Below are 287967 nucleotides of genomic sequence, written 5' to 3'. Positions count from 1 at the left end.
AGAGCCTCTTCTGATTTGACTGAAAAGGAAATAATATTTTATGTAAATTAGGGCCTGGTGAATTTAAGCCATCTTTTTAGTTTTTTGCACGTAGAAGATTGCAGTATTTTTATGCAAACAGTGGGTAATGTAGGCGAAGCCAAGGGATTAAATTGACCAAAAGTAATCTTTCACTTTTCATTTCATTTGGACTTGAGTATGATGTGTTTGTTCCCTGTCAGTTCCGCAGCAAAAAGTTCCGGGGCCCCAACAGGGAGTGAGTAAAGACCAGAGCTAGCAGGGATTTCCATTGTTTAACAGAGGAGTTAGACTACCACGGTGGCTCTGACCCATGGTTACCCGTAATTTTTTTACTAATTTTAAGTTCTGGTCCAGTGTTTTGTGTGATGTCTAGGATAATATTTTTCACAATTTAGAGTCAATGTAGGCTAGTTTGGGAGAATGTAATGGGGTACCAAGAGTAATCTTTAGGTTTTAGGCTTTTAGACATTTTTTAATGTTTTTGTGGGATCTAAGGCAAGGTGAAATTAAGGAATTGTTTGGTAGAAAGGCTCCTTTGGGCACATAGAGATTGAGAATTGCCAGTGTCTGAGCTTTAATATGATACAGATCTTTCTACTCTGGCTTAGGGCATACCTCCCAACATTTTGAAAATGGAATGAGGGAAAAAAGAACAAATGAAAGAGAACAAATGAAAGACTTTTTTGTCTTGACAACCATGGCTTCCACCACCTCAGCTCATGATATTTCATTAGAATTGTTTAGTTTCTGCTTGGTGCTTTGACTTGTCAGGGAACTTATAATAAGACATTTTTGATGACTTTCATTAGAACGTGCCGCCATCAGAGCCTCTTCTGATTTGACTAAAAAGGAAATAATATTTTATGTAAATTAGGGCCTGGTGAAATGAAGTCTTTTTAGTTTTTGGCACGTAGAAGGTCGCAGTATTTTTATGCAAACAGTGGGTAATATAGGCGAAGCCAAGGGATTAAATTGACCAAAAGTAATCTTGCACTTTTCATTTCATTTGGATTTGGAGTATGATGTGTTTGTTCCTTGTCAGTTCCGCAGCATAAAGTTCCGGGGCCCCAATAGGGAATGAGTGAAAACCAGAGCCAGTAGGGCGCAAGGCGCTCTGTTTTTCTTCTGCTCTCACCTTCTACTTTTGTTAGAGAACAAATTAAAGACTTTTTTGTCTTGACAACCATGGCTTTGACCACTTCAGCTCATGATATTTCATTAGAATTGTTGAGTTTGCGCTCTGTGCTTTGACTTGTCAGGGAACTTAAAATAAGACATTTTTTGATGACTTTCATTAGAACGTGCCGCCATCAGAGCCTCTTCTGATTTGACTTAAAAGGAAATAATATTTTATGAAAATTATGGTCTGGTGAAATGAAGTCTTTTTAGGTTTTTGCACGTAGGAGGTCGCAGTATTTTTATGCAAACATTGGGTAATGTAGGCGAAGCCAAGGGATTACATTGACCAAAAGTAATCTTGCACATTTCATTTGGACTTGAGTATCATGTGTTTGTTCCCTGTCAGTTCCGCAGCATAAAGTTCCAGGGCCCCAATAGGGAGTGAGTGAAAACCAGAGCCAGTAGGGCGGAAGGCGCTTTGTTTTTCTTCTGCTCGCACCTTCTACTTTTGTTAGAGAACAAATGAAAGACTTTTTTGTCTTGACCACCATGGCTTCCACCACCTCAGCTCATGATATTTCATTAGAATTGTTTCGTTTGTGCTTGGTGCTTTGACTTGTCAGGGAACTTATAATAAGACATTTTTTGATGCCTTACATTAGAACGTGCCGCCATCAGAGCCTCTTCTGATTTGACTAAAAAGGAAATAATATTTTATGTAAATTAGGGCCTGGTGAATTTAAGCCATCTTTTTAGTTTTTTGCACGTAGAAGGTCGCAGTATTTTTATGCAAACAGTGGGTAATGTAGGTGAAGCCAAGGGATTAAATTGACCAAAAGTAATCTTTCACTTTTCATTTCATTTGGACTTGAGTATGATGTGTTTGTTCCCTGTCAGTTCCGCAGCAAAAAGTTCCGGGGCCCCAACAGGGAGTGAGTAAAGACCAGAGCTAGCAGGGATTTCCATTGTTTAACAGAGGAGTTCGACTACCACGGTGGCTCTGACCCATGGTTACCCGTAATTTTTTACTAATTTTAAGTTCTGGTCCAGTGTTTTGTGTGATATCTAGGATATTATTTTTCACAATTTAGAGTCAATGTAGGCTAGTTTGGGAGAATGTAATGGGGTACCAAGAGTAATCTTTAGGTTTTAGGCTTTTAGACATTTTTTAATGTTTTTGTGGGATCTAAGGCAAGGTGAAATTAAGGAATTGTTAGGTAGAAAGGCTCCTTTGGGCACATAGAGATTGAGAATTGGCTCTGAATATATCTGCCAGTGTCTGAGCTTTAATATGATACAGATCTTTCTACTCTGGCTTAGGGCATACCTCCCAACATTTTGAAAATGAAATGAGGGAAAAAGAAATGCGTGTAGCGCGGTGAATTTTTTTGACCACTCCCATTTGACTAAATTACACTGGTTATTTAACATTTAAACATTAACATTTCTGAGGGTTTTGGGGTCTTGTTTTATGTGTTATTACAGTTTTGTTAAAAAAAAACTGAAATTGCCCTTTAAGCTGTAAGTCTCCCCCAAGAGACCTGTTTAGCTTATTAGTTACAATTGTATCTCAGTGAAGGTGTGGCTTGTTAACTTTCTGGGCTCTCTGCCAAAAGCCCACTTATTTAATTAAGTATGGGAAACAATGTATCGTAAGTGCAGGTACAGCTTGTTCAGATTTCTGGGCTCTCTTCCAAAAGCTACTTTTTAATTAAATGTGGGAAACAATGTATCTAAGTGCAGGTGAAGCTTGTTTAACTTTTTGGGCTCTCTTTTGATTAAATGCAGTACAGGAGATCAAAGGGAAATGAGGGACTTTTCAGTAAGAATCTGTGACTGTGGTGAGCTGTCAAAAGAGGCTGTCCCTCGAAAATCAGGACAGTGGGGAGCTATGGCCTAGGGTGTAACACATCTTCCTCAGGAGAATGTCATGAAAAAAGATAGTGAAATTGTTAACCGAGGGCCTAACAGGAAGAAATGTATAGGCCCCATACCCTCTAACAAATGCTGAAATTGCACAGCTGCCGAGTGGACTGCATTTTGCCAGGACAGTCATGATTTTCATTCACCAGCCAGCTGAACCAGCTAGCCCATCAATCCTCATATAAAGCATAGCCACCTGGAGAGGAGGGGGAGCTTGGATGTAAAATGTCTACCGTCACAAAATGCATTTTTTCCACGAAAAAGTTGTACTTTTCCAATGACTACGAAAATGTCGTTATTCATTCAAGCTTTGGTATCGTGACTATCTTTTCGCCACTTTTTGAACTTTGATAAATGAGTCTTATAGCATACTGAGCATTTTCTCTGTCACTGTCAAAATATTGGCTTTTCCTCTGCTGGAGTTTTTTCCAGCAGATTTAACACACAGTGAACCTAAAGGTACCATGAGCAGAAGGGGGAGCTTAAAGAGCACGTACTGTCAAAAATATAAATTGGAATTAAATATCCCAATTTAAAAATAAGCATGTTTGCAATAGGAACCATCAGTGATGTTACAAATTTGGGCCTTAGCTGCTTTCTTCACAGCCACAATATTCAGTGGCAATGCAAAGCTTTGTAGTGAACATCAAAATGTCTCTATTCTGCTCAAAATGTTTCAAAATGAACTGCCACTGGCCTCTTTAGTGAGACCAGTAAACTTCCATTGGCCTTGTGCACTGAGGAGTTGAGGGATGCAGAAAGTTATTCTACCTCCAAACAAGGACTCAGTATCAGATTAAAGATGAGTTCTTCACTGTTATGTTTGACTTTCCTGACCAAGACCTGTGAACAATGATATGCAGGTTCTTGTATTTATAGAATCCAGTCTTTTTTTAAGGGGAGACTGTCATAAAGCAAGAGAGCTGTTAATAGTGACTAAAATAATTCAGTTGCCAAAAAGTAAATCAAACATTGGGATTCTTTGACCTCTGATAATTGTGCCCCCGGGTGTTACACTGATTGTTACAGAGAGGGCCATAAAAACCCCCTCTGTAATGAAGTAATCTCAAAAGGCATTATTATAACTTCTGCTATGCTGAGGCACTGGCTGTCTTTACATTTGCGAGTTCCAGCGACAAGTTGCTCGTTTTGTCTCTGCATAGAGAAGAATTTAATTTGCCAGAACCTAAACCGACGATACTACTTCAAACCACTTAGCACTCTGAATCACTATGAGACCCTTTTTGAATGATTTTACAAAGAAAGCATTGTTATTCAAAACTATTGGAATCACTTAATTTAAAACCCACTGAGCGGGAAGTTGTTACGATTTCCCCATTGCACTGAATGTAATTTCTAATTGTGGGCGGGGAATATGACACCTGGATGTGTGGGAAATAGAACCGCTCCGTTGTTGGAATCTCTAGTAATCGTATTATTAGCATTTATATATAAAGCATATTCCAACATATTCCGCAGCGCCGTACAATAAGTGGGTTTCATACATTGGACATACAGAGTAACATAAAGTAATCAATAACCGATACAAGAGGTGAAGAGAGCCCTGCCCAAAAGAGCTTACAATCTACAAGGAGAAAGGGTTGAGACACAAGGTGTGGGAATGGGCATGACCAGAGTTGTGAGAGGTGTGGCACAGGGTATTGCTTTTAGCAGCACACTGAGGTTATGTTAAACTAGATTAGGGTAAGCTTCTCTAAATAAATGCGTTTTTAGAGATCGCTTGAAGGCAGAGAGATTGGGAGAAAGTCTGACAGATTGTGGGAGCGAATTCCAGAGAAGGGGACAGCCCTTGCAAAGTCTTGAATGCGAGTGTGTGCGGAGGGAATGAGAGAGGAGTTGAGGAGCAGGTCAGTAGAGGAGCGTAACAAGTGGGTTGGATGGTATCTAGAGATAAGTTCAAAGATGTAGGGTGGGGCAGAGTTATGAACTGCTTTGAATGTGAGAGTCATTAGTTTAAATTTTATCCTGGATGGTAGGGGAAGCCAGTGCAGAGATTGGCAGAGTGGCATGGCAGAGGAGGAGCGGTTGGAGAGGTGTATGGGCCTGGCAGCAGTATTCATAATGGACTAGAGAGGGGACAGTAGTCTAGGTGAGATTTTATAAGAGAGTGAATAAGAATTTTGGCAGCATCTTGGGTGATAAATTATCGTATTTTGGAAATATTTCTTAGGTGAAAGTGACATGACTTGATAAGTGACTGGATATGAGGAGTGAAGGACAGAGCAGAATCAAGGATAACCCCAAGGCACCAGGCCTGGGAAGATGGGGCGATGGTAGAATTGTTAACCTTTATAGATACCTCGGAAACAATGTGGGCATTGGATGGAGGAGAGAGATCCAATTCAGTCTTAGGTTTAATTTAAGGTAACGTTTGGACATCCAAGTGGAGATTGCGGACCGGCAGCAAGAGACACGAGAAGCTCTGGGTTGAGATTAGGAGAGGAAAGATAGCTCTGAGTATCATTAGCATAGAGGTGATACTGAAAGCCAAAAGAATTGATTAATTTGCCAAGTGAGGAGGTATAGAGAGAAAATAGTAAGGGGCCCAGGACAGAGCCTTGAGGAACCCTGACAGAAGGAGGCAAGGGAGAAGACGATGTTCCATTGTAAGAGACACAGAGATCTGAGAGATACAATAAAAACCAGGATAAGGCAGTGTCACGAAGTCCAAGAGAGAGGAGAGACTGGAGGAGAAGAGGGTGATCCACAGTGTCAAAGGCAGCAGAGAGATCGAGAAGTATTAGTAGCAAGTAGTGTTTTCTGGCTTTAGCCTATAGGAGGTCATGTTAGGAAAAGACAAGTGACTTGTCGCTGGAACTTGGGTTTTAAAAATCGCAGTGACTAAATCTCCCCGTGGGACATTAGCCTAAAGAAGATTGGATTATAGCTAAGAAAGTTGGCAAACAGGCTTTAAACAGTGGGCCATTTTATCTCTGATACATAATCAGATACATTTAAATCTGCAAACAGCATACACACACAAAGACCCTTATTCAGCATACATTTCATAAAGAATGCAGACACAGGCAGAAGTGTCTTTGATAAAAGTTCTGCTTTGTTTGAGCTAAGTTTAGGAGAGGAGGTTAGGAGAAAAAAATTGAAGCAGACAACTAGAGCTGAGTTTCTGTGGGAACCAGCAATGCCATCTCTTTACTGGCTGCTAGACTGGAGGGCATGTTTAGTAATCTGAGCTTAGAACAACTGAGCATGTCTGGCAAGCCAGAATTCAAAGCAAATTCCTGAGAGAGGGGGCAGAGTGGGTTTCAGGAGGAGAAGGAAATCTAAGTGATTAAGGAGATGTTGCAGCCTTACTATTAACAACCAGTGTGGCAGTTATTGAAAGATTTCAAAGAGGCTGTTCACTGATTAAATTGTTGTATGTGGGGTTTACATGTCTTTTAAATTAAATTTGCCATTGCTACAACATACACTACACTTTGCCTACTTTTGGAACTCCAAAATGGTATTTGATAAAATGCCATTTGCCAAAAGTGCATCCAGTTTTATTCATTTGCTACCATAATTTTTTTGAAGGCAAAACAGGAAACTTTGTGCAGCGTTGGAAAACAAAGTAACGTGTGTACCTTTCCATGAGCAATTCACTTTATTGCCAATGGGAAGTCATTGGGGGAGATTAGCAACTAATCTCCCAGTGTGGCCCTGCCCTAAAAGTTCTTCATTAATCAACTCATACCTTTCATTTGTTGAACACAAAACTGACCTCTCAAAATGCCACGAGGAACAGTTAGGGGCCGATTCATTAAAGCATGATTGATCATGATTAAAGGAAAAGTAACACTAAATTTTTTTAAGTAAAAAAATCTATTCTACCCTGCTCCAATAATTAGGGCAATTATTGGAGCAGGGTAGAATAGACATTTTACCTAAAAAATTTTGTGTACTTTTCCTGTAAGAAAAATTCGTATTTTTTCCAACTTATAGAAAATTTTGTAAAAAGCACAATAATTTCATACAATATTTTCATGATATGTTCGTTATTGCACGAAAAAAATCGTACTTTTCGTACTCTGCGCACCAATAACGAGTGTTTCGGAATTCATTCAAGTCAGAAAGGGTTTTGTGATGTTCCCGATTGTTGGGATATAAAACTTTTGTCACTTTCAGATTGCCTATGTGTTTACGATCATTTGGATACGAAAATTTTGGAACTTTCGGATCATAAGTATGAAATTCTCGTACATATACGAAAAGAATTTTCGTAACATTTTTGATCATAACAAATTATCGTAGTTCGGATTCGTACTTTGATAAATTGGCCCCTTAGAATGTATATCCTGTAAGTTGGGGTAAACAGCCTGTAGTAACTCAGGAAAATTATGGGTTATCTTACACATACTTCTTGTTAACAATAAATTTTCATTTTAGCATGGCCATGTTCTATAGCAAGGACAATATCTGAAAATAAAAAATAAAATAACTACACCTACTATTTTGTTTAAATGTTTTCAAAGATCTTGTTAAGTGTTAGTAAGAGCTTCTGTGCCAGCTTAGTATTATTATAATTTTACTTTTTTTTTAGAAGACGACTTCTGGTGTCCAATATTCAAAGGCATCTTAAAAGGAGAATGGGCAGTCCTACCATTTGGCAGCAAAGGTACAATTTCTGTTTTTGACATTACTCTTGCTAATATTAATTTTATGAGAAAAGTTTTCCCAATAAATATTAATCTTATGAGAAAAGTCTTCCTAGTAACACCGGGAGCATCCAAAAAAACATTTTTACTTAACTCTCACTTATAGCATTCACTATTAAGTTATAACCATAACTCTGTTCTACATTACATAAATGCAAGTTCTTTGTAATATAATTCAATAATAATTCAGAGTTTATAACTTGCTTTACAATAGTACATATCATAGACAGTTGTGCCTGTTAGCATTTGGAATTGGTAGACCATGCTTTTCTAAACTGCTGTTATTCATTTTTGAAAATATTTTTTGCCATTTTAGCAAACACTCATTAACACTCATTGTATATGTAGTCATCAAAGTCTGACTCAAAAATGTTTTTCTGTCTGTATACCAATAGAATATCTTCAGACAACATTTTTTAAATCAGTTCTTTCTTACCATAAGATGATTTGCATAATATTGCATAACAGTAATACATTTATTAATGAATTTATTTGTACTTGGACTGACAATACAAAAACCTCATTAGTCGTAGGAGTATTATATCGATGTGCATGTTCATGTGATGGTTATTCATCTGCATTGATAATAATTACTAATTCAGTTTCACTTTCGTTCGCAAGAGTTGTTTTAAACATATTACATATTAACTTAGTGCTTTTTATTACATAACCCTGTTAATGTATAAATTACATACACACAAAATATTTTGTAAAGAATTTTAATAGGTTTCCAAAGAGTAACTTTACTTTAGTTCTGAAGAAAATGTAATACAAATTTAGGAGGCTGCGTAATAGCCTTTATTTTCACTTTGTCGGTGCATAATATTTTTTTTTACTCTTTTTTTATGCGGTGCATTACAAAAATTACATTTATTATTCATAAATCCAATTAACATATCTTTATGTTCACTCTGAATTATCCTGAAAAGCACCATTTAATGAAAAAGACAAACAACACTTATGTTGTTCACTATACTATGAGATTTAAACACAGAAACTCCATTTTCATTGCACTCAAAACATTACTTGAATTTGAATATTTGTCTTAAATGCATTTTGTCTTTAAAGAATAAGTAAACCTTTTTATTTTCCTATCAGTAAAATTACTCTAAACAGCCTCCAGAATTACCTACCTTTGTCCCAGCATTCTCTCTGACCTGGTTCCTCAGTTAGAAGTTGATTGTTTTTCTTTGCTTCCTTGTGCAGAGTGAAGCCCCGCCCCCACTTCCTGTTCAGGTCTCTCATCAAAAAAAAAAACCCTGCTAATGCACAGACTGGCTCCTGCTGCCTCCTGCTGCCTCCAGGCATGCCCAGAAGGCTCTCCAGGTCGACTACAGGTAGTCGAATTGAAGAGAGGACTGACCGGGATGTGGGGGCGGGGCTTAACTCTGCACAAGGAAGCAAAGAACTTCTAACTGAGGAACCAGGTCAGAGAGAATAAAAAAGGTTTACTTATTCTTCAATTCACTTGAAACTTTACACTGGAGACAGATTTACTTAAACTCAACTTTTTCTAATATATTTTTATTCGAATAAACTAATTTCCATAAATGTCTGACATTTATCAAAAAATCTAAACTGAAAAAGCATGTGTTGGAAAAAGTTGCAAGAAAAGTCGGCAAAACTTCACATTTGTCGACTTGTCACATGATAACTGCAACTTTTTTCATATTGTAGCAGGGAAGGGACATCTGCCATTTACTTCTACATGATCTCCACAAGTTTTAGATGGCATATTTTCAGACTGTGAATCATTGCAGTTTGTCGCATTGTACATCTCGAAAAAGTTGCAACTTTTTTTCGGCAACTTTTAGTGATAAAAAGTCCGAACTAATACATGCATCCGTGCAGCTCACATTATTTTTTACATGTACATTATATTCTACTTTGGTTTCATTGTATATTCTCTTAAAGGGGATGTCCACCTTCAATGTCCAAATCTTATTAAACCGCTAACAATGCTGTCAGCGTGCCAGAATATCCATTTTCCATAAAAAAGGTAAAAATGCCACTATAAAACCTACTTATTATACCTGTTAAATCACTCCTTCTCCTGTCTCTCTGATCATTTTTCTAAAGGCATGGGAGTGGCCTATTTTGAACCTGACACATTGAGAACTTCCTATTTGCTTACATCATCACGTCCAGGCTTGTGCACTCTAACCAGTTGCATAAAATGAAAGGTCATTGGTTAATTTCTCCCTTCCAAGGACATAGGCAAACAGGCTGAGCATATCACAAATCTAACATACTGTTATGTTAGATTTGCAACACTTTTTTTTCAAGACAATATATAGAATATTTTGAGTTTTAACGAAACCTTTGGCTTGAAAAATTTGTGATTTTCAAAACGTAAACTCAAAATTTTCGGACGACCAATAACAGCATTATCATGACATTTTATAAATAAAACAACGATTGAGCTTAATTCGAATTTATACCATTTCAAGTTTATAAGTCTTTGAATGCCAGAAAAAAGTGAATTTTCGTAAATTAGCCTACTATCATATACTATCATAACTTTTATTTAGACAAAAAACACTGTGCACGTACTCTTGAGTACTCAGGTTCTATATTTTACAGAGAACATTATAGTGACCATTAAAATGTATACAAGCATGGGACCTATTATACAGAATGCTCGGGACCTGGAGTTTTTCAGGTAAGGGGTCTTTCCTTAATTTGGATTTCCTACCTTAAGTCTGCCAAAAAAATTATTTAAACAGTAATTAAATCCAATAGGATTGTTTTGGCTCCAATAAGAATTAATTATATCTTAGTTGGATCAAGTACAAGGTTCTGTTTTATTATTACAGAGAAAAACGAAATCATTTTTAAAAATTAGAATTATTTAATTAAAATGGAGTCTATGGGAAATGGCCATTCCGTAATTCAGACCTTTCTGGATAATGGGTTTCCGGATAAGGGGTCAGATACCTAGTAGTAGATGTAGAACTACAAATTCTAATCTTATCAGTATTACAAATACTATTTTGATGCCAATGAATAACGGCTTCAATTTTGAACATTTCACACATTGCAACAATCTCAGCATGCCACCCCCCCAAAAAAAATAACCTGACTGGCCCATATATTGAAAAAATGTTTGCTACATAAAATAAGAAAGAAATTCCTTTAAATGATCCTAGTGTTCATCAGTATATAGTAAAGATGCACTCTCAGTTTTGAGTTCAAGTACACATCACTGTATAAATAATGTGCAAATGCATGAAACAATTTCCAGATGGTGGCATAAGTATATTGTATTCACCTAGCCAGCACATTTTTTAGTTAAAAACTCACCAACTAAAAACCTAAAATCAGCTTTCACCTTACACAATGTCTTAACAAATAAAATATAGGTTATTATATGAGGCACAACCCTATAGTGCAGTGAGTCTGTACCAAATGACACAACATCATAGCACGGCAAGATTACTACTGCACAGTGAATCAGATTAATAATGTGTGTCTCTCTCATTTACAATTTTTCTCCTTCAGTATGTAATGTGCAGTGTTCTGCACTGTGAAATTAGTACTAAAATTAGTACTGATTAATAAATGTGCAGTAACTGGATTAGATTGGGCAGCTCAATTTCTGAGGCGTGTTTTACAGAGCACATTTGTACAATAATCCCCTCACAAGATGGCTCTTTCTGAGGCATGTCTTACAGCAGTGATCCCCAACCAGTGGCTCGGGGGCAACATGTTGCTCCCCAACCCCTTGGATGTTGCTCTCAGTGCCCCCAAACCAGGTAGTTATTTTTGAATTCCTGACTTGGGGGCAAGTTTTGGTTGAATAAAAACAAGATTTACTACCAAATAAAGCCTCCTGTAAGCTGATAGTGTGCATAGAGGCTACCTAATAGCCAATCTTAGCCCTTATTTGGCATCTCCATTAACTTTTGTGGTTCTTGTGTTGCTCTCCAAGTCTTTTTACATTTGACTGTGGCTCACAAGCAAGAAAGGTTGGGGATCCCTGTCTTACAGTGTACATCTGCACAATAATCCCCTCACAAGATGGCTCTTTCTGAGGCATATCTTACAGTGTACATCTGCACAATAATCCCCTCAAAAAATGGCTTTTTCTGAGGCATGTCTTACAGAGTACATCTGAACAATAATCCCCTCACAAGATGGCTCTTTCTGAGGCATGTCTTACAGTGTACATCTGCACAATAATCCCCTCACAAAATGGCTTTTTCTGAGGCGCTGTTTCTAGTGTTTGCTCGAACCTATTTTTAATATATACACATATATAGCTCATAACCATCCACCATTTAGGACACAACCCAATCCACATAAAACCCCATTCTTCCACTTAAGGGGTCAGGAATTTTGCAGCAGTTTTCCAGAATTCAGGAATTACATTTAGAATTCAGATTCTTATGTAATGACTATATCTTTCCATTAAATCCTTTACGGATTATAAACTGCACCTAATACTGCCCCTGGGGCAATATAATGGGCTGCTGGCTTCTTATATATCTGTAAAGGCGATATATAACAGTCAATTCTGGGTTGGTGGGGAAGTTAGCATGGGCCAGTCACACAAGCATAACTGCATCTGCATCCTCCATCCTGTGCCCACTCTTTGTGTATCATTGTGTAGCCTGTCAGTATCACTAAAGCAATAACTCTATAGGGAAATAATAATAAATAACTCTTAATAAATGTTGCCATGATATTTATTTTTTCAATTATATTTATTTATATGTTTAAGATACAACAAGATATCTAGAGTCTATATTTTTCATCTACAATGAAAAATAAAGTTTTAACTGAATGTACAGCTAAATGAAGATTTTAGTTTAATTCCTTCAGCTGTTGATGTCTCAGGATTCTCTCTCATTGTCCAAGGTTTCTATCCCTAAACTAATTACACCACAGGTGGGTGTTTCCTTCAGTTACTCAGCTTCACATGAGCCATTTCTGTAGTAGATTATGATTCTCAGATGAATTCTAGATCAGAGACAGTTTGACACTTTGCAACCTTCTTGTTACTTCATGGCCCATTTGGCGCTGAGTGGCCATGGAACATGCCATGAGATCCATCAGTTTTTTTTTATTGCATACATATGGTCCCAAAAGTCATTGTTTGAGTAGAAGTACATTTCCATGGGTGCCTTGTCTTCCCAAGCCATTGGGTACCTGAATTTTCCTTCTTCACAATCTCCGTTTCTTTGCCCAGAAGAGCTGTCATTCTGTTTAGAGGACGGAAATGAGAATAAAAGGTTAAAATGATGTATACTTTATCAGAAAGGTCTATGTAAATACATAAATGTACACTCGCAATGCTGCTATTCTGAGTCCTCCTTTAAAAGTAACACAGCATTTTTTTCCTTCTATTGTGCACACATGGGCTTTGGGATCAGATTTCCTTCTTTCAGCTCAACCTAATTTGCAGGGGCAAATTACAATATGTGGGAAGAACCAGTAGGTGTTTAAAAACTAGAATAGGGGAACATATTAGGAATATAAAAGCGGGTTAAGTAACTCATAGGGGCTGATTTACTAATCCACGAATCCGAATGGGAAAAATTCGGATTGGGAAATTAACATTTTGCGAGTTTTTCGTATTTTTTGCGACTTTTTCGTAGCCGTTACGACTTGCGCGAATTGTCGCGACTTTTTCATAGCCATTACAAATTTCGTGAATTGTCGCGACTTTTTCATAGCCATTATGACTTTTGTGAATTGTCGCGACTTTTTCATAGCCATTACAAATTTCGTATATATAGTTTAAATTTTTTATGTATTTAATGTGAAGTATATATGCTTTTAAAATTAAGGTGTATAATGAATTTACATAATTAAGTGATGACAACGTAAACGGGTGATGGAAGTACCGTCTGGTAACTCCCCTGTTGAAGTATGTTAATACGAAATGCGTTGGGCCATTTTATGTAGTCAATTAAAATTTTGTTTTAAACATATAGATTGAATCAGTCCTGCTTTACTTACTTGTGTCTCTCCCCCTCCCTCCTCCTCCTCCTCCTTCTTCCTCCTCCTCCTTCCTCCTCCTCCTTCACTCTTTACTATAATCTGAGCTGAGAGCTAGAAGAGACACAAAACAGGAAGAGAGGGATTTGATACCAAGCTAATATGATAGCAGCTATCTTTAACAGAGAGAGTTTCTAGGGCTGTTTACTTAGTTTTGGTAAACATTCTACAGAATAAATATAGCATTATAGCTTGCACTATTGTGGATAATCTATTGTGAATAAACTGCTTCAGTGGCCTTCCCTTTCCTTAAAGAAAAATAAAGATGCATGTATGACTTACTCTTGTTCACCTATATGTGGCCCTAATGCCAACACAGATTGTACTTGACACTCTGAGGATGCAGATGCAGTAAATTCTGGAAAAATAAAATGTTGTGGTTTATTTGGTGATAATATTACACAAAATTTCTGTACATGTCCCCAAAACAACTGCACAGAAATATAGTGAGCAGGTGGGGTATAAAAGAAAGGCATTTGCCAAACTGTCTACCCTGCCATGTATTTCCTCTCAAACTTAGACACCCCCTGATTTTAAATCATCCCCAGTTTAGAATAAAATGAGTCATATTTGCCCTAAAGCACAGACTGCAGATATATCCATTTAGAGGGCACTGGGCTACAAATACACCCTGGTAAATTTATAATATCACAATCTGACAAACCTGTAGATTATCCAAAGTCTTTAAACTTCTTTTGGAACTCATTGGGTAACTCCCATTTCATATCAGGTGGAGTTAATGGACGTTGATTGCTGGTTTCATTGTCTGGTTTGAGGGTTGGAATGAATGGAGCCTGAAGTTTCCTTCTCTTCAGGGCATCCCAGTCTATAGCCTGTAAAGCACCGTAGACAAAGATCATTGTTACATGTCACTTTATTCCCTTATATCAAAAAGAGTCATCATTTGAATTTATGTATTTGCATATTTATATGGGAACCAAAGGGGGAACTAAGTTCTGACTGTTTATTCCAAACAGTACCTGGATACCAAGCCCAGTGGACCCTGTCTCATGGAAATCAAATATGCACAACAAGATGACAGAAATCAGTGGGACACAAAGGGTACAATGTGGGCTTTACACAGAAATACCTATAATGCACAGTACATATTACCCTATAATGCCCTGAATGGAAATAGGAACCTACCATAAAGAAAGCTCTTTCTTTCACATCTTCTGCACCTTGTGGGCCTGACCCAATGCGCCTCTTGGGATTTTTATTCAGCAGCTGTAGAGAAGAGAGAGAATAGCAATTTAATCTGATTAAGGCCAAACACAGCCCTTGTATGAGTATGACTGGCTTCCACATTTTAGTAGGGCTGATCCATTATCGCATGTCATTAGCCACGTGCTCACTTACATGGCATCTCTCTGTATAGCAAGGCCTTATACAGCAGATTCTAATTTAATGGTGTTTCACTTACCCCATGCAGTAAGGTCCTGGTGTCTTTTGTCAGGGTCAGCGGATAAACTGGGGTATCACTGACAATGGCAGATTCTTCCTTAAAAGGCAACTGAAATAAACAGAAGGCAATGATCTGTTGAGTCTCCATAAAGCTTCTGCCCGGTGTGCTGATCACACACTGTGCTACTTTCCAATTATAAATGAAAAATGACTCCCCAGCTGATTGGGGAGATTCAAACTTACTTCGCCAACAAGCATTTCATAAATGGTGACCCCTACGGCCCACCAATCCACACATCTGGTATAGTTCTTCTGTGTAAAGGTCTCAGGTGCACGATACATTACAGTTCCGGCTGTTCGGCTCATTGTGTCTCCATGGCCAACGCCTTAAACACAAACACATAAGCTGGTTAGCAGTGCAGAACTCTGGTAGGCCTGGAATGACTTCTCTTTGTGGCTACCTAACTGCCGACCTACCATCTCCAACTCGAATATCATTTTATCCCAATACAATACTATCCTTAAAGTCATGTGACAATGACTCAAATTGAATTTTCCCACAATTAAATTGTTGCCAAAAATTCATAAAGCTGACCCCCCCCTTTTCATTTTTTTTGTTACCTTCAGCACAGAGTCCAAAGTCGCCTATTTTTGCGTATCCTTTGCTGTCTATCAGAATATTCTCAGGCTTCAGATCTCTGCAGAAAACAAAGTATGTATGTAAGTATCTTTATTTATAAAGCGTAAAAAGTAACTATGTTGTGCAAGCATTTAGGTAAATATTCGATGCAAAACATATCTATTTCCGGGACTACAGATGCCCATCCTTCAGCGTTCATCAATACTCACCGATGGACTATTTTGTTCTCGTGCAGGAACTGTACTCCCAGTACAATGCAGGCAGAATAGAATCTGCAGGGATATTAACAAGAAATAAACTGCAATGAGTTATTTATCAGCACAGAAGTGTTTGTGTGTAAGTGCCATGCGGTGCCGGCACAGTTCAGACTCACAGTAAGCAACAACCAATGTTTGTACCTAGGTGAATTTTCAGCAATTAACTAAAAGAAGCAAGATGTATTTACTGGGTAAAACTGTTCCTTATGTATTTACTCTACAGGCAAGTAGGGAATGTGCACAAAAGGACTAAGGCATTAACAGGCAGGGATAGCTGCTTTCTTTGTAAGGAATAAACTGATCCTCTTTATCCTATTAGGGCTTCCTCCATTAAATAAAAAGTATAACCACTGGCGGGAACCAAATATTAAGCACCTCCCAGTGAATGTAATAACTTCCTGATAGCCCAGGTTGGTGCTTCTGTTTGCTGAAAACTGTACTGTCCCAGAGTATTTCTGTATGAGCACCATCTTCTGCTTCTTCTCTTGCCCTGGACCAGTGCATGAGCAGTAGGGTGTAAAAGCCAGCTCTTTGCTTTATCACTCTACTCTGCATGAGCATCCAGGAAAAGAAGCAGAACAGGAAGGAGATTAAAACATGAAGTGCTCAAAGGGCACTTTTGGTGCAGTTTTTAGTGACCAGGAGCATCTGCCCAGGTGAGAGTTTTAATCATTGGAGATGCCTAACATGTCCCCCCCCCCAGTGATTATAACTTTCTTTCTCTTTAATGCAATTGAATTGGTGCTGTAGTTTGGATGCTGCAATAATGTGTTGTGTCACTTCCCTATAATTTCTATAACACTCACCCAGTCCTTTGCAATGAAAGGGGCTGGCTCAGATAAAAACGTAAGTCTTTGCCAGCCATATAGTCCATGGCTAAGCACACATGGTGTGGTGTCTGGAAAGAAGAGATGAAGCCGACTAGGAAAGGGTTCTTCGCCTTCTTCGCCAACTGCAGGACGCGCTTCTCTACTAACATCCTGAAATATACATGCATGAAAAAGCTGAATTTTATAGGAAAACAATGAAGTGAATGTGCAATAGTTTTATATGACAAGGATGGAAGAAACTGCTGGCAAGTGCCTACACTTTTCATTACACTTTTCAGTAAAAATCTGCAAGGATGGATAGCTTTCTCTTATCTATCAATGCCTCCATCTTGGCAAACCTTGTAAAGTTCAGAGTGGCACTTTACATGCACATTATAGAGTTTTGGACAAGGTCTGCACTGTTGGCACGAAAAAAGGTAAAGAAAAATAGATTTGAGGGTTGTGGTGGTGGGAAAGTGGAGTTTGGAGTTTACCCCTCTCAAGCAGATCCTTGTTCTTTAACTAGAGAGTCTCAGCTCACTGTTACTGACCTGCTAATCACTTGATCATCATAGACGGCTGTCATCTTTTTCATAGTCTTAATGGCAACCAGTTTTTTAGATTGGATGTGTTTCCCAAGAAATACCTGGAATAATGGAGAATTTCCTTAATAAGTACCAAGTGTCTTAATAAATGGCATACTACGTATTAGTGATTCAGTAACTCACCTCTCCAAAACCTCCATAGCCCAGATAATCACACATCTGGTAGTTGCCAATAAATATCGGCTCATTCTGCATAAGTCTGAAATAAACAGCAATGTAAAATGTTATGTCCTTCATTATGAACCACAAAGGGTCCAACCCATGTGCAAATACTTTAGTTATGTGATTCATTTTATGTAATATTCCCTAACATTTAGCTCCTTTATAAACCCCTGATTTGCACAGAAATGTAGCAAGAAAAATTTAACTCACTTTGATTCTGGAGAGTTTTGCTGTTCCGCTGCACTCTCAACCTTTTCTATACTAGGATTTGGACAAATCATCTCTGGTGCCTGGAAAATATTGTCAGTGCCCATAGCATTCTGGCACAGCTCCAGGTCTTGGGCCTTTAACCCGTCGTGCTGCTGCTTGTCAAGATGCAGCCTTTGCGCAAACTCAGCAACATCACTGGCAAACTAAAGAAAAAAAAACACACACCATTCATTCATGATGGCAAAGCATTTAATCTGATTGGTGATTTCATTTACTATATTACATTATATAACGATCATTAATGGGTTTTAATGCCATCCAAATAATTACAAAATTGTTCTGTCATGCTGCATGGCTAGGATGCTACAATGTGATATGATATATGGGATCGAGCGGCTGCTCAACCTTTGGTCTATGAGCTGTAACTCAGTGAGGAACAGATATACTTACACTGGAAATGTTACTCTCAGCAACTCTGGTAACTTCCAGTACATCCTCTGTCTTTTCCTCACCTGCCTCTGCTGGCTTCTGGATGCAATGAGTTTTTTGTATAAACCCATCCACATCTTTGGCAAACTGAAAAGGAACAAAACAGCATTCATTCCCATGTTTGGAGCAGTGATTGTGTTTTTATACCCTGTAAGCAAAACTGTTTTATTCTTACATGGGCCAATAAAAGCTACTGACAGCCTTGTGTATGGGGCCTTCTCATGGGCCTACCCAACTGATATCTGGTCGAAAATCAGGCGAAAAAGGGTTTAACCCTTTCACTGCCAGCCGTTTTGGACAAAGTGGAACTTCAATATATTGTTTTTTTTCAGGACAACCTAAGCTTTTAAAATATGGTAGAATTTTTGTGTAACTCCAATTCCGTAACAAGATATAGGCTTCTAAATGTCTAAAAAATGAAACATAATATTATTTTTAAAGATCCCATCGAGGGAAGGACTGCATCAATGAGCCAATGTGCTCCTTGCATCCCATTAATGTGATCCCATAACACCCATCTCAAGGTGGGCAAATTGGGGAAAGATCCACTCATTTGGTGGCCTTGCCAGACAAGCGGATCATTCAGTGTTTGTCCAGCCTTCCTGTTTTCCTATAACACCTGCTTCTATCTAACAGTATTACAGAACTGCTAATCTGACTTATGAATTGTTGAAATAAAGATTCCCTGGTGTGAGGTCTATAAGTTATTTTAAAACTACAGATGCCAGTGTACCTCAGAAGTTGGAAATGAATAAAAATACTTACATTTGATAAGTCACTTTCAGACTTGGCAAGTCGTTTTGACTTTTTCAAATCGACCTCAATCTCTCTGATAAACTATAGAAAGAACCAAACACCATTCATTAAATTGTCTGATAAAATGAACACTAATGGGGTTATGTAATAAAATGTTTGCCCAGGAGCATAACCCATAGCTAAAATCTACAATTAGTATCTATGTTGGTATATATAGTTTATGCACAGTATGTATGTGAGTGTAGATAGGTCAGGATAGGTTTATGTGTCCTGGGGTTCACTTGGAGGGGATGAACTTGATGGACTTTGGTCTTTTTTCAACCCAACTTAACTATGTGTCTGGCAAACTAAAGGAATCAAACACCATTCATTTAATTGTTTGATAGAAAGAACACTAACTGAGTTATTATGTCCTGTAAAAAACTGTATAGTTGCATTCTTATAACTGTTTGTAACTAACAGTATTATTAAACATTTGTCATGTGACACATGAATTATAAGTTCAATATAGGGGTACCCAACCTGAGTTATTATTATTAAGTGCCAGTCTGCTTTAAAAGTAATACATTCACTTACACTGGAAATGTCACTCTTAGTAACACAGGTAATTTCCAGTTGCTCATCTCCCTCTGCCGGATTCAGGGTGCAGTGAAGTCTTTTCATAAATTCATCAACATCTCTGGCGAACTAAAGAAGGAACCAAAACCCATTAATTCCCATGTTTGATGTAAGGAGCACTAATTGTGTTAAAGTACCCTATAATTAACACTTTTCTAATGTTGTGCTGTTATAATTGTATAAAAATCGAGCAGATGTTGATTGAAAAGTTTTTAAAATCATGTAAGGGCGAGGACTGCATTAGGAGCCAATGTGCTCCTTGCATTCCATCAGTGTGATCTGATTATTTGGCCCTAGGGCCAAAGGATCAGATCAATTCAAAATCACCCACCTCAAGGTGGGCAAATGACTCATGGATCATTGAAATGGAGATCCCCTGGTGTGAGGTCTACACAGATCCCAGTGTCTCTCACAAGTTAGAAAGTTAGAAGTGCCAGCATATTCTACATAAAAGTAATAAATTCACTTACAGTGGAAATGTCACTCTCAGTAACACTGGTAACTTCTAGTTGCTCATCTGCCTCTGTCGGCTCCTGTGTGCAGTGCATTCTTTCCATAAATTCATTAACATTGCTGGCGAACTAAAGAAACATCCAAAACCCATTAATTCCCATGTTTGATATAACGGGCACTGATTGTTTTATTTTACCCTATAATTAACACTTTTCTAATCTTGTGCTATTATAATTGTACAAAAATCAGGCAGATGTTGATTGGGAAGTTTTAAAAATCCTGTCAGAATGAAGACTGCATCAACGAGCCAATGTGCTCCTTGCATCCCATCAATGTGATCTGATCCTTTGGGCCAAAGGATCAGATCAATTCAATATCACCCACCTCAAGGTGGGCAAATGACTCATGGATTGTTGAAATGGAGATCCCCTGGTGTGAGGTCTACACAGATCCCAATGTCTCTCACAAGTTAGAAATGACTCTTGTAATTGTTTGAAACTAATTGTATTATAAAACAGTTATTTTGTGACACATGAATTATAAGTTCAGTATAGGGTGGCCAACCTGAATTGTTATTATTAATAATGTATTTTTAAAGTGCCAGCATATTCTACATAAAATTAATAAATTCACTTACAGTGGAAATGTCACTCTCAGCAACACTGGTAACTTCTAGTTGCTCATCTGCCTCTGTTGGCTTCTGTGTGCAGTGCATTCTTTCCATAAATTCATCAACATCGCTGGCGAACTAAAGAAACATCCAAAACCCATTAATTCCCATGTTTGATATAACGGGCACTGATTGTTTTATTTTACCCTATAATTAACACTTTTCTAATCTTGTGCTATTATAATTGTATAAAGATCAGGCTCTAAGGCCAAAGGATCAGATTGAACCTATATCACTCACCTCAAGGTGGGCATATCGGGGAAACATCCACTCATTTGGCAACCCCACCAAACAAGCGGATTATCAGTATATGGTCAGCTTTACTGTTGCACTATAATAGCTGCTTCTATCTAACAGTATTACAGAACCACTGATCTGACTCATGGATTATTGAAATGGAGATTCCCTGGTGTGAGGTCTATATATTATTTTACAACTACAGTGTCTCTCACAACTTAGAAATGACTCTTATAATTGTTTGAAGTTAACAGTATTATAAAACAGTTATGTAAAACAAGAATTATAAGTTCAGTATAGGGTGGCCAGCCTGAATTGTTATTATTACTATGTATTGTTAAAGTGCCAGCATAGTCTGCATCAAAAGTAATACATTCACGTACACTGGAAATGTCACTCTCAGTAAGACTGGTAACTTCCAGTTGTTCATCTGCTTCTGCTTTTCCTTCTGCCTGATGAGTCCCCAGCTGCTGTAACTGCCCCATACTCTCAGTGCTTGAGGAGGGGGCAGAAGCATGTGATGAAGTAGAGAAATCTGTAAAATCAAACAAAATGATATAGTAAGAATCCCAACACACTGAGTATGTGCCAATACAAACGCTATTGGCCCAGGACCTGAAAGCAGGCAAGTGATTATAAATAAGTTGGATAATGATTGTGACTCAGTAGCAATAGTTGTAATTATACGAAACACTGTACCTAGTCGGTTCTCTGCTTCTTGTACTCTTATACACAGTACATTGGGACTTGCATTCCTCTTCTCTGGTTCTAATAAGGTGCAGTTCTGAAAAAGAAAATAATTAACTGGGTTTTATCCCTATCATTCAGGGCAAATGTTATATACACATGTAGCTACTTAGCAGGGATGACGAGTATATATTCTGGCTATTCAATATCCCCATAGCCTCTTCTTTTTTTGAGTACCCTATAAAACCCCAAAATAATACTGAAAACCACCCATCAACATTAATTTATTCTGCTAATTACAGTGCAGTCTTTGGGTTTGCATGTTATTCAGACCATTTTTATTACTAAAGCTGATATATATCACAGACTGTAAAATGTTCAACTGCAATTTGAGTACCTGCCCAGTGGGGCTTATAATTTATGGTCCCTGCCAAACACATTTTAGGAGTCAGTTAACCTGCCCAGAGACATATCTGCCATATAGTCACCCATGGGCCAGTGCCAGAGTGAGAGAGCTGAAGCCAGACATCTTCCTTGAAATGTTTATCTTAACTCTGATACTAAATGACAAGTGACACTTTGCTTAAATCAGTAAGAAAACCCCAGGTACTTACTGTATCAGAACCATCAGAAATGTCCTGACTGACCTCACATGAATTCTCTGTTCCTTCTGACTTTTGGTCATTCTGTTGGGGCACATGCACAATAGCTAAAGTACCTATGGAATGTTCTGTGCCACTCTCCACAGTAGATGTAGGGCAATCTATAGAATGAAACAAAATTATATATATATATTCAACAGTTGTAGGACTTGTATTGTATTGCATTATGCAGGTTCTGTAAGAAACTGGATATCATGGATAAATATATAATGTGTCTGCCAGTTGTAGACCAGTAGGAATGTTACTGAAAACCTCTGCAGGTTTTTTGTGCAGGTTTTGGGGTGGAACATATAGAATCCCAGAATGAGTACAGCCGCTGGACCATGGCGTCTGCTGTACCATAGCCCCCCTGGGAGTGGTCGTGCCGGGCCCCCTTTGAGGATTTCTCTGCAGGGGGGGCCCGGAGCGACCAAGTTACACCACTGCCCAGAATGCTGTATGTTCAGTAAGTGGGAGTGAGACAGTTACATATAGTAACAGTATTGGAACAGAGAATTTATGGTACTGAATGATTCTAATACAGTACCTGGAGGATTCTCAGCTTCTCTCTCTATTGTGCCCAATACATCTGGCCTTTTTTCCTGTCTTTCCTCAATCTGTATTGGGGGATATTCCCATATGTTCTGTAGCCAGTCTGCATTTGTGTTCTCATCCTTAGAAATGCTTTTCACAGTGGCAATTTCTTCCCTGTTTTTTGCTTTCGATGCCCTCGGCTCCTGAAATTAAGATAAAAAAGATGCCAAGCTGTACATAATTACATAGTAGCCTTTGCTAAAAAAAAACACATAGGTTCCTCGATTTCAGCCCCTTGCCCAATTAAAAAAGAGTAAAGTGATATCATAGAGAATGGAATAGAAGAACAAGGGAGAATATAAAGAGTGAGATTCACTAGAGAGGGACTTGGTATGGTATGGTAACACATTACATGCCCCAGGCTCACCTCTGCATAGCAGATCACAGGAGGAATTTGTAAATGAGATGAAAATACAGTTAATTGGGGAAGACTTAAAACAACCACTCTCAGGTTATCCCCCACAAAAAAATGTACCCATATTATATCTCATTGCCCAAAAATCTGACAACACCCAATAAAAGATACTAAGGAGCATTAATTTTATTATACTGTCTACAGGGGAAAAAGAATACCCCAGGGCGAAAATGAGATACAGAGTGAGGTTAGAATTAGGGTATAACTATACACCTCATGTCTTACCCCCCTGCTCCAGTCCCAATAATTGCACAAAAAGTTGCAGCTTAAATGGGTCTGTAGCACATGTTCAAATGGTGGCATCAAATTGCATGAAATCCCCTACCAAACGCTTGATAACTATGAATTGCATTAAAAGCACTCAAAATTAAAGTAGGCGCAACACCCTGCTACTGAATCTCTGGCATTGGCCTTAGGGCTCTGGCACACGGGGGAGATTAGTCGCCCGCGAACAGGGAGTTTTGTCACGGGCGACTAATCTCCCCCATGTGCCAGAGCCCTTAAACACAAGACCACCACAACCCCCCCAATGTGCTGCTAGCACTGCTGTTTTAGGGATAAGTATAGCTGTTGCAGTGGGACAGGAAGTGACGTCACACAAGAAGTAACAGAACAGGGGTCATTTATGCCTGCAAACACAGTGAGCAAAGAACAATTTTGAGCACAACCGCCATGTTTTTTCCCACCATACACCATTTTTTCCAAGAATTGCAACATCATTGTGAACATAAATGGGCAGCACCTAACGCAATTGTGTTCAAGTCACCAAAATGAAGAAGAGATTGATCAGTGCACATTCCCTGTTTTCTAAATAATTTAGTATCTATGCAAGTGCACGTATTTTCAAAAATAGATGTTTTTAGTTACAAAATTACAATCCTAAAATTGCCAAACCACCATACCACGTCAAGGTAAACCCCATATGGTAGTCCTATCTATTTACCTCCAGTAATAACTTTTACATTCTGGCAGCACCCTGAATAATTGTATCACTTGGGCAGAGTGTCTACTGACCAGGGATGGGTGTGGGAGTGCCGCAACCACATGGAACTTTGCAATTTTTCCTGCAGAAAAACTCTGCTAAAAAATCCCACTTTTATAAAAAATCATGAATTGGATGCAGTTGTGCCTAATATTTTCAAGGTCTGCCAGGCGTAATTTCTTGTATTAAGTATGCCAGTTATGTCTACGCCTAATTCTTTAAGTGCAAGTGTGCTGGGTCTACTGACATTGGTGAGAAGGGAACCGTGGAGCTACCGCCTGGTCAGGAGGTTGCGGTAGCTCCTGGGTTCCCCTACATCAATAGGCACAGTAGTTCCTAATTCAGAACATAAGGCAGGAAGGACTGGGCACGCATGGTGCAACTACATGGAAGAGCACATAGCACATTTTGATGCAAGTACCTTTAATGAAAGTAGTATTAGGTGCAACTGACTGTGGAGAAAGCACAATACAACACATTGGTGTCAATGTATTTTATACAGGGAACTCCCTACAAACTCACCATGGATCTGAAAGCATTCCGGAAACCTTTGCGGAGCCTTTTAGACAAACTTCTTCCTATAATATAAAATATAGATTTGTATAATTCACAAGTTATATAGTAATAACAGAAATAAAATGGAGCTGATTTTTACAAGAAATAGAGCACAATTCAGAGGCTGCCATGTTTGCCTGGAAGGTTGCTATCATATAGTATTATATTTGGGGAAGTTCCCCAAATACTGTACCTTTGGGTTTCTCAGCTTTCTGTACATCTGTATTTGCCACAGGAGTGTTTGGATCACTGTCGAATGGCTCAGGTTCAGTGTCCTGAAAAGTAGAATATAAAGTGTTTCTACTGGGCAGGATAAATCATAAGTCATTTGTAAAGACAAACAGATTCAGGAAACATATTCATTGCCATTGTCAGTTTGGGAGATATACCCAGAGTTCCCTGCATAACTCAGCCTGCAGCCATGTGCCATAATATGGTCACAGAACCTCCTCAGTGACTTCTAATATCCTTAGAATTTACAGTAAGGGTACATTATCCCTTATAATACATGAGTGATATTTAGAGATTCCTGTATAACTCAGTCTGCAGCCTTGTTCCTTTATATGGTCACAGAACTCCTTAGAGACTTCTAATATCCTTATAATTTACAGTAGGGGTTACATTATTCCTTATAATGCACTAGTGATACTCAGAGTTCTCTCCTGGCTTATGATTTTATGTGGTCACAGAACTCCTCGGTGATTTTCCAACATCCTTATAATCTGAAGTAGGGTGTACATTATTCCTTTTAGTACACAAAAGACTCTGTGTTTTCTTTATATGCTCACAGAACCCCTGAGCCCACTGCACACAGTTGATATCACAATACCCCCTATTCCTTGTTGAACACACCTTCTGTAATACCTAACATATGGGTACACAGGAGAGGAGGTATATGACTGTGTATACTGCGGTAGGAAATAGCTACGTACCTTTCTACATTGAAAAATTCTTGATAAAGTTTTACAGAATCTGTTGAACATCACTGATGTTCCTATGATATAAAATAGAGATATACAAATGTCAGAATTCCACATATCTATAAAAAAATCCATTCCTGATAGGAATTCAGGGTTCCTCCACCCAAATCCTTTAAGCCCTCACATTTAGATTTATGCCAGTAACCAATGAATTAAGTTTTTATAAAGATTTAAATCTCTAAAATAAATGAATTTTGATTGAAGCAATGCAGAGCAGCAAATAATCAGTGCACTGTCACCAAGCAAAATGAGCCTGCCTCTAGCATGTTATTGTTAAGCAATATTAAGACTCATGAAATCTCACTACCCCAGCAGCTAATGGAATGTAAAGGGCAAGTAAATCTGTAGGCTGATGAATGTTGCACTTTGGGGGCCAAATGGAGATCCATGTACTGTATATAGGGTTATACTGCTCTGCCCTGTAGGGTACTTATATGTATTTATGCCCTGTGTGTGTATTTATGTAACATTCTGTCCTGTATGTTATTAAAAGGCTGCTATTCTCAAAATGGAGATCCATGACGCCTATTGTTATTGGTAACTTAATGTTACACTGGCTGCCAAGAGGGGGAAGGATGGGAAGGAAGAGGACTAGATAACTTTTTTTGCTTTTGTGTTTTAGGCTCAGAGATATATTTAAACTGCTGCTTTCCTGGCCCATTTGTTAGGGAACGGCAACCAATCAGGAGGTCCCAGCTCCAAATCTCAGCTACATTCGAACTCCTAACAAGATGGAAAGAAGGCAGCCCAGGTGTGCAACGGATCATCTTAGGATATAAGGGGATGTGCCATTGTCAATACGCCAGAGAAAGTCACAACCTAATTCTGCAGGATCCTATCTCACCTTTTCAACAGTCCTTTAGGTTGTGCTACTCTCCCTCCCCATCCTTAGACACTAGTCCCACTATAGCTCACCAGGAACACAGTTTATTCCTGATGTAGCCCACCAGCCTTAGTGTAGCATCTTCCTCTCCACCAACATTCAGCGTACCCAACCCAACTAACTAATTATAGCAGTGGCCCCTGTTATTATTTGAGTGGGTTATGCTGTGCCTGTGGATTGTGCAGATGGGAGACCTTGGTATATTGTGGGCAACCTTGCAGGTCCTATGTATACATCTCTCTGGTGTTGCTGTGCCCAGTATGAGAGGACTGGGTGATGGATGGGCTTCTAACCATGTAAGTGCTGCAGTAAGGGGCACCTGTTCTGCACAGTTTATAATATTAAAAAAGAAGAAACGTCTCTGTAGGAATACTTTAAGGTAGTTGGTTTGCAAATATTTCATTTGGTGCAAATTATAGGGTTCCACAAACCCAAGTAACAGTTCTTTAGCAAAGCAAATAATGAAAGGTTAGAGTAGGTTGGTGGGTCCAACAAAAGATAAGAGAGAGACAATACCCAGATGAGTGTTTGGATCTCATATGGTCTACCTGTTGGAAAGTTATAAATAATGAACTTGAGGAAAATTATTAAGGGTAGTTTTTACTTTAGCATATAAAGGGGATATTAGAATAGGTGAATTGATAGCTCCATCAGAGAAGGCAGCCTGCAGATATCAGAATTTTAGAAATACTGTTTAGTGTTTAATTAGAAAGAAAAATAAGTAGAAAAGTATAATGGGGTAACACTAGAAAAGCACAGGCTTCTTATTGTCCTTGGGAGGTGGTACAAGATTGCATTTAAGGGAGGCTCAGGCAAAGGCCCAATTTGAATGCATCAGGATAGTACAGCATTATACTAATATCTGTGTAATTTACAAAAAGCTATGTTTAGTGGTTGGTTCTGATAATAAATTAGGCACTCATTCTTTTAGAATGGGAGAAACCTCAGCAGCAGAAAGTAATAAACCAGTTTAGCAAATGGAGATAGTTAGGGCCTGGTGAACAATTGATTTGGTCTAAAATAATTCCAGGACAGGTCTGGAGAAGGCTAACTCCATTGTAGCCTCTGAAAAAGTTAGGAAGAAGATGAATAGGTTAGTGTCACTTTCAGTGATCTGCCATACCAAAATAGCTCATAAGCTCATAAGATTTTACAAGCCGGATAGAGTGCACCTGTCAAACATTGGCTTTGATATATGTAATGCCAACATACAGGATAGAATTGAGGAGGCTTTGGGTCCAGAGGCACACTTTATGATTAATTACAAATTGAGTAAGTATGACAAAAAAGAGTGTTCTGCAAGAGCACAGAAAAGAAAGCTCACTTTAGTAGCCCACTCTTTTTTAATGGCGGAATGAGGAAGTAAAGAGAAAGTGCCAGAGGGTGGGGCTATGCCCAGCATAGTAGGCTGTGATCGTATGGTTAGTTAGGCTTGCATGGAAACCTGTGATAGGGACCACTGTGGGACGTGAAGAGAAGAGAGAAATGAGAGAGAGCAGGGGGCACAGGGCTCTTGGTTGGTGGATACTCTTAAAACATACATGTGTTAACTGGGCCATATTTGGTGAAGGGGACTTACTCTAAAATGTAATAAAGCTGTTCTGATCCCTCATTTTTGCCACAAGATTCTGTGTTTAGAATGGTTATTTGATTGTTAGGATGCCTTTGTTGAGGCTGGTTATGTTTTGTGTAGAAGCAGTAACGGATAGGGAGCATAGAACATTTAGGCTTCATGTATCCCCTATTTCCCTTATGGTATGTATGAATGATTGTGCCCCATATAGGGTGCTGTAGGGGTTTTAAGCCAACAGATAAATAGCAAGGGACATTTACTCATTTCCAAAGTGCACAGACAGTTACAGGCACCAGGATTAACTCCCGTACCTCACCCCCTACAATCTGCTTTGGTTTCAATATACAGTGGAGGAAATAATTATTTGACCCCTCACTGATTTTGTAAGTTTGTCCAATGACAAAGAAATGAAAAGTCTCAGAACAGTATCATTTCAATGGTAGGTTTATTTTAACAGTGGCAGATAGCACATCAAAAGGAAAATCGAAAAAATAACTTTAAATAAAAGATAGCAACTGATTTGCATTTCATTGAGTGAAATACGTTTTTGAACCCCTACCAACCATTAAGAGTTCTGGCTCCCACAGAGTGGTTAGACACTTCTACTCAATTAGTCAACCTCATTAAGGACACCTGTCTTAACTAGTCACCTGTATAAAAGACACCTGTCCACAGAATCAATCAATCAAGCAGACTCCAAACTCTCCAACATGGGAAAGACCAAAGAGCTGTCCAAGGATGTCAGAGACAAAATTGTAGACCTGCACAAGGCTGGAATGGGCTACAAAACCATTAGCAAGAAGCTGGGAGAGAAGGTGACAACTGTTGGTGCGATTGTTCGAAAATGGAAGGAGCACAAAATGACCATCAATCGACCTCGCTCTGGGGCTCCACGCAAGATCTCACCTCGTGGGGTGTCAATGATTCTGAGAAAGGTGAAAAAGCATCCTAGAACTACACGGGAGACCTCAAATTAGCAGGGACCACAGTCACCAAGAAAACCATTGGAAACACATTACACCGCAATGGATTAAAATCCTGCAGGGCTCGCAAGGTCCCCCTGCTCAAGAAGGCACATGTGCAGGCCCGTCTGAAGTTTGCCAATGAACACCTGAATGATTCTGTGAGTGACTGGGAGAAGGTGCTGTGGTCTGATGAGACCAAAATAGAGGTCTTTGGCATTAACTCAACTCGCTGTGTTTGGAGGAAGAAAAATGCTGCCTATGACCCCCAAAACACCGTCCCCACCGTCAAGCATGGGGGTGGAAACATTTGCTTTGGGGGTGTTTTTCTGCTAAGGGCACAGGACAACTTATTCGCATTAACGGGAAAATGGACGGAGCCATGTATCGTGAAATCCTGAACGACAACCTCCTTCCCTCTGCCAGGAAACTGAAAATGGGTCGTGGATGGGTGTTCCAGCACGACAATGACCCAAAACATACAGCAAAGGCAACAAAGGAGTGGCTCAAGAAGAAGCACATTAAGGTCATGGAGTGGCCTAGTCAGTCTCCGGACCTTAATCCAATAGAAAACCTATGGAGGGAGCTCAAGCTCAGAGTTGCACAGAGACAGCCTCGAAACCTTAGGGATTTAGAGATGATCTGCAAAGAGGAGTGGACCAACATTCCTCCTAAAATGTGCGCAAACTTGGTCATCAATTACAAGAAACGTTTGACCTCTGTGCTTGCAAACAAGGGGTTTTTTTTTTGTTAGAGGGTTCAAAAACTTATTTCACTCAATGAAATGCAAATCAGTTGCTATCTTTTATTTAAAGTTATTTTTTCGATTTTCCTTTTGATGTGCTATCTGCCACTGTTAAAATAAACCTACCATTGAAATGATACTGTTCTGAGACTTTTCATTTCTTTGTCATTGGACAAACTTACAAAATCAGTGAGGGGTCAAATAATTATTTCCTCCACTGTATAATTTTTTAACATTCATTTCTTTTAAGCTGCCCAGCCCCAAAATTTAGAACTGAGTTACTTACAAACTGATGTCAACAAACAATTTTGATTGGAGCAACACAGTGTAGCACAGCCCACTGTACTGTCACCAACCAAAATGTCTCTGCCAAAAGCTTGTTAGTGTTAAGCAGTGTTAAGCAGTCATTGTGACACCACAGACACAGGCATAAGCTTGTTAAGCAGTGTTCAGACATTGTGACATCACAGGCATATCACATGATCTCCTTGTCCCTCACCACCCACAATCTGCTCTGTTTACAATATATAATGTAGGCACTCATTCTTTTAGAATGGGAGAAACCTCAGCAGCAGAAAGTAATAAACCAGTTGAGCAAATGGAGATTTAATAAGAGTGGACAACATCCTAGTTGGATTCTAGCCCCCCAGCACCCTCCCCCCAGAATTGAAATCGAGTTACTTACAAACTGACATCAGTAAACAATTTTGATTTGAGCAAGACAGTGTAACATTTTTATCATTGCAGGATTAAGGGGCCCTTGCTTACTATGGCAAATAAGTGCAAATATTACCACAGCCCACCATTCCCCATGGCATTTTTCATGTTTCCCACAATGCAGCTTTTTCACCAGATTTCAGCATCATTGCCTCCGCTACAAGCCCAAACTTAAAACAGGGGCAAATACAGCAGAGCTAAAGTGCAGATGTTATGGGCGGACAGGAGCATGCAAGGCATAAGTACTTGGTGGGAAAAAGCACAAAACTACAATAACTGTCACTAAACTGTCACTAGTGGTAAACTTGAAATTTAAGAAGAGAAAAGATAACCCTTTTTGTTAGTTAGTTATTAATTAATTATTCAGATGTACTCACTTATCCCCTGTAGTTACCCCAGTTCAGCAATTGATACCTGGGCAACCACTTCTCTCACTTCCACAATCAAAATATTCACAGTGATTTTAACTCATAAAGTGCCCAGTGTAAAAGTTCATAATTATAAATTACTAAAAAAAAACAATTATTAATAAAGTGACTGATATTGATTTAGCGATTCCTCTAATCAACGTATTCACCTCAATAAAGTGGTATGTTGATAAAGTGACTAGTGCATCATTTGAAATATTGAATCCATCATTCCCACAATATATTCACATAAATAAACTATTAAAAAATATATGTTTTACCACCTTGATTAAAGATAAAATTGAAATTGGAAAATTAGATGGTGGAGATATTCCCAAAGAAAGCTACTATCTCACTTTTGGCTACTATCTCAATCTAGGCCCTGGGAATATCACAGACAAAGAGAAGGTACCCAGGGGCTGTGGTCTCAATAGTTACTTTGCCTAAGCTGGTTTGGAAGAGCTATGTAACCTAACAAAACCGCAAGCCCCCTAGGACCTTGGAGGTAAAACAGTTTTAAGATAAAGGATAAACAGCAGCACAATAGATTCAAAATTGAAAAAAGCTACACTGTTGCCAGTTCCCTATAGGACTCAAATCAACAACACTGTGAACCCACTGCCTTGATACGCGTTTCGCCAACGGCTTTATCAAAAGGCAAAAAACTGTGGGCAAAAGCCCAAAGCTACAATAACTGTCACTAGTGGTAAACCTGTGCAACAGAAAGTTACATATCCTCCCCTGTCAGTGGGATTAGGAGTAAAACACTAACTAGTCTGCAAGCTCTGGTGCCTAGTAAAGGAAAGCGAATAGACAATTTTAATAATGCCCAGTAACAGAGAATGGGAGGTTAGTCAGTTTCTAATGGGGACCCAGTGCATGGCTGCTTATAAGGGAAAATCTGACACTGAAAAGTAATGTATGGGGGTAGGCAGAACCCATATAGGAGTTACTCTTAAAATTACCATTATCCAGTGCTTAGTGTACCCCAAGCAACGACTGAGTAAAAAAGGGAGTAGTGAACAAAACACATTTCACTGCAGGCAGAATTAATTAAAGGCTTTGGATTATTTGACCGAGTTTTGCCAAGAGCAGTTGGGAATAGAAAGCTGCCATATTTCCCTTCTCCTACCCTGAGCCGCACAGTTTAATCTCAGGTTTCAGTACAAGTTAAAAGGGCAGTACCCACGTGTAGCGGCAAATCATGACCATAAGATATAAGGTACATGGGCAAGATTATGATATCGGTTATTAGAAACCCAGTCCATGAAGAATAACCTAATAGTATATATGATAAGTATTAGGTAAAGTAGCGAATGTGGCCCCTAAGGGTTCCCTTTGCTGTCTTCAAATCATATAACCAAATATTCAAAAAGGCTTTTTTACAATGAGAGGAGTTGTGGAATTCTTTCCCTGAATCAGTCCTTTTGGCTGATACATTAAATAGCTTCAAGGGTTGGATGGCTTTTTAGTAAGTGAGGAAATAAAGGGTTATGTATGATAGCTCATGGTACAAGTTGATCCAGGGACTGGTCCGATTGCCATCTATGAGAATTTTTTTTTCCACTGTGAGAAAAATTGGAGAGGCTTGAGATGGTTTTTTTTTGCCTTCCTCTGGATCAAGTAGCAGTTAGGCAGATTATATATAGACAAAAAAAGTTGAACTTGATGGGCATTTGGTCTTTTTTTAACTTAACTTGCTGTTACTATGTAGGTTCATTCAGCCTTCCCCCTTCTGTCTAATACCACCCTGACACCCCTTGTGCTGGTTGTTTTTTATTATTATTATTATTATTATTATTATTAACATATTCCACAGCACTGTACAATAAATGGGATATATACTAAATATACAGATTTACAGACAAAAACAACCAATAACCAATGCAATGCCCAAAAGAGCTTACAATGGAGAGATGCAGTTTAACTAAAAAGGGATTTTCCTTATATGCAAAAGAAAACACAACCTTCCTGTAAGTAGAAGCACAAAAGGAGTGTTTTGTTTTAGCACTGTGATTTGGATTTATTTCATGGGAATATGGTTAAAGTTTAAACACGTTTGCACAACTGGAGAAATGAGTGGACTTTTAGATATAAATACGAAGTAATTGGTGTATATGGTATCTTTGCAATACAACACATATTTTTGGCACTTGCACTTTAGAGTAATTGTTGATCAATTAATTATATAATATCACTCCAATCAGTGATATAAAATATATTAAGAAGTTACTGTACAAATATACTACACTATATATTTTTTTCTGTTTTTGTTGTGTGTTTTGTCCTATATATACCTGAACCCCACTCTCATTTTGATATTCACTTGTAGAGCTCCCCAAAAGCCCCGATAAACTAATGAGGGGTATCACAAATGTCTTTCCCCCCCCAGGGAGGCAGGGCTGCTACAGTATATGGTACCAGCGGGCCCAGAGCAAAATTTCAATTTGAAATTTGTGATAGAAATGGTCTGCACTTACTGAAGTAGGCATGATCCCCAGGAGTGCCTCCCTAGACCAACAGCCCTGAGAGCAGAAAAATTATAAAATGGTGATTTTTAAAGAAATTAAAAATAACCGTACTGTAGAGCTAAGATGATTAAACTGAGGAGTCTGCCATCTCTACAGGATGCTTCAGCCAAAAGTTATCCCAGACAAAAAGCCCCCTATCCTGGTGGACTCTGGGCAAATACAACCTTTTGCCCTTTTATTAAAACGTGCCTGCAGGGAGTTACTAACGTTTGATAGGTCAGACCCACGGCACTTACTGTAGGTGGTAAGAGTTAGTGTTAGGCCAGCTGGATGAGCAGCTGAGGCTTCAAAAAAGAGTACCTCCATAGCAGTACCTCGCCAGACAGGAACCCAGTGAGTAGGCTAAGTAGAACTGGATAGGCCCTAGACCATCTAAACAGGCTGAACCCTGTGCCTGCAGTCTGACCTGGCCTGAAGAGAAGAGCCAGGAAGGTAGACAACAAGAGGGCCAATGACCTGGGAATCCTCATTGTGTTTTAGTGACAATAACCTTGAGATTTGTGTTACAATAGAGAAGCTGCACTGGTGACTGTGACTAAAGTTGTTACTCTGTTCAACTACAAGTGGTGCATACCCCAAGGGTTTAATTCAACTAGTTATTTTAAAAGTTATTTTGAGCCATGTTGCATGGTCAGACAGCTATATTAAGGATGAACCTGATATAATATTAGCTTCATCTTATGGAAAGAAACTTTTTTAGATACAATTGATTCAAATGTTGTACAGTTTCCTAATGATCCCATTACTCTTCCCTGTCCCCCTCTCAGCAATCTGATCCTGCAGGAGTCAGATTCTACTTGGAAGATGATAATGTGTGTTCCTTTGCTTAAATCATGTATAAAAGAATGAAGAGACACCGATTGCTGAAAGGGGGCAGGGAAGAGTAATTTGATGATTTCAGAAACAGAACAGAATTTGTAATAATCATTACCATGTCCTTATTTCCATGCGCTACATCACGTAATTAAGTTTCACTTTGGCAATAATTCCCCTTAAGGATTAGTACATGTGCCAGATGCTATAATCAAAGTGAAAAACTAGGATATGCTATTATTCAGTTGGCGCACCTCCCTGGCCCAGTCGTCCCATATCCATCAAAATGGATCCATGTCAGGTAGGGATATTGGATAATTAAATTTTACTGGGCAGAGCTCTTCAAGCTGTAACTGAGGCCACTGGTCATTTTTCTTATTCTAGCGCTTGGAGTCAGGCATATACCCTGATCAGAGTGCCACAAATTATGGTTACCTGATGGCACTTTAGGATATCAGCCAAAAGACTTATAGGCAGATACTGCTAAACTAAAACCCTTACATTTTCCCCATGTAAATGAAAATGCAGCTACTAAATGGCTGTAGGGAGTCACCGTTAATGTAGGGGCTGTTCTGATGTGTTATTTATAGTTATTTTTATTAAGGTCTGTGCTGGCCTTCAAAATAGACCCTGGCATTTTAAGTACGCAGATTCTAAAACAGCCCTCCACCCTCCCAATAAATAGTGACTGTCTATGGCGTCTAAAAGCAGCCCCTGTGGCATTTGCCAGAACCCACTGATTGCCAGTCCGGGGCCTGATTCTATCGGGGCCTGATTCTATCTCTTCAAGCAGGGATGCCGCTGCCATGAAGCGAGTTGAGATACTAACCTCAGATGGCAGTGCCCCTGAAGTTACCAGGGGCGGCAAAAAGCCGTTCCTGGTAACCTAAAGAGGCAAAATTCTGATTTTTTAAATGGGAATATCGGCAGTGCTACTGCAGAGAGGGCTGAGCTTGATTTCATATTGGGCACTCCCTGCAAGAAGGTTGTATGTTCTCCTTATGTCTGCGTGAGTTTCCTCTGGGCACTTCACTTTTCTCCAACACTCCAAAAACATATTACCCTACAGCAGTGCTGTCCAACTTCTGTTGTACCGAGGGCCGGAATTTTTCCGACCTACGTGGTGGAGGGCCGATAAAGGAAGCCAGTTTTGACCACTCCCCTTTTTGAAACCGCACCCACTTGAAACCACACCCATGTTATCACATGACCATACCCATATTAATGGTTGTAGTACAGCAAAAACCTGCCATACTCTGCCTGCCCTACCCTGCCTGTGTGCCATACTCTGCCTGCCCTACCTTTCATTTGTGTGTGCCATACTCTGCCTTCCCTACCCTGCCTGTGTGTGCCATACTCTGCCTTCCCTACCCTGCCTGTGTGACACAACAGTGACACAATGCTGGCACTGCTCCTACAGTCTGCACAATAACTAAATATTTAAAAACCTTTTTAATTGCAGTACCACCTCAGTATATGTTCTTTTTGTAGTATGCAGGGATTATTTGTGGGTTTCTACTGCTCCTGAGGTGTGAACAGGGGAACAATGGGGGTGATTACAGCCTGAGCCTGAGGTGTGAACACTGCAGGGCGTGAACAATGCAGAGATTAAAAGGTGTGAACAGTACAGGGGATTACATATTGAAACAATACAGCCTGATTACAGCCTGAATCTGATGTGAGAACCATGCAGGGGGGGCAGTTAATCACAGTACTGATACCATTTAAAGCTTACACAAGAGTAAGCCATTAAAGCAGCCAGACAGGTGGGGGGCCACACAGAGGGGGGACAGCACTGCCCTACAGTGTGTGAATGCAATAGAGGGATTGGTGTGTGCTATGTGCCCACACTACATATGTTACAGATAATAGATAGATAAATTACATTTCCTCTTTACATACCACTTGCAAGCTATTATTTGTGCTCAGTGGTAAAAGTACGGTATCCTAGAGCATCCAGCCAGCCATTTACATTTATTAAATTAAGCTCTGGGGCACCACCATATTAAGCAATTAAATGTAGTTTAGGCTGGGGGCACATGGAGCATTGGCTCCCCTGTGCTTAGCTTGTTTTTTTTTAAGCTGAGAGAAGTGGATCCGTTTCCTCCCTAGCTCCATTGATTTGCACTTAAAAGTGCAGCTTCCATTTGTGTGCAGGTATATGCAGCAGAGCGGAGGTCAGCCCAAAAACTTGCAGATACTGTACTTTAAAGTGCAGATCAACAGAGCTGGGGAAGGGAGCAGACCAGCTTTCCTCAGCCTTCAATAAAAACGCAGGCTGAGAGCCTTGGAACCAAAAGTTGCTTCCAACCCAGGAATTCAAAAATAAGCACCTTCTGAGGTAACTAGAAGCAACATCCACTCGCAAGCCACTGGTTGGGGATCATTTATGTATTAGATGTAATAAATTATGGGAGTTATTTATTAATGCTCCAGGTGCAAAATAGCACCCCTTAGTGCCTGTTGAGAAAATACTTGTCTTAAAGAAATATCTACACTCTCTGTAATTTGTGCTTCTAAATCTATTTTTTCCCACAAAAGTAGTTGTAAAAGCATATTTTTCACTGACAGTTCCTGGACTGCTTGAAAGCCAGTGGCTCTAGGGATAGCACCCTATACACTAGTTGTCTCTAGACAGAGGGTGCCCTCCAGTACTATGCCACTTTCTGTGGATTTGGAGGGATAGAGAAACAACCCCTCTAATTGCTTCAACAGAATCCACTGATATAAAAAAAATACCAAACATATTCTCAAATCATATTTATGTTAATTAATTTTTACATTCTTTACATCCCCTATAAAAATTCTGAGTGTGAATGTAATTGTAGTATAATTGAAAAGAACAAGCTAATATCTTTTCATAGAAAATGTATCTAGTCTCTATTTATGTGGTTAGTGTTCATAACAACAAATGACCTTTTCTGGTCTGTGGTGGGGGTTTGTTCCATAAGTCTGATTTAGCAACAAAGAACTGTTGCTAGGAAGAGCTTTAGAACCTGACACCTAATTGTTACTCTGACAGCACACAGACCTCCTGCTAAACAGGTAAGGAAGACACAGCTCTTTTTAGCAGCTCATGTATTACCAGGGGCTCAGTGTGGGACTAGGACAGGGGTCCCCAACATTTTATATCCATGAGCCACAATCAAAAAAATCAGATATAAAAAGTTGAGGAGCAACACACCCATGAAAAATCTTCATTGGGTTTTTATGCAACCAAAACTTGCCCCAAGCCAGGAATTCAAAAATAAGCACCTGCTTTGTGGCCACTGGCAGCAACATCCAAGGGGTTAATTAGCAACATGTTGCTCCCGGGCCACTGGGTGAGGATCACTGGACTAGGATCTTGCCAATGAATATAGGCATGCATACAAACACAGTTGTATATAATCGTTAGTTATTTGTTTTGTTCACAAACAAATCTGTATTTCATTTTATATTGGTGTGCCATGCACTGTTTTTTTTGAAGGTGACAAAACAGGAAAGCATCATTTGCACACAGTATTGTACACTGCTCTCTCTGTGTGGTAATTTTAAAGCATAGTTTATTTTAATGAATTGTTGTAGCTGGACTTTAACATCACTTACCAGTCCTGTTAGTTGTCTTAATAGTGGCCCCTATGCAAATCTGACAAACACTGACTTAGTCTGAAGATAGTTTGCACATTAACATTTTTATGTTGGACTAGTATTTTAAAAAAAGCCCTAGCTTTTAGGCTTGGCCTTTAAGTTGTATAAATAGGAGGATGGGTTTTTGATCCATATGTATATGGCCTGTGGGGAAATTCCCATCAGAGGGATAGTAGGTAGTTTCCTCAACAGTATAAAAGGTAAGGTAACACCATTTAAGTCTTCTTTGGACTGTAAACATGATGCTAGGAGCCTGAGGCAAGGGAGTAAATGATATATACCAATGTACATTTGGGTGGATGGGCCAAGCTAGGGTTAACTAAGCTCCAAGTGTCAAACTGGGGTGCCAGGGTACCACCAGAAAACTTAGTCCAAAGGTCCACTCTCCAAACGACTTTCTTCCTCATTTATCTTACCTTACTATTTTCATAGCCTCTCCTCTTTAAAATTTTATCTATCCTTCAATTTGTTTCATATCTTTATTATAAAATAAGTGTGGAATGGCCATGGGGAAGGCATATAAGGCCAAATGTTTCGGTAAGCAGGAGGGCCCACTGGCACCAGCAGATGAGAAAAGAAGGATAAATGCCCTAGGGTGGGATCTAGCCATTTAGGGAGTCACGTGGGTAGGCTCAAGGTACAAGACTTTTGGAGCACACTTGTAGGGGTCTACATTTGGGCTGGGATATCAGCATACTAACACTGACAGAAAGAAATTCTCTGTTTTTACCTGTGTGATCTGAATTTGTTAACAGTGCACCATTGTGAGTGAGATCAATTGTGCGAGCCAGTTTACAGATCAAATCACAGCCAATCTTGTGTTAATGTTTGGCTTCAGCCTGTTTATTGATTGACCAACCCTTTCCAGTAATTCATATTTCTGTTTCACACACATTCACTGTTCACAGTAACTTAGTTGGCGGTAGTTCTTTAAAAATGTCGTTTATAGCACAGAAACTATCAAGTGCTACATAATGGGCCTGATTCACTAAAGTGTGATAAAAATTATCGCACACTTTTTTGCGTTAAAAATCGCCATTTTCGCATGGGTTATTTCTCGCACTAGTTTTACCGCATGCGTTAATTTCCGCGCTGAAAAGAATACGATCGCATGATTCACTATAACTTTTGCGTGCTAAATATCGCATTCGTCTATGCGAAAATTAACACCTACTACAGGCAGGCGAAAAATTATACAAAAGTACAGTAAATTATTTTTTGCAATAAAATATGGACTTACAGTGTTATTTATTCAAGTATGTGTTTCCCCTAGAGTGACGCAGCCGCCAGTTTGCAGCGAAATGTTCATTTTTAATACAGTAATTTTCTGCAAGTATTGGCGTGTATGGCTAACATGGCGTGCGTTCATTTGCGCGACTATTTATATTTGGCTACAAGTGATGAAATGTTTCGCCAGGCATGGATTTGCAGGGAATTTTTGGACGTGCGTTGAATTTTTTTGCGGCGGATTTTTTCATACGTTTCGCAAAACAATCCGCCAATGGCAATGGTAAAAAAGCGTGAGTATGCTTATAGTGAATCGTGCGAAAAATCGCCAAAATTAAGCCGCGGTAAAATTTTTAGCGCACAATAAAAATAGCGCATGTTTTATCGCCCTTTAGTGAATCAGGCCCAATGTGTTTCAGAATTTTGCCGTGAGGTTGTGGAATGCCCTTCCTAGTGCTGTTGTAATGGCAGATTCTGTTAATGCCTTTAAGAGGGGCTTGGATGATTTCTTGAACAAGCATAATATCCAAGGCTATTGTGATTCTTAAATCTACAATTAGTATTGATGTTGATATATACAGTTTATGTATAGGAGTATATAGATCAGTATTAGTCTATGTATGTGCTGGGTTCACTTGGAAGGGTTGAACTTGATCGACCAGTCTTTTTTCAACCCAACTTAACTATGTAACTATGTAGAACAGGGCTGTCCAACTGGCGGCCCGTGGCCCCCCTCTGTTTGACCCCCCACCTTTCTGGCTGCTGTGACTGCTTACCTTTGTGTAAACTTTAAATGGTACTTAGATTAACTGGCCCCCTGCATGGTTCACACCTAAGATTCCGCTGTAAATCCCTGTATTGTTTAAACATGTAATCCCCTGTACTGTTCACACTTTTTAATCCCTGCATTGTTCACCCCCTGCAGTGTTCACACCTCAAGATTAGACTGAAAACACTCACATATTCTCCCTGCCCTATGCTGCCTGTGTGCCATACTCTGCCTGCCTGGTCTATGCTACCTGTGTGTGCCATACTCTGCCTGCCCTATGCTGCCTGTGTGCCATACTCTGCCTGCCTGGTCTATGCTACCTGTGTGTGCCATACTCTGCCTGCCCTATGCTGCGTGTGCCATACTCTGCCTGCCCTATGCTGCGTGTGTGCCAAACTTTGCCTGCCCTATGCTGCGTGTGTGCCATACTTTGCCTGCCCTATGCTGCCTGTGTGCCATACTTTGCCTGCCCTATGCTGCCTGTGTGCTATACCCTGCCTGCCCTATGCTGCCTGTGTGTGCCATACTCTGCCTGCCATATGCTTCCTGTGGGAGGTAAACCTGGCAGTGGTATGTTCTGGAAGTTTGTTAACATATGGAAATAGTCATTATATGGTCCCTACGGTTGCTGTGCTATCCACTGGGGAGGAGGAGGCATATGGATTTAAGGGTTTAATATAACACAATATAATTCTTTCAAATATGAATGAAGGGTGATATCCCTACACCAACCATTTGGGTTTTATGTGCTACCACCATTAATGTGGGTATGGTCTTAACATGGGTGTGGTTTGAAGTGGGTGTGTTTAAAAAAAGGGGGAGTGGTCAAAACTGGCATCCATTATCGGCACTCCACCACAGAAGTTGGACAGCACTGATGTAGAAAATTTGCATTGCTTTTTACATGCTTTTGGTAGGAGCATCTTTGCAAGTAACAGCAGGGGGCAGTGACCTCCAACTAGCAGGCAGAATTTTAAACTACATTCTGAAAACGTACAAAATAGGAATGTATATAATCATAAACAAAGAAATAAAGAGCAATTATGGTAGTTTATTACATACTAGATGTTACGCTTTAATAGTAAAAGACATGCACACCCAAATCCTTTTTTAATTTTTCTTTGTTCCTCAGTCTCAATCAAGTGACCCTAGGTATTACAGGTTCAGAGTCATTGTGAGAAAAACACAGGAAATAATGAACCACAAGTCAATACACATTGCATTGCAAAGCCTCCTTACAATAAAGACTTCTTTACACAGAGTTGCCTTGCAAGTTGTTAGTTCCTATACAAATATTATATTCTCCTTGTCTCACTTACAAATGTTACTCCCAGTTATCCTTTTCCCATGCTTTTGCTGGCAACAACCCTCCATATAGTCAGGGAGTACTGTAGTTCTCACTGTGGACATTTTGTTTTTACCTGTAAAGATGATCTTACCAAAAGCATTTAGAAAGCAATGTGAATATTCTGTTGAACATCTGTTTTGACTAGAAACCAACAGGGTTAATAGATTATTTTTTTTCCAACCTTTTAGATATTGTTATTACTGTCTAAAAACATTTCCGGTAATATTTTTTTCTAGAGATTTACACAGTTAATATACAATTCTATAACCTGCTGTCTTTTTTGTATAGTTCTGGCAAGCATGATGCAAAAAGAGGCAGTACCATACATTAGTATGATTGATATGTCTGAGCTTCAGGGTGCTATTAGGAACCTGATCTTGGAAGAGCGAAATCACCAGCACAAGATGTAAGTGTAAATAGCTTCTAACACGTGGAAAAATTAGGATTCATTTAAAGTGCCCCACATAAAGTGCAGACTTTATTGAAGTGGCTCACACAGGGAATGGCTATGTACAAAGCCAAGCACAGATGACCTGACTCTGGTGTCTTTTTTGTTAAACATAAATAAAACATAATCGGAACAAGCACTCCCACAAGGATTCTCTCACAGCCTCATTTCTTACACAGTATTCCTTTCACAAAGCCTCCAGTGCCACTGTCATATAGAAAGGCACTAGCAGAGTGTCATTAGCCACTGAAGGGTCACCTTTCCATATCACACTAGTTTCCCTTCTTCTCTGTTGTGCCTACAATGCACAAGCTTCTCCCGACTGTCTCACTACAGCCTGTAGGTTCCCTACTAAACTACATCTAAACACTCAATTCCCTAACAAGCACACAATTGCCCGGGGTACTAACCCTTATCACTACCTCCTCACTGGGGCCAAAGACTGCCCTTGCTACCCTAACACCTACCTGCCCACCTTTAAGGTGATACTGGTACACTATGCTCCTACTTCCCCTAGTTCTAGCTAAGTGCAGCCCTCCTTGCAGTCTGGCTCCGCTGCTTGTCTTGCCATAAGTTGTTCCTAGGCCAAAGACGAAGTCACCAGCTCAGACATTTCCTTATATACACCTGTAGGGGGATTCCTTACTGGCCAACCTAAGGGTTGGTGCCACCTGCTGGCTGAACAACTATTTACATTATAAAAACATATTTGACCCCCTTACAAGGACACAAACCATTGTCAGTTGGCAAAAAGATAAACCAAAACCACATGGATAATCTCTCCTTGGCTTCCCAACAACTTACATCATTGTCCCTAAGTTTTGAAGTTTCTCTGATGAATTCAATGCCTGCATGTGCAACAAGCATTTAGTGATGTCAGCAGAGCTTCTGTGCATGCACAGTGAGCAATCGGGGCTTTAGACAAGTGTGTACATACGCAATGACATCATTTTTGGTGGCAGGCAAGTGTGAAGACGTAGAGCCGGTGCTCTATGTGCGCCACTATTCCCCAGTTGCATTTTCTCCAAGTTGACAGCTACTGTATGAAAGAATGTCATCCATTATGTGCCCTATCCATTTTATTTTAATTATTAGGAACCGGGGTCCACAGTGACGCACAAACTTAGGGGAAAAATGAGGGGCGAGCCTAAAAACTACTGTATTTTCACTGCCTGGGCCTCCTTAGTAATTACCCATGGTACCATACTTACTTTCTCTCTTTGCCAAATAAACATACATAACTTTTCATAAATGTAATAACTCTATCCCAGTGACATTGCTTGCTCTGGTAGACACCCCACCTTCCACAATACTTTTAAGAGTGGCAAGTTTGGACTCGAGAATAAAGGTTACTTTTTTGTGTCCCAGATGGTGTAGAAGAGTAAAGAGCAGAGAGTGACACACTGAGCAAAATAAAAATGGAAAGATTCCCACACAGGGTGACTGAAAAATGTAATGGCACATAGGAAAAACAAGAGAGAGGAATAAATATGGCACATGGGGGGAGTGAGGGGATCAAGGTAACCCGTGAGTGCATGAGCATGGGGCTAAAAATACTTTTTTGTTGGGGGACAGTCCCATGATGTTATGCTACTGCCTATATAATACAAATAGGTTTATTGCTTGTAATCACTTGCAGTATACCACTACCTGTTTCATAAGATCATTTCTATGTGCAGCGACGTCACTTCTGGTGGCAGGCAAGTGTGATGATGTAATTTCCTGTGCAGTATACCACTACCTGTTTTATCAGATCATTTCTATATACTGCAACAGAATACTGGCACTGGCTAGCATGTAAAACATAGAGAAAAATATGGAAAAACTATGCAAAACCTCACCATAAATCTTAGCATATTTTTTCCTGTAAAATTTGGTGCCATGCAGAAAACACTGTATGGACCTGGACTTTAGTTTAATTACATGTATTAAATTCCACTTTTTAAAATATTGTTTTCTGGTGTTACAGTAGCAATCTTCCCAGCATTGGCCCTCCGGGTACCCACTTATCTCAAAGATGTACAGTTGGTGATTACCCTCTCACAGTAAGTATAAATCAAAGTAGATCACTTGTTGATCCATGTCATTGTCTGGCTTAAAAATGTGAACATTTATAGCCACTGGCCTAAATCCAAATTTAGGCTCCCGAATAAATCAGAAGGGGCCAAGTTTGCAATTTTAATAGGCCAATATATGGTCACCCTCACAGTTTCATATTTTATCAGATAACTTAACTATGTAGCTCCCATTTCAACTGTAAAAATAAATAACTATAATCATATAGGAAAGGGAAAAAAGGAGCATAGACACATTCAGTCAATTGATACTTTCTTGACAAACCATATTATTGCATGAGACTGTGTGTCTTATTTACTAAAAGCCCAATATGTTAAATGCAAAAAAAAAAATCAGCACAATCCATCATGGTTTTTATTTGCTAGAATTTCAAGTTACACTACCTGCTATAAGTCAAATATTGTGCCTGCCCCCAAGTGCCTAATGTTATATTAGGTATAAAAATGCCAGCAGAAAAAAGCAGTTTCTGTCAGTATTTATTAGGACTATCTGTTACAAAATGCAGGTCTTATAAACAATTACCTGACTAAACTGAATCTCCAACTTTCCTTTAAAAAATAGTTTCTTTATTTTTTTAATTATTCTGTAGTATATCTTCTATGGACCCCCAATCACCATGTAGTTACATGTTTGTGGTGGAGAAAAGAGCTGCTATTTTTGGAAAGGGTGGTTCTAGGGCCACAATTAAAGGTAAGCAAAAGGCACTAGGCACGTAGCGCCTACATCTAGTCTGGGCTCTTATCCCACCACTAGCACTTGTCACAGCACAATCTCTCCCCCCCCCCCACAATGTCACCATACATGCACGCATTTGGTCTCACACTCGTGCAGGGGATATGGGAGGTGGCCGGCTGGGTTGCTCAGATGGCTTGGCCAGCCTCTGGGTGCTGTAATCTCAGAAATTTGTTGTGATATGCACAGAAGCACACCATTTGAGTGTCATATCATTAGAACAGCCCCTTTGTCTCTCCTTACCCTGTCTGTGTATCCTAGTGTGTTCACCACTAACTCTTCCAGACAGGGGTATATTATAGGTCCAGGGTTGGAGAATTTGCTTTTTGCCTGGGAAGGCTCAAAAACTTGGGATTGCATCAGAGTTTTGTGTTTTTATTGTGGATATAATAACTGAAGATGAGATTATATATGACCAACATAGACCAGTTCAAAATCTTTGCTACTGCTTAATGAATGCATTTCATCTGTCCTCTAACCACACAGGTCTGGCATGTCTTAGGAGGAAATGTCTATTTTGAGCCCATGCGAGTTTTTAAAACACAGTTCCATTTTACTGTGGGAAAAGTACCAGTGCGACGGTTAAAGCATAGAGTTGATGGATTGACGTTAGTACATATATCATCTGCACAAAGAGCTGAGAAGGTGTGTTGAGCAAATTGATCATAGATATAATGGGGAGTGATGGAGTGAGAATTTATGTAAAAATCACAGGATTTCATAACAAAGGCAAATGCTCCCATGATATTTATTCCAGGCAAATAAACTGAAGCTTTGAGAAAAAGTTTCACAGTTCATTTTCAGGTACCTGTCCTGTACTGTACCCATGCTTTTAATTCTCATTCCCCTGGCAGAAAAAGTCAGGATGGCAGGAATCACAATCACATGAAGAGAGTGGCACAAGGTCTTGTTTCTCCTACCTCATTCAGTAGCATTGGCATGCCTTCATTAGACACCCATGCATCCAATGCCTGGCAAAGTAGAGGCAATGGGCTGCAGGGAAACTGGACACAGTATGCAGTGCTTTTTTCAGGGCATGCTGAAACATTTTATGAGAGTAGATGTGACCTCTACTTTAATTAATTATTTTGTACTCTGGTTGTAGATATTAGCAAGCAGTTTCTGATTTAAATTTCAGAATGGAACAGCGATATTCGCTATAATCCAAGTAACTGCAATTTACCCTCTTAACCACCTCTGAAGTTTTACCAACTAAAAACTATGATCGACAGGAGGAAAAGGTGGATGGGTGTATTTTCAGAACACTTCTTCAATGACTTTAAATAAAGTGCATACATACAGTGGGTTAGCCAGGAGCAACTTCACATAATATTGTAGACTTGTTTGGTCTGTGAGCTGCTGGGGGATCCCACTTATGTGGAAGTTACTTGGCTTTTTTGTCCTGAAAACAGCATGCTTTGTTCTATTCTTTCCACACTCTAAACAGTACATGCTTTTCTGCCGCTGGGGTTTCCCAATGACTTTCCACACACAGTAATACCTGGGATCTTCCAGCAGCTGCATAGTGACTTTGAATGCTGCCCTTTCCTTTCAAAATAAGCCCCATTTTATCCTAATACAAAACAATTTCGGTCTCATATATGAAGGTGGAGCAATGTCCAAATCTGCATAAACCTAAGAACTGCTGAGCAAATATGGCTGCTGACACCCTGTACTTCTAAAAGGCAGCAGTTACTCAGCTGCAACATTATTTTTACTATTTAAGTTACCATTTAAAATGCATGAGCATAGGTCTAGGGATCACTGACCAGAAATAATAATACATTGGTAAACTGCAGTAACAGCCCAGTAATGTGTCCCATTCTTTATCTACTCTTTGACACAATTCACTTTTAATTTCCTTTTTCCCCTTACAAAGCATTTTAGCAGATTTCCTGAAATATCCAGAAGCCCAGCACATAGAACACCACGACCACTGGGATCACTCAAAAACTTCTCATCTTTAAGCAAGAAGAATTCTTTTTACATATCTAACCCAGCAGCAGTGGCTGGAATAGGAGATAGGCTTACACCCAGGCCGAAGAACATGCTGGACTGCACATCATCATATGGTGGCTCACCCCCACCAAAATGTGGAAGACACCAAAGATTATTGGACTGAATATCTGTCTCCAAGCAAAAAGTTTACCCTACAAAAATAAATTACTGCTGCTGCTAATAAATGATCATTTTAGATACTAAAAAGGGGGTTATCATTAATAAATCTTGGGCAAATGGTAGTTTCAACATTCTAAGACTACATTTCCTATAAATGTAGCTATAAACATAATGATCTGCTCATTTCTTAAGGCAATATGGGCAGCACAGTGACTCAATGGGTAGCACTTCTGCCTTGCGGCACTGGAACCCTAATTTCAATCACAGCCAGTGTACTGTTTGCAAGAAGTGTGTATATCTGTATGGCATGTGGGTTTCCTCCCACACTCCATACAGGCAGGTTAATTGGCTTCTGACTAAATTGACCATAGCATGTGTGAATGTCATAGGGACCTTGGATTGTAAACTTCACTGGGGCAGGGAATGACGTAAAATCTCTATAAAGTGCTGCAGAATGTGTCAGTGCTATAAAAATACCAGGAAATGTAACCCTCTGGTTGGCATTCAAATCATATAAGAGGCCTGTGCAGTATGGTGAATATCATTATGGTCCCATTAGCAGACTGATGCACAGTCAGTTCAGTCAAGAAATGCAAATTAGCAGCTAGGCTCCTTAATTGTCCACAGAAAAACTGTACTTAAATAACATACTGAAAATAAGGATCAACATATTGGCCAATACAATGTGCATGTATGTTGTGCACAGGATTTGCTTAGAAACAGTTCTAATGTGCATTTTATTATGAGACATTTATTTAAGTCATGAATAACCAGTTTTACTTATCCACCAATATGCATTGGCTACTCTATACAATACAAAGTATATATGTTATTTCATGGCAGCACAACAGCTCAACAGTGATATTTTAAGTGGTACTCCTCTTATTCATCAGGCACGCTTTTCAGTGGCACTCAAAACAATGAGCTATTGTACTGCTTCAACATAAAAATGGCTTTTATATTTAAATGTTGTGCTATCTTACAAGGTAATAACCTGTAAAATATACTCAAATAAACCAGCTTTATCTCCCTATTTTCCACCAGGTGCACATCAATGATTTGCTGACTTCATAGTACATATATGAAGTATGTTACCATGTCAGACACCACTCCTGTATTTAAAGCCTTTATTTCATGGAATCTAACCAGCGACATTTCAAGTAGCACTCCATTTTTTATTATTCATGCTTTTGAGTGCCACACTGATGTTCAACTATGTGTGTGTGTATATATATGGAAATAATTGTGTTGTTTATACAGTATACAGTATTGTTTATACAGTATAAAGAGATTATAAACCTTTAATCACAAGAAAAACCGTTGCTCTGTGATGCCAGCAAAGCTGGTTTCTTTGTAAGTTGCTGTCTTTTATTTCTGCTGAAATCAGCAAATGTAAAAAGACACAAAGACTGAGCCTACATTAATATGATAATATATTTACATCATTTCATATCATATTAGAGCACTATTCCATAACTTTAAAATAAATTGACCACCCACTCCTCCTAGACATTTTGCATTCAACTGCAATTTATGACACTGCTCTTTCATGGTTCATATCTTATCTTTCTGATCACTTTAAAGTTGCTTTCCCTGTCTAACTCCATGTTAGCACTGCCCCACTGCTTCGATCAGAAGGACCATCCCCAAAGCTTTAAAACCCCAACCCTATATGCCATCTTTTTGTCCTTATGCTTCATTATCTACCTTGACTACTGCAATAGACTACTGGCAGGTGTTCCAATATATCATCATTCACAACCCCTCATTGCTTTAGTTGGTCCCCTATGCAAATCCCCTCACTGGCTCCCAATCTCGTCTAAATCAAATTCAGATTCCTTACACATTCAAGGCCCTTAACAATGAGGTCCCAAATTATATTTCAGCTATCATGCAACCTATGCTCTACTTCTGTGTACTGTGTAACTTGCTGGCAGTATATAAATAAATGAAGATGGACAACCACTGAACACACAGTGAATGAAAACAGCTGCAGTGAAGGCCTAGCAAAGCACCACTATGAAGAGAACCCTTGAACATTACCATATACTGGATAAGCTTCCTAGTGATGCTTTGCCATGCCTTCACTGCAGCTGAGTTGCTGCTTGTTTGTTGTTGTTTTTTTGTTGCCTTCAGTTTTGTCCTCAGCAAGTGAAATGCATGGAGATCAGTTCACATGACTGATTCTGCCACTGAAGAACATACCACTTTTTTTTGCCACCCGGGTGGTGGTCCAAATCACAAGGTATCACTGTGCAGAGATGAACCCCATCTACATTCTGACACAGTCCATGTCCTTCCTGATAACTGTATTATCAAATCCTTATAAGATATCAATTATCATTTGTTTCATTATGAAGAAAAATTCTGTGTGCTGGTTCTGTGTTCTTTATGGGTATGTCATTCAGGTGCGATACATAGAAACGTATTCTTTTGAATAGGAAATGGTAACGGATGGAAGATCTTTTTGACTGGGGTTCTTCCCAGTGTACAATACCATGTGTGACATAGGCCTTAGGCACGATCTTCTATTACTTATCTACTATTTGCTTTTGTAAACTCTTGTAACCTCCAATGTAAATATTTTGTCTTTGAAAGTTACTTTATTAAAGATGTCAAGAAAGATTAAAAAATAATTATTCTTGTATACATTGTAATTCTGCACTACTTTAGTCAGAATTACACATGATCTTTATTCTGTTATTGTGTTTTTTGTAAATTCGTGGTAATCGTCAGAGGAAAAGGAATTGACAGAGTTCATTTCTAAAATGTTATACTGTTCATAAAGATTTATTTAAGGCAGCCTCTTCTTCTGCCTGTGAGGCTACAGTTTTGTTACTTTTTGTTAACTTCTTTTTCTATTCAGTTCCTCTCCTATGCATATACCAGCCTCTCATTTAATCCACTACCTAGTTGCTATGGTGATTTGGACCCTAGCAACCAGATAGCTGCTGAAACTCCAAACTGGAGAGCTGTTCAAAAAAATAAATAACTCAAAAACTGAGAATAAAAAATGAAGACCAATTGCAAATTTTATTAGAATATTACTCTCTACATCATATTATTGAGTTACTATAAGTTAACTCAAAGGTGAACAACCCCTTTAAAGTAATACTGTCATGCGAAAAAAATGTCAACTTTTTTTTGTTTTTTTTACGCATGATTTAATAGAGCTTCTCAAGCAAAATTTTGCATTGAAACACAGATTTTTTTTTAATACATATATATTAATTTACAGTGATTTTCAGACTTCTACTTTCAGTAGAACTGTACAAAACTGGAAAAAAAGGACTGACAACCAGTGATGTTAGTAATCTACATTAGATGCAATTGTTTTGTGAATTATTAACACTGTGTGATTACTCATCAGTACTATTAGTGATCAGATCTGACTGATCCTAAAGAAATTAAGTTTCTGCAAATTTATATAGGGTTATTGGCACTGTAACATTCCATGCGGGTGATGTAATAAAAGGTGCATATTTTTGTGCACTACCTTTATTAACCCATAGCAACCAAACAGGTCAGCTGTTTGAAAAGAAGCATCTGATTGGCTAGGGGTAGCTAGAAATAGGCAAATATTGCACATACAGTATACTGTTAACTGGCAAAACTCTAAATAATTTCAGCCCACTATTTGTGCTCAGCTGAACCAAGACTGGTATTCACAGAGGCATATTTCTAACTTTGCTGTCCTGTGTTATAATGAAAGGGGGTGACGCACCATAACTTCTGAGAAATAAGCTATGCAAATTTCTATTCTCACATAAAGGGGAAATTGCTTCATCTTTACAGTGATTTTCCTTTCCTGGTTCTCTCCCCTTTATCAAAGGGCTGTGTGGCTCAAAACATGCTGTACAAATAAAAACACCCGCAGAAAGTTTGGTGCCTTCAGCCTATGTCTTGTGACCCTATTCAACTAATGCTGAAATTATGCACCACATGCAGGGGTGTACACAAGATTTAGGCGGCTATATATCTCTTCAAAAGGACTTGAAGGAGAAGAAAAGGTAAAAACTAAGTAAGCTTTATCAGAAAGGTCTATGTAAATACAGCCATAAGCACTCACAGAAACGCTGCACTGAGTTCTGTTCTGTTGTCTGTTTGTTTTCCTGTGCCAAAGACAGGCAGCTCTCTCCTCTCTCCCCTTCCTGCTCCCCCCTCCCTCAAAAATACTAAGAACTCCCTCCGCCCCCCTTAGGAATGTGGATCTGAGCCAATTAGCAGGAAGCTGACTCATAGGAGGAGATTTACTAATCCACGAACGGTCCGAAGGCGTTTTTTTCATAATGATCGGTATTTTTGCGACTTTTTCGTCGCCGTTGTAAGCGGTGCGAAAAACTTTGTGACTTTGAACCTTCGGTGCATGTTTTTGGAAGCCTCCAATAGGACTCTGCAGCTCCAACATGGCCCAAGGAAAGTCACGATACCAAAGCTTGAATGAATTCCATAACTTTTGTAATCGTTTTTTTTGTCACACAAATTGTCGCAAAGCACGAAATAGTTGCGCAAATTAACATTAAATTAAATTGCAGAAAATATGCAGTTCAAAAACTTAGAAAAAATGCAAATTTTTAGCATTCGTACCCAATTGTACTTTAATGAATAGGCCCCATAATGTACCAAGATAATACTTTCTACATATGAATGCCGGTTATCCAATGAACAGTTTGATGCCCAACTTGCATTGTCTTTTAACTCCAAACTACCAAATTGCGAAGCTTTCTGGTATTTACAAACTTTGGACTACATATGTTGTTTCCCTGTCCTAGCGCTCATTGTAGGTGGAGAAAATGAATCCTGCAATTACATAGTTAAACTTAGATTACAGAAGCAAATGTGAGCTGTGTCCATATAATTTTAGGGACACTGATAATTAAAATGCAGTTGTTTTAATTGATATATGATTAGGACCACTAAATGTGAATGAGCATGTCATACAAGCTCAACACTTTTATTAATTAATTTATTAATGGTGACACCCAATTGCTCGTTCGTTTAGGGCTCTGGCACACGGGGGAGATTAGTCGCCCGCGATTAACTCCCTGTTCGCGGGCGACTAATCTCCCCGAGTCGCCGGCGGGATGGCAGACGCGGCGGGGCGATTTGCGGAAATCGCCGAAAAAGCCTCGCGAGTCTTTTTTGGCGATTTGCGCGAAATCGCGCCGCCGCGTCTGCCATCCCGCCGGCGACTTACATGTTCGCCGGTGGGATGGCAGGGGTAGGCAACTCGGGGAGATTAGTCGCCCGCGAACAGGGAGTTAATCGCGGGCGACTAATCTCCCCCGTGTGCCAGAGCCCTTAAGAAGACTACAGACACAAGTGCCAGACACTAAGGGCTCTGGCACACGGGGGAGATTAGTCGCCCGCGATAAAACTCCCTGTTCGCGGGCGACTAATCTCCCCGAGTTGCCTACCCCTGCCATCCCACCGGCGAACATGTAAGTCGCCGGCGGGATGGCAGACGCGGCGGCGCGATTTCGCGCAAATCGCAGAAAAAGACTCAAAATTGCCCCGCTGCGTCTGCCATCCCGCCGGCGACTTACATGTTCGCCGGTGGGATGGCAGGGGTAGGCAACTCGGGGAGATTAGTCGCCCGCGAACAGGGAGTTTTATCGCGGGCGACTAATCTCCCCCATGTGCCAGAGCCCTAAGGAGGCAGCATGCTCAGGCTTTACCAGGCAACATTAGTTGGCACAGTAAAATTCACCCTCAAACTGAAGTGGGACACTGTTCCCAGACTACAAGTTCGCAGCCTGCCATTTTCTACAGCAAAGCAGCAGCCAAGGATCAATTATCACTTCTCCATTTGAATCTACTGCTCAATAACAATCAGCTAACTCTTGGCAGAGCGGGTCAGATGATCACGATGTTCTAAATGGCCTTGCCGGACATAGGCACTAAAATGCTGTACCGCTGGGTTGCGCATGCTCAGTTAGTCCCTCCCACAAGGCGGCTGTGTGACGCGTCAGTGCAATGACATACAGTCGTGATGCCACAATCTCGCGAGTTTAGGCTCGGGGCGTCGGGATTTTGTGTCAGACAGGAGGAAAGGAGCTCGCAATGAACAGCTGTACGGGAGGCGTAAGTAGCGATCCGGGAGTGCGGACTGTGTTAGGAAAGCTGGGAGTGTCTCTCTAAAAGCTGGACCATTTGGCCATACGCATTTTACTTGCAGTGGCCGCTACCCCCCCCCCCCCCGCTGTCAGCGAGCTGCGGACTTTAGTAAGTGAAGTTGGAACTTGCCCCGCAGCCTATCTGATCCCAGTCTCTAACGGGACTAAAACTTCTGTGACAACATGAGCAGTGGGGAATGATGTATTGGAGAATGATGTATTGGGGCAGAACAAGCAGGGACATGCTCCTCCCGCCCTCATTGCCGAAGTCTGCAGCTCACTGACAGCAGGGCCCCCGGTACCATTATATGCAGCAAAGCCGGGCCCCCCTTATCACTTAATATCTATGGGACCCGGGATGGCTTCTCCTTCTCACCTCCTCCATAGCATCCCTACCCGAGGCACAGGCAGCTCATTTCTGCACTATGTATGGGGGCACAGCTAAATCATTTTCCATGGTTTCTAAATGTGCTCTTAATCATTGCTGTGTGTTGCAAATTGCACACCAAGGGGCATATTTATTATAGTGTGTAAGGCAATATCACTGGTGATGTTGCACATAGCAACCAATAAGATCTTTGCTTTTCTAAATTGTAGGTGACTGTTAAAGTCTTATTGCTGGTTGGTTGTTATAGGTAACATCATCTGTGATATTGCCTTACACACTATAATAAATATATGCACTGTAATAAATATGCTCCTAAGGGATGCTCATGTTGTGTAAACACTGGGAGCACTACCCTCCATAAAGCATATGTCAGTATCATGCTGCAGCCTTTTAATGCTTTCACAGTGACACCCCCCCAGTAAAAGGGGTGCTTCTTTAAATTATTTTTATGTTGTAGAACGGACAATTGTTAGCAAGTTTTCAAAAGGTCTTTATTTGTTTTTATAAGTTTTGAATTATTTTCTACCTTCTTCTGAATCTTTCCAGCTTTAAATTGGGGTCACTGACCCAACATCTATTGCTCTGTGCTCTACAGTTTTATTGTAGTTGTTACTTTTTATTCTTTATCTTCCTGATTAGCCCCTCTTATTCATATTCCAGTCTCTAATTCAAACCACGTCCTGGTTGCTACTGTATTTTTGACAACCAGATAGCTACTAAAATTCCAAACTGAATAGTTGCTGAACAAAAAGCCTTGTTGATACCAGCTTGTGCTTCCAGTTTGCATAGTTTGTGTTTGGGTGCAGTATGTTCAGTGACATGGTGGTAGGTTAAAATATAATTATGGGTTGGCAGCCTGTGTCCAATTAGCACTTCTCACCCTGCTGTCCTTTACTAATTGAAATCCATGGATTTTCACTCCTGCAGTCAGAATGTGTTGTTATTGCTATTTGCTCCTTGATTGCCAGCCAATGCTCTACCTGAGAATAAGCAACAAGCCACTATAACAAAATCATGTTAAGGCAGTGTGATGATAAAGATTCTGCTTGGAATTAGAGTACAAAGCATGATATCCATACTTTAAGTGCATCATAACTTTTATTCTTCTAATGCAGTGATCTTAAATTTCATGGGCAGAAATGTCATTTTGATCATAATCTGTATGGCATTGGATGTCATTTCACTTCAGATGTTTGAATATGGCAGAATTTGATTCAGTTTCCACAAAGGTCCAGTTTGATAAGTGCTGTGAGCAATTATCTTTGAATGCTACTAGATATCTTTTTTTAAGTCCCAGTCACATTGGCTCCTCTGAGAATAGAACCCCCTAGGTTAATTTTATTTTAAATATAATTTCTGTGTTGGGTTGCACATATTTTATGCTTGTGCAGTTTCCTTTAAGCTCCAGTTTGGCAAGGGTGAGACTTCCTCTTGTGCAGTGTTTATGGGATATTTGTAACTGGCTACTCCTCTGGCTTGCAGGGAGCACACAGAATGAGGTCCTGTCTCTTGTCACTTTGGAAAGCAGTGGAGGCTGAAGAAGTGTGAGATATCTCAGAGAAGCAGAAATCAAGTTCTGTTATTGGTCTGGAACTATCACAAAGGAGTTCTTCCTGTGCTTGTGTGGGTTTTCTGTTGCCTGTGTGGTTATTCTGTTCCTACCAAACTCCAAAATATAGACAATTGGGTAATAGCTTTTGGCCAGAAAACACTGTGTGCTATATTATTATTAACATTTATTTATAAAGCGCCAACATATTCCGCAGCGCTGTACTTAAGGACGAAATCCACCCCATTTGCCGAGTGATGTTCAGATTCTATTGCTGTGCTATGGGGGCACTTTTGCTCTGCAGTTCTATAGATTGATATTGAAAGTGCTGTCTAAATGTAGGATCCCTGGAAACAAGGCACTTGTTTGAACACGTTGGGGTAATTCTCACTTCTAGGCTACCAAATTTACTTAACATCAGTGATACATATCAGTGCATTCAATTATATATATAAAATACATACCACCCAAATGTAATCCAGACAAACAAAAAGAATACATGTATCTGCTTCCTTGTATTCTTTTTGTTTGTCTGGATTACATTTGGGTGGGGTATGTATTATAATATATAATTGAATGCACTGATATGTATCACTGATGTTAAGTAAATTTGTATGCTCTACATCTTTATAAAGGAGAATCTCTTTTCTGTAAATACCACTGTGTGTTATGTGAGTGTGCAAGCCTATTATGGCTAACTTGTTTGAACAACAACTGAAAATTCGATATCCTGAACAAGATAAAGTGGAGCAGAGATTTACACTTTGTTTGGTTTATCTTGTTTTTTTATAAAAAGTTATGATAATGATACAAAGTTGAGATTTACACTCGGTCTTTGCAACCTTACCAACAAGAGATAACTTTACATTTAGGGTGAAGACACAGGAGCTACTTAGTAGCAGCTACTGTCATGACTACTAAACACCAGAAAATACGCTGCCATAGATAATACTGAGAATTTCCTCTGCTAAAACACACGTAGAGCCAATTATCAGTAAATTATCATGATTGTCTATTTTTGTAGCCGTGACAAGTAGTTGCTACTAGAAGCTCTGTGTCTTAGGCCAGTGGCACACGTTTTGATTTATCGGGCGCCCACGATAAATCTTCACTATTGTGGGCGACTAATCTCCCTGACATGCCATCCGACCGGCAAGAATGTAAATTGTTGGTGGGATGGCATACACGTCGCTTCAGTTTTCCGAAGTCACCCAAAGTTTCCTTGCGAGGCAACTTCGGGCGACCAAATCGATGCGTATACCATCCCACCGGCGATTTACATTCTTGCCGGTCGGGTAGCATGTCGGGGAAATTAGTTGCCCGAAACTGTGAAGATTTATCGCAGGCGGCCAATTAATCACACAGTGTGCCACTGCCCTAAGACACAGAGCTACAAGTAGCAGCTACTTGTCACGCAGGCAAAGTATGATTGTTCCCGAATACCAGAAATTCGTATTCTTTCTAAGATTTCGTACTGTGCGTATTTTTGCAACTTTTGCGTACATTGCGACAATTTGCGCAACAATTTGTGCGACAAAATCGTATAAGCTTCGTTACCGTGACTTTCCTTGGGCCACGTTGGAGCTGCAGAGTGCCATTAAGTCCTATGGGAGGCTTCCAAAAACATGCACAGAAGGATCGAAGTCAGAAAGGTTTTCCTGCTGTTTATGATCATTCGGATACGAAAAATTTGTGACTTTTGGAACGCCATTACGATATTATTGTGACTATTACAATTTTTTCCTAAGCATTTTCGTGATATTTCTGATCATCAGAAATGATCATATTTAATCCGAATTTTACCCATTTTGCGATTCGAACTCGTACTTTGATGAATCTGCCCCTTAGTGTTAGGAAGAGACAGAATAGAAAAAACAGTGATTTCAAGTACAGCTCATAAGGATCAGTTGCATACTTGCTTAAAGTACCTATGTCTACAAGATATTAAATGTTTCTTTTTAACTGAACTTCTCCATTGAAAATGCCACTACCTCATTTCTTTATAGTAGATGTATTGTTACATATATGTTACAAAACAATATATGTATTGTGCCTATATGTTACAAAACAATAAATGTATTGTGTCTATATGTCACAAAAAGCACAGCCCAGGGATTTTTTTTTTAAACACATAGGCACAATCTGTCCTTCCTGGATGACATGTTCAACTTTGTAGTTTTTTTTTGTTGCACTTTGCATTTCTCTGGGTGGGGATGGCGTGTGAGAGGCTGTATGAGAATATAAAATGTATAATCCTACATGATGTCTTGTTTCCACCACAGCATTTCATCCAACACTTGGGGGCACATTTACTAATCCACGAATCCGAATCACGAATGGGAAAAAATCGGATTGGAAACGAAAATTTCTGAAGATCGCAAATTTCACGAAAGTGCTTACGAAAAATCGTATTAGTCACGAAAATATCGTATTGGCGATCCAAAAGTCACGAAATTTTCGTACCGAACAATTGTAAACAGTGGTAAAACCTTTCCGATTTTTTCTTGCAAGCGTCCGAAAAAGTTGTGCGGCGTACGAAAAAGTCGTCCGGACGCCCGAAAAAATCGGCAAAAAATACACTCGGAGCTTTCGCACGAACGCTCGAGCATTCGTGCCTTTGTAAATGTGCCCCTTGGTGAAACTAATCAGATAACATTTTGCTAATTAATTCTTTTTAGAATAGGGTGGGTTGTTTAGTCTCTAATCAGATTTGACACGTATGTGGGGGTCATTTTGATGTGTAGTATTCAGAAAATTATGTCTGACTATCACCTAACTTCCCCCTAATCTTTAGGAGGGTTGCAAGGAATCCCAGAGCATTAGCAATTTGTCCTTTGGCACTACCTTCATCTTTGTAGCACCAGCCCATTGCACATGCTTGTAAATGTTAGATGCAGTTAGGCTGGTGTTGCAGCCTATACATGAAACCTGCAGTGCCAAGGAGCAAAAACACCATGCCAGTGGCATTGTAGTAAGGATGGACAGGCGATGACAACAAGGAATTGACTGCTTGTGCTTTATGAGCAATTTGCATCTCAGAAATACAGAAGCCATCCCAAGGGGGTTCATAGTGCTCTGCCTGACTGGACCCCTTGAGGTCCAAGTACTTCAGACAAAATAGAATTAGTGCCCATGTTAAAAGAAGAATCTTGTCTGTTCACGCCCCAATTCACCTAGGCCATACCTAATGTTTTGGGGGTCTCACACCTTTTTAGGTCCCCAGTATGGAGGGGCTCCTGATGGGACTTCCACCTTTCTCTCCTATTTTATTAAGGCATTGGCAGATCTGCATATTTCTTTGCAGTTTAATTCATATCTACTTTTTCAGGCCATTAGTTTAAAGAGTGGCTTGAATTCTGTTTGACTTTCAATACGCAAGGTCAGATTGGACAGTATTTGAATGCTTTAACCCCTGGGCTGATCAGTCTGATAACACCAAAGCTAACCCATGTTTAGCTGCTATAAGAGGAGGCTCATAGCATAACCTAATGACCTATTTAGTTAAAGACTTCTGTGTGTTGTTTTTTTCTGAATATAGAATTGCAGGAGTGGAACCTTTGATCATTAGCTGCAAATGTTAAATACATTTAATTACAGCCTGGATGTGCTTCAGAAGTGCTTTATTTCATTTGTAGACTGATTTAATTGAATTTAAATACGATAACTGTTTTTTTCCAAATTGCTTTGGAAAGGGGTGTTTCACATTTAAATACACATCTTTTGTAATGCGATGAAGTCTCATTTCTGTGGCATTGTAACAGTTCAGGTTGTAAACCCTGATATGATGATTTGTTAATGAGTAAACCCCATATCACTATAGTGTGGGAAACCCTGCATTAGAACAGAGAAAATGCAGTGAGTTTTTGTTTGGCCCATAATTTCTGTTATTAGCGTTTGCCGATATGGCGAATTAAGTTATTGAGTGAAATGTGCTGATGCTTGAACCTTATACTTGGCATATCTGTTTTACTGTAAGTGAGATCCAGCATCGGCCAGAGTTTTAGTTTCAATTTCAATGTTACTGGATCATTTTTTTTTATTTTTTTTTTTTAAATGACCAAATATAATTTTTGTTTCATTTGTTTCTTCATCTACATTTAGGTTTTGTTTGAAAACCAGATGATGTTTTAGGTCACATTCATATAGAAAATTTTAAAGGGTTCACAAACTTTCCAGAAACGCTGTATTATTGATAGTATAACTTGTAAAGAAGGATAGTATTTTTTCAAGCACCACTGTATATCAGTAACTAATATCTTGCCTTTTAAACTTCAACTTAGTTCTTAGTAATTATTTTAATATGATCAAGTCTGGAACATTACAACATGATAAGATATTGGCTGGCATTTATAACTCTTCCACATACAACTAGATCATTGTTTCATATTCTCCGAAGTTTCTTTGTTGGGTGTTTTTCTGCTTCTTGGTGGGAATAACCATGGAGTCCTTAGTAATTTGTGGCTGTGTTTTCTTTTAAATAAATGTGGCTTTTTACTTTGGGTTGGAAATTTTTAAGGTGGGGTTTTGTCTGCAGCCTGCATAGTCACTGGCACTTCTCCAGGCTGCCTAGTCAGACTAGCGTTATGATTTCATCATTTGGAATGGATATTTTAAAAGAAAATGTTTCTTGTTAATAGTGTGTTTGCTGTGTTTTTAATAACTGTAAAAGATATATTGTTATAAAAAAAACAGCAAGATAAAGTTTCTTGAGCAGATTCCTTTAAATATAAACTTTATTTTTGTGTTACTGTATCATGCAATCATCATTTTGTTGACCATTTTCTTAGCAAAGCTAGACTGCAGTTAATGTAATTAATTATAAGGGCTTGCAGATGTAAGATGCTTGCTTTTGTCTTTTTACCTTGCTTTTTATTTTTAAGCTGTAGATGTTTTTTCCTCCTCCTAGAAAATAACAGTGTTGTCATTGCACTGAACCATCTTGATCAATATATATAAAGCACTTAATAGAGGTCTCCTCCCAGAAACCTTTTTTGTAAAACAAAATATAATTCTAAGCAAATTTACAATACAATAAAAACATTTTACCGATTGTATGGGGTTATGTAATAAAATGCCCCGGAGCAAAATCATGGCAGCCAATCACCATGTGGAATTAAGGGCTCTGGCACACGGGGGAGATTAGTCGCCCGCGATAAAATTCCCTGTTCGCGGGCGACTAATCTCCCCGAGTTGCCTACCCCTGCCATCCCACCGGCGAACATGTAAGTCGCCGGCGGGATGGCAGACGCGGCGGGGCGATTTCCGGAAATCGCCGAAAAAGACTCGCGAAATACGTTCTTTTTTTACCGAAAAGCACGAAAAACTTGTGAATTTTTCTTTGAAACTTTTCACATACATCTCGAAATGCTCTATCATTTAGAAAAAATTCAAATTTAGTTAATGGGCCCCTAGGTTTGCCCAGGTATAGTAACCCATAGCAACTAATCAGAAGGTAGGCTTTACAGGTCACATGTTTAAAGGCAAACATATTATTAACTTGATCTTTATTACACAAGAGGGGGTTGTTCTGATGCAATCTATTCCTCTCATCAGGATAATACACTAAACGTAAAATGTCAGGAATTGATTACCAAAATTTGTTGCATTGAGATCTCTGTCCATTAATATTTGTATCGCTCAAATACACAAATCCATTGCAAAGGGTGCAGGAGTAGCAAGATCCTTGCATTCTCCAAAGCACAATTGTTCCCCAATCTGTGTGCTATAAGTTCCTTGCTGGGAGAGTTGCACTATTTAGTTCTGTGCACATACTTTAAAATATATGGGTGCTAACAATACTTGACAACCTAGTAACTTTATTTTCCGGTTACAGGAAATCCTGCTCCAATTTTTTTTTGTTACTGGGACATTGCTGCATTTTACTTTATGCTTACAGATTTGTTCACTGTTTGCCAAGTTTTACATAAGGTTGCCACCATATAAAGAAAAGAAAGAGCTTTTAAGCATTGCTCTGAGCTGTTTGCTGTAGACAAAATATACTAATTATACTAAACAAGAGATAACATATAAAGATCAAGACAAGGTAGCTAGGTGTTCTGTTTAAGAACAATATAGCACCTTATTCATATAATAATATCCAAATATTAATATAAATAAGGCTTTGTGTTTAAAATTGTGTCAATGTATTCTACTGGACATTTACAGGTACAGGTATGGGATCACTTATCTGGAAACCCGTTATCCAGAAAGTTCCTAATTACAGAAAGGCCATCTACCATAGACTCAATTATAAGCAAATAATTCTAATGTTCTAAAAATGATTTTCTTTTCTCTGTAATTAGAAACCAGTACCTTGTACTTGATCCCAACTAAGTTATAATTAATCCTTATTGCAGGCAAAAATCAATATTTAAATGATTTTTAGCAAACTTAATTTATGGAGATCCAAATTATGGAAAGATCCCTTATGCGGAAAACCCCAGGTCCTGAGCATTCTGGATAAGATACCTGTATTTTTTTTCTGTTTTCTCTTTTTTTTTTTTTCCTCAGAAGGCTTCTAACAAAGTTGGCAGCTCCAGAGCTGGTGAAAATGATTATTTCCTGTAGAAGGCTGGGAACTATATTTTTGGCAAAACGTATTTACCATGTCAAATGGTTTTTGTAAACTATGTTAGGTTAGTAATCAAAGGAATTAGAAGGTTCCCAGGAAGGTCACTCAAAGACTCATTATAGAATTTATGAAAACAATATAAATAGGCACATGTATCTAAACCCGCTTCTACATGGTTGTGCTGAGTGCCTGTTTACTCAGAAAATCGTGTGCAAGTGAGCCACCCTCAATAGGGATGTAGCGAACATCGCCAAAAATGTTCGCGAACCCGTTCGCGGACTTTCGCCTAAACTCGCGAATATTCGCGAACTTTGCGAACCCCATAGACTTCAATGGGAAGGCGAACTTTAAAACCTAGAAAAGCCATTTCTGGCCAGAAAACTGATTTTAAAGTTGTTTAAAGGGTGCCACGACCTGGACAGTGGCATGCAGGAGGGGGATCAAGCAAAAATTTATCTGAAAAATACTTTGTAAAAAAAACGCCAAAAAATAACGCCAAAAAAAACCCCCAAAAAAAGCCAAAAAATAACGCCAAAAAAAAACGCAAGCTATTCCTATGTATACGCAAAGGCGAAAAAACGCGGCGCAAAAAAAAAAAAAAAACGCAGCGAACATCGCCAAAAGTTCGCGAATTTGCGGACTTGCGAACACCCGATGTTCGCGCTAATTAGTTCGCCGGTGAACAGTTAGCTACATATCTAACCCTCAATTGCTGCAGCAAACTTTTCCATAAAGAATCAGGCGCAGACATCATTTTGACGCCAAATGCTAGAAGTGATGTTAACTGGACTGCAATTGTATTCTGTATATACAGACTCCATACTATCAAATGCTAAGTTGTCAATATCCGAACAGGAGTCCACAAAAAAAAAAATCAGTAGTACAGATAGAGAGTCCACCATATTCAAGCAATATAGATACAAAAGCCTCTATATCCCAGCAGAGCTCAAGGTGTTAATTAACAGAAATAAAGATAAAGAGCCCCCAGTTTACAGACTTTACAGAAACATTGCTCCCAAGGACCAAAATTAAAAATACGTGACCACCAGTGTGCAAGCAGTACAGATGAATATACCCATGTGTCAAAGCAGTCAAATTTAATTCCAGTGTCTTTTTTTTTAAATCATTTATTTATTTTATTTACAAGCTCAAAAATTAAGCTTATTATAAGCATATTTGAATAATAAAACAATATCAAAACAATATTTTCTTGTGTGTATTGTTTTCTTGTTCCTTTTTTTTTTTGTCTACCCCAAACCATTCTATTTCTTCACTGCCTAATTTTCCAGTACTCTTCATATGGCTGCTATTATGTGTAAATATGACTTGTGGACAAACTGGGTTTAAAACTTCCCTTCTAACCTCACCTAAACAGCAGAGGCCCATAAGGACTGACTCCCCTTATGGATAGCGTACTGAATACACCCACAGCAAAATTACTCAGTTATTAGAGGTATAGATATAGACTTAACACTCTGTGAGTGCAAACACTTCTGGCATATTTGACTGTTGACTTATGCGCCATGTAATGCAAATATGATTCTAATGTACATGTTACCTCTGCCGTGATTTACATTATAATTTAAATTTTGTTATATGGGTATAGGACCCGTTATCCAGAATGCTTGGGACCAAAGGTATTTTGGATAAGGGGTCTTTCCATAATTTGAATCTAAATACCCTAAGTATACAAAAAAATCAATAAAACATTAATTAAACCCTATAGGATTGTTTTGCATCCAATAAGGATTAATTATATCTTAGTTGGGATCAAATACAAGCTACTGTTTTATTGTTGCAGAAAATCAACTTTAAAAATCTGAATAACTTGATTAAAATAGAGTCTATGGGAGAAAGGCTTTCTGTAATTCAGAGCTTTTTGGACATTGGGTTTCTGGATAACGGAACCCATACCTGTACTACTTCCTGACTAATCCCTTTGTGTTGCGTTATTTTGTTTAGCTTTGTATTGTTTTACTTTTTCTTTTCATTTATGGCTTTGTGCTTGTGTTAAAAAAATCAGTAAACATGTTAAAAGAGAAATTCAACTGGCTGCTGTTTTAATTAATTGGGCCTCTTAGGAGACAGAAGTTCCCTATGCTAAAGAACTCCTTCTGTTTGGGGATCAGATCTGGGAAGGATAAAAAACAGAAGTGCCACAAATAAAATTGGCAGCCACCAACCCACTGCACACCTCTGCTTTGATGATCTTGTAAAATGGAGCTGGGCAGTCCAGGGAATGATTTTGTTGTGGTTTAGCACAAGAGCTGCACTTTGAGAGGCTTTAACCAGCCCTAGTTGATGACAGCACTGGGTATGCACAGTGAGTAATATGCCCCTGCATATTATAGACATGCATTGATGTCCCAGACCATCAGTGAATTGTATATTGCAGCTAACAGGTTTTGGCATTTTAGAGGAAAAGTAAAAACAAAAAACAAAAACAAAACCTTTTAATTAATTAGTCTATAATTTACACAGGCAGATGATGAAACAAAGAAAAGTAAAATATCCTCAGGGTGGATTGAGTTCCCGTGAGTCTTTTATGATGTAACTGAGTTACATCAGATGTCCCAAATATGAATGAACAGCCAGAAAGTACATCTGTAACGCCGTACTAGGAATTAATTTCTGTCGCATTTCTGCTTGATGCCTAAGGGTGATATAGATAGAAGTGCATTAATTATTTTTCCAACTAGCCGGGTCTGGTGATATCCATAATATCCGTGTTGTTCCAAATGCCTTTAGTGGGTGTGTAGGTTTTTGTATTTGCTGAAGAGTAATTGTCAATACACCTATAGTTGTACCCCTGTTTGGCCCACCTCTGGGGAATACACGTTTTCAGCTACATAAATTCCTAATGTTTAAGATCTCTATTAATTTCTAATGAACTAAATGTTTTGGGGGTTTTTTTTAAAACTGTTTTTCAGTGGTTCAGGCATTGATCCATATTACAATCACCGCATAGCAGTAATGGAAAAAAAATCTTCAGTTCAAAATTCCAGTGATGACTCTGTGTCAACTGTAAATAGTGAAGATTTTGTCTTGGTTGAAGGCTCCTCAGACTCAGAGGACAAACCAGAGTTCAAGGTATATTTATGACTTAATTAATTATTAAATGTTAGCCTTTGACTTTAGCGGTGCTATGTGTAGCATTAAATTTTATGCAGACACATTACAGCATTGTTTATAGTGATAGCCGTGACTCTTGCATCAGTCTGCTTCAGGGACAGGCAGATGTACTATTATGTTATCCCTGTTATGTTATCCAAATAAATTATGGATTTTCTAAAGTATCAATTCTCTTCTCTAATAGAAACAATAAAAGTTACTATAATTATATTTACTTTTTTATTTAGTCTAATTTGCGTGCTTCTTTTAATGTAACCTCTACATGAAGGTTGTCTCTATACAGCACTGTACTGTTTGTTTGTTTTTTTTTCACTTATCTGCTAACAAATGTTATTGATATTAACTGATATTTTTTGTTTTTTAACAGATAATGTCAAATGGAGATGAGCAGTTGGAAAAGGCAATGGAAGAGATCCTTCGAGATTCTGAAAAGACACAGAACAGCAACATGTTAAAAGAAACAATTACTGAAGAATTGTCTACTTTTCCAACAGCAAGTCATTTCTCTGATACTGGCACTAAAAATGTCCCTCTGACATTAATACTAGATCCCAAAAGCACAGGTAATTTAAGCCCCATGTTTCTTAATTGACTTTATTATTTAGAACAGGAAGCGACATTCATGTTTTGTTTCACCTAGGGGCATTTAAGAAGGTTCAAAATCAGTGGTGCTTTGAATCAGAAGGGAACAGGCAGGAGACTTGTTGGGGTGCATGTGAAGCAAAGTCTTTTATTGCTGCCCAGAGATTCCTGGGTTTGGAGCTGATCTAGATGAAGATTGGGCTGATTGGGCCACACACCCAATCTTCAGGCCCAATGTGAGGTGAATGTGTAGGGCCCAATTATTTCAGCAACCCTGGAGTCAGCTTTAACTGATAGCAGTTACTCTTTCTTACAGGATAATCAGTTGTTCTGCAGTAGGCAAGGTGTAATGAGTCTTAAGGTCCCCATACAATGGCGACATCGCCAAGCGAGCGGATCTTCTCCCGAACCCCCCACCTACTGGTGGGCGTTATCGGGAGAAACCAGGGTAATTCGATCGGTTCGCCCTGGGGCCAAACAATCGAATTATAATTCATAGGTAAAGTCTGTCTGGGGACCGCATCAACGAGCCGATGCGGTCCCCGATCCAACTAGATTTTCTAACCTGCCCGATCCAGATCTGGCCGATTTCAGGCCAGATATCCGTCAGGCAGGCCCGTCGGAAGTGCCCATACACGGGCCAATTAGCTGCCAAATCGGTCCAAGGGACAGATATCGGCAGCAACTATCGGCCCGTGTATTCATGACCAGAGGAGCAGTGTACAAAGTGAGCGAGATGGATTCCCTTTTAGTGAAGTAGTGGAAACACTAAATGCCATATAGTTTCCATACAGGATCAAAATACACGAGTCCTGTGTTTGTTCTCAGTATCTGGCCTGTGTTTCAGAGTAGAAAAATATTTTGATCTAATTGTACTAGGAGTTTTATTTGATTCTTGTAATGATTTTTCCCCCAATTGTTCTTTCTGCCCTTATGTAAAGCATGGCACTGTATAATAATGTACATTATTTCCTTTGATTCGGCTGAAAACCTTTTGCAGAATTTTATCTGCCAGAATATCTGTTTAAACTGATCAGTTAAAGGAGAAAGAAAGGTTAAAAACTAAAGGCCCCCATACACGGGCCGATAGAAGCTGCCGATATCAGTCCCTTGGACCGACTCTCATAGCCATAAGCACTTACAGCGAGCGGATCTTACCGTGTATGGGGACCTTAAGTAAGCTTTATCATAAATGTCTATGTAAATACAGCCATAAGCACTTACAGAAATGCTGCACTGACTTCTCTGTCAAAAGATTTGTTGTGTCTTTAATTCATGTGCCAGAGACACGGAGCTCTCTCCCCTCTCCTGCTCCCCCCTCCCTCAAGAATGCTAAGAACTCACTCCCCCCCCTTAGGAATGTGGATCTGAGCCAATCAGTAGGAAGCTGACTCAATGTCTTACAAACTGAGCATGTATACTTGGTCTCTGTCTCGGTGCAGGAGTGAGGCTTTATGGGAACTTTCTTTACACAGCTTAGTGTTTTTTCTTCCTGTTTGGCTTCTGATCATCTGAACAGGTGAAATATGGGGAGATTTAAGGGCACTGTTGAGACAACTTAAGGTATGCCTGCAGCTTGAGATGAACTCTTTATTAGCCTTTCCTTTAAGGGCTCTGGCACACAGGGAGACACAGATTTACATTCTCGCCGGTGGGGTGCATTTTGCCAGTGGGATGGGAGCGGGCGACTAGTGTCCCCGTGTGCCAGAGCCCTAAGCTTGTGCCGTTTCTAAAGTGATCCTAAATTTTGGATTAGGGGACAGACTAAAGAGTTAATAAACCCAGATAACGGGATTCCCAAATTTTTAAAAATTGTATTTACTTTTATGTGACTCTTTAAATGAAACTTTCTTTTACTACCAAAAATGCAGGTAGAATAAGTCCTGTCACAGTTGCTTTTTTTGGCTGTGTGCAAAGACCTTCTTTTGCAATTTTTTTAATAGTAGCTTCACTGAAACTGACAACACTCACTTTTGGCTCTAGAACTGGGGAGGGGGTGGTTTGTATATTAAGGATAAATTCCATTACAGAATTTATCACAGTCATGATATCTCTAGCTGAGATATCTGGATTTCACACACTGAGAGCTGATTGTTTATGCTGTTTAAATACTGAATCCTTAAGCAGTGTTTTTTTTTTTTTGCTTTGTTTTTTTTTGCAGAACTCCCTGTGCAAAGCACCACTGTTTTATCCCACCCACCAGAGGAAGAAAGTGTTTCATTTCACAAGCTTTGCTACTTAGGATGCATGAAAGTATCTGCCCCACGCAATGAAATTGAGGCCCTTCGTGCCATGGCTTCCATGAAAGCTCAGTGCATTGCACCTATCACTGTCACACTCTATGTACCAAATATACCAGAAGGATCTGTCAGGTGAGCTGAATGATAGAATTAATTCTTAAATTGCAAACTGTTTCTTAAAGGGAAACTCTGGCTTTCTGAACCATAATTTGTTAAAGAGCCCCACATAACACAAACCCCTATATACATATCACTGTGATATGTTCTTTTAAAAAGACTATTTTTATATGCTGAAATCCAGCTGCAAAATAAATCTCTTTATGAATTATTTGATATCCTAGCAGGGGAGGAGGGATTAAAACTTCTTCACAGTTTACAGACAGCATGGAGGACTACATAACCCATAAATGCATTGCACTGTGATGTTCCTTTACTCACTAACAGTTTGTGTGCAGGGCATTGTGGAATGTGGAGGATGCAGGCTGAAGGCACGCTGGGGACAGTCGACTGCTGTTACATTTTTTTTAGTTTTAAAAGTAGTCAGCCAGATCAGCAGGAGAACAGGTGGCCAGGCTTAGGTAACTGTTCCAAACCATATTATTAAATTTAAAATCATGACAAGATCATGACATCATTTTTTAGTGATGTATATTGCAAAGTTGCTCGAAATTATGTTTACTTTTAGAAAAGCTTAAATTGTATTTGGGTGGAGTGGAGTTCCCTTTCAAGAGAACTTATTTATGAACCAGTAGATGAAAGTACTGGTGGTTGCAAAACATACCCTTTGCCCTTGAGTAGTGCCCGGGCCTTGGGACCTGACTCTTGTCTCCCCTCCTGCTTCTCCCTCTTTCCTCCCTCCACCCACCCCTGCTATCAGCACTACTCGCACTGAGGGGAGAGGGCGGACCTCTGCCAGTGACAGGCAAGTTGAGGGAGGAGCAGGACAGAGCAGTGATGAGCCAGGTTTGCAGGTGAGCAGCAGAAGGTCCGGAACGTAGGATAAAAAGGCAGAAGAGGCACCTGATTGGCGTCCCCCCACTATTGCGCCATAGAAATGTGCCTCTTCTGTCTCCCCCTAGTTCCGAACCTACCATAATCTAGTGATTGTACAGTTTAAAATGCCAAGTGTTGGCACATCCCTTACAAGGCACAGAGCACTGTCCCCAACCCTGTCCTCAACATCTGCCTTGAGCTGAAATTAAAGGAACAGCAACACCAAAAATTTAAGTGTTTTAAAGTAATTAAAATATAATGTATTATTACCCTGCACTGGTAAAACTAGTGTGTTTGCTACAGGAACACTACTATAGTTTATATAAATGCCCTGCTGTGTAGCCATGGGGCAGCCATTCAAGCTGGAAGAAAGGAGAAAAGGCACAGGTTACATAGCAGATAACAGACAAGCTCTGTAGAATATAATGGGCTTTTATCTGTTATCTGCTAAGTAACCTGTGCCTTTTCTCCTTTAGGGTTCTGGCACACGGGGAGATTAGTCGCCCGCGACAAAACTCCCTGTTCGCGGGCGACTAATCTCCCTGGATTGCCATCCCACCGGCGAAAATGTAAATCGCCGGTGGGATGGGATACGCGGCGGCCGCATATGCCATCCCACCGGCGATTTACATTTTCACCGGTGGGATGGCATTTCGGGGAGATTAGTCGCCCGAGACATGGGAGATTTGTCGCGGGCGACTAATCTCCCCATGTGCCAGAGCCCTTAAGGGCAGTGGCACCGCGACAAATCTTCGTTACCGGGGGTGACTTATCTCCCTGCAATGCCATCCCACCGGCAAGAATGTAAATCGCCGGTGGGATGGCTTACAGGTTGCTACAATTTCCCGAAGTTGCCTTTCAAGGAAACAGAGCTACTAGTAGCTCTGTGTTTCTTCGCCCAAATGGTTGCCCCCATGGCTACACAGGAGCTTTGTTCATATAAACTATAGTAGTGTTTCAGAGGCAAACAACCCAGTTGTACCAGTGCAGGGCAACAGTACATTACATTGTAATTAATTTTATACACTTTTGTTTTTTGGTGTTACTGTTCCTTTAAGCACAGTACTCTTGACTCGCCTTGTTTTCACAGGTGATCCATAGAAGCATTATGTGATTGGCGTGCAGGAGCCAGTTGTTTCAGCCTGGAAATTTGTCTTATCGTAATCTCACTGGGTCTCTTTTATCAACAATGGGAAACTTGCACCTAGAGAATATCATATGGCAACCAATGAAATATTTGGTTACTTTATTCATGCAACAATCCGTGATAAGCATATTAATAGACTACATGCAGTCTTTTTAAATGCTTATCGCTGATTGGTTGCTATGCTGCTCAGATGCAGATTTCCCCATTGTTGATAAGTGACCCACTGATGAGCACTGATTAAGCTTATGTATTTAAATTGAATTTATCTTGCATCATTGTTACCATGCTCCTAACTAATCAGTAGGAAGTATTTTTCTGGTCACCTGTTTAAAAGAAAACAGAAAACTGCCTTTTATTACATTTGAGGGTTAGTACTCAATATATATAATAATGTAATCATTATCATAAATATAAAATGCAAGACTCATGGAAAATTGTGTGGCTACAGCTGCAGCCACTATTATGACATTCAGCCCTCCCCAGGGCATGACCTGTATGTTTTGTCTACACAGCAAGGCTTTCCTTAATAATTTACAGTTTATTTTATTAAGGACAAACAACTGAAATTACACAAAGGTCACCAAATGGGCAGATCTTGGTTCAATTTGGCCATCCGCTCACAGAGCCAAATCAGACTGAATTAAACCCTGGAGCTGACTTGTCCGATGGGACTTTTAAACCTGTCCAGGTGATATCCGGCCAATAAGCTGCTGATTTCATCTGGAGGGACCAAGTTGGCAGCTATTATAGACCGTATATGACCATCTATAGTTATTGTTTATAGAGCTGGAAAAGGTGTCCAGTTTTAAAATGTTGATGTTAGTACTTGATGTCATAGCTAAAGAAAAGCAAAGCTTGTTTTTGTTTTATTTCAGTAGACAAAAACAACACTTGCTTTAAAACTGTACCAATTTACACTTAGCTGGTGCGTTTTGATATGTGGGGTGGTGGAATTTAAAAAGCTGGTGCAGAATATACTTGAGCATATAAAATAAGTAAATATATAATTTATTTACAGAGTTTAAGTGCTTCTCCTGCTTTCCTCCACAGAATTATTGATCAAACGAACAAATCTGAAATTGCTTCCTTCCCAATCTACAAAGTGCTGTTCTGTGTGCGAGGGCGAGATGGAACCTCAGAGTGCGACTGCTTTGCTTTCACTGAGAGGGACCTTGGCACTGAAGAATTTCAAATCCATGTGTTTAGTTGTGAGATAAAAGAAGCAGTAAGTTTGCTAATTTATTAGGAACTGCAATACTGCAAATAACATTGCCAACGTAAACTTTAAAGATGAACCATGGAATACAGTAAATATGGACATATTAGAGAAAAGGTACAATACATTTTTAAAGAGGAAATATACTAAGAAAGGGAAAAAGATATTAGTACTCAACTGCAATAGCACCTAACTAGTTATACATAATGATTTTACTATAAAATTGAACAGGCTTATTCTCTGTGATAAAATGTGTGCCTTGCAAAGTAATGCAATAGATTACATACCAGAAGCAGTAAATTACAATATAACTATAGTCAAGTTCCTGGTGAGACCCATGAAATAGTCTATATACCAGGGGTGGGCAAACTACGGCCCGCGGGCCACATCCGGCCCGTCAGCCCTTTCAATCCGGCCCGCCGTCTCCGGCCCCCTTAAAAGAATGACGGGCCCTGATTGGTTGCGCCCCGTGCGTGCATACAGCGTCAGCACGCACGGGGCGCAACCATATAAAAGAATGCACTGGGGAGCCGGGGAACAGAAGGACGGGACAGAGGAAGCAGCAGGGTCGCTGGGGGGGAGCTTAGAGGCCCCATAATTTTTGATGGCAGCACCGGGCGTAACGCTGTCCCGGTCCGGCCCGTCTGTTAGTTAATGTGGCCCCTGAGCCAAAAAGTTTGCCCACCCCTGCTATATACCTATGTTTTGTTTTAGCATAAGGCACACATTTCCTGTGTAATCATTCGTGTCACTGTTTTTATTAGATTTTTGACTGTGGTCATTTTCGCTGCAGTGTTCTTTCTTGTGAAATACGTGATAATAAAGATCTTGAGCACCTAATTTTTATTATTGGTGCTTAATTATACTCTTGCACATTGATTGGCAGGCAGGGCAGGCAAACAGACAGACAGAGAGAGAAAGTGGATACTTGTAAATATATAGGCTCAGTTCCCAATTCTACCAATCCACTTTCCCTTTTCTCCTTCCATATGTTCAAGTTTACCTCTGTTTATCCTGGAAAGAAAGTTTACTTCTGACTTACCTCACTGCAAACACTTTTCTGAATGTAAGTGAGTAAAAGCACTGGGTCCATGTCAGAACACTGACAGGTCCCCTTGCAAGTATGTGGGGTCTTATAATACTGTGTTAGGGGAAGCGGCATCTTTGGCCAACCTGTCAGCACAGCTTCTCCTTAAGGAGAAAATGTTATGCTTAGGACATCTCATTGGTGATGCTGTTGAATATTTTGTTAACCCTTCTGTTGCTGCCAGCAAAATTTTACCTTTTTATAGCAGATGGCTCTGTACTGGTTACTGCAATCATTCGTTGTAAAACATCTCTAAAAAACTTGCTGGTAATGAACTAAAAATTCATGTACTTCTTATCTGTGAACAATAGGGGGACCCTGGCCTCTTCCTATAGCAAATGAAAAATGCCCAAGATATTTCCAGACCTTTAAATGCATACTATACTGAAACCTAAATATAGCAGATGAGGGTGGCTTCAGGCGCCTGAATTATATCAATTTACCTGGCTGACAAGCAAAAGGCTTGCATTATTCAGTTAGTTTTTATTGCTTTGAACATGTTTGTGGTAGTTATTTATCTTGAGAAGTCGCCCTAGGAACTCAAGGCTAGTAAAAATAAAATCTGTATGTTATACAGTAGGGTCTGATTCTAACAAACTGTGATCCTTGGTGCATGTGTGGGCTTCCCTGTCAATCTCCATGTATGACATTCTACTGGTTTTCCCTAGGGTTGCAATGTGGCCATAGGTATGTAGTGGTATAGTATATTAGTGTGGGCAGGGCAGAGAATTGTGTACAGATAATCGTTTTTTTACATTAACAAGTAGTATTAAATGTTATTCTATTAGTTATTAAAATACATAATTGTTTGCCTTTTCCTTTAGGTAAGTCGAATACTGTATAGCTTTTTTACCGCATTCAAACGTTCATCCAGACAAGTGTCTGATGTTAAAGACAGTGCCCTTCCTACCCCGGATAGTGATGTTTTTACCTTCATGGTCTCATTGGAAGTCAAGGAAGATGACAGCAAGGGGAATTTCAGGTATTTTATTTATGAGTTGATTAGGTGTCATGTATTGTGTGATCTTACTGCCTTTATCTAAAAGAGGCCAGTTTTTAAGCACTATGACTGACTGGTTTTATGTGTGCAGACATACTGGCCAGAAGGATGTTTGATTACAATTGCTTTTGGAAGAAAGCACAATCCAGAGAGGTTTTATTGATCTGCTCCTTTTTATACATTTTCTAATTATGTGCTTTGCAGCAGAGTCTGCAAGAACCAGTAACACTTTAACCTCTATCTTTAACCCTTTAGCTCTGTTTTTCATTGTATTTTGAACCCCCTCCTCTCCTTTTACTAATGGGCTCCATTTTCTCCCACAATCTACTTTTAGCCCTAATTTAAATACATTTTTGCAGCAATCACATGAACATACCGCTTTAACATTTTTCACAACAATTGACACATCCAGACATGTAACTCAAAAATCTGACACCTGTCTGAATGCACTTTATGGTACCATTGTGACTTGATAATACTTTCACACCTCTGTCAGATTCAGCTACCATCTGCGTTGTGTTTGGATTTCAGTGACTATTATTCTTAAGGGTTAAAATACTGGGGGATTTCTACCATTCCGTTAAACTGAAGAGCTGCTTGAATGAGTGGTGAAATGTTTAGAAGATCAGCAAGTCCAGTTGTTTTGTATGTATTATTTTATAAAGCACTACTAGGATATGCAGTACTGTACAGTTTTACAATATAGAAAAGTAGACACAGGAAGAACATTATAATAAAAAATAGTAAGTATAAATATACAGTTATTAAGTGCCACATGGCAAAAGGCACAGTAGGAAGGAGGTCCATTAGCCATAGAACTTACAGTGTAAGCTTTTGACATATCACAACTAAATGCTTTATATTATGACCTGGAAGAAATAAAATCATAAAGAATTAAAACTTGGTTTTCAGGTCATGAACAAATACCTAGCATCTGTAATTGAGCTTAAAAAAAGCTGTAGTATTATTAGTACTATAGTATTAATCCCTAGTACACGTGCAGCATAAAGGAATGTCTCAGAGAGCTATAGATCGACAATCAACATAAATCAAAGTGAATCTGCATGGTTTTTAATTGTCTATTAGTTATTCAGCTGCCAAAGCGCTATCATTTAATGGGCACACATACTGGCCTGGGCACATGTTGCTCCTGTATATATGCTGCTTGTGTTATTGAAAGCTTAAAGGAGAAGGAAAGGTAAAAACTAAGTAAGCTTTATCAGAAAGGTCTATGTAAATACAGCCATAAGCACTCACAGAAACGCTGCACTACAGGTTAAGACTGAACCTTTTCTTAGTTTAATGCAAGCTCTGAAATCACTCCCCAGCGGTTTGGTAAACACTTCAAATCCAAATCAGATCCAACTAGCCTTGGTATTTCTTCTGTCTCTTCTAACTTAAGGTGGTCATACAAGGGCCGAATTTAGCTGCCATTATCGGTCCTTTAGACCGATTTGGCAGCTTATCTGCCTGTGTATTGGAAACAAGGACAGGCCTCCACAACCGACATCTGGCCTGAACTCATCCAGATCTCGATTGGGCAGGTTGAATTAGGGACTGCATCGGCTCGTTGATGCAGTCCTTGAACCGACTGTGCCTATGCCCGATGTCCGATGTCGCCCAACCATAGGGGGGCATATCAAGAGAAGATCCTCTTGCTTGGCAACCTCACGGATCTTAAAGTGTATGGCCACCTTTAGCTGCACATACAAACTCTTTTTAAACCATTCTTTTTTGTAATGGGACTGTCAGTCTTGCTGCTTTCATCCCCATCTACCTTTGTCTCAACCAAACTATAGAATAACTGTAAAGTGATACTGACAAATTGTAGACTGCTGTAGTAATTATCCACAACATTTTCAACTTGATACTGACCTCTAAAATGTAACTGGAATATTTATATCTTAATTTAAGTCAGTCCTGGTTACCACAGTACTTATGGAAACCTCTTAAGGTCTAAATGTGCCTTAATAACTAACCCCTCTAAGCTACTTTAATTTATTTAATAATCTTTTTAAACTTCTGCTTAAAGGAACAGTAACACCAAAAAATTAGTGATTTACAGTATTAAAATATAATGTACTGTTGCCCTGCAATGGTAACACTTGTGTGTTTGCTTCAGAAACTCTACTATAGTTCATATAAATACCCTGCTGTGTAGCCATGGGGTCACCCATTTAAGCTGGAAAAAAAGGAGAAAAGGCACAGGTTACACAGCAGATAACCGATAAGTCTTGTGGAATACAATGGTGTTGTATCTCTTATCTGCTATGTCACCTGTGCCTTTTCTCCTTTTTTCAGAGTACGTGGCTGCCCCCATGGCTACACAGCAGGATATTTATAGTTTCTAAGGCAAGCACACAATTTTTACCAGTGCAGGGCAACAGTACATTATATTTTCATTACTTTAATACATTTTCATTTCTTGGTGTTACTGTTCCTTTAACAAACTCAAGTTATACCACTTTAACCAATGTCATCTCTTTAATTTATTCTTCAGTTGACTGAAGACACTCAGTGTGCTTTTTCAGCTCATATGTAACCATCCTCATAGCATTCACATCTGTCCTCTATTCTGGTTTTCTTCCGGTGCCCCTTATTGCACTCTGGGTTCTACACGGCCTTGTCCCTTGGCTCTGTATTCTTTCTTTTGGCAACCAGATTACATTACATGTTTTTATACTTTTAAATTCTTGCAAATGCGGTACAAATCAATATCCTTATACCTTGACCTTTATCTGTGCTGTTCAGACCTGCTGAAAGTTGAAACAAAAAAAAAGTGTGTATATATATATATATATACTTATTTTATCTACTGAATAAATAAAACTTCTTTTGCAGTCCTGTTCCAAAAGATCGAGATAAACTGTTCTTTAAGCTGAAACAGGGAATAGAGAAGAAAGTTGTGGTCACTATCCAGCAGGTGTCCAACAAAGAATTACTGGTGGAGAGGTAAGATTATAAGTAAAGCCATGAAGCACTTTTATTTATATGTTTTTTTACCTTTCTAAGCCTCTTAATTTTTGTGTCCTTAAAGAACAAAATCTTTGCTATGTAATTGCATGGCAGCATATATTTTGGGGCATATTTATAAAATTCTTGTGATCACAAAAAAATATCATAATAGTGCTTATGTTTAAGAATTGTTGAATACCAGTTAATCATGATTGCTATAAATAATAGCAAAAAAAAAATACAAATCACATTTTTCCTTCCTTTTCAAGCAAGTTGACAAACACTGACTTGGAAAGTTATAGCTGGCCTTATTTATTTGTTTATTTGCATTTTGTTTAAATAAACCTTGGCAGATTGCATAAATTGAAAATAAAAATCCCCATCCAAGGAAAAGTTGCTGTAACTTTTTTGCTGGGATTCTACACTACAAAAAGGAGAACAAAATTTGAGACATTGTAGTAGACAGATCAAAACCAAATGTTAAATGTGTGCTGTAGGTAACACCTGCACCTTTATTAGTAAATGAGCCCCACTAAGTGTTATTTTGTCAGTTAAACCAACCATTCATACCTGTCAACCAAATCAGCTAAAATTTGGGAGCCATCCATGGAGTTAGTTAACAAGCAAATTGTGCCTAAACAGCCACTATTGAAATCCAAGAGGGATATTTGTAAACTTCAGCTGCTCTGTATAATTTTCAGTGATAAATTCCATAATAGTAGATGCACAACCTTTGCTGTTAAAATATAAAGATATGGTTTATATAAAAAAATCAACAGTGTTATAATATTTAGTGTTTATTTTGACCACATAAAACTATATTAGTGCTTCTCCACCTTTTCCTGAATCCATTATTCTACTGGTAATCCTATTGGGTTCAGTACTATAGAATATAGTACTGTTAATTTGTCACAGAAGAAGTCACAGGATGGGTTTTTGATTTTGACATGCTACATTAGTGTTTTTGATCAGGCAGTGATGAATCGGCTGGTCTGGAGAGACTGAATTCTAAAGATTCTACTAGTAGATCTTTTAGAGAACTTGTTCATTTGCAGGAGAGTTATTTTGTTTTTTACTGTCCCCTACTGAAATTTATAAAGCTATTAGAAGTCCAAAACCATATAAAGGCTAAGGATTTCAGCCTTCTGTTTTTGTAAAGGCCACAGAACTCCTAAACTTTTTTATTTTAGTAGGGGGTACATTTTCACAATAGTGGCAATACCATGGTAGAGCTGCCAGCTAACCACCTATGATCTGAGCAGTGGCGTAACTACCATGGAAGCAGATCCTGCAGCCATGGGGGGCCTGGAGCTACAGGGGGCTGAAGGGAACAGAATCATGGGTCACCTGGAGCTCCCTCCCCTACAAAAAAACAGAGGGGGCCCCAAAATTAAACTCCTGGTTCCAGCTTTATAGTCTCCTCTGTTACACTTAACCCACACTCCTGTTCATCTTTATACACCTTTATGTTTTCTCTCTTTAGCCCTAAATCCTTTTGGCTTTTTATGTGTGGAGAATCAGTGAGCCCCCTTTACCTTTTCTTCGCTGTTGTATATCTTTTAGGGGTTTGGAACTGTTTCTTTTTTTTTTTTATTTTAAAGGTAGATTTTATTTGTTTTACAAAATCAAAACAAACAACAAAAGTAGATGCATGAATGTTGCTATACATTTTGTTACAATAAAGTAAGAAGTCGTTTAACAGTGTCGTCGTTATTACTGTACACAGTATGGTATTCTATCATTGGTGGCAGGCTTGCCTATGTGGGGTTGTTTGGTACCAGCATATGTTAAGGTTGCTGGCCTTGAGGGTCTGGGTTACACCAATCACTCCACACTTTTTCGAATTTGTCCATCGCTCCCCTTGTTTCATATGTAAGTTTAACAAGCGGAAGAGCGCTATCTACTAACTGTCTCCAGAAGTTCAGTGAAGGTAAGTTATTCCCCATCCAGTGCATAATAACTGTCTTTTTTGCGTAAAACATAAGAGTGCGGAATCTAATTCTGGCTGCATTGGTGGGGAGGATATCGTCAATGACCCCCAATAGGCAGACTACAGGGTCAATTATTCGGGGGGTGCCCAGCTCTTGAGCCATAGTGCCCATTACATCCTTCCAAAATCTGTTTATAGGGGGACATGCCCAGATCATATGAATAAAGTTTGCACCGGGGGTGTCACATCGGGGGCAGAGATCATTCTGTCTTTTTCCTATTTTCAGTAGCTTCAAAGGGGTTATATAAATTTGGTGAAGAGATTTATATTGTATAAGCCTATCCTTAATTGAGATTAGGTAGTCATAGGCTGTATCTATAGCTTCTTCCCATTGGTCTTCCTGTAGGTTTGGGATAGCTTGGTGCCAGAGTTGGCGGGCTCGATTAAAGGGTGGTGGGAGGCTCTCCATTACCACTTTATATAGGTTGGATAATAGTTTTTTAGGTGTAGGAGAATATAAAGTTTCCTCAAGGGGAGTGGTCTCCTGTGTAAGGGAAAGGGAATGGAACTGGGCTTGGAAGGCATGACGTAATTGGAGGTATCTATACAGTTGGATCCGTTGGTCAGGTGTCCTCTCTTGGAGGTTTTGGAGAGTTGGAAATTGGTCTTCTAGGAGAAGGTCTGATAGTTTTTTAATACCTAAGCGAGCCCAGTATATCACATCAGGCAGGTCATACAATTGCTGGAGAAGGGAGTTTTTCCACAGGGGAAGGTGTGGTGAAGGATATGGCAACGGGCAGCCCAGTAGTTTTAATGCAGTGGTCCATGCTTGGTGTGGGGTTTTAAGAACATCTGGAAGGGCTGTCATGTCAGAAACTTGCCTGTAGGGGTAGGTGCCCAGGCCCTCAAGTGAATGAAGGATTGAAGCTTGGAGTGGCATGTTGGGGTTGTATGGATTAGGTGCAAAGCACCAATGCAAATAATATATTTGTGAGGTTAATTAATAAAAATAAAAGTGGGGGAGACCCAGGCCTCCTTTTCCTATAGGGGATGTTAGTTTTTCCCAAGAAATACGGGGTGGCTTGTTTGCCCATATGAATGTATTAATTATCGTGTTCAGTTTTTTGAACACAGCGCGTGGAATAGCATATGGAGTGTTGTGGAAGATGTACAGCAGCTTTGGTAAATATATCATTTTAATGATATTGACTCTGCCCCATAGTGAGAGAGGTAATTTCTCCCAGTTTTTGAGCGCCAGGGAAAGAGAGTCTGTTAGTGGATCTAGGTTGAGCTGCCTAAATGTATTGGGGTCCGTGTGTACCTGTATCCCCAAGTACTTAAATGACGTGACCTCCTTTAATGGGGTGTTCGGTATAGCTTGTGCTACTGGGGCAGGGTCAATATGGTAGAGTTGGGACTTGTCCCAGTTGACTTTTAGCCCCGAGTATTTGCCAAAGGTCTGGATGGTTTCTAGTAGAGTGGACAGTGAGGTCCCGGAGTCAGCTAGGTATATCAAAATGTCGTCCGCAAAGAGTGATACCTTTTCGGTGACATTGGCGAAGTTTAGCCCTTTGATATTAGGGTTGTTGCGTATGGTAATGGCCAGGGGTTCGATTGCCAATGCAAAGAGGGTTGGCGAGAGGGGGCATCCCTGTCTGGTTCCACGGTGTAGGGAAAATGCTGGTGAGACAGTGTTATTCACTCTGACTCTAGCTATTGGGTGTTTGTAGAGCATCTTTAGCCACTGAATGAAGCGGGCCCCCAGTCCAAATCTCCGCAACACCTCCCATAAGTATTCCCATTCTATCGAGTCAAAGGCTTTCTCTGAATCCAGGGAGGCTACTGCCCTAGCTCCACTATTGGTATGCGTTATTTGGAGGTTAGTGAACAGGCGGCGGAGGTTAAAGTCTGTCGCTCTGCCTGGCATAAAGCCTGACTGGTCTGGATGGATTAGATCTTGTACTGCCCGGGTAAGTCTGGTGGCTAGGACCTTTGCTAGTATTTTAGCATCCGTGTTAATCAGTGATATTGGCCGGTAGGAGCTGCAGAGGGTGGGGTCTCGGCCAGCTTTAGGAATTACAACTATTAGGGCTTCTGCAAATGATGGAGGCAGTGATTGGGAGTCCCAGGCAGCCTGGAGTGTGGTTAGCAATTGGGGAGTCACCAAGTCATTCAGGGCCTTATACCAGTCTGGAGGAAGTCCGTCAAGTCCAGGTGTTTTGTTGGAAGGAAGGGATTGTATCGCAGTCGTGATTTCTTCAAGTGTAATGGGCGCGTTTAGCCAGGCTCTCTCTGTGGGGCTCAGTTTGGGTATATGTATAGAGTCTAGGAAATGGCGGAGTTGTGGGGTTGTATATGTAGCTGTAGAGCTATATAACTTTTGATAGTAGGATGCAAATGTTTCCGCTATCAGATAGGGCTCGTGGACTATGTTACCAGTTTCGGTCTGTATGCGTGATACAGCTATGGAAGCCTGTTGTTGTTTGGCTAGTATAGCTAGTATTTTGCTATTTTTGTCCCCTTTGTCAAATATGTGTTGTGTTTTATAGAGCAGGGCTTTCTTGGTTATTATGGTAGATTCTCTAGCTAGAGCTGCTTCAGCTCTCCTTACTTCTTCGTATGTGTCAGTTGTGGGACTATGGAAGTGGTTGCGTTGGGTCTCTGCAAGGTGTTCCTCTGCTTTGGTAATGGATTCCTTTGATTTCTTCCTTTCGTGGGAAATTAGTGCAGTGAGAGACCCGCGTGTGGCTGCTTTTGAAGCATCCCAGACTATGCCTTGTGGTGCAGTCCCTGTATTGAGTTCCCAGTATTCTATGTATGCTTCTCTACTGGAGCTTGCGATGTCCGGGTGTTTGAGCCAGAGGGGGCTAAGCCTCCAAAGTCTATCTGTGGTGTTGGGAAGCCATTGGAGTCGCAGTAGGAGAGGGGAGTGGTCTGAGAGATGTTGTGGTAAATAGGAGATTTGCTCTACTAGTGGGAGTATATCGGCTGTAGCTAGTGCGATGTCGATTCTAGAGAAGGATTTGTGTGGTAGGGAGTGGCATGAGTATGCTTTTTCTAGTGGGTGCTTCCAACGCCAGATGTCTGAGAGACCTAGGGAGTTTGCCCATTGTGCAAGATTAGTGGGGCCTTGGATGTTAGAGTGCAGTCTGTCTTTAGTCAGGTCCATAACTTGGTTCATATCACCCATAATGCAAAGTGGAGCAGGAGGCAAGTCAGCCAGCTTTTTCCCTATATGTTGTAGCAAAGTAGTAGTAAAGGGGGGTGGCATATATATATGATATATATATACTAAGATGAGTGGTTTGTTGGCCAGTAGACAGGCTATTAGAATGTATCTACCATAGTGGTCAGATATTATTTGGGAGAGCTCAAAAGGGAGGTTTTTTCTGACCAGTATTGAGACACCTCTGGAGTAGGTGGAAAAGGAGGCATGGTAGGTCCAGCCTACCCATGGTTTTTTTAGCGCTAGAGTTTTTTGTCCCACCAGATGTGTCTCTTGAAGGAGCAAAATGGATGGGGAGTGCCTTTTGAGGTATATCCACATAAGGCTTCGTTTGTATTTGGAATTTAATCCCCGGATGTTCCAGGACATAATGTTATATGTGGCCATTTATGTGTCTGTGGGGATTGGTGTCATAGCGAGGATATCTGGCCTTGTTTGCGTCCTGCCCCACAAAGTGCACCAACCACAAATTAGCATGTATAGCATTGTTAAAGAACACGTAACACATAGTAACAGTTTCCCCTTAATTCCCGTTCCCTCCCTACCCACCCCCCAAACTTGGGTGGGTCTTGTACCCATAACTGAAACACCAAACGGTTTTGTGGTGGCGTACCACATAGTCAGTTCGTGAAGTAGCACTATAGTGGTGTTGTACTTCACTTAGTTGGTTGCGATACCTGGCACGTAGGCGCCATCCCCTGGATTTATTCGGGGTAAATATGTAGTTTAAACAGCCTTACCACCTTTTCAACGAAGCAGTCAATGTCATCTTGGTATCAGGTTGTAAATAAATGGTCCCTAGGTCATGATATGTCTTTTCTCCGGCCAGGCAGGGGCATATGTTTGCTTTTCCCTGTAGGGCTCTTGGCAGGGGGAGAGAGGATCTGTAAAGGGCCTCCGGCGTCGTGTCTGGTAGATGGTGGTGCATGGTGTCTACTGGTGTGCAGGGGTCCAAGGCCATCCCTGCTGTAATGCCGGAGAGGGGTCTAGTTAGGTTCCTCGGGAAGGTCGAAGTTTTCCTAGGGTTGTTGTGACGAGCTTCGGTGGAGGGTACAGTCTGCGTAGTTGTAGAGCGCTTTGTGCAGAAAGTTAGTGTTGCCGTGGGCTCCTTGGGGCGCGTCGATTACCTGGCCCTTTCGTTTCTAGCCATCTATCAACTTCTGCCGGTTGGGTGAAAAATTGTGTGGCGTCATTGTCCTGGATTCTTAAGCGGGCAGGATAAAGCATGCTATATGGTATATTAGCTTCTCTCAGTCGGCGTTTGACTCCTTGGAAGCTGGCTCTTTGTTTTTGGAGGGCTGGAGAAAAGTCTGGATAGAGAGAGACATGCGTGCCATTATACTGAATTGGGCCCTTTTCGCTGGCTTTTTGTAGGATGGCGTCTCTATCCCTGTAATTGAGAACCCTCAGAAGGAATGGGCGAGCGGGGGCTCCCGGGGGGGGGATTCTTGCGGGGACTCGGTGGGCTCTTTCTATAATGAAGACTGGGGAGAAGTTTTCAGGGCCCAGAGTATCCCTTAACCAAGTCTCAATAAACTGTATTGGCTGGTTCCCTTCTGCCCTTTCCGGGAGACCCACTATCCTTACATTGTTGCGCCTGTGTCTGTTGTCCAGCTCCTCGTTTTTATCTAATGCGTGTTTCAGCTGTGTTTGCATTAACTGTATATTCTGAGCAAGGGGGGCCACTTGGTCCTCGAGTGTTGAGACCCTGTTTTCCACCTCTGTGGTTCTTTCGCGTATGGCCTGCATGTCTTGGCGGATAAGTGATATATCTATTTTTAGGCCTTCGAATTGGCCAGTGGCGGTGGTCCGGTTTTCAAGGACCGCTCCCATTATGTAATTGAGAGAGGGTTCCGATTGCGCATCTTTACTGACCTGCCGCTGTGGCGAGTCGGGGGGAGAGGCTGGCTCTGTTGGCTGCTGGGAGCCGTGTGCGAAGCGTTCCAGTCGGGCCGCAGCTTCCGTTCGCGGTTTGGGGCCGTATTTGCCCATGGCTGTCTTATGCACCGTAGGTAGGCTATTGCCCTTGGTTTACAGCTTGTGTACAGCGCTTCTTTGATGGGTGGTGCGGCTGTGTTAGGCAGGATTCATGTGGGGTCCGCGGAGCTACAAAAAGTGCGACTGCTCACGGCGCCATCTTGGACACGCCTCCTTGGAACTGTTTCTTACAGACAGTCCTATTCTGTTGCCATGTCTGTCACTTCACGTTATACAGTTTATTATTGTATAATTTACAAAAGGGCTGTCTAAATTGCAGGCCTGTGCACAAATTCTTTTAAGAGACTTTTATGTCCCCCCATCATGCCCAAAATCTCCATAGAGCTCTCTGTATGACATCATTGTTTTAATATAGTCTAGCCTTAAACATGTTGGCCTGATTATAACAGGTTGTGATATAACCTTACATGTCAGCTTCCCAAATCCACTTTTTTGGCCAATGGGTTGAGGAAGTAGGAGCTCCATTTAGGAGGCTGGTGGAGGAGTCAGGGAGGGGGGGCAGTGGCAGTGCCATTCTGTGTAAAACAGACTTTATATTTTCTTTAAATCCTGCCATGCAAGAAATAGACATGTTTCTCATAACTTCTAGGGCAGATGGTCAAGGGCAGTTCTGGCAGGCTGTGACGTTATGGTCAAGGGACCTTGTGATGGGTCACAAGGTCCCTTGACCATAACGTCACAGCCTGCCAGAACTGCAAGAAAGGAGATGGAAAGACTTAAAAGGCAAGTCACACAACTGTTAAGAATATTTATGCCAGTTTGCCACAATAAGGCAATGGTACAGCATGGTGCAAAGACTACAATAGAGTGACTCCAGTAGGTTGAAAAGGTAGTACAAACATTTGGGTAAGCTTGGCGATTTCAAGTTAAAGGGATTAAATTACACTCTTTACATTGCAAATAATTCACTCTACTATTTAAAATTGTATTCTTGAACCAACAAATGTATTTTTAGCCAATTGTGCCTGATCCTGAACTTTCTGAAAGAGCCAGCACTAAACCATAAAATTGCTTTCAGATAAGTTATTGATTCTCCTACTAAATGTAACTGGAATCATGGCTTGGGTGTGCTGGACTTGGATTTTTAACATTGAGTGCTGTTATCATATTTATCATTAGGCAGTGCATGGGAGCATTTTTAGAACCACAGGTGTCAGGGAGCTGTTATCTTTCTACCTTCCCATTGTCCAGCTGATGGGAGAGGGGGTGACAATGTTCCAACTAGCAGTGCAGCTGTCGGTAAACCCAAAACCTAGAACATTTGCCAAGGTCCCAGTCCCAGCTCACACTTCTGCCTATAACAACCAGGTGGAGCCCTCCACTGCTCGGGTGCCGCCAGGGCAAAGGTTCTGAGCGTACAAGGTAACCAGATCATAGGATCAGGAATGAGGCAGCTTACAAGGATCAGAGTCAGGCAGGCCAGGTCAAAACAAGAACAGCAGCACAGTACGAAGTTGGGATCCAGAAGAGAAGTCAAGCAGGCAAAGAGGGTTGCGGCAGACAGAGTTCAGTCAAAGTCAGGATACAGGCAGGGGTCAGGATCCAATAAGCAGAACAGAAAGTGCACCCAGGAACTATGCTAGATAGACCCATAGTGGGCTGGAAAAGCAACTGAGAATGATTTCCGGGATGGATAATTGGAGATTTAAAACAGGTTTCGGTAAATAGAGACCAACTATAGCCATCATTCTTGCCTGAAAGACTAAAGGTGGCCATACACGAGCAGATCCGCTCGCTTGGCGATGTCGCCAAGCGAGCGGATCTTCCCCCGATATCCCCACCTACGGGTGGGCGATATCGGGGACCATTTAGGTAAAAATAATAATAATCCGATCGTTTGGCCCTGGGGCCAGACGATCGGATTATGTGGGCGGCAATGGGGCAGTCGGATCGGGGACCGCATCAACGAGCCGATGCGGTCCCCGATCCGACCAGATTTTCTAACCAATTTCTAGCCAATTTCAGGCCAGATATCGGTCGGCCAGGCCGATCTGCTCTCCCCATACTATAGTCGGCCCGTGTATGGCCACCTTTAGGATATTATTATAGTGAACCACAAACCCAGCAGCTCGCTCAAATAGGAGGGAGGTAAGAAACACTGCATATTAAGTAGAGAGTTCCTGGTTCAAATCCAGGCAGGATGCTACAGCAGCAGTAAAGAGTGAGTGAAGTTTTTTAGAGCACATGACATGAGGGTACCTGGGAAACTAACATGTCTAGACCCCTGTCAAATTTCAAAATGACATATAAAAAAATCTGTTTTCTGAAGCAACACTATTAACGGGTGCATTTTGGGGAAAAAAAGTGTTATTGTGTAACAGTATTCCTTTAAATTAAGGGAGTACAGTGGTAAAGATAGAACTATAGCAATATATGTGCTTTGTATTGTAGCACTCCTGATCTCTTACAAAAAAAAAAAAAAAAAGTTTTTTGTATAGGATAATTATAATAAAATAATATATTTTGCTTTTCTCTTGTATTTTTCTTTAGGAATTCTATTCTTTTAATGCTATTAATACAGAATCAGTATGAAATGCTTTCAGTTCCCTGCTTATACAGACTTTTAACTTAAGCTGTTCCAAAATGTAATTAATGTATGATATGAATCACCTAAATGCTATTCTTGTGCAGTTTTGTTCCCCATGAGGTATGAATCATAGCATTTTTTTGTGTTAGAAGCTCAGCAGGTGCTGGTCTTGTCTAGAGAGCTGTTCAATAGAGTTGCATATAAATATGAAATGTTGCTTATTGCTAGAAAATAAGAAAAATGTTTAGATTTAGACACTGTGGGTCTGATTTATGAACACAGATACTAAAGTGCATGGAAAGTTGACAACAGCAACCAATTAGCAATTTATTTGAACAGTTTGCTCCAAGTTAATTATTAAAGCAAAGACCTGATTGGTTCCTACCAGCAACTGAACTGTGTAAATTAACAAATGCGCCCTTACAAGCATAACTGATCATCCTATACCTGATACCGAGCTACCTTGTCATTACTTTCTTCATCCTCAATGAGCATTTCTCAATGAGCAATGAACTAATCTAACATTGGTCAGTTGAACTCCCTTGTAAGTTAAAGGGGCTTACATTTGTCCCCCTGCTTTGCATGCAGTGATGTAAGAAGTTATTATATATAAGCGGGCTTCCCCCCTACACCCTGTCTTCTGGAATTAGGGTAAGCCCCCAGCAAAACAATTTTCGGGGGCCTCAGAGCGTGTATGGTAGTTACACCACTTCTTCAGTGAGGGATTTGGATTTGTCATGATGTTTACAATGTCAGGAGACATGTAGCTTGAAAATAAGTTTTGCCTTTCTAACCACTTTGGATCCTTTATTCTTTGACCTGAAAACTGAATGGCATTATTATACCACAATGTTGAAATGGGATTTAGATGTAGTTTGTTTCCAACAAGTTGGCATCAGTATCGTTTATACATTCTTGTCTTTGTTTTATTCTAGTCACCAAATATGGTTCTCTTTCAGGCATTCTGACAATAAGTATAATGTCCCAGCTGGCTCTTGTAAGATAGCTTCATTAGGCTAAAGGCACACAGGTTGTATTCTCCATCAGCTTATCTTGGGAGAGGCGCCAGAAACTGCCCCTGCTGCCTACCATTGACTCTAACACAAAACACTCTGAAAATGCCAGTAATGGAGGTTCTTGTCCTGAAATTCATACTGATAGAAATAAAAATACATAGACGGAGAAGACATAGATATAGACTAAATAGGAATTGAGTTCTGCTTCTTTAAAGGGGCTCTCAACTCATTATTTACTTTTGGTATGGTGTAGAGAATAGTACCAAGACTATGTTTAGCTAGTTTTAATTTTTGTAGTATTAAAATAAATGCTTTTTGCAGCTCTTAAGTTTGGAATGTAATCTAATTGGTTGCTACTTTAAGTTTAGTAGCATCCAGTCATCAGATTGGAAGGCATTATGAAAAATGTACTGCCCCTTTGAAGCCACCTGTGACTCACTGCTGGACACGACCGAAACTCTCCGTAGTTCGCAGTCGCAACTGCTTGTGCCATTCATCCCGATCACCAATGCTCTATGCAAAGAAGGGAGCAAAGGGCTTGGTAGTAACTACAATTTCCCGCTTGGTATTGCGCCCTAAGTTTTTGCCTTATCCTCACCAGATAAAAAAATTATTTTACCACCCTATGATGCACAGTTTATCTAGTCTCCTCCTAATAATGTGGCCACCATGAACCTATTTTTGTCTCTTGATGAATATAAGTGTATATTGCACATTTATCAGGATTAAAAAATGTTCCTGTACATGGAAAATACAGGCAGTCAAGTAACTTTTATTTTCTACGTGGTTTACAGTATTGTTCCATTTCCAGTAGCTTGGAAAACAATGTCAAATATAGCAGACTGTTTCTTTGTGATAAATACAGGCAGTCATTCTTTGTTTCTATATTTTATGTGGCATACAGTGCAATTATTTTGCCAAGTGCCATATTATTTTTACATTTCTCTCCTCGCAATCTAGTAAACACCATATGCACTAAACGACAGGAGCAAAGTGTTCTGATTACAGATTAGCCTCAGGCTATCATTTATCTTCTATTTAGGATTGGTGAATATCTTATGGCAGCTACACAAAGTATGTGTTCATGTCAAAAAAGCTTAGGCTGTGATATTAAGGAAGAATAACTTTTCTGTTTTCACAGTCCTAGGAGAGACCAGTTTTATTAGAAAATCATTGAAGATGCTTTTTTGTGTTTTAATTTGTGAGTGAATGGGCTATAATTATTACTAGATGCTTTTAATCCGTGAAGAATTAATTTACCAAGCAGCAGATGTTTTATGTATCCTCCTCCTTGGCCCAGACACTCAGAAATCCAATTGTATTGAAATTAACTATTAATCATACTGTAAAACTCTCAGCAGCAACACCTTTTTGTTTGTCACGTGGCCTTAGCGCTTCACACAAATAGGTCTAGGTCAACTCCATGTTGTTCTGTGTTTTAACCCCATCTGTGCAAATCCCACAATATGTCTTCTCTTGTTAGTGACCTTTCATTATGTTTATGATACGATTGTAGATAGCAATATAGGGCAAAGAGCATGTTTCTTACAGTCCCTATTACATTCACACACTATTGGCTATTTTATCAGGAAGTCACATGGACAGTGAGGAAGAAATTCAGGGATCCATTGGATTAAAAGTCCCTATGGCTTTAAAGAAATAGGAACACCAAAAAATTCAACTGTATCGGAGTAATTCATATATTATGTTCTATTGCTTCAGAAACTATACTATAGTTTATATAAACAAAGCTGTTGTGTAGCCATGGAGGGGGGGAGGGGGGAGCAGCTATTCAAACTGAATAAAGAGGCACATATTGCATAGCATAGTTATATAGTTAAGTTGGGTTAAAAAAAAGACGATCAAGTTCAACCCTTCCAAGCATACCCCAGCGCACACACACAGAATTCCTATCGACCTATTTTTACACTCTACATAAACTATATATACCAACATCAATACTAATTGTAGATTTTGGTATAACGATAGCCTTGGACATTATGCCTGTTCAAGAAATTACCCAAGGCATTCTTAAAGGACATGTAAACCCCACACACAAAAATGTAATCTGTGAACAGACTCTTTGAAATTTTTCAGTACCTGCCACACTAGTTGTCCAGAAGTTAAGGGCTGTGACACACGGGAGATAAGTCGCGCTGCAACAAATCTCCCCTAAATGCCATCCCACTGGCTAGAATGTAAATCGCTGGTGGGGTGGCATATGCGGCGGTGCGATTTGCGGAAGTCACCAAAGTTTCCTCTCAAGGCGTCTTCGGCAAATTGCTCCGCCGCGTATGCCATCCCATCGGCGCTTTACATTCTAGCCAGTGGGATGACATTTTAGGGAGATTTGTTGCGGCGCGACTAATCTCCCCGTGTATCACAGCCCTAATAGTAAAGCAGCAACATCTCCTTAATCGCTTAGATTTCCTTCTCCTCCTGTAACCTACTCCCCCCCTCGGAAATTTGCTTTGATTTCTGGCTTGCCAGACATGCTCAGTTGTTCTAAACTCAGATTACTAAACACGCCCCCCCCAGTCTAGGAGCCAATAAAGAGATGGCATTGCTGGTTCTCATAGAAACTCAGCTCTAGCTGTCTGCTTCAATTTTTTTTCTCCTGAGCTCAGCTTTACCTACAGTGCTCAAAAAAAGCAGAACTTTTTTCAAAGACAGTTGTGCCTGTGTGAGCCTGTATTATTGATGAATATGTATACTGCATAAAGGTCTGTGTGTGTGTATGCGGCTTACAGATTTAAATGTAACTGATTATGTATCAGAGGAAAAATGACCAGCGGGTGAAAGCTGCTATTTGCTTTAGGAAAATATGATGGTGCTGGCAAGCAGAGGGGATATATGCAGTACAAATGATGCCATTTGGGTGGGAGAGACGTACCCTACGTGATCTACATTGTAGGCAAATGTAGGCTTTACATGTCCTTTAAAGGCATTAACAGAATCTGCCGTTACAACACCACTCTGAAGGGCATTCCACAGCCTCACTGCCCTCACAGCGAAAAACCTCCTAAGCTGCTTCAAATCAAGTTCCGTTCCACTAATCTAAAGGTGTGGCCTCTGGTGTGCCTTTTATCCAAAGAAAACAACCCCAACCATGACAGTCTAACCCAGGGATCCCCAACCTTTCTTACTCGTGAGCTACAGTCAAATGTAAAAAGACTTGGAGAGCAACACAAGCATCATAAAAGGTCATGGAGGTGCCAATTAAGGGCTGTGATTGGCTATTAGGCAGCTTCTATGCACACTATCAGCTTACAAGGACTTTATTTGGTAGTAAATCTTGTTTTTATTCAACCAAAACTTGCCCCCAAGTCAGGAATTCAAAAATAACTACCTGGTTTGGGGGCTCTGAGAGCAACATCCAAGGGGTTGGTGAGCAACATGTTGCCCCCGAGCCACTGGTTGGGGAACACTGGTCTAACCTCATAGTTTAAATCTTCTATCCCCTTTACACATTTAGTTGCACATCTCTGCACTCTCTCCAGCTCATTAATATCCTCCTTGGACTGGACCCCAAAACTGCACCGCATACTCAAGGTGAGGCCTTACCAGGGACCTATAGAGTAAAGAGGCAAAATATGTTTACATCACTTGAGTTAATGCCCTAGCACAGTGCTGTCCAACTGGCGGACCCCCCTCTGTGTGACCCCCCACCTGTCTGGCTGCTTTGATGGCTTACCTTTGTGTAAGCTTTAAATGGTATCAGTACTGAGATTAACTGGCCCCCTGCATGGTTCTCAATTCAGATTCAGGCTGTAATCAGGCTGTATTGTTTAAATATGTAATCCCCTGTGTTGTTCACACCTTTTAATTCCTGCATTGTTCACCCCCTGCAGTGTTCACACCTCCGGCTCAGGCTGTAATCACCCACATTGTTCACTTGTTCACACCTCAGACATTGTATGTACTGCCTATCCTATGCTGCCTGTGTGTATGGCACACACAGGCAGCATAGGGCATGTAGGGTATGGCACATAGGCAGCATAGGGCAGGTAGAGTATGGGACACACGGGCAGCATAGGGCAGGGAGGGTATGGCACACACAGGCAGCATAGAGCAGGGAGAGTATGGCACACACAGGCAGCATAGGGCAGGGAGAGTATGGCGCATAGGGCAGGGAGGGTATGGCACACAGGCAGCATAGAGTACGCAGAGGATGGCACATAGGCAGCATAGGACAGGCAGGGTATGGCACACACAGGCAGCTTAAGGCAGGCAGAGTATGGCACACACAGGCAGCATAGGGCAGGCAGAGTGCTGCCTGTGTGTGCCATACTCTACCTGCCCTTTGCTGCCTGTGGGAGGTGAACCTTGCAGGGGTTTGTTCTGGAAGTGTGTTAGTAGTTGGAAATAACCATTAAATGGTCCGTAAGGTGTGTAACTATGTGCTGGGGGTGGCTGCGCTATCCACAGGGGAGGAGGAGGTACAGTATATGGATTTAAGGGTATGTCTTAATATGACATAATAGAATTCTTTCATATATGAATAACAGTTGATATCCCCGCAGTGAGTGCGGGGGGTGAGTGGGTCTGGTTTAAAAAGGGGGAGTGGCCAAAACTGGCTTCCCTTAGCGGCCTTCCACCATGTATGCTGGAAGCACTGCCCTAACAGATAAGCTCCATGGGCTCCAATTGTACTCTACAAAGCTATCTATTATATCTGCTATGTAAACTGTGCTTTTTCTCCTTTTTTTGTTTTGTTTATATAAACTATATTGCAGGGCAATTTGTTTTGTGTTACAGTTCCTTTAAATTCTTTAAATGTTTAATTGGTTTTTAAATGTTTAATTTCTCTACTTGTTAGGCAGAAGCCTGTGAATATAAGCCGTCTTATTTACATATCTATATTACAAGCCCGCCAACAACGCCAAGTCTTGGTTTTTGCTGTTGGATATCGGCTGTGTGTGCCTGCACCAGTCAGATTCAGTGCTTTCAGATGCAGGCACAACTAGAAGAATCTTAAGCAAAGGGGCTGAAAAGCGCAGGCTGAGAATCCAACCTGTCTATCCTTGCCCTAAAAAAGGAGTTGTTCTTCCTCTTTGGCTTCCATCTTTTAACCTAGGTTAATATGTCTGGGGATCCTGGTGTCAACAAGACCCAGTATAGAGATCTACCCTTATGTAACCAACCCATAGGGCACCCCCAGGGAACAGAGACCTTATGAACAAGACCAATCCAGATGCAGGACTACTAGCTTAAAGTGAAGGAACTGCAGTACTGAATATGAATTTAGACTTATCACATCAACTCAACCACTAGCTAGAAGCCATAAAGGTGTTTTCTTAGAGTTGTTCCTGTACTCAGTTCAGTGTAAAAATGGATCTGGGTAAAATGGATAGACTGCACAAAATAGAAAAATATTTCTAATATAGTTAGTTAGGCCAAAAGGTAATCTACAAAGGCTGGAGCGGACCGGTGTCTAATATAATAGCCAGAACACTACTTGCTGCTTTCAGCTCTCTAACCTCTTAGTCAGTCAGTGACTTTAGGGGGGGCACATGGGACATAGCTGTTCAGTTAGTTTCTGAGCAGGCAGGTCAAATTCAAATGCAAACTAACTGAACAGTTATGTCCCATATGCCCCCCCCCCCAAGTTACTGATTGGTTACTGACTTAACAGCAAGGAGGAAGTAGTGTTCTGGCTATTATGTAAGACACCTGCCCACTCCAGCCTTTATAGATTACATTTTTGCCTAGCTATATCGAAAACATTTTTTGTTTTGCACAATATGTCTATTTTACCCAGTTTCATTTTTACACTGAACTGTTTCTTTAAGGTCAACAGGTACCGACCAAGCATCGCCACAGTGGGATCACAGAACGCTGCTCTACCTATGACTGTATCTCATTACATATAATACTACTTCACTAAGGATTAACCCTGTGGTGTGGTTCAACAAAACCCCTTTTATTTTATTTTTTTTGCAAGAACCCCTGGTTCCCCTGGTTATACTTTTATGCTTTAAACTTCTACTGTTTATTTTCCACTTTATTTCTACAAAGCATCAGAAAGGTGTAGTCCGACAACACCATCTCCCTTCCTACTTCATTTTGCAAGGCTGATCTGGTTAAAGGAACAGTAACACCAAAAAATGAGAGTGTATAAAAATAACTAAAATATAATGTGCTGTTGCCCTGCACTGGTAAAAGTTGTGTGTTTACTTCAGAAAGACTACTATAATTTATATTTATAAGCTGCTGTGTAGCCATGGGGGCAGCCATTCAAAGAAGAAAAGGCACAGGCACATAGCAGATAACAGATAAAATACTATTGTATTCTACAGAACTTATCTGTTATCTGCTATGTAACCTGTGCCTTTTCTCCTTTTTTCCAGCTTGAATGGCTGCCCCCGTGGCTACACGGCAGCTTATTATATAAATTATAGTAGTATTACTGTAGCAAACACACCAGTTTTACCAGTGCAGGGCAACAGTGCATTATATATTTATTACTTTAAAGCTCTTTCATTTTTTAGTGTTACTGTTCCTTTAAGAGTATATGTTTTACATTCACTAGGCCAAGATAGGGTTACAGTATTTTATATGCATTATTATTATCCTTTGTTCTACTTCATGAAAATGCCAGAACAGTATTTTGACAGTTGTCTAAGTTAATTGCTGATCGCTTTTTTTATCTGGCCCTAAACTTTTAACCCTTTCTTTCTTTGTATGTTATTGCACAACATCTATAAAAGTCATGAGTTTTGTTTCTATTCATTTTTTTTATCACACCTAATGCAGATTCATACCGTTAAATGTTTTGACTGGTCTCTTGATTATGTAATGTGATATGTGTCTAGTGTGTTTTTCCTCAATGGAAGCAAAACTTGAATATATCAGTTTACAACAGGTGTCAGGTAGACCGCATACATCATAGTGCCAATGCCTTGCAGGCAATTTCAGGCCTTTAGAGTGAAAATACACAGAGCTACTTGTAGCAGCAATTGCAGTGGCTACAAAAATAGACAAAGCTGATAATTACTCATAATTATGTGTTTTAGCAGAGGCAGTTTTGTCTTTGGCAGGGTATTTTCTGGCATTTTGTAGGCCGTGAAAAGTAGCTTTGTGTGTTTTGGCCCTTAAATGTACAAAGTGTATGCAGGCAAACCTGGGCCTCTAAGACAGCCCAGTGCACAGTCCCTTGGGAAGACAGCGCCGCACCAAAAAAAGGTACTGCCACCAGAACTAGAACTAGGGGTAGACTGAAGAGACACCTGCCTTGGGAGCAACAGTGAGGGGGTGTTAGGCAGGTATCTCTGTTGCCAACCCCTAGTCTGGGATCTCTTACCCCGTCTGCATTGCGAATATGCGCTTTACGCGCTGTGCTCCCCCCCCTCAATGATGTGCATGTGTGTGTTTGTGTACACGCGGCGGGGTGGAGGTGGGGAAGCAGCAGTGGGGGCTCTGACTGCCACTCAAGACATTTGCAATAGGGAACGAGTCCTTTATGTTTAACATGTCAAGAAGAAATAAACTGTTCCCTATTGCAATTGTTTTTGAGTGCTGGTACTTTTTTTGTTGCCTAGGCCTTTAATTGTCCCACAGTAGTGCCAGATGCATAAGTTAACTTGTGGACAGCATGGTGAATATTCATCATGTGCAGAATAGAGGTAAAGACTGCAAGAGAAACGTGGAAACTTTATAAGACAATCCTCTCCAAAACAAGCCAAACCAAGTTAACACTACTATAGCCCAGTCAAAGCTATAATCCAGCCTGTTTGTAAATATATGGCACTATCTGAAAATTGAGGTCCATAATTGTCATTAAATTAACATGGCAAATCTGGTGCAAATCTGCCTGAAAGAATAAACTGAAATTATTGATTGAGCAGGTAATTCTGCAAACAGTGCTTCTGCAAAATGTTAAAATGTGAAGATAATACATTCTATTATTATAATTAATGTCAGGCTTGTGTATTCATTTTTGGTGTTAAATGTTTTTGTTCAAAATTCTGGCATAACAACCAGCTGCTAGAATATGCCTTGTAAAAAAAATTACACTGGAATTTACTTGCATCTCCCTACATGGTAGCATTTCTTGGGAAAAGAGTCAAGGGACTGATCTCAAAGGACTTGATCCTCCACAGCCATTAGCTTTTACAGGAGAGAGATTGCCAAGACTACAACACTGATTTCACAGACTAAGGTGGGCATACATGGGCTCATTGTAGCTGCCGATATCGGTCCCTTAGACATGTTATTACAGAATGTACCGGTAGTTTTATTTTGTGACTTGGGAGTTTAGCCAATTTGACCTTCCACTTATTGGTAGTTTAGCATATTTGCTGTCCCCATTGTACATTACCAGATACAAGAAATGTTTCTTGTGTAACAAGTAATTGCTGCTCAGAGGGCTCTGAATTGGTGCCATTTAGCTTAATAAATGCTCTGGGGTGTGCTTATAGTCTTCTGGTTTTACTTCATGGGTTTATCTAGAACAGGGATCCTCAACCTTTTATACCCGTGAGCCACATTTAAAGGGAAAAAGTGTTGGGGAGCACTGGTAGTGCTAATAAAGGCTTTAAATGGCTACTTAATAGCCCCTATGTGGACTGGCAGCATACAGAAGGCTCTGTTTGGCATTATACTTGGTTTTTATGCAACCCAAACTTGCGTCCTTACCAGAAATTCAAAAATGAGCACCTGCTTTGAGATCACTTGGAGCAACATCCAAGGGGTTGGGGAGCAACATGTTGCTCACGAGCCACTGGTTGGGGAACGCTGATCTAGAATATATCTATCCTGCAGCCCTTTACTGCCTGACATTCTAATTCATAGTTACATACATAGTTACATAGGGTTGAAAAAAGACCAGAGTCCATCAAGTTCAACCCTTCCGAGTAAACCCAGCACACACAACCTATACTTACCAATCTATGCACTCACATACATAAACTATTATTATTATTAACATTTATTTATAAAGCCCCAACATATTCCGCAGCGCTGTACAATAAGTGGGTTTCATACATTGGACATACAGAGTAACATATAAAGCAATCAATAACCGATACAAGAGGTGAAGAGAGCCCTGCCCAAAAGACCTTACAATCTACAATACAAATACTAATACTAACTGTAGATATTAGTATCACAATAGCCTTGGATACTATGCTTGTTCAAGAACTCATCCAGGCCCCTCTTAAAGGCATTAACAGAATCTGCCATTACCACATCACTAGAAAGGGCTTTCCACAACCTCACTGCCCTTACTGTGATAAACCACCTACTCTGCTTCAAATGGAAGCTGCAGGGCCAAACAACAAAATTAGCCTAAAATCGCCCGATATCGCCCACCCATAGGAATATCTGGAGAAGATCCGCTCGCTTGGTGACCACGCCAGGCGAGCAGATCCTAAACTTGTATGGCCACCTTTAATCCTTCCCTGCTTGTGGCTTTTGTTACTAGAGAACAATTGCCAAGGCCACATCCCATTTTTAAGGCATAAGAGCAACATTAATGGGAGGTGTGGGGGTACGACAAGCACATGCAGGCTCATTTACAAACTCAGCTCAAATTACAATTTTCTTAGAAGCAAATCAGTGTATTTTATAGCGTTTTTCCCATCGGAATTCTAGCACAATTCCAGTTGCTAAAAGCATATATGGTCCAAGTGGCCAAGTAAATGGTCTACTGAGTTTTACCATTTTTATTTAGAAATTGACCTTTCTCCTTCCTCTTACTTGGTATTTTTACTAAAAATACTTTGTTTGTGAAATGTGAGAGTCAAGATTCTGGAGGTAAATGTCTTAAGAGAACTGATTTGAAACTTCCACTGTTCTTTGCTGCAGTTATTTGTGTTAAAAAGGATGCCAGCATGTTTATTTGTACTTTTAAATATAGACTAAATTTTATTTATATATATTTTTTTCTTTAGATGCTTTGGAATGCTGCTGAGTCCAGGGAGGAATGTAAAGAACAGCGACATGCACTTACTTGATATGGTAAAATAATTTTTCCCAGCATTCATGTGTTTCGGGTATAATAAACCTTATTGTGAGTGCTTCAGACTAATGTACCACTTTTTTATTTAGGGTTTATAAGCAAACATATTACAACATAGTACAAAGCAGAGGAGTATTAATAGATACTGTACATTTATACAATCTTACAGCTATTGGAATGATGTCTGTAAAGACATGTTAATACAGAATGCAGTTTTATTTTGTGACTTCTATGGAGTTTAGCCAATTTGACCTTCCTCTTATTGGTAGTTTAGCATATTTGCTGTCCCCATTGTACATTACCAGATATAATAAATGTTACTTGTGTAACAAGTAATTGCTGCTCAGAGGGCTCTGAATTGGAGCCATTTAACTTAATAAATGCTTTGGGGTGTGCTTATAGTCTTCTGGTTTTAATTCATGGGTTTATCTAGAACATATCTATCCTGCAGCCCTTTACCCAGTAAAGCTATGGGCTTAAAGGTGGCTATACACGCAAAGATCTGCTTGCCTGGCGAGGTCGCCAAGCAAGCGGATCTTCTCATGATAAATATATATTGTAAGTATTACAAGTGTCCAGTTGTAAGTCTTCTTGTCTCATATAGGAGTCCATGGGGAAAAGCAGTGATGGCAAAGCATACGTGATAACAGGAATTTGGAACCCTAATATACAAGCCTTTCAAGCACTAAATGAGGAAACTCCAAAAGGTATTTCTTTACTTTAAATGTTAATTTGAAGGATAATATAGTGAAAAATTAGAATATTGTGGAAAATTTAAATATTTTATGATCCGGCTAGCTGAATCGAATATAAGTGTATTGCTATGGCTATCTATGACAATGTTCATGCACAGTAGAGTAAAAGGTTAAAGATTGTATTCGCTGGGGTGTTCCCCAGACTTCTGTGACTTAGAAATCTGCCCATGGTGTGCACAATGACAGACCAAGTGCAGTAGATGCGGATTGGTGTCTTTTCTGCCAGTGGAAATATTTGTATGACTGGTTTTGATTTTCAAAATGTGGATTTGCCTCTGTGTCATCTGTTAGATAATTTATAAGCCTTGTTCATGTTATTTACCTATATCCCACAATTGATTTGAGTCCTCAGAAATTACACATTTTTTAATTGTATTTGATTTTTTATTCTCCGTGTCATCTCATAGATAAACGTGTGTACATGACCGTTGCAGTGGATATGGTGGTCACTGAAGTGGTAGAGCCAGTTCGGTTCCTGCTGGAAACAGTTGTGCGTGTTTACCCCACCAATGAGCGTTTTTGGTACTTCAGCAGAAAAGCATTCACAGATACCTTTTACTTAAAACTTAAGCCGGTAAGTCTTATCCTGCAGATTTGTTAACTCTGGATTTTTCTCATCTTTAGTTGTCAGATGTGCAGATGTGACAAGATGCCAGGGTATTAAATCATGGTAAATTTTCAAGGGTGCCTTCCTCTACCATTGCTCAAAACTTGTTTGTCTGCATCTAAGGAATTAAACCTACTGATTGATATTTACTTATTTGTATTTTGGGATGGACAAAAAGCATATTATGGGTTTTAGAGTGTTTCTTTAAGAGCGTGTGGGATTAAAATGTGCCCCAACATGGTATGGCGCTCACAAGGTGGGTTTTCTTTAAGTAATACTATTGTTTCCCCAACTGGAATGTGAGCCTATATCTCTTGTATTGGAAAGAACTGCAATGTGATTATGTGCCTTTTAATATCCTTTCTAATGTTTTTACTTTGCTTAAAGCCATCTTTCAAACATTCCAGTACTTCTTAGTCTTTTTGCAGTTATTTTATTTTCTGTGTAATAAAATATATAGTATACAAAGCCATATTTATGTATAGGCACCTCTATATACTGTATACCAAACAAAACTTTTGACACTGAATAAAAACACATCCCTAACAGTATCTAGTATTGATAAGTCTAAAGCAACTGGACTTTCTGATTAATCCTGAAGTGAAAGATTACTCACCAAATCTAGTTGCTTTTGGACGGTGGCAAAACTATGAGTCACTTCTGCTTTCCGAAGTAGGCTGAGGTTGCCTTGGTGATTTACATTATTGCTGGTGGGAAAGCATTTTCAGGAGATTAGTTGTCCATGGTAGCGCTGATTTACCACAGGCAACTAATCTCCTAGTGTGCCATCACCCTAAGACTAATCAATGCTAGATACTGTATCTTGCCCTGAATAAATGAAAACCTTTATTAACATATAAATCCAACATGATTCCAGATATAAAGGATTTTTATTCTAAAAATGAAAGAAAAATCTGTTACAACGTCATGTTATTTAGTCACATATGTTATCTAATATAATTTTATTTTTTGTATGCATTTCCCCTTTTGTCTTTAATCCATTCTTCTCTCCCACAACAAGCATTTATTCCATCCTGCACTTCCCTGCTGATTTTTTTTCTCTAATGAATTTGGGGCCAACCTTACCCACCTTCCCCTCTTCATCCCCCATCTGGTTTTGTCCTTCATAAGATGTTAGGTTGCTTAATGTACTGTTTCTTCTTAAAGTCTGGAAACAGTGGCGTTACAGATTCAATGTATGAAGTGGTCAGTTTGCAGCGACAGTCAGAGATAGAGGAGGCTCCCACCAGCCCACTGAGTGCAAGTAACTTGTCATCCCCTCAAGAAGAGGATGATCCAGAGGAAGGTAAGAGATGGCTGTATTATGGAATAGTTTTCTATTGTTTCGTGAAATATTTAGGTATAAGAAGTATTTTCTAAAATGTTTTTAAACTTCTCTAGAATAATCCAGTTCCTATTCTTTATTTTTAGGTACCAAGTACCTAGTGTTGTATGTTATAGACCCCCATACCTGTATATATAAAAAAGGAAATTAGTAGCTTTGGAATATGTTGAAAATTTAGAATAACTGTGCAACTACATTTTGTATCAGTTTTGTCAATCATTGTTAAAAGAAAAGCAATGCCTGCTGACACAGGCCTCCCACCCCAACTGTATTGCTGGGGATTCACCATCCAGCACCTATGGATTTTCCTGACATACTTGTTCTCTGTAAAATGGCTAATACATAAACCAGTGCTTTTACAGATCTTTATTTTTCTAATGGTGCTCAAGTGGTAGTTAAAATATTGTTATTTTTATTGTCATGAACATGTAGTTCATGACAATATTCCGTACTTTGTTTTCATGCACAAAAAAAAGTTAAGTATTGTGCTCTTGCTGCCTTGTGTAGAATGGTCATCTGATACCTTGTTTTTATGTGGTACTTGAGGTCTAATGTTATCTTTACAATTAAGGTATACAGTGTTTACTTCTTGAGGCGCATATGTACCTTGAGACAAAGTAGGGTTATGCAGGAACACAGGTAAAGTTTGCTTGGCCTTTAAATATAATTCTGTTTTTGGATAACATATCTAAAGGAACAAAGCTTCTTTGGAGCCCTGTTGCATCCATTAAAAAAAATGGTAGAATATGGCACAACTGCTATACTGCATAGAGAAGGATTTCCATGACAGTGGCTGGGTAAGGAGGGCATTAGAGAAGCATCTAAAATGCCTATGTTAACTCTGATAAAGCTGGACAGAACCACAGCTGAGATGGGAGAAACTGTCCATGGCAAAAGCCTCATCAAAGTCTGTTTGGAATTTACCAGAAGATGTGGTAGGCACTATAAATATAGAAAAGGTTCTCTAGTCTGAAGAGACCAAAATGTACAGTTTTAACCTTAGCACAAAATTCGGTGGCGGTAAGCCAACACTGCTGATGAGCCTAATAATACCATCCCCGTCACCATGCAGTACCATCCCCATTACCACAGCAATACTACTAATGGGCACAGAATCTAGATGTGAGAGTCTGGCAGAGACTTATTCCAAAAGATGCGTGGGTTTCATGGCAGCCAAAATTGTGAGGTTCAAAAGATAGTCAAATCACAACAACACGAGGAATCTTTTTTTAAGGTAGTAAGTTTCCGTTATTAATACTCACTATTCACCTGTTAATATACACTCACATGTTAACGTTAAAAAGTACAGAATGTATATCTTACTTGTCTGTGTTTGCTCTGATTGCCACTGCTTCTCTCTTGCCCTCACAGTTGGCAGTCACTACACCTACTTGCCTTGCCTGCTCGTTTCTATGCAGTGTACATAATTTTGCAGTTCCAGAATGGTGTACACATTTGCTAACTGGTTTTGGACTTCTTGTCCTTAGCGGTTTACAGGCAACAGCCCGCTCTCTCAAGGACTTACATTTCATTTGTCATTTACTCTTAAAGGCTGCTGTTTTAAACCCCTCAGGTTCAGTAGAATATATATAAATTTGTATAATTAAAACATACTTTGCTTAAGAACCTTTAATTTCAAGATATATTGCTTTTCCCATGAAATAACATTAGTTTCCTTAAAAGACTCTCAATTGCACAATACATTACTTTTTTCATAAAATACTACTTCTACAAATTTTTACCATATTACTACATAATAAATGCTGCTTCATCATTATTCTCATTCAGTCCAATATGTCTCTCTCCTTCTTAATTTAAAAACTCTATCCCCTATTCTTTCATCTCATTTTACCACTTCAATACCCATAATCCTTCGTATCCCTGGGTCCCCTTGATGGCAATCCTTGCAATGTTTCGATACACTATGGATTTAAACTCAATTTCTCACATACTGTACATATGGATCTTCTTTCCACATACTGCATCCCACAGATACAGTATTAAATACACTACAAAGGTGGTACAGGTGTGGGACCTGTTATCCAGAATGCTTGGAACCTGGAGTTTTCCGGATAAGGGATCTTTCCGTAATTTGGATCTCCATAACGTAAATATTGTAAAAATAATTCAAATATTGAATAAACCGAATAGGCTTGTGTAGCCTCCAATAAGGATTAAATATCTCTTAGTTGGGATCAAGTACAAGGTAATGTTTTATTATTACAGAGAAAAAGGAAAACATTTTTAAAAATTAGAATTATTTCCTTATAATGGAGTCTATGGGAGGTGGCCTTTCCATAATTCGGAACTTTCTGGAAAACGGGTTTCCAGATAAGGGATCCCATACCCGTATTACAATTTAACCACCTTGCACTAAAAATCTTTTTTGGTGCATTTGACTCAAATTTCATTTTATTTCAATACATATAATTTAGCTGTTAAACTACAGCAGTAGAGCTGTGCCCTATATTTTGAACTGCTAGTTTGTGTGTCTTCTGTGAAATCTTCTTAAGTTGATAAATTCATCTGCGTATAGAATGAATCAGATGTGGTCAGTAGCTGCCTGAACAACCAGCTCACACAGGGAAAATAACTGATGAATGCTTACATAATCAGGAGTTTTCACGTTGTGTCTTGTCGTAGTCTTTTGATATTAAGCAGATATTAATAGGAAATTGGTTGATATGACCCCACATATATGCTGAATCAGAAATGTAATGATTGGATTGCAGTTTATTTTATTACCTGGCTACACAAGCCTCAATCAGTATCTGCTTGCTTTGGCAAGATATTACAGCTGTCTTGTTTACTTTTATAATTGATATGCAAACAAGAATTATTATTTTAAATCTCTGGTACAGATAGGGCACATTACCCCTTAATCATTTTTTTTTTTATTTAGAAAGTGATACTGAACTCTGGAGTGGCACTGGGGATGTTTCTAAAGATTGTCCAGAGCAAATTCTGGATTGCTGGGGACAATTACTTGTCAAATGGTAAGAACATTTATTATGTTCAGTAGCAGAAAACTGTGAAGAATCAATGTTTTGTGCATAATTGATGTAACAGTTATTTTAAAGATGTACTTTTTTTCATTGCAATGGTTGTATGGGCTGTGTATAAATTGCTGTGGAATTCCATATCTAACCTTAAGGACACAGGCACACAAACCATTTTGTTGACTGCGCTTAATCCCCTCCAGCAAGAGATGTCCAAAGTTCTTTACCCACCGACATTAAACCGCTGGAGGGAAGACATGTGAATTGCTGATGCTTCACCTAGTAGTAGTATTAATGCTGGTTGCGAGGGAACTTCAGACATTTTGTCACCCTTGCTGAATGCAATTAAGGATGACAAATCATCCTATGTGCTTGTGTCCTAAGATTGTTTATGGACATATCAGGTTTTGGTCTGTAATGTTAAATAGTGTGCAAGTTCATAACTGGTATGTAAGTTGTCTTTTTTCAAGAACAAGAAGTAAACAGGGTGGGGTAAGCATAGGGATTGGGACCACAAAACAATCCAAATTTTATATATACATATAAAAACTTGCCACCATATGTGGGGGCTGGTAACACCTGTTACACTTACACTTCTAACATTTTAAAATTATAAAAACAGAATGAAAATTTAAATCATTGGAGGGTGCCAATTTGTTGGCCACCCTTGTGTGACTGAAATCACTAACTGACCAAATCTAGTGCTGAAAATGTAGTGCCAAGTCACCATATTCTGTGAATTCCCAATGGTGCTTTGCAGCTGCCCAGGAACAAGCACACGGCTGGATTCATGCAGTGTCAATAACCGATAGTTTCCTTCAGTATTCAAATAAAATTGCTTAAATTCTTTTGCTTTACTCCTATTGTTTTACTGTCAATATTGTCATTATTATGACAATGCTGAGTATAAAATTTGTAAGGAATCAAATGTCATAGAAGGGTTAAGTTTTTCAACAGGTAATCAGCCCTTTCTGAATCATCCATCTTAACTAGTATGCTCTGCAATTACAATGCAAATTGGCAAATATACAAAGTGCGTACCATTATGCAAAATGTGGGGGTAGTTTTCCTGCTGTTTGAACAAAAATCTCAGGCCTTAACCCCATACCTTCATTTATTAAGACAGCCAGTATAAGAACTGTTTTATTTTTTTTTAATCAATACATGGCATTGATTATCTATCTTTTTTTAATAAATTATTTTGCAGTGTATTGTTAGTACTTTCAAGAATAAAGATGCAAGCAGATCTCCTGTTATTATGCTGGCATGATCAAGAGATCAGACAGGCATTTTTTTTTATCAGAGAGGAAACAGCGCAGCATAGGCATTTCAAATTATTTGAATATGTTATTAAATTTTCAGTTTTTGTATAATTCCAGGTCTTTCCATTATTCATTATATCAGTAAATGTAATCAGCTAAATTAAAAATATAGAGCCATAAGTAACAGATACTATGCAAATGATCATTATTATGAAAACAGTGGTGTGCAACATGATACAAAAAACAAAGGCAGTGCCTTTGTGTCACAGGATTCAGTTTTAACATGCAAAATTTGCCTTTTATAAGTGGTGGGGGGGGGGGTGTGTGTGTGTGTGTTTTTTTTGTTTTTTAAAAATATGCAGATAGCAACCAAGTATGGTTGCTATAGATGCATTGTGTACCCAGTACATTCTTTCACTGTACATTCACAATATTTAAAAAGATGCCATAGAAACCTGTTTTTCACCACTGTGGCAGGTTTTGTTATTGCTGTCTATATGATGCCACTCTTCAGGCAAGCACTATTGCAGATAATAATCTATGTACACAGTTTTAATTAATAGGACTATTGTAACCTCACTTTTTCCAGCAGAATTGCATTCTTTACAGGGCAACACTGATGCTGGCATTCATATACAGTGCCTTGAAAATGTATAAATGCCTTGTCAATATTTTTACTCAAACACTAGAGCAAAATTATTTTTAATGTAAATTTTTTATGTTTAAAAAAAAAAAAATCTCAAGAAAGACTGAAATATGCTGTTTGCCCACGGTTCAAACAAACAGATTTTAAGGCAAATTAAACCCTAAAACCAACTATGGCTAGATAATTTTTATTTTATATATTTAACTTACTGGCCAAGCCTAGAAGTTCAGCATCCCTACAACAGGTTCAACGGTGTTCAAGAGTCTGAACAGTTGCAAAGCACTGTACAGGGAATTGTTCCTGCTACAGAAAGTGCCATTTACGGTCCTGTTCAACTGACCCCAACCCAGTGTCATTATATTGCACTGTATGGGCTGCTAGTCTATGTACCCCTCAGGCTTTCTGTACTGGGATTATAAACACAGTAGCGAGAGGTAATTTAGAAAATACAAGTAGGGATGCAACGAATGCAGTATTAGGTTTTGGTTTCGGCCAAGATTCAACTTTTTTCAGCAGGATTTGAATCCGGTCGAATGCGCGTGCCTGGCCAAACCGAATCCTTCAGTCACTTGACTTTTTGGCATACAAACACAGAAGCTTTATTTTTTCGCTTGTGCGCAGCTCTCTTTAACCCCTCCATGGCCTAATTTGCATTTGCAAGTTAGGATGCAGATTCAATTCAGCATTCAGCTGAATCTTTCACAAAGGATTTGGGGTTCGACCAGATCCCAAAATAGTGGATTCGGTACATCCCTAAATAGAAGGCACTGAGGAGTTACATGACCATATAAAAGCACAAGGCCACATGCAATCAAAATTCTATATGGTCCTAGCAGCTACAGTGTTATAGTTTAGCTTACCTGCTTTGACATGTCTTCTAAGCCTGTATGTTCTTTTTTTTAATGCAGGCACAGCAATCTAAGTGTGAAGCCCAAAGGACTTTCATCACTTGTGAAAAGAGGTATACCTGAGGCCTTGAGGGCAGAGGTGTGGCAGCTCCTAGCAGGCTGTCATGAGAACCAGGAAATGCTGGATAAATACAAGATGCTCGTTGTAAAAGTAAGAATCTATCTTATTTGTTGTGTTGGAATTTCATTGGTGTTTTTTTTTCTCACAATAAAGAAATGTATTTGCTTTATTATGGCAAAAATAAGCATTATACCATAAAATTATTTTAATAAAGGGTCTTTAAACTAATTGAATCATAAAAGAGGCAAATGCAGACTTTTAAGAGAGGATAATGTAGCTATCCCAATGTGGTCCTTGTCTGACAATTTTCAAACCTGCAAGATATAGGTTGGGCAGGGCATGGTTTTGGTCCTATATATGGACCAATAAGGTCTGAAGAGAGCAACCAGTGTTGGCCTATATATGGCTAAGTTGTGTTTTAAATCGGCATGGCTAAACGTGCCTTTATACAGGCTGCCCTCCTAACCTCTGTTCTATTTGGCTCATAGGTGGAATGAACAGGAAGCAAGGGAGGGGCCACATACACTATAGCTGGGTTGGCACAGATAGTCATGAAGTGTGTGTATGGGCAATACAGATAATGGATATGTTGACCCGTCCATTGTTCAGAAAGTTTTAAATGTGTTGTGTAATATTACCAAATGATTCAGTGAGGAAACTGGGCATTGGTTCATGAATGGGCAACCACAGAACCTCCAAGCTACAAATCCTAACACTTTCTGAAAATGTTTGGCTGGGGACAGATAATCCTTTATAGCAAGTGTGTGCTGTGAAGTATGTGCTTGGGAATGGCACACCCTTCTTACTTCAGGCAAGACACCGCAGCTATTTTATGCATATTTTTTTTTGTTTTTACTAGTGTCTAATGGCTCTTTTTGTATTGTTGCTGATCTCTGCGATATCTAAAGTCACTTGTCTGCGTTAGTCAGTTAGATAGCATTGAAGACGTGTGCCTTCAAAGATGCCACCAGTAGTACCTCATCTACTTATCAGGTTAATTAGTTGATTAAGATGCACAATGCATGGCATTTTCTGCTAACACTTTGATGATTTCCAACTACATCTGAGCTTAGTGTCTCATTATCAGCCTCAAGGACAATAAGAATATCACTGAATATGATAGTACGACCTAGCAAGTTCAGAAAATGGAAAGCTGTTGTACTTTAGTTTAATAAATATAGCACTTCCAGACATACTTTTTAGGTATCAGATCTGCTCTAACATGGGACCAGTATATAAAGTACAGCCATATCTTCTCTATCTCCTACAATTAAATTAACATAGGGTCAAATAAGGTACCATTGCAGCACAGCAAGAATTTGAAAATTAAAAGACATAAAATAATTGAGACAAAATAATATCTCTAAATGATTATTTAAAATATTATGGCCACAACAGATATCTGTTCTAGCGATGAACAGGATGGACATTTATTAACCGACAATCAATCCTAACCTGCTAGGTGAATCCACACTCCTGGCTCTACCTAAGCTTCTCAGAAAACCCTGCACTACACTGATGAGCCTGAAGAAGGGCAAAACAGGTCTTTAGCTGGGAATCTGATCAGCTATTATCCTGGTTTCTGCTTTAAAAACCCAGTGGGTGAGCTTTAGCCTATAGGTAAAAGCCAAATAAATGGGATTTTCTTGGAGCTCTTTTGGACTAGTTCCCAGAATATCATGTGTTTATTTGCATATTTATGAGGCAGTCTCCACAACCCTTTTGATTTTTCTGTGATTCGACACTCCTGGCTCTACCTAAGATGCTCAGAAAACCCTGTACAAGTATGGGATCCATTATCCGGAAACCCGTTATCCAGAAACCTCCAAATTACGGAAAGGCCATCTCTCATAGACTCCATTATAAGCAAATAATTCTAATTTTTAAAAATTATTTCCTTTTTCTCTGTAATTTTAAAACAGTACCTTGTACTTTATCCCAACTAAGATATAATTAATCCTTATTAGAGGCAAAACAAGCCTATTGGCTTTATTCAAATTGAAATTTTTTTAGCAGACTAAAAGTTATGGAGATCCAAATTACAGAAAGATCCCTTAATCGGAAAAAAAAAGGTCCCAAGCATTCTGGATAACAAGTCCCATACATGTACTACACTTATAAGCCCCAAGAAGAGCAAGACAGGTCTGTAGTTGGGAATAAAAACCTACTGGGTGAGCTTTAGCCTATAGGATAAACCCATATAAATGTGACATTTTTTGGAGCTCTTTTGGACTAGTTCCCAGAATTCCTTATGATATAAAATGGTGAGATGTGCTATGGAGTTTTTTTTTTTTATATATATTTCAGTATAGTAGAGAATATAGAAATGGCATTTGTCAGTAATACAGGGGTGTAAGTAACATAACTGTCACAATAGGTCTCTTTTCCCCTATATCTGTTTGATTTCATTATTTTGAGTGGTTCATTATCAGAGCAATAATGCTGGAGAATTGATTGCCTGGGTTTAGTCAGAATGAATTGAAATTAATAGTTAAAATGCTAGTTCTAGTCCCTTTATCTCAATTATTGCTTTATGCTGCATAGATGTAAAAGTAAAGAAAAATAATCAGTAAAGTATAGCTTTTAATAATCCAGTCAAATTTTCTGTAGTTCTGTGTGCTGGAACCAGAGTCTAGTGTTATTTTCTGCAGTGGTACACACCACATCCTAATCGCTTTTATACACACTCACCCTGTCAGTTTCTCCTAAATGCTAAACCTGACTTCTCCTGAATCACAGATGTTCTATTTCAAACCAACTGAAAGCTCTTTCAGTTCTTATTTGACTGCTTTCAAAATTCAGTTGCCATAACAACTTTGATATTTCGTTATTGTTATGGCAACTGATGAGCTAAAAATATTATAAAAGCCTCTATGCAATACCACTGGCATTTTCCTGCACTTTGTATCTCTTTCTAACAAAACCTTTATTCCAATATAAACTGGTAGATGTTAGCACTTTATACCACTGCCTAAAATATTTTGAAATACCCTTTACCTGCTACTGGACAGCAATACTTCTCACTGATATCACAATTGTCTTAAAGGAGAAGGAAAGGTAAAAACTAAGTAAGCTTTATCAGAAAGGTCTATGTAAATACAGTAATAAGCACTAACAAACGCTGCACTGAGTTCTCTATCAAAAGAATCAGGATTTGTTGTCTCTTTGTTTTCCTGTGCCAGAGACACGCAGCTCTCTCCTCTCTCCTGCTCCCCCCTCCCTCAAGAATGCTAAGAACTCCCTCCCCCAATCCTTAGGAATGTGGATCTGAGCCAATCAGGAGGAAGCTTCCTCATAGTCTTACACACTGACCATATACACCGCTCTTGGTCTTGGTGCAGGAGTGAGGCTTTATGGGAACATTCTTTACAGATCTCAGCATTTATTTTTCCTATGAGGCTTCTGATCATCTGAACGGGAGAAATATGGGGAGACTTACGGGCACTATTGAGACAACTGAAGTTATGCCTGCAGCTTGAGATTAACTCTTTATTAGCCTTTCCTTCTCCTTTAATGCCTTATATTTTTTTAGTGTTTTATGCAATTTTGTGCTTATATTCTCTGGTACCCTCTCTGAAAAATATGTTAAAAATGCAACTGTCTACACTGTTTTTGTCTAATATTTTATCTGTAAAACAGTGAGACAGATACAGTGGAGGAAATAATTATTTGACCCCTCACTGATTTTGTAAGTTTGTCCAATGACAAAGAAATGAAAAGTCTCAGAACAGTATCATTTCAATGGTAGGTTTATTTTAATAGTGGCAGATAGCACATCAAAAGGAAAATCGAAAAAATAACTTTAAATAAAAGATAGCAACTGATTTGCATTTCATTGAGTGAAATAAGTTTTTGAACCCCTACCAACCATTAAGAGTTCTGGCTCCCACAGAGTGGTTAGACACTTCTACTCAATTAGTCAACCTCATTAAGGACACCTGTCTTAACTAGTCGCCTGTATAAAAGACACCTGTCCACAGAATCAATCAATCAAGCAGACTCCAAACTCTCCAACATGGGAAAGACCAAAGAGCTGTCCAAGGATGTCAGAGACAAAATTGTAGACCTGCACAAGGCTGGAATGGGCTACAAAACCATTAGCAAGAAGCTGGGAGAGAAGGTGACAACTGTTGGTGCGATTGTTCGAAAATGGAAGGAGCACAAAATGACCATCAATCGACCTCGCTCTGGGGCTCCACGCAAGATCTCACCTCGTGGGGTGTCAATGATTCTGAGAAAGGTGAAAAAGCATCCTAGAACTACACGGGAGACCTCAAATTAGCAGGGACCACAGTCACCAAGAAAACCATTGGAAACACATTACACCGCAATGGATTAAAATCCTGCAGGGCTCGCAAGGTCCCCCTGCTCAAGAAGGCACATGTGCAGGCCCGTCTGAAGTTTGCCAATGAACACCTGAATGATTCTGTGAGTGACTGGGAGAAGGTGCTGTGGTCTGATGAGACCAAAATAGAGCTCTTTGGCATTAACTCAACTCGCTGTGTTTGGAGGAAGAAAAATGCTGCCTATGACCCCCAAAACACCGTCCCCACCGTCAAGCATGGGGGTGGAAACATTTTGCTTTGGGGGTGTTTTTCTGCTAAGGGCACAGGACAACTTATTCGCATTAACGGGAAAATGGACGGAGCCATGTATCGTGAAATCCTGAATGACAACCTCCTTCCCTCTGCCAGGAAACTGAAAATGGGTCGTGGATGGGTGTTCCAGCACGACAATGACCCAAAACATACAGCAAAGGCAACAAAGGAGTGGCTCAAGAAGAAGCACATTAAGGTCATGGAGTGGCCTAGTCAGTCTCCGGACCTTAATCCAATAGAAAACTTATGGAGGGAGCTCAAGCTCAGAGTTGCACAGAGACAGCCTCGAAACCTTAGGGATTTAGAGATGATCTGCAAAGAGGAGTGGACCAACATTCCTCCTAAAATGTGCGCAAACTTGGTCATCAATTACAAGAAACGTTTGACCTCTGTGCTTGCAAACAAGGGTTTTCCCCACTAAGTATTAAGTCTTTTTTTGTTAGAGGGTTCAAAAACTTATTTCACTCAATGAAATGCAAATCAGTTGCTATCTTTTATTTAAAGTTATTTTTTCGATTTTCCTTTTGATGTGCTATCTGCCACTATTAAAATAAACCTACCATTGAAATGATACTGTTCTGAGACTTTTCATTTCTTTGTCATTGGACAAACTTACAAAATCAGTGAGGGGTCAAATAATTATTTCCTCCACTGTACATTAGCTCAGTTTGCCAGATTTTTAACGTTTCTTAAAAATGGATAAGTATCAACCAGTTAATTAGGCAAACAAATTTAAACGCATTTTAGGAATTGTTAGCAACTTATAATACATTTTAGGTAATACGATGCATCATGCATATTCAGCAGCGCTGTACAATAAGTGGGTTACATACATTGGACATACAGAGTAACATATAAAGCAATCGATAACCGATACAAGAGGTGAAGAGAGCCCTGGCCAAAACAGCTTACAATCTACAAGCATGTGAAAATGTTTGGACATCCTTCCACATCCAGTGATACACTGTTTGCTTGGTTTTTTTCTCCAAATATACACTCAGAGCCGCCATCTGTTCTGGCACTGACTTCACCCCCCCCCCCCCCCCCCCTCGCCTCCTCCTATTTTCTCCTGATCCCACCCCCCATTATCCACCTATTTCCTTCTGATCCCCACCCCCCATCATCCACCTCCTTCCTCCGGTTCCCCCCCCCCCCAGCGTGCCCTGGCTCCCCCCCCTGCATCCTCCTGCTCTCCCCCTGCTCCCTTGCTCTGGCTCCCTGCTGCGTCCTCAGCTTGCATCCCTCAGGCTCCAGTCCCCGCTGCATCCTTCGGCTCACCCACCACTGTGTCCTCACTTTTATAAGGTCGCGCCCGTGCGTACTGACATCACACACTCAAATTACCCACTGACCACCAATGAGAGGGCAAGTAATGTTTGAAGCAAGAAGTGTGTGGGCCCGGGACGACTGTCCCCCCTGTGCCCCCCTGATGGCAGCCCTGTATACACTACATTATTGTTTTGAGGTACTTTAGGGCTTATTTAACAAAGTGCTAAATTCAATTGCAAATCACTGTTTTCTACACACAATTCATTGTTTTCATTGTTGCACTCGAGTCACTAATAAAGATACAAATTAATGTCTGCTTTGATTTATAGCATTCATGTTGAAGTGCACATTTTTTTTTCCAACTGAATGCCGGCAGTTCTGGTGCATGGTGTTAATAAAGGCATTATTAAGTTATTTTGTGTGCACGAATCTGTTTTGTATTCAGAGTAGTCTTGTCTGTTATACACTTTAGGCTAAACTCCATATAAGATTTCATATGGTGGTGTCGGACAGACAAAAAACATCCTACAAGTTGGATGTAGTTGCATGGGCTAAAATATAACTTTTAGAAAATCTGCTGAGTAAACTACATAAAAGATTTGCCATTCGATTCGACACTAGTTTGAAGGGAATGCTGCTGTATGCTGCATCTTAATCCAACAAGATAAAATCTGATGGTGTCTGACCAACTTTTTTTTTTTTGGTTGTGTGGAAGCAAAATACCTTTATGAATAGCTTCTAAACATGCACAATTTTGTTTCCATTTCAGTGCTTAGCATTAGCCTATTTGTATTCTCACAATAGTACACTTTAGGGTAAAGACACATAGAGCTACTAGTAGCAGCTATTTGTCATGGCTGCAAAAATAGACAACAATGATAAACATGTGGTTTAGCAGAGGCAAATTCTCAGTATTGTCTAAACCTCGTTTCGTACAATATTCGGTGCGTGTATGGCAAATCGGCGTGTCGACCGGTATCGCAGGAGGCTGCTGATATCGGTCGACTCGCCGATTGGCTAGGTCAAAAGATTTTGATCGGGCGCCTCCTTATCTGCCGTTTCAGCCCTGAAGGTTAGTGGCGGGTCTGACCATCTTTCGTGTGACCTATGGTCGCACAAAAGATCGCAGATCGCCAAGTGTGTGGCCACCTTAAGGCAGGGTATTTTCTGGTGTTAAATAGCAGTGACAAGTAGCTGCTACCAAGTAGCTCCTTATGTCTTCACCCTTAAAGTTCTTGCCTTGAGTTGTGTCAAAAGTATGAATACCAATTTATTAGAACTGCTGGTAATTATGTAATCACACTGCAAGTGTCCAGAAGACACAGGACTTCCACAACTCATGAGAGATTTACTTTTAGGAGCTACTTATATTGTAATGACTGGCTTTCAGGGTTAAAGTGAAAAAACAATCTGATTAAGTTGCAACAGCCGAATACTCAATAAATACTGAAAGTCTAGGCCCAATGAATAGATCACCTTTTTTGTATTTCGAGCTTGCTGGCCTGCTGATGTCTTTGAACTTAACACTATACAGAAAGAGAGATGAGTGTAGTGGTATATCACTAATATTTAACTGGGTCTTAAAGTAGTTCCCATGCAGCATGGAGATTCAAGCCACCATTTTTCCTGCTAGAGTTTGACATCTATAACAGAGACATGGCTGCACTGTGAGAGTTCTCTACTGTGTAGAGTTAGGGTCACTATGGGTCTGTTAAACACTTACTGCAACACGACGGTTAACACTCACTACTTTTCTGCATTTAAAATATACTGTGAATAGGCAAAATATTGATATTGCAAAATACTTTTGCAATTGAAATCGGTGGAACAGAATTTTTACTTTGTGCCATAAATCTCAAAAAAGCGAAACCAGCAGTGACCTTTATATCCTTGGGCCATCAGCACAAGCAGCTTATGATCTGACAGCTTACAGCATGGGGTTTGTATGTGCAGTTTATTAGAAGGAACCAGAAGCTAGAGGAAATTATTATGGGAGCTAAACCTTAATGATTACTATTTTTTATTACAGTAATATAGCCTTAGAAATGCATATATTAGACCATTATTAAAATATATGCTTTCTTTATGTTTGTACTGCATGAAAAGTGAACAGAGAGACTAAAAAGTATATGTGGTCTTTAATGCCATGTAAGAAACAAAAGTGAGAGATGATAGAGTTGCTTGGCAACAGAGAATAGTGGGTGTTGCAACTCCTGCAGAGCAGTAATCCAATGTGTACCACTGAAGTAAAAAGGTAGAGAATTTATAAGGAGTACTGTAAAACCTTCCAAATCTACACCTGTAGATCCAGCAGTAGTAATTTAAAAAGTGCAGCCTCATTGTCCCAGGTGAGATGGCATCAGGGTTTAAAAAATGGCATTACTATTACCTTACCTTTACACAGTTTTGCCATTCCAGATCTGGGAAGGCCTGAAAAGACTCCATCCTTTGACTGATGGAATCAAAATATTCCTAATTTCTGTTAATTGAAGGCTGTAACTTTCAATGAAACTTTTTTTAATACTTATAATTAATCTTCCAAGACTTTTGAGAGATTTTCCCCTAATTTTTTGACCCAAGAATTCAACATGGCTACAACTGTTTTTAGACAGGTTAAAAAAAAAGAAGTAAACTTTTTTTTTTAATTTTATTTTCTCTTAACAACCCCCCTAATAACATACCTTAGTCCCTGCATTCACTCTGTTCTGGTTTCTTAAGTATAAGTTAAAATCTCCGGCTTCTTCCCTCTACTTCCTGGTACAGAGTGAAGTCCCATCCCCTCTTCCTGCTGAGCTCTCCTTATCTCTTCGACTACAGGATAGTCGGAAGAGGAGAGCTTTCTGGGCATGCACAGAGAAGCAGGAGCCAGTGTGCACCAGCAGCTTTTTTTATTAGTCATGTTGCACTCACACCACTGCTTGATTGCTAGGGTGATTTGAATTCCAAACTGGAGAGCCACTGAAAAAGTCTATTTGAACAAAAAGTAGTTCAAAAACCACACACAAAAATGAAGACCAGTTGCAAAGTGTCTTAGAATATATATCTCTCTCTACATAATACTAAAAGTAAACTTATAGTTGAGAGACCCCTTTAAGGTAATCTGAATCTGACCAGTATATTCTACCTTGTGATTGGTATGTATGGGTTGCACCTGGTGAGCTTAGACTTTTATTACATAACCCCCATAGTATTTTACTTTAAAGTGGTTTATTCTCCACATAGAGCAATTCTTTTCTTACTGTAATTGATATGACTTTTGTATTCTTATACTGTGGGTGTGGAGGGACTTTCTTTTCTAAAGCAGGTATAAACATTTTTTTCATGTAAACCTTGAGTTATATGTTTATAATAATAATAAGTTAAGCAGGGTGGTACAGGTATCGGACCCAGAAACCTGGATCCGGAAACCCATTATCCAGACTCCATTATAATCAAATAATTCACATTTTTAAAACTGATTTCCTTTTTCTCTGTAATATTAATACAGTACCTGTACTTGATCCCAAGTAAGATATAATTAATCCTTATTGGAGCCAAAACAATCCCATTGGGTTTAATTATTGTTTTAATAATTTTATTAGCAGACTTAAGGTAGGAGATCGGAATTACTGAAAGGCCCCTTATCCGGAAAACTGCAGGTCCCGAGCATTCTGGATAACGGGTCCCATACCTGTATGATATTGCTTCCAAAATATTTAACTCCTTTTCTAATTATCTTAAAACAAACTATATTTACTGCTTGGTCACAATCCCATTATACATTATGACACCTTCTCTTGTGCTTGTTAACACAGGGTGATGGCAATGGTGGCCTGCTAAAAATATAAAATAATTATTACACATCTTAGTATGGTATTTTTACATTTACATGGGGCCTTTTTGTGGCTAAAAGACCTGCATTTAAAGGAACAGATACCTTCTCTGTCCTGCACTAATCCTGATGCCTTGCATGCCTCTTCTGGGTTCAAGCTCATTGTACAGATATATATTTAATTGTGTATTGCCACACTTCTGCCTGTATGCAAGGTTTGCAATGTTAATTTCTGTTATAATAGGGTGATATTATGTTTGCTAATTAAGCAAGTAATTGTCTTGCATTTTTAAAATGATGTGCAAATTCACTCTTTTGTGAAGGAACACAGATGGTACTCATGAAGATATTACATTGCCCATGAGATATATGCTTGAAGAGAGATACAGTAAGGACAGTAATCTGAATACATCTTGCTTTTTTTTTTTTTTTTTTTTTTTTAAAAAAAAGCTAAAGATAAGCCACCAAGTGTTATTAACTGAAAAATTGTACCAAACAATTTTGTTGCATTTGGTCTGCTTCCTTTTGACTTAAATACTCTTGTTTACAGCAGTTTGGCTGTATAATTTTTGAAGACGTTTTATTAGGAGATCATCGATAATGGAGAAAATAGCAGTTGCCTCATTGAAATGACTATCCCATTATGGAAAATATATTTTCAATAGAAAATATACTCTGTCTGGGGTCTTCAACACTAGTCAGCAGAGTGTAGAAAACTAATAGCACTTGATATGCTGTTTTATAGACATGTGACACGGTCTTTTCCCCATATGCTGAAAATGAAAAGTTATAAATTCACTCAAAGGGGGTAGTTCACCTTAAAATTAGCTTTATTTATGCTTAAGCTTATTAGTATGTTATAGAATGAGCAATTAATTTTTTTATTGTTTTCACATTTATAGATTTCTTCTTTTGTCAACTCTTCAGCTTTTAAATAAGGGTCACTGACCCCAAAAGCCAAACAACTATTGCTCTGTGAGTCTACAATTTTATTGTTATTTTTTATTAGTCATGTCTCACTCACACCACTACTTGATTGCTAGGGTGATTTTGAACCCTAGCAACCAAATAGCTGCTAAAATTCCAAACTGAAGAGCCACTGAACTAAAAGATAGCTGAACAAAAAGTAGTTCAAAAACCACACACAAAAATGAAGACCAGTTGCAAATTGTCCCAGAAAATCTCTCTCTCTCTCTCTCTCTCTCTCTCTCTCTCTCTCTCTCTCTCTCTCTCTCTCTCTCTCTCTCTCTCTCTCTCTCTCTCTCTCTCTCTCTCTCTCTCTCTCTCTCTCTCTCTCTCTCTCTCTCTCTCTCTCTCTCTCACTCTCTCTCTCTCTCTCTCTCTCACTCTCACTCTCACTCTCACTCTCACTCTCACTCTCACTCTCACTCTCACTCTCACTCTCACTCTCACTCTCACTCTCACTCTCACTCTCACTCTCACTCTCACTCTCACTCTCACTCTCTCTCTCTCTCTCTCTCTCTCTCTCTCTCTCGTTAAATTATAGATGAGGAACCTCTTTAAGGTAATCTCTATTCTGCAAGTAAATAATCACAACAGAAAAGCACTAACCTATCCCTGAGCACTTGAATGGTATACTATGAATGGAAAACAGAACACTGGAATGTAAACTGAGTTTCAGTTGCCTAATTAATGCTTTAGCTGCAAAGCTTATCCTGTTTGCAGCTAGAATATCTGTCAGTGTAAGTTAAATAGCATATGTTAATTCAGTGCATAGTTGTTGCTTCACAGTATCCAGAACATGTGTCATTTGGTTGTACACATGGATGGTCAGATTGCTTTTAAGTAGTAAAAAGAGAGTGGGACTTTTGGCACTTCAGCATGGTCAGCAGATCACTCTATTACTATCCCTTAGGCTGATGGTGGAAAAGCGCTTGCTGAAAATACCGCCCTATGCCTCCTACCTGTGCCTGCTAGGAGGCGTAGGGCGGTATTTTCAGCAATCGCTTTTCCACTTGCCGAAAATATCCGTCCTATGCCTCATCTGCCATCAGCCTTAACCATAGTTGTCAATACAACATGATTAGCTAGTCACCTATCTGAGCATCTCCCTAGTGTGCCAATGTATTGAAAGAGTTAAAGTATTTTTTATTTTAATTTTTAAACATCAAGCCAAATGAACAATTACAGTTTAAGTTTGATTTCTTTCTGCTAGTTGATGTAATTAATAAAATACAAATTACAGAGCTACTCAGTTGTACCTGCTAGCTCATTGAGCTAATAAAGCATGTTCAATATTAATTGGAGTGCAACACAAAACTTTTGCTTATGGCTATGAAGTATTCATTCAGAGGTTTACCAACTGGATGGTTATACTAATGAAAAATCAGCCATATGTGGATCTTCTAAACAGATGTTGTATGTGGCTTTCATGTTAAGCAAAATATAGGCATGACTTATCAATTAGCAATATCTTACTAAATAAAACAAACATTCTGCCATTTTTATGGTTATTTGCCAAACAGTGTCACATTGATCATTTAACTGTGGTGGATGGTTGTAAGCAGTTGTACCAATATCAGGGCTGTATGACAGGGAGAGCCTGAGTTATTGGTTTAAAAATCAATATCAGACAATATCAGACTCAAAATGGCATTTTATCAGTACAGGTATGGGATCCCTTATCCGGAAACCCGTTGTCCAGAAAGTTCAGAATAACAGAAAGGCCATCTCCCATAGACTCCATTATAAGCAAATAATTCTAATTTTTAAAAATGATTTCCTTTTTTCCTATAGTAATAAAACAGTACCTTGTACTTGATCCCAACTAAGATATAATTAGTCCTTACTGGAGGCGAAACAATCCTATTGGGTTTATTCAATATTTAAATGATTTTTAGCATAAATTATGGAGATCCAAATTACAGAAAGATCCCTTATCTGGAAAACCACAGGTACCAAGCATTCTGGATAACAGGTCCCATACCTGTACTGTCAAAAGCAGTAAATAGTAATGCTTCAACTAGAGAGTAAACAAGGTCTTAATAGGAAATATGTAAATGAAAATTACATTTAATTATAAGCTTCTTTGTGCAGAAAGACTTTCTGTGCTGTCTTGCCTTCTGTCTTATCTGTCCTTTTTCATGGCTCAAACTTTAACAATGGTAACTCATTTCTATGGATATAAATGCCAGGATGCCAGTGTGATCCAGTGTTCTGTGTGGTATCACATGTTCGGTGAACCCAGCAGAGCATTCTCCTTCAATATGACATGACATATCTTCAGTTCTTCTTTGTCTTGTATGCCTGTATACTTGATACATAATCACTTTATTGAGTGATCTGTAGGCCTATTAATAATTGCAGATAAATTAAATTGGCAGGGCTTGCTTGATTTTACATGTGTCATTATTTAAGGAATAATGTATCTGCTATTGTAAGATTTAAGGGTATTGGAAGTCACTGAGGAGTAACATGACCATCAAAAAGCACAAAACAAAAACTATGGTGTTCATAAGCAATAAATTAGGAAATTACAGATAGAGATAACTTGTGGAGATAATAAACGTAATTACTTTTCATTAGGGTGGGTTGTAAATAGTCTAGTGGTCTGGATTCAGTCAGGTCACATAGTGTTACATAAAACCTGACCCCAAATGAAGGGCCCTGTCTTAGTGTGTTATATAAGTCCATATATTTGAATTCATAGATCTTTCTTTCTCATTCAGTTTTAAAGTTCTCTTTTAGAATTAAGACCTTCATATCCTGAAGCCCACTGCTTTGGTCTTGACCTTATATCAGCTATGGTTCATCCTTGTGCATAATTTTTACCCTGTTTCTCTAATGTACAAAAGTAAAAATCCAAATCCAAGTTTCAGTGAGTTATGATGTATCCCTCCTGCCTATATAATGGAGGTATGTTGTTTTTTATTGAGAAAGTTCTGTGTTGTGGGAAGACCAATACCCATAGAATACATTTTAAGCAATTTATTCATATTGTTTAAAATTTGCATTTAATCCTGATTAAGATACATAAATCCATATCTGTGACAGAATATTCTTACTTTATTTCATGTTAAAATGTTCTTCTCGTAAACAAGGCTACACGGAGCGTATTCTCTGCAAGCTGAAAAACGTTTGCCGATAATATGCTTTAACGCTTGAAAATCATTTTACCTGTGCTTGCACCCGATAGCATTGAATACATTCGGGTGCAGGCACACGTAACCAATATATGCCAAAAAAACACAAGACTTTGCATTTTTGGCGGATATCGGCTGCTTGTGCCTGCACCTGAGCATATTCAGTGCCTCTGCAGGTGTTAGTGAGTTGTGAAAATATGATCCAGTCACAGTGATACCATGAATTCAGGCAGGTGTTATTTTTTCAAGTTACTTGACCAGAAGTATGAATAGTTATGCAACTGCCAGGGTAAAGATGTTTAAGCAGCATTGTATGTTGCTGTGGATAGTTGTTCCGGTCATAAATAGCATCCTTCACACCTCTTTCAAACCTTCTGTCCAAAATATGCACACCGCTGTCCTTTTAGGTAAAGATGCACAGCTGTGTCTTAAAGGAGAAGGAAAGACTAATAAAGAGTTAATCTCAAGCTGCAGGCATACCTTCAGTTCTCTCAATAGTGCCCTTAAGTCTCCCCATATTTCTCCCATTCAGAAGATCTGAAGCCAAACAGGAAGAAAAAACGCTGAGCTGGGTAGAGAAGATTCCCATAATGCCTCACTCTTGCACTGACCATAGGACCAGGACTGTTGCTGGCGGCGCATGCGCACCCCCCCTAGTGTCCGGTTGCCATGGCGACCGCTGCCCTTATAAGTGTATGCAAGGTGGGGAGAGGCAGGGGGGAGAGGCAGGGGGGAGAGGCAAGCGGCCAGCCGACGCGAGTGAGCGGGGGGGGGTATGACAAAAGGAAGCGAGCCGGCGGTGTGTGACAAGCGGGGGGGGGGCGGGTTTGCAGACAAGGTGTATGTTGTGGATACACATATGTGAAGAGACAGCCGGCAAGCAGGTGCTGGTGTGGGGGTGAGGCAAGGGGGGAGCGGACCAGAGAGAGCGGGTGGACGGGGCGGGGGCTGCTGACAAAAGGAAGCGAGCGGGTGGTGTGTGACAAGAGGGGGGCGGTGGGGGGGTTGTGCAGATGAGGATGCGTTATGGATGCACATACCTGGATACACAGAAGGACACGGGGGGGCGCAGGGAGGATTTTGGGGGCGCATGCGCAGTAGAGACAGTGAGGGAAAGGGAGTGGGCATGCCTTATTAAAGATGGTGGCGCCGTTCACTGAAACAAGTATGTAGAATGTAGCAGGTGTATCTCTGTAAATCTTTCATTAGGCAAGCCAGAAATATAGCGTTTCTACATAGCGATAGTAGTACTTTTTAAGTGTGCTTAACAGATTTTGACTTTCCTTGTCCTTTAAGGAGTTAGCCCTCCAGTGTTTACCATTCACTTACTGAGTAGTTTAGTTTCCCCAGTGTATAGCTCTGGGCACTTATAACTACACTACAGCAACATGTTGCTTTGACTCTGCTTAGGTGTTGTGTCTTTTGGGTATACCATCTTCTGTTATAATTCTGTTTCCAATATTCCAGCTATGTACTGAATAAATATTATTTTGCTTGCTGTGACTGCACTACTGTTTTGACAAAAGCTCAGTTGGGGTATCTATATGCTTTCAAAGCTCCTTTGAGATGCTTGCATTCTTTGCCCTTAGATTTAGCAGCGGTAGTCACAGTTTCCATGTAGTGAGCTGGTATGTTCTAGTGGGTGTCAGAAATGGAATAAAACAGCAAATACTATCTTATACTTTTATATATATATATATATATATATATATATCACCCCCCACCTCCTTAATTGGCACTTTATTTGGTAAAACATCTGACCTCATAAACTTCATGTTTTGTCCACAGAAACTTGTGTATTCATTTTGATCTATTGTCTGCATGTCTGTACCAGATATCTGAACTGTGTTGTGTTTAGGGCTTTTCTATACTTCTGCATAAAGGTTTGGCTTGATGGGGAAACACAGGCCAAACCACTCCTTAATCAGTTCTTTGATAATATAAGATCCTCATGCTTGAAGCAGGTAGTGTTTAAATAAACCTCCCGCAACTAATACATTTAGTTTAATTATAAATACATCTTGTAACTAGTTATGCACTTTCACTTTAGTAATATTTGTCATTAAGAATTCCTCTATAATAGCCATTTCTATATAATATATTAATAACGTTTAAAATAAATGCAGAACTTTTTAAAATGGAATGACAATACCAAGGCTTTATATTCATTAAGTTTGTAAACCCTGTGAAGGGGTCTTGAAGGGGGATTTTCACGTTTATATTGTGGACCACTGCAAAAAATGTAACATTTTTCTTAGAATTTACTACACAGCTACCTTTCCAGTATACCATATTATTTACTCACATTTAATGGGGGTATACTTTACTTTGCTCAATATCCTAATATGGGGTATTTATGAACGTTTTAAACAGGTTCAAATGGATATGGGCCCAATTTTGCCACCCACATGCTGGGCCAGATAAGACTGATTTGATTGCGACTGGGTCATACAGTGGAGCCTATGCAGGTCCATTAAAGGACATGTAAAGTCTACATTTGCCTACAATGTATATCCGTTGGGCATGCCTCCCCCACCCAAATGGCATTATTTTTACTGCATATATCCCCTCCGCTTGCCAGCACCATCACATTTTCCTAATAGCAGCTTTCACCTGGTGGCCATTTTTCCTCTGATACATAATTAGATACATTTAAATCTGCAAACAGCATACACACACACAGACCCTTATTCAGCATACATTTCATTAAGAGTACAGGCTCACACAGGCACAACTGTCTCTGATAAAAGTTCTGCTTTGTTTGAGCTGAGCTCAGGAGAGTTGTTTGGGAGAGAAAAATTGAACAGACAGCTAGAGCTGAGTTTCTATGGGAACCAGCAATGCCATCTCTATACTGGCTGCTAGACTGGTAGACTGGGGGGCGTGTTTAGTAATCTGAGTTTAGAACAAATGAGCATGCCCCAAGCCAACAGCCAAAGCAAATTCCCGAGGGGGCCGAGTGGGTTACAGGAGGAGATCAAATCTAAGTAATTAAGGGGATGTTGCCCTGTTCGCGGTGGCGCGATTTCCCTGAAATTGCGAGAGGAAACTTCCATGATTTCAGGGAAATTGCGCCGCCGCGGGCGACTAATCTCCCCGTTTGCCAGAGCCCTTAACCTCTGGGCAACCAGTGTGGCAGGTATTGAGAGATTTCAAAGAGGCTGTTCACTGCTTAAGTTTTTCTGTGTGGGGTTTACATGTCCTTTAAGAGAGGACTGCATCAACTTGCCAAAGTAGTCCTTGGCCAGTAGGATTTTCAAGCCTGCCTAATAGATGTCAGTTGTATAAAGCACATACAGCAGATAAGCTGCTGTATGATAAGTTGCTTTTTACTGCAAATTGGACATGACCAGCACATCAGGGGTGTCAAAAAAGAAATTGTGATCGATTGTGATAATCAAGCTGATCCTCTTCCCTGCCGAAATCCACCCAATGTGCAAGGTGACAGGTGGATCATATGCCTGTACATAACAAAAAAAAGGCAGATAGGAGCAGCTGTTTTTTTTTTTTCCTGCTGCTATAGATACGACTGTTGGGACATTGCCTTATAGTGCATAACAGACCACCCTTTGAGCATTTGAGAATTTTCTAGCCGAATGCCTTTAAACTAAATGACATTATGCTGAATAGACACAATCGAGGAGCGTCTCCTCTGGCTAAAATGCCAGCAGAGAATATGCTTTCAATTCCATAGGCATACATTTTGCCCATGTATATTAAAAAGGCTGTGTAGTGTGAATGTGTTATTCTTTTCTGTAAAGAAACAGACTTTGTGTGTATCTCGATGTGCCCTGTCTGCAAGCTGCAGATTCCACTACTGACCGCCTATGCATCACATTGCTTTTTTTAGAAACTACATCAAGTGCCCTTCTTTATGCAATGTTTAGCACTGCTATTTTATTTGAATTAATAATTAATACACCCCCTGTGACAGGAGGACTCAAATTACTGTTAACTGGCTGAAGCTATTGTTGTTTGTAGTCAAACTGTTCTAACCTTTGCTTGAATCGTAACACATTACCTAGGGGCTAAAGCTGGGTCATTTTAAATCTAGCCGATATACAGCAGCAAGCAGTGCGCAGACTTGTGAAAGGCATTATTTGTGCTGCACATAATATGGGATCCTCTGTGGTAGGCATGCATTCAGGAACATATGGCAACGGGGATCAAAAATGTGAAAGAGCCGAAAGAATTTAGTTGAGTGCTGAACACCTTTTATAGTGTTTAAAAATTCAGTAAGTATAGAAAAATAAGTGACTCTTGTCATTAGCTTGTAATATTTAATGATGGTTTGTGGCATTAATACTGTGTGTCCTGGCAACTGTTACCTAGTGACAATTCCAGCCAGCAGTATCCATTGGCTGCTCTGCTGATTGGGACAGAAAGACCGAGTCACCTTTCTGATGTTGAGCACTGCAACAGCCTATGCAGGAGAGAGGGGGTGGAGAGATGATGGGAGGAGGAAGGGATGTGGGGGAGGAGCAGGGGGCTCAGGTGCAAGCAGTAATAATAGCAAGAGTGAAAAGGAAAGAGAGACTGAGAATATGAGGAATAGCGACAGGCTCTGCGCACACTGCATCTCAGTAGCAGGACTTCAGTACCAATGTGACAGCTCAGCTGGCAGGAAGCCTAGGTGAGAAGCACTGCCTACAATGACTGTATTAAAGCCACTAGGAGGTTATAGCACAAGGTGAAGCTCCGTAGTTCAAAAAGCTAGGATAAAGGCTAGGGTGGGGAGCTGATACAGGCAATCAAGCACGCTTTTTAGCTTAAGAAAAGACAGTAAAGCGATAGAGACATTTATTCCTGCATGGCTAGAAGCAAGATAACTTACGGAGGAGACAAAGAAAGCTTTTACAAAACTGTTTGAGCCTTTGTGCTGTTACCAACATTCCTTTAAGGTAGGGATGTCGGTCACTTCGGCTGTTGTGAACTACAGTTCCCAGCATACCCCAGCAAGCAAAGGAAGGGTTTGTCATATCTGTTGTAAAAAGATATCTTATGTACTGCCAATTACTCCATTTGTGTATGTCTTAGAAGGTAACAGTCTTGGAAGAGGTCTGAGGTGGAATGACTAGCAGGTTAATTTTAGCTTACAACACCTGTATGTATGTATGTATGTATGTGTGTATGTGTGTATATATGTGGATGTTTAAATGTCATTTGTGCATGTGTATATACACACACAACAAAGAAAGAGACAGTAGACAATAGTAATGTTTTATTTTGTTTTTTTGCCTGATATGTGTTTGTAATGCTGAGACATACACTAAACTATTGAACTTGATGGACCATTGTCTTTTTATAACCCAAATAAAGTATGTAATTATGTAACCTAGGCTGAAAATGACCTTGGGTATCCTTTAATGTGGCATTCTACTTCCTGTATGTGCCTGCAACAGAAAGCATAGGTGAAGTTATTTTCTGTCCTCAGGAATTGTATGTCATTACAAGATTTCTATATACTTGCCCCTTAACCCATTGTATACTAGATTAGGATAATGCACATTAGGTTCAAGCATGTTAAAGCATTTTTGTTAACATTATAATGCTTTCATATCTAGTTCAACAAAAGTGTACTTTTATAGGGGGCATATCGTGTAATAGTAGTGCTAATATCTAATTTATACATTAAATAACCATTAAAAATGGTCCATTTGAGAATCTATATTATATTTTTGTGGGTTGATTAATAATTGTGGGTTATATTCCAACTTTCCAGTAATTTCCAATTTAAGGGGGGAGGGAGTAAAACAATTCTAACTGCTGCAAATATCAGCATTGCAAGTTAATTATTTTTCTTAAATAAGAATTTTTAGCAGTATACGCAAGGCTTTACAAATGGAAAGGTCATGTGTTGTTCAATAAACCGTAGTAATGCTTTCCATTGTTAGCCAGCCTTGTTAAAATATATATATATATATATATATATATATATATATATAATAATTTTACATTTCCACTTTCTCTGGGTATTTTTTTAAGCTCTTTAAATTATTGTTTTCTTTTCCAGCAAAATAAAAAAATAATTGTTAATTTAACCAGTTGTTGCAAAATTGACATCCTCTTATATTTTTTTTTTAATGAAATGTTAATGATCATTTGCACGTTTTATTTTATCAGACCTGGGCAGCTTGGCAATTTTAAGCCTTTCAGGCCTGAGATGCTAAGATATTTTAAGCTGTTTCTTTACTTCCCCTCCTCTTATTCAAATTTTCTGGTCTAAAGATAAACTATCACAGGGGAATTAAACAGCCTCATGACCTCCTCCTTCCAAAAACGTAGAATGAACATAATCATCGAAACTGTTTTCATCTGGATTTTCTGTCTCTCTCCATTTTTGTATTCTTATTTTAGTTTCCTTCGTCTATGGTTCGGGATACAGAATCATTCCTCTTTAGCAACTGTGCTTTGTTCTTGCTAAGAATGGATAAAGATAATGAGAGAGAGTCAACCAGCGTCCTTTTCTTAGTTGATTCCACAAAGTCTCTCCTGTATGCTGTGTTTTTTTCCTTTTTGTTTCTTCCACGTCTTGAAATGAAAAAGTGAACTGCGACTTTTAAAAGATTGTCCGTGGCAATTTTGCTGATGGAACAGATTGAGAAAATATGTCCTGAGGCTCAGAAGTGGAGGGTTTCTTACCCACTTTTCAGAGCGGCATTTCCTGCCTGCTCTTTTAGGCAGTGTTTTGCAGTTTCTCATCAGCTGACCAGTAAGTCAAACCATGAACCAGTCACAGTTAATTGATTGGAGGACAGTTAACACAAGTGGATATTTATTGAATACATCTGGACATCACCCCTGTCCTTTGGGTTTTGGACACTACAGTTCCGTGGACGTATGCATCCTGGAAACCTCTATTATTGTGCTGCTAACCTTTTTGATAATCACTGGTAACTTGACTGTCATTTTTGTATTTCATTGTGCACCTCTTTTGCACCATTATACTACCAGTTATTTCATCCAGACAATGGCATATGCAGACTTATTGGTTGGAGTTAGTTGCTTGGTACCTACTCTGTCACTTCTTCATTATTCCACTGGTGTCCATGAGTCCTTAACATGTCAAGTGTTCGGCTACATTATTTCTGTTCTGAAGAGTGTTTCCATGGCTTGTTTAGCATTTATCAGTGTGGATCGATATCTGGCAATCACCAAACCCCTTTCATACAACCAGCTAGTAACGCCCTGTAGATTGCGTCTCTGCATTATACTCATTTGGATCTATTCTTGTTTGATCTTCCTGCCATCTTTTTTTGGCTGGGGTAAACCTGGATATCATGGTGACATCTTTCAGTGGTGCGCCATCGCCTGGCATACCAGTGCCTACTTTACTGGCTTCATTGTGTGCCTGCTGTATGCTCCTGCAGCATTAGTTATTTGTTTTACATACTTTCATATTTTTCGCATATGTAGACAGCATACCAAAGAAATTTGTGATCGCCGGGCACGATTCCCCAGCCATGAAACTGAATCTGCTGGTGAAACTGGGCCTGGTCATAGCCCAGACCGGCGTTATGCCATGGTGTTGTTCCGGATTACCAGTGTTTTCTATATGTTGTGGCTCCCGTACATAATCTACTTTTTGCTGGAAAGCTGGCGAACACTGGACAATCCTATGCTTTCCTTCCTTACCACTTGGTTGGCCATAAGCAATAGTTTCTGTAACTGTGTCATTTACAGTTTGTCCAATAGTGTTTTCCGTCTAGGACTTAGGAGGCTATCTGAAACTATGTGCTCACCTTGTATGTGTTCTAAAGACCTGAAGGAACGGGATCCTAAACCCCGGAAACGTGCTAACTCATGTTCCATCTAAATACAGAAAAGGAGCATATCTGCACAAGCCCCCAGGATGCTGCTTTTTCTGAAACCTCTACAAATAAATGTTTGCCCCTTTCAGCTTAAATGTCTGGAATTATAATGTCTAAAGTGAAGTAATGTACTTTGATTGAAAGGTCGCACGAAGAGTATTTAAACACTGACATAAGTAGCTTTGATTAGGTGGCAGTTAACTTAGGAACAAATATTTTAGACAGATTCTGTAGAATGTATACCCATAAAAAGATCTTTTGAAAAATTTTCATTACAGATTTCTGTCCTGTGTTACAGCAGGTGTGATAAGATAGTGTTTCATATAATGGTAGGAAAAGTAACTGTTCATAGGTAATGCAATTCCAGTGTTAAAAATGTGTTATTTTATAGATGTGTTTAATTAGGGAAAAGCTTAATACAAAGAGGTGAGTGACAGCTAATCCTCCTACATAAAATCCTCCCAATCATATTGGAGTTTCCAGCAGACTGTGCAGTTTAAATGTGTTAATAATGAACTCATCTGTGCCAATGGCATCCCCCCCCCCCCCAAAAAAAAAAAAAAATTACTGTAGAGACCTCTCTGGCATTCCATAGAGTTAACTCCTTTACCACAAGTTATTTTTTGCTTTACCCATTTTTGACAATTTCTCTTGTATATGCTGTTGATGTTGTTTAGAATTTACAAAAGATTCTTTTTCATTCATGGGTTCCACTTGACTGAAAAGTTTACCAACTTAATAAGAAAATTATCCAAAATGAATGTATTTGCTTATAGGCGACTGTACATTTAGCTATGTATTATTTTTTACAGTAAAATATACCTAATCTAAGTAATCTAAATATTTTCTTTCTTTCTTTTTTTTTTTTAATAAATATTTTGAAACCATACTGCCATTGGTTATTCATCCCAGAAATGTAAATGCATCATAAATCTCATTATTGACTGCTGTTAAGAAAATACTGGTCTCTGATTATTAGTATCCATTCGGGCCCTGATCCAGTTGGGATTTTCTAGCCAGACTGACTGATAATGTGCCAGCCTTCACCACAAATAGTCGGGAAGGCTATTGATGTTGCCCTGTATGTGAGCCGGTAATAAACGATTGACTCTGTCAAAAATGGCAAATTGGCACGCAAAATTTACCATGTGCAGTTATGGGATCCCTTATCTGGAATCCCTTTATCCAGGAAGTTCCAAATTACGGAAAGGCCATCTCCCATAGACTCTATAATAAACAAATAATTCACATTTTTAAAAATAATTTCCTTTTTTTCTGTAATAATAAAACAGTACCTTTTTACTTTGCTTATAGGCAAAACAAGCCTATTGGGTTTATTCAGTATTTCAATTATTTATTTAGCAGACTTTAGTTATTGAGATCCAAATTACAGAAAGATCCCTTATCTGGAAAACCCCAGGTCACGTTCTTAATAACAGGTCCCATACCTGTATGTGACCAGCATTACTCCATTACACAGGTTAATCATGGATTTGTGAATATTAGATTTTCAAGTCTTTTCACTTGTCTTCTGTAGACATACATTTTGCCGTTGATGTATTTACATTGCCTGTTGACTCTAACATTGCCATTTGTAGCCTGACTGGATATTGATGAGGCCAGCTGGAAAATTCTCAGAGGACCACGTTAGGCTGTGGATGCATTTCCATCTGCATATACCACTGTGTGATCCAATTGTTGGCTAAGCCATTTTATCATCCTGATATGGCCTACCACCTGGGGGCCAGATTCACTTGTTTGTCCAACTTGCCTTAAGTGTCTATTCTATTTATGTGTTTTGTCAAAGGCTATGTACTCAATAGGTAGTTTTATTAAATATGTGTTCTTAAGCATTTGCCTTACTATCCATGAGAAGGAAATGCAGGGAAATATAGAGCTTCCTGAGTATAATGGACCTGTATTCCATTAAGGATGAAGACACACAGAGCTACTAGTAGCAACTATTTTTTCATGGCTACTAAATGCCAGAAAATACCCTGCCATAGAGAATACTGAGAATTGCCTCTGCTAAAACACACACATAGAGACAATTATCAGTAAATAATCAGCATTGTCTATTTTAGTAGCCACGACAAGTAGCTGCTACTCGTAGCTCTGTTGTTCACCCTAAGACAATCCATCTCCATTAGAACATTGAGCATTCCATACTTTGCTAGGTGTGTGGAGATTAAACATCAATTGCTAGTTAATCTTGATTGATACTGACTGAAAACATATTTCTTAAAACCTTTGAACAGATGTTCTGGTATTAAAGGGTATTATTGAGCATAAAGCAGGCATGTAAATTATTAGTATGTGATGCCCCTAAGATTTCTGCAAAAAAATAGTTTTTATTCTGTGGTCAAATTAGGGATCTATTATGTGGTAACAATTGTTTACTGTTCCTCTGTAATTATAACACAACACCTTGTTGAGGGTGACAAATCCACCATAAATGTGTGCAAGTTTAGACTATACATTCATTGCAGTGTTTTCAAAGGTTTAGAGGTTATTTTTAAATTCAATTGCTATTGAAAGCTGTATTCATCCCTTTCTATTCTGTGATTCTGACTTTTGAATCAGATGACCTTTTCTATGTCTGTTTAACAGCTGCTTTTTGCTACATTGTTCAGGGATTAGAACCAGATAATAATATAAACATATGTTTTTTTTTTAGTAATAACAAATACAGATTACTTTAAAACCATAGAATTTTTAAATTTCCTATATAATGGAAAGCCGTCTTGAATTACATTCACTTTTATTATGCTGCAACCCGTGTTTAAGTGGAGATCTTCTTTAAATATGTCCCTTGCTGTTTATGGAAGGCTATATAATAAAGGTTTATTTTCTCTTTAATATGGAAAAAATGAGAACCTGAATATTGGTGTTGATCGTATCAACTCTAACAAAAATTGTGTAGAAATGATTCTACATCTATTTGGAAATGTGCTTTTCTGTGTCAAACAGCAGATTGGAGAGATGTACTTTGATTTAGATATCAAAAGCCTCTAGTGATAATTAGCAAGGCACTCTGAAAAGTTGACTGTTGCCCCACTGATATCAGTCATTAATGAAAAAACTAAGAACAAGGAGAAGTTTCTCATGGTTTAGCTATTTTAATGGTATTAAAATGCCAATCACGTTAGATATCAGCAGGAGCAAAAAAAATCACTGCTCTTTTATGCAATGTTTAATTTGTTATTACTTGTAAGTTAAAAATAAAAAAATCTTATTCCTTGTTTCATTAATTTCCCTGAACTCTATTTTCCTTTGCTTGTATCATATTTTAATGAGATTTGTGTAGCTAAAACCTTGAGAGATGGATATTTAGGAGTCCTTTTTAGTAACAGATGGATCTGTCTCTTTGTGGCTTTCTAAACACATTTTTATACTGCTGTCTGTAGCTGTTGTTATGATCAGAACCCATTATCTGTCAGGGAAACCAGCTATTAATTGTTTTCATTTTATTCCAATTCACATTACTAATTTATGTATTTTAATGTAAAAAATTCCCAGTTCTCAGGAAGCACACTGTGTGGTGACTGCTTGCTTCCATCATTTGATGAAGTGCATTAAATGTGATGTGAAGTGCTATATTGTTGAAGGAATGGACAGCACTTTCAACACGTCTGCAAACAAAATGTCTGGTTAATTATACTACAAAGCAGCAAATTAACTTCCCCTTAATAAGATGGCAAGATACCATACATTAGTTTTAACCAATAATTACATCTTCAAACATGTAAAAAAAAATGATTTTATGAAGAACTGTGATCTATGGACTTCTCTAAGTATTATCGACAGCCTGAATGTTTTTGTATCTAACTCAATGAGAACTGAACAGAGGTATTTTATTACATAGCAGATATTGTACAGTATATGGGTAGGACAAAACTCTGTAAAGGAATTTAATGAATAGACTACTGAATATAGAAGTGAATTGGTAATATCCCAGTGGAATCAAGAATGCTAAAGATTTTTAACGGATATATAAATGGTATGCGATCCCATACCTAGATTTTTTTAAAAATGATTTCCTTTTTCTCTGTAATTGTAAAACAGTACCTTGTACTTGATTCAAACTAAGATATAAATAATCCTTATTGGAGGCAAAACAGTCCTATTGGGTTTATTCAATATTTAAATGGTATTTAGCAGACTTAAGTTATGGAGATCCAAATTACGAAAAGTTCCCTTATCCGGAAAACCCCAGGTTCTGAGCATTCTGGTAATAGGTCCCATACCTGTATATATATATTTCTTCAAATGTGTAGTAAAGACAGTGCCTATGTTTTTTTTCTGAAGGCTGACATAAAATTAAGATTTTGCTGGTTATTCCAGCTGTATTAAAATAAATTGTATTCATAATGTTAACAGAGTCTTACACTGGTATTTTATATTATGTTCGATCCTGTATGAAGAAAAAAAAAATCTGTCCTCAAAACGAATTAGTAATTTGCTATAAGTGCTCAGTATGAATAAATTTGTCTCTGCATTTTTAGAAATAATTTAAGTGCATTAAGATCATGGGAAGCAAAATATTTCTGACAATATAGTATATGTTGTATAGTAGTTCTAAGCCTGCAGTGATCAGCACAGTTAACTCTGTGGTAGGGTCTGTTAAATGTAATTAGACATCAACTGTTAATTGCTTATGTGCCTGCTTATTGCATTCCTAAAACGTACATACCTTTAAGTCGAAACATGGTAGCTACTTGTCCAAATTCAGGAAAAGCTTGGATTGGTTTTGCATTTTGTGCATAAAAGCTGTGACAGAATTGATATAAATGAAAAGAGAATAATGTAATAAAAAGTATTATGTAAATCATCCAGATGTTTTTGGTCTGTGTTAATGTGGTTTCTGCATTAAGAGCTGATTAACTAGTTTACAGCCTGCAACAACAATTTTGTTCATTTTATTTAAAACTTATTGTACAGATATAAATTAGGTAGGAATATAAAGCTAAGGACAATGTGAAAATAAAATAGCAATTTTTACCACTCTCTTATGGGTTAAAGGGGTTGTATTGCTTCTTCTAAAAATGGCAGTGTTATTTGTTGTAGATTTTTTGTTAGCTGGTAACAAAAGTAACCTGTTACCAGAAAGCTCCAAATTAAGGGATGGCAATTTTTAATAGATTTCAATTAAATCAAACAATTAAAATTTTTAATAATAATTTCGTTTTTCTCTGTAATAATAAACCCCCAGAAAGCCCCAGAACCCGAACATTCTGGATGAAAGGTCCAATACTTTACCGTTTTTTTTCACTTTAACTGGCAAGTGGACAGCTGCCAAGCCTGATTTGTGCTGCAGGTAAGGGGTTTCAGTTTGAAATGGAATAAAGCTTGAAAAAGTGTCAAGTTCAGAATTCATTTTAATCCGCTTGAAGAGCTATACAACATTATTCATAAAATACTCCATTTGTTGGATGCTTGCAGGAAGGCTTAAATAAAGTCACACAAAATATAGGAATTTACCTAGGATATGTAAGCCGTAGGTTGCTGGTGCTTTCCCCAAATTGAAAGGTACATATACCCTGCTTATTTTAGCTGGTGGGCTGTAAGCTGCTGATCAAATTGGTACACAGAACAAGTAGCCATCCAGTTTGCCAGTAGGCAGTGGCTACTCTGCTTTTCAACTTCCTTGCCTAAAGCTAATGCCAGACGTGGCGTAGGGCTGATATTTTCGGCAAGCGGAAAAATACTTGGTGAAAATACAGCCCTACGCCTGCTACTTGTGCCTGCACCCAAATTAATGAGATCCGCTCGGGTGCAGGCACATGTAGCCGATATACGCATGAAAACGCGAGATAATGCAAAGTCTCGCGTTTTCATGCGTATATCGGCTACTAAGATAAACATTGCTGCTATTCTGTCATTCAGCTCTTCAGGATTTATTCAAGAAAACTCTTATCTGCAGATCACCTCACTATAATGCGATAAACAAGAGACAACTATGGGAAACTCTTGAATGTCAATGATTGTTATAATGGCAAAACTTTTGTGTAGCAAAATATCATAATGGAATATATCTAATAAATCTTAGGTTTAAAACTCACATTGCATCATAAACTACATATGTACATAAACTAAATGTATTATTATTTTATCATGGTGGCTTCTAAAAAGAGTACTGACACAAAACCTCTGCAAATAGTGACACTATAGTATGATGAGGTAATAATGATTGCCCCTTTTCTTTATTTTAATTAGTTTGTGTACTAGTGCTACTAGTGTAACCTAGTAGCTAAGGTAGTGTTTCACAATATGTGGGACTGCCCTTTTGAGTGGGGTGTAAAGCAGTGGCAAAGGCAGACCCTTGTGAATGACAGGGCTGTATTTGCTAAACCATGCTTATTTGCTTTTCTAGATACACCTGAAATCCCAGTTTAAAGGTGAGTTAGGATGAGATTTCAGGTTTCCTAAATATTCTTGGAACTGTGACTGAATAATTGCTACACTCGTAAATTCCTATACAGGTATGGGATTCCTTATCTGGAAACCCGTTATCCAGAAAGCTCCGAATTAAAGAAAGCCTGTCTCCCATAGACTCCATTTTAATCAAATAATTCAGAATTTTAAAACTGATTTCCCTTGAGTACCTTGTAATTGATCCCGACTAAGATATAAACAATCCTTACTGGATGCAAAACAATGCTATTGGGTTTAATTAATGTTTAATGTTTTATTGGTTTTTTAGTAGACTTAATTTTGGAAAGACCTCTTATCTGGAATACACTTGGTCCCGAACATACTGGATAACTGGTCCTATACCTGTATTTGGAATCTTGTTATGAACTTAAAGAGGCCCCCTCACCAAAGGTTGGACCCCTAGGGGGACTTTGACCTGAAATCAAGACACTAGGTTTGTTCATAGCCTACCAAAAGAGAGAGATTCTCCTTTTTAATGACCTTTGTAGCAGGTGGGAAAATATAAGACTACTGGTATCAGTGGTGTAAATGCATAACAAATAAGTTGCTAATGCTGCACAGATACTTATTTATAATTTAAGAATTCAGGAGACAGAACCATAGCTGATGATTATTTTTTAGAAAAATGTGTCTTATTTAGGAAAGTGACAGATTTTACTCATCATGCACTTTATGCATTTACTCCACTTAATAAGCACAAACCACCTACATTTAACATTGCCTGGTTTGTTCACTAGAAGCAGGGAAGCTCTGTTTATACATCCATTTTGTAAGATACATATTTTATTAATCTGTATAAGCTGGAAAGCATTTTGTCTTAAGAGAAGAAATATATTTTAGCCTTTGTAGAGGACCCTCTGTTATATATAATGAAAATAAAAAAGTATTTTTTTTTTAACTCTAAAAGGCTTGTGTCTGAGGTGCTGAAAAGTCAAAAACAATGAAAACAGAGACTAGTAGGAAAGTATATGGATATATGTGGTGACCCTGCTGTGATTTGTTTAAATCTACTGGATGTTTGATGCCAAAGTGAATGGAACGGAACAAAATGTATATATATTCAGCTTCAAGGAGAAAAGAAAATTCTGAAATGATACTGTGAAGCCTCTGTGCTTTTGTACCACAGCCGTGAATAATAAGTGTTCTTTCAACACGTTCCTTAGGTCAATTCATTCAGTATTCACTATAGGCATATATTACATTGTATTTCAGTGCAGAGTAAACATTTGTGTGCAAGGTGGAATAAAGCAGCCTGTGTTATCTATTAAAAGGTGAAAAATTAAAAAAAATATACAAAATGGTGGAATATAATAGAGGATCTGGATAAGTGCTCTAAAGAGATTAGTTGTTAAACCTTTGGCTGGGAAGCACAATTGTACCATTAATCTCTCCCTAGCAAACCTCCTACTTATTGCTACATTAACTGACTTAATGCTTTTTCTTATATTACTCTCCTGACCTATTTACAGCACAATTGCCATGTAAGACATTGCATCATTTAACCTATGTCTTGTATTATATTAAACAGTTCTTTCTGCTAACAGAGTTTTACTGATTACTTTATTTAAACAGTAGCTATCATACATATAACGTGTGCCCAAACTCTACTGGATGCTTAATAATTCTGTTTTCCACAAATGGCTTTTATTTTTTTTTCTTATATATTTGATTTAGAAATGATTTCTGTGCATGCTTCCCAACATTATTTATCCTACTGTAAAATAGCATAGCTATGCAATTTGGCAGCTGGGAGTTACAGATTGCTGACTCAGCCAGTCAGATCAGATGAAAATATTCATGTTGTTTTCTGATTAAAAAAAAAGGTAGGTTAAGGAAATTACAAATTTATTGACAAGTGTAAGGAAAAAAGACATATGCTTAGCAGATTATCAAGCAGCCACTAGTTTAGTGGATTGTTTCTTATAGCGACAGTTAAAATGTAGTATTTCTTCTAAGCTGTGTGATTTTGTGCACAAACAACTTTTTAGCCCACTATACACAACAAATTGTGGTGCAAATGGAAATTTATTAAAATCATGGAGGATCATTTTTGACTGCAGTTTTAACACAAAATATTTTATGGGTTTTACACTTGAAGCAACACACTAATAATTAGATTACTTTACTAGCGAAAGGAAACTCCCTTACCATTTAAAGGATGGCCAGCAGCAAATGTATGGTGTTTACAAGTTGTCCTCTTATTATTTTATATTATTTTATTGATTTTATATTAGTGGTTGCTCTGGGGAAAAAAAGGGTTTTGCCCTATTTTCAGTGTAGCTGCCAGAGAGTTTGACCACCATGGGAATATGCTCCTCCAACTAAGTGGGTTAAACTACTCACCTAAATGAGTAAGGGGTATTACATTTGTAACAAAATTATTTTATTGCTAGAAATGCTTGCTAAGTGACCCTGCTGAAATAAAGCTTTGTATAAGTATACAATCATAAATGTATTGGTTTCACCTGTTTCTTTATATTCACATAGCTCTCCCAACTAGGATAATAGGAGAATATTCTGTTAAACAAAATGAGCCTTATTTTATATTGGGGGACAAACACTTAAAAGGGACCTGTGACCCAGGCATAAAAAGATCTATAATAAAAGCCCTGTTGATATTAAACGTGAAATCCAAATTCTTTTTTTTATTAACACATTCATAGCCCATATAAAAGCATTTAAAAATTCCATCTGTCAATAATATATTGCCTGCCCTGCCTCTATGCCTTAGGCATAGAGGCGGGGCAGACAATTACTTTTACTTTCCATTCAGCACTCGCTTTCCCCCTCCCTCCTAACCATCTAATTGTTTAGCCAGTGCATGGGCATGGGCATCAGGTCTCTCATCCTGGCACATAAACTTGATTTTGGTATGATGCAAAGCTTTCCTTACTAACAAAATGGCAGCTTCCTGCTTGCTATTGTTGTGTAATTTCAAAACTGAAGGAAACAAGAGTTATATTGTTTATATAGTGTATGTAAAGTTTAGAATGCTTGATTAACCCAATAGAAAAGAATTTGAAATTATTTCTTAGGTTGCCAGGTCCCCTTTAAAATGCATTTAGTTGAATGATGGCACTGCCTCTTTCAAAGCAAGTTATCATTTTAACTGAAGATTTGTTTTAATGGCTTTGCCTTTATTTCTCTGGACAGGCATTCCTGCATTGCAACTGAATAGTTCTTATCCTAAGTTAGTATGAATCACTTAATGATAAAAAAAAAAAAACACATTTTTAAGTATGTCTTAGCCAAATTACTTTTGTTATCAGTGTCATTCTGCTCTTGCTTGTTCATTCCAGTGGCCTGTCAGTTTTTAGCAAAGTGTAAGGACTGGGTATATACTGAGAATAATTTGGACTAATGTGAAAGTGACATTGCTTGTTACATTAAATTACTGAGAAGGTGGAAACAAACATCTTTTGAAAAGCTCACAGCCCACCCATAACAAATCCACACCTTATAATTCTTGCCGATGCATGTGTTTTTAAGTGCAAGGCTTGGCATGTGTAGGAATTTTCTATGTTAATATAGTATTACCCTTGTTAATATATGTTTTGTCACTTCACGTATTGTTTTGTTGTTTTTCCCTTATGTCTTTGAATATTTTCCTGTTCTATCTTTGTATTCCGTTATTTTTGTTCTGCTCTTCAGTTTTCTGTTTGTTAGTCAAATTCCTTTCTGTTTTGATGTAAACTCATGTCTAATCCTGTGAATTAGGCCACAAGTTATTAGACAGTTGTGTTCAATATATTAAGCAGCTGAGACATTCACAGACTTTACCATCTTGCTGCATTTTGGCTCTGCAAAAGGGTATAAAAAACACAGGTCAATTCTAATTGTAAGGGCATCACCTTGTTTGTTTACATTACCATAACATCCCATAAAATGGTAAGAGAAGTAGGTAGGGATATGTTTCTTTAATGGTATAAGGGGGAATTTTTTTTTTTTCAAGTGTTTTTATTGATTTTAAGTTTAACTGGAAGGGTAAGAGGGAAGGGGGGGAAAGGGAGCTGGACGGTCGATCTTCATGCCGTGGGCTTTGCTGAGGATTCGAGCCATGGGGACCAGACACCTTCGAACTTGTTTATGCAGCCTCTGGCTAAATAGGTGAGTTTGTATAACTGTAGCTGTGAGTTAATCAGGGCAATCCACCTGGCAAGTGTTGGTGGGGTTGGGCCCATCCAGTGCATGGCTATTGTCTTTTCGGCATAGAAGAAAAGTAGTCTCATGAGGCATCTGGTATATGTTCTGGGCACCAGGGAGTCAAGTTGGCACGTAGTTGGGTTATAGACTTGAGGGAGCGACAGTTCTGTGGCCATTAAGTGCACAATTTGTCTCCAGAATTTCTGCGTATCTGGGCAGTCCCATATCAGGTGGAAGAAATTAGCGGAGGGGGCCTTACATCTGGGAGAGGCTAGTCTTCCAATGGAGTGTAGTTTGTAGGGTGTAAAGTACATTTGATGAATAACTTTGAATTGTATGAGTTTATCTCTAACACTCACTAGGGGTTGGTATAGATTATCAATGATTTTGGGGATCTAAGCAGATTCCGCTTGCTACCCACTTATATTTTACTCTAGGCCGTGGGTCATAGCGCTTGCAGATCAGGTATTTGTATGTGTTGGAAAGAAGTTTTTGTCTAGTTGGTTGAGTTATTAGATCCTCCAGCTCAGTGTGCTGTGTTTGTGGCGGTAGTTTTGGGAATTGGGTTGCGCAAAGATGTGCGATTTGTACATATCTGAACTCTGACAGGTCAGGTTGGGAGATAATTTGGCGTAGTTGGGGTAGGGTGTTTAGGGCTCCATTTGTGTACAAGTGGTAGATTCGCTTGACCCCCAGTTTAGCCCAGGTTTCTGCTTCTGGGAATGTTGCGAAATGTTTGAGGTTGGTGTTGCCCCATATTGGATAAGGGCGAAATTTAAACAAAAACTACAAAGCAATTTAGAGTATGGAACCTGAGGGCTATGAGCCCGCAGGGGCCATGGGAGAGTGACAGCCAAAATAGGTTAAAAGCAGTGTAAGTACAGTAGTTCAGGGATAGGTCAATTACAGTCACAAGGGGCACGCTATTTACGTTATGCTGATTGGTTGTTAAGGGGGTCAGCTGTTGGTAACGGATTATGCCCGGAAAAACCTATGGGTATAAAAGCTGGGAATTCTGGTGGGATACCTTCATTCGGCGTGGGACATCTTCGTGGAGAGCCAGTGAGGAGTCCGACCCACCCACCCATTTTTTATTGTTAACTTTTGGTGTGAAATGTTTATTAAATAAATAAAGATTTAAAAAAAAAAAAAAAAAAAAGGCTATTGTCGCAGCAATATGTTGATGGTAACTGGAATATTTGCTTGGAGGGTAATTGTTACATGGTTAAAAGGCAGCCTGCTGTGTATGTTGTTATCAGGGGCTGGCTGGTACAACGGGTTGTTTGATACGGTAACAATTAACCAGTTATTTTCATTCTTGTGATATATTAAAATTAATAAAGCTGCTGCGGCCTTTTATCCCCACCAATTAATTTGTATGCCTCATTTATTCTTATTGTATAGTGCTGTCTATGCTTCCCATTAGCCAGGTTTCAATTAAAGGAAAAACAGAATTTGATGGACATGTGGCTTTTTTCCAGCCTCATCTACTATATAACTATAAGGGATGTAGCATGGTCCACTGCCTCTATTGTTATTCCTTAGTTATATTACACTGACATGTTATTCAGTGCTTTACAGAGATTTTGCATCATTCACATTAGGCATCTTACAATCTAAGGTCGCTAGCATGCACAACTTACTAACACTGGGTCAGTTTCATTATCCTGCCTTTATGTTTTGCTTGGAGGAAAAGAGGAGGAATGATAGATGTTGGTGGCATAAACATTTTATTCCTCCACTCTAAGTTGTCAGCAGTAGGTCGCGAACATCTCATCCTCTAGCAGGCCCTGACTGGCAATCTTTGGATTCTGGCAGATGCCAGAGGGGCTGTTGTAAGATGCCATACAGGCTGTAGAGCCTTTCCAGCAGATTTATTCACTGAATCATAGATTTATGGGATTTTATTTGTTCACTTATTTCTGACACAATGCCAATGAGGGAGCACCATGTTTGAGGATTATAAGTATTTTTTTTTTGTACTGTAAATCTCAGCAGGTAGAAATGGTTTTTCTTATTTTTATGTTGAACTTGTAAATCAGAAAATAAATTATATTTTAGTTCAATTTTAGAACTGGAGCTGACACAATAAGGCTGTAGTTAGAAATCAGAAGAGCTCTTTAGGCTTGAAACTGAGCTGGGGTTCTGCAGCTTGCCTCTCTTAATGCAGCCAGAGTTGAAGTGGGGTGCCAGGGGCCAACTAGAAAACCTTAGGCTGCAGACTCCCTCTCTAAACTGTAATCCTGACAGTGTTATTATTCCTCTAGGAGCTGCCTTCTGTGATAGCTTGCTTTTATAATGTTAACACCATGGACAGAGTAAATCATTTCTCAATCATTTCTTAAAAATGTTTATAATTGTAGTTACTGGTTATTGTTATTAACATTTATTTATAAAGCGCCAACATATTCCGCAGCGCTGTACAATAAGTGGGTTTCATACATTGGACATACAGAGTAACATATAAAGCAATCAATAACCAATACAAGAGGTGAAGAGGGCCCTGCCCAAAAGAACTTACAATCTCAGGTACATAAAGATTTACAAGTTAGTGTGATTAATGTAAGATCTACTATACTGCTAATACTGATCATTCTAATAATAATATTTGCACTGCATAGAATAACTACTTTAGTAAAATATGATTTGAGATTATTCTGCACAGAGACCATATACCCCCTTTTTTTCCTTTTTAGAACTTGTATTAAAGATTTCACAATATATACAGAGATACAGTATATTAAAATGATTGTGTTACAGCATGGTTTTATAAAATAAACTGGTGTTTGGTAACCAATTTTTGTATCTTGCATCTCTTTATTGGTTAGGTGCTTACAGGTAGGCTGGGTTTCGTATACCCTTTTTATATAAAGTATTCAGATAACATATAATGCCCTTGTGAAGCACAGTACATTATTAAAGGACATGTAAATCCCCCCCACAAAAAATGTAATCAGTGAACCGTCTCTTTAAAATCGCTACATACCTGCCACTCCTGTTGTTAAAAGGGTTAAAAGTAAGGCTGCAGCAACCCTTTAATAACTTGGGATTCCTTTTCCTCCTGTAACCCACTTAGCCCCTCCCTCAGGAATTGGCTTTGGCTGTTGGCTACTGAGCTTTCTCCATTCTTCTCAACTCAGGTCACCAACCACACCTTCCAGTCTAGCAGCCAACGAAGAGATGGCAATGCTGGTTTCCATAAAACTGCTCAAGCTGTGTACTCTGCTGGAGAAACATGTGCTTCTCCTTACCTTCTCTTCTGAGCTCAGTTTAAACATTAGAGGGCTCACCTTATATATAATATACATGGTAGGAAAATGTATGTTTTACATACCCTTTAAAGCGGACCTGTCACCCTAAGAAATAAGTCCAAATTATTTTCTATATTGTTAGTTGAGCAAAATAAACTTTACTTACTCTATATAAATAATATAAATCTTGTTTCCTTCCGTCTTGGAAATACTCAATCAAAGCAAGCAGGCAGGCACCATTTTGTGGACACTGTTATTAAGGCAAGCTTTGTATCATGCCAAAATCTTGTTTATGTGATAGAATGGGGGGCCTGATGCCCAGGCCCATGCACTGGCTACACAGTTAGATAAGGAGGAGGGAGGGGAGAAGTGAGATGTGCAGTGACATCTAGGAAGTGCTGAATGGAAAGCTAAAGTTACTGTCTGCCCCACCTCTATGCCTAAGGCATAGAGGCGGGGCAAGCAATATATGATTGACAGCTGTGATTTTTAAATGCCTTTATAATGGGTTTGGATGTGTTAATATAAAAATTAATTTGGGTTTCATGTTTAATTTGAACAGGACTTTTATTATACAGATTTTCATGTCTGGGTGACAGGTCCACTTTAAAGTGCAAGGGATCCTTTATTGTTACTTGATCACGATAAATGATAAATATTTTTATGACTCGATAAAACAGCACCTAGTGGCGAAATTATTATTTTAGGCATGGGAGTACAATGGATCTAGCAGATATTCAAGGGGACTACAACAGTAAAGGTATTTAACCCTTTAAGTGCCAAGGGACGTAGATTCTACGTCCCAGGTACCAAGGGACCAAAGTGCCATGGGACGTAGAATCTACGTCCAATGGCACTGTCGGCTTTACAAGCGCTGCGCTCGCTTTTAAAGCAGCGCAGCGCTTGTAAAGCCTGCACAACCCCCTAGGCAACGAGCGAATGAACACATACTTACAGATCCGGTCCCCGAGCCGCACCGATCCGGTCCCTCAGCCAATGACAGCAGTGGACACGCATTGATGACGTGTCCACTGCTGTCCCTTTAAATGTCGCCACCCCCGCGTCGCCTCTTCACTCCTGCTGAGCACATGTGACTGCTGGAGCCCCCCTGCTGCCTTCCTGCTGCCTTCCTGCTGGATTGGTCGCCCTGATTGCCTGCCTGCATTGTGTGAGCTGAACTACAACTCTCTAACCACTGTTTATTTTGCTTATTTCTATCTCAACTGTCTAAAAATTTTTTTTATTTTTTTTTTTCCATTTCTTCTTCTATCTTTGTCATTATTACACTTTTACACACATACACACTTATTTACAACTTTCCCAAGCACACACAGACACTTACACACACACTTACACTTAGAAAAAAAAAAAAAAAAAATCTTTCTTTCTTTTCTTTTCTTTCTTTCTTTGCTTTCTTTGGCAGTCTTTTTTTTTACTAAAACTTTATTTCTGATCTTGCTCTATAATTATCTGATTTATTTGGTTGCATTTTAGTGTTTTTTTGGCATTTTCATAATTGATTTCTGTTTTTGAATTATTCTATTGCACTGTAACTTTTTTATTGCTATTGGGTGCTGAATTTGCAGTGACGTTGGTGGATCCAGGGCTCTGGCCACTGATTTCATTGCAATAATTGTTCTTCTGTTGGTTTGAGTGGTTTTATTTGAATTTACTGATTTTATGGTGTTTTATCTTTGCATTGTTCTTTATTGTGTATTTAGTGCCCCTAAAAGGTTGCTTTTGCAGTGACGTTGGTGGATCCAGGGCTCTGGCCACTGATTTCATTGCAATAATTGTTCTTCTGTTGGTTTGAGTGGTTTTATTTGAATTTACTGATTTTATGGTGTTTTATCTTTGCATTGTTCTTTATTGTGTATTTAGTGCCCCTAAAAGGTTGCTTTTGCAGTGACGTTGGTGGATCCAGGGCTCTGACCACCGATTTCATTGCAATTATTGTTCTTTTGTAGGTTTGGGTGGTTTTATTTGAATTTACTGATTTTATGGTGTTTTATCTTTGCATTGTTCTTTATTGTGTATTTAGTGCCCCTAAAAGGTTGCTTTTGCAGTGACATTGGTGGATCCAGGGCTCTGACCACTGATTTCATTGCAATTATTGTTCTTTTGTAGGTTTGGGTGGTTTTATTTGAATTTACTGATTTTATGGTGTTTTATCTTTGCATTGTTCTTTATTGTGTATTTAGTGCCCCTAAAAGGTTGCTTTTGCAGTGACATTGGTGGATCCAGGGCTCTGACCACCGATTTCATTGCAATTATTGTTCTTTTGTTGGTTTGGGTGGTTTTATTTGAATTTACTGATTTTATGGTGTTTTATCTTTGCATTGTTCTTTATTGTGTATTTAGTGCCCCTAAAAGGTTGCTTTTGCAGTGACATTGGTGGATCCAGGGCTCTGACCACCGATTTCATTGTAATTATTGTTCTTTGATTGCTTTTAGTGGTTTTATTCCATTTGGTTTCAGTTGTTCTAGAAAGATCCAGAGGTGCTAAGTTCAGATTGTTCTAGTAGTTTCTATTGCCAAAGGTTAACTCCTGGTCATCCCTTGCTGGCTTGAGTTTATCAAAAGGTTACAGTGAGGTTTTTTTTTTCTAGCTTCTCCTATTACAAGTGCTGTCTTGCTTGCTGCTTTTTTTTTTTTTTTTTTTTTTTTGCTTGCTTGTTTTCACTTTGCCTGCTGATTGCTAGATTTGCAGTTGTCGGTATATTTCTGGCACAATGGCCAAACGGTTTTACAGCACCGAGGAAGCTGCTAGGTATTGCATGGACTCCAGCTCAGAAGAATTTAGCGATTCTGGGTCTGAGTATGTTCCATCTGACCACTCTACTGAGGAATCAGAGATAGACGATAGTGACACGGTTAGCGCAGAGGTTAGTAGTGGTGGCACGCTTACTGCTGAAGAGGCAGAGGCTGGTGGTAGTGCCCAAGATGTACCCATGGAAGTAGAAGAGGGTGAGGGTAGCACTGATGCAGCAGTTGGAGAGCCTGCGTGGGGGCCTCCCTGTAATTATGTCCCTGAAATTCCCCCTTTCACTGCAGTCCCTGGCCTCAGTGTGGACACCACTAATTTTGAAATTATAGATTTTTTTAATCTCTATATTACAGAGGCCATCCTACAGGACATGGTCCGTTACACAAATTTGTATGCTGAGCAGTATCTTGCCAGCAACCCTTTACCGGGTTTTTCAAGAGCCCAGGCATGGTATCCCACAAATATAAACGAAATAAAAAGATTCCTGGCTCTTACATTGGCAATGGGACTCGTAGAACGTAATTCTTTAGCTTCCTACTGGGATACCAATACAGTCCTTTCCATCCCTCTTTTTTCAGCCGTTATGCCAAGAAACCGTTATCAAATTTTATTGCGGTTTCTTCACTTTAACGACAACACAACGGCTGTTGCCCCTAATGAGCCCGGTTATGACAGGCTTTATAAATTGAGGCCCCTTATAGATAGCCTGTCTCAGCGCTTCGCAGAGGTTTACACCCCCTCCCAAAATGTCTGTGTTGATGAGTCCCTTTTGCTCTTCAAAGGGCGCCTAAAATTTCGCCAATATATCCCAAGTAAGCGTTCTCGCTATGGGATGAAATTTTACAAACTCTGTGAAAGCAGCACGGGCTACACTAGTTATTTCATGCTGTATGAGGGAAAGGACACTAATTTGGACCCCCCCGGTTGTCCCACTGACTTGACTACCAGTGGTAAAATTGTTTGGGAGCTCATAACTCCACTGCTGGGCCGAGGTTACCACTTATACGTGGATAACTTTTACACAAGCATCCCTTTATTTAGAGCCCTAAATTCTTTGGACACCCCAGCCTGCGGCACAGTCAACCGTAACCGCAAAGGACTGCCCAGGGAATTGCTGGATAAGAAACTGAAGCGTGGAGAAGTACATGCTCTAAGAAGCAATGAGCTCTTGGCCATAAAATATTCAGACACCAAAGTTGTTTTTATGCTTACTACTATCCACGATGAGACCATGATTGTCCAACACAGAAGTGGCGGTAGGCCCTCAAAAACAAAGCCACTGTGTAGTAAAGAATATAGTAAGCATATGGGTGGTGTTGATAAATCCGACCAAATACAACATTATTATAATGCCACCCGAAAAACCAGGGCCTGGTACAAAAAAGCAGCAATTTATATGATCCAAATGGCCCTTTATAATTCTTATGTCGTTTACAAGGCGGCAGTACCAGGCCCCAGATTGTCTTATTACAATTATTTGCTGCAGTTGCTCCCTTCCTTGTTGTTTGGTGATGTAGAGGAGGTTCCTGACATGCCAGGTAATGACAATGTTGCCCGAATGGTGGGTAAGCATTTTATAGCACAAATTCCACCAACACCTAAAAAAACATATGCCCAGAGAAAATGTAAGGTTTGCCGTTCCAAGGGTGTTAGGCGAGATGTCCGGTATTATTGTCCCAAGTGTCCTAGCAAGCCTGCTTTGTGTTTCCACCCATGTTTTGAAGTGTACCATACTGTGGTACACTATGAGAGGACTTGAATTTTGTGTTTTTATAGGTAGGTTATGGTTCTCTGGGTTTGTTGGTGGAATAAGGATTTAGCATATCAGAATAGTGAACTTGGCATGTTCTAGGTTTTTATGCACAAGGTTTCAGGACTCCAAACTTAGCTGTGCTGGCAAAGTGACGCTGTTTTTTATTTATTGAGTTTATCTATTCTGGCAGGTCCGTACTTTACTTATAACTAGGTTATAGATATATGTGATGAAAAGTTTGGTAAGGTGTGTCATATTGGCAAAAGTGTTGTTTTTTTTTTTAGTAAAGTAGGGATTTATGGTGTGTGATTTTGTTTTTTGCACAGGTTGTCAGAAAAACAAAGTGTGCTTGTAGCTTGTGGTTGTTTAGACTTGTTCTTGGGCATTCAGATTTTTGTGTTTGAGCTATGGTTATTCAGGCTAGTTGCAGTGTTTCTTTGGTTATGGGGTAGGACTTATATTGTGCTGTTGGTATAGCGAACTGAGGTGCTGGGTGACTGACAGGGCGCATGATAAAACTTGTGGTGTGTGATGAATCAATGAGATGTTTTTATCTCTAAAGCTGATGCCACAAGTCCTTTTACTGGCACCTCAAAAGCTTGCCTGTCAGCGCAGTTATCTGTGCATAGTTTTGTATATTACTTTGCATTTCTGGGCAGCATTTAACTACTGTAAGTGTAGGCCTTGAGTTTTTTGCAAAGGTTCTTGAGCACAGGATGACAGATACATTATGGTTTTTTGTGCTTGTAGTACAAATTGAATATCTACTGTATGTTCTGGTTAGGTTACACAAGTTGCAGTGGCTCTCTAAATATAAAAACTTTGCGTAATACTGGTGTGCCACTGGTGACTGCTGCACGGCACGTAATGGTGCACATAATTTTATCTCTGATGCTAATGCCCCAAGCTTTATTGTTGGCACCTAAATTCCTAACCTTTAGTGCAACTTCTAAGGACATTTGCATCATTTATGGGCCAAATTACTATGGATTTTTTGGCAAATATCCTTCTAAATGTGGTGCAGATTTTGTCATTTCTAAAGTAGTGTAGGAAGAAGCAAAAAACTGGTATCATAACACCACAGGAAAGATGGAACTCAAATCAAAGATGCTCCACAAAACAGAAATAGGTGAGTAAAGTACAATTTAGGGGTTTATTTGGGGGGGGGGGTAAAGTAAAAAACTGCAAGGGGTGCATAGAGTGCATTTTCAGGTTTGGCGGCCATGTACTTATGTGCAACCAGACATATGGGGTGTAATTTTATTCAGGGTAACTTGCTAATTGATACTGAGCAAGTTTTTTGATAGTTGCCGTTGAGATTTTGGGGAGAAATCTAACTTTATATTTTTTTTCAGACCAAGAATGGTGTCTCTAAATAGCTGAAGTTGTCTATTTTTAATCAATGTATAGTTTATATGGGTTTTTTTACAGTTAAGGGGCAATTTTGTCTGAAAAACTTTGAGATGTGCACATAAATTGCAGCCCCATTATTATGCATTGCCCCTGTTTTGGGGCATTTGGTGGCCACGTCTTTATGTGCACCCATACATATGGGGTATCGTTTTATTCAGGGGAACTTGCAGATTGATGTTTAGTAAGTTTTTGGTAGTTGCTATAGAGATTTTGGGGAGAAATCTAGGTTTGTATCTGTTTTTTCCTTGATTTCTGACCAAAGCACCGACTTCTGCAAGGGACTGCGGCCGCAATTTTCCATGTAGAAAGAGGAGAGTGGCGTCTCTGAATAGCTGATGGTGTGCACTTTTCAGAAATATATAGTTTGTGGGGGTTATTTTACAGGTATGGGGGGTTAACACTGAAAAACTGCAGGAAGTGCACATAGAGCTCAGTGAAATTGCCCTTTTGCATTGCCCCTGTTTTGGGGCATTTGGTGGCCACGTCTTTATGTGCACCCATACATATGGGGTATCGTTTTATTCAGGGGAACTTGCAAATTGATATTTAGTAAGTTTTTGGTAGTTGCCATAGAGATTTTGGGGAGAAATCTAGGTTTGTATCTGTTTTTTCCTTGATTTCTGACCAAAGCGCTGACTTCTGCAAGGGACTGCGGCCGCAATTTTCCATGTAGAAAGAGGAGAGTGGCGTCTCTGAATAGCTAATGGTGTGCACTTTTCAGAAATATATAGTTTGTGGGGGTTTTTTTACAGGTATGGGGGGTTAACACTGAAAAACTGCAGGAAGTGCACATAGAGCGCAGCCCCCAAAATTTCAACTGAAATTGCCCTTTTGCATTGCCCCTGTTTTGGGGCATTTGGTGGCCACGTCTTTATGTGCACCCATACATAGGGGGTATCGTTTTATTCAGGGGAACTTGCAGATTGATGTTTAGTAAGTTTTTGGTAGTTGCCATAGAGATTTTGGGGAGAAATCTAGGTTTGTATCTGTTTTTTCCTTGATTTCTGACCAAAGCGCTGACTTCTGCAAGGGACTGCGGCCGCAATTTTCCATGTAGAAAGAGGAGAGTGGTGTCTCTGAATAGCTGAAGGTGTGCACTTTTCAGAAATATATAGTTTGTGAGGGTTATTTCACAATTAGGGGGGATTAACACTGAAAAACTGCAGGTAGTGCACATAGAGCGCAGCCCCCAAAATTTCAACTGAAATTGCCCTTATGCATTGCCCCTGTTTTGGGGCATTTGGTGGCCACGTCTTTATGTGCACCCATACATATGGGGTATCGTTTTATTCAGGGGAACTTGCAGATTGATGTTTAGTAAGTTTTTGGTAGTTGCCATGGAGATTTTGGGGAGAAATCTAGGTTTTTTATCTGGTTTTTCCTTGATTTCTGACCAAAGCGCTGACTTCTGCAAGGGACTGCGGCCACAATTTTCCATGTAGAAAGAGAAGAGTGGTGTCTCTGAATAGCTGAAGGTGTGCACTTTTCAGAAATATATAGTTTGTGAGGGTTATTTCACAATTAGGGGGGGTTAACACTGAAAAACTGCAGGTAGTGCACATAGAGCGCAGCCCCCAAAATTTCTACTGAAATTGCCCTTTTGCATTGCCTCTGTTTTGGGGCATTTGGTGGCCACGTCTTTATGTGCACCCATACATATGGGGTATCGTTTTATTCAGGGGAACTTGCAGATTGATGTTTAGTAAGTTTTTGGTAGTTGCCATAGAGATTTTGGGGAGAAATCTAGGTTTGTATCTGTTTTTTCCTTGATTTCTGACCAAAGCGCTGACTTCTGCAAGGAACTACGGCCACAATTTTCCATGTAGAAAGAGGAGAGTGGCGTCTCTGAATAGCTGAAGGTGTGCACTTTTCAGAAATATATAGTTTGTGAGGGTTATTTCACAATTAGGGGGGGTTAACACTGAAAAACTGCAGGTAGTGCACATAGAGCGCAGCCCCCAAAATTTCAACTGAAATTGCCCTTATGCATTGCCCCTGTTTTGGGGCATTTGGTGGCCACGTCTTTATGTGCACCCATACATATGGGGTATCGTTTTATTCAGGGGAACTTGCAGATTGATGTTTAGTAAGTTTTTGGTAGTTGCCATGGAGATTTTGGGGAGAAATCTAGGTTTTTTATCTGGTTTTTCCTTGATTTCTGACCAAAGCGCTGACTTCTGCAAGGGACTGCGGCCACAATTTTCCATGTAGAAAGAGAAGAGTGGTGTCTCTGAATAGCTGAAGGTGTGCACTTTTCAGAAATATATAGTTTGTGGGGGTTATTTCACAGGTAGGGGGGTTAACACTGAAAAACTGCAGGAAGTGCATATAGAGCGCAGCCCCCACATTTTTAGCTGTAATTGCCCTTGTGCATTGCCCCTGCTTTGGAGTGTTTGGTGCCCATGTCTTTATGTGCACCCATACATATGGGGCATCATTTTATTCAGGAGAAGTTTGTCTTTCAAATATGCCTTTGTTAGAAAATTTTTATGAGATTTTTTTTTGTCAAATCCACATTTGATCATGCGTCCAAGTTTACGTTTTAGAAAAAAAAAAAAATGTCATAAAAAGTTCCAAATTTCACAATGCACTGACAAAAGGTATTTGGCTTTTGAGTGAAAACTACATTGCACCTAGAAACCTGAAGGTCTGTAGTTTCTAAAGATACCAAACATGAGGGGATATTTTAGATTTACATATAAGTTATGCTGCATTAACTGTTACAAGCGCTTTTCTGCTTTGTTCTGGTGTGATATTGTACAAAGTATTGCTTTAGTTTGGGGGTTACTTCTGGACAGGAACTGTGGGGTACCACCACATATTTGGTATCGTTGGACTTGGGAGTATCAGGGCTTTTACAAACAACAAAAAAAAGTGTGTAAAATTAACTTTTCTATGGAAAAAAAACTCAAAATATACAGAAATTTTTCATAATTTTATTTTTTTTTTACATATTTCACCCAAAATACACATCATATCTCCAGAAAAGTTATAAAATTTGGTATGTATGTCGAAGCCCAATTAGTGACGAAAAAAACGATATATAATTTCCCTAGTTTCATGGAGGTTTTTCTACCAAAAAACATTGTTAAAGTGAATGAGTACAAAATGCTTAAAAAACGTCTGGCACTGGGGGGAACCGAAATGACGAATTCGGCTGGCACTTAAAGGGTTAAATATGCATGTACCGAAAGTTCTTGAATATTGTCTAGGTTGTAATGAATGTGGAGGTTGGAAACAAATTCACGCAATAAATTAAAATAAATAAAACTACTTATCTGGAGAAAGTAGGGGTTGGTGTGCATCAGTAATAGTTCTTTTATGACTTTTAACGGATAGTGGTATTGCTATGAAGTTGCTATTCCAAGATGTATTATTCTGTACATTCTCATACCCTTCAGATTCTAACACTTGCCATTCTTTTGCAAATATACAGTGGTGTGAAAAACTATTTGCCCCCTTCCTGATTTCTTATTCTTTTGCATGTTTGTCACACTTAAATGTTTCTGATCATCAAACACATTTAACTATTAGTCAAAGATAACACAAGTAAACACAAAATGCAGTTTTTAAATGAGGGTTTTTATTATTTAGGGAGAAAAAAAATCCAAACCTACATGGCCCTGTGTGAAAAAGTAATTGCCCCCTGAACCTAATAACTGGTTGGGCCACCCTTAGCAGCAATAACTGCAATCAAACGTTTGCGATAACTTGCAACGAGTCTTTTACAGCGCTCTGGAGGAATTTTGGCCCACTCATCTTTGCAGAATTGTTGTAATTCAGCTTTATTTGAGGGTTTTCTAGCATGAACCGCCTTTTTAAGGTCATGCCACAACATCTCAATAGGATTCAGGTCAGGACTTTGACTAGGCCACTCCAAAGTCTTCATTTTGTTTTTCTTCAGCCATTCAGAGGTGGATTTGCTGGTTTGTTTTGGGTCATTGTCCTGCTGCAGCACCCAAGATCGCTTCAGCTTGAGTTGACGAACAGATGGCCGGACATTCTCCTTCAGGATTTTTTGGTAGACAGTAGAATTCATGGTTCCATCTATCACAGCAAGCCTTCCAGGTCCTGAAGCAGCAAAACAACCCCAGACCATCACACTACCGCCACCATATTTTACTGTTGGTATGATGTTCTTTTTCTGAAATGCTGTGTTACTTTTACGCCAGATGTAACGGGACATGCACCTTCCAAAAAGTTCAACTTTTGTCTCGTCGGTCCACAAGATATTTTCCCAAAAGTCTTGGCAATCATTGAGATGTTTTTTAGCAAAATTGAGACGAGCCATAATGTTCTTTTTGCTTAAAAGTGGTTTGCGCCTTGGAAATCTGCCATGCAGGCCGTTTTTGCCCAGTCTCTTTCTTATGGTGGAGTCGTGAACACTGACCTTAATTGAGGCAAGTGAGGCCTGCAGTTCTTTAGATGTTGTCCTGGGGTCTTTTGTGGTCTCTCGGATGAGTTGTCTCTGCGCTCTTGGGGTAATTTTGGTCGGCCGGCCACTCCTGGGAAGGTTCACCACTGTTCCATGTTTTTGCCATTTGTGGATAATGGCTCTCACTGTGGTTCGCTGGAGTCCCAAAGCTTTAGAAATGGCTTTATAACCTTTACCAGACTGATAGATCTCAATTACTTTTGTTCTCATTTGTTCCTGAATTTCTTTGGATCTTGGCATGATGTCTAGCTTTTGAGGTGCTTTTGGTCTACTTCTCTGTGTCAGGTAGCTCCTATTTAAGTGATTTCTTGATTGAAACAGGTGTGGCAGTAATCAGGCCTGGGGGTGACTACAGAAATTGATATTGAAATTGAAAATTGAAATTGATAAACCACAGTTAAGTTATTTTTTAACAAGGGGGGCAATCACTTTTTCACACAGGGCCATGTAGATTTGGAGTTTTTTTTCTCCCTTAATAACGTAAACCTTCATTTAAAAACTGCATTTGGTGTTCAATTATGTTATCTTTGACTAATAGTTAACGGTTTTTGATGAGCAGAAACATTTAAGTGTGACAAACATGCAAAAGAATAAGAAATCAGGAATAGTTTTTCACACCACTGTAGTTTTGCCCAACAAAATGACTGATACACTGAACAGACCCTGCCAGTCCACTGATGACACTCAAGTGCTTGTTTAGTATGCCTTTTGGGCAGAAGTGGAAGGTGTGCAAGAGAGCAGATGTGCTGTTTATGGGGATGGCTACAGGTCTCTGTGCTCTGAAATGGAGTGTAGATACCTGCAGAAGTTCATATAGGCAAGGAGGCAGGAGGCCGAAAAATAAACACAAACTGGAAAACATTTTTTTTTCTTTTACAATAAAACATTTAATATAAATAACTATACTTTATATTAGTACTATTAGACTGTAAATTGACTGATTAAGTGCAAGGAGTTGTGATGAGGTACCTGCCGCAATCTAGGCTCAGTTCATGCCTTAAAGGAGTTGATACATGTCCTGTATACTCCATGCTTGTTCTCCGAAAGGTACAGTGGCAGCTACTGCAAAAATGGTAGGCACAAACACTGTTAAATGAAATATAAAGTGTTTGAAATTTAGATATATAAATAAAAAAAATTATTTCTGCTTAGATATTTTTCCATAAAATGTATGATGGTCAGATGTTTCCGCCTGTCTATTTAAAACAGATAAGTTGTTGGAGATTTGTAGAGGGTACTACGTTCACTTCGTTTACAGATCACATGTTTCCCATTTGCAAATCACATGAATGATTTAGAGGGATGTCAGTCCTGTGGTCTTCTTTTCCAGCCGATGTGATTTTCTGCTCTTTTGCATGAATTTTTGGTGGTGTTGGCATTGTTGTGTGAACTCATTGAGATTTGAATTTTTATACAGAATCCAAAATAATTAAAAGGCAGCGTTGTGCCTGTTTATATCAGAGCATGCATAGTGTTATTCCCATTACCTTTCTTATTGTATGTCCCCTAAACACCCTACCAGATACATTGATGCAATAAGGCTTTTAACCTTTTTACAGCTTGAGCAGATTTCATGTACAAATTACCAACTGCCGTGGAGCTGACTGACACAACTGTCACTTTATTTGCACCTTGAAATTCTTTATTAGTCATGAGCATCTATGTTTGTAACATTATAATAGCTACTAGACACTTGATGCCAGCAAATTCAGTTGCTTTTGTCTGCAGTTTTCAGCTTACCGAGTTTCACATAATGCTGTAATTATTATTTTAGTACTTTGCAAAACAAAGCAGGTCCAGCAAAATTCTAAAGTCTCTGGTTTCTTTATCATTTCTGTTGTCAGGTATAAAAAAAAAAAAATCTATATATTTAACACAACTGTCATTTAAGCATTGTTTGTGTTCTGTGGATGCCACAAAAGCATTTTCATGAGATTAGTGCATTTGTTGTGGTGTCTTTTCAGAGGAGCTCTTATTTGCTATGGAGAACTAGATTGCTTAACACCACATTTTTTGCTTATTTTATTGTTTTTTCACCCTCATTATGTAGTGCAGGATTAAAGTTTGGTATACAAATAAGGAACCTTTCCCTTAGATCCTGTCTGGTTTGTTTGTATTACAGATCAATGGTAGGCATGCCCTTATGGTCTTGTTCCAGAAACACAGTAGGGGAAAGCAGTCAGCACAAGTGAAATGACTAGGTGATGCTAGTAAGGTTATAGGATAAATGTTTATTAAAGCAGTGTAAAATGTAACTTTTAAGGACTAATTACTTATAATTGGTGTAAAATGCCATGCAATTTTTCTGACACTCTATGTCCCCTTTAAGGGTAATGGCACACTTGCGATCTTTAACATTTTCACCCACTAGTTTTTTTCTCATTCTGCAGGAGGGGTAACAAACGGTAGAAATAGTCTGCCATTCAAAATGAATGTTAATCAGCACTAGTTGGTACTGTTGAGTGATCAATGCATATTGCTTAAAAAGGACTTTGTGTTTTCTACACTGGTTATAGCAGTAATTTACACTTCACTTTTACTTTTTCACTTTTAATGGGGAGGGGTGCTTTATTTTTTAAGTTACTTTACCTTTACACACTAATATACTTTCAATATCCAAGTAAATCACTTATTTGACTTTTAACAGTGCAATGATATTATTAGTATTCATTGGTTTTAGGCCCCCTTTAATATAAATGTTGTTAGCTAATTACCTGTCAGGGTTCAGTTTCCCCTTTACGTCAATCAGCTTGTGTTGGTGCCATAGACTTTTATGCCATAGTCCTGATTTTTTTCCTGATTGAAGGCCATTCTTCTGCTTGCTGTTTTTAGGCTCTTGGCAACTTTCCCTGAAAAGTCTAGAGAGCTAATTTACAATAGGGAGACTGGGTGCAATGCACTTAGCCACCCTGTCTGAATTGCTGGAGATTTCTTCCCATTGTGTTGGAGCAGAGAGACCTATGGCCTCCCTAATGAATACAGCTCTGCCGGTTGACGACCCCCTTCACCCTCTACCCATTCAATGATGTGAAGTTAGGGAGAGGTGATAGGTGTACATAGCTGGCCCAATGATGCTGGGCTGTGCACTACTACATGCCAGATGTTTCAAATGTTATGAGGTGCAGCCTATAGATCCCTGAGTGAGCACTTTTGCACCCTATAGCCCACTATTGCACTTCTTCCCTTGTCCCCAAGTAAATGACTCGTTTGCAGTATTTAATATATTTAGCTTCAGAATATATTGTGTTTACAGCACCTCTGATACCTTCTTATAGGCATACATGCAAATACATATGTAACAGGTAAAATAAGGTGGCTTTTATGTGAAACTTTTCTTGACCTGTCTCCGCATCAGAGTGTTGTGCGAATGTGATACAGTCCTTAGCCAGTAAGCTTTCTTGGGCCAAGGAATGATATGAATCATGAACAATCTTTGTAAATCAGTATGAATGAATGAATATGAAAAATATCCAATAGCGTTTTGCAGTTCTCACTAAAACAGCTTTGTTGATTCAGGTGAAGAAAAGATCAAGAAATTCCTTATGTTTTTCTGTCACAATGTATTAACCCTTTCCTGTGTAAAAACGTATCCCTGTAGTGCCATGATGTCCCTCCATAATGTTTGAACACATTTTTACCTTTGTTTTGTAAACCCATTCATAGTTGCCCAAAATATTGTCACAATTTTTTATTATATTTATGCATTCCTGTGGATATTGCTGAGATATAGAGGCCTAGCCATGTTGTTTCTTATGTTTATTTTAGGACATACAGTATCTTAACGCAGATACAAAGGTCTCCTTTTCGGTAGCAAAGAAGTTAAAATGTTGCTTAATCAGATCTGTAGCACCTTAGACAAACACCTTATTATCCCCCTGCTTACTCTTTTATTTGCAGTTGTCGCCAGATAGATAGCAATAGGGGGCTGGCACTGGTGGAGCGTGAAGCTGCTGCCAGCTCAGGAATAGAAAACCAGATGGCATACTCGTGTCTATTTATAGCTGCCGCCAAGCTTGGCAGCTCCTTTATCAAGGCTGCTGCCGCCATTAACCACTCTGCAACCATTGCTGTCCAGCTCTGCATAAGTCTGCAGTTTCTTCCAAAGCCTTTTTAGTTCTGCAGATGTATGCCATTGAGCATCCCACTTTTGTAACACATTTATTTTTATGTGTTACAAACCACCATGTTTCTAACCACCCAGCACAATGCTAAATTGCTTAATTTATCAGGTGGATTGTTGTTTGGAGACAGCAAAAACAATGGTAGAGAATATCTACATAAATCAACACCAACAATTTAAGGGCTCCAGTGGGATGGCATACGCGGTGGCGCGAGAGGCAACTTCGGCAATTTCGCGCCGCCGCGTATGCCATTCCACCGGTGATTTACATTTTCACCGGTGGGAGATTTGTCGCGGGTGACTTAACTCCCCGTGTACCAGAGCCCTAAGGGGTTATCGAAGTTGAATTCCTACATACACAGATAGAATTCAGTATTTGTGTGTGTGCACTGCAGAATATGTTGATGCTGTACAGATAAACTTTAATAATATAATGAAAGTTCTTTAGTTTTTTTGAACAGATAATCATACAGTAGGTAAGTGTTAAATCTGTTTTGGTATGTTTCTGGGAATATCCACATCAGCTGATTTCTTTCCCTTTACTGAAACAAATGGAGGCATTGTTCTGTGCTGCTCTGCTGCCATAGCAACTTGGGCATACTGAATTTTAATTAGAATTGTCCACAGAGGTCTGCTTTAAGAAATGAAGGTTGTCTTTTCACTGTCAGGTAGTCTTCTTCTTAGTATGGTGGATAGTATGCTTCATGCTATCAGCTCTGTATGAAGCACTGGTAAGATTTCTCAATATTTGCGCTAGATTTATGCTTCCATAGTTAAGTGATAAAGGTCCCACGAACAGCCAAAGAATGTGGCAGATAAACAGGGAGACCCAGGGATAATATATATGCACAAAAACATCACTTTTATGTTGACCTCCTTGTTTCCCTCCTACAATCTCTGTGATTTACCAGGTGTACCATTACTTAAAGGAGAAGGAAAGGCTAATAAAGAGTTAATCTTAAGCTGCAGGCATACCTTCAGTTCTCTCAATAGTGCCCTTAAGTCTCCCCATATTTCAGATGATCAGAAGCCAAACAGGAAGAAAAAAATGCTGAGCTGTGTAAAGAAAGTTCCCATAATGCCTCTCTCCTGCACAGAGACCAAGACCAGTGTACATGCTCAGTTTGTAAGACCATGAGGAAGTTTCCTGCTGATTGGCTCAGATCACACATTCCTAAGGGGGGGGAGCAGGAGAGAGGAGAGAGCTGCGTGTCTCTGGCAGAGGAAAACAGACACAACAAATGTTTTGACAGAGAACTCAGTGCAGCATTTCTGTGAGTGCTTATGGCTGTATTTACATAGATCTTTCTAATAAAGCTTATTTAGTTTTTAACTTTCTTTCTCCTTTAACAGTGCAGTGGCATAAATGTTTTGCCCTGTGCAGTGATGCCAGAAGAAGTGGCATCATTGCACATGGCCATTGCTGGACGTGACATCCCCATACATGCTCACAAATACTACTGAAGCCACCAAATGCTTGCTGCACAAGCTCGCAAGCTCCCACTAACGTCACTGAATTCATACTTTGCATGTGCACATTGAAAAAGGGGACCTCTCCCCACTGCTCCATATGGGAGTTTAAAAGTACGCACCCAGGCGGGGGGCTGTTGTGTTTGCGCATGCGTGAGCGGGGGGACACAGAAAGGGGGCGGCACCCCAATTTGAAGTCCGGCGCTGCTGGTGGGAAAATATACATGCCGCTTAATTTTTCCAAAGTCACCTGAAGTTGCTTTGCAAGGTCAAAAAAATGAATGCCACATATGTTTCCCGCCAGCGATTCACATTATTGCTGGTGGAAAAGCATTTTGTTGCCTGCAGTAGATTTATCAAGGGTAACTAATCTTCTTATGTGCCAGTACCCTAACACTTTTTAAAACATGTTGCTGTATTTATGTATATATATATATATATATATGTGTGTATATATATATATATATATATATATATATATATAACCTATCCTATCCCTATCCTATCCTATCCCTTTTTTGAGTACTCTCCTATAAACTTAAGCCTACATGTGCTATCTTTGCATTATGTGGATGGCTTGATAAAGGGAAAAGGTAATACATACAATCAATACAATTTTTTAGATGCAGCATCAGTTTTTTTATCTGTGAGAAACTGACTTTCTTTCCTGATGTGTGCTCCACCTGAATTAAAAGAGTCCCTTAAAGGTGCCCATACAGGCAAAAGCCTTGGATATTGGTCACGGAGCTTAAAAATACACCAGGTCAAGGGCATTAAAAATTCAAACTGTATAGGAAATGGTCACATGAGTTTCCAATTCCATCTTTCATCTTGCCTTAAGACTCACAAAAGGATATTTAGCCAGTAAAGTTAAAGTGGGTAGCACATCTAGCTAATTTGACCTTAAAACAATATGTCAACAACATTTGTGTATGGAGTATAAATGCATAATGCAGTATGTGTGAGGAACATGCAGATTTCCTACATTTCTTTTTAACCTAAGATGTTGGGAAAGCGGTGTATAAAGAGCAAAAAAAATGAAAGAAATTTCTTTGCACTTTTCACACTGCCCTCCTCTGAATAACCCCTGCAGCCACCCAATAGATAAAGCGCTGATTGAGTTCGCAAAAGGATAGATTAGCAAACATTTCTTTTACTTTTTATCTGCCCCTTTTACCAGAAAATTTGTCATGAAGCTTCATTTTTTTGTTTCTATTTATGTTTCAGTTTTGACCTTTCCCTTTTCAACTAACATTCAAACGACATTCTATCTGCCCGAATTAACAAGTTTTAGACATCAGAAGTGTGTTTGTATTTTGGAGGCATTGAGAATAAAATGTTAAACAAACACCACAAAAAAACACCAGTTTGCAAATTTCCAACTACCCCAGTTAACCTAATATTATGAGAGGATGAGGCAATGGATCTTTTCCTGCCAGGGGTCAGTGACCCTCATTTGAAAGCTGGAAGCAGTCAGAAGAAAAATGAAGGCAATTAATTAAAAAAAAAAACTATTCAAAAAAAGCAGACCAATGGAAAAATCTATAACACACTAAAAGTTAATTTAAAGGTGAACTATTCCTTTAAGCTTATATTTGCTAGGAGGGCTTGAATTATGGGAGATAGACAAAGAAGTCACTTTCTATAGGCCAGGTAGAAACTGCAATCGCTGTATAAATAGGTTTAACCCTTTAACTGCCAGCCGTTTTGGTCAAAGGGGAACTTGTATTGCCAGACAGCTTTTAAACATTTTGCACTGTTTCACTTTAGGGGCCTTTCCTCGGGGGGACTTTTAGTTTACCCAGGAAAACAATATATCGTTTTTTTCAGAACAACCTAAGCTTTCAAAATATGGTAGAATTTTTTGTGTAATTCCAATTCTGTAACAAGATATAGGCTTCCAAATGTCTAAAAATGAAAAAAAAAAAAATTCCATAATATAAACACACATACTAGGAACAAAAATTATTTTATGAATAAATATACAACTGATTTGGAAAGTCCCATGTCTCCTGAACGTGCCAATACCAAATATATATAGTTTTATGAAGATTTCTCACTTGTATAGGTCACAAACTCCCAGCAGTACACTACCAAATTTCCAAAGCACTGCTTCAGAAAGCTGCATACTTTAGATTTCAAGGACAAAAATTCCACTAACAGAAGGTTTATCCCAGAAAATTGTACATTTTTGGAAAGAACAGATTCTGGGGAATACAAAATAGGCACAACAGTCTGTCTACTCCAAACTATCAAGTCGCAATGCTTTCCTAAAGTTATTGGTTTTTATCAAAATTTGTGATCTTTTTTTAAAAATCGCTTCAAAGCTTCCAGTCTATAGTATCTTATCTCCTACAGGTCATAAAGTAACCAAATAAAACACCCTAAATATGAATGCCAGGGGTCCACTGAACAGTTTGATGCCCAATATGTATAGGTTTACTTAAGTATGTGAACATACCCCCCATATGATCTATCATTTCTGTTATTTCAGCTTCAGCAAAATCAACACATTTACAACAATACATCATTATATGTGGGCTAAAGCTAGTAAAAAGTATGCTCACCCCAGAAAGTCATATATTTTTGGAAAGTACACATTCCCCCGAATCTAAAATGGGTACCCCTGTCTTTCTACTCCAAAGTACCAAGCAGTACAGCTTTTCTAAAGTTAGCAATTTTGATGACATTTCCAAAAATCCCCTCAAAGCTTCCACTTTGCAGCATCTTATATTCCACATAACATTAGGTACCAAGATAAAACACCCTGAATTTGAACACCAGGGGTCCACTGAATAGTTTGATGCCCAATATGTATAGGTTTACCTAAGTATGTGGCATGTAGGGGCCCCAATGGGAACATACCCCCATATGATCAGTCATTTCTGTTATTTCAGCTCCAGCAAAATCAACACATTTACATCATTCATGGGGAATAAAGCTAGTAAAACGTACGCTCACCCCAGAAAGTCATATATTTTTGGAAAGTACACATTGCCCAGAATCTAAAATGGGTACCCATGTCTTTCTACTCCAAAGTACCAAGCCACACAGCTTTTCTAAAGTTAGCAATTTTGATGACATTTCCAAAAATCCCCTCAAAGCTTCCACTTTGCAGCATCTTATCTCCCACATAGTGTTAGGTACCAAGATAAAACACCCTAAATTTGAATGTCGGGGGTCCACTGAACAGTTTGATGCCCAATATGTATAGGTTTACCTAAATATTTGGCATGTAGGGGCCCCAATGGGAACATACCCCCATATGATCTATCATTTCAGCTCCTGCAAAATCAACATATTTACATCCTTTATGTGGGATAATGCTGCAAAAAAAGTACACTCACCCCAGAAAGCCACATATTTTTGGAAAGTACACATTCCTTCCGAATCTATAATGGGTAAACATTTCTTTTTGCTCCAAAGTACCAAGCTGTAAAGCTTTCCTAAGTTTGCAGATTTTTATGACATTTAGAAAATCACATAAAAATGTTGCAATTCGCCGCATTTATCTCTCACAATTTCTTGATAAAGATTAGATAAAGGCAAATCACCCCAAATAGGAACACCTAAGGTCTACTGAACAGTTTGGTATATCTATGCATATTGGACATCAAAGTCTGTGGTATGTACTGAACCCAAAATGAAAATAGCGCATAAGGATTTCTCGCCTGCCAACTCAGCTTTTGCACAGAGCCACCTGTCAGCGTATTATGTGCTGTAACATCCCCCTAACTATACAGAAACCCTCAGAAAACCGTATATTTTTGGAAAGTACACATTCTGATGAATTCAAAATAGGTAAAGTTATTTTTGTACACCAAAGTTACTCCTGGCAAAGCTATGCTAAAAACAGATTAGGAACACTTATACAGGGATAAAATGCGATCGTCGCAGGACCCACATGACAGCCCCCCTGGCTCGTTGCCCAGGGGGCTGTCATTGCTAGAAATTCTCTGCAGCGGCGGCACATGCTACCGCTGCAGAGAGAAACCTTCAAATGTCGACGACGTAAGGGACACGTCGTTGGCAGTTAAGCCCTTTTTCTGCCACGACGTATCCCATACGGCATTGGCAGTAAAAAGGTTAAATAAGGAAGGGAAAAATATAAAACTTGGTAACAGGAATATGCTCCAGCAGTTTCCTGTAATACTTGCAGTAGACAAATAAGAAAAAAGTAGAAAATTTAGAAAGCCCTGGCTTTTCAAGTACACAGAGGCCCATACAGCCCCCCCCCCCACTACCAGCCCACTAAATAGTGACTGTCTGTGGCATCATACAGTAGACCATGTGCCATTTCATCAGAATCTATAGATTTATAGTCTGGGTCTAGATGCATTTAAAAGCAATGTGTGTAGTGTAACTGCTCCACAGAGGACACTTTTATGCAATATTTACAGCTTACTGAATATATATATGGTTATATAAGGTTGTAAACCACAGTGCTTCTCCTGTTAAGTTTTCTTTTATATTCTTTTTCTTCTTGGTAGTGCATTTATAAAAAGCAGATACAATTTATAGCCACATATGCCATATTTGCTGGTCTGCTGAGCAGATAATATTCTGCTAACTGTATATGACATTATTACTGAGTACGACAAAGAAAAAGCTGTTGAGTTTTAAGTGTTGTAATTACTGTGGGTAACTCTTTGTGCACAGAATAGAAGAAATCAACTCATGAAATATTAATGATGTATGATAGCAGGAAAAGGCATCTGCTTCCTAAAGCCTCAGTGTGGGACTTAGCTCTTAAATGAGAAGACAGCAGGTTCCCCCGCCAGGGGATAAGTCCCTCTGGCCTCCTAATTAATAAGCTGTTTTGTCATCTGAACATTGGCAGATTAGCTGGATAGGGAGCCAGGGTGCATCTGGGGTGCATCTGCTTTTGAAGCAGTTTTGTGTGTTGTTGCATAATGAAACTAAAAATGAAGTAGCAGAGGTAGAAGAGATATATATAAAATATTGATAAGCATCACCTTATTTCAGTTTCAAGGGAAGACATTTAGATATTAATTAAACACTATATATCACTACAGTGACTGCATTCCAAACAAGCTATTTCTTTGTATAAGTTTTGTTTGTTACTACACTTACTGCTCTCTTAAAATAAGCCTCAGAGGTCCCTGTTAGCTAACAACTTTTTTTTAGATTTTTCAAGTTTTATTTTATTTCTGTCACTGAATATTTTACATTCCAAACTAGGGTTGCCACCTCTGTCCGGTGTTTGTCGCAGGGCAGAGGGTGGGTTATGACAAAACAGGGGCAGGGAAGAGGTGGGGCAGTGATGTCACAGGGTAGGGAAGAGGTGGGACTGTGATATCACTGGGCGGGGCTATGATATATATTTCAACAAAACAACAAAATAATGCAGCACTCCCCTTATCATCTGGTGCATGCATTCATATAAAGGACAATACAAAAAAAGAAAAAATGACTCCGCACTCACGTTGTTAAATGTAGTGGGGAAGGAGTAATTTCTCAGCTGAATAAGCATTTTGCCCACTTGAAGTAATCAACAAAACAAGCAAACAAACAAAAAATTCTATTGAGGCCTAGTTTTTAATTAGATTTGACAACAACAGAATTCATGCTTACATTCACTTTAAGTACGACTGTGCCCGCATCAGAAAAACTGCATGTGGTCCCATATGACTTCATTGATTACAATTAAATGTAGCCCCAAATTTTTAAACTGCTTTTTTATGTGTGTATAGATATGCAAATTTGAAATGAAATTGTTAACTCTATTAAAGTACTCTAATTACTTATGTACACCGCTATATATTTTCCAGTATGAATGCTACAATTTACTAGGCCCCACAAAATAATTTTTATTTCTTGAATTTTGAAATAATGCAAGGATTGACTTCTTTGTACATAATTTTAGAAATGGTCTTAATAATTTTGTGAAAGTTTGGCTTTTATGTTTAATAGGATTAAGGAGTTATGGACATTCCTGTCGTAAATTTTAATTGCCCCGATTGTAGAAATAATTTGAATGCAAGTGCTCCAAGCAATAGTTGTTCTTCTGCACTGCGTTGATTATTTTATTGTATTGCGTTTCTGTCCAGGATTCTGCCCAAGACAGTGTTATCAGAAGAGACATTCATCGTACCTTTCCAGCTCATGATTACTTCAAGAACACTGAAGGAGATGGACAAGAATCTCTCTATAAAATGTGTAAGGTAAGAACTGCTTATTGAATGTGAACAAACCACTTCACTAAACAAGACCCAAGAGAACAGATTATGCCCGTTTCTGCACTGAAAATCTTGCCATCAAGAAGATAGCTAAAAATGGAAAGGCTCTCTTGTTATACTATAAAATATAACTGCTTTACTGGCATGGTGGTTGATTATCTATCACAGCCTAAGGGACTGATTTACTAAAATTCAGTTTTTTCTGGCTTTGAAAGTCATATAAACTCGACATGGTATAAACTGGAATTAAACTCGATCATTGTTTTATTTATAAAATGTCACAAATTTTTTGTGTTAAAAGTATTTTTAAAACTTGAAAAATTTGAGTTTAAACGGACATCGTTTCCATGAATCCTCTTTATTTTTCCCAAACAGGAACAGCAGCAATTTAGCATTTTAGGAGCATTGGCACACATTCTTGGAAATCAATAATGTGTTTAAGTTTCACTTAAAACAGGGTGAAATAGAAAACAATGATGGAATTAACTTCCCCTTTAAGATATGTGAAATAGAAAACAATGAGGGGATTAATTCTCATTGAAAATGTGTCAAGGACAGGCTGTCACTGACTAGTCTATTCCTCTACTATTCTAAACCTCCATAGGACTCAATGGTACTCGACAGATCAAATCTGCCTTAATTAACTAAACAAAAAAAAAAAAGTTAAGTAAACATTAATAAATCACAAATTATGGGAGTTATTTTTGAAAAACTCGAATTTTTCGGGGAAAATTTTCAAAAAACTCGAATTTTTAGAGAAACAATATCACAAAAACCAAGTACTGACAAAAACCCATTCGTAAATCTCAAAAAATTTTAGAAGTAAAAAGAATTAAATCTTTTTCTTAAAATTGCTTAGTAAATGTGCCCCTAAATGATCAAATTTGAATTATTTTAGTCTTCTCTAGTCATAGAAAATGTAAATATGATAATTAAAATCAAACCAGAGCCACTATACCATCATATTGTAATTATCCTGTGGATTTGTATAATGAAAATATACAGTAACTGTGGCCTAAATGTTTGTACCTGCAAGGTATTAACCCAGCCTTCTTTTTTTATTTCAAGGTGTATTCTTTATATGATGAGGTAATTGGCTACTGCCAAGGCATGAGTTTCCTAGCCGCTGTGTTGCTCCTCCATGTAAGTAACTGATGTTTATCTACTCAGCTGTTCCTAGTGGCATTAAATGATGAAAATCTGCAGGTGATTACTGATATTACATTTCTGCTTATTAAATTTGTCTGTCATTTGACATTCTGCTGTAGGTAGAACTTTATCTTTAGCTTGTGTATTTTAAACTTTTCCCATCTGCAAAGTAATAAAAAACTGATGTCCCCTGTCTCTGGGAATGGTTACTTCCAAAACTTTATAAGAAAGGTCAAATGTGTTTTTCTTTCTCTTGGGATCTACGGGGAACTGCTACAAGTGGCAACTGAGACAGAAAGAATATTTAAACTGCATAGGGATACAACCCCCTACAGGAAAATAAGCTCTTGGTTTTCAGCAAGGAATTGTGAGTTTTTGTTTTGGGAGTAATTCACCAGCCTCTTAGTGCTAGTCAAAGTAACAGAGCAGCCCTAAGCTCCAACAAGACAATAGTGGGTTAGTACCCTAGTAGTACATATATAGATGCCTGCCAACCATGGTGATAAATAGCGGTGTTTTTCTGCAGAGAGAATCCCCATTTTACAAGCAGTATCTGTCAGCATGCCTGGTTAGATGAGACCATAGAGCATTAGTTTACTTGTCACCCTGCACAAATAAATATACCTGATAAAGAAGTCCTGGCTCCCTTGAATTTGCATTTTTTACACCACAATAGTTTTAGTGATTCTCTCACTATAAACAGAGGGTCCAGCCATGAATAAAAGTCCCAGTTGTAGCACATCCTGTATCTTAGCCTGGAATACAATGGCTTTTAATGTTGTAAAAGTGCTACATTTTAAAATGTCAATGTTTGTTTGTTATTTTACTCAAGTTTTCACAACTTCAAAATGCTTCTGGCTTTTTTAAAGTTTTATAAGTGTGTTTTGTTTTTTTTTTTCCTTAAAGGACAACTGTTCCTGTCAGGCAAGTCAGTGCAGTAGAATCTATTTGGGACCCAGGGTCCTTGTTATAAAATAGATTTTCATAGATTTTTTTCCCCCCTTTTAAAGAGTTTTAAACTCTGTGTCAGGGGTCCTCAAATGTTTTAAACAGGGGGCCAGTACATGGTCCCTCAGACTGTTGGGGGGGCTGGACTACAGTCCCACAACCTCCCTCCCCACCCCGGTGCGTCCTCAAACTATGGCCCACTCTTGCTGCCTGCTCCCTGCTACGTCCTCGAACTACGGCCCACTCCTGCATCCTCTCGGTCCTTGCTGTGTCCTCCCTGCTGCATTTTCCCACTCCCTGCTGCTCCCTCGCGTCATGTCACCACAATGAGGCAGATAGGTAATAGCCTGGGATGAGGATGCAGCAGGGCCCGAGTAAAATAACTTGGGGGAACAGATCCATCCCACGGCCGTAGTTTGAGGATCCCTGCTCTATGGTATAGAATGGTAGCTCTCGACACAATAATGGAGCAGTGAATGCCACAAAGTTATACAATTAAAATGGTGTGTAAAGATGGCAGCTGTTTTTCTTTGACATCTGTTTTAAAAAAATAAAATTTGCAAGAGCTATTTTAAAATGAATGGACCTTGTGTTTCTTTCTAGATGCCTGAGGAGCAAGCTTTTTGCGTACTAGTCAAAATTATGTATGATTACCAATTCCGTAACCTCTATCAGAATAATTTTGAAGATCTGCACTGCAAGTTCTACCAACTAGAGCGTCTGCTGCAGGTGAGCTCAAGAGCAAGGAAATAAAGATCTTAGTACATAAAATAAATCACCATCAGACTGAGCAGTATAAAGAACTGGCAGTGTTAAACTTGCTAGTCCCCTTTTCTCATTCAGAAAACTGCCAAAATACTAGTCCATTAATTAACCATCTGCTGCTGAGACTACTGCAGACTCCTTCATATTGGCATACTCATCTACCTGTCAAATTCTGCTGCACTTCTCTGCAAACTTCTACACTGGCTACCTTTGCATTTCTGTATCAAATTTAAACACTTGACTCTTACCTATTAACACCCCGTTATCACAAACCTTATCTATAGGTATTCTCCAGACTGACTTTTTGCTCTTGTGAGGTTAGACTTTCTTCCTTTCTAGTAACCTCAGATACATGGTTTCAGGGCTACATCAGAGCAGACCCTACCTGTAGAATTCATTACCACGCAGATTTTGAGATGTTTTCTTAAAACTCACCTTTTCTCCATGCCTACACACTCACCAAATGACTTCTTCCTCAATTCTCCAGGCTGTGATATATAACTGTCTCTAGGCTATAATGGTATATTCCAGCCTTTGCCCAGGCTGAGATATGTAACTGTCTCTAGGCTGCAATGGTATCTTCCAGCCTTTGCCCCGGCTGAGATATGTAACTGTCTCTAGGCTGCAATGGCATCTTCCAACCTTTGCCCAGGCTGAGATATGTAACTGTCTCTAGGCTGCAATGGTATCTTCCAGCCTTTGCCCAGGCTGAGATATGTAACTGTCTCTAGGCTGCAATGGTATCTTCCAGCCTTTGCCCAGGCTGAGATATGTAACTGTCTCTAGGCTGCAATGGTATCTTCCAGCCTTTGCCCAGGCTGAGATATGTAACTGTCTCTAGGCTGCAATGGTATCTTCCAGCTTTTGTCCAGGCTGAGTTTTGTAACTGTCTGTAGGCTGCAATGGTATCTTCCAGCCTTTGCCCAGGCTGAGATATATAACTGTCTCAAGGCTGCAATGGTATCATCCAGCCTAGAGTTATATATCTCAGCCTGGGCAAAGGCTGGAAGATACCATTGCAGCGCAGAGACAGTTATATATCTCAGCCTGGGCAAAGGCTGGAAGATACCATTGCAGCCTAAAGACTTTTACATATCTCAGCCTGGGCAAAGGCTGGAAGATACCATTGCAGCGCAGAGACAGTTACATATCTCAGCCTGGGCAAAGGCTGGAAACTACCATTGCAGCCTATAGACAGTTACATAGCTCAGCCTGCGCAAAGGCTGGAAGATACCATTTGCCCAGGCTGAGATGTTACTGTCTCTAGGCTGCAATGGTATCTTCCAGCCTTTCCCCAAGCTGCATTTTGCTGATTATAGAAACAGCAAAATGTGTTGTTCAAATAACAAGTCTTTATGGGTTATGTAGAACCATGGGTGTGCAAGAGTACTAATGGGTGCAAGAACCATTTATTATGACAAATATTCAATTAATTTTTTTATTATTGAAACATATTTATGAAGCATCAAGACATCAGATGCAGCATGGTACAGTAGATGAGTATCTACATCAAGTATGCAAATTAAATGCAAATATTGACAAAAACAAGTATTGAAGCTGGGCCTGTTTAATATGGTGTAGGAATTGGCATTATCAGCATATCTTAATATCTAAAAAAAAAAAAAAAAAAAAACAAATTAGCGATAACCATTCCCAGTTATGCCCTGGCATTCCCCTGCTCTGCCCATGAAGAAGTAATGAGTGGGCAGTTGAGAAGTACAACAGTATAACAAGTGGTTTGCTGAGTACCTGGAGATAAGATCAGAAAGGGTATGGGGGCCCCTGGGGCAGCAGCCCTGGTGGCCCTTGCACACCCCAGTCCAGCCCTGGAAATAAATAATAACAGAGCAAATCAGGGAGACAAGTAATTGTTTACGTTACAGTATTTTTATCTCTTGTGTCTCACGTAAACCCACCCTTTGCATGCAGGGCCCTTCTTACATACTGTTTCAGTTTGTACATAAATGATGTACCATTATCTACATTGCTACCACGGAATACGTTGACGCTTTTATACATTAATGTTGTGAAAATATTTTTTTCTTTCCTTTCAATCTTTCTGTGCTGAAATTAATTTAAAACAACAAAATCTGCTTAAACATTTTTCTGTCTTTTCAGGAGCAGTTACCTGATCTCTACTCCCACTTTGTTGCGCTGAATTTGGAGGCTCACATGTATGCTTCTCAATGGTTTCTAAGTTTGTTTACCGCCAAATTTCCACTTTGCATGGTTTTCCACATTATGGATCTCCTGCTTTCAGAGGTAACATTCTATACCTAATGAACTAAATTGGTTTCATGTGCCCAGCTGGTGTTAACCACTTACTGAGATTGTTGACAGTTGTATCTCTTACTATTTATTCTTAGAAAAGGAACAATGAGCCACGCCTGTTCTATGCAGTCACACCCAGTTTCACCCAAACACACCATCCACTCAAACCTTTTTTTGAGTGGATGGTTTGTCTGGTTGAAACACCCAGAAAAGCCTGTTCCTTTTGTGATACATGATTTGGGTCTGTAGAAATCAGAATCACCAGGTTAAAATAATTTGAAGGAATAATACATTCTCCCTTTTAAGGAAAAAGCAGCAATATTTGTGTTTATGTGTGTTGTGTGTCAGCATATCTTCATATATATATATATATATATATATATATATATATATATATATATATGAAGAACAGAGTGCCACACACACAGGGACTTAAAAAAGAACAAAAAAATCTTTATTAATCCAATTATATATATATATATATATATATATATATATATATATATATACAGTACACCACAGAACTTGGACTGAAATGTTGACTTATGTATTATTCTTCTAAAGATAATATTATATACACAAATACTTTTTTTTATTAATAAACAGATCTCTGCATTATGTTGCCCTCCCTATATTTGATGCCAGTTGCTCATTCGCAGTCATAATGGACCTGTTTGTCTTTTGTGCGCTGGCAGGATGCCCTGTCTTTTCACTGCCAGACGAGGGTCCTTTTCATGGTACTTCTTGTTCCCATATCAAGTGAATGGTAAAATGGGTAGGGCAGTCGCGTACCAAGAGAGGTCTGTCCACTTCACAGAGCAGCCAGGTAGCTGCTTATATAACCCATTTTAACATTTGCTGACAACAGCTTGTTCGGTGCACCTGCTGGGGCTCTAAATTAAAATAGTTTCTGCTTTTCCTTTAAAGTGACCTGGACCATCTTTCTTTTAAAAGAGTTATAGGAATAATAGTAACCTATTACATTGTGTTTTAGATTAGTTTACAGTTAGTCAGTCTCAGGCTAAGCCTAGACCTGATATGATACTAAAGCAGGATTTGGGGACATGGTGATGAGAGGAGTCACCACACTACAGTCAATGATGTACTCATAGAAGGTTGTACCCCAAATCCTGAGAGTGACAGGGTGAAAAAAATGTAAAAAATAGATGCTAAATGCATCTATAAGTGGGATTAATCCTTTTTGGATGGCTTTTTTTCTTTTATTATAAACATAACTACAAAGTGTATGGTAATGGTGTATGGTTTCATTTGCATAGTAAATATATTTACATAACCAATGAACATTTTTAATTCATGAATAAAAGAAAGTTGCAAGAATTGCCATTTTATTTATTATGCAAAAACTGTTTTTGGGTGTACGGCACCTCTATATCAAATAAAAAAAGAGCATAGTCAGTAGAAAATATCTTGCTAATGCACTGCTGCCATCTTGTGGGAAGACTACAGTTGGATTTTTTTCAGGCCATTAGTTTAGAGCCCTAACAGAAGAATATATGTCGAGGGGACAGAAAATGTTATTGCCTGTTAATGTTATCACTGAAATTTTTAAAAGGAAAGGGTAAGCTGTTCAATTTAAAATCTATATTGGTAATTAAATATTCTGAATCTAGACATTGTAATTGTTATTGTAATTCTGAACCTGTGATATTGCTGTTGAGAAAAGGGTTAGTAGATATACATTTTAGATACATTGACATACAGTTATATTATTTTCCGTGATCATTAGTATCTTTCCATGATTATTGTTAAAGAGGTAGTTCACCTTTAAATGAAATTTTAGTATGATGTAGACATTTATATTCCAAGACAATTTGCAGTTGGTGTTCTTTTTTAATTTTATGTGGGTTTTCTCTTATTTAGTTTTTTGTTCAGCTCTCTGATTTGGTATTTCAGCAGCAGTCTGGTTGCTAGGGTCCAATTTAACCTAGCAACCAGGCAGTGGTTTGAAAGAGAGACAGGAATACAAATAGAGGAGGGCCTAAATAGTCAGATAACTAGTAAAAATGAACAATAAAGTTGTAGTGACAGCTGGGGTCAGTCATCCACATTTGAAAGCTGGAAAGAAGCAGAAGAGAAAGGCAAATAATTTTTAAAAAGTGCTAAAATATAAACAATGAAGATCAGTTAAAAATTTGCTTCAGTCATTTTTTTGTAGTAAATACCCAGGGCATACCATTCATCATACTACTGAAGTGACAATTACTCAACCATTTGCTATAAAATACTGGTTTATATAATTTAGAGTTCTAGATGGGGAGAATAATGCTTTTTGTGGGCTTTTCTCAGACTGCTAAGAATTACATGTGGGAGAAGTTAATGACAATCACCTGTTGTTATGTCAATGGTATTATTAGCCTTGGCTGATGCCTATTGATTTTTTTTCAGGTGCAGGGTCAGCGCCTTTTTAAAATGCCTCAAAACATGTTAGGGATTTACAATATGTTTACAGCAAGACTCCTAAGGTTAACTAGGGGACATATATAATATAATATATATATATATATATATATATATATATATATATATATATATATATATATATATATATATATATATATATACAAACCAGATTCCAAAAAAGTTGGGACACTAAACAAATTGTGAATAAAAACTGAACGCAATGATGTGGAGGTGCCAACTTCTAATATTTTATTCAGAATAGAACATAAATCACGGAACAAAAGTTTAAACTGAGAAAATGTACCATTTTAAGGGAAAAATATGTTGATTCAGAATTTCATGGTGTCAACAAATCCCAAAAAAGTTGGGACAAGTAGCAATAAGGGGCTGGAAAAAGTAAATTTGAGCATAACGAAGAGCTGGAAGACCAAATAACACTAATTAGGTCAATTGGCAACATGATTGGGTATAAAAAGAGCTTCTCAGAGTTGCAGTGTCTCTCAGCCAAGATGGGTAGAGTATCACCAATTCCCACAATGTTGCGCAGAAAGATAGTGGAGCAATATCAGAAAGGTGCTACCCAGCGAAAAATTGCAAAGATTTTGCATCTATCATCATCAACTGTGCATAACATCGAAGATTCAGAGAATCTGGAACAGTCTCTGTGCGTAAGGGTCAAGGCCGTAAAACCATACTGGATGCCCGTGATCTCCGGGCCCTTAAACAACACTGAACCACAAACAGGAATGCTACTGTAAAGGAAATCACAGAATGGGCTCAGGAATACTTCCAGAAACCATTGTCAGTGAACACAATCCACCGTGCCATCCGCCGTTGCCAGCTGAAACTCTACAGTGCAAAGAAGAAGCCATTTCTAAGCAAGATCCACAAGCTCAGGCGTTTTCACTGGGCCAGGGATCATTTAAAATGGAGTGTGGCAAAATGGAAGACTGTTCTGTGGTCAAACGAGTCAAGATTTGAAGTTCTTTTTGGAAATCTGGGACGCCATGTCATCCGGACCAAAGAGGACAAGGACAACCCAAGGTGTTATCAACGCTCAGTTCAGAAGCTTGCATCTCTGATGGTATGGGGTTGCATGAGTGCGTGTGGCATGGGCAGCTTGTATGTCTGGAAAGGCAGCATCAATATATATTCAGGTTCTAGAACAACATATGCTCCCATCCAGACGTCATCTCTTTCAGGGAAGACCCTGCATTTTTCAACAAGATAATGCCAGACCACATTCTGCATCAATCACAACATCATGGCTGCGTAGGAGAAGGATCCGGGTACTGAAATGGCCAGTCTGCAGTCCAGATCTTTCACCTATAGAGAACATTTGGCGCATCATGAAGAGGAAGGTGCGACAAAGAAGGCCCAAGACGATTGAACAGTTAGAGGCCTGTATTAGACAAGAATGGGAGAGCATTCCTATTCCTAAACTTGAGAAACTGGTCTCCTCGGTCCCCAGACATCTGTTGAGTGTTGTAAGAAGAAGGGGAGATGCCACACAGTGGTGAAAATGGCCTTGTCCCAACTTTTTTGGGATTTGTTGACACCATGAAATTCTGAATCAACATATTTTTCCCTTAAAATTGTACATTTTCTCAGTTTAAACTTTTGTTCCGTGATTTATGTTCTATTCTGAATAAAATATTAGAAGTTGGCACCTCCACATCATTGCATTCAGTTTTTATTCACAATTTGTTTAGTGTCCCAACTTTTTTGGAATCCGGTTTGTATATATATATATATATATATATTGCTGCATTAAAAATAACAATACAACATAAATCACCACTTTCCATACTACACTGTGTTAAATAATGTGTATTTATAAAACAATGTAATTTATGAGAAAAGTCACACTGCTTTATACTGAGGAATATGTTCTCTGTCTAAACTTGTCCTATTGACGTTAATCTAAGGTGGAGTATTATTAAAAGAGAAGTAAAGCTTAACTAAAGAATAAGAAATGTTGCACATTATGTTTTGGGTTTCTGTACCAGCCCAAGAAAGCCATAGCCATTTAGCAGGGAAGATCTGTGCTTCCAAAGATGCCCCAGTAGCTCCCCATCTTCCTTTCTGCTGATTCCCTGCACAAGCTCTGTGCTGCTGTCAGTTACCTAAACTTAGGAGCCGATGCACAATAAACTGTATATACAGGTATAGGACCCATTATCCTGAATGCTTGGGACCAAGGGTTTTCCATAATTTGGATCTCCATAACTTAAGTCTACTAAAAAATGAATAAAATATGAATTAAACCCAATAGAATGGTTTTGTATCCAATAAGGATTAATTATATTTTAGTTGGGATAAATTACAAGGTACAGTTTTATTACTACAGAGAAAAAGGAAATCAGTTTCAAAATTCTGAATCATTTGATTAAAATGGAGTCTATGGGAGACGGGCTTTCTGTAATTCGGAGCTTTCTGGATAATGGGTTTCTGGATAACGGATCCCTTACCTGTATAGAATATAGATGTTACAATATAAGGTATAATGATTAGTAAATAATAAATATTATTAGTGCATAGCAACTGTGAAACCAATGCAATTAGCATCAGAAATTAATAATCAGCCCATAAAGATCACCCTTGAGACAAATTTATTTTCTGCTTGATAATTTGCAGTGACCACTAAACTAAGCTTCTTAACAGCTGTTCAGAGCACGCTGAGCATGAAAGACACTTCTAACAGATTCCAGTTTGGTGGCCCCCTGTGACAATAATGGTGTATGTTTTTGGAGTAAATCAATCTACACAACTCAACAAATGACACCACTTTTTTGTGAAACATTTTATACACCACTGTGAGTCTTTACAGATGTAAGCAAATGTGCATCTTTAAATTGAGCTGACTGATTTAAGCCCACAATGTCTCTCTTTCTCCACAGGGTCTGAGTATTATCTTCCACGTGGCGCTGGCTCTCTTAAAGGTAAGATGAGCAAATATGACCCATTTTTTGAATGAAGAATGTTAATAAGGTAGAAATTTTACTAAAAATGAATTTTTTATTTATCGGTCCCTTTTGTGTTGTATTGCATACTACATGTACATTTGAGAAGTGAAGTATATATGGCCAAAACAGAAACCAGAAATTCAGCTTTGGCAAGTTTGCATAAAGCAGAAGGAAAGGTTTTATAACTGGGGAAGGTGCCCTTCAAACAGTATCCAGGGCTGGTGCTTATTTTGAAGAAGAGGAGAACCAGCCCAGGGTAAGATGTAAGCGGCATCTTAAGATGTAAGCGGCTGAAATCACCAAGGGGTGCCTAATAACCTGACCACCCCCCTCACTGAATTATACCTTTGCTTTGTCACTTTAAGGACAAGTATCTAGGTAATACTAGGGACCTTATTTATTTAGTGCTTTGAAATGTAAACATCCTCACACCTTGTTGTGATGTTTGGCTCATTGTTGCATGTGGCTTTTTAATAAAAAGAATAGTGTAAATAGAAAATAAACAAGAAAATGAATAAAAGTAATCTGCTCACTTGTAGAGTTTACATTTCCTACAAAATTAGACTATACATACCATATTACTTTCAAAAATTTGCAAACTTATATTCCTATCCACCATCCTTTTTGTTTCTGTTGTATTCTGGTTTTGGCAGACCTTCCAGGTTTACAACCCAAGAGTCTCCCTGGAATTTGTGCTAAGTGCTTAAACTGATAAATAAGTAGTGCAATACTTTCAATCTCACTATATTTATATATCAGTGAATATTGCCCTTTTACATCTTTTCACTTGAGCCATCATTTTGTGCTGTTCTGTGTGCTTCCCCAGAGATCATCTGACTCTAACTGTAACTCAGTGTGGAAGTGTGGATGTAAGCAGTAAAAGACAGAGCTCTGTCCTTTCATTTGCTAATGTAACCTAACATGTATTTGTGCCCTTGGTTTATGTGTGAGCACAGTGAATTGTGTGAGCCAGGGTGTGTCCCAGAGGCAATTTTCTATTTAGGATTATTCAATGGCGCATACTACAAGAAAAGTACATTTAAGAAAGGTTTATTTACATGAAGCAGTGTTTTACATATGGGCTGTTTTATATGAACCTGCAATGTTCAGAGGTATAGTGTAATTTCAGATATGAAGTATATGAAAAAAGAAAAGTAAAGAACCCTGTCAGACGACTGTCCTACACAGCACTGCCACGTTTATTTCGTTGTCTAATGCCTTGTGCCACTCTAGACAGGTGCTTGTTCCGTAAAGAACTTGAGAAGTTGCTTGCACTTGAATTGGTGCAAAGGGTACATGGGAGAATGTTACATGGAAGAAACTACAGGGTGGCACAAAGCACTGCAGGAATGTACCACAGACTTTTTTGTCTTTTTTTTTTTTTTTTATAATCTCTTTATTTATCAATTTTTCAGAAAAAAATTTTTTTTTACATTAATAGGTAACAATATCAGTGACATGGGTTATAGTACATTGTATTAAGAGGCGTTGAATAGGGTCAATGTTTGTAGGCAATCTCCTTTATTTTGAAAGTGAGGTGGGTTGTCCTATTGGGAGTGTCTTGAAAGTTGTCCAGGGTTCCCAAAGTTCATGATGTTGTTCCAGCGAGTTCGATAAGGTAGCTGCAAGGTAATGCATAGTTTGTATATATTCTATACGAGATTTTAATTGGGAGATGGATAAGTGTGGGGCTAGCCAATTTAAAGCAATAACCCAGCGTGCTGCTGCTATGATTTGTATGACCAGTTTGTTCTGAGTTTTTGTTAGGTTTGTGGTGGGTAGTGAAAATAGTGCTAGTTCTTGGTCTATAGCTACTTCTGTTTGCAGTACTTGAGAGATTTTTTGTCTTTTTTAATGAAGAAGCATAATAAGAAAACAGCAGAATTCAAACTTGGCAAGCCATCATTTAGATCAGTGCTGTCCAACTGGCGACCCGCGGGCCGCATGCGGCCCTCGACACCCCTCTGTGTGGCCCCCCACCTGTCTGGCTGTTTTGATGGCTTAACTTTGTGTTAGCCTTAAATGGCATCAGTACTGTGATTAACTGGCCCCCTGCATGGTTATGACCTCAGATTCAGGCTGTAATCCCTCTGTATTGTTTAAAAATGTAATCCCCTGTGTTGTTCACACTTTTTAATCTCTGTATTGTTCACCCCCTGCAGTGTTCACACCTCAGGCTCAGGCTGTAATCACCCCCATTGTTCACCTCTTCAAACCTCAGACATTGTATGTACTGCCTGGCCTATGCTGCCTGTGTATAGGCAGCATAGGGTAGGCAGAGTATGGCACATAGGTAGCATAGGGCAGGGAGGGTATGGCACCCACAGGCAGCATAGGACAGGCAGAGTATAGCACCTACAGGCAGCATAGGACAGGCAGAGATTTGCCTGTGTGTGCCATACGCTGCCTACCCTATGCTGCCTGTGGGAGGTGAACCTGGCAGGGGTTTGTTCTGGGAGTTTGTTAGCAGTTGGAAATAGCCATTAAATGGTCCCTAAGGTGTGTAATTATATGCTGGGGGTTGCTGTGCTATCCACAGGGGAGGAGGCATATATAAGGGTGTGTCTTAATATGACATAATATAATTCTTTGCCAATCCACACTCACCAGCACACCCTGGCCTTTCCACTCTGTTCTACCTGGTGCACAGTATTTAGAGAGACGTCGGCACTCTCCACCACAATCCAAATAGCACAAAATACCGGCACAACAGGATTTGTTTTAGCGGGATAAACCATGGTTTGCTACTATTAAAATCAGCAGGGTTTATCCCGCTAAAACAAACCCTGTTGTGCCGGTATTTTGTGCTATTTGGATAATATAATTCTTTAACAAATGAATGATGGTTGATATCAGCGACCATTGTGATAAAATGGGTGTGGTTTGAAGTGGGTGTGGTTTAAAATGGGGGAGTGGCCAAAACTGGCTTCCATTAGCGACTTTCCACCATGTATGTGAGAGAAATTCCGGCCCTCAGCACCGCAGAAGTTGGACAGCACTGATTTAGATCATATAAATGGTTAACAGTCTTGTATTACTGTATATTACTATAGCTGATGCTATATTTAAAGCTGATGATCAAGTTGGCCAGATGAAAGCCATCATTTAAGACTTCCAAAGCAAAATGTGCAAAGTACAAAAAAAGGGGCACAATCCACCATATTTTTTTCAAATGCCTTAATTCATTGCCAAATTGCTGTAGGTCTCTGTGTATGCATTCCCCTGGGCTTGCGTGTTATTCATGCAAATTTAGAAGGAGCGGCCTATACAAGCCTGCCATATGGAATACTACAGGTTTTTGTGTTGTTCTGTATGTATCAGCAGAAGTTTATTGCATAAGTATGCTACTGACTTCCTATTGTCAATAGAGAGGAAGAAGCATAGCTCCTCTTAATAACGGGGGTTTTTAATTAGTCAGATATTGCCAATACATAATAATGGAAGTAAGTTTGTAATTTTTTTTTCTCACAGATTGTTGAGAACCCAACCCAAAATAATGTTATATTGGATATAATGATATCCAACAACCCAAAATCTATTATAAATGTACAACTAATAGAACACCAGATTAATAGTGCTCATATTATCTGATGTAATTTATGTTACATAGCATTAAACATACACTGAGTAAGCAAAGATACAAAACTCTTGGAAATTGAGCTTAAGCACTTTATGATCATTATTTTAATGCACAGACTGGGATGATACATACCCGGCTAAAACACATAAATTAATTGCCTTTCTTGTTTCTATGAAATCGTTATTGTCCTCTATATACTACCTTAGAAAAGAGATTTATTATCATTAAGCATAAAGCTATGTGGCTTAAATGTGTATGGGTGTTATATAGGGAATAAAAGCCACACTTCAGAGGGGACCAACACATTTTTAGGACCTATACATTTCACAAGTACTAGAAAGAAGCAATAAAGAAGAAAAACTGAACTGTTTATTTATGTGAATAAAGACTATGCCCTTTTTTATACAAGGGATCTGATCAGTAACTAATGCTTGTGCTTTGTGGCCTGAAGAAATTCAATCTGAAGTTCAGTTTTGGCTATTCCACTATTTCAAATTTGCACATTACATTTATACATAGAAACAGGAGGTAAAAAAATGAAGGATGACACCCTTAAAGGTGTGTGTTTTAAACTAATTAAGTCCATGTTAACACAGTCCCAATGTGATAGAATTGCTGGTCCATTCTTAACTGCATGTTACTGCCATCTACTGGCCTACCATTGAACCATTACCGTCACATGCTATATTGAGAAATGAGAAAGTTCTTATACTACATCTTTCTTTATTTTTAGATGGCAACAATTTATCTGTTAAGGAAACAAGCTATATATTAGAGTCCAGGAAGGAACAATTATTTAAAAAGAAAAAAGCAATTTATGCTTCATCTGTTATTCATACCTATTTAGTATAATGTGTCTCGTCTCTTGATTCTAAAGGCCTCCCTTTGCAGTAGACACATTGTCTCATGTTCCCTCCTCTTTGATGGTTGTTTAGAAATCACATTAAATATTATCTCTGGGACACTGGCCAAAGTTGCCATGTGGCATTGGACCGAGTGACAAGGGCACCCCAGGCAGAGCCCTGCTGCTGCACCCACTTTATCTCATGAAATAAGAAAACTTTGAGTAGCTTCTGGTCCCTCAGTCAGCTGCCGCTAGGAGTTACAGAAGGCCCTGAAGGCGGAAGGCAGGCAGAAAAAAGGTATTTCCCTAGCAGCCCCCCACACATCATTGCACCCTAGGCATGTGTCTCTTCTGCCTACCCCTAGTTTCAGCCCTTTTGCCCTGAGATACTTAACCTAGTGGAAAACTGGTAATCCTTTATTACATTATTTCAGTGAACTATCTGCAGTTGCAGATTACAACAACTGTTTAGTAATATGGTAAATCTTGTCATTTGCATTTTCTGAAAAAAAAAGCTATTGCCAGTGAGTTCAGTCCATTCATTTGTATGTAGCTACTAGCTATATTGTCTGGTTTAATGATTGATAACAGTGTTTACTGAATTGTGAAAAATAAATCTTTTGTGTGATTGTTAACGCTAATATTTGCTTTGATCCGATTAGATGTGACCTTAAGTTGCATATAAATATGAGCACACTCTGCATTGTTCATTTTAGGGCTAATCAACATTGTCAATACATTTGTATTACTTTTTGTTATGGGCTATTAATTGTGTCTGCAGTACATAGGGAGTTACTTATTCTGTGACAGATAAATGGCCTTATTCCCTAGTGGCGTTCTGTCTGTGATTTTAACTGCAGACCAAACTGTTTTTGACAACAAATTGCTACTGTTATTTGATATGTATATGAAAAGTTATGTTACCAAAAGAGATTAGTGGCTTAAATGTTTTGCAGTGCTTTGTGTGCTGTTTTTGTGTAAAGTTTTCCTGCACAAGGATAATTATGTTTGTTAATAATTGTCTGATTTGCCTTCATGTATTATAAATCCATTATATTGGGCAGGTGTGAATTTGTGAATCTGTACAAATCAATTCTTATTATTCCCCTGCGTCATGTAGTCATACACTGCTGTTCACATCTGCAATGTATGTGTATTAGCACTACTATTAAACTGTGTAGCTGAGGTAATCCTTCTGATGTTGGTTCGTATTTCTATAGTTTCTTTTTACTTACCGAGAGCCCCAGTTCTGTAGGCCTGTGGTACACACACTGTTTTCTCTGCCATTGGAGATAAAGGTGATTCATCCTGAATCTGTCCTCTATGCAAATTGATAGGAATGAATGAGACTCGCCTAAAGCTGGCCGTACAGTGCCAGATCCACTTGTTTGGCCATCTGGGCCCAATTTGGTTACTCACATGTTGGGCTAAATCGGATGGACCAAGTCAGAAGCTCTTATCGCCCCATGTATGGCCATCTTAATGACTGTAGCACGCATAGCTGATTTGTCCTGCATCTGTCCCATACACAAAGTGACAAATAAATAAGAATTATCTGTCTCTGTGAACATGAGATGGATTTTGGGCAGATATTGAAAACACTGTTCAATAGTGTTTTCTGGACAGAACCTGTGCTGTATGCGAAGTGACAGGTGAATGTCATTGTGCCATTTGTGACACAAACCTTAGGCTGATATCCCACGGAGCATTAGTCCCACGCTTTAGATCTCTGCCATCGCGGGCAACTAGCCGCTCCGAAATGCCTTTTTCACTGGCATAGAAAGGCTTTCTCATGGCTTCGGTTTTCTTAAGTCGCACAAAGATTCTTCCTGCGGGTAACTTTAATTCTGTACTAAGGTAAGGAACTTGTTAACTCAGCTAACTCAGGTATATATAGGCACTGTACCGCAGCTTGTGTTTCTGAAGCTATGGAAGGGAACATTCAGTGACATGTACATTATCAGAAATGTCCAGCAAAATCTTATAGAAATTATACTACATATTCATGCCTTTGCAAGGTCTCCATATTGTGGGCTATGTATCCCTTATTTCACTTGAAGGCCAGAGTTTGATAGCATCTTTTATCTGCTATAAAAATGTCTTGGAATGTGATATCTGGCTAATGGGGCTCCAGAAGAACAGCCCTACATTAAGGTGACCATACAGGGGCCAATAAAAACTGCCGGCAAAGTTGGCAGCTTGTCATCCTGTGTATGGGGCCCTCCGACAAGCCTACCTCACCAATATCTGGGCAAAAATTGTCAGGTTAGATTGGCCTGCAAAGCGGCAATGATTCAGTTATTTGACCCAAATGATTGGATCAACCTGATATCGCCAACCTCAGCAAACAAGCAGATCTTTTAATGTTTTTTTTAGATAGTCTTCTGCTGTCTATTTAATCTTTTGTGTGCAAAATGGTGGATGGTGATGGTCATGATATTTTCTCACTTGCATGTCAAAATAGATTCTTAATTTTAATATGCAGCATGAAATCCTAAATAATCTTGAGAAAAAGGTTGTGCCTAATGATATGAAGGCCTGTAATGTGATTGAAGAATCAGATCCAGTGAGCATTGTGTGAAGTAAAATAAATAATTGCAGTTTTGCTGTACTGTCAGCCCTACGCCTGGCACTAGAGAGAGCTGTTGATTTGTTTTCAGCAGTTACTGCTAACATCAAAAAAATCTACTAGCCCAGAAAATACCATATATGTTTCACCTGAAAATTGCATTTATTTATATTTGTAAAAGCTGTTTCACCTGAGCCTGAAATAATTCACCCTCTCAACCAATGTCACACACCTCGACAAACCAAAGCCACCTGCAGATCCCAATATTCTTTTCTGTAACACGCATGCATATTTATTGCCAGCAGTGATTATGTGTGCTGAGCAGTCAGGCATATTCCCCCTTGGTCCCTCGTTGTTCTGTAACTGCTGCTATGGCAAACTTTACCTATTCCTGCATCATTCTAGTGCCCAGGAAGATAAAGGCTTTTGTTTCTGAAGCTGTGGAAGGGTACATTCAGTGACATGTTCATTATCAGACATTCCCAGCTAAATCGTATAGAAATTATGCTACATATTCAGGCTTTGGATCACAGATAACTAGTTTGTGTAAAAGGAAATGAAATTGTTAGAATATTGTAATGCAATATAACCAGAGACACTGTAGGTAGGAGAAAGGGAAAGAGAGATATGGGGTAGGGTGGGGGTGTTGGTTATGTGCAATTCTATTGGTTTCTGATTACAGCATCCTTTACCAAGCATCCTCCTTCCCTTCGTGCTCATTCACCTCCCATCTCCTCCCTCCTTCATTACTGATTCATGATGAGAGGCAGCAGCAGTACCAGTGGATGCAGTGATCTCATCTCTTCTCCCTGCAGCTCTAGCACTGCACATTCACACATACACAAACTGGGCCCTGCTATCCACTCTCTGCTCTCACACTGCCCTCATCTCCCCTTACCTTCCTGCTGCCATTACTGATGTTTCTTACCCCTGGGCAAATGGTGCATTTGCTTTTTTTTTCTCTATGACCCCGAATTACTGTCTTATTTTGCTCAGTCCTAAGGATGCTTTCCATGTACATAGAGGTAAACCGACATTCTGTGCTCTAGATGATCAACAGCAACATTCAAAACTATCCTAATCCTGTGCACCAACAACCTTCTTCCCCTGGGAAACCCTGCTTATTTATTTGCACTGATAAAGTGGAGTTCTCTTGGAGAGCCTTCTCCTATAACATATGGAGGAAAAGATTCCTTTTACCTCCCCTACTCCCAAGCTATCCCCTCCTGTAAAAAAGTCACAAGATACGCAAGATGAGAAGAGCAATATTGTCAACGAGTATGCCTGCCGGGTCCTGGAGCTTCTGGGCATGGGGCATCGTTTGTTTGTACCCCGGCTTTTGGCGGTGAGAGACTTGTTGCATTGTCATTTCCCCCAGTGGGAAAATAGGAACTGCATGTTTTCATTTTGCATGAGTTTGCCATCCTTACATCTGCTGGTGTGACTTTAACATTTTGTTAAAAATTGTCCAACCAACTATCTGTCATGACAAACTGTTGCACCATGGGAGGCACAGTTAGTAATCATTCACAGAAAGAAGTTCTGGTGATCATATATGGCAGCTTCTTCTATAACTTAATTATGTATTGCAGATGAACTTCTATACAGTGTTGATGTATAACTATCTCAAGTTAACACTGGTGTCTTTGCACAACCAAAGTTTTAAGTAAACTTGTTTGCTTGAAAGCTTGCACTGGAGCAGGTATGGGGACCATTACTTAGAAACTCATTATCCAGAAAGTTCCAAATTACAGAAAGGATCTCCCATAGAGTCCATATTAAGTAAATAATTCAATAATAAGTACATGGTTTATACTCCAAGTATGCCTACATTCTAGTCATTATTGTTATGTATTTATTTATGCTGAACAAATATAATGTTTTACCAGCTTTGAAATTTGTGGCAGGTGTGTTGTTAAATTGAAAGTGATCAGTCTCTAAGAATTCAGTTGCGCTAATTTAATAATATGGTATATATAATTATTAAGAGCTCACAGTCAAACAATGTAGGGGATGACAGATAAAATCATCGTAATACACATATTGTGCTTTAACATGCTAAAAGCATAAAAGGTGTTATTACATATTACAAGGGAACACTGATATTTGTACAGGTACCTGAAAATGTATGTCATTTTCTGTAGAGTAGAGATGAGAGAGCAATGATTTTTTATATTTTTAAAAGCTATATAATGTTTAACCATTGCTTGAAGAAGTCATAATTTGACTGAAGACATAAATTGCGCTTGGAACCTGTCTGTTCCTTCTGAACCTCTTTGAAGACCAGCTACATTCTTTTCTTGAACTGGAAAAAGCCCTTGTTACCTCAGCCTTCATATAGCAGTCTATTTAAGCTAATGGCAGACATGGTGTTTTGACCTCAGCTGTGATCAAACACAAAATAGCAGCAGTCGCAATACCTCTTTACTTGTCACCACTTCCTAAATCTATAGAAAATTCTGTGCCTGAATAGTCAAGCAAGTTTTTTTCAAGTAGAGGTCTGTCTGACACTTCATTATACAGCTGTGTTTGCAAGTGAGTCTTGCAAGTTTTCTACTTTTACCAGCCTTCCCAAGGTTGTATTTTTTGGTTTTCAGTTTAATAGTATTTATTGTAGTACATTATAATAAATTACTTTTGTCACTTTCCATTGCTTTATTATTGATTTTAAGCATCACAGAAAACCCTAGCACTCATTCTTAGAGAAATGAGAAATATTAGCTCTTGTCCAGTCACCCATATCAGTCAACAGTTAGCGAGTGATGGCAACAGAAGTAAGCAAACATTTGAATATAAATAAAACATATTGTAAATTTAAATTTGCAAACTACATGGATCACAGGGTTGTAGAGCTAAACAAGGTAGAACATCATATAAATATTTCTTTTCATTATATTCATTTTTTAAAACTGGATTTTTTTAAGAGTAGGGAAAATGTGGGTCTGTATGACAAAGTGCACATCTGTTAATACTTGCTGTGTCTGGTTCTTTTTCTGGTAGTTGCTTAGACAGACCCCAATGGGCCTACCATGTGCAACAGCTCCATGTGTATCCAAGACTATAGCATTAGAGAAGAGAGCCAATCAAAGATTCAGCCTGGAATCTCTTTATTAGAGCTGTTATTAGAGAACTTATTGAATAGAGAACTGTAAGAGCTACTTTTACCTTCCAGTAATACCTTTAATATGTATTTATTGGTCATTTCACCTATTCATGTTTTTTTTTTTTTTTTAGACATCAAAGGAGGATCTTCTCCAGGCTGACTTTGAAGGAGCCTTAAAGTTTTTCCGAGTTCAGTTGCCAAAACGTTACAGAGCAGAAGAAAATGCACGCAGATTAATGGAACAGGCTTGCAATATTAAGGTAAAAATGTTGATTTCAGGTCAATATGTAATATGGTATTCTTAAACCCCCCCCAAAAAATATATATACATGATAACATGTCAGAGCATTTCCAAACCTTATTTACAGTCTAAAAAGTTGCTGTTTAAACGAATGCTCAGTGTAACTGCTAATGTTATCTACAGAGTATTAGCTCTGAAATAAACTAGATGCGGCATCTAATAGGGATATCAAATTGTGATAGTTAAAGTGATTCAAGGACAAACCAGTGCTTTGAGCTGTTTTTCTCATCAGGAAAAAATGACAACATATTGTGCACACATGGGTGGCAATCGAGATCACTGATATAACAAACAATTAAATATTTAGAGGGCATATGCAGTGTTCACATTTTGCAGATATCTAGAACATAGATAAAGGGAATTCTGATATTAATTTGGTGATAGAAAGAAAACCGATATTGGAAAATGTTAGTTGTATGTAAAAGGTATTGAGATATATATTATTTGTCCTTTATTAAGCATAGAGTGAATGCATTTGAGAATGTATGTGATTGGCATTGGAGCTAGAACTGTTACAAATGTACAATTATTTTAAAAGTCCAAAAAAGAAATATTTAGCATTCAGTGTATAACCCAGGGGTGCCCATACTTTGTCACCCTGAGATCTACTCTTGCCACCTGGCCACCTCCATGAGATCTACCCTAATTAAAAATAGCCAAATCTATCACGTGGCGCAATCCGCAAGAAAATGTATGCTAAATTTATTTTATATCAGGGCAGGGGTAGGCCATAAAAGGTGCGCTGCTACTTACTGTGTATAGTGCACTTTCCCTCTAGACATGCTTTCCTCTTGGCGCAACATACACATTCCCCCAGACGTGATGACGTACGTGTGCATTCCCCTCAGATACACATAAAAACGCGAGACTTTGCATTCTCTCGCGTTTTCATGCGTATAACGACTACATGTGCCTGCACCCGAGCGTATCTCTATTCATTCGGGTGCAGGCACATGTAGGAGGCGTAGGGCGGAATTTTCAGCAATCGCTTTTCCGCTTGCCAAAAATATCCGCCCTACGCCTCGTCTGGCATTAGCCTTACAGTTGCTTTGCTGTGAATCTGTGAAACTCATCACATACTTAATCATAAGGGTTATTCACTGTCCCACTTATACATTTAGTGTTAAGATCCAGATGGATAAAGATAGCCATACACTATAAGATCTGCTCGCAACCTCACCAAACCAGTGGATGTTATCTGCAATATGCCCACCTAAGGTGGTCGATATCAGGCCAAATGATTGGATTATAATATCGGGCATTGGATCCTTAGGAGCAAGGACCACATTAATGAGCCGTTACAAGAAGAAGAAGATTTGTCATGTGGGAAATCTGTGCAACTCATGGGCAAAAAAAACTCTTAAAAGTACCAATCTCTCCATTTACATTTGAATCTCTGCATGTAAAGCACATTACATACGGTGATCTGACTTAATTGCAAAAAATGCTAGGAAGGCATTTTTGATTTAGCCTTGTTGCTGCCTGTAAAGTGTTTTACCTGTGGTGATCTGAATATAAGTGAAGGGATAGGTATTTTCAAGAGATTTCCCACAACAAGTCTCATTTATAATGGGCCTTATTTAAAAGGGATTTTGTAAAAGCTCATCAGGGGTTTGCCAAAAAAGCTGTTTGTGGAAAACTTGTAGTATCACTTTTTTGCAGAAGTTCTGAATAAAATGGTCTGATAAGAGTGGGAAGTAACAGTGACCTGTATCTTGTTCAATATCATAATAGATAGTGACCTACTGCAATGGGCAAAAAAATATATAAAGCCAATTCTTGCAATACACCTCAGGTGTGAATCCTAACAGGAAAATAAAATGGCAATACACACACACACTGGCCAGTAAAAGATATGTTGTGTGTATCTGTTTGATAGAGTATTCCTAATCAGTGCATTAGTATTCCCATTATGCCCATCATTGGGTCAGCAAGCGAATTTGCATCTCCAATTTTTGATTATTATATTGCTGTGTCATATAATCTGCTTATTTGCCTTTGTATTGTTTCATCTTACACATTCATTCAATTAACCATTTCTTTTATTCCTAGCAATTTGCAAATCTGTATATCTTGGTGTCTCTTGTGCATGAAATGTCATTTGTGTCTTTACATGGCTATATATGGGTAAAAGTGGTGTTACCTTAAAACTATCATATAGGGTAGGACAAAGCCCAAGGCTGACCTTTGCAGAATGGTATCTGTAGTGTAAGAACATAGAACATATTCCTCATTGCATTTGGTCTGGAAAAAACAGTTGAACAATTACAAAAATATATTTTGATTGTTTTTAAATCATTCAAGTAGCTATTAGTTACTTTATCATGACAATTACAATATAATATATACTATAATGAGATTTGTGTTGAAGATAGACTACAATTTGTGAATACCTTAATCATCTAGTTCATATTCCTGCAACCAGATGAAAATAGATACCAAGTAATAAGGAATTAACCCCCATATGTAATAAAAGTCTGCATAGGAGCTATAGCAACCAATAAGATGTTTAGATTAAAACAGGAGACCAGCAAATGCTGCCTGCTGATGGTTTATGGGTTACTGCTTCGGACACACTTAGTGCCCTTCTATTACAGAACCCCCAAAGTCTTATATATATGTATTGTTGCCTTTCAATACAGTTTTAGAAAGGGACACTATCAATATACAATGTGATGTGTAAAATAATTACAGCTTTCAAATTTGATCCTCCTTTGCACCATCGACCAGCTTTTCTCTGTATGCTATAAAACTCATTTATGGCCATCTCTATCTTAATTAAAGAGAACATTTTCCTGACTACCCCTTGAGGGCAGGCTTGCATAGTGTAACCCAATTATTTTAAAAACAGAAGCAATAAGCCAGTTGCTTTTCATTACATACATTGTTTTTTCCATATTGATTCTATTGTTCTCTTCAAAAATATTTTTTTTTAGTTTTCTAATGATTATAGCATAACGGAGAAATACAGAGTTATATAATTAGAGCAGGCCGAAATCACAGGACTTCAATCCAAATAAAACATTTATTTAAATGTGGAACTAACATTTCAGCAGTTTCCACTGCCTTTGTCATACACACATACATAGTTACATACATAGGGTTGAAAAAAGACCATCACGTCCACAAGGTTTTTGCTGTGGGGAAATGAGCTTTTGTCATTCTTCCTGGCCATCACCCAGGCTGAACAGCAGAGGGCACTTGTGACAGTGTAAGATCTGATGTCATGAAGCCTAAAAAAATAACAGTGTGAAAAAGTGATTGTACGTTAGGCTATATGCCCTTGTAAAGTAAATACTGACACTCCCCATTCCAAATTTTAGCAGATTCCAAAATGCCACCCCCACAATGTTATATCACCTAAATTGTTGTATTTTCATACAGGAGCTTGAAAATACAGCCATAACCTTTACTGAGCACAGGACATTAGCATTACACCATGGGGCTAATTTTCATTAGCAGGGGTTGGGTAAGAACCAAAAGCAAGATGCCCTGCAATGGGCCAGTCAAATTCCTGATCTCAGTCCAGTTAATAATATGTGTGGCATTATTGAAAAAGTAAGACAAGTAACATCATCTGATTGAGCTAAAACCTGGAGTAATTGTGCTTTGATGAATAGGACTCATGAAGTCTGCACCTCTTGTACATATTAATACCTAAAGGACAGGTAAAGTCTAATTCACTAAAGGTGCTAAAATGAATAAAACCCCTGTTGTGGCCTGGGATCTAGGAAATTGCTGTGCCATCTTCTGGCTTCTTATTTCCAGGGACCTCTTCAGTAGTCTTGGGCTTGTTCATGCACAGTATATTAAAACTGGAGCCCAAGCCATAAGTATCGCCGAAAGGAGCCCTAGCCCAAAGTAATTTTATTCACTAGCAAGGCATCTAACATTTTGGCACCCCCAGTGAATTGTATGTTAAAGTTGTTGTTGTTGCTGCAACAAGTAAGGATTAGAATACATTTGCAAGACATTTATATAAAACTAGAAATCCAGCAATTTTAAAGAACTGAAATGATTTTAGTAACAGCACTTATTTATGGCTTTAAAGCATTAGTCCTGATTTATATTAATGAGTATTATATTGTGTTTTTAACACAATACTAAACACATTGCTGTTGCATCACTACAACTCACAGAATCTTTTATTAGTGTGAGGCTCTCAGGCGAGGGTTCACATTTGTAACAGTAATAAAAAAGGAGGAGCTTTGCAGCAAACACTGTCAGAAATTTGGAGTTAATTAAGCATGAATTACTGTAGGCTTGATTCTCTCTAGAGATCAACCAAAGCTGATAAAAACCCATAATTTACTGTTCATGTTTCCTGGGTTCTTTGTCTTTAATACATGGTGATTGCTATCTCTGTTTGTGCTTCCCTCCCCCTGCCCTGGTAACAGAATGCCATTTTTCTGTCATTACTAAAGCAGAAAGCTGCTTGTATTCACTGCTTGTTTGTGGAGGCAGTGTCCCTTGCTCCCTGTTGCCGGGTAAAGAATGAGAAACCAGTAGAATTCTGGGAAGTTGCATCTATTTCACTTCATGCAACAGGTGTAATTGCCCCCCCCCCCCTTGTCTGTCTCCATAGCGCGCATGCTTCTCATGAAAATCTATTGTAGAAGTAACACCTTTGAGAAGGCACATAGGAAGGATATTGATATTTCACAGCTTTCTCGCCTGTAGGCTGTGACTAAATCTACATGCCTTGTGGGAGGGAGCAGGTTCTCCCAATAAGATAGAGACAGCAGGCAGGTGCTCACTGCTTTCGTTATATCCTGGATACACCACAGAGCTCAGAACTAAAGGCGGCTTCTTTCTGACACTCATTCAGTCATTTCCTGCAAGGGATGCCGCAGTTCTGCACTAAGGCCGTTTCTTTTTGAGTTAATGCTTGCTTGAAATTATTCCTATCATCAGGATGCCGCCCATGCCTGTGTTAACCTTCCTATTCACAGAGCTCTTGTTATCAGGGAGGGAGCAGAACATGCCTTTTTCCTGCTGCTGCTGCTGCTGCTGACGGTATGGAGAGTATCAGTGATTGGGCTGCAGTGTATGGAAACCAGAAAAGAGCTTGTTGCTGCTGAAACCATCTATGGAGATGCAAATGACAGTCTGGTCGCTCTGTCAATAGTGGATGTGCTTTTCAGGAAAGTCAAGCTGAGGAAACTGGGCAGGAAAGCTGAAAAGGGGGAATGTGAAGTGGCTCATCCTGTTTGGCATGTAAACTAGCAGAGCACCTCTAAACTTGGGTGATTACAGACCTTTGCTCCATAGCACACATGTTATACACTAGGGATTCCTTACAAAAAGTTTGTGTTTGTGGTGCTTTGTTGCACAGAACCACTGATAAAACTCAGCTCCTCTGTCTAAATATTTTTCGTTTCATTTTTGTAGATATATGTAGCACAGTGAGTAACTACTCCCAATGATGCATATGGCTTGTGCACAGTTAGTGTGTGTGCTTTAGGAACACCTGCTGTACCGTACAGGCAGTCCTGCGGCTGTGTGACTGGGCTGTCATATAAACTTTCTACTTGTCCTTTTTGTTTCACTGGCTCAGCATTCTAATTTGTCCTGTTAAGATATTTTAATATTTTATTTTAATGTAAATAACTCCTGCAAAGTTACCCAAAATCGTTTCAAAACCCTGCTTTATATATGTTTTTTAAACGGAGTAACAATGCAGAGGACAAGCTGATGTAGCAATCTTCTCGCATACCTTGCATTTTTTCATCTCAACTCCCTTCATTTTGCTAATACATTCCAGAAGATCATATACTGATTCATTCATTTCCTTTAGTACACTAAGCTTCAGATCTTCCTATTATTTGCCCAGTCCAGTGAGTCAACAGGCACTTAGCAGGGAACCCTGACTAGACAGAGTTTTTTGTAAACTTTCAGCTCAGGACCCCTGATGCTTATAAAATCAGAATAACGAAGGGATTGATGTATTGTTGTTCTATTCATTTCTAGAAAACTTAAATCATTTTATTTATACTGGACAGCGTCCTTCCATTCTAAACATAACATGAGCACTAACAAGCCTGCAATGTAAAGAATCATAATAAATGTACTGGGACTATTGTAAGTCAGTGGAATAACAACAACCCACTTGCATACGGCAGAAACTATAATAGTGAAACTGCTTCAACTGAAAGTTTTTACACGGCCCCACCTCCTTATAGCCACTCAAAAGCACTGGGCTTGAAGGGGAGTGTCTGTATAAACTGCCCCTTCTGATGTGAGAAACATCCAGACTTCACTTGTGTCATCAGTGACAAAGGCTCAATCCCCAGTTCAACAAGTACTGTAGTAACTACCTATAGCACCTTTCAAGATGATGGAAGAGATTTCTATTTCGATGGCCTATGATGCGCACCTTTTTAGCCAGCTTTCTGATGAGGATATCCTGGCAAAATTGGTTGAAATTAGCAAGCCAAAGCCTGTGGTGAGTAGATATTTTATTTGAAACAATTGGTTTTCTGCATTATTTGAAAACAGTTGCTGTGGACCTATAATTCCTAGCATGCAGGAGAGGCATAGGTTGGCACTTCTGTATTAGACATGGTCAGGAGTTCCATTCACTTAGCTAAATGCCCAGGAGATTATTATTTTGTGAACTTTGCAACTTTGATATTGCAATTATTGGTAGGGTCAGTAACTCTAGCATTGGTAATGGAAAACAGGAGGTTAAGAAATGTAAATATGACAGAAAATTCTTTAAATGCCACTCACAACATTGGAATTGTCCAAATAAAAGCCAGCTGAGCTGATGTGGCCTGCAATTATTTTAACAGCCTGTGAATAGACTCTGTGCATTTCTTTTAATGACAACATCATTTTAATATACTGTGGTCCCCAGACAGGAGGTGTACTGTGTAATCAGCTCAGTAGATGAAGTTGGACAATACTGGTCTACACCATAGCTTTAGCACAAGCTAATGTTAAGGTGAAATTCTTCCTTACACAACTCTCCTTTTGAATACAAACCATTTATATCAGATCTATAAACCCAGTCTATAGATGTTTTTTAGCCATATATCTCCCCACCATTTGTCTGCTGAAGACAATATACTTGTGGCCATGTAAGCTTTCAAGCCACTGGTAATATGTGGATTGGACTCCATGTGTCACCACTTATGGATGTGCTTGTGTCACTGTTTATTGAGGGGATTTCCAACCTCCACCCCTGTGGCCCACACTGGACTATAATTCCACAATCCTTTTAACAGCCGAGTCCTCTGGAGAGACTGGGAGTTGTAGTTCAACAACAGCCAGAACCTTGGCGATCTTTTGTCCATAAGCATAGTATATACAAATTGTAAGCCTTCAGTGCACATTGATTTTTATTTTTATAACAAGTCCTGTGTGTTGTAAGTTTAAGCAATTTTTCACTTGTGCATCATTTCACATGTGATATTAAGGACACTTATGTATACATGTATAAAAATCAGGGGGTTTATATGTACAGATTGCAGTATAGTTAGATGTTTCACTGGGATCAATTTACTTTCATATAGAATAAATTTGGGAACATGAATGGTAAAAAAATGATTTACTGTCATTTAGTACAGTAATAACAAAGCAGTGATTCTGTAGGATCAGTATGGTTAGAGATATGAGACAAGCTGTTTTCTACCAGCCTAGTACAACTTTAAACAGATCCAAGAAACAACAAATATGTTACTTAAATCTTGCAAAAATGCTATCTTGTCATAATTCAAATATCTGAGTTTTGCAAAAGGCCATAGGTAGCTGGATACCTTGTAAACAGTGCTCTGCTTTCTAGGGTAAATAGAATATCTGCCTCCAACATGTTCATTCCTGATGACAGAAGGCAGGCTGGTTTCAGACAGTTGTTTCAGCCTATGATCATTTAAGGTTGTTTTTGCTTAATACCTGTGGGATCAAACCCATTAGGATTGCTGGTTTAGTACAAGGCATTTACTACAGGGAAAAAGCAAATTAGTCAAAAATAAATAAGTTTTTAAATAGCACACTATAGAAAATGCCTTGTAGATAATGTGGTGTTAAGTTCATCCCACACCTGTACCACAAACTACATTGCATTTGTATATGGTGTTGCTTTTTCTTTCCCTGGTTTCTAGTAGACAAAACAAGTCTACTTTCTTACAGAAAATATATATTTCTGTTTAGCAATATTTTATGGGAAATCCCAGTTGTACTCTTTTTAAAGGAAATACAGGTATGGGACCCCTTAACCAGAAACCCATTATCCAGAAAGCTCTGTATTACGGGAAGAGTCCATTATAAGCAGATAATTCTAGTTTTTAAAATTAATTTCCCTATTCTCTGTAATAATAAAACAGTACCTAACTATTCTGCATTAATCCATTTTGGATGCAAAACAGTCCTGTTGGGTTTGTTTAATGTTTTAATGATTTTTAGCAGACTTAAGGCATGATGATCCAAATTAGGGACTATCCTAACAGTTTATCTATGGTTAGGGAAAGACGAAAAAGTGTGTGTGTTTATCTTTGGTCTGCCTTATTACTGAGCATTTGCTTAGATTTGATGCTGTCCTTTTACTGTCAGTGGGCCTCTTTGTAAGAAACTCCATTCGTATTACTGTTTACAACTTACAAGGCATTACTTGGTAAATAGATTTAGCAAGCACCATTGCCTGATTGCTGTTTGAATCATGAGGTTATCCCCACATGATTTCAAAATTAAGCTCATATACTCATATATGCAAGAAAGGACAGCTAAGGAAAGGGAAAAAGCTTGCTTATAAAATACTATGTTGTTTTTGTACCATTTCAGCAAAAAGATGCACTTTGTAAGGCCAGTGTGTGATACTAAGCACAATAACACCCCAGGGAGCATGTTAAAGAACATGTAACACCTATTTTACCGGTGGGATTTCCAAAATATTAAGTACCCACCAGTGAAATAGATCTCTAAGTATTTTTCTCAGGCCAGTACTCCTTTCATGGGAAAATGGCACCGACCTGTGGAAAAAACTGTCTCCGCGCTGTACCAGTATTTTACTTGCAATCCTACCTGCGTCCTGGGCATTCCTTGTGTCAATCCCTGTTCGCACATGTGCAGTAGAGTAAACACGGCGCAATCTACTACTGCATACGCGCAGAAAGCCAAGCGCCAAAGGAATGAAGATCTAAGGTAGGGAGATGCCAGCGCCGCATTTAGGTGTATTTTTCATGGTCTGTGCAGTTTTCTCCAGGAGTACCAGCTCAAGGAAATACTTAGTGATCTGTTTCACTGCCCCCCCCCCCCCGTGAAATAGACATTGCATACACTGTAATATTGACTCTCTTATGCCATTTGATAGTCTTTTGCTTATGAAACAATTCCAGACTCATAAACACATCTTTCTCTTTGCTGAAACCAATGCAGAAATCTACATTTTGGTATATCAGTTATTGCTACTGATATTCAAACTGGGGTTAATTAAAATTTAGCAGTGCAAAAACAAACAAAATGGTAAAGAATGTTGGCTCTTTCTTAAAGGAATAGTAACACCAAAATATGAAAGTGTTTTAAAGTAATTAAAATGTAATGTACTGTTGCCCTGCACTGGTAAAACTGGTGTATTTGCTACAGAACGCTCCTATAGTCTATATAAATAAGCTGCTGTGTAGCCATGGGAGCAGCCATTCAAGCTGGAAAAAAGGAGAAAAGGCACAGGTTACATAGCAGATAACAAATAAACTCTGTACAATACAATGGCATTTTATCTGTTATCTGCTAAGTAACCTGTGCCTTTTCTCATTCGAATGGCTGCCCCCATGGCTACATAGCAGCTATGCTTATATAAACTATAATAGTCTTTCTGAGGCAAACACACCAGTTATACCAGTGCAGGGCAACAATGCATCATATTGTAATTACTTTAATACGCTTTCATATTTTGATGTTACTGTTCCTTTAACATTAATGTTGTTAAGACCTTTGTTTAGCCAGACCCATTCCAAACCCTTAATGTCCCTTTGGCAAAAATAAATACATGAAGTGAATGAAGTGAGTGACTTTCCTCCCACTCTGGTTCCCTGGTGGATATTATACTGTATAATGCAAACTACAGAACTTGCTTCTCATATATGAAATTCTATAGAGCTGCATCAGTTACAACATAAAGCTGCTTCTGATGTTTGAAACAATTTAAGGAAATCTTGTCTCCCTCAGGGCAGGAAACATTTTTTTCTCAAATGTCCATTTTCAAAAAGCTGATAGGGAAAGAAACAGCATCTGATTTTTTTATACACGTGATCGGATATTCATGTGGTTATGGTAACATTATCAGTGCTATCTGTGTTCTGCAGGAGTAGAAGCATATTTATCTGATTGCCAGTCAAAGCCTCCAGAGCAAATAGATGCAGTGTCTGAGCTATGCTGTGCTTTACACACCCACTGGCCCTCAGGGTTACAGCAGGGCAACATCAAGCATTGGTTTCTAAACTCTGCAGATAGGATGCATTGTAATGTTAATGTTATAATAATGTGCTGTATATAATATTGTATAAATAACTGTATAGTGTTTAACAGTTTAACTAGAAAGCATCGGAGTGAATATACTTGTTTATTTTTAATCCCCTTGGAAATAGGCTTGAAAAGCGTGTTTTCCATATAGAGTGATTAAAATGTATTAATTTAAAGCCATACAAGTGAGCAGCATTCGCTTTTGTAAAGGACTGTTGACGACTTGATTTTTCCCCTTTGTATTTTTCATAAGGCTGAATATGTAATTTTGTTGGGGAGCTACATTCCATTTTTTACATACAGCAATAAGAGGTCCTCTGCACTCACCTCCACTGTTGAGCCTTGATCTATTTACTTAATTCTCATCTGGTGTGAACTACAGGAATAAATGAGGAAGTGTAACCTCCTCTATAAGGGTAGTCTGTTGTCACTGGGCAATGGCCAACAATGGTGCAACTCCAGGCATAGCTTTATCAGGAACAACCTTGCTTCCTTGTAACCCACACAGGATGGAATATTTCAGAATGGGTGATCTGCTATATTGAGTACAGTTGCAAAGGGGTGATCCAGGGTATTTCCTGGATAAAAATCTTTATCTGATTCAGAACAGTGTCCCATACCTCACATGTATGTATGTATATCTTTATTTAGGGCTCTGGCACACGGGGAGATTAGTCGCCCGCGACAAATCTCCCTGTTCGCGGGCGACTAATCTCCCCGCCTCGCAAGGCATTTTTGGCGATTTGCCGGAATCGCGCCGCCGCGCGTGCCATCCCACCGGCGACTTACATTTTCGCCGGTGGGATGGCAACTGATAGCAACTCGGGGAGATTTGTCGCCCGCGAACAGGGAGATTTGTCGCCCGCGAACAGGGAGATTTGTCGCCCACGAACAGGGAGATTTGTCGCGGGTGACTAATCTCCCCGTGTGCCAGAGCCCTTATAAAGCACTACTTATGTACGCAGTGCTGTAAAGCAGAATCCAAATCTTTGTATTCTGATAGTAACAGAAAAAACAAATCTCCATTATTCCCAATAATCTTCTCTAAGGCTACCCACGGAGTGATTCAGTCGCCCGCTATAGATCTCTGCTATCGCGGGCGACTTACCGCTCCCAAATGGCTTTCCACTGCCAGCAATAGGGGGTCGCAAGTGAGGCCAATACTTTGTTATCCTGAAGTTGCACAAACTTTCCTCCTGCAGGCAACTTTGTGCGACTTTGGAAAACTGAAGTGATCTATTGCAGGCGTCTGAACTGTTCTGTGGGTCCTTAGCCTTACTGTGCTGACATACTGCATAATAATTGAGTAATTTGGACCAGATTTAAGAGGTTGTGCATGTTACTGTGACCAGATCAGACATGTACATAATTTTTATATATTATTATATTCTTATTTACATGACATGTCAACCTAAAAAATTATTTTTGCCTAATAAAATAAAAAATAATTTTAAGCAACTTTTCAATGTGAATTTATTACATTGCAAGTGCCAGGCTCCTCCAGCAAGGCAGGTCTGTAAAATCTGCTGCCTTGTGTTTCAAACGCCAGAGCCACCAGGGCAGAGAATAGAAAAGGACAGACAGACACTGCTTTTAATAGAAGTTATATATACAAATAACTAAAAAACCCTTAGGCAAAAATTATTTTGGGGTTGCATTGTCATTTAACAGGATCATTTTAAAGGGTTAAATTAGGTATTATGAAAGGGTAAAATTAAAGGGTTGCATTAAAGTCTTGCTCATATTTCTCTGTGGCTGACGTGCCATAAGGCATGCACCATCTTTTACTGACATGTCATGCAGATAAATGTTTTTGACAGGCAATTACCACAAGATGGGAACTGTTATTCAAGCGTTTGAAGCAGTGACACTGGCCTAAAGCAGACCCCTAATATGGCTTTATTATTTGCTTTCAGTATGCTTGTAGCTTCTATATAGGAATAACATTAAAGTATATGCTTGTGGGGTAGATTTTTCTAGTTCTATTCCGGTACTTATACCTGTATGTCCCCACTTCTGTGCCTTTTATTGGAGGTGTCCAATCACAGTTGCCATGCAGTATTGAAAACGTCATTATTTTAACAGCTTCGCATTATATGGCTGTCATCAGGTCTGGACAGAGGCCCAAACAACCCCCCACCAACCCAATAAATAGTGACATTTTACAGCAGCCCCTCTGGCATTTGCCAAATTCCACAGCTTGCCAGTCTAGGCCTGGTTATAATGGTCATTGAATGTGACAATCAACAAATAAATATTGACTGTGAGGAACCAGTTTTATTATTATTTATATTGTCTTGGCTTTCTCCCATTGATCTTCCATTTTGACTTAGTGTTGTGTGGTTGCTTGGTTTATTAAAAGAGAACTAAATCTAGAAATGCCGTACTGAACTTACTGTACCAGTCTAAAGTTTCAAAATCTCTATAAAAGTAATGATTCAGGCCTTCAAAGCTATGCACAGGGGGTCACCATTTGGATTTGGTTTAACTGTCATATAAGCTGATGCTACAGGGCTGATTATTCATGTCCAATGCTATTTGTACTGGTGTCAAAGCTGCCATGTAAAGAGAATCTGACTTAATTACTAATCAGCCTTGTATTTTGACATTTATATTCTATATATTGTTGGTCCCTAAGCTCAGTAAGTGACAGCAGCACAGAGAATGTGCATGGAATCGGCAGAAAAGAAGATGGAAAGCTACTGGGGCATCTTTGGGGGCACAGATGTTCCCTGCTAAAGGGCTGTGGTTGCCTTGGGCTGGTACAGAGTTTTTAAAAAATAATGTGCATTATTTTTTGGGCTACATATTTGTTAAGCTTTAGTTACCTACTTGTAAGTGTCTTTGCTTAAAGGCAGGGGGCCTTTATTATGAAAGCCGTAATAAAGGGAAGTGGAAAATTCTAGACAGGTTGTGCTTGCAGCCTTCAAAAAGAGGATTAAACCATTTTTATTTTTTTTAGGATTAGCAGCATTTTACTGAATTAAACATTGGTACGCTGTTACCAGCTATGAACCAGTAACAAATTTTTTCCACTATTAAAAAGAATGATTGTTGAGAGCTTTGAACATTTGCCTTACACTAAATCCGCAATAACAAAAGAGTGTTTGTGAATGTGTGAACTTTAAGGGTTAATACCTTTCTTCAGCCTAAACAATGAAGTAACTGTGCAAGTGAAACTGATTCCTGGATAACTTATTCCCAACCTTCTAATGATATCCTACATTTTAAAGTTGTGCTATCACGCTCTATTGGGCTCTGCCTGACATTGATGCCTTATTTTGCAAGCAGTTGGTAATCCTATAAAATAGATAATATTCTAAATATGTAGTGGAGCAGAACTGTCAGTGCATTAATTTACCTTTCAGTGTATACCTATTAGGGATATCTTGTTACTGGGACACTATCCTCTTTCCTCTAGTGAGAAACACCAAATGGGGATAAGCACTGGTCATATCTGAAAACTTCATCCAAACATTTGCTCTTAGGACATATTTATGTTGGGGGCCCAGTGACTATGATTATACATTTAACAAGTTCCTACTGAGGGTTCCTGCATTTCTATTACTCGGTAATACTGCATAATGTTTTCAGTAAAGTAATATTGTGATGAAAGTGTGACAGGTAGGACACAGTATAGATGTTTTGTAAAAAGGTTTGGGGAAAAATAATTTACACCCTTTTTTTAATCCCCTATAGGATTCACCTGTCTTTGCTATTTTTAAATTTAAGTTGATTGCAATTAACTTGTATCCTAAATAATATCCTTGATATCCGTGATAAAGTATTGATCACGTTTCAGTCACAAACTGTGTTGTATTTCCCTAAGGAAGCTCACAGTTTATGATCAAGACACTGAAATTTCTTTGCTTGCATAAGACCTGTTGAGTACTTTGTGGGTTTAGTACATTATTTGTTACTAGCACCCATGCAGAAAATATATCTAATAAATTACTGTACCATTATCTTTGGGAAAGATATGCTAGATAAGCACCATACAGTGCATGCATATCTTTATGAGCTGGTTCCTACAGTGCCCCTAACATTTGTTGCACTTCAGCTTCTTCTGTGAAAAGTGCCAGGCTTGTTCTGTTTATTTAGGCATAGCTGTGAAGCAGAGCAAAAAACAGCACTGTAGTTTGCATAACTAAGCATTGCAGAACAAACAGGTGTAAGAGGACATTGTATAGATTAGGTGAGCTGGTAAAATGCTTGTAATTCTTTAATAATCTATGGTTATATTGTTATATTGTCTGCAACATTTAGCATTTTAACATGTTTAATTTCAATTTCAGTTTTTGTTTTTATTTTTATGTGCCCCATTAACATACCTGGCAACTGACCTGTTTTTCCCTGCAGCTCTGAAATCAAAGCAAATTAAACAGGTTTGTCTTTGGTGCTCATACAGTTCTTAAGAGAAAATTCATCTTGTGTGAAAGGTGGAAAACAACAGCATATCCTCTGTCTTATAAAGAGGGCTGCCTTGCCACCTGTTTGCTGTTTTACTGGCCTGTTTGTTTAAAAAAAAAAACAAAACTGTGATGTCAAAGTTATTTAATAGGGAAGAAAGCTAAAAAGCTGGGCAGGCAGGTAGCTAAGGTAGTAAGCCTCCTTATAAATGCTATGCTATGCAGTTAGGTGCACAGCCCAGATTACCACTAGGTAGCAAAGTCCATTGCTCCAGATTTGCAAGGCCAGGCCATATGTAAAGGATACAAAGGAAGTCTTGTCCAGTAACTCTTGATGAGTTGCAGGACAGTCTTTATACACAGTTCTTCAATATGACTGTACCTGTCAAGATGATAAGGCAGTAAGGCCTGTAACAAGTCTCACATTTACGCAACAAATGCTTTACATTACACAAGCCTAAATTGGTTCTGTAAAACTAGCCAGTGCCTGACCGTGAAGCAACCACTATGGGTTCAGTTTCCTGTCTTGCGCTACATCCAGGCAGGATAGCTGTCTGGTCGTTATGTTGAGACAATTCACGAAAGTCATAATGGCTATGCAAAAGTCGCGACAATTCACGAAAGTCATAATGGCTATGCAAAAGTCGCGGCAATTCACGAAAGTCATAATGGCTATGCAAAAGTCGCGACAATTCATGAAATTTGGAATGGCTATGAAAAAGTCGCGACAATTCGGGCAAGTCGTAACGGTTATGAAAAAGTTGCGACAATTTACGAAAAAGTCGTAACGGCGACGGAAAAAATCGCAAAAAATACGAAAAAGTCGCAAAATGTTCATTTTCCAATCTGAATTTTTCTCATTCGGATTCGTGGATTAGTAAATCAGCCCCTTAGTGTTCCCTTCTGGGTGCGCTTGGGTGGCTGCAGTACTAACAATACAACCTCACTGGCACAAATTGAGCAGTCTTTAGTTTTGAACAGTGTTTTCCTGGAGATTAGATTTGACTGAGCTTTTCCTAGAGATTAATTTTCAAATGGAATTCTGTTTTCCCCTAATTCTTTTTTTATTCCTTTGATCCGGTCTTTCAGCTGCCAGGTTAACAGAGCTCTGCAGTGTTCTCTTGCTAGGATGCCAAGGAAATCTAAGTCCTTTAGAAAACCATTTGCAGAATGAAAGCTGTGAAATAGGTACATGACTTATAGAGTGGATCATAGTTTCTTATTTCAGAAAATATAACAGTCTGCTATGCTGACTCAATTGCAATACAGCACTGTGAGGTTGTCTTCTATTTGATAATCTTTTTGTAAAGTGTAATCTGGGGTATGAGCCATGATGAGCGGCATGATTATCCATTTAGTTAATAAAAAGTCTCCTACTGGACAATGAAATCTATCCATGTTCTACAGTCTAGCCAAGGCCATATTTTTCTAATATTTGCACTAACTCTCAAGCTTCCCTTATTTGTATCCTCACAAACCCCTCACCCATCAAGCCTTAGGCTAAGGCCCCATAGAGTATTTCAGTCCTCCGGCAACAATTGGAGTCTCAGGTGGAAAAGCCATCACATTGCTTCGGTATTCCAAAGTTGCTCGAAGTTCCCTTCTACAGGAAACTTTGCGCAGCTTTGTAAAACCAAAGCAACGTGAAGGGCTTTTTTTCAATGGCGACTTCTATTGTTGCCAGTGGAAAGCCATTTTGGAGCAGTTAGTAGCCTGTTTTAGCAAAGAGCTATCTCGGGCACCTGAGATACTCTGGCTTCTTTATCTTGTTGTGCTATTTATATGGAAAAACAATGTCAAACAAATGATACATTTATAAAGCTGTGTATTTTTTATACCACCTAATCACCATATTTTACACCATTATATTTATGGTGTAACCCGTTCAAGTCAGTGGGAATTTTTTTTTTTCAGTGCATCTCAGTGCATTGTGCCCAATTCTGAGCTTTTAGAAGGAGCCAGTGCTACATATTAGAACTGCTTCCAGGTAACTGGAGCAGTCCCAAGACAGACTTGGATTTCTTACTATTGAGTGCTATTCTGATAACTAATGGGAGCTGCTGTCTTGCTACCTTCCCATTGTTCTGCTGATCGGCTGCTGAGGGGAAAAAAGAGGGAATGAGATCTCTCCAATTTGCAGCGCGGCAGTAAAGAGTGATATGTTTATCAGAGCAAAAGTCACATGGCTGTGGCACCCTGGGAAATGAAGAATATGGCTAGCCCCATGTGAAATGTTTTCCCATGACAGTATTCCTTTAAGAACAGCACCCAGCCTAGATAAGGGATATCCACATTGCAGCTCTCCACTTACAATTTCACAGCAGCCTGATGTCAGGGGCATCTAGTTGAATGGAGTTCCTTTTGCAGTTAGTATTATAGCACTGTGCCATTACTTGTCCATGTGCAAGGCATAAGTCTAGAGCTGTATTGTTGGCATTCTGGAATGTTACATGTCCTTAAATATGCTTTAGTATTATTGCTGTTGTCGTTTCATCAAGCAAGTGTCATTGAGAGTGGCACACAGTGTGTTTATAGCCAACATAACTAATAGCTGTTAAACTGACATCTTCACCAACCACCTTATTTTTGTGTAATAAAGTACATTCTGCTGGTAATGTAGCCATGGTATTAGCTGAACTAGCAGTGAACTGAGCAAGGTTTTTTTTTCTCTCCTCTCCCTGAAATGTAGGTCAGGGGTATGATCTTGAGCTGTTGATAGCTCTAACTGGGCCTACAGCTAATTAGGGAATCTTGCCAAACAGTGGCCGCTTGTAATAGCAAACAACAAAAGAGGCCAAATAGTGCTTACTTTGGCAAATTCTGTTTTTTTTTCTGTTTCCCTTAACTGTAAATATACATTTAAAGGGCTTTATATACCAGACCTAGAATTAAGCTGGTGACACACAGGAACATTTGCCACATTGCATTTGTCATTCTGGCATTTACGGCATGAAGGCTTAGAGACCTTTTGAAACTTACTGCCATTCCAGAGATGTAAATATGACTTTCAGACCTGAAGCTCTTAAAAACAACTTAATTTCATGATGCTATTACAATGATTGTTTATTTATGAACCACCAACACTTTCTGGGTAACTGTAGAATACACTGGGAAAAGTACAAAACCCAAAATTAGGAACTGCTCATGGAACTCCTATACAACCGTTAGCTCTTGGCCCTATAAATGCTATAGATCCATTTGGTAACAAAGGCATTAATGTTATCTCCTTTCCCAGTAGCTAAAGTAAAAGGTGTGAAGCCACATCCATGAAATTTGGCTTTAGGGCTGTGGCACAGGCGACTAATCTCCCCGTGTGCCACAGCCCTTATAGTAAGCAGGCATACACAATTTAATTATGTGCTGGCCTTTATTAACTATTAAGTTAAAACGTTTGTATTACTAAATCCTCTTAAATTGCTGCTTAGCCTACGTGCTGATTTTAGTCTTACTTGTTGGCTTTAATCTGTAATTTTTCATTGTTCCATTAAGAAGGTATTTAAATCTGTCACAAGGCTATTTCTGCCCTATGAGCATTAACAGTCAACTTTAGCTGCCAGTATGCTGTTAATAATATACAGTATCCAGCAGTAAATACAGGACATAGAATGGGCTCACCACATTTGGAATAAGGTCATCAAAATGCCATTTTGTAACATGGTACATCCCTCTGTAGGGTATAAATGTACTGAACTACACCCAAGCTTAAATGGGTAGTTCACCAGCTTTTGGCACGATGTAGACAATGACATTTGGAACATGTTGGAAATAGTCACTTGCCATCTTTACATGAAGTGTTATAACATATTGTGCTTTGAACTCAGTGCAAAACCAGTACTGTTAGAAGCCACAAGTGGTTCACACTCCATCAAACCAAAGTACAATATCACTGAAATCCTAAGAAAAATAGACCGCAAATTCAGCTGCATTGCATTTTCCACCCCAGACACTACATGACATTTATTTGCTGCCTGTGCCCCAATGCTTCCATTCCAGCCCTAAATGTTACAGGGTAACCATTTTAAAATAAAAAATAACAAAAGTGGTATAAAGGTGATACATTTATTGGCTAACTAAGATAATCACAGGGTCGGACTGGGCCGCCGGGACACCGGGAAAAATCCCGGTGGGCCCCAGCGGCCCAGTCCGACCTTTGCCGGCACTCCCCCTACTGACTGTTCCCCCCCTGACGCGTTCAATTTATACGCGCTCGGGGAGGACGTCGGGCGGGGGCCCTGCGGGGGGGTTTGGGGGGCCCCTGGGGGGGCTAGGGGACGCGGCTGGGGCACCTGCAGGGCCCCTGGGGTGGGAGCCCCGGTGGGCCCTGCACCCCCCAGTCCGACACTGGATAACCATAGCAAGCTTTCAGAACATTTTAGTTCCTTTTTCAAGCTGAGCTTCTGAAAGCTTGCTATGATTATCTTAGTTAGCCAATAAAGGTATCACCTTTATACCACTTTTGTTATTTTTTATTTCAAAAGGGTTACCCTATAACATTTTGACTGGCTTTTCCTGCATTCCAGCTCTATAAAAACGTCACTGTGCTCACACAGAGCTGTAAAACTGAAATGTCTTGTATTGGGCAGGGATTGCAACTGAAAGCAACTGAGCTGGAACTACCAGATAGACCTGTATGGTCTCAGTATTCCCTTTCACCACCTTGCAGCAGGGACAGCACAGAGGTTTCTTTGGCCAGTGGTGTAATGAATACTATCATGATTGTTTTTTGTCCTAAAGGAAAACCCTGTATTCATAGCTAATTGATCAGCAGTACCAGCCCTTCACTGTGTGCTCTATCCCAGCCCGCACCTTGGAGTTTCTGCCTGGAATGCGGGCTTAATGTGCACCTGGGAGGGAAAAAAATAGCAGCTATGAACCTGTCAGTTAAGGGAGTGTTTCGGCACATAGGTATGCTGGTTTGGCCAGTGTACAGCAATGTGCCAATGTGAGGCTGGGTTTAGCTTTCATTTTATTCATTTTTCATAGCATTCTTATAGGGTTTTGTCACTGAAGGGGGTTGGTAGCTGCTACTTGTTTGGCTTGATGGCAATTGGGTTTGTTGCAGAGGAATGAAATACAAATTGCATTGTATGTTGTAGATAGCAGTATTCTAACAGATTAGTATTCTCAGATTAGTCACTGTGATCCTGTTAGTAAAGTCAGTTACTCTGTGAGTTATGCAGTGTGAGAGCAGCAGATGAATGGGAGAGAGAGATGAGAAAGATCATAACAATAGTATAGTCCGAAACACTGGCATTACAGTCATTAGACTCCTTTAGCTGATGGGGGGTCAGAGATCACAACAAATAACTTGGGTTTTTATGTTTTTTATTAAAAACTTTGCATGAAAAAGATTAACATAACTCAGACCAACATGCCGGTCAAACATTTTTACTTAAGTAGAAAGGTGTTCCAATTGTAAAGTTATGTTGCTTTATTTTCAATCTAAGGTGGTACAAGCTAGGGTCCTTTCTAAATCAGTGCATGTGCAATTTTTAAAGGGAAACATGGAATCAGATATACTTTCAACAAACAAAAAATCCAAGTAATCAAAACAAACAGCATGTTAACCCTTTCACTTCTGCATTCAGCTCTTTGATCTATGCGTTGCCATGTAATTAAACAGCTTACATAGATCAAAGAGTCGCACGAAAAAGTAGAATCAATGGTACTTGGTGCTATGGTCATTGTAATATGAATGCTATAGAGTCTGTTAGACTGCACTTAAAAGGCCAGTAAAGGTGGCCATATAGTGGGAATACTGTCATGGGAAAACATGTTTTTTTTCCAAAATGCATCAGTTAATAGAGCTTCTCCAGCAGAATCCTGCATTGAAATCCATTTTTTAAAAACACATTAATTATTTAATTTTGAAATTTCACATGGGGCTAGCCATATTCTTCATTCCCCAGGGTGTCACAGCCATGTGACCTGTCCTCTGATAAACTTCAGTCACACTGTACTAATGAGCTGCAAGTTGGAATGATATCACCCCCTCCCAGCAGCCGATCAGCAGAACAATGGCAAGGTAGCAAGATAGCAGCTCCCAGAAGATATCAGAATAGCACTCAATAGTAAGAAATCCAAGTCTGGCTTGGACTCCTCCAGTTACATGGGAGTAGGAGAAACAATAGGTTACCTGAAAGCATTTCTAATGTGTAGCACTGGCTCCTTCTGAAAGCTCAGACTCGGGCACAATGCACTGAGATGGCGCCTACACACCAATATTACAACTAAAAAATGCATTTGTTGGTTCAAGAATAAAATTTTAAATGGTAGAGTGAATTATTTGCTATGTAAACTGTAATTTCCAGTGCTTGTGTTTCTGTATGCATTTGAATATTATGTACTGGTACCCTGCACTGGTAAAATGGTGTGTTTAGTTCAGGAGCTTTACTATAGTTTGTAAGCTACAGCTATTTATATTGATAGCCACTTTTAAAAAGGGGATATAGTGAATCTTGTGGCAAAGATTGGTACTGCATAAGAAAATCTTGTTTGTTGTGCATTTCATCTGATAAACACTTACAGGTCCAAATGTAAATCTGTTGCTTTTTGCTGCCCCCTACAGGTGCCAACCAAGAAACTGAAGAAATTTGAAAAGGAATACCTGGCTATGCGAGAGAGCCAGTTACAGCAGGAGGATCCCATAGAGCGTTACAAGGTAACCTGCATTTACTAAAGTTTCACTGTCATTTGTCTGACACCAGGACAACAGGCAGCATGCAATTTAAGTGCTAACATGCAGTGTGCTGTTATTATTATGGATGCATTCATCTCTGATTTAAACATATGCATGGGTGTGCGTTTATCAGGAGGATTGGTTTACAAACATAGGAACTAAATTGCACAAGTGCATTTGCTGATGGCAGCCAATCAGCCAGTAAGCTGTACTACTACAAGTTAAGTTGGCCAAAAGTCAGCTGATTATCTGCCCATGTATTGGGCCAACTGATGGGCCTGCCTGCCTAATATCTGACTGAAAATCAGGCAGATTCATTCCATCAAATGAGGAGTGCACCTACACATTAATACAGTTATTGTCCGTATTGTATGATACAATCAGATCAACATGATGGGTGGCCAAATCAGGCCTAGATTCACACTTTTGGTGTAGCAGCCAAGTGAACACATCTGGCCCTGTATGGCGACCTTTAGAAAATGAAAGTAAATGAAAGATGTCATTGTTTGTTATGGGTTATTGGAAATTATAAAATGTATAAAGTTTTCAGCTTTGTTTAATGAATTAGGAGCAAACAGTGTTTTCTCTGCCAGTATAAAAATTCTGCGGAGATAAAAAAAAGGAAAACCCTATCCTCTCTGATCTGCCATGTGTTACAGAAGTGCTGACAGGTATAGCAGCTGCCTTTCAGTGCACAGGGGGCAACTGTGGCGTTTTGGGCTGAAATATGCCCCATGTGAGCATTAACAGGCAGATGTTAAACTATCAGAGTGGATAGGTGTTTGCCATTACTAAGCCAACTGTGAAAGTAGTTTGCATGTACCTTAAAATTAATATCTCTAAAGGTTTGGGAAATTGTTACAAAAAATGACCAGATTTTCTAAAACACATTTTCATTTAAAGGAACAGTAACATCAAAAAATTAAGGTGTTTTAAAGTAATTAAAATATAATGTGCTGTTGCTCTGCAAAAAACTGGTGTTTTTGCTACAGAAAAGCTACTATATAAATAAGCTGCTGTGTAGCCATGGGGGCTACATAGCAGATAACTAGTAGATAAGCCCCATATAATGGGGATTTACCTGTTATCTGCTAAGTAACCTGTGCCTTTTCTCCTTTGAATGGCTGCCCCCATGGCTACACAGCAGCTTACTTATATAAACTATAGTAGTATTTCTGAGGCAAACACACCAGTTGTAGCAATGCAGGGCAACAGTACATTATATTGTTACTACTTTTATACACTTAAATTTTTTGATGTTACTCTTCCTTTAAGTTCAGTGGGTGGGCTTTTTAAAGGGGGCCTGTTGCCCAGAAATACAATGAAAACATAGTAAAAGTAAAATATAGTAAAAGCCTTTTGAATTAAACACAAAACTATTTTTTCTTTTAAATTGTACCAGCTGTCAATAATGTTTAGCTTTCCCTGTCACATATCCTCCTCAGTTGTCCCTGCCTGCTAACCTTACATAGCCTGGGCTTGGGTACATCTATCAAGTCCTCCTTTTTGGAGTATACAAGAGATTGAGGGATGTTGCAAAGCTTGCTTTAATGGGAATTGTGATGATTTTTTAAATTATTTTAGTGCAAATATTCATTTTGCTCAATTAATAACATTAGTAGAGGATTTAGCATTCTGACCAGATGAGTGTAGCACTGTATCATAGGGATTTCTTTTTAAAGGGATCTGCAGCTGAAAATCTACAGCTAAAGGCAATCACTGGCTGCTGATTTGGCCTTTCTTTACAAAATTGTGATCTGGTCACCCCTTGTTTGATGAAGTGATGGGCTTCCTGATTGTTTTCTGACCATGGCTGGTTATACATTGGGCTGGGCAGAAAATCTGATTAGCTGAGGATCACCCATGGATGCAGTTTGAGTCTGAGCATTTTGCATGGCAGCTGGGCCCATGTGTAATCCGATCGTTGGCCTAGGGACTGAATGTTTGGATCATTGGGTGGCTATATTTGGCAAGGACCTGCTCATTTGCAAAGCTGGTCAAACTTGTAACACTTTGTATGTGTGGCCATCTTTAACTATTGGGTGTTGGAGGGTACTGTGTATTAATATGGATGTTTGTATCAGATTTCTCTTTCATGCCATGATATAGTGTATCTGTAAATCACAACTAAATAGTTTCTTTAGATTTGGCTATTATAACTTGGTGCAATTATACTTAGTGCAGCCATTTATAATATGCCAAGTTTAAAAATAACAATGATATAAATTGATGGTACAGCCTTGTTCAGTCCTTTCTTCTCACAAGTGTTTTTGCAAGCTAAAGGATTATGGAGAGATGTTCAATATTCCTCTCCAGTGTATTTAGAGGTTTTAAGGAATAGCTTGTGTTCCTTTTTTTTCCAGTTTGTGCTTGTAAACGAGCCTCTTCCTCTTTACGCTGTGTGATTTGGGACCTCAATAGACATTCAGACTTGTGTCTGTACTGACATGCTCCAGGCCACAAAGAGCTTACCTTGGAAGGGGAACCACAGCACAGTCTGACAGACTGAGGCACACCACCATTTTTGAATTATGAACTGTTAAATAGTCCCCTTACTGACTGGTAGGCAGCCGTCTTAAATTTCTAGGTCATCCAAACGCAGAGACAGGCTAAGAGTTGCTTACGAACATCCAAATGACTAAATGAGATATAAATTATGTCCTAGCAGTGCTCCAGGTGAGTGGTGCATTTAACTTGTTTCTGTGCCAACATAGGCATTATTTTATTGTTGCTGCCATTTCTGTACAAGAATTATATACTTTTTTTATATTTGAAAGTGACAAACCTTCCAATTGGTAGTTTTTTTTTTGTTTTTACTATAAAATAAACAGTATTGTTGTTAGATTCATTCATGTTTGTATGTGATCTACCTATAGGTTTTTTTACTTTATCTACCTGCATTTTTGCTACTAATAATATAAATATGCTGTTGTGATACATCCTTTCAAATATTCCACAACGATAATATTTACACACACAAAAGTAACAGAAAAAATCCTTACAAAGCAAGATCAGTTTGAAACCATTATTCTAGCCCTGCCGCTATATGGAGTTCAGAGCGCACACAGGTTTTTGTATGCAGCCCTTCATTCTGTAGTGCTTGGGTAAGCTGGCAAAAGACGGAACTGTTTAATTCAATAATTAGGGAGCACATTTCCAATTGAAAATTATTGTTATACAAGCACAAGGGCTGGAATCTATTTCAAATAAGCTATTCCTCGTCTCAAGGCTATTATTACATTAATTCTTTCCAGTGCAACTCTGCCAGTAGCCAGTGAGCCCTTGGTTAATAAGTGTTCGCTCAGTTCAGCTGGATACTAACAAGCTATATACATTACTCTTAAAATGTTATTTCTGCCTTCTAAAACCATGAAAAATGCCTTTGGGCATTTTTGGCAGCCTGGTAGCAAGCAGTCTTAACATATCCTGCCTGCCAAATCTAAGGCCAACGCAGAGGAGAAAGGCTTGCCCTATCACTCCAGCCAACACCAGCTTTGTGTATTTGGAGGGTGCAAAACATGCAAGCATATTTCCTTCTTTCATTAATTATTGTACTATCTTTTATACCCACACAGTGTTTTCTTTCTGCCCACTCATGCCATTCCTTGTGCACAGCCATCTCAAATACCTTTTACAGCAATACCTTCATGAACAAAAAAAATGCCATTTGTATTCATGCCTGAAACCCATGTGTGTCTAGGTAATATTTTTAAATTAGCATAGAGAAGTGAAGTCAAACTGACTCTACCCCGAATACTTAACCAATAGATTATAGTATATAACCAATAGTTTATAGTATATAACCAATAGTTTATATTATTTTAAGTGGCCTATTAAATAATCTTACCAAACTGGATTATATTTACCAGTGAATATTTCCCTTTTACATCTTTTCCCCTGATCCACCATTTAGTGATGGGCTGTGTGCTCCCTCAGTGATAACCAGACAGGAAATAAAACAGCTCTGACTGTAACAGGAAGGAGTAAAAGAACAGTGTCCATTACAGGAAAACTATACCCCCAGAATGAATATATAACCAGTAGATAGTTTATATAATTGGCCTATTAAAGAATGTTATCAAAATGGAATATAGAAATCAGTATCAATATTGCCATCTTTTTCCTTGAGCCACCATTTAGTGAAGGGACAGCTCCCTCAGAGATCACCTGATCAAAAATAATGCAACTCTAACTGTAATAGGGAAGAAGTGTGATTCCAAGCAATGCTTTGGTGTCCTTTCTTGCCCACCATTACTCACTGTGTACACGTTAACACCTACAGTACCATACTCTCTGTATTTAGTTACACACAGGGCTGCTCCTGCCATGAGGCAAGGTGAGAACCTTCCATTTTTTAAAATGGATATTTGCCTCTGCTAGTGTAGAGTGAGCATTAGTACCCCTCCCCGCCCCCCATGGACCCGATCCAACATTAAAGAGGTAAGCGCGAACCAAATGAGGGGGGGTGGCATCAGGGATAGTAGATGGAAGGGTATTTTGTTGCATCAAGTTGAAGGAAGTGGCAGGTGCTTGAGATTTTGATACACAACGCAAGGTGCAAATGGTTTATCTTTCTACATACATTTAGTGGTATATTTTATTTTACCTCAGCAAAAGAATCATTCTGGCAACTAAAATACGTAAGTAAAAAATGTGATTTCACGCAAGCTTAAGGGCCGTGGCAGACGGGGAGATTAGTCGCCCGCAACAAATCTCCCCAATATGCCATCCCACCGGCTTGAATGTAAATTGCTGGTGGGATGGCATATGCGGCCCTTAAGCTCTTCTCTCTCTACATATGCTGTAGGAACAGTTCTACAGACAAGAATTCTATTAAACATAAATAGAAATACAATAGTGGCCATGTAACATATCGCTGGCCTTTCCTTACCTTGTGAAAGTTCTCTTAGGCTCTTAACAAGAGGCTGGGTAACAGGGAGTGGACACATTTACACCCTCCTGTGTTATCTTGCTTCCCAAGCACGACTTGGTTCCTCTCTAATCTGCCAGTACAGAATTAACAGCAGCTACAGAAGAAAGTAGCAGCAGCCACCTCCCTCTGTCCACTCCTAAATAAAGAAAGCTCTCTCCAGCAGACACAGACTGCATGCTACTTTCATTCTGGTTTGGTGCCTTAGCCTACTGATCCTTGTGTGACACTGCCCTGGAGGTAAGTCCCTTGTGCTCCCTCTTCTTATCAGTCCTGGAATATGCCACATGCTTCAATGACGGCCTATGTGAGAGATGTCTGAGTCGCCTGTGCTTGGTGTTGTGTGTAGGAAGGCTCCAAATCTTGCTAATAAGGCTTTGCTTTTGCTGGACTTGTATTTTTGTCTCCATGCTGCGCAATGTGCTATGTACAAACTACATAAGTATTGGTACTTCATAACCACTTCCTTAAGGAGAGGTGCTAGAAAGATTGGCAAAGAAAGAATTTCTTTTAGAGGAATGTCAGTGGTGTATGCCTTCCTTGTACCGTCTATGGTTGCCTTTTTACACCTTTAATACTGACCACATATTGAATCGACATCCTGCATGGCTAGTTAGATATTCGTTTGGATGCATTCTGCATGGCTGCACATAAATCAGTTCACTCTGCTGAATGCATCTAAATAATAACTGTAGATTAAATATGTGGCCAGTTAATATGGTGTGGTGGCAACCCTAGAACCGTGTGGTGCATTTTTATCTTGAGGCTTACAGTAGTTGCCTACGGTGGCAAGTGATGTCTACATGGGATACCCCTTCAGTAGTAAAACTGAATAAATTCTGCCTTCCTAATACAAGGTAGGAACTATCAGTTTGAGGCTTCCTTTCAGCGGTGAAAGGGTGTTTGATTGCGGTTTGATTAGCATGCAGGAAATGAAGACTAGTCTAACAGGTTAACTCAAAGTGAAAGGCTTTTCCCTGCAGGTGTTAATAGGTGTGATTAAGGTGAGGCAGCAGTTTACATCTGAACCAGCTTCTCCTCTCTCACGCCTCTGTGCCGCCCCTATACACTTTGTTTTATTCTCTGCATTCTGTGTGAGTGATCCAGTAGCCAATTGCTTTTCTCCATGACTTACATCACTGGGTAGCTTGCATTCTGCTCCTCTGCACTAGGGATTTGCCACAGGCTTTTTTATTTTTATATGTATATCCAGTTTAAGGTAAAAAATATGATGTAAAAAATTTCATAATCACACATAAAACATTTACTGACGGCCTCATGTAGCATTTCGTTTTCATGGTGCAGTGTTGCAAGTCCGAACATAAATCCAGAAGGAGATCATGTAATGAGCAGCCATCCCATAGTGCGTTGTTCAGTACTGATATTATAGGAGGATATCAGGGTACTCAGAACTCATGCTGACCAATGAGAACATACAAACGCCATGCATTACCTGGAATAGAACTTAAGACTTCCATGATGCCTTATTATATTATCCTTTCTGTTTAGAGTACATTACTGGAACTGTATATTATATAGTATGTAACAGATTATTTAGTCATTGGCATCTCTCTGTGCAAATGGAGTTTGTCGTATTATTTTTTATACCAAAGGCACATGGAAACACTGTGCTATGGTTCTATATATTGCTCTATCACTCCAGAGAAAATGCCTGTGCATCACCTGTGCCTGTATAGTGCAGGTACAGAAGTACATAAGGCTTTGTCAGTGTCTGTTAAATTCCTTGGTTTCACAGCTTCCTCCCTCTCTGCCACCAGTTAGCCATTTGTGTTTATTTACTGGCCTTTTAAGGATTGGACTGGATGTTTTTCATATTATGCACAAAATAATTATTTATTATGAGGCGGGCACAACATTGGCAGCAGAGCCGTGACAATGCCATTACAGCACTTCTTGTAAACAAGAGCATTGCAAGTTCTTGCAACAGCAGCATAATTTGTGTTTCCTGAAAAGGAGTTCAGGAAACCATGTAACCTCTGTGTTATAGAGCAACTGCTGCCATCTCTGCTCATCAAACAAGCCAAAAATAACCGTGAGGCTGTTTACAAGGGAACTCTGCTTGCCCTGCCCAGAGCCTTCGTATGTGAGTAGGACTTGTTACCATTACAGGTAGGCAGCGTTCGGATTCATTTCCCTTAAAGGAGAAGGAAAGGATAAGTCACTTGGGGGTGCCAAAATGTTAAGCACCCCCAAGTGACTTTAATCGCTTACCTCGCACCCCGGGTTGGTTCCCCTGTTAGGAGAAAACAGCACCAGCCCGGGGTACCTGGAGCGATGTGCTTCCTCCTTCCGCCTGCGTTTCGTTAAGACTAACACAATAGGCGCATGCGCAGTAGAGTGAAAAGCTGACTTCTCTGTTAAAGTTCGGCTTTTCACTCTACTGCGCATGTGTGCGCTCGCAAAGCAGGAAGGAGGAAGTGCTGGCTGCAGGTACCCCAGGCTGGTGCGGTTTTCTCTTAACAAGGGCACCAGCCCAGGGTAAAAGGTATGCGATTCAAGTCACTTGGGGGTGCCTAACATTTTGTTCTCGCATGCGCATTAGCCTTCACGGGGGGGGACTTGTCCACGTTGTTGTGGCGGGGGGGGGGGGCGCCGAATAGGGGTGGCCTTGGGGCGCCCCCAGTAGAAACCCCTCCAGCACCTCCAGATTCTGCTCAGTGCATAGTTATTTTATTGTGCCATAAGGGGTGCCCTGAGGTTTATTGCATGAATAGAGATATACATAGAGTGCGCAACGTTTATGGGGCAGACGCCTCCTTTCCTGGGTTAAAATGAATGGTGATGCAAGCTTGCAATTATGAATAGAATTTCCAGGATGCACATTGAGCACACTGACCTGTGTGTATATGAAGCAGTATTATATATAATACGTATTTCATGCGTCTAGCAGTGGCAGATGGAAAACCAATTCATTTAACGCTAACATATTCCATAGTCCTGTATGTATGGATGGTGTACACATAAAACATACAAATTACATTGATATACTGACTAAAACCTAAAGAGGGTCCTGCTTTTTATAAAAAAAAAAGATTAGGAGTCAGTGAGTGATGTGATGCTAAGCACCGCACATAGGGGGAACGCTTTGGCCTATAGAATACTTGGCACTTTGTGGGACTGCTAAACCCCACCTTCACTTACACATACCTGTGTGGTTCTTGTACATTATGGCTTGTACAGGGAATATTCAGCACTGAAAGGCTGCCTTTTATCCAGCCAAAACAAAAGTAAAATAGAAAACTGCATGGAATGTTTTATGTGCATTAAAGATTGTAAGCTCTGTGGGGCAGGGACCTTCTTCCTGTCTTAGCACTTCTAAACAAACTCTTAATTGCAGTTTTGTATTTTTTTTTTTTTGTCTTCTGTATGTAGTGTATTGTGTTATGTAAAGCACGGTAAAATGCACATGTACATAGATAATTAGCACACACATCCCATTATATCCCAGGTACCTTAGCAGCAGTAATAAAGCTAAAATCCATTGGACAATGTAAAAATGACAGTGTAGCTGGGAAAGGGTGTGTGCGTGAGTGTATTGTGCTGGGTTAGCAGCTAGTTGTATCTCTGATCTCTGCCACATTATAACAAATGGAAATGAGTGCAAGTAATGGCATTCGTATTGCTTTACTCTCAAATAGGAGAAGGTGAAGCACCAGTGGGAGAGATCTCAGCTCTTAGCATTTGTGTTGGGCGGTTGGAGTGAGGCAACCATGTTACATTGATAAAGAAACCTGCTGCTGCTTAATGTGCTTATTGTGCTTAAAGGGGTTGTTCACCTTTGTATAACATTCACAAATCTAACAGTTCACATTAATACAACAATCTTTGCCATATACATAGTTCGCAAAAAATATCCCTCTGCTGACCCTTTACTTCTGCACAGACCCTGTGCTGGGGGGGTCAGTGACCCCTATAAACACTACAGCTGCCTATTTACTCCCTTATATGATGTCACGCATACTACTTACAGCAGACGTAAAGTAACTCCTATTGGCTGTGTCTTCTGTCAGTCTGACATTACTTCCTGTGCCTGTGACAGAGCGCTGCTAACATAACAGTATGTTATTTTTGTGATATGCTGAGTCTGTTTGCCTATGCCTTTGCAAGAGAGAAATTAACCAATGACCTTTTAATTTATGTAACTGGTTAGAGTGCACAATGAATTGGTCCAATAGGAAAAAAGTAAGGGCAAAGTAACTTTTTTTTTTAAATGGAAAATGAATTTTCTGACATGCTGGTGGTTTAATTAGATTTGGACACTGAAGGTGAAAAATCCCTTTAATGCCTGTGGAGGCTCCCAGCCCTGGATGCTCTGTGTGCTGCTTGCCAGATATTGAACTGATGTTGTAGAGGAAGGCTTTGCAGCTGGAAGTTTGTCTCCTTACTCTGCAGATTCTCTATTGAGCAAGTCCTACCCTACATAGTGCTACTTTCCTCCCTCTGCATTGCTCCCTGTACAACTTGCAGTATGTATAACCACTCCTATGTGTCCTTCCACAGAAAGAAAACAGGAGACTGCAGGAAACCAGCATGAGACTAGAACAGGAAAATGATGACCTAGCACATGAATTAGTTACCAGCAAGATTGCCCTGCGGAATGACTTGGATCAGGTAAGATACCGTGGTACCAAAATGCCATCTCATACTGCACATTCATAAGAACCATCAGTTGATTTAGTACTGAGGAATCCATGAAGGGCTGTGCCTCCACTTTATCATTCCGTGGCTGCATTTAGCTGACCATGTCCCTCTGTGATGCCTGTACGAAAAAGCAGCATACAGCACCTTGATGTTTCCATTAAAAAGCAAATGGCTTTAACCTCATAGTGATGTTTCAGGCCTGACATGGCCTTTTCCCATCTTGAGAAAAAGTGGTCTGACCATGTCAGTTGGGTGAGAGTCAAGTGTTAGTTTATACCTGTTTCATTAGCTGTGGGCACATACTTTCAGTATTTATAAAGATGGCTAGGATGTGTGAAATCTATTCCAGTTATCAGTATCAAATCCTCTGCTAACTCACTGTTCTCCTTCAGGCTGAAGACAAAGCAGAGGTGCTGAACAAGGAGCTCCTCCTTACCAAGCAGAGACTCGTGGAGGCAGAAGAGGAAAAGCGCAAACAAGAAGAGGAAACAGCTCAGGTAAATAATAAAAGCAAAATGTTGTTTAAATTGTAAATAAATAACAGTCTGTAGTTGTTCCTTTGGCCATACTGAATACAAGGGCAAACAGTTTAGGATTAGTGTTGTCTAGGGGCCCTGGGCAACATCACCAGGAATGCTTCACTCCACTTTTTACACAGCATGATAAATATACCCCTAAGTGACCTTTCCATCTTCCGCAGCTAAAGGAAATTTTCCGAAAACAGCTGGAGAAAGCTGAGCAAGAAATCAAGAAGACCACAGCTATTATAGCCGAATATAAACAGGTGAGACAGTGTTCCTATTGGCTTTTTATTACTAACCCCCCCCTTAGTAATCCACAATCCTGCCGTGAGGGAATCAGTGCAAGTGGCTCCTGTTAATGGAAAAAATCCTTTTTGTGCTGTCTGTAGGATTCTGCAATGACATCTCTAAATGGTGTATATTAGTAATTGCATTTCTAGTGCAGTCTACACTGGCAGATGTGACTCATTCATCTCACTGAGTGAATTCATCAGCATGTTATTACTCTAATGAGCTCTGTTATCCACACACTTTAGTGACACAGCAACTTTGCATTTTCACTGAGATCACGGCTTCAGCTGGGCCATTCATTACAGGATATTCACTTTCATTTCTGGGCCGTAGCAACGTTACTTTGGCCTTGTGTTTGGGATCTTAGTCCTTTCTCCCAAAATACAAGTCTTTTATAAGACTAAGGCAGGTCCTCTCGCAGTATTTCCCTTCATTCTGCACCATCCAGTCTATTACATACTGGTTTGAAACACAAAAGTGTCACATTAAAATCTGTTTAATGTAATATTTGTTAGTAAAATGTTCAGGGGTCTGAAGATTTTTGTTTTGGCATTTCTACTACTGAAAATAGTAGGGGACTGTATAAAATCTTTTTACGGTTTTAGACATTATGGGTAAAATCATAACATTTTTTCCTGTCTTCTAAAGATATGTTCACAGCTAAGCACCCGCCTAGAGAAGCAGCAAACTGCAAACAGAGAAGAGCTAGAAATTATTAAGGTGAGATTTCATAATGGAGAATGTGATATTGCATCTGTGAGCCAGTCGTCTCTTCAGAGCTTTTTTTGGTTGTCTACTGTTCATCTTCTATCTGCTAGTATTGTATTGTAGTCTAAACACCTTATCTGTTAACTGGAGATATTTCTGTACTATAAGGATAAAGATCTAATATAGGATCAATGACTTGTTTTAGGCCAAAGTAATGTCCTGCAGCCACTGCAGTGAGATCTTCAGCAAGGAGGGGGTGCTAAAGACATCTGGAAGCTGCAGAGAGAAGACAGGAGATGGAGCAGATGACGAGAAAGACTCCATAAAAAAGCACCTTCGTGAGATGGAACTGGAGTTGGCGCAGACCAAATTACAACTTGTGGAGGCTAAATGCAAAATACAGGTAATGACGACATAACTGACCCAGTGGTGTGTTCAGGTAATGGCATTGGTTGTTCAGTTCTCCACATACACTGGTCCCTTCTGAATGAAATATTAACAAGTGCATATAATTTACACATAGGCAAATTGGCACTAGTGCAGTAACCAATCAGCAAGTAGTTTTAATCTGTGAACAACAAGTTTGGCAATCAAAACAGATATTAGATGAGGTTGTTCTGGGTGATCGTACTGGTGAATATTTGCCCATTGTTAGGAAATGTGCCAGACTGCAGTTGTTTCTAATGAGTGGAGCTGAAGTATAGGGAAGAGAGTTAGAATATGCCATTTACAAGCTGCTGCTCTCATTCTAGAACAAATGTTTGCGCATATTTACATCTTGTGTTGTACATGAGGACTATATTTACCAAAACCGGCTTCTGTAGCTCCTTCTACTCATGCCCACACATTGCAGTACCATGCAGGACTTATCTTATGCCACAGCAATTACAAAAACTTCTTTCGGACATGAGTAATTATAGTATCTGTTCACTGGTTTGGAGATTAACAATTTTATGGCCACCCACCCAATTAGGGATGGGGTGCCACATACAGAGTTATTTATTTTTACCCCTGGCTCTCTTGTAATAATTGAAACCTCTTGTCAAGTAAACAAAATTGAGTCTGGCATCATCATAAGGATGTCATAACCATCTGGCTGAGAAGGGCCAAACTGGCTGTGCAATATATTGACACAGACATCCATCTAAAAGGATTGTGAAAGGCTCAAAGACCTCTCTTTCTTCATCTGTTGGTTGTGAACATCATAACAATGCTGTGTGTGTTTCTATGCACAGTGCTATTTGCAATCTTATAATCACCTACTGCACTGCAAGGTACTCACCCTTGGGTGCGCCATTCATCACTGTTCAGCATATCGGGAATCTCTACAGCCTTGGCACAAATAAGACCTGTGGCAGCCAGATGGACCACTGTTAAAGAACAATTAATGGAAAGCTACTGTACATAGAGGAAGTTGTAAAGCAGCCATAAGCTGACAACTCTATGCCCAGCCTCATTTACCAACACTGGGCACATGTGGCAGTAGACTACACCACAGTAACCAATCAGTTAGCTTTGTTCAGCCAGCTGCAGAAAAAACAGTGAAAGCAAGAATTTGCTTAACATGGGTTACTGCCCAGATGCAAATTTGTCCAGCCTTGATAAATGAGCCCAACTGGTCTGGCTCAGCAAGTGTGGATCTGGTGGCATAAAAACTTACCTTTAACTAGGGATAACACAGGCTACAGCTGCTCCAAGAAGTAAAGTTCTGTATAGCACTGTATTGCTACATAAACGTTGTACAGCGGTGATCCCAAGTCTAATCCTTCTTTGTATGTTTCTATTCCCTTAGGAGCTGGAACATCAGCGTGGTGCTCTGCTCAGCGAGATCCAAGCTGCTAAAAACTCATGGTTTAGCAAAACTCTGAACTCTATTAAAACTGCCACAGGGACACAGCCTACGACTGCACAGTCCCAGCAGGGATCTCAAGGATCGCAGGCATCCAGCCCAGTGCTGCCGGTAGCTAAGGAGAGCACATAGCACAATGCAAGAGCACAGAACAATAGCACAAGTGACCAAACAAAATGCAGATACTGCAGAAGAGGGACTCACAAATCAGATCCCTCCAAAGACACAGCAGGTGCTGCCATTAAACCTTGCAAGTTGCTGATGTCGCTTAAGGGAAAACCGTTGTTTTGGAGAGCTGCCACTTTTACACTTTATTTCTTAAAAATGTGTATTATTTTAATATAAGAGAGCTTTGTGTGGCTCCAGGTCGCAGGAAAATACACAGCTTATTCCATGGGAAATTGTTTAATGTGTGTGTTTTGTAAGTATAAATCTATTGAAGTAACTATAAAAATGTTTATAGAAATCCATATTTACGTACTGAAAGTTTTAACATATTGCTGCCTATGAAAATGCAAAAAGTTTTTATTTCTACCCTCTCCCATTTCCTTGCAGGGTTGTGTTGTATGCAACCTGTTAATCTTTTATTTACCCACCGTAAGGGCAGAACTCCATGCCTTTACCTGTGTCCATCACTAGCACATGCTGTCTACTTCATACTGATTCTCAGTTATTTATAAACAAAATAAATCTTAATACTATAAAGTGTCACTCGTTTATTTCACACCACTGACATCTTGCCCAAGGTTCTGGAATGGGTCCCAACAGAAAACATTATGACAGGTTTGGCTGTTTCTAACTATCTTTGCACAATCCTAGACACATCCGTCCCACAAATGTATCAAATAGTACAGGGAAACATCTTGTGGTACAGACCTTTTCTGCAACTACAGAACTGTACAGTTAGGAATGCAACTCTGTGTTGTGGAATTAAAAATACCCATAGTTAATGCTAGTAAACAAAGTAAGTCTCTATTATTCAGAGAGGAAACAGACAAATGCATCAAATTTAAGCTCTTACCATGATACCCACGCTTGTTTAATAGGAAATTTAAAGCTAAATAACAAGAGCCCATGCATATTTTATATCTTTATAAAATGAACCATTTCACCAGGGCTTTTATGCTGCATGCAGTATAAAAATGTGTGGAAAGGCACATGTTCAATTGCTAAATACAAGCATATTCATTCCAGGTAGGAGGAGAAAAATATATAATAAAACTAGTGAACTACAGGAATCCGAATCCAAGGAGTTGCAGCAGTTCATGGTACACAGGATTATGTGCTAATCACATTTACCTGCTGCTTAGTTTTGAATCTTGCCTGGAATCAAACCGCCACTATTGATTTTCTACTAGTTAAATGTTACTAAAAGGCATCAAGGTGTTGTTTACCTTTAAAGTAGAAGGAAAAGTCACTTCACTGGGGGATGCCAAAATGTTAGGCACCACCCAGTGATTGTAAATCGCTTACCTGTTACCTGAATCGCATACAGGGCTGATGCTCCTGCTAGCAGAAAACTGCACTGGCCTGGGGTACATGGAGGCAAGCGATCCTCTTCCATCTTCTTTCTTCGCGCCAGCAGTCTTTTTCACTCTATTGTGCATAGGCCAGCCCCGGGATCACAGGGAAAGGAAAGAGGATTGCTCACCCCGTGCCGGTGCAGCTTCCTGTTTATGGGAGCACCAGACTGGGGTATTAAGTAAGTAAATACAATCACATTCGGCACCCCCCAGTGATTTTAACTTTCCTTCTCCTTAAAGTTAACTTTTGGCATGATGTAGCTCTTCATATTAGAGTTTCAACAGCTATCTGGTTGTTAGGGTCCAAATTACCTTATCAACCAATGAGTGGTTTGAATGAGAAATCAATTTATGAATAGGAGAGGATCTAAATAAAAAAATAGTTTAAAGAGTAACATTAAAATTGTAACCTCACAGAGTAATAACTTTTTGGCTGCAAGGGTTGGTGACCCATTTGAAAGCTGCAAAAAGAAGAAGAAACCAAATAATTAAAAAAAAAAAAAAAATGAAGACCAATTAAAAAGCTGCATAGAATTGGCTATTCTATAACATGATAAAAGTTAACTTTAAGAGATACTGACACGATCTAACAATGTCTTTGCATGCTATTTATCATTTTCCCATAAAAGCCAGATGCTTTTACATTACCTATCTGATCCCCCATGCTCTATGAGGGGGCTGCCATATTTGTGCAGCAGGAGTCAGTTAGCATTAGAATCCATTACTGACAGGTTTAGGAACTTCTAAAGCAAACCTATCAGTGAAAAACGATCAGCATGACCTATAGGTAACTTTTAATGTACATTTATATTTTTGAAGAGTGTTTTCTGGTGTCAGTATCACTTTAAAGGTGAACCACCCCTTTATTAGAAGTAAACATACAAATCTAAATGAAAATTAGCCCCCAATTTAGATTTTTTTTTTCTGGTTTTCAAGACATTAGCAGTTTTTACACATTCTAGTCCATTATTTACGGTCTAATGAATTTTTGAGCAGCACAAAAATAGTTTGGCAGAGAAACTGAAGTGCTTCAAGTGTAAACTTAGTGTTCACTTCCTTAGATTCATGGAATTCATGTTGTTGGTCATTCATTTTCCACTAGATTCAGTACATGGAGGGATCACCTGAATGTGATATTGCTGGAGATCCTCAGCAGACACCATGTCGGGCGCATTACTCATAAGGTCACGTCCCCGGAATGATTTCGGAAAGGCAATGACATCACGAATGCTGGGTGCTCCGACAATAATTGCAATGAGCCGATCAAGTCCTGTAAGAGAAATACCTGGCTATAGGCTGTTCCACAAATTCATGTTCTAGAAAAAAAAGGTGTCCATTGAAATGTTCTTTATTATCTGTTCATAAAATTCACATTTCAATAGAATGTGTTGTGCCACCGCGTCCCTAATGCATGCTCCAGCCAATCACGTCTCCAACAGATCAACACCACAAACATCAGTGAGTAAAATTCACATGGCAACTTTCTGCAACCACAAACAGTACGATTTTATTGTACATATGTGTATGGCCAGCTTTAGTGGGAGATTTATCACAATGTGAAATTAGAGTTCACCCCAGAAAGTTTTACAAATTCCCTATGTATTCCTATGGGATTTTTAGAGGTGATTTTATCAAGGGGGTGTTTACCATTTGATAAATACACTGGTAAATCTGCCCCATATTGTCACATTCTGAAAAGTTACTCCAATTACCCGTGCAAGGCCAGAGCCTCAACTGAAAAGTTCTACATTTTTGGAATAGATGAAAAGCTTCCCCCTGGGACTTTCCGAGAAATTCATAACACTTCTTTTCCATCAATAAATTCTACCGCACCAAATCTAGCCTCAGGCTGGTAAGCTTAATAAGCATGCAGTTTCCTTGCCCAATATTAGCCTGACAGTTACCACAACAAACAGAGTTTTGTGGTCAGACCTGTGGCCAAGCTTCCAGCATGGTTAAAGGCAGAATAAGGAAGGGCAGTGCAGGCTAAATGATCCCAGTCTCTCACATACAGGACTAAACAAGCAGAAATGAGAGAAAGCAAAGGTCTTTGCCTCTGACTCGAGTGACTTTAACCCAGCAATGCGTACTAACACAGATATCTGTATGAGAAGTAAAGAACCCTTCCCAACCTCTCCTACATTGCAGTGTAATAAATCATACCCTGCCCCAGTCCTGTGTTAAATACATGCCTCGCCCAAACACTACTGCAAATACAAACCCTTCCTCTACTTCAAGATAGACTCCCCTGCATTCAAATGTACAGTATACTATGCCATATTCCAATGTAATCAATAACAATCCTTCCTCATTCCACTGTATAAAAGAAAATACTCACCCTTTGCATAGTAAAAACACAACCCCACATTCCAGTGTACAATACGCATCTCTTCCACATGCAACTCTTCCTACATTATACTCTTCAGTGTGTACTTATCATTACTTCCAATGTTTTCACGCCACATTTTGCTACTTAATTAAGGGCCACAAAAGTGAATATAATCATGCATTTATCAGTATTTTCACTTATGACAACCATCTTACAGACTTTCGTAAGCAGAAAAGGGTAAGCTTACAAGATTTTAAAGGACATTAGGGCACTCCCTGCACTGCTGGAACAGTCTCTATTTTAAATGAGGGCTATAAAGGCCATTACAACCTTAAATGTGGCTACTAGAATCTATTCACTATTTAAAGGAAAACTATACCCCCCAAACAGTGTAGGTCTCTATAATAATATATTGCATAAACAAGCTCATATGTAAAACCCTGCTTCATCTAAATACACCGTTTTCATAAAAATATACTCCTTTATTAGTATGTGCTATGGGGCTGCCTCCTGGGATCATAGGATTCACAGTGCACACAAACAAGCCAAGGCACACATACATGCTAGGCCACATCAGCCAATTAATGGACAGAGTTCAGCTTTTACTTCCACACTACTTCCTGTTACAGTTAGAGCTGCATTATTTCTGGTCATGTGATCTCTGAGGGAGCACACAGCCCATCACTAAATGGCGGCTCAAGGGGAAGGATGTAAAAGGGCAATACTTACTGATATATATATATATATATATATATTCCAGTTTGGTGAGATTCTTTAATAGGTCACTTAACATAATATAAATCTGTTGGTTAAGTTTTTATTGTGGGGGTATTGTTTCCCTTTAAACAGCTTCTGTAAAAACATGTAACTTCTTATGGTAGCACCTACCTAAAGCAATGCCTCCATGTGGGGGTGCCCCTGACTGCAGGGCCTCCAGCAGGTGAGAAAGAAGAGACACGTCTTCCTAAAAGAAAAAATAGAATTTCTTAGGGACATATTTATCAATGAAAAGTGATCTTTACCCAACTGCAGCACTATACCCCATGGCACTTCTTTAAAACTCTTCTCTGCCTTAGTAGGGCCCACAGGGCCTGCAGTATTTTTTTCTTTTAACACGCTGGACCTTAAAGCTAGGAAAGAGTGTAATCTCTCTTACCTTTAATACATCCTGTAGGACCCAGCGCTGCAAATTTGAATTATGAATACGAATTGAACCCCCTCCAACCTCACTGCCATTCAAAACCAGGTCATAGTGTTGGCTTCGAACCTGAGGAAAAAGCAGAATTAGCATAATATACTGTAACTCAGCATATATCCGTTTAACGCAGTCACTGCATTACATGTTACATGTTACAAGTTGCACAGGCCAATACAGAACATGCACAATCAGTGGGCCTCTTTAATGCAAGTGTAGAACCCTCACCAGGCAATACATCCGGTGTTGTGTAAACAAGTCCAAATATACAGTTTCACCCAGAGAACACAAAAAGTAACTTATGACTTCACCATAGCATTTTATTGTAGGAATTTAAGCACTACATGTTTCAGCCATACTGGCCTTCCCCAGCTGCATGTACATGTGTCAGTAGCAAACAAACATTTCATTTCCACACCAATATGTTTACTAGTGCCTCAGTGTGGGCAGGTGCATAGGCAATAATAAAGCACTGCCATCTAGTGGTCCACCCCAAAATAGCACCAAATTAAAATCACCAGTGGGGAACAGCAAATTCCTTTGTGTGTTCTCTACATGAAATTGACTGTGTATTGACTGTGCAGTACACTCTTTGCAACATTTTGGAGCACTATGGTTTGAATACTTCCTGAATGGATGCAATGTCAACTGTATGACTATTGGCTGTTATTAGCATAGAGTACACACAGGGAGGACAGGCACTGTAATAAATACAGTAAATAAGTATAAATATACAAAGATTAGGTGCCACGTGGTAAGAGGTACAATAGGATGGAGGTTTGGTGTGCTGGTAAGTTTTTATATAGGCACAGCCAAGTATATATTTATATGAAACGGACAGTAAATAAGGAGAACCGTTATTACATATAAAGGCTCTGCTATCCAAATGATTGGAGTCTGGATTTTTCCAGATAAGCGGTCTTTCTGTAATTTGGAGCACATGCCTTAAAGGGGATGTTCACCTTTTGAAAAATCCTAACAGAGTGTTAGGACCTTGTAAAAGAAGAACTTCATGCATTACATTAAGTTTAAAAAAGTAGCTCCTTGAACATACCCTTTAAGGCTAATATAGCACAGCATTGATTTACCCAGCTTAGTTACCATGTTACCAAAGTACAAGGTACTGTTTTATTATTACACATAAAAAGGAAACTGGTAAAAGATTACAAAATGTTTGTTTAAAAAGTAGTCTATGAGAAATGGAGATCGTTTTGGATAGAAGCACTAAAGGAAACAGAAGTATAAAGAGTTTCTGAGGGACATACCTTTGCTGGATCTGTATGCAGAAGAGCAGTGTCCTCGGGATGAGGGGCAGTGAAAGGGTGGTGAGCAGATTCCAGCTCTAACTCGTTATCTTCTTTAGGGAGAAAGAGTGGGAAGTCTACAACCCACAGGAAATGAAAGGCAGTGGGGTCCCGCAAAGGAACCCCATACTCTTCTAGCTGAGCGGCGGCATCCAGTCGCAGCTTACCCAAAGCAGAACACTGAGCAGCATCATATGAAATACAAAAAATAGTAATGTTGGGGGAAAAAAGGTAAAGCTATTAGAATACTATTCCCAAAATATAAATTTTACATAACCTTTTAATGTCATGGAAATACAAACATTTCAGATACCGTGTATAATCAATAAAAAAAAAATTCTGTACCGTTCAGTTACTGTTACCTAACCCCATCTTTGCAGTCTGTCTCTCTACATGCAGCTTCATGTCAGGTTGTTGGTTATTTTGAAACCATTAGTTCTATACACTGAAAAAGTAGCCAGAGCACTCACCATTGTATTAGACCTGTCAATCAAATGTATTATGGCCTGACACAACATTATTATAGAGCAGGCAAAAGGTTTTCAGAGGAAGGTCAAGAGCATGGGGCAGAATTCTATCAGGGCAAGAAAGCTCTGCACCTCTCCCTTACAGACTCACTGCTCGAATATGCTCCCCCGCTGCAAACAAGAGAATGTCCTCAGACTTGGCTTCCATTGCTTCTGTGAGGCTTTCCTTCAGCTTCGCACTGAGAAACTTCTCCAAAGGGGATTTCCAGCTACTGTCTGCCCTCAGGATAACTGGCACTACTTCCTGTAGGTTAAAATCAAATCAAATTCAGGAGTGGTTGTGAGTTTCAATTTTTGGTCTGGCATACAGTAGATTAGCCTGGTTAACTAAAAGTGTAAAGCCTACTGTCAACCTTTATGTGGGAACATGGAGAGAAAGTACAGAATCAATGGGTAAGTTTAAAACTGGGTCTATTAGCTTAAGCTTCTATAGGAATTCCCAGCGCCCGAAGCTCTTACCAATATACAGATCCTCCATACCACTTTTAGCTCAGGGAATAGACTCTTTTAATAGTCAAGCATGGGGCTTTCTTAATTTGGAAACCAATGCAGGTTGTGGTCTCCGCTGATTAATTTTTTGATCCACATATTCAAATAATGCAGAAGTATCTAGCCTTTCAGCATTGCTTACAATCCTTTAGCAGTTCAGGGCTAACAGTTGTAGTTCAACGCACCCCCTGCTATCATTGATGGGATGCTCTGCAACGTCGACCTTCACTAAGTTCAGAGGGTGCATTAAAGTAAACATCAAATAAGGAGGCAGGGGGCTTGTTAGAATAGATTGTGAGCTTTCTGAAAACAAAAATGATCTTGCTAGGGCACATGTATTTATTCTCCTATGTAGCCTTGAGAATCGTTACACATAAATAAATGTATGCACATGGTCACAAGATCTAGAATGTAGTGTTTATGGCAGGTGTGTATACATGTGTTAGAGGCATGGGTGTTTGGTTGCATACTCTCAGGAGAAATGCATGGCCACTACAGTCAGCTCTGCGTTAGCATCTAGTTGCACATCTATATATATATATATATATATATATATTATATGTATACATTACCTGGTTATACTGCTGCTTTACAAGCTCTTGCATGGAATCCAGCTCTTTCCTTTTAATGAATTTCTATAACAGCACAAGACTCTGTTACAATAGTTCTGCTTTAAAGTCACACATAGTTTTACTACAGTGAATTGTAGCTAGCTAATCTCTCATTAGCATGTCACTGCTTGGTTCTGTTGGCTGTAAAGGATATAAATGTAATGGGGCAAATGTAAAATTTGTCTGTACATTTTCCCAATTGGTAAAACTTATTTTGTATCTCCAAATTATTCATTCTAGCATGGAATATAATTATTCATATGCTTTGTCCCCATGTGCCATTTGCATCAGGGAGCAAGGGTTAAGAGATCAGATCAGTGCTGATGCTGCAGTAACATTTGCGAAGTTGCTAACCCTCTACAGAGAAATATTTGGAGAATTTCTTTATTTTCTTTTATGTTAGTCATCCAAAAATCCTAATGGTCCCTAAAGGAAACTCTGGATAACAGCAGCAAACTTTTGTTGGGCCTATGTTAAACAAGAGGGAACCAAGGCAATGCAGGCTTAAGTCTAAATCTATGATGAGAAATAACCTACATGAAAATTTTAAAAGGATATTTTCTTTCCAAATGAGCCCGTGGGGCAGATTTCTCTAATGTCAAATGTCTTCTTTATCTCCAAATCAGCACAATGTGTTGCACTACAATAGCCAATAACTTACCTGTTCTTTCTAAAAGAGAAGTAGGCTACAATCTGGAAAGTTTCTCTGGCCATGGGCACCTTATACAGAGTGCCACATTATTCCAGTCTCTCAAATATCCCCTGGCCACTCTGGGTGACCACAGGAACAGAGAAAAGCAGCTCTAGCCGGGGTAGGAGCAAGCAACTAGAATCACTAGCATGTGCTTAACTGCTTGGCATGCCCAGTTATTTTAGCTTTGCTTTCATTCTTCAATCTCTGATTGACGCTGCTGTAGTTGCCCACATTAACAACATATATCGAAGCAACAACGGATCGTACCCTATATATACCAGAATACATCTTATTTGCTGCTCATGGGCTAATGGTCATATATAGGTATATGTAAAGGTTCAGTGCTGTCTGGATTCTAAATACCCAACATGTTCATACTTACAGCTCCTCCTGGAATGCAAATGGCTTTTACACATCCATGGGGTTTTCTCAGAGTTTCCTGCACATACCCCAGCTGCACTTCCCTAAACTGGCTTGTCACATCCTGGATCTGAGAAAGCAAATACAACCACCACCAGCATTAAACTAAGCAGTTTATATGTAAATAGAAGCCGACCGACAAGTATGTACATTTCAAAATTATAGAGATGTGCCTTTACATATGTTCAATGCAAATTATTTCAGCCAGCACGACAAGTTGAGTGCAAGCGGGGCAAAACCCCTGCGTGTTTATTCAAAAAGCAACGTTTTGGGGGCGTACCCCTTCGTCAGGCCTGACGAAACGTTGCTTTTTGAATAAACATGCAGGGGTTTTGCCCCGCTTGCACTCTACTTGTCGTGCTGGCTGAAATAACATTGCACTCTACTTGTCGTGCTGGCTGAAATAAAATTTTTTCCTTTACATATGTTAACATACATATGTTATTTCTATCTGTACATGTAAAAGCCGTTTTTATTGCAAGAATTTGTTTGTTTTTTTAGCCATACATTAGTTTGCTATGAAAAAAGTTTCAGGACAATTTCCTTTCCTAGTGTTACTTCCCCTTTAAAAAGAATGACATTTGGCCATAACCATTGACATTTGTATTGCATAAGTTGCAAATTAACCAAGTTAATGTTCAACTACAACAACTGGAGCATAGGTGAGGAACTGCTTGATAACACAGCCTTATGAGTGACTGGTGGGAGAAAGGGGTTTACAGATGTCAGTGTGCCAGTGTAAGTAGTTAGGTACAATTTGCTTTTAGCAAAACATATTTTTGTGATTGCAAGACTGTCTCAATCAAGGTCAGATGAATTTAAATATTTGCCCACATAAGGGAAGGATCACTTTATCAGCTTTTTAGACACTGTAGAGCCCTGTTTCTTAACCCTCTGTCCCCAGCTGTTGCTGGACTACAAGCTCCCAGAATCCTCCAACACATTCTTAAGGTAAAACATATTGAGAGTTCTAGTACTGCAATCTGGGGACTTAGTCAGGGCCTTAGTGGTTTCTCTAGCTCCAGCTATGAGACTTATTCACAAGTACAGACATTTGGGAAAGAATGGCATCCTCAGTGGACACATCGCCACAAGTAGATTTAGTGCCTTGTGATTAAAGGGACAGAACTCTGATGTTTGGGGACCAAATCAAGAAGTTGTTTTATTTAGCACACCCAAAATAAAACTGTGCACAGGAAACCTGTGTGCAAACCAACATGAGGTACAACAAGTAGGCTGCTTGTTTTAATCTTACTAACCTTCATCTCAAAGCGTGTATCTGGCTTATCAACCCCATAGCTGCTCATGGCATCTGCATAACTCATAACTGGGAATGGGGCTTGGAGGGGTCCTTTCTCCTCTGGCCAAGAAAAACGCAGCATTCCTTCCACCAGACTCTGGATACCAGCCTGATCCACAAAGGACATCTCAATATCTACCTGAAATATAAAAATCAGATAATATACATGTAACTTTTTCTCACACAGAACAGAAAATATTAAGGGAGAATAACAAAAAGCTCAGCGGGTCTCCCCACAAATCAGCAAAAAGGCAAGTTACACAGCGTACAATGAAGCATGGTTCTATAACATACTATAATACCAGTCAGCAAAACATACACCTGAAACTCTGGGGAAATCTTAGCTTAATTTTAGCTGGCCTAGTAACTTGCAATAATGTGTAGCCTTAAGTCACAATGGGATGATAGGGATTCATAAACCCAAGTAAATAACTGATTTACGAATGCATTAACAGAGGCTAATTTTATATAGTTCTGAGTGCAATGAAGTCTAAGGGGGACACATAGGGCCTGTGGATCCCTTTTAACCCACAGTGCACTAAGGTAGAAATACAATGACTGTGACACCTCTACACTGACAAAACAATTCTGTAATGGGTCTTTGGCCTAACCGCCTCCACACACTATGGGATTAGCAGCCTATCACATGATATAGTTGCAGTATTGCGGAAAAAACAAAGCAGGACCTAAAATACACATTAATATTTGACTGAACACTTTCTGATTTAACTAACTGATACCTAGTAAAATAAATTCACCAGTGGAAGAAACATGTACGTGTACTTTAATTTAAGGACCCAAAGACCTATATAAATATTCAGAGATTTTTAAATAGTCTGAGCCAGTAAATGACACTACTCGTGTCTAAGAAACCATGAGGAAAATGAGCACAGAAAGGCAAAAAAACTTCTATATCAGAAAAAAAGAAATTAAAGTGAAAAAAAATCATATTGCATTATCATCATCCTATACGGCACCAACATGTTACACAGCACTTTACAGAGACTGTTCTGCATTGCCATCAGACCCTGACCCAGTGGAGCTTATAAACTAAGGTGCCTATCACATTCACACAAAACCTTCAATAGGGTCACTAGGGGTCTGTTTGACCAGCAGTCAAACTTTCTTAATATAATCAACCAATCACAGCTAACAATTAGGTCTTTGGATTTATTAGTTTTTCTGTTCCCATTGATTGTTAATATGTGCACTAGTTTTGACCTGTGCTAATATATACCTATTTTTAAGACCTAGTTCATCTTTTGCTTTGTGATGCGCAAAAGTGTTTGTCTTTAAATGCTGCTAAGCAAACTCCTGACACTCTGTGCCTGTACAGAGGCATATTGCTCTGAGGCAGTGTGTTATAATGTTATACTACCTGTGTGAACTCAGGCTGACGATCTGGCTTCGATCCCTCATCCCGATAGCATCTTGCTATTTGGAAGTATCTGTGAATACAGGTGAATTTTAAAGTGGAGCTTTACAAGTAACAAAAGGCTAAAAAGGCCCAGTTCACCTCCAGAAAATACATGAAGGCATGAAGGAAATCAGGCCATCACTTTAGCTTGCTTAGCCTGCACTGGCCTATCAAACCATGGGCATTACATACACCCAATCAGCTCATTGGCATCTACTCACAGCTATTGGCCTAGTGTAGATCTTATCCTTCTTTGCTTGCTTTCAGATCAACTTCCTAATAATTACGTGTCTGTTTTCACATCAGTACAACAAATTCAAATGGAACTCCCTGCACTACAATTCTAACCACAACATTTGTTCACAGTGTACCAGGATACTGGCACATTACTGCAAACTGTGTTTGTCTTTGTATCTTTTTCTTTCAGTTCTTTCTGGCATGTTATGCACACTGACACAATGTTAAGTAAGGAACCCTTAGTTACTGGCTTTTGTAGTTACACTCACCTGTCCAGCCCACCAATTATGAGAAGCTGCTTAAACTGCTGCGGACTCTGAGGTAGCGAATAAAACTTTCCGGGCTCTCGGGTGGGTACTACAAACTCCTTAGCACCCTAGAAGCAGAAATACAAATAAAGAAAAGGTCATTATGTGACTTTGAAACCTTAAGGCTGAAGGCATTTTTTATCTGGCTGAAAAGGACCCCACTTGCCAAGAGACTAGGTCTGGATGAGTTTTAAAATATACAATAACCTTTCAACAACCTTTAAGTTAACAGAAGGCTTCTTTATCTGGCAGAAAGACTCATTAAAAAGCAGTGCTGCAGGCTAAAAAGAGATACATATTTACATTCAGTTTTACATTTAGCTGAAAATGAAATTAAAATATGTGTAAAATTTATAACCTGACAAACTGCATTATTTCTTACTCACTTAGCACTGTCCCGTTATGTCCTATAGAAATATGAAGGGATTTCCAAATGTGTAGCTTACATTGATATCTATTGGACCCAGTATGGCTCACAGGGCATTTTGAGAGCCAATTGTAAACAAATGAACACTATTGAATACTTACCCCTGGAGTTCTTTTAAATAAGGTGGGGGTTTCTACATCCACAAAGCCTGAAACGAAGGGGAAAAAAATCATATAAATACTCCATGTCTTCATCAGATCTGCCTGAGGATTATTCCTTTATTATCCTTTCATCGCTAATTCCAACTTCCAGCCAACACTGCTATATATATCTATATCAGTGGTTATCAACCTTCTTAATGCCGCAACCCTTTAATACAGTTCCTCATGTTGTGGTGACCCCCAACCATAAAGTTATTCCTAAGACCATCGGAAATATGTGTTTTCCGATGGTCTAAGGCGACCCCTGTGAAAGGGTAGTTTGACCCCCAAAGGGGTCCCAACCCACAGGTTGAGAACCACTGATCTATATAAATAAGAGGGATACTGGCACAGTCAGGGTTCTGCCCCCATTCAAAAGCAAGGGTCTAGAGAATGTGCACCTTTATGAATGTATTTGGTTCTGAAGTCTTATACAGAAGGTTATAATAATAGTAATATTTTTATTCTTTTTTTTTTAATACATATTTACAACAATTATTTGTGATTACAATTCCCTGACCTGTACAAGAGTGTGTTATGGGAAGCATTGTGGTTTCATACAGGCCAGGGAGTCCAGGTGTTTCAATGCAGGGTCATACATTTCAGCTAAGGGTAAACTGTATCTAAACATATGTGGTTATGACATAAGCTTTTATCACTAGCAGGGCCACCATCAGGGTGGGAGAGAGGGTACCACTGTACTGGGCCTGGTGAAATCTTCTTTAAAATGGGGGCCCGGTCACACTGCGAAAGTTACACAAATTGCTTAGTTATTTAGTATAACTTCTGCAAAAACTGCCTAGACACTTATGGAACTTGCGTATCAAGCAAAAGACAATGCAGAGAAGCTTAATCAGGCAGAGGCAAATTCCACTGACCACCAATGAATTAAAGACTTAAGGTAAATTCCACTGCCCCCAATAAACTGACTGACTCATTAGCACATTAATTATTGATTTTAACTATTTATGAACTGCTTATTATAGCATAACATCAGCTGTTTATATTGGGAGCTATTTTATTGAATTATATGAGTATCAGCTACATGAAGTTTCCAATAGGGAAATGACTGGTTATTGGGCTACACAGCAACATCATTGGCCCCTGCGCTAACGCAATTTATTTAACTTATGCAAAAACATACATTACTTTCAAAGAAAATTACGTATAAACTCCACTGACCCCCAATTTAAATACTGATATATTAGCACATTAACTATTTTTACTATTAGTATTAGTTATTGAGCCCAACAGCAAGATCATTAGACCACTAAACTTACGCAACTTTCATACCAAGCAATGACAGCACAGAGAAGGGGCAGGAAGGAGTTTAGGGTTCAAATTTAGGGCAAATTCCACTGACCCCCAATGAACTTACAATTAATTACTGTATTAATTAATGGAACTCTTTATACATTAGAAGGTAACACCAACTGTTTACATTGCACACAAAAGGGGTGTGGCCAACATTTTGGTACTGCACTCTTTTATTCATGGGGGGCCCCATTTAAATAATAAAGTTTCTGATGGCAGCCCTGATCACTAGAGATGATAGCTCATGAATGGTACATAAGTGTCCGTTACTTGACCAGGATTAGACATCAACTGGTTCAGCAATAGGCGAAAGCATTATCCCGAATTCTACCGAACATTTCAATGAGTCTTTGCCAGGATGGCTGCAGTATTTAAACCTCTTGCCTGATGACAGCAAAATTCACATCAAATAGTCCTACATTGGGCAACATTTCTTTTTGTATTATTTTACATAAATCAGCTACTAGCATACTCTTACCATGCAGGTTACACAGATACTCTCTCATTTTCATCACTATTTTGGACCTTAGCCGTAAGTTGGATTGCAACTGGCCACTGCGTATATCCAGGTAGCGATACTGCATTCGAAGAGCTTCTGTTTTCTATTTTAAAAAATCCATTGTTAAATAAATGATGGCTTTACAGAGAATGTGAAGTCTCCTAAATATATATATATATATATACACACACATATATATATACACACACATATCACATAGTAAGAAGCCCATGTGTAAACAGCAAATTATACATAAGTGGCTTAATAACAGATACAGCTTCTCTAGGAAAAATGCCTCTGCTGTTCCAACTTCATGAAGAAAATCTTTTGCCAGGGCTGCTGGTAAAGTACTGCAACTAAATTATTTAACCTATTGTGGACATTAAACAAATGTTCCAATGACATTTTTGATGATGGGAAATAGAACATAAAGGCATATATTGTATATGGTCTTTACAAATAAGCAAATTTACCTTTACGGCATCTTTAATCTCAAAAGGTAACTTCTTACAAGTATTCAGAATATGAGCTTCTTTTGCCAGAACTTCAATCTCACCGGTTGACATCCTCTGGAATAGTAAAAAAATGGATATAAGCTGTTGCTGCTGACCAATGCACCACCAAGTCAAACTTCAATTAAATGCTAAAGCAGAAAGACACAGTCTCAGAAAAAAGAGAAAAATGCCAGTACAATTTTGTACTTTTTTTAATTGTACTGCATATAGAGTGTTGTAAAAGGAAATATATATATATATTTTTATGTTGTATTCTATACAGCACAAAAAAGTGCAAGGCTTTGTATGCATTTAAATGAAATATACTGTTATCATATGTTGGTTTGCTTCAGGGGCACACATATTATATAATAAGCAGTTTATATAATAAGCTGAGGACAATCATTCAAACTGAAATTGAGCTCTGCCAATGTCCCATATTCAGTATACATCTGTGCTGCCTGTCACTAATATGGCAAGCCCCCTGTCACCACTGGTGTGCATCTGCACATTCAGGCCAAACACCACCTGTCATGTACGGATCACCAGATGTAACACACATTAAATACAGCGATTTAGCCTAATTGCAGAAAAATGCTAAGGAAGGCAATTTCCCCAAGCTTAGCCAGATCGTAAGTAATGTGGTTTACTTGTGGCAATCAAAGGTTTTCTGAAGGGGAAGACATTTTCTGGAGATTTGTCACCCACATTAGCACAGATTTCCTTGTGCACCAGCACCCTAAATGTAAAGCTACAAAGGTTTCCATTTACTTAAGTTGTAGTTCTATCTACAAATTCCACTACAAATACTTGAATAAATAAGGTAAGATCTAGTTATCCTTGTAAAATGTCCCTGTTACACCTTTGTTTGAAGAATACACTGGTTGGGTCTTCAGAAATTTACCTACAAGCCCGCTATCTGGGGTTCTACGGGGTACCCCTGGCAGAGAAAGATCACAAAGGAGTAGTTCTCTTCAGAAACAATAGATGAGTACATTGCATTTAGTAGGGGTAAACTCACAGGATTATCCTGCCCAGGTGGCCGTCGTATGACTGTTCCTTTAACCACCACTACCGATTCTAATGAAGCCTCGCTGAGCATCTTTCTCAGCTGGGAACATTTCTGAAAAGAAACACTATTAAACATTATATACAGGACAGCCAAAAAGAACACAAGCATTAGCTGAACACAATTTGAACTCACACAACTTACCTCATCCTGTGGGAGAATAACTTGGGTGAGGCCATGGAAATCTCGCAATACAACAAACAAGTCATGTCTGCACAAGAAACAAATATACACTGACTTAATGAACTGACTTAATAAATCCAGTTAAAGATGCTCCTGGAAGGCTTCAATTTGCCCTTTAGAGTTGGAACCATTGTATTCATTTTTATCAACAAATGCTGGTCATAAATATAACTCTCAAACTAGCATGAATAATATAGTGCTATGCTGCTATTATGTGATCCTTGAAGATTGGATAACTTCTATGAGTTTTTTTTAATTCAAAAGATAACACTCATTTTTCCACAACACAGATTTAGTAAAATGTTTCTAGGATGGTGCTGGTGCAAGAAAATTAATCAACATAGATGGCTGCCGACACACCAATATTACAACTAAAAAATAAATTTGTTGGTTAAAGAATAACATTTTAAATGGCAGAGTGAATTATTTGCTATGTAAACAGTGTCATTTAGAAACAAAAAGTACACCACAAAAATCATGACAGTATCCCTTTAAGTGTTTCAGTTGCAAGTAGTGATTTAATATTTATAAGTATAGTATATATGTGGGAGATAAACAACTCAATTTAAGGCTTATGTCTCCCAAAAACAGCAGTGACATTTCAGGTTCAAAACCACCTGTCATGAGTTTTCTTCACATGAATGTCAGGAGGTGGGGTTTTGGGTGTAACCAGACCTTCCTTCACTGGCTAAAATATGTAGTCGAAACATGATACATGTACCAAAGGCCCGACTGTTTGGAAGATGGCCTTACTATTGTTTTAAAAGAGTAATGGACATGAGGCCAACTTGGGCGATAAGTCCTTAAACATGGCATTTGTATTTTAAACCAGTATAGTCTGCAGTAGCTGGGTTGATTGTAAAAACAAGGCATTTGAAAGAAAACAACTTGATGATAGATCACATACACTAACATTGTTGCTTACCTCTGATACTGCAGCCAGCCGTATAGGGCCACTTCCTGTCCCACATGGGCACTGCACAGCTCACCACAGGTATGTGTTCGCGCAACAAAACTGTTTAGATCTAGAAGAATAGCATTAATATAAAGAAAAACAACGTCATGCGTTTCACATTCTCAGCTTTGCAATACTCAACTTTTAAAATGAATTACAAGATATTTCAAGATATTAAGTGCTGGGCCACTAAATGCATTGCATTGTAAAATGTACTACACGACTACAGAGGATAACCAAACCCAGGGAACCACAGTGGGTATATACCCTAATGCAAGAATTTCAATGTGGGCTGAATAAATGTGCAAAATCAGCCAGCACTGCACAAAACACCTACATTAGATTACTATGTCATAAGAACAGTGCAGAAGTGATTGGAGTAAAGGTAAAATCACTTTCAGAAAGGGCAGCTGAGCAAAGAGAATGCTATTAGCAATGCTAAGCTGCTATTATCATGGAAAAGAACCAGAATAGAAAATTATTGTAACAGTTCTCAAAAGATCATTGGGTTTAGATCACATTTATTCTGTTGGTAGCTGCCACAATGTTCCTTGTCAGAGCAGCTATTTAAATCTAACATATTAATGGTAGTGGGCAGTCCCACTATATATATATGTATAATTTACATACATACACACTAAACTATATGCTCTTGTTATTTGCAAGCATATGAAGTACAGACCACATCACAGACAATGGGATTTTTCAGTCTGTCTGATCTATATCTAGACATGCACTAGTGGGTGCATTATTATTAGAACCATATATGGGCTAATGTACTATGGATTCAGTAAAAGTGGTAAGGTGGCAGTGACTGTGGTGGAGAGGAACATACAAGAGGTCCCAAGAATATACTTGAACTAAGACTCCAAGCATCCCACTAGCTGGTGGCAAGATACAGTGGCCACGAGGAGGGTCTATGCCAAGACTAAAAGGTAGGCATACACTTTAAGATCCATTAGTACATTTTTACCTAGTTTGGCCAATAACACACTTGGTGGCTGGGCCAATGATCAGCTTGTGATGGGGGCCTAGGGAGACCCACAGAAGAGCACTGCATCAACGCTGCATCAACCTGCTTGATGGGATTTTTTAAATCTGGCTGTTAGCTATCTGGTCAAGCTTCTGACTACCTCTGGGGTGGTTACATCACAATACTTTATTGGCTGCCTCAAGAAGATAAGAGAATACTAAGAAAACTAAGCAACTACTGAGAAATGGAAAATTACTACCTGCAGTTCTCTGAACTGTGAGATTTGGTGTATAAGTTCTGATGTATTTCCTGTGTGTTGAACAGCTATTTTCAAGGACTACAGGCCTTCTTACTGCAAGCATGCAGGTTGTCAGAATCTTGAGATTGGAACGCAGAGCCATCCTCCAACAAATCTTTCCTATATAATGGCTGTTCTACTCACAATTATTTTCTGAAAAAGGGAAGCAGAAAAGGACAGAGGAACATTTAAACTAGAAAGACTTTGAAAGGCAGCGTACCCAGCCAAAAAAAAAGAAAGACGAGACAAGAAAGGCCCAGGTGCTTCCACAAAAATTAATATTAGCATGTAGAACACAGTGCACTCAATGGACTTAAATTATGTGCAAAATGTAATGGTGTAAGTCAACTTTCAGTCCGAAACATCGACTTACACCATTACATTTTTGCACAAAATAAGTCCCATGAGTACTCTGTGTTTTGCATGCATATATATTTTGGGTGCTGGGTCGATGCATGATACATAACAATTCAGAAGGACCCGCATCCAATTATAGTGAAATCAAAATGTCTTTAATTATTGCATCTGTACATCCAACATTTTGGCCCACATTTTTCAAGAAGGGGTTCATAAGGGGTGCCAATTTGTTAGTTTCCATCAGGTGTGTCTAATTCCTTAACTGGAACCCTAGGCTTGGCGCTACTTTTGTGCCAGGAGCGCAGCCCTGGGCATTAGCTTTTAGAATCAATGAGGTGTGGCTAGTAAACTGGCACCCCAAGTGAATCTGACTTTCCTTGTGCTTTTAGCCTAACTACAAACATTTATATGTTTTACAACTTGCTCAACAGGAAGAGAAATAGGCTTCCAAGGCCACCAAAACAGAAGACTCACAACTAAAATATATTATAGCCTGTGAGCCAGCAGTAACTCCAATAATTGTTTTACACTAAAACTTTTTGGACTGAACTGAGCATGATATTGCCTTAGAATTGAAAATAATAATATAGCTAACATGCTTCTGTAACAGAAGGGAGCAAATCAAAATGAGGAAAAGGTTGCACTTCTAAATATCCACTCTGCACACTGACACCTTTCCCATTAAAAAGGGGAAAGGTACTTTAATTTTTCAGTTTATTACACAGTCAGATATATAAATGTCATGCTGTCAAACTTGTTTGCATGCCATGTAGTTCCTTATATTAGATTTAGATATCACAACTTGTTCTTGCAATGCCAGTATAAAAGGAGTGGCATATATTTTGTTTGTTTAAAGTAAAGGCTAGAATTCAACAAAAACTAATTTTTTGACAAACGGACAAGTTAATATACACCCAGTTTATAAATAGGGTGTATGTTTCACTTGTCACGGTCCTGGCCGAACCAAATCCCAATTAGCATATGCTAATTAGGATTTGGAAGGGTTAAATGTCGTTGCATGAACACGGATGTGGAAAATTTTACCCTTCCAAATCATAATTAGCATATGCTAATTAGGATTTGGATTCAGCTGAATCCCCTACGATGGATTAAAAAAACTGGGCTCGGTGCATCCCTACTTTACCCCCATGGTGGCAGCCAAGGAATGGAAAAGTGAGGCTGCACAGCTTTCTACAATACAATTGCCTGCCAGCTTTCTACAATACAATTGCCTGCCAGCTTTCACAAACAGCCTGGGTAAAGAGAATGGGATTTTAAGTATAGTAATGGATTCATTTCTAGTCCAAAACCTGAAAATAAGTGAATCCATGGCAGTAAAGCACTCAGGAACCACTAGGCCTTGATATAACACTTTTACTAACAATCCCACATTGCTAATCTTTCTGTAAAAGTTTCAAATGCATATGCAATAGTTTAGTACCACACACAAGTGGGTAACATAGTGCCTTAGTGTTTAGCACTGCTAGCTAACTTGCAGCACTTTGTTGCAGTTTCAGAAATGAGAACTATTTTATAGGAGTTTGCAGGTGTTATTTACAAAAACCCTGGACAGAAGTCACTTATATCCAAGGTCAGGCTATGCTCTGCACCTTGCGCCAAATAAAGTTTCTGCATGAGATGCAATGTATAGGGTCAGCAGGTACATGCCAGTCCCAGCCTGAATCTACCAATGCATCCTAACTTGGGGATGGGTAGGGTATGAAGGAAGGATTCCACCATGGAAACAAACAGCGATGTATTCATAGGGAGAATGCACATCTATGTGCTTTGAAACGGAGTTTGGAGACCTGCAGCACCAATAGTGTGGATGGCAGGGTACAAATGGTAAATATGGCTGACTGGGGACATTTTTTATGCTTTGCACCCTGCCTTCCACATTACTAGCTGCCTTTTCTTCCTGACCCTGTTGAGTTTCCTCCCAATTTCCCAGAACATAGAGGCAGGTAAATTGGCTCCTGCTGCAATAGATTTGTGAGTGAGCGAGTGTGTATATGTGATAGGGAGCTTAGAATGTAAACTTCCCTGAGGCAGTTCTTATATGGATAATAATTTTATTAAAGTGCTATAGTTAATAGTTAAGGTTTTTTTATTAATTTATTACTATTATTATAAACCACTATGGACCCTTTTGGGACCTTATTTTGTTTTTTCATTTATGGGAGTATTTATTAACATTGGAGACAGACAGTGTCAGACAGACAGACAGTGATTGTGCCCATAGCAACTAATTAGATTAGAACAGTCACCTACAGTTAGAAAACGAAAGCAAAGATCAGATTGGCTGCTATGGGCAACATCACTGGCAATGTTTGCCTCAAGTGTTATAAATAAGCACCTTATAGTGTGAAAAGGAATTCAAGTCTGAAAAAAAAACCCAGAACTGGATCATTATTTTATTCATGACAAAATCAAACATCTGATTGGTTGCCATGGGTTACTGCCCAGGTGCAAATTTGCCCAGCGTTTAAAAATGACCCCATGGAGTCAGTTGATGCCTCTGTGGCAACGCTGTATAAATATAGCATAGTAATGAAATTTTTCCCAAATCAAATTTTTTTTAAAAAAAGAATGGGCAATTAACAAGTGCACAAATCTACTGCGGCAGTACCATCCTGAGACTTACCTGGCTCTGTGCAACTTTTCAACTTCCTACATTCAGTTGGCCAGTTCTCTGAAAGCTGTTCCTGTTTGCAGTACTGAGTTGGTAGCTGAGCATAGAGAAGAAGACTGTTCACCACCAGATGTTAGTAACATCCAAGAGCCGGATATGCATGACCCTTCATTCATTCAGTTTGCTCTATATTCCCATTTTCATTTACTTTCTGCCGCGCCTTAGTTCAAGCTCAATATCCGACTGCATGTCTTCTTGCTGAATTAGGCCGAATATGATACCCTAAACACAAACCAAAGCGACCTTGGAAAGCACAATATACCGGCATGTGAGTCAGAAGTAGCGGAAACTACAGGTTACGGCAGCAGACGTAAATAATCGATCACCTACTAAATATACGGAAGACGGTGTAAGAGAAGATACGATTTATTGCTTTATTTCTGTTAGATTGATCTTATCCGAAAACATGACGCTAACATATGTTGTAAAGGGGATGAAAAATGGGTACATTTACGTGTCACATACCCTTAGCTATAGGAAATAATAACATAAATACATTCTTTCTCTGATACAGTTCTGGAACCTGCCAATCAGGAAGTGCCGTGCGACTCAAGCCTCGCTATGGTGTGGGACGCGTTGGATTCTGGGTTGTGTTAGACTTTTTCAAATAGAAAACCCGCGGACTTGCGGTATATGGCGCTGCTGGTACCGGACTGTAGGTTAGTAAAGCTAGGGGTGGTGGTTCAATCCGCATCTGTCTGCGCTTGGTATAGTGGGAAACATAAATAAAGTGGAGGGTGTGGTCCAGTTGGCTATGGTGGAACTAACCAGCTGATTATGGCGGAGCCAACTCATTCTCCGTGTTTCTTTTGGTACATGAGCTACATGGAATGGGAGAAGGAAACAGCGGGATGTACTATGAATAAATGTTACAGCTAAGCTAAATGTTACTGTGTAACCCTCACAAATCTACAACTTATTCACATATCACAGCCAATGACTGACTCTCTTGCTGTGTTTATGCTGCTGGGAAACACTTTACTGTGTGTTGTAAAATGTTTTATTTCTTATTACTCCTTATTTAACTGCATGTATAACGTATAAAGACTCATTACAAAGAGCTGGGCACGGTGTTTATAAAGGTGTGGATTTCATGTCACCCTCAAACCTAAATTGCTGTTATTTATTTTTCACCCCCTCAGGCCCACAGCCATACAAGTCAATAGCACCTGTTCTGATGTTGAACAAAGCTGAGTTAAAGCCAGAGGCGCTCAGTGCTGGTTTGTAGGCTTTTTCTAAGTTGACAGCTATATTTATGCTAAAAATGTACACTCTACTATTCATGGCACAATTTAGATACAAACCTATCAGTTATTTAGTCATACTTCCAAAAATTATTTAGAAAAAAATATAGAAGTGTTCTGGAGTATACATAGTTACCTAGTTAAGTTAAGGGACAAAAAATAAGTCCATAAAGTTCAACCCCTCCTAATGAACCCCAGTGCACATAGGCACACACACACTCATACCGACCTATCTATACATTCACATATATAAACTATACATACACTGCTTGTTGAGGAGATCATCCAAGCAACTCCTAAAGGCATTAACAGAATTTTCCATTCCTCTAATCTAAAGGTGCGGCTTCTGGTGCGCTGATCGTTTTCATGAGAAAAATACCCCCTGCTGTCTATCTGTAATCCCCTCTAATGTACTTGTACAGAGTAATCATGCACCTTTTTCACAGAGAAAACAATCCCAACCTTGACAGTTAACCCTCATAGTTTAAATTTTCCATCCCTTTTACCAGTTTACTTTTATGTCTCTGCAAATTATAATCCTTTTTAACAGTGTGTTTTACCTTTAAATGTACTTATAGTATGATTGCTCAGGGCAACATGTTGCTCACCAACCCCTTGGATGTTGCTCTTAGTTCCCAGTTCTCAGTTTTGGTCAGTGTCGGACTGGGACCCCAGGGGCCCACCAGAAAACTTTAGACCCTAGGCCCACTCTCCAAACTATATTTCCTCCTTTCCTCATCCAACCTCTTTCTTCTCCTAGTCTCTTTTATTTAAATGCTAGCATCTATTATTCCATCTATTTCTCCTCTTTGTTCCCATTCAGAAATAGGGAATGACCATGAAGTAGGCCAAATGGTCAGGAGCAGGAGGGCCCACTGACCCTTGGTCCACCGGGAGTTTTCCCGGTATCCTGGTGGGCCAGTCTGACACTGGTTTTGGTTGAATAAAAACAAGATTTGCTACCAAATAAAGCCTCCTGTAAGCTGACAGTGTGCATAGAGGCTCCCTAATAGCCAATCATGACCCTTATTTGGCACCTCCATTAACTTTTATGATGCTCGTGTTGCTCTCCAAGTCTTTTTACATTTAACTGTGGCTCGCGAGTAAGAAAGGTAGGGGACCCCTGATGTAAACAATGGTATTCTGAGACTATTATCTACTTGTTTTAATTTTTTATTATTTGTGGTTTTCAGTTATTTATCTTTTTGCTCAGCAGCTCACCACTTCCAGCATCTAAGTGGTTGCAAGGGTATTGTCTACCTTAACAACCAGGCAGTGGTTTGAATGAAAGATTGGAATATGAATAGGAGAAGGTCTGACTAGAAAAATAAGAAAAAGTAAAAACAATACAGGTATGGGACCTGTTATCCAGAATGCTCGGGACCCAGGGTTTTCCAGATAAGGGGTCTTTCTGTAATTTGGATCTCCTACCTTAAGTCTACTAAAAAAAATATTTAAACAGTAATTAAACCCAATAGGATTGTTTTGGCTCCAATTAGGATTCATTATATCTTAGTTAGGATCAAGTACAAGGTACTGTTTTATTATTACAGAGAATAAGGAAACCATTTTTAAAAATGTGAATTATTTGATTACAGTGGAGTCTATATGAGATGGCCATTCCGTAATTCTGAACTTTCTTTATAATGGGTTTCCGGATAAGGGGTCCGACACCTGTAATACAGTTGTAAGCTCACAGAGCAATAGTGTTTTTGCAGCTGGAGTCAGTGACCCCAGTTTGAAGCTGGAAAGAAGCAGAAGAGCAAAAGCAAATAAATATACTATAACAATTAAATAATGAAGATCAATTGCAAAGATGCTAGAAGGGATATTCTATGACCTATTAAATGTTAATGTAAAGGTAAACCACCCATTGAAGGACTGGAGCCCAAAACTGCACTGCATTCTGAAGGTGAGGCCTTACCAGAGTCCTATAAAGAGGCAAAATTATGTTTTCTTCCCTCAAGGTAATGCCCTTATTGCTTTAGTAGCCACAGAGTGTTGCTGCCTAGAGTTACACAACTACCATTTAGTGTATAAGTTGCATTTATGTGTTCCTGTAACCTTGCGCCTTGTGCCAGTTTAAAAAAAAAAAAAAAAACTCACCAAGCGGGGTGCTGTTTGTAGAGCAGTGCTCTGCCATCTTTATGCTTCCTCCAGGCATCCCATTCTGCATTGCGCGTGCATAGTTCAAAAATCTCAAGGAATGTTCTATACTCTGTATACATTCATCCTGACAGAGATGCCTGGGGGTGTGAAGTACCCTGGGCTGTGGGGGGTTTTCTTTTGAAGAAAAGGAGCACAACCCTGGGGTAAAGGGTAAGTGACTACAATCAATGTGGGGGTACCAAACTAATTGACACCACCCCCATGACCCACCTTGTCCTTTAAACTCATTCTTGGAATATACATTTTCTATATTTTATATATGTAAAGAAGAGTAAACATTTATTCTGATTACCAACATTCCGCTTTTATTTCATTTATATTGCAGGTGATATTTACAAGTGCTTCCATGGCCCTAGGAGGTTAAGTATTTAAATTATGTCTTCTCTTCAGATAAAGTGAGCTTTCACTAGCCATTACTAGCCATGCAATCACCTACTAATGGGGTTTCAACCCCTAAGGACTTCTCATCTGCAAGAAGAAGTATTCAGTTCCAAAATACTGGCTTCCCTCAGATAGGCTTGGCCTCAGCACGAAGGCATACTCCCTTCCACCATGCACCATCAAAGAGAAGGATTCCCCAGACCAGTCCCTTATCCGTAAGTAGAAAATTACTTGGTTAATGTGGATCTGTCATGTGTTGATTGTAAATATTTTTAATACATCAGTGTATATTTGTAATTAAATGTGTTTTACTAGAAATAAAGTTTGTTTAACATAACTGAATATTTTATGTATGTTTATTACATATGGGTGCCTCCATGATGCCTTGGTGCACATGATAGACCCTATATAGTGTGACCCCAATGCACAAGTTCTCAGTCACAAACTTAAGGGAGTATGCCAGGCTTTTGTCTGCTCACATCTGCGCTGAGATCCACCTAAATATTCTTACAAATGTCAGTGTAAGTTCCCTGACTATTCAGTAGTCCCTTTTACGATGGTGTGATCGATCAATCGATCGCCGCATAGTGGATGCTTCCCCTGCATCGCCGTATTGCCTTTTTTCAAATGACTGGAAGCCAAGTTTTAACAGGTATTTTCTAATAACGCATTCAAAATACTAAATGGTTTGCAGGATAGGGCAATTATTAGGGCAGGGTAGAATAGATTTTTTTACTTAAAAATTTTTAGTGTTACTTTTCCTTTAATCTTATTAGTGAGATAGTAACTTGCATAGATAACCAGTTTTATTGCTTCCCACCCCCACCCCCCTAATAAGGTTGTAATGTATCCGATAGAGACAATTGTTGCATAGCAATTCTGTGGTTTTGTATGGCAAAGCAGTGAGGGCACCCTTACAGTAATCTTTTTTTTTTTGTGCACCCTAGGTTAGCAGGTTAACCTGTTTGCCCTTTGCTCATTTGATTTTTTTCATCTGACTAATGACTGTATGTCCATGTATAAATATTTGTTGTGTTTCCAGGAAACTGTTGATCCTTTAAAGATTGCTCTTCTTCTTAGCAAGCAATGGACCCTATATAGTGTGACCCCAATGCACAAGTTCTCATACACAAACTTAAAGGAGTATGCCAGGCTTTTGTCTGCTCACATCTGCGCTGAGAAGCAAAAGGGACTAGCAGTTGAGGTTGGCACAGAGTTGAACGTGAAGGCAACTTTCTCACCATTGCCTGGGCTTAAGGGAAGAGAGCAAGATCCAGGATCTATTCTTATTCAGGTGAGAATACACCATATTTTTCATTAGGGTCAAAGTATAGGCACACATTGCATTTTCTGGCATACAGGGCATTAACTGCTGCTTTTGAGAACTACTGGTTTATAGTTTGCTTTACTAAACAAAAATCCAATCCATTTTAACTTCAACTAGGAAATGCAATTTTACTGGTTTTTCTTTGTCAACTTCTTTACAGAATTAAAGATGAAAGTGCATTTTCTTCCCATTTCTAGTGTCGTTTGTGAAGCTGCAGGAAAGTCATTGTACTAACCCTGTATTTACATAAGGTCGTAAAATAACCTTGTAGGGTTTGGCATTGCTTAATTAAGAGAAAACAATCTGATTCTGGATATCTATTTTTAAAACTTAGGGGGCAGATTTACTAAAACGCCATAATTTCTCGTATTTCTGTTTGTCTTCAAATTTGACTAAACTCGTTTTACCAAAGGTCTATATTTACTAAAGAAAAGTCCTAAAAAAATTCAATTTTTTTTTCGAATTGTAGCTGAAAAAATCCCAACTTTAAGTCGTAATTTTCAGACAAAACCCAGCAAAATCTCTAAAGATTCGATACAAAAGAAAGAACTTAAAGCAAAGGAAAGGGACCTCTGCCATTGACTTCTACATGAACTTGGCAAGTTTAATCTGACGAATTGTTGAATTCAGATTTTAGCCGTTTAGGCACATAGGAAATCTCTGAAGAGTTGACTGTCTATAACTTTAGTTCTGTTGGAGTCACTTAATAGAAATGTTAGATTAGTGCAGGGCACCTTATTAAAGGCATAGCGGAGCTTAAGTTAATAAATATCGAATGTGTCACCATCCCTTAAATGTTAAAATTTGCATTAATATTCCCATAACCCTTTGCAGGACCATGGGGCAGATTCACCAATGTACAAATCTGAATCACGAAATCCGATCATTTCTGATGATCGCAAATGTCACAAATTCTTTTCGTTTGAGCACGAAAATTTCATACTTGCGATCCAAAAGTTCAGAAATTTTCGTATTGAACTGATCGTTTATGAATGGCAATATGATAGTCACAAATTTTCATATCTGAACGATCGTAAATGGCGCGAAACCCTCTATGACTTTGACACTTCAATGCATGATGTGGGAAGCTTTCCAAAGGACTCAATGGCACTCTGCAGCTCTAACCTGGCCAAAAGAAAGTCATGATACTGAAGCTTAAATTAATTTGAAATTTTTGTACTCTGTGCAACAAATACGAATTTGTTGCACAAATTGTTGTGCAAAGTATGAAAAAGTTGTGCAAATTAATGAACATATTGTAGAAAATATGCACAGTTCTAAAACTTAGAAAAAATACTAATTTTTTGTATTCGGACCCAATCATACATTGATAAATGAGCCCCCATGTGTTATGATAAAAAAAAAAATGGGGCTAAATAGAAGGGAAAAGGAATAAAACCATCTATAATGTATGTTACATATGCTTTATACCTGCAAACTTCTAATTTTCTTTTTAATCTTGTAGCCATCACATTGACTTTGATTTTTTTTGTATTTTAGGTTTTGGCTAAACCTCAGTTTTCTGCTGCAGGTGCACAAGATCGAATTGTTTGGTCAGGTTGTTTTTGCTGTACATTTGCAGACGAAGATACATTAGACTTGCTAACATCAGAGACTCTTCTATGTCTTCCTTTATTCCTTGTAAATGGAGCAGAGGCTCTTACAGCAATGGTGGGGACTTGGTTTCAAAAAGCTTTTGACTGTTCTTTCAGTAATTTGCCAATCAGTTCTCGCGATCTTGCTTGGATGGCAGCCATGTGGACTGGCTATGAAGCACATGAACATATTACAGCCACTGAGTTTATCTTTTCAGTGCCAATTGAACCACACATGGACATATCATATGCCATTCATCCCGAAGATATTAAGGCCCTATGGAGTAATATACATAAAGGACAAGATGAGGTCTTAGCAGAGGAAGTTGATCTCTTATTCCAGTGTCTCTATACCCATTTTTTCCGGCATTTCAAGATCCACTTATCAGCAACACATCTTGTAAAGGTCTCAACATCTGTGGCATCAGCACACTGTGATGGCAAAGTAAAGGTGAGTAGTTACTAATGAATGATTTCATCCAATTATTACTGAGTTTGTCAGCCTAAGGATTCTTTTTACTGAGCTTGACGGTGATTACTGATGCTTTCTTTAGTGAGCCTGATAGAGCACTTACTGTCCCAACTCAATTATCCTCTTTATGGCTGGGTTTTTTCTTTGCTGAGCCAATATTTTGTATTTTAGTTAATGGCACATTATTCTTTCCACGAAAATTCTAACTCAGAAGAGGATGAGTCCCAATTCCTTTTCCTCTTGCGGCAGAGATTATCTTATTTACCCGAGAGCAGGGGGCGGTCAGCACACACCCTCAAACAGTCCCTCTTTATCCCTCTCCCGCCCTTATCCCTACTCCTAGCTTGCTTGTTTGAGACAAGCAGAGAAGTTAGGCAGGGACTACTCCTACAGCCAACCCTGTGGTCCAGGCCCCCCTGTACCCCAGACACTGCTGATAACCTTACATATAAATATGATAATGTTTCTCATTATCAGATTTATTTATTTGTTTTTTGTTTTTTTTGTTTTTTAACAGTTTCTGAGCAAAGAATATCTACTTCAAGTGCTGGGATATCTCACCGAACTGGCAATAAATAATATACAGTATTAACTACGGAACACCATGATTTCCAGGACTTTTATACTATACCCTTTTTCCTTCAGATGAGACATATTGGATAAGCACTCACATGCCTTTAGCCAAGGTTCTTTATGCTCTGAGAATTGGAATCCTATATCTAAAGATGTCCATATACAGTAAGATTTGCTTGTTTGGCAAGGTCGCCAAACGGGTGAATCTTTCCCTGATATGTCTACCTTGGTGGGCAATATTGTGCTAATGCTAAACAATAAGCAAAGTCGGAGCTAGGACCACATCAATGAGCCTATGTGGTCCTCGGTCTGACAAAAAAAATAGTCTGTCCAATCAACATCTGGCTGATTTTGGCCAGATATAGGTCAGAGAGGCCTGCCCCATACACAGGCAAATAAGCTGCCAAATCAGTCTGAAGGACCCTAATTGGCATCTTTAATCTGTCAGTGTATGGCCACCTTAAGAGAAGCCCTCCTGTTTTTATATCTCTCTAGGAAATGTCTACAAGCACTTTGTTTCTAGGCAAATTTCATTGGCCTTTTTTATTCTTGTTTTGCTTTATCAGCATTTGCTTAATTGTTAACTCCTCCGAAAAATATTTCTATACAATAAATTTTCAACCAAAGTAGAAAGAGTACAACCGTCTGTTTCAATTCTGCTTCATGCCTTTGCCCCTGCTCTGTGTTCAAACTAAGGGGCAGATTTATCAAAACACAAGTTCAAATCCCGAATGGGAAAAATTCGGATTGGAAAAGAAAATTTCTGAAGATCGCAAATATCACGAAAATACTTACGAAAAAATCGTATTAGTTTGCAATGGTTCGTACCGAACCATTGCAAACAGCGGCAGAGCCTGTCCGAATTTTTCGCGCGGACACGAAAAAATCGGCAAGAATACGCTCTGAGCGTTCGGGTCTTTGTAAATCTCCCCCTAAGTGGAAATGCCTTCCATTAAACAAATTCTCCCCAGTTTTTGATAAACCTGTTCTAAAATCTGACCAATTACACCTGCCATTGTGTAACTATACCTTTAGATCTATGGTGTCTGTATTCATTTTTGGGCCCCTGATGCTGCACATGGAACCCACAATAAAATGCCAGCATCTTCACTTGATTATTGGCTGACACTGTAGTAGGGAATATTTACTGCTGGACAACAAACTGCAACAATTTTTGTTCACAATTGATGCAATTTTTTTATGTTTTACTAATTTGAAATGCAAATTAGGGTTTGTATTCAGTAAACGAGAGAGAAACGGGAATAAACTCGCAAAGTGTTATTCCCTATATAGACTTCAGAACACTGCACCGTAAAATAGTCCTTGAGAAAGCTCCTTATGTATAGGAGCGAAACGCGCGTCGGGCGTTAGGGGGGAAGGAACGGGTGTTGATGTGGGGCTTGGTGGTTGGAAGGGTGGGGTGAAAGGGTTGCACGAGTGATGTGCATTTTAGGAAGCGGGGGTGCCGCAATTTAGAAACCAGTGACTGGGCTCAAATACGAAGTTACCTTTATTATGGGATCTACTTAGTGATAGTCTCAATTTAAAAGAGCATCGCATCTCCTACTCGACAATAACGGGGTTGAACCCCCTATGTGCCTAAGCAGTGATTTTAGACCACAGGGAAACTTGATTTGTGTTCTCTTCTGTGGCAACAAAACTTGCAACAATAGTTTCAGTTGTTATCTCCCTTCCACTGACCTTATAATGCTGGGAGCGTTGAGTTACAACGGCCACTTTGAAAGCTGAAACTCTGTATCGAATCTAAGGAGATGATTTAACTCTAAATAGCCCTATAACGTGTCACAGTTTTCTCCAGTGTTGCATATCACCTCACGCATTTTTAATGGGGTTGTGTCCCTGATAAACTATATCTTTTAAAATTCAGTAATAAAAGTTAAGTTTTAAGTTTCCTACCATACCTGATCAAGGAATTTACCTGATAACTATTTTCCTTTGGGGGTTTACGGTGCAGTGTTCTGAAGTCTATATAGGGAATAACACTTTGCGAGTTTATTCCCGTTTCTCTCTCGTTTACTACATATATTTTACTTCAGTTGCACGTTACCCCTATACCTTTATCATTCTCATATACAGTCAGTGTGGATGGTGCTAGCTCTTTCCAATTTTGTATTAGGGTTTGTATTCAGTCTGATACTTGGACAAATCTTTTGTTGATGACTCAGTATTCCACCAAATTTGGTGCATCACTAGAATCAAATGAACGTTGCCAGTGTTGACCTCTTTGCTTTTCCACTGACAGCCATAGGGGCAGTTTCAGACATTTTTACCTATTGTATAACTTAAAAATGACTGGACATAGGCAGCCATACATGGTAAGATTTGCTCTTTTGGCGAGGTTGCCAAATGAGTGAATCTTTCCTCCGATATGCTCACCTTGGGTGGGCAATATCCTGCTAATGTGATTGCATTATAATCTAGGGGATGCGAAAAGTCGGAGCGAGGGCCACATCATTGAGCTGATGTAGTCCTCTATACCACTAAAAAGTCAAAGTCAAAAAGCATGCCAGGGTCAGTGACCCCCATTTAAAAGCTGGATGAAGACAAGACAAACAATAGAGCATTCTAGATTAATGTTTTGAAAAATACCACAGAGCAAAATTTTGGCCGAGCATTTTGTTCTTTCTGAAACAAGAGAATTGGTCAAGTTATAACCTAGTACTTATTAAATTATTACTGAAGAGTTACATGCTTTTATATGGTCACATAACTCCTCTGTGACTTCTAGTATCTTTATAAATAACAGTAGGGGGTACACAATATACCCTATATATTTCTTTTTTTCTTACTCGAAGGTAGTTTAAATTATTACTATGATTTTTACAGACTTACGTACAGGGCCCCTCACAACAAAATTTTCTGCCCTCCCCCAGTGACCCCTCCCATCAGTTTCCAAGCAGCCTATGCAATAAAATGTCTCTAACAAATGGCACACACTACACAGAATACAAATTAGTTTGATATTTGTTAAATCACATTTATTACTATTATTATTATTATTAATACAGTACAGGCACTTAGAGGAAATGCTTCCTCCTGATCCTCCCCCAGCATCCACATGCTTTCTCTGGCTCCCCCACAGCATGCTCTAACTCCCCCCTCTCCCAGCATCCACCTACTTTCTCCTGATCCCCCCCCCCCCCCATTATCCACCTGCTTCCTCTGGCTCCCCCCCCAGTGTGCTCTGATTCCCCCCCCCCCCAGCATCTACCTACTTTCTCCTGTTCCCCCCCCCCCTGTCCACTTGCTTCTCCTGATCCCCCCCCCCCCCCCCATCATCCACCTGCTTCCTCTGGCTCTGCCCCCAGCGTGCTCTGACTCCCCCCCCCCCATCGTCCACCTGCTTCCCCCCGCGTTCAACTCCATCCACCAACCCCCCCATGCGTCCATCAGCTTCATCCTGCTCTCCACCTGCTCCTGCTTCCCGCTGCGCCCTGAGCTTGCGTCCCTCAGGCTCCAGTCCCCGCTGCATTCTCCGGCTCACCCGCCACTGCATCTTCACTTTTATAAGGGCACGCCCCGTGCGTACTGACGTCACACACACACACACAGGGCGCGACCAATCAAATTACCCACTGACCACCAATGATAGGGCCCGTAATTTTTAAAGGGGGCTAGGGCTAAAAATAGTAGGCCTTGGTGGGCCCTGGGCCAAAATCCAAAGAGTGGGGCCCTGTTATCCTGCTGCATGCAGCCTGGCAATATTTTTATTTTTAACTACACCAACTTTTTGCCCAGACCTGTTTCACCAAAACATAAACCCAGACGTGCCAGAATAATTACTACAGAAGATGGATACTTAGATGTGCCAGTATAATTAATACTGTAAATTTAAAATGTTCTCCCCAGCTGCGCCATTGTAATGACTGTGGAAATGGGCAATCAGCAAAAAATGGGCAATGAGACAATCTGCAGTTGGTCTTCATGTGAAACACCCAGACTGACCATTGTTACATGGGCAACCATGGCAGTCCCTATCCTCAGCCAGACACTACATGACAGGGGCAGGCAGGGACCTCCCTACCACCTTGGCTGCCCAAAGGCAGCCACTTGCCAGCATGTCTCAATGTAGACACCTTGAATTGCCCACCCTTTACGCCTTGGGGAGAATCAACAAAACGTTGCCATTTTCAGTGCACAGTGCGTGTCATCAATATTATCCCTGCCTCTTCCTCGGGTTCCTTAATCAAAGCAGAAACAAACATATTTTCCCCTTTGTAATGGACTCTTCCACCATAACTGGTATGCAAATGAGCTGCCAGTGCCTCCAACAGATGCTGGGTATATCCTTGCCCAGTAGGGCAGACGGCTCTACTGCTGCTGTGGGACAGGGAACTGTTATCAAATGGGGGGGCAACATCTCTCCTTGCTGCTGGTTTAACTATATTGATATTTATTGCTTTGTCTTAAATACCAGGGGTTTTATTCCATTTATTGCTTTGTTGGCACAGACTGTCTTTAGCTGTTTGGCAGATTGTACAGGCTATACTTGCAATTGGTCTTCATCTGAGACAACTTGCAATTGGTAGTCATCTGAGACAACTTGCAATTGGTCTTCAACTGAGACAACTTGCAATTGGTCTTCATCTGAGACAACTTGCAAATGGTCTTCATCTGAGACAACTTGCAGTTGGTCTTTATCCGAGAAAACTTACAATTGGTAGTCATCTGAGGCAACTTGCAATTGGTCTTCATCTGAGACAACTTGCAATTGGTATATCTCTGAGACAACTTGCAGTTGGTTGTCATCTGAGACAATTTGCAATTGGTATACCTCTTAGACAACTTGCAGTTGGTCTTCATCTGAGACAACTTGCAATTGGTCTTTAGCTGAGACAACCTGCAGTTGGTCTTCATTTATTTCGTTTTTTTCTTTGCATTCCTACAGTTTTGTTTTGAACAGCAATCCAGTTGCTAGGGTCTTATTTACCCTAGCAACCAGGCAGTAGTTTGAATGAGAGTCTGGGGGTTGGGCTATATTATGGTACACTGGCTCCTGGGCAGGTTAAGGGACAACAAGTCCCACAATGAAAGCAAGCTGCAGGGCCTTTTTAAGGCCTTGGTGGGCCCTGGGCCAAAATCCAAAGAGTGGGGCCCTGTTATCCTGCTGCATGCAGCCTGGCAATATTTTTATTTTTAACTACACCAACTTTTTGCCCAGACCCGTTTCACCAAAACATAAACCCAGACGTGCCAGAATAATTACAACAGAAGATGGATACTTAGATGTGCCAGTATAATTAATACTGTAAATTTAAAATGTTCTCCCCAGCTGCGCCATTGTAATGACTGTGGAAATGGGCAATCAGCAAAAAATGGGCAATGAGACAATCTGCAGTCGGTCTTCATGTGAAACACCCAGACTGACCATTGTTACATGGGCAACCATGGCAGTCCCTATCCTCAGCCAGACACTACATGGCCGGGGCAGGGGCCTCCCTACCACCTTGGCTGCCCAAAGGCAGCCACTTGCCAGCATGTCTTAATGTAGACACCTTGAATTGCCCACCCTTTACGCCTTGGTGAGAATCAACAAAACGTTGCCATTTTCAGTGCACAGTGCGTGTCATCAATATTATCCCTGCCTCTTCCTCGGGTTCCTTAATCAAAGCAGAAACAAACATATTTTCCCTTTTGTAATGGACTCTTCCACCATAACTGGTATGCAAATGAGCTGCCAGTGCCTCCAACAGATGCTGGGTATATCCTTGCCCAGTAGGGCAGACAGCTCTACTGCTGCTGTGGGACAGGGAACTGTTATCAAATGGGGGGGCAACATCTCTCCTTGCTGCTGGTTTAACTATATTGATATTTATTGCTTTGTCTTAAATACCAGGGGTTTTAGTCCATTTATTGCTTTGTTGGCACAGACTGTCTTTAGCTGTTTGGCAGATTGTACAGGCTATACTTGCAATTGGTCTTCATCTGAGACAACTTGCAATTGGTAGTCATCTGAGACAACTTGCAGTTGGTCTTTATCTGAGAAAACTTACAATTGGTAGGCATCTGAGGCAAGTTGCAATTGGTCTTTATCTGAGACAACTTGCAGTTGGTCGTCATCTGAGACAATTTGCAATCGGTATACCTCTTAGACAACTTGCAGTTGATCTTCATCTGAGACAACTTGCAATTGGTCTTTAGCTGAGACAACCTGCAGTTGGTCTTCATTTATTTCGGTTTTTTCTTTGCATTCCTACAGTTTTGTTTTGAACAGCAATCCAGTTGCTAGGGTCTTATTTACCCTAGCAACCAGGCAGTAGTTTGAATGAGAGTCTGGGGGTTGGGCTATATTATGGTACACTGGCTCCTGGGCAGGTTAAGGGACAACAAGTCCCACAATGAAAGCAAGCTGCAGGGCCTTTTTAACTGTATCACGGCCGGGCCCCCTTTAAAGCGAGAAGTGTCCTGGCCCAGGATGACTGTCCCCCCTGTGCCCCCCCTAATGGCGGGCCCTGCTTACGTGTAATAAACACTAAAACAAGTTTTATATATTTTTATGTTTTATTCAAAATATGACTGATGTACAAAACAAAGCTAGTTCACAAGCCCCAAATAAATATGTCCAAAGTATAAAAAGAGAAGTACAGTGGAAAGCAAAGCTTTAAGCAGTAATGTCCTACTCCAGCAGTGCAGTGAAATATGACTTCAGAGGTCCTCAGCCAGTGCCTGGAGATGTCATTCCTATCCTTCCCAAGCTTGACATCCTAGAACCTAAGGCTCGTTGTATATAACTCCTGTCTGTAATTCGCAATAAAGACTAGAACAAACAATTTAGATACAAGCTCTTACTATTGCCTTTAGTGCAATAAAAGAGAGAGCACTAAGCCTGACAACTACAATTATAGATGTTTTCAAAAAACATTCTATGCTAAAGGGACTAAAAAATGAGAATGTAAGTTACTTTTATATGAAAGAGTACACTGTAACAATCACATTTACACCAGTTAAAGGACATGTAAACCCTACATTTTCCTACCATGTATATAAGTTGGGCACATCTCCCACACTACATCCTTTATACTGCATATATCCCCTCTGTTTACCAGCACCATCACACTTTCCTAAAACAAATAGCAGCTTTCACCCAGTGGCCATTTTCCCTCTGACACATCTTCAGTAACGTATACATCTTGCAGGTTTACACAGGCAGAACCTACTTTGATAAAAAGTTCTGCTTGGGTTGTGCCCTGTAACGGTTAAGTTGAGGTTAGGAGAAAAAAATCTCTTCATTGGCTGTTAGACTGAAGGGTGTGTTTGGTAACCTGAGTTGAGAAGAACTGAGCATGCCCAGTAGCCAACAGCCAAAGTTAATTCTTAAGGGAGGGGCCAAGTGGGTTAGAGCAGAAGGAATCCAAAGTGATTAAGGGGATGCTGCAGCCTTACTATTAACCTCTGAACAACAACAGTGGCAAGTATTTAAAGATTTCAAAGAGGCTGTTCACTGGTTACATTTTTTGTGAAGGGTTTACATGTCCTTTAAGGGTCATGTTGCCCTAATCAAAGTTTGTTCTTTTTAGCAATTGTCATTCTTGTTTCCTGCTCTAGATACCGTGACCTATAAGATATGCCACTGAAAAGGGCCATGTTTATAAATATCTGTGCACTATATATTAGGGTCTTTTGCAGAAAGGGAAGCTTTTTTTTTTTTTTCTTTTTATATTGTGTATAGCTCAGCTTACTATAGATGTAATAATACAACCTGTTGTAAGGTTCTTACATTTTTCTGCTACTCCCAACAGAATTTGGCTATAAGTAAGAGATATGTTTATATTAGTAGAATAACTACAGCTACAACTTGCAGATGCCTGATATATACCTTCAGCTAACCAACATGCATATTAAAATTTATGTTTCAAATGTCTTGGGCAGAATGCCAATATTCCAATGTACAACTTAAAAAAAAAAGTTCAAAGCTTCACAAGTCAGAAGGTTATATTGGTATAATTCACCGGTAGTTTGTGTTTTGTTTGTTTTCAGTGTGTTTGTTCTGGCAGCAGATAGCTATGGCGGCAGCTCCTTTTCCACCTTTAGGGTTTGACACAACGCAGGTGTCATCAATAGAATATGCTCCCAGAGTATTGGAACTGCGGGAGTATGCATTGCAGCCAGTCAGCGTCCAGCCTTCATCGCATGAAACAGTCACCTGTGGGGGTTTAATAGGAGATACATAATGAATCCACCCTAGCACAAATGTGTTGAGACTTAGGTTTGAATCTCAGGTTTTTGGTTAAATATTTGGTCAGTGTCAGCCACCTGCACAGCATGTCACAGATACATTTAAAAAAAATGGTTGCAAGGGCACCAACTGAACTGCCAAATGCAGGTGAGATGCTGTGTCTCTGCGCCATTTGTTGGCTCAGCATGGTGACATGATTTTACTTCCTTTATCAGAGCCAATGAAACAGTTTGGCAATGACATTTTCTTTGTAAACATTAGCATGCAATTAAAATGCTTAGACTGGAGTCATAAAAAAAAGGAAATTTTTAAAAATTAGGATTATTTACTTAAAATAGACTGGCTTCCCTTCAGAGTTTTCTGGAAACATGTTTCTACAGTAGACAAGGGATCCTATACCTGTATTTGACATAACTGTCAATCAAAATCTGACAGGGAGGAGATTAAAGGGCAGGCAAATAATGCCTCTCATATCCAAACAGATATTTCAATAGTGTGCCAGGGTTGGAAAGGGCAGTAAAAGAAAGTAGTGATGTTTGGGTTAACAAAATGGTGATATGCACACACAATGCCCCTCTATTTACAGACCCGCTCTACTGCCCCAGCTCTGATGACATGAAGGGGGCAGGGCAGGCATGCCTATAAATAGAGGCTTCCAGAGGCGGAAGCCGGGCACTGTAATGTCAGGGGCAGGGAGGGCGGAAGGAAGAGCTCAGCCCAAACCCACCCATGGCCTAGCAATATTGAGCAAATGTCAGCCCAAACCAATGGGTTTTGGGCTAGTCTGCCCATCACTAAAAGAAATGTGTAAAAACAGTATTCACAGAATCTGTTTGGAGTCAGTTATTTTGAGTGTTAGCGCTAATATATTCTAAGCAAACAGAGACCCCCCCAGCATGTTTATTAGAGCTAACTTTCAATCAAAGTCTGACTGACAGCTGCATGAAGAGACATGCTGAGAACAGGATAGTGCAGATGAAACTGATTATTTCAGAAGCAATATGGAAGTTTTAAAAACACAGGAAGCTTATATTAAAATTTAATTTTAGCAACATTCCCACTTTATTCCCCCCCCTCCCTTTTCCTTTAGTCCACCCATTGGTTAGTTTACCCCATCAGTCCCCTATATAACTAGACCTATTCCTTAGACAACCCACTATTTTATATCCCTTTTCTTTTTAACCAATCAACAGCTCTGCTTTGGCACTTTCATTCAATTTTCAGGGTCTGTCTAGGATGTGTGTAAACCATCTCACAGCTGCAGGTACAGTAGTCCTGTGAACCTAAAGGTAATTAATGACACACTGAGCTACTTGTAGCCAGCGACTTGTCACGGCTACAAAATAGACACTACTGAGAACTGTCTGACAGTTCTCTATTGTCTATGGCAGGGTATTTTGTAGCTGAGACAAATATCTGGCTACAAGTAGCACTGTGTGTTATAGTTCTAAACGGCTTATTTTAAAAGAATACAATTTATTGTGACACTTCTTACCTTGTCCATAAAGCCCACGGGAGAATATTCTTTCACTTTGCAGGCAATGTCTGGTGCATGGCAGCACAGAGCATGGGAAGTGACCTCACTTTTTCCAACACAAGCCGAGCCTTCATTGCCAGCCCTGTGTATGGGCCTTACAAAGTCACTCAAATGTCCAGACCCATGATGAGAGCTGCACCCTGTTCAACAACATTCCATTACTGCTATGCCGAGGGTATAGCATGCATTTTTGCATCAATAGTATACATCAATATCCACTGCATTATTTTTTGCATTAATATCCACTCCGTGTAGCCCCACACTGGCAGATGCTGGGCCTGTTAATGGCGCTACAGGAATGAGCACATGAGAAAGAAAGGCAATCTGCTACGTGTGCCCCTTCCCTTAGAGACAAAGCTGGGTGAATGGGCTTTTGCACCCAAGGCTAATCTGACAATCTGCTACCCTCCCCACTACAGCAAAACATTCCACCCTGTCAGGTTAGGGGGTTGCGCAGACTGGCTAACAAGGCGAGGGGACTAGGAGTCAGTTTTACGATTAGTCTCTTAAAGAATGTTGTGCTGCACATACTGCAGTAAACATATATTATGCCCCTTCCTATTACAGAATAGTTGTACCCCGCCTTTACTGCCTGCACCTAGTTATAGGAAAAATTAAAAATGATAAAAAAAAAAAGTTGATAAATGCCTAAAATCAGCACTGTAACAATGTAAAGTCAAACATGCTTATAAAGTTGTATGCACAAGTATAGACAATTGTACAATTCCTGTTTGCAGGGGTCACCGGTATTTACATTGGCATTAAATAAATATATTATGAATATACCTATAAGCTTTTTCTCATGGATTATTTTTGTGATCACGAGGAGTGGTGTTCATCAGGCATTTGTAAATATACTTTTTAATTTAAACCAAATTTTCCTCATTATGCCCTGCTCCAATGGGCCTCCCTGACCGACATCTGGTGTGAAATCGGGCAGATCTTGATCAGCAGGTTTGATTGTTGTATGTTGATGCAGTCCCCAATTTGACTGAGTCTACGCCTGCCATTCTAATTCTTTGTTTGGCCCTAAAGCCAAACCATCAAATTAACCTAATATTGCCCACACGTAGGTGGGGAAATCGGTAGAAGGTCTGCTCGTTTGGCAAGGTCATTTGGGGATAACAGGCTAATTAAATCCTATACGCTTTTTTTAATGGATTACAGTGTATGGCCACCGGAAGATCTCAAAGGGTAGAGGTGATGAGACTGAGATACAACAGGGACAGTAGGGTCATATATTTACTATTCCTTAAGATAGAAATGATCAGGAGTTGCAAATCTTCCCCTTTAAATGCATAACATACCAGTTAAAATGTGGTCCTCATTTGAGCAGCTTACAGTGGATGGCTCTTCTCCATCTTCAGGTGTGGTAGAATTAATGTGACAGACAGCTTTTGGCCAAATGCAACATCTAGCAATTGCATAAACTCCATCTCCCCCAAATGCATTGTGCGCAATACACGTCTTCCTTCCACCTCCTTCCTGTTTATTTAGCCAAAATGTGAAATACACAAGTCCTAAATTAACAAATTGTATAAGCACATAGCAGCTTAAAATATATATTAAAAGTTTTGTCTTTAAGGGGGGGAGATTTTATTACACACTTGAAATCTTTGGGATTTTTGAGCTATCTACCTGTACTCCTCTAGGTCTGAAATCCAAATGGGGTATTTCCCACTTTGTTTGAGATTGGTTATAGTAATATAATGGTGATTGAAAAACAAGCATGCATTATATAAATGTTATGTTAAATCATATTAAAATATGTATTCATCTAATGTATTAGTGGGTTAATATTTAGCATTTGGAATTTAATATATGGATATATTAGCTTTCTTATTGAAAAGTATTGTCTGTGGAGTTTTTGGGTTTTTTTTTTTTTTTGGTTTCAATATTATTTTGGTCCCACTGATTGATTGTCTTATTCTGTTTTAAGCTATTTTGTATTATGTAGTTTTGTTGATCTGTAGATGGCGCTGTTTGCAAATGTTTAAAAGGAAATGTATTCATTAGCCCAGTGTTTTTCAACCTTTTTTGGGCAAAGGCACACTTGTTTCATGAAAAAAATCACGAGGCACACCACCATTAGAAAATGTTAAAAAATGTAACTCTGTGCCCAGCAGCAGTGCCCCCCTAGTACATTGGTGCCAAGAGCAGTGCCCCCCTAGTACATTGGTGCCCTGCCTACGGCACACCAGGCAACATCTCGCGGCACACTAGTGTGCCGCGGAACAGTGGTTGAAAAACGCTGCATTAGCCTATGATAAAGGGGTCAAACCTGAAACACAGCAGGCTTTTCTGTATCGCAGTAGCTACCCATGGTTTTAAGTAACTAACAAAGGACAGTTTTTTTTATCAGAGTAGGATGCAGGCTTTTTTCCTCCCTTTTTGCTGCTGCCATTTACACAGCATTGGAGCACTGCGCTGGATTGGTGAGCACCCACCTCTTCTGATTTTCCCTGTTTAAGGAAGATGCCACGAAGGGGCTGAGTCTATGCGGATATTATTTTATTCTGCAGTTCTAAGTCAAAATATGTGTGTAGCACACAATAAACCAATATCATTTATTACATCAGTGCTGTATGATATGGATGCGTAACCAGCGCCGCCATCGAGGAGGTGGGGGGTGGGGAGAGGGTACTACTGTACTAGGCCTGGTGAAATCTTTGAAATTAGGGCCCGGCTGCAAAGTTACGTATAAAGTTACAGCAATGCAAAATTTACGTAAACAAAAACTGCTTAAAAACATACATAACTTTACAATTTACATAAGTTACATTACTTTCAAAGAACTTGTAAATTCCACTGGCCCCAAATTAAAATACTGATTTATTAGCACATTAATTATTTTTACTATATTTATTAACTACTACTACTAGTTATTAGGCCCCACAGCATTGGGCCCCTAAACATGCAGTTTATATAACTTATTTAAAGACGTTTGTAACTTTCATATCAAGCAATGACAATGCAGAGCAGGGGCAGGAAGGAGTATTGGGTATAAATTTAGAGCTTTGACCCCCAATGAACTGACCGCTAATTAGTGTATTGATTAATGGAACTCTTTATATATTATAGCAGTGTTTTCCAACTTCTGTGGAACCGAGGGCCGTCAATTTTATAGCAGTTGCAGCAGTGTGTACCAATTTGTATTTTTTCATTGACTAACATTGTGCTGTATCTCAGACAGTTGTGTTTATAATATTCTGACTATATGATGAAGGGTTCCTCTCAGATTTTGTCAACTTGTTTTTAAGGTATTTTTTTAGTGGATGTAATAAATGGTATTGGTTTTGCTACTTAGTTTATTGCATGCTACATTCATATATTTAATTTATTAACTTTCTGGATAGCAGAATTTAATAGGTATGGGAATGACTTTTCAAATGTAGTATTTCAGGTTGACACTCCTCTTATTAGAAATAATTGGTGCCTTCCATACAAAATAGCTTTTTAATGTGTATAGTCTTGCCAACAGAGTTGTGTCACAAATACACACTGTAAGAAATCCAATGCATTTACTACTAAATACCCAGGTATCATAGAATTCTATTGAGCAGTGGAAGTGCTTTGGTGCAGCACGTTCAGTTGGCAATTAAACAACGTAGCTAGGCCCACAGGCTGCTCATTCAAGTGCTCATCGTGTTCCATATCTACCCACCTCTATGTGTTCTCCTTTTCTTTTCCCATTCCTGGAGAAACTGGAACAGCTGAACATCTCTTCATTCCCACTGCACTGAACTGAGGTTGTTGCTTTACGAGCAAAGCCAGATGGTTTTGACCAAACTGTACGACAAAAAAGCTCCTCATCTGAAAAGAGGTATGAATGATGATGTGATGCAAAATTTTGAATTTGAGTAGTCTCAATTAGACACTGTTTTAAGGTTGCCCAGAACAGAGACACAGTTAAGGTTTTTAGTCTATAGAAATAACTATCCATTTAGCAAAATATAAAAGGGCTGATTTATCATCGTTCAAATTTGCCATGATACTTAATTCTTTGCGCTAAAAACTCATGAATACGAATTTGGGCTTCCAAATTACTCTCAAATAATTTTAAATTTAGCATCTAAAAGCTTTAGAATTCATGTAAAAGATGATGGTAGTGGTCTTAGGCCAAATGTAGGCCATTAGAATTCTTCAAATTTTCTTTTTTGAGAGTTTGTAGACCCATTGAAAATGAGGCATAGACTATGAATTTGATGCAATCAGTTTTTTTTTCATGGTTTTATTCAGTTGTGTTTTTTAGATTACTTTTTTTTTAATAAAAAAAAAAAAAGCAAACATTTGGTTTTTATAAAATGTTTATTTGAATTCAAAAATAATCTAAAATTCACAAATTTGAATTTTAAGCCACTAAGTTATAAAAGGGACAACATTACTGAGACAATATTTAATAATATAATGACAATAATAATAAGAGCTTTTAGCAACCTACCTGTGAGAAGCTTCACAGGGAGCCCTGCAACTCGATTAGGAGTGATCAGCCTCTGATCCTCTGGGAACGAGACTTCATTTATGGCTTTTTTGGTAGAGAAATGTATGAGTCTCTGCCTTAATTCTGACACTGATAGGTCTGGTTTGTCATTTAATATCATTGCTGCAATGCCTGGAAGATACACATTTTATCACAATCAGTTTGAATACAAAACAAAAAGAATCTGATTAGACTTTCTTTGATGTGTTGTGAGATAAACTTTAGGCAATGCCACCCCAGGGGAGTCTGGGATAGTGCATATGGAGGCCAAGCCTTATTGCAAGCTACAGTGAGGCACTACAAGGCTGAAATCCAGAAAGAATGTGACTTGGATTAAACATTGTTGTAGTGTGTGACATAAACAGCTTAGAAAAGCTCTGTTTGTACCTGCCACATGTGCGGCTGCTTGGGATGTTCCACTTTTTGAAGTAAAGCAGGTGCTGCAGTCACTGGAGGCACCTATGATATCATCTCCAGGGGCAAATAAGTCAACACAGTTTCCATAATTTGTGCCAAGTACACCCATTGTTGCAGGTTGGTCCTGGTAGTTAGTGGCTCCAACTGTAATAACCTGTTTATTAGAATACTCACACATCAGCCATATTTAATCACAAAAAAAAAAAAATTCATAGTACAAACTTGGTCTCTGTGAGCTGCAAACAGTCAAATTCATTTAGGTTCTCATGTTTCTACTGTTTTGTTTTAGGGGTGGTCATTAATATACATTTAGACACACCAAACAGTGATATAAATCACAATAAATTGCTGACTTGGGTCAAAGCAGGAGAAACATGAAAGTGACTAGCAACATGAGAGAGACATTACCTCAGGTTCTGATGCTGGGGAGTACAAACAGGCATCATCCTTATAGTTTCCAGCTGCAGAAATTATGATAACTCCTGTATTGACCAGGGCACGACTGGCAGCATTCAGTATCCGGCTGTACCCTCCAACAAAGGGGATGAGGACAATCAGCGGGTTATAAGGCTGTTCAATCAATGTTTTTCTGATAAACTCCAGACCTGGAAGAAGGCAAAATTTATTATGACGCCAAGCCATAATAGACAAACAGTAGTTGTATATTGAGCAATGGTGTTTAATTCTCTTCATGATTATTGCATTTACTGGTCTGTTGTTTAAATGCAAACATATTATTTATTGCTAAGGGTTACTAGACCTCTAGCAAACATTGTGAATATCCAAGGACAATTTTAATACATAGTGAACTATCATATTTCTTATCACATTCAGGGCCAGACCTGCCTTGCCTTGGTTTGGTTTTAAGATTGGCCTTTTTTATTAACATTATTATTATTAACTTGTATAACTGTACAGTTATAGGTGTATACATTAAACATACAGATTTACATACAAAAACAGCCAATAACTGATAGGGGTGGGGAGGGCCTGTGGCCTAAACCTTAGCTTAAAAATCACTGGTAAGCAAAAGGCACATTACAGAGGCACATACATTACATACAGGAACCATTACATTGCACTCACAGAGTGCAAGAACAAGTTTTTATTATGAAAAATCTGTTATTCAAAAAGCATGCAAAACACTAGTTATTTTAACTGAAATATAAAGTAATTACCACTTTTGAGTACATTACCACCTGTAAAGATGCTAAAAGTATATGAGCAAATGAGTGTGTAAATTAGTTTGAGTAAAAGACAAGTCTGGCCCAAGGAAGGGACGGGCAAAATATAATGGGATTATAGACAAAGCTGGGCAATGGAAGAAACAAAGTATGGATGGAGTAATTACATTTCAGGCCTGTGATTCACTCCAAAGTCCTAAAAGCTGGAAATTGATTGGGAAACCTCTCCTTTATGTTGCTGAATTGTAAATGTTTCATGTGGCTAGCTCTCACAGACATGGTATATGGCATCATTATATAAAACAAGACTATACTTTAACAAACAGTCACTTTTTGGGAATGGGGAATTACACTAAAACTGTAATTGTATTTACAGAAAATATAGCAAAGCACTGAACTGATCCTTGAATACAAGCTCTGCTTCTTATGAAGATGTGCCAGAACCACTGCACTTCTGCACCCTATTTACCAAATTCCTACTCATTACCTAGAGTTTAAAGCAACACAAAAATGTGAATCTGTATCAGATATAGCAAACCCACATACACTTACCTGTTAGACTTCCACTTACTGTGCCTTTGCCTTGACAATTTAGTACTCTAAGGCTGCGGACATTTACGCCTTTAGCTACACCGGCATCTCTTCCATTTACCACTCCAGCCATATGGGTTCCATGACTTTCACATTTACTAGCCTACCAGAAAATGATGAGATCATTAGAAGACACACAAATGTGCTCTGTAGATACTGCTCAAACAACAGTGACCAGAGAATCAAGCTAAAACCCAAAGCTATAATTAGTGTTATGGAGGCAATTTAACTTAACCCAAAGGCACACAGAGTATTTTAGTACCTTGAGTTTGTGGCCCAGAGCAAATGCCCTGCCCTGAAACCAACCCTGATTATAGGCAAAATTGGAAAAGTTCAGTTTTAAATCTGATCTCATTTCAGAACCCTTGCTGATGTGCATAGTTGATAACTGATAAGACCTATTCATTGCAGATTGCTGAGTTTTTTCTGCTGGCTGGGCCTCTGCTGGGCATTAAGAAATGATGCACTACAGAGTCAAGCTGGTATCTTCTGCACTAGCCAGAATCCGAATACATTATATTTTAACTAGGGATGCACTGCATCCAGGATTCAGTTCAGGATTTGGCTTAATCCATGCTTCTGGCCAAACCAAATCTGAATCCTTAAAATCACATGACATTTTGTTCCATAAACACGGAAGTTGAACATTTTTCACTACATGCTTCACACAATGGTTCTCTTTAACCCTTCCTTATCCTAGTTTGCATTTGCAAATTAGGATTCAGATTAGGTTCAGTATTCAGACAAATCTTTAACAAAAAGTTTGGCTGGATCCTAAAATAGTGGATTTACTGCATCCCTAACTATTTATGTGCAGAATGCACAGAAGAAACATACGCAGCGCGCAAGGGAGTGTGGCACAAATATTACATAAGTCACCTGTCGGTGGAAGCGGGTTCCATCTTCCTCTGGGACATTCTGGAAATCTGTCACAAACACTTTTCCTTCTATTTCTCTGTGGTTACTCTGAATACTGGTGTCTAAGAGATAAACCTCAACAGAATCTCCCGTATCTATGAGATAAACAACAAGCCAACATATTGAGAAAATGGGGTAGAACCAGCAGCTAGAACTGTATTAATAATGACATTGCACAGCAATGAAAAAGGAGGACTTGTACTCATATAAAGAACATAACTTTATATAAGGAGGTAATTGGATATTTTTTCAAAAAGATACATTGGGCATAAACAGTTGTTATGTTGGGATCATGCTACTGTATTGTGTATGGTGTCTCTTATACCCATTGTGCCACATGTGCAAGTACTTGAAGGCAGCTCTGCTGGCAGGGCTCCTCATAACATTTTTTTTTATATAAGATCATTTTTGTAAGTTTCAGGGTTGTCTCTATAAACAAGATGCCAATGAATACATATACTGCTTGACACCTGCTGTCCTGGCCTGAGCTATGTACATTTCATAAGCAATTCCTTTTGTGAGCTGTATTTATTTAAGTGTTACTTTCTGATAATGACATTTTCCTTTCTGCTACTGTGAAAAATGCCACTGGGAAGAACCCAAGGATACATAAATAGTTCTTACTAGGTGGGCTGAATTGGTTGGCCATTTGCTGGGCAGGGACAATCCTGTCAAGGTTCCATGGAACACTCTGTGCAAATACAAATGAATCTTCCTCTATATAATCCACATGTGGCAATTTCAGAGCCTGAAAAGAAAGAGACACAGAACATTTGCTTTTCCTGAAAGGCAATTATAGCATATACAGTCAACAAGGAATGTGAGGGCCCATTGTGTCCAGTAGTGCAAATCATTTACAAACTAAAAAAAAGTGTAAATATAAGGGTATTTCCAGGCTGGTACCTTGGACTTTACAGACCTGATGCAACAATCAACATCACATGAAGATAAGGTCTCACACCCACAGTATTTTCCAACTAACATGTTTATATAATAATCTTTGATGTTATTGAAACGGGTAATTCACCTTAATACAAACTTTCATTATTAACTTGTACTTTTAACTATTATAGTAGAACCACAATTTTGAGTTTTTCAGGGGATCAGGAAAACATTGTGTGAAATGAGTGAGTTTTACTTTGGAATATAATATTGGCTTTGTTAGTAACAAGGGCTGAGCATTGCAGCATCAATGTTACAATAAGGGAGGCATGTGCAAGATCTGTCTGGCAGTCAGTACACACCCTAAAGCAATAAGTGATTTGTGCATGACTTAATGAGGAGCAGAGTAATTGGAATTGACTATTTACAGACAGAACCATGGCAAAGTATTCATCTTGTTAGTACATTTTTGGCCCTGGCATTCCATGTACACTGTGGCCCTACCAGCTTGGATATACCTAGTATAGTATGTTTGAACTGTATGAGTTTTTTTAAAAAACATATAGACTAGAGGAATGCAGAATGAGTACAGTACTTTTCATGCCTGCAAAACTTACCATCTCTAATAAGTCACTACTCATTTTCACAACAAACCCTCGGAAAAGTTCATGGAAGACGTTAACAATTTTGGTCAGGTAGCCATGCTTTGCTGCTCTTGCCTGCAGCCGGCGGATGACTCTCTCTGTCTGGGACCTGTGAATATTTTCTTTCAACACCACCACATACTGGCCTGCAGTTCTCCAGGCCTCCTACAAAAGAACATCACAGTTTTTGCTGGGGTTAAATATTTTATAATCTTACGGAATTAAATCTTGTTTTTGTACATTTCTTTGAGAAATTGAAATGCTGGAGATTTAAGAGAATTGACTTCTTTTGTACAGGTATGCAATCTCTTATCCGTAAATGGGAATCATAGAAAGGCCATGAAGCCCATTTTAAGCAAAGAATTCTAATTTTTAAAAATAATTTCCTCTTTCCCTTTAATAATAAACAAGTACTTCGTACTTGATCATAACTAAGCTGCTTGAGTCAATATTGGTGGCAAAGTCTACATTTATTTATGTTTAAATGTTTCTCTAAACCAAATTACAACAGATCCCTTTTCTGGAAAACCCTAGGGCAGTGATCCCCAATCAGTAGCTCGGGGCAACATGTTGCTCCCCAACCCCTTGGATGTTGCTCTCAAACAAGATTTGCTACCAAATAAAACCCCCTTTAAGATTACAGTGTGCATAGAGGTTCCCTAATAGCCAATCTTAGCCCTTATTTGGCACCTCCATTAACTTTTATGGTTCTTGTGTTGTCTTGTCTTTGATTGTGGCTCACAAGGAACAAAGGTTGGGGACCCCTGCCCTAGGGCATCCTGCATAATAGATCCCATACCTGTATATTGCCCTAGCACCATGTGCACCATACAGCTAAAGGGGAGTGGATGTGGGCGTATTACTTAAGAACATAATCAACATTTTTACATGAAAACATAAAGTGAGGCCATGTGTATAGGGAGCAGATTCATCAACAGCACAGTCAGACAGAACATAACATGAAGCAGTAACAGTAAAACATTTATAACCAAAGACACTATGTAAGCGTCTTTCCTTTGCATGACATGGTGCTTAACTCCATGGTGCTTTGTATCTAAGGTTTATTGTCTTCTGAATTACATATAATAGTTTCTTTGAGTGGAGAACTAAAGGGCCTATTGTTGGTCACATTAGATGTAGGGCAAGTACATACACTCATTACAACTGATTTCATTAAGAAAGTAGAGAAAGAAAATAAAATGGAGTATAACATTCTGAATCTTAGCATCATAATAATATTAAAACAAAGACTTAAATTACCTTATTACTCCAGTAGAAAGCCCCAATAGATGTCTCCTTCTCCATATCTACTTGGGCTTCTTCTTGCATGGCAAAGGACAGAACAATTTCTTCTCCATAATCATCTTCATCTGCCATAACCCAGTTGGGCCTTAGAGGAAGAAGACAGAATAGAAGGAAAAGGGGGGCAGAATACATCATCTTGGGTAAAGAAATGTTAAAATGATATAGAGGGAGAAGAAGTAAGCAGATATAAGTGGCAGTCACTAAACAGCAGGGATATCTAAGATGCCATATGCCTGCTAGAGAATACTATAAGGAAATGAAAGGCTGCCAAGGGGCCCAGATATTCTGGTACAAACGCATAAGAAAAAGGACACAAAATTACAAAGTCTGCTATTTGCCGTTCAGATTTGGGAAGGGAGGAGTCACATCACACCACTTGTTGTCTGATCGGATGATCCTGTCTGGTTACTGATTACCTGGGTTTTCTTATGTTGGGTTCATTCCTAGAGTCAAATTACAAGAAAAAAAATTTCGAAATATCTTTTGTGTGCATGTCAGGTGTAATGCCGCCCCCTCACACAATGTTCACAGGGCTCTGCATGTTGCATTCCACACTACACAAACAAAACATGGCAGGCAAACAAATTACTACTTCACACACAATGTTACAATGAATGCAGTGTACAGATGCTCTAGGCATCCTACACATTAGCACGTTATATCTTTTGGACCACATGTGTTATCTTTATGACTCTTATATAACACATTTTCAATCACTTTTTACACTTAATTTTGTTGGCCTAGAAGTTAAGTGATCAGCCTTTGATTGGGGATCTCATGCTAGTGACCCTGGTTGGATTCCCTGTGACAATTACTTGTAACCCTGGACAAGCCACTTAATCTCCTGGTGTCCCAACCTACTTAGTGAGCCTATAATGGATGCCTTGCTTGTTGTAAAGCACTTTCAGTTCATGGGAGAAAAATGCTATATAAATCCCTTACTCTTTTATACACAATAAAACCTAGACTAGTAATTACTTCAGAAAAACTCTTCAGTTGTACCTTGTATTTCTTATGTTTAATGATTGTCTCTGAATATCTCTGATGTAGTGATTCAAGAATAGGACAATGGGTCATTGGACAGAAAAAAAAAAATCAGAAAGGAAGAGCAAACTTTTTGATGTCTTCTCCGTTATTTTGGTTCTGATGCCTTCACAGTGACATCCAAATTTGTTTCTTCTGCTAGGCTATATCTTCTGTCCACTGTATTGTACACCAGTGTAACATAAGGTTTAGGACCATGAAACACAGATAGTTTGATTGAACTCTTGTTCTTTTGCTTGATGGTTTGATTGAACTCTTGATTCTCATTTCAAAATATGGGAGCAATTGCATATGGCAGACATCCGGTGTGCCACAGATCTCAAGTTTCCTATACAGAAGTATCATCCATCATCATATATCCCTTAGTTAAAGTCAAAGAAAATCATTTTATAAGGAAATTCAAGTACCTTTTATTGGAAATATTCTTTCACAATATCAAACAGCCACCATGCATGAAAATAATTTGATGTCTCCCACCAGCAGAACAAATAACAGCAAAGGAAAGGGGCCTTACATCAACAAGAAAACTGCTCAGACAAGCAGATGCACCACCTATAATTTAATCATGTTGGGTGCACAGTTTTTCACATACATGGTCAAATGAATGGACTGGATAGACCCCAATTTTGTTGAAACATTTAGATTCTGAACTAACCTTGGGCTTCATAGTGCAACACCTAAGATCTATTTGTGGGGAAAAACATGCATTTTTCCAGTCTAAAATGATATATGGTGGCAAAGCCTGTTAATCTACATTTTGAGCCTAGGTAGGAACACAACTAGAGGCATAAAGCATCCCCAGCAAAAAAGGGAAAACATTCTAAATTGTTTTCTCTTCTTCTGCTGCTGGCTGAGCTTCTACATTACTGCAACACCATCTGTCCACACTGCACATTACCAGGTAGCCTGACATTTTATTAGAGGCGTAAGACTCAATGGGGATGATTCACTAAAGTGCGATAAACGAGTGCTATTTATTTTTTGTGACTTAACGCTCGATTCACTAAAAGGACAGGCATCAAAATTTAGATGCGATGTTTGTTGCGTTATTTAAGTTGCGATGAGCGTTCTTCTTGTGTTATTTTCCGTGCGTGTGTCAATTCCCACTGTGCGCGATATATTTCGGTGCTTGCTATATTAGTGCACGATTTAACACACGTAACCATTACGTTTGGAAAACTACTGTTCTGAAAATGACCATTTCCCTGCAAACTGGAGGCTGCATCACTCTAGGGCCAACACAGACTTGAAAAAATCCCACTGCAAAGTCCATGTTGTGTTGTCAAAAGCTCATATGTGTTTGTGAATCATGCATTAGTATTAATTCTACATGCGAATTAACGCATTGCAGTAATGCGTGATTTAACGCATGTGAAATTACTTTGACGAATTGGTCGTTATTTATCGCGTCAATTTTAACACAACAACCATGCGATAACGCTTATCCACCTTTAGTGAATCAACCCCAATGAGTCAGTAAGGCTCCAGATGACACACTTACCTGGAATTTTCATCTTGCTGCTCTCACTTGTCTTCAGCGTGCTGAGACAAATAAGGAGAAACCCTTTATTTGTGCACTGCTTGTGAGACTGATTTCAGCACTGTCAGACAGGAATGATTACTGCTTGAATATAGCAGCACCTCCTACCTATCAGAGCAGCACTGTCCTGCATGGTGCAAAGAAAAATCCCTACCAGGCGGTTTGTGACACTACAAAAGAGATGAGGGATCACATGCAAGAAAGAGTTGGTTCCTTAATAAGTGAACATATGTTTTTAAATATTTTTTTAGATATTTCTATTTGTTGAATTCATAGCTGCTATAACATATTAAGAGATGTCAGTATCACTTTAACTGAATCCAAAGAGGGCAAGTCACCTTAAAGTACAGCACTATAATATGTTCCTGTTTCCTGTTAAAGAGATAATAGTATAAGCACACAGTCAGTAAATGGCAAACAGCAAAGATTTATTGCTACAACATGTTTCAGTCTCCAGTGGCCTTAAAAAATGGATTTCTGTTTTGCACTCAAAATATAAACTTTGTTACGTGGACTTTAGTTCGTATTAGCCACAGATTCAATTTGATCACCAACTCCTAACAATGGTGCTTTGGAAAAGGGTTTGTACCTTGTATTGAACACAAAAATTCATTTCACACACTGGGCCACTTCTGGCTAAATCATATTGTGACAAGTATGCTTAGTTTTCATCCTCTTACTTTTGGTTTTTGGCAAACTGAACTGCATACATAGGCTGGCATACAGTCTTATTACCAATAAAAAATATTTCTGACCAGCTTTGATTTTTTTACATGGACCCAAAAAGGCAAAAAAAGGACAACTAAATGCTTATGATTCATGTGACAATAGTCTTTCTGAGGATATCATGTATGTGGTGGCATTTTAGGGGCGTATCTACCAAGGGACACCAAAGAGGATGCAGTGATGCTCTTTGGCCTATCAGTTTGTATTACAGAGTAAAAGATAGCCTAAAGATGAGGAGTACATATTCAGCATAGGTAAGTGAAGCTCGTCTGCAGGTTTCCATGTCTCGTAATGTCACTGTTCTGAATTCAAAATAACTTACATGACTTTTCCAGACAGCATGAAGGGCAAACCATGGTCATCAAAGAATGCTTGGCTAGAAGTCAGTGTTTATTATGAACACATTCAAAGATCTATTGTATACATAATATCTACAATTAAATCACTCACTGTGGGAGATTTGTATTGTTAAGGGTGTAATTAAACAAACTTTGGGTTCCAACTATACAAAAGTATTTTACCTGAGTCAGTTCTAAAATTAACAAGATAATAAACGCATTCCTCAGGAAACAAGGTCACTGTGTTATTACTAAGGGGAACTGGGAATATGTACTCACAAGCCACCATTCTTATTCAGTACCATGGTCCAGCCCATGGTTTTACCCAAGATAAACATGATTTCCATAACTATAACAGATATTACAACATGTAATATGACAGTGTTCTGTAATTCTCTATAAAAATACCTTAGACCGTTGCTGTCCAACTTCTGGCCTACGTTGTATAGGGCTAATAATGGAAAACAGTTTTGACCACTCCCCTTTTTTAAACTGCACCCACTTAAAATCACACCAATATTTTTATGAGAGCTTTTAAGACCTTCCCCACATTAATCGTGGCAGCACAGCAAAAAACCCAAATGGTTGGTGCTCACTGAAGGGATATCATCCATCATATGTAAAAAATGTATTACAGAGTAATACTTAATTGCATGCCCTTTACTCCATAGCAGCTAAGTGCATAGTGTCTTTCTATTTATAATTGGGGTAAAAGCCATACTTTAAAACCTCTAGATTAAATATAACAGACAATTCATGCCTAGTGAAAAGACAGACTTGATGATCTACTTGTATATATCAAAAGCATGCTTTATACAGGTAAGGGATCCATTATCTGGAAACCCATTATCCAGAAAGCTCCAAATTACAGAAGGGTAATGTCCCATAGACTCCATTTTAATCAATTAATTCAACATTTTAAAAATGATTCCCTTTTTCTCTATAATAACAAAACAGTACCTTGTACTTGATGCTAACTAAGATATAACTAATTCTTATTGGAATTCCTATTGGGTTTAATTTATGATTAAATTATTTTAGCAGCCTTAAGGTATGCTAATTCAAATTACAGAAAGATCCCTTATCCAAATAACCCCACATCCTGAGCACCCTGGATAAAAGGTCCCATACCTGAATTAAAATTGCTCCTTCATTTTTAATAAATGTTTAGAATAGTATACTGTACTTGTATAAAACCATAAGCTTAATAAAAAGTTGTGTGTATAGAATATACAAATCCATATACATTTGTTTTTGGAACCAAAGCCAGGGTTGTCTGTTTGTTTCTATTCCTGTCTGAAGAGTTATTACTGCACAGACCAGCTGACATAGAAAGGCTAAATACATCATACCAACTCCCAAAAGCCTATCCTTTACAGTTGCAGTCCTATTATTCAATATAAAATCAATGTATTTTGTTGTGAAGCAAATGTTAACTGTCAGTATGTTTCTATTACTGTTCAAAGTCGGATTCATCAGCAATCACCAAGTGATCCAGTTCATCCTTCAGTCCATAATACAAGTCATACACTTCTGATTCCTGGTTTTGATCAGGGATAGAGAATGCTTTTACAGATGGATCTTCGGTATCAGTATTGTTTTTCTGGTCTGCAGGAAAAACATTTTCATTGTCTGAATTTAAACTTATTGCATCATGTAATGGTGAATCTATATGTGCAATTCCTTCAAAGGAGGTTGTTTCTCCAAAAGGTATCACATCTTTCTGTTTAAATGGCCACGTATCACAGATATTCAGAGAGTCATGACTACTTCTTGCATCTGACTCACAAGATGTTGTATTGATTTCTTCCTCTTCATTCAGGGAAGCAAGTGGTGCATCTCTATTGTAGTCAAGTAAGCTGTAAGTAAAGCAAAATAATTATGTAAAACTAGAGAACTGTTTCCAATTTTTAAATAATGGGTTAGAAAGCTTAAAGCTTTTATTTAAATGCTAATAGTTATTTGTATTGGCCATCCTGTGTCAATTCACTTATAAGGGAAGCAGAGGTTGATCCAAAACTACGAGTAGTTAATCGGATATAGAAGAATTTGCAAAGGCTAATATAAAAGAAAAGGTGACATTTACATTTGAACACCCTATTATGCCCAAAGACTTTCCTTTTCTATGCAAAAATACTGTAGTACCATGAAAATGAAGCCCACAAATCTCTTCCATTCCAGTGCCCTTCTGCATCACTTATGAATTGAATCACCCATACCTCTACACTCTTATTAAATGTTAGGCACCCCCCAGTGATTGCAATCACTTACCTTGTTCCCTGGGCTGGTGCTCCTGTTGAGAGAAAACCACTTCCATCTTTTTTTATTCTTCTGAATCCCGGGGCCAGCACATGCGCAGTAGGGTCGACTTTCTAGTTAAAGTTCAGCTTTTCACTCTATTGTTCATGCGCAAGCAGCTCGAAGACAGAAGAAGAAGTGCGGTTTTCTCCCAATAGGAGCATTAGCCCAGGGTAAAAGGTAAGTGATTACAATCACTAGGGGGGTATCTAATATTTGGCACTGCCAGTGATTTTTACCTTTCCTTCACCTTAAAGACTTTTCCAAAAAGAAAAGTGCACTCCAATAGATTCCCATCAGTTTGGAAATGTTATTTGCCTCTACTTCTCCTTTGATTCCTTTCTTATATATTTTATCTTTAAGCTAACCATATCAGCACTACTTGAAAAATCTGTTTATTTATTGCAAGCACTATTGCCAAGATCCACCCTAGTAGCTATCACAAATCCTTACCATATCCAGTCCTGACTATTACAACATCCATCCACACAGACTCCAGTCTTTCTCTATTTATACTTTATCACATACTGGTATAAGAACTACATTTTAAAAAAATACTTCGATGTACATTAAATAGTCATCATGATGGTTTTTCATGGGCGGTTATTACACTTTGCCTTATCAGCACATTGTCAATATAACCATCTATCAGTATTATCCAGAGTATAAACTATCTGCACTCAGCCGATTAGAGTGATGGCACACAGGTAGATTAGTTGCCTGTGATAAATCTTCACTACCTCGAGCAACTTATCCCAAAAATGATGTGCTGCATATGGGTTCCCACCAGTGATTTACATTACTGGTGGTGGGAAGGCATTTACTAGCCGTGACAAGTAGCTCAGTGTGTCTTCACCCTTAGGGCAGGGGTACATGGGGAGATTAGTACTAATCTCCCCGCAATGCCATGGGATCACATACGCGTCTGATATTTAAACATTTTTTCTCTTTTTTTTGGTCAATGCTGTTGGCTATTAAGTTGGTCTCAGCTCCCCAAACCCTGATTTTTAGACCTACTACAGTTACTTATGAAAAACAAAGAATATTTCCCAAAATGAAGAATAAATTATTCATTATTAATGTTTTTTAAATCATATCACAAAATAGTATGCATTTCAGTAGGATCTAGAAGAATGTTGACACACAATACTGGTACCTACCATACTGAATCGTCAGTCCCAGTGAGGGCAGCTGTTTTCTGGCCATCATAATCCAAATTCCTGTGTATTTCAATCTTAGCCTGTAAAGTCATTTGAGAGCAGTCTATCAGCACAGGCTGCAGCAGAGAGGGAACTGACAGATCATCTTTTCCCTCACCAGGTTCTTCCACCTTTATATGAATTTGTTCGTAGGATGGCAATCCAGTTTCATAGAGTTCAGCATCTTTACTGCTAGTATAAGGGGTACTAGAGCTAGGGAAGAAATAAAGGATATTTTAATAAATACTGTAAATATTCCAAGTAAAAAAATGTCATTATTATACCTGGAAACCCTTATTTTTGCTAGACACCACCTTCTAAGGATTAGTATTGCCACCTGTTTTCACCTCTCCATTGTGATTGTCACATGAAGAATTCCCAGGAACTCCAGCTGTAAGTGCCAGTTGTAGCTGGTTATCTCTTTAACGCCCCATTGTTGCTTCAGTCTTCCCTGCCTTGTACATATTACAAAAGCACTATCTTCAAGCCCATGTAGCAGTATTATGCCTTGTTCCTAGTACCGGTGCCAACCCTTTGATTTGCAGTGTTAAAGATACAGTAACATCAAAAAATAAAAAAGTTTTAAGGTAAGTAAAATATAAGGTATCAATGCCCTGTATTGGTAAAACTGGTGTGTTTGCTTTCAGATGACTACTATGGTTTATATAAATATGCCGCTGTGCAGCCACAGGGGCAGCCATTCAGAGGAGAAAAGGCTCAGGTTACATAGCAGATAAGCTATGTACAGTAGAATACAAAGGTGTTTTACTGAGCTTATCTGTTATACTCTGTTTAACCTGTGCCATTTAGCCCTTTCATTGCTACACAGCAGCTTGTTTATATAAACTATAGTAGTGTTTATGTGTTTGTGAAGGTTCTCATTCATCCAGGTCATGGCTATCTGTAGTAATAAGTTAAATCAACTGGACTTGCTGTGTTTTTCTGAAATTGTTTTGCCAGTCATCCAACTGGCTTTCTCAAATAATAATGATCTTCCTGGAGTAAATACCCTGGGATGTTTCTCCAATCAGCATAATTGGTTAATCTTAACTAGTGTGGGGTTAGGAATCTCATCAAGGTAAAAAACTCAAAAAACTTTAAGGGTGACGACACACAGAGCTACTAGTAGCAGCTACTTTTTCATGGCTACTAAACGCCAGAAAATACCCTGCCATAGACAATACTGAAAAACACAAGTAGAGACAATTATCAGTAAATGATCAACATTGTCTATTTAAGTAGACAACAAAATAGAAGAAAAGGGGGAGCACTCACCAGGATATATGCTATAGTAAGTCATTCCGTGCTACCACGGTTTACGCCGCCCCCGTTAGGGCCAAAATTACCAAAAAGAGTTTATAGAGAAGCGGAGCTCTGCTTCTCTATAAACTCTATTTTAGTAGCCTTGACAAGTAGCTGCTACTAGTAGCTCCGTGTGTCTTTACCCAAAAAATTTAAAAGGGTTGAGGAGACCGCCTCATACATATGCAAATAAGTAAAAACAGGATTCTGGGAACAAATTCCTTTAGGCTGTTAGAAAAGTCCCATTTACATGGGTTTATCCTATAGGCTACAGCTCACCCACTGGGTTTTCAATGCAAAAGCCAGGATAATAGCTGATCAGATTCCCAACTACAGACCGGTTTCACCCTCCTTGGGGCTCATCAGTGTAGTGCAGGGTTTTCTGATCAGCTTAGTTAGAGGAGTGGGGATTCACAAACAAGTCAAAAGGGTTGAGGAGACTGCTTCATACGTTTGCAAATAAGTGAAAACAGGATTTGAGTCTGAAAATATGGCTTGACTTTGCCTAGGGCAACTCCCTTTGACTTTTACAGAAACTTGCAAGCTTTATGATGGGGAATTTTCACATTCGAGTTTTCTGTTTTTTTGCATGTAATAAAAACCAGACACTTTAAAAAATTAAAACTCGAATGTTTATAAATTTCCCCCTTAGGGGCACATTTACTAATCAACGAACGTCCGAAAAGTGTCCGAATGCGTTTTTTTCGTAATGATCGGTATTTTTCGATTTTTTCGTAAATTGTCGCGACTTTTTCGTAGCCATTACGACTTGCTCGTAAATTGTCGCAACTTTTTCGTAGCCATTACGACTTGCTCGTAAATTGTTGCGACTTTTTCATAGCCATTACGACTTGCTCGTAAATTGTCGCAACTTTTTCGTAGCCATTACGACTTGCTCGTAAATTGTTGTGACTTTTTCATAGCCATAAGGACTTGCTCGTAAATCGTCGCGACTTTTTCGTAGCCATTACGACTTGCTCATAAATTGTCGCGACTTTTTTGTAGCCATTACTACTTGCTCATAAATTGTTGCGACTTTTTCATAGCCGTCGTGCCGAGTACGAAAGTTTCGGATTCAACCAAGTTTCAGTATCGTGACTTTCCTTGGGCCAGGTTGGAGCTGCAGAGTTCCATTGAGCCCTATGGGAGACTTTCCTTGGGCCAGGTTGGAGCTGCAGAGTTCCATTGAGCCCTATGGGAGACTTTCCTTGGGCCAGGTTGGAGCTGCAGAGTGCCATTGAGCCCTATGGGAGACTTTCCTTGGGCCAGGTTGGAGCTGCAGAGTGCCATTGAGCCCTATGGGAGACTTTCCTTGGGCCAGGTTGGAGCTGCAGAGTGCCATTGAGCCCTATGGGAGACTTTCCTTGGGCCAGGTTGGAGCTGCAGAGTGCCATTGAGTCCTATGGGAGGCTTCCAAAATCATGCAAAGTCGTAAAGGTTTGCCCGCCGTTTACGAGTGCTCAATAAGAAAAAGTCGCAACAATTTACGAGCAAGTCATAATGGCTACTAAAAAGTCGCGACAATTTATGAAAAAATCGCAAAATGTTCGTTTCCAATCCGATTTTTTCCCATTCGGGATTCAGATTCGTGGATTATTAAATCAGCCCCTTAGTGTCTGACCCATGACCCCAGAGTTACATCCCAGATTAAGACCCAACAAGTCTCTATTGCTTGCGACTGTATTGTGATTTTACCATTGTAAATAAACTGTCTTTCAAAATTTTACAATGCAGGCAATTTTTTTTCAGGAAGGTTAATTCAAAGGATATAGGATTTCATAACCTAACATGTTTATGCATGACTCGTTTGACTTTTTTGTCCCTGATCATTAATTATATATATATATTTTTTTAAAGGAGATGGTTTTAGTGATACGATAATTATATTGTTCTAAGTTTAAAGATTTACTTAGCAGATATGAATAAGGAGCATATTTTCCATTTTGTACAATGTAATAATGTTTGACCTTGAATTTAAAAAAAAGGATTCAATGAGTGATGAGCTTTCCAAGTACAATGTTGCAGTCCATGCACAGCAACAATGGGAGCACTGAGATCCTTGGGACATACCATTGCTTCTCAGGGATAGAGTCATTTGTGAGCACTGGAGACTTCTCAGTGAAGGAATCATCTTCCATATCAATTGGAGTAAAGGTTATCTGTAAAATAATGTAATGAAGTAAAAATGCATTCTGTTATATAAGGTGATACGGTAATTTATATATAAAATGATGGGCATAACTTAGTGTGCGCATAGAACATTCCTTTGCATAATTTAGATTAGAGGCTGCCATGCTGGTGCATTCTCAATCATCACAAACAAAAAAGTGTACTTTAGAATGACCTGAGAGCTATTTCAATGTAATCATCACACGATGTCTCAGCTGAAACAAGTCCTATCCTAATAGTATTCCTATGTATACTGTGAGTGAGTAAATGGACGTAACCCAAAAATAAAATTATGCCAAATGAAAATAATATTTATTGCTAGCAACCTTACGATAATTACAGATTTTTTATGGTTTTCAAGTTTTCACATAATTGCTAGTGAAAGCAGTATTTTCCTATCCCTTTCTGCGCTACTGGTTCTGACAAAATAGCAAAAATCAGTTCTCCTCCAGCCAAGACTCCATTTGCCAGGTATTTCAATAAGCTGGCTTCTGCTACATTGTTTAAATAGTCAGGACCATTAGTACAGAGGAAAGTTAGGAACAGAAATACAGATTTTAAGCAATTGCATTTACATATAACTAAAAGCACTTTTAATTTAATAAGCAGTCATTATTATTTGCAGGTAGAATCCTAAGGGCTATGACACATGGGGAGATTAGTCGCCACGCGACAAATCTTCCTTGACGCGGACAACTAATCTCCCCGAAATGCCATCCCACCAACTAGAATGTAAATTGCCAGTGGAATGGCATACGCGGTGTGGTGAATTGCTGAAGTTGCCTTGAGAGGAAACTTCGGCGACTTCAGCAAATGGCGGCGCCGCATATGCCATCCCACCGGCGATTTACATTCTAGCTGGTGGAATGGCATTTCGGGGAGATTAGTCACCCACGACAAGGAACATTTGTCACGCAGCAACTAATCTCCCTGTGTGTCACAGCCCTAAAGTGCCATTTAGTCTAAAATGATTTAAGAGATGCTATTCCTCCATAAGTGCCGCCCCTCTCTGCCAATCCTTGCACTGGCTGTCACGTACAGGATTCAGTTCAAGATTCTTGTACTCACCTTCAAATCACTTACTGGTGCCGCACCACTCTATTTAACCACCCTAATCCCCAAGTACACCCCCAGACGTAATCTTCGCTCTACATGCGACCTCCTTCTCTCCTCCTCACTCATCACCTCCTCTCACTCTCACATCCAATACTTCTCACACGCTGCACCTCTGGAACGCTCTTCCCTATCCCATTAGACACTATCGGAGTTTCCAGGCTTTTATACAGTCTCTTAAAACTCACCTTTCCATTCAAGCCTATAACATAAACCCTCAGAAATGGGATTACCCACTGAACACCCCTAATCTTCTCTCTCATACACTAACCACTGGTTTTCACCTCTTATTGTGCCCCTTCTGTCTCTTCACACATCAACATGAACTGTACCACCATGCTAGTTACCCTGACCTTATGTCTGAGCCGCCCTCCCTTTTAGAATGTAAGCTCTTGTACACAGGGCCCTCTGCCTATTGTCTCCAAAGCTTATCCAAATGTAACTGTAAACCTTTTTTTTTTTTTGTGAATTGTATATATATGTACATGTTAACTGTTTTGTCTGTTGTACCCCTGTATACTGTAAAGCGTTGGGCGAACTGATGGCGCTATATAAAAAATAATAATACTTTGAAGAACTGACATAAAAATAATATATACATTATTTAGGGCATCTAAAAATAACAGATTATGCAGTTTACACTTATAAAAGACACGGTTACAAAAGTTGCAGGAGAGATCAGGTTAATATTTACATTTATTCTAGGTTTTACTTTGCCTTTTAGAAACTATAGGACGAGATGACATGCTTGTAAAGGTGTCTGTTTCTGAAAAGGACTCCCTCCCTATCAACAATTAAGCTAAGCCAGAGATAATTTTGCTAAACTTCATGTTAATACTTATGACATTGGACCCACCTTTAAATTTTAAAATAAGGTTTCTTTTAGGCCATACAGTTTAACTTTTCCCAGTCTCAGGACTTTTGTGTTCATGTTCAGTTAACATTAATTATCCAGCTATAAGTTAGGCAAGTTTAATTTTTTGACCAATGTTCGGCAAATGTTGAACATGATAGACATGTGTCTTTTCAGCCTCAAATACTATGTAACTATATTTATCAAGTTGATAATAAGATCACTTCTGGTACAGTAGTTCTCAGGGAAATCTACACATGCAAAAGTCTTTCACTGCTGGGAGCCAGTTTTTATTCACTGTCAATGGCAGATGTGTATGCTGGTAGGTGGGTAATGCCTGAAATGCAGACTTCTACTTCCTACCGGCAAAAGTTAATGGAATCAATTACTGGCATTAAATTCAATAAGTGGTTCTGCCTAAAAGGAACTCTAAGTAAGAAAAAGCGAATTTATTACGGTTTGCAATATGGGCTTAACAGAGAAGTTAATCTTAGTATGAACTTTATATATAATATAGACACACATTGTGGTATAATTTGCAGTTGCTCTTCTTAACCTGTTTTGGGTAGATTTGTTTGGCTTTCTACTAAAATCCATCTTACTCATCTCCCAATAGGCTATGGTAAGTGGGTCCTTAGAAAACAAATAGTCGCTTAAATTTTAATCTGAAAGTCGCAGAGTAAAAAATGAGTTATTCAAAAACATACAAAATAAAGAGCAACATGCATATTGCCTTATAAAACCATTTTCTTCATCCCAATAAAGGTTTGTTTAAAGGGAGCCACTTTAGCACTTTACATTTACTGCAAGAAGTTATCAGCTATTTCCCCTATTGGATCACTTTGATTCTCCACTTTGATTCTCCCCAAGTCTCCAACCAATTTAAATGTAAAGGAAAGAGCGCTGTATTTTTAGTCACTTCTTTTAAATTAAAGTCTTTGGATACTGAATAATCTGTTACATGTAGATTCTACCTTTTCAGCAGATTTTAATCTACTTTTACTTTTCTTCTGTAGTCAGTATTTACATCCAATCCTTGGTAATCAGTTATATTTAAGACTATATGGCAAAGAGGTCTTAAGTCTTCAAAACGACAGCAAAACATTATCTTGGTTTAGTTACATGGTAGCCATTTATGTTTGTATTGCCTTCATGGTATGGCACTAACTGGAAATGAGCCAGATTTGATAGTTTTCATGTACACTGCATTGAGACCTACCTTTGGGTAACACTGACAGATGCTCCAAGTGATTCCAATAAAGATCATTAGGACCCCCATAGAGCAAAATGTAATGTATACATGGGGCTTATCAACACTCATAATGAACATGCCAATCATCACCAAAAAGAAACCCAGGATAATCAGTCCATAACGAAAGGTTTTGTCTTCTGCCATGGTTGGTATGTTCCCGGAAGGTGGAATTAAAACGTTGAGCAATTCAGTTCCAAGAAGCACCTGTCAGAGCAGCAGCTGCACATTGAAAAGCATCAGATGGGGCATAGAAGGAGAGAGGAGAGACATGCAGCTCTGCTTGTCATATACTGAGTTTCCAGCATATTATTCAGCTTGTGATTTTCCCTAAACAGCCTCAGTCCAATCCTGTCCAAGGTCGATCAAGCCAGTTCTAAAGGTATTCCAATGTATGCAAATGGAATCCCTACATTTCCACCTCATTGAAGCTGGACTGCACACCTCTGTTTAACCTTCCCTGAAGGTAAAAATACTTAGCAATATCTACACATCACAGGGACCACTAAATCTGCTCTGTTTGAAATTAAATCACCTCATAAACTTTCTGTTGGGAGTTCATACAATATTCACCAATTTACTGGCCAAAGTTTTTAAAAAGTTTCTCACTTTAAATTCTATATATTTTCTGGCTTTTATTTTATTTGCAGTTTTTGCATAATAGGTTTATTAGGCAACACATTTATGAAGAGGATGTTTAATGTGTGTTGCCCCCAAATCTATGCCTAGTCCAGTAGTCATAAACAACCCTGGAATATATTACTTTTAGAGAGAACACTATCTCATGGCAATATCTTTGTGCACATTTTGGTAGCTTCTCTGCATACCATGTTTTCCCATGGCCACAGTGGATATTAAAGAAAACTGTTGGAAAAGATTATTGTGTGTTTGCGTAACTGACATTTGTGGCAGGCTCTTATAACACATCTATTGTATATAATTAGTGATGAGCAAAATATTTCATCAGGCAAGGATTTGCGGTGGATTTCCGTGTTTTGCCACTGGCAGATTTTTTCACGAACCGGTCAAAAAAAATTGTTGCCCATAAAATCTCTTGCCACAATTATTTTTTGCCTGCGCGACTATTTCTCCCACGCGTCATTTTCCACATTATGTTAATTTTTTACCGTTTCACAAACTTTTCTGCAAAGTGAAACAAGACAGAATCGCTTATTAATATATATATAATACAAGATTTCCAATTTAATATGCAAGCCTTATATAATGGTATAAGACCAAAGTCGCATAGTAGTAATATTTAATATAGTTCTGGTTGCATAAAATCACCCCTCAAATGTTGAATGAACATTGAACTAGATTTATATACATGGTGGGAATCTTTAGGGTTTACATGTTCTTTAAACTGAATTGTATTTGACTAAAGGCCCCCATACACAGGCTGATAGAAGCTGCCGATATCGGTCCCTTAGACCGACTCGGCAGATTATCTGCCCATGTAGGGGCAGAAACGAGCGGGCTGGCCGACCGATATCTGGCCTGAAATTGGCCAGATATCGATCGGCCAGGTTAAAAGATTCAGTCGGATCGGGGGCCGCATCGGCTCGTTGATGCGGTCCCCGAACCGACTGCCCCATTGCCGCCTACATAATCCGGTCGTTTGGCCCCAAGCTCCCCGATATCGCCCACCCGTAGGTGGGGATATTGGGGGAAGATCCGCTCGCTTGGCGATCTCGCCAAGCAAGTGGATCTTACCGTGTATGGGGACCTTAACATGGCAAGTAACAATATAAAAAATGATTGCTCTAAATCAATTTACATGTAATGGCCTGCCATGTCTGTACAAACTCTGCACCATTTTTAGGAAAACATACCAAGCTCAACTACAAATACCACCTGGACATGGGACCATTCTTTATCTCCATATTGTAATGAGTATAACAGTAGACTGGATACTATAAAATGTTAGTTAGTGAGCATGCACTCAAAATGAATATATTCTACTTTACAGGTTATCTTGGCAAATTTTTGGGTCAGTCCATGTCATTGCTACCCTGATGCTGCTTGACCCCTAAGCATGCTACCCTGGAGTACAGGGCCACGTGTACAGTACAAGAATAGGCAGACCAAAGCCACAGTCAAAACTCATAATGGTGAATGCATTTCTTGGCACCAAAGAAGGGAATTCCAAGTAATTAATGGCATCTGGAACCTTAATCAGTTGATAATAAGCTTTGCTAACTACCAATATTAGCAGGAGAAAAACGTTTTGATACCTTTATCAGTATGCACCTATATACAACTTTTTGTTAATGGAAAATATCCATATTTTCTTAGATTTATAAAGGATTAACACTCTGTTAAGTGTTGTTTTGCTTTTACACTTACTACCTCCCCTGTAATTAGCTGATTTACTTTTACTAGAGATAATTAAAAATACATTCTGACAATACTTCTATTTTAAAAATTCATATTTTCTTAGATTTCTTTTAAATAAAGGATTAACACTGCATTGTACATACAAGTAACAAGATTGTTACTGTAACGTGTATGGCCACCTTTGCTAACTCTTCTTTAAAGGAGAAGGAAAGGCTAGTAAAGAGTTAATCTCAAGCTGCAGGCATACCTTCAGTTGTCTCAATAGTGCCCTTAAGTCTCCCCATATTTCACATGTTTAGATAATCAGAATCCAAACAGGAAGTAAAAACATTGAGCTGTGTAAAGAAAGTTCCCATAATGCCTCACCCCTGCCCTGGGACCGAGACCAAGGGGTATATTTATCATGCTGTGTAAAAAGTGGAGTAAAACATCACCGGTGATGTTGTTTATAGCAGCCAATCAGATGCTTTGCTTTGATTTTCTAACTGTTGAAATCTTATTGCTGATTGGTTGCCCTGGGCAACATCACCGGTAATGCTTTACTCCACATTTTACACAGCATGATAAATATACCCCCAAGTGTACATGCTCAGTTTGTAAGACTATGGGGCACATTTACTTATCCACGAACGCTCTGAGCGTTCGATCAGTCCAATCGTATTTTCCGCGACTTTGTTTTACCTTGCGCGTATTTTTAGCGTGAAAAAATCGGATCGGTTTTGTCGCTGTTTACAATCGTTCGGTACGAAAATTTTGTGACTTTCGGATCGCCAATATGATATTATCATGACTAATACCATTTTTTCGGAAGCATTTTTGTGATATTTGCGATCTTCAGAAATTTTCCCATTCGGGATTCGAACTCATGTTTTGATAAATCTGGCCCTATGAGTCAGCTTCCTGCTGATTGGCTCAGATCCACATTCCTAAGGGGGTGAGTGAGTTCTTAGCATTCTTGAGGGAGGGGGGAGCAGAAGAGAGGAGAGCAGAGAGCTGCGTGTCTCTGGCACATGAATTACAGACACAATAAATCTTTTGACAGAGAAGTCAGTGCAGCGTTTCTGTGAGTGCTTATAGCTGAATTTACATAGACCTTTCTGATAAAGCTTACTTAGTTTTTACCTTTCTTTCTCCTTTAATTAGATAACTTAGTTTAACTAGAGATAATGAAAATATATTCTACCTCATAGTCTTTATTGTTTAGTCTCTCCTCTGCACACAATTAGACTGAGTAGGAGCTAGCCCTGGTTAGTTTATGTTGGAGTCTACTCAGGCTAGAGCATTAAACATTATTCTCAGTATTTAAAATTATTTATAGCTTCTTGTTTAAATTGTATAACAGGCTGATTTGCATGGAGTATTACCTGGGGATGAGTGTGCATATAAATTGACAGAAAAAGCGAAGGCTTATGAACTGTGATATAATCATCTAGCCTGAAATATTAACCAGAACGGATCTTTTTCCTAGAAAACTAGCCCATGTAATAATAACATTTTTTGTTTTTGCATGGCTGATTTATTTGTTTTTCATCCTTAATGAAATAATCAAATATCAATGAACTCAAAATAAATATGAACAAATTGCATTATAGGGCTGCTAAGGTCGATGCTTTATAAATACATATTAATAATAGCAGTCATATAATTCCACTTTTTTTTAAAACAAACACACACAGTGCCATGATCTGGGGTGAGTGGGCGGGGTTTGGGTGGGTCATAGGCACAGTTTTGCCATTATCGGGTATAGCTGGGGTGGATCAGGGGGCATGATCATGAGTCCCCGGGGTACTTTTTATTGGGGGTCCCCCCACTACATGGGGGAGGGCCTGCTAACACAGTAGTATGAAGAAAACTTTTTCACCAGGCGTGGCTCTGTGGTGAAATTCCACATTTTGCAATCTGCAAATTTATTTTTGGGGAAAAAAAACACCTATTAACTTCAATGCATTTTACTTGAAATAAAAGGCCAATTGACATCAATGTATTTTGTGTAAAAAAAAAAACCTGTTATGGTGGTTATCACTGCTTATTACTACTTATTATTACTGATAGCAGATAAGCATCTGAAGCTGCCCATACATACCTATTTTTATCTGTTCTATATGGCAGTTCAGGGTTACATTTAGACCGGTAACCCTGTTATTCTGGTGAAATGTGGATTATTGGCCCAACAGAAAATTTCCATTGGTCAGAATAAACAAGGGAACAATACAAAGTTGGACATACCTCATGGGGTATTTTTCCATTTTCCACAAGGTCTGACTGGTTCCCATATGGGTCAGCTGTGCATAGCCATGGTAAGTCTACAGATTTAAAAAAAAAAAAAAAAAGGATAATATGCACGTTCTGTGTTGTGCATCTGATGTTGTGTTCTGAATTACCAAAGAACCAGAACCACCTTCTGTTTCACAAAATACACACCATATTCCAATTTCTGCCCTAGGGATCGTTGCAAGCCACTCAGTTCTTACTCCCCTGGCACTGCAGTAGGAACATGCACTTTTAAAAAAGCACTTCAATGACTGTTTACAGAGAAAACATTGCAGTTGACAGGAAACACAAGCCTACATTGATTGCAAAATACTGTAAATAAGGTGTAAATGCCATACGATTTGTTTTGAGTATTGTGGACAACATGAAGCAATTGGATGTGCAAACAGACTCAAGCTATTAAAAAGCAAATCTAAAAACACTTAACGCACATTTATGAATTTACTGTCCTGAGGCACATAGTGCATAGTCCTGCAGGATTCCTTATAAAAGATGACAGCAGGCCTGGACTGGCAACCTGTGGATTCTGGCAAATGCCAGAGGGGCTGCTGTAAGATGTCATGGACAATCACTATTTATTGGGCTGGTGGGGGCAGTTTGGGCCTCTGTGTACTTGAAATGCCAGGGACTATTTTGAATGCCAGTCTGGACCTGGATGACAGGATGAATTGAATGGTAGATAGACTAGCTCATCTTGAAAATTATATTTCAGTAACAAAAGTCAGTAAAAGTTTTTCAAACAAAAATAAAGTAGAAGTCTATCCACATATATCTTTGCTTTTTAATGTTCACACATAGCATTTTTTTTTTTTCTAAAAGAACTATTTTTAGCACATTGGAATTAATTCTCTCAAATGTCCCCAATGACCTGTTTTGTTTTCAGATCCTTGGTATGTAGCCACTGACTAATAATTAATCAGCTTGTGTCTCAATATAGCAGAAATAAAACTGGCGTGATGCCTTGTGGGAATGCCTAATGCACAGGGTGCCCACATGGCCTGCTACTGTTAAGGAGGAATCCCTAGAGAATGCTTCTCGACCTTTACTGAAAGAGATTCAGGTAAAATCAGGAATTCAGCCTTGCATCCCAACATTTGTTGCATTGTAGGACACCAGTCATATCTCGCTATTGTGTGCAGCCATGCAGGGGCACAAGCATGTACATAATGAGCACGTATCCCCTCTTGCTCAATATGCCGTTGCATATTAGTGTGCCCAGAATACTGCAAATAATAAACATACTTTAAGGGTCATTTATGAATGCAGTCACAAGTGCAGTCACACATTTATTGAACCCATTCATTAAAGTGACTATTGTCCAAACACTCTTCTTGCCCTTCCTTATAGTTGTACTAAGCACCATTGTGTCCAACCTCCTTCTTCTACTGAAATCTGCACAAGCGTGCCTACTGATGCTGGGACACTCTGGAGCTTCCACCACCCTGAACTTTGCAGTAATTCCAGGGCTGTGCAATAGACACAGCAGACTTGCACCAAAAGAATCACGCTAATGATGTTTAAATGCCACATGCTGGAAATGTTTGCTGCAACTTGCATCCGATTCGCAAACATGTGTACACACAATTGCTTTTATATTGATGCAACAGGCACAGGTGATGCTAGGAAACATGGAGCTACCACCACCCTGTGAACATGGCAGTAGTTACAGGATTCCCACAGTGGGTTGCAACACAGACACCAAAAGAATTACACAGTACCTGTGGGTTAAATGTTAGCTGCAACTTACATTCA

The 287967-nt window shown here is 39.1% G+C and overlaps 6 protein-coding genes across 12 annotated transcripts; 3 read left to right on the top strand and 3 right to left on the bottom strand.

Moving 5' to 3' along the window:
- The first annotated feature begins 52854 nt into the window (after positions 1-52854).
- On the top strand, positions 52855-218810 carry rabgap1l (RAB GTPase activating protein 1-like). Of its 5 annotated transcripts, none has more exon segments than NM_001374801.1 (26): positions 52863-52969; positions 64440-64599; positions 65009-65204; positions 67385-67595; positions 70654-70828; positions 72731-72888; positions 75748-75858; positions 96452-96518; positions 97124-97226; positions 97682-97848; positions 99049-99187; positions 102129-102222; positions 105042-105192; positions 162553-162666; positions 163750-163824; positions 165382-165507; positions 167662-167805; positions 173136-173177; positions 183429-183557; positions 205034-205126; positions 214596-214706; positions 215129-215233; positions 215437-215520; positions 216197-216268; positions 216462-216659; positions 218049-218810. In NM_001374801.1, coding segments are annotated over 25 exon segments (3171 nt in total). In that variant the 5' UTR covers positions 52863-52969; positions 64440-64482; the 3' UTR covers positions 218238-218810.
- On the top strand, positions 125445-127525 carry gpr52 (G protein-coupled receptor 52). The gene has a single exon (XM_002931434.5). It carries the CDS (start codon positions 125608-125610, stop codon positions 126697-126699), a length of 1092 nt encoding a protein of 363 aa, XP_002931480.1. The 5' UTR covers positions 125445-125607; the 3' UTR covers positions 126700-127525.
- Positions 218811-220449: 1639 nt separating the features above from the next.
- On the bottom strand, positions 220450-239902 carry dars2 (aspartyl-tRNA synthetase 2, mitochondrial). Of its 2 annotated transcripts, XM_002931466.5 has the most exons (18): positions 239813-239902; positions 236773-236964; positions 235511-235610; positions 234547-234613; positions 234355-234456; positions 233313-233408; positions 232819-232942; positions 230988-231034; positions 230421-230527; positions 229876-229945; positions 228457-228636; positions 227160-227267; positions 226045-226107; positions 225075-225227; positions 224418-224636; positions 223114-223224; positions 222846-222921; positions 220450-220898 (listed from the first exon to the last, which is right to left on the bottom strand). In XM_002931466.5, the coding sequence occupies exons 2-18, from the start codon at positions 236912-236914 to the stop codon at positions 220717-220719; spliced, it is 1947 nt and encodes a 648-aa protein (XP_002931512.3). In that variant the 5' UTR covers positions 236915-236964; positions 239813-239902; the 3' UTR covers positions 220450-220716. The 2 variants fall into 2 exon arrangements, with proteins under 2 accessions (XP_002931512.3, XP_031756822.1); XM_031900962.1 differs by lacking the exon at positions 226045-226107.
- A 214-nt stretch (positions 239903-240116) lies between these two features.
- cenpl (centromere protein L) lies at positions 240117-248250 on the top strand. Of its 2 annotated transcripts, XM_012961237.3 has the most exons (6): positions 240117-240209; positions 240375-240519; positions 243599-243869; positions 244697-244948; positions 246482-247027; positions 247566-248250. In XM_012961237.3, exons 3-6 carry the CDS (start codon positions 243696-243698, stop codon positions 247638-247640), a joined length of 1047 nt encoding a protein of 348 aa, XP_012816691.2. In that variant the 5' UTR covers positions 240117-240209; positions 240375-240519; positions 243599-243695; the 3' UTR covers positions 247641-248250. The 2 variants fall into 2 exon arrangements, with proteins under 2 accessions (XP_012816691.2, NP_001037910.1); NM_001044445.1 differs by lacking the exon at positions 240117-240209 and having other exon boundaries at positions 240498-240519.
- Positions 248251-254129: 5879 nt separating this feature from the next.
- pcsk9 (proprotein convertase subtilisin/kexin type 9) lies at positions 254130-268121 on the bottom strand. Its single transcript, XM_002931433.5, has 12 exons — positions 267732-268121; positions 266445-266636; positions 265570-265693; positions 264907-265040; positions 263989-264130; positions 262661-262857; positions 262223-262406; positions 261797-261967; positions 261020-261168; positions 258663-258840; positions 257314-257495; positions 254130-255785 (listed from the first exon to the last, which is right to left on the bottom strand). The coding sequence occupies exons 1-12, from the start codon at positions 267909-267911 to the stop codon at positions 255588-255590; spliced, it is 2031 nt and encodes a 676-aa protein (XP_002931479.1). The 5' UTR covers positions 267912-268121; the 3' UTR covers positions 254130-255587.
- A 4439-nt stretch (positions 268122-272560) lies between these two features.
- On the bottom strand, positions 272561-281901 carry bsnd (barttin CLCNK-type chloride channel accessory beta subunit). The gene is made up of 4 exons (XM_002931465.5): positions 281578-281901; positions 278294-278382; positions 274883-275134; positions 272561-273283 (listed from the first exon to the last, which is right to left on the bottom strand). The coding sequence occupies exons 1-4, from the start codon at positions 281752-281754 to the stop codon at positions 272878-272880; spliced, it is 924 nt and encodes a 307-aa protein (XP_002931511.2). The 5' UTR covers positions 281755-281901; the 3' UTR covers positions 272561-272877.
- Between the last annotated feature and the right edge of the window lie 6066 nt (positions 281902-287967).

Source organism: Xenopus tropicalis, chromosome 4 (assembly GCF_000004195.4).
Source record: "Xenopus tropicalis strain Nigerian chromosome 4, UCB_Xtro_10.0, whole genome shotgun sequence".
Lineage (NCBI taxonomy): Eukaryota > Metazoa > Chordata > Amphibia > Anura > Pipidae > Xenopus > Xenopus tropicalis.
Note: the sequence above shows the minus strand (reverse complement) of the source record. Positions and strands in the feature narration are given on the sequence as shown.

Bases quoted from the DNA above. Each gene is read 5' to 3' on its own strand.
- pcsk9 (XM_002931433.5), bottom strand. From the start codon at position 267,911: ATGATGTATTCTGCCCCCCTTTTCCTTCTATTCTGTCTTCTTCCTCTA. The intron at 262,858-263,988 runs GTAAGTGTATGT...GCCTTCTTCCAG, and splicing joins AGTAAGTGGAAGTCTAACAG to GTCTGGAGTTTATCAGAAAA. The intron at 257,496-258,662 runs GTATGTTATGCA...GTTGTTGAACAG, and splicing joins TGAGGACCACATTTTAACTG to GGTGCAGCTCTCATCATGGG.
- gpr52 (XM_002931434.5), top strand. From the start codon at position 125,608: ATGAACCAGTCACAGTTAATTGATTGGAGGACAGTTAACACAAGTGGA.
- cenpl (XM_012961237.3), top strand. From the start codon at position 243,696: ATGCAATCACCTACTAATGGGGTTTCAACCCCTAAGGACTTCTCATCT. The intron at 243,870-244,696 runs GTAAGTAGAAAA...TTGTGTTTCCAG, and splicing joins CCCAGACCAGTCCCTTATCC to GAAACTGTTGATCCTTTAAA. The intron at 244,949-246,481 runs GTGAGAATACAC...TTTGTATTTTAG, and splicing joins CAGGATCTATTCTTATTCAG to GTTTTGGCTAAACCTCAGTT.
- dars2 (XM_002931466.5), bottom strand. From the start codon at position 236,914: ATGGCTCTGCGTTCCAATCTCAAGATTCTGACAACCTGCATGCTTGCA. The intron at 235,611-236,772 runs GTAGTAATTTTC...CTATTCTTCTAG, and splicing joins CACAGTTCAGAGAACTGCAG to ATCTAAACAGTTTTGTTGCG. The intron at 231,035-232,818 runs GTAAGAGTATGC...CCTTCGTTTCAG, and splicing joins GTATCTGTGTAACCTGCATG to GCTTTGTGGATGTAGAAACC.
- bsnd (XM_002931465.5), bottom strand. From the start codon at position 281,754: ATGGCAGAAGACAAAACCTTTCGTTATGGACTGATTATCCTGGGTTTC. The intron at 278,383-281,577 runs GTAGGTCTCAAT...ATTATTTTACAG, and splicing joins TCTGTCAGTGTTACCCAAAG to ATAACCTTTACTCCAATTGA. The intron at 275,135-278,293 runs GTATGTCCCAAG...TTTCTTCCCTAG, and splicing joins TCTATCCCTGAGAAGCAATG to CTCTAGTACCCCTTATACTA.
- rabgap1l (XM_031900117.1), top strand. From the start codon at position 64,483: ATGGAAAAAAAATCTTCAGTTCAAAATTCCAGTGATGACTCTGTGTCA. The intron at 214,707-215,128 runs GTAAGATACCGT...GTTCTCCTTCAG, and splicing joins TGCGGAATGACTTGGATCAG to GCTGAAGACAAAGCAGAGGT. The intron at 216,660-218,048 runs GTAATGACGACA...CTATTCCCTTAG, and splicing joins AGGCTAAATGCAAAATACAG to GAGCTGGAACATCAGCGTGG.